Source organism: Urocitellus parryii, chromosome 1, assembly GCF_045843805.1.
Source record: "Urocitellus parryii isolate mUroPar1 chromosome 1, mUroPar1.hap1, whole genome shotgun sequence".
In the NCBI taxonomy this organism is placed as follows: Eukaryota; Metazoa; Chordata; class Mammalia; order Rodentia; family Sciuridae; genus Urocitellus; species Urocitellus parryii.
In genome coordinates this window covers 116,021,022-116,264,814 of record NC_135531.1, presented here as the reverse complement: position 1 = coordinate 116,264,814, position 243,793 = coordinate 116,021,022, and the positions used below count along the sequence as shown (strand labels likewise).

The following is a 243,793-nucleotide window of genomic DNA, read 5'->3' as shown; positions in this document are numbered from 1 at the left end:
GCAGCACAATTCACAATAACCAAACTATGGAAAAAACCTAGGTGTCCATCAATGGATGAATGGATAAATAAAATGTGGTATATGTACACAATGGAGTTTTATTCAGTCATAAAAAAAATGGAAATGTTGTTTTCAGGAAAATAGATGGAACTAGAGACCATTGTGTTAAGTGAAATAAGACCAATTCAAAAGTTTAAGGGGTTGTATGTTTTCTCTCATATGTGGAAGATAGAGAAGAAAAAGGATAACCAAGGAGGGGTGGATCTCCTAAAAATCAAAGCGAGATCCTTACTGAGAGGTAAAGGACAAAAGAGTAGGATATTGGTCAAATTATATTGTTATATTGTGTGCATGTGTGAATATGTAATAGTAAATCCCATGAATATGCAGAACTATAATGTATCAATAAAAGAATATGAGAAAAAAGAATACTAGAAAATTTTAAAAACTTCAAGACTTTGTCTAGAGTGAGTTCTTTTACATTCAACTGGGTGGAAGCAATAATAGAAGGCACACACAGAGTCATTTTTGGCATGCATCTATAGTAACAGCTATCTCTACTTCATGTGAATAATGGGACCTGTTCCCCCTCCCCGCCCTGGGTCAAAGGATTCATCAGTACACATATAGCTACAATTATTTAAAAATGTATTTCACCACTGAATATTGAACTCATTGTTAAGAGCTTCTATATTTTAATATTTTTTATGGCCCCAAATTGTAAACATGCTAGTTTAAAAACAAAATGGACCAAATATCTATTGATTCAAGTAAGACAAGAAAGTGAGCTATTCTGCTAATTTCTAAACCTATGTGATAATGAAATATCACATACATATGTGATACACACTATGAAATAAAGTCCTATGCTTTTATCCCTATAAGGGCACTCTCCATCTGCCACTCTCCATGCCCTTCATAAAGTAGATACTGAGGGACTGGGGTTGTGGCTCAGTGGTAAAGCACTTGCCTGGCATGTGTGAGGCCCTGGGTTTGCTCTTCAGCACCGCATATAAATACATAAATAAAATAAAAGATCCATTTACAACTAAAAATATTTTAAAAAGAGTAGACACTGAGGGATGAATTCTCTTAACATATACAAATATATTAAACATCTGTGGTTTTGCAGGTCTAAACGGTCCTGCTAAAGTGGGTCTAGCTGAGAAAAGATATTAGGGTCTATAAAGAATTTTAAGTTTTGTATTTTTTAAATTTTGACATGTTTGTGTCCTGCAGGAAAAGTATAGAAACCAAAAGATTGAGGATAAAAGGGAAAGAATGATTAATGAAGTATGGTCCCTGTAGGTAGAAGGAAGAGGGCTTGCTGGAGGGCCCAGAGAAGTCTTGGACTGGTTTATTCTGAGTCATCTAGGTAAAAGGAAGGGAGTTCAAGATTAGCATGGAGATAGATGGTATTTTGGGTGGGTGAGGCAGGTCATTGGGAAAATCCTCTATAGATGGTTTCTATATTTTCTATGAACTAGGAGGTGAGATCGTCTCTCAAGGGCCAAAGGATGAGGGGGATGGGAAAGAAGTCTTGAGGTCCTGGTAAAAGTTAACCCGCCCCCTTTCCCTTTCACTATTCAAAAAGATATCTAGGGCTGCATTGAAATGTTGATGTAACATCTTGATGTAGATAAGGTATTGACAAATATCCTCACTTTTAGGCATTCAGAGATGGTTTCTAATTATTTGGCGGAGGGGAAGCTGGAAATGCACAAATACTTTCATTCCTAGTTTAATTTCATCACTGTAGACTCCAGACATGTTTAGAAAGTATTTGTCTTTGTTCCTGCCTCCTCAGGGTGGCACTACTGGGGAAAAAGGAGACTGAAGTCAAGCCATAGTGAAAGTTACTAGAACTGAGTTTTCAGACAATAGGACATCCTGGGTGAGTCACAACAATCATGCACATAGGGCTCCTTCTGTCTCACACAGAAGCAGCAAGGTATCTTTAAGACATTGTGTTTTGTCCACAGTCACTCAGCTTACACTGGGCAGATCCATTGCTATAACTCTCAATTAGTGTTGACAAATATCCTCACAAGAATTCAGAGATGGTTTTAATTATTTGTGCTGGGAATGCACAAACGCTTTCAATCCTGATTTAATTGCATCACTGATAGACTCCAGAGGTGTTTAGAAAGTATCTGTCTTTGTTCCTCCCTTCTCAGGGTGGCACCACTGATGATATCTGCCAATCCAGAAACCTTGAAAAGAACCTAGATGACTCCCCTGGCCCCCACTCCATCAGTAACCGTTGTTACATCTTAAATCCATCTTCTTTCCTTCCACTTAATTTAGCCTCTCAGCACCTGTATTAGTTTCCTATTACTACTATAACAAATCACCACAAATTGAGGTGTTTAAAATAACACAAATTTTATAGTTCCATGGGTCATAAGTCCAGTGCTGGTCTCTCTAGGATATAATTGTCAGGAGAACTGAGTTTCTTCCTGGAGGCTCCCAGGGAAGGTCCATTTCACTTGGGTTATTGGTGGGATTCAATTCTTGTGGTTGAGGAATTCAATTCTTGTAGGATTGAGATACCTTTTGTTGTTGTTTTTGGTTGTCAATGGAGGCCCATTCCTAACTTCTAGAGGCCCAGGTTGAGTCCCTGCCACACTTTGAATCTCTCTGTCCCACCAGGCTTCCACTTTAGGGGACTCATGTGATTAGATAGGGCCCACTTAAATAATCCAAGGTAATGTTCCCATCTGAACAGCCTTAACCTTAATCACACCTGCAAAATTCCTTTTGCCATGTTAACAGGGTCACAAGATTTGGGGATTAGGGAACGAACATCTTTCAGGGGGTTTTTATTCTGCCCACCCAAGTAGCTCACCCTGACATATTTCCATAATTTCTCAAACATTTACCTGGCCTTGGGATCTTCTGTGTTGGTTCCAAATTAGCCTTTCTAAAACAACATTTGATACCTCTCCCATGCTTATAAGCCTTCTGTTTTCCTCTCAACCAAAGATCAAATTAATGTCCTTAGCTCCTATAAGAAGAAAGCCCTTGGGTTTGGTTCTGTTCTACTGTTTAAGCTTCATTCCAACAAGCACTCCACTTCTCCAAACCTTCTTAGTGCTGGGAAATGTTTACTATGACTTTTCTCTGCCTGTAGCTGTTTGTAAGCTCCCAATCCTTCTTCCAAATTCACCCTATCCAGGAGAATCTCCCTGGCACTTTCTCCCTATATCTATAATCACAGGACATTGTCATCTTTTAAATATATCGTACTTTGTGTATGGTCCTATCTTCGGTATTAAACCTAGATGTGTTGTGACTTTGTCTATTCCACCTATCCAGGGCTAACTTTTCTGTCTCCCAGACAGGTTCTGCCATTTCCTCAGACTCCTGCATACAGATACCACATAGCAGGTGTGTAATTAATGTTTTTAGTACGATGGATTCAACTTAACTCCCACAAAGTTCTGTCGCCCTTGTAAATAGGTGCTAGGGTAAGGACTCTCGAACGGAAGGAAGCCCAGATTCTGTCTCATCCTTGTGGTCTCTCTGGATCTGGAGAACCCTGGTTCCTTAGGTAAGGACCGTCACAATGAAATTCGCAGGGTGGTTGACATCTGCTGGCTTTCCAAGAACCCATGAATGAGCCTTTGGCTGCGTAAGGAAGCCCGGCATCCTTCCCTAATGGAATCCATGAATCCGGAGCGCTTTGGCTATCTCTGGTAGACTTCAGGCCATTAGAGGCCGAAACAAACAAATATATAAAAGCAGGCAGCATTTAGGGACTTTCTGGGATCTTCATCATAATAACAACAATGGCAGCAGACGCTAACATTCAGGTACACTGTTATTTGCCAGGAAAGATGCAAGTAAATTGAGTCCCACTTAACCATTTCATCGCCACTTGGTTGCTATCTCTCTTTTACAACTGACGCGGAATCCGAGAGGCCTAAGGGATAGCAACTTTCCCGTCTAATCTTCCAACAAGTCTTGACCCCTAGCGCCCAGAAGTCTGTGCCTCCCTGATCCGGTACAGGGAGGAGGGTCCAGGCGGCTGACCCGTGCGCTCTCCCCCGAGGGACCTCTTCCCGCCGTCTCGGCCCCGCCCCGCGGCGGCGCTCGGCCCCTCCTGCGCGTCCCACCCTCCAGCCCCGCTCCGCCCCTCCGCCCCTGCGGATCGCGCTCCGCCCCCAGCTCTCGAGCTCCTCCCCGGCCCGGCCCGCCACGCCCCTGGTCTCCTCCTCCTCGCCCCGCCCCCGGCCCCTGGCTCCTCTTCTCCCGCCCGCTGTGGCCCGCGTTTGGTTGTTAAGGTCCGCAGGCGCGCGCGAGCAGTGCTGCGACTAGGGGAGTCCCCATCGCCAGACCGCCCAGCTCGCATCCCAGCGTCCGGCGCCGCCGCGCCCCGTCCTCTGAGTAAGTGCCTCCCGGGCGCGCCCATCCCGCGTGCCCCTTCCTGGGCTCTCCCGATCGCTGGGGTTAAAATAAATAAACAAATAAAGCAGTCGGCATTTAGGGACTTTAAAAGTGTTCCTGGGGTCGCGCTTCCAGTCCACTGAGAGTTTCCGGAGTGAGAGTGGGAGAGAGTGGATGCGTAGGAGCGAGTGTGTGTAAGTGGGTGTGCGTAAGAGTGTGTGCAGGAGCGCACAGCCTCGCAACTTCCCCGAGTTTCACTCTGTTTCTGCGTTGTAATGAGAATTCTAGATCCCGGACTAGGAACCCTTACAGATTGGGCCAGCTTCTTAACTTCCACCTCCAGCGCTGAGCCCCACTCGCCATTCCTTCCTTCCTTCTGTGGAATGGCTCCCGCTAAGTGTCACGTCCTCTTGGTAACCAACCGCACATGCTGAGATAGATCGGATTGCAAGGGTTATCAGGATGCCCCAGATTGCAGACTGAGTTGCTGGTCTGAGATTGTAGTCCGATTCTGCATTGTAAAACGGGCAAGGACCAGAGTTTTGCTTTGAGATTTTTCAGTGGAGATTTCCTTTGGAGAATCAAGTTGTGTGCACGTGTCTGTTTGTGTACAAGAGCGTACTTGTGTCATTCCAGCCCTCAGCACCTGCTGCAAGAACACCTGATGAGTTCCCAGGCCCTCTGGGCCCCCAGGGCTGCTGATATTTAAGACCAATCTGCCTTGAGCGCCTAAAAGATGTTCATGGATTCAGCAACATCATGTTTCTAGATCAACTGACACCTAGCACTAAGGAACAGTAGTTCAGTTTCCAGTGTTGAAACAAAAATGTTTAAATTGCTTAAAACTGATCATTCCACTCTCCATAGATTAATTTTATTGGGCAGGGGACATTTTTCTATATTTTAAAAATTGATAGCTTTGCTATCATAACAGTATTGTACTTCAATCAATCTACAAATTAGTCTCTTCATCTATAAAAGGATTGCCTGGTTTCTCAGGTCCCATCTAAGTTCTAGTTGTAATAGTCTTTGAGTTCTTCAACATCTCAGTTTATTCTTGCTGTGTTCTTGTCATGAAAATAGAATACCCATAACATTTTCCCCACTTTCTTGACAAGAATTTGTTTAAGAGATGCTGCTAGGGAAATGACATTTTTGAGTAGAAAGTGTTCCCTGAGGTACCAGTATAACAAAACTATGTGGCTAAAGGAAATAACCAAGACAGGGTAGTCTTTAAGAAGCCATTGTGCATTGGCATATGAAAAGTTAAGAGCTGATAAATCACTTTAAGTGCTGCTTATCTTAGAAGATATTTTTATCTGGTTTGAATCCTGTGTTACACAAAAGTGTTTCCACACTGTTTTAACTAAGGAAACATTATACTTTGCAATGTAAACATATGACTCCATCTCTCTTTAAGAAAGAATAATTATCACACTTAATTAAACACCTGGAAACATTTATTGCCACCTTCTAATTAGATCTGTCATGGGGAATTAAGTCAGCAATTTATTGTTAATATTCTAGCTAGTAACATAATTATCTTTTTTGTAGATTTTTAGGATGCATATTTTCCTCCATATACGTTAATCATGGCCCACATTTTGAGTTTTAACCTCTAATTTCAATAAGGAAAGTTTAGGAAAGTGCACTACCTCTTATTTCTCTGTAAAACCTTAGATATTCAATGTTTTGCATTAAGCTCTTTGCATTGACAAGTGTAAGCTTTACAAGCTATTAAATTCTTCTGGATTACCTGAGGATCTAAAAATAATAAGTCATCGAATATAAGATGGTTCCACCAAAAGTATAATAATCATGCACAAATGGGCATTTAAACATTTTCTTTAAGAGATTTTTACTCTATGATGCCTTTTGTTCTGATGAGTTTAAATTTAGTGAGAAGTATTGTGTGATTCGGGATTCTTCTCACCTTCATTGTCTTAATATTCCATTTCTGATTACATTGCTAGACTTAGTCTCCAGCTGGGTATAGAGATGTCATGAGGACAGGCTGTTCTGGATCCTAAGCAGAGTGGCAGATACCAGGGTAGACACCCTGCATGGGCCAAGAAGAAAGTATTTTGTGATGCCTCATTTTTTGCAATTTTCATTCTGTTGAAATTGGAGGAAAGGGTGTGTGGTGAGAAGCGATTACATCCAAACAGTACTCATTAGGAAATGCCAAGTTGGGGGAGGAGCAAATTTCTACATGGTTTATGACTTGGAGAACTTCAAATAGTTAATCTTTGGAGTTGAGTCACCCCAGTGCCAGGCACTGCAGCAGTCTCAGAGTTAATGGATCCAGTTAATTTACTTCTGCTGGAAGTAGCCCTAGTTGAAAATAACACTTCTTTCTTCTTGGAGATTTCATTAGTACTCAGAATCCAGCTTTGCTCCTCACCATGTAGCATGTAGTCCATTCCCCACCCTCCTCATTTTTGCTTGGTACAATTGAAGGGATTGAACATATGGTAATTTCCAGGAGGTAGGGGAGAAATAACAGTGACCAGAAAGTGCCACCTGTTTCCTTATGGAAGGGAAAGAGAGGTGGACAGGGGTGTTAGTGGAACCCCAGTACCAGGGGCACTGATTTGGGCAATGAGGCCGTGAAGGGAAGGCACTGCATGGTGCTAGATTAACTTTTATTGCCTCACCCATCCTCATACTGCCCACATCCTGCACTTAATACCAAATGCACACAGTAAGAATTCAACCAATACCAAAAAGGTGCTCTGAAGGCCCCACCTTTTATGTTTCTCTCTAGCTGGGAGTTCACTTCCTGCTCTTACCATCTCTGGTTTTGATGACTGTGGCTTGGAGTCTGCAATGACTGCAGTTTCTTGACTTTTGTCTTTCAGTGGTGCTGCCCAACAGCTGAAAATGAGTGATTTGTGGAGGATCAAAAAAAAAAATTAGAGAAACTTGTTGCAAAATATAAATCAGGTCCAAAATGTAAATCAGGAAGTCAGTTGCTTTTTAGTTATCTTCTGACCTGACAAGGAGGAAATGAGTTAAAAGTGAAGGGTGGATAATAGTAGACTGTCAAGGGCAAGAGGCACTAAAGAAACAATCTGGCCCATGGTCTTAGACCATTACATTTGGGGTCATTTAAGTTTGGAGGCATCCAGTTCCCCAATCTAACTTTCAGGAAGAGAGCACTATTCCTTCCTGCAGTGGGCATTTATTGGGCACCTACCATGTCCCTGGCATTGCACAACTTTTTCATATTTACATGAAGGCTTGGAATCTGAGCGGGCAAGTTATTTATGCAAAGAAGAATGATGGTATGAAAGGGTCCCTTGAAGGTAAGCTTCTAATGGCAAAAATGCATTTGGCAAAAAGCTTATAATGGAAAAAATGCATTTGGAATTTCCTTGTGTTTCACAAAGGAAAGGTGCTTACTTAGGATGGTAGAACCATTTTCAAAGTATTTTTATTTTCCATTAATTAGAAACTGAAATAAGCATATTTCTTTTGGTATCTGTTAAAATTATCAGTGGTATAGCAGCAATAAACTTGATTCCATAGGATTTTGTTTTCTTGAACTTTCGCATCAGACATGGAAGCTACCTGAGAAATTTATTACACATATCATTATCCAGAGCAATCAAATAATACTTATCCCATCCTTTCAGAGAACTGTTGCTTTTTCTCTAGAAGCACATTTATGGTACTGAAGCAGAGTAGCTAAAGTTCAGAACTAGCTGCAAAACTAGATGGATGTCCCTGCTTTGTTTCTCAAATGGGAGATTGAACCCAGAGTTCATATATGCTAGGCAAGCACTCTACCACTGACCTACATCCCCAGATACATCCCCAGGTTGGTCTCAAACTTGGGATCCTCCTGCCTCAGCTTTCTGAGTAGCTGGGATTACAGGAGTGTGCCACCATCCCCAATATTGCCCTTTTTAATACAGAATAAGGAGGTAGTTATAGACCAGTCTGATAGTATTTCTGTAGAGGGACTGGAGACTGACTAGACAAATAGTTCTTCTCTACTAAAAAGAAAAATAGAAGTGTGAGGAGGTCACAAGAATGGGTCTCACCCCAAGCTAGCTTGTGAACAAATTTAGGTTAGGTTTCTTTAATAGAGAATGGTATTCATTTCAGATTTTCACATGTAAGTTTTCTTAACATTGAGAATAAAGATGACTTTGATCAAGAAGAGGTGGGTTCAGATGACTTTACTGAAATCAGCTGCTCTTGTCTCAGCTACCACTGGCTGGCTGTGACTTTGAACAGTCTACTTCAGCTCTTTGATACTGTTTATTCAAGTTTGAGGAGACTATTTACATTATAGGATTGCTGTGTGGATGAAACCAAAACATTCCTCTCCTGTTGTCAGTGGGTGGAAAGTGCCTAGCCAGTGGTGGACTTTGCTGATTTGGCCAAATAGGTCTCATTATAAGAAGGTGGTGTTAGCACTGGGTATAGTGGAGCAGAGGGAGAGTGGTAACTTGTACCATATGTGCTTTTAGTATGAACTTTTTTTTTTCTCTAATGATGCCAGAGGAGCCCAGAGACTAGGTTGAATATAACACAGTTTTAATGATTCCCAGCTGCAGGGTCACATGATTATATAAGGGAAATGCTGCTGCCACTACTCCTAGAGATAAATGAGCCAGAACAGGGCATTTAGGTTTTAAGTGTCTGAACACAGAGAAGAGCTGTGGTTCCCAGTAAGCCTCCCTGTACATGAGGGAAGTTTTGAAAGACCTATTCCAATTAAGCTGTGAATAGTTGGTTGACTCTTCATAGTTCCCATGTTTAAAATAGGTAATGGATGAAACCAGATTATCCAAGACATGCAGCTGCCTTTGGTGTCACAAAGAGACTTGGGCTGGCAAGTCTCACCAGAGGTTGTGTGTTCTGGGAGGTAAGGGTGGGGATGCATCCATAGGGTTGTCCCTAGCTGGCTCTTCTGGAGACATGGTACTCAGCAAGGCACATAGTAATTCTTGAATGTTTGAAAGGAGCCAAAGAAGAGGAGACCAGCCCAGCTGGCCCAGCCTGGCTCTTACTGCTTTAAAAAAAGTTCATTTAGCTCAAGCTTTTTCACTCCCAATCTTATTTAAACTAACTAAAAAAAAAAAAAAAAAAAAAAAAAGAGAGAGAGAGAGAGAGAGATTCTTATAACACACCTGTCAGAAAAAAAAAAGGTGGGGGCGCTGGATACAGAGGCTGTGGTGTGTGCTGTGGAGACCTGATGGCTCTCATGCTCTTCTGTGTTGGGCTTTTCATTTGACTGTGTTCAGACCCACACAGATGCCAACATACCAGGCATGGCCCTAGGGGGAAATGCAGGTACAGTTCTGGCAACAGATTTCAAAGTTCGGGACAAGTTTTGATGACTCAGATCTTAAAGAGGTAAGCCCAGTACCTGATGACATCATTCTGTAATCAGGAAATGACTCCTTTATTTTTCCTTCTTTCTTTAAGGAAATGAGAGGGTTTTTTTGGGGAGATGGCTAGTGTTTGGTTAAATACTGCTTTTATCTTTTTAGTGAAGAGATAGGTCCCCCAGTGACTCATGGAGTGTACCTGGGAGAGGTGAATGAACTAAAGCCTCCCCAGCTTCCGGTGATGACCTCTGTTTGCACATACGTTGGCCATTTGCTTCTTTGGTTTTATGGCCAGGAATGACTGATAGTATCTGAAGGAATGGCTGTTATTATTTGCCAAAGTAAGAGACCTGGTATAAATGGGGATCTTCTAAGGAAGTAGGGAATTCCCTGCCTTGTGTACTTGTAATTCTTATTGCCTCCCCAGAAGGAAGGCTCTGCCCAGGTGGGGCAGTTTGAGAACATGATTACCTGGGCAGCCACAAAGGTGATACACTTTGAATTTGTCCAGTGTGCTGTCTTTTAGGGATCATCTGGGGCTGCAAAGTTCCAGCCTGACTACAATTTATTCACCTGGGGAGCTTGATCTGAAATGTGCAGATTCTTGGACTCCCACTTACTGCAGTATCACCAAAGGCCTGGTCTGGGAATCTGTATTTCTACACCCAACCTCACCCCGTAAGTGATCAATGCACAGAAATTTAGAATCTGTAGCCTGAGAGAGATTTTCATGTCTTGTGATATAAAGAAGTTTTATTCAGGCAGTGGATAACTGTAGGGATTTTTTTTTCTTTTTCTTTAATTTTTTTTTTTTTTTTCAGCAGAAAGAGCAAATCTTTTGAAAGTACAGACATACTCACAAAATGCACTCCGATGAACCCATTTGGGACATAACAAATGGTTTTTCTGGGTCTTCAGTGCATTGAAAAATGTTGACAAGCAATCAGGTCAAGAACAACAACAACAACAAAATGACTACTGAAACTAATAGTGATATCCCACAAATAGATTCAGGAATCGAAAGCCCATACAATGGAAACATTGAAGAATCTTAGTTGAGAATCTAGAGTTCAGTCACGGGCAGTGCTGACATTATAAAGCTAGGGTTCCAGTTGGCTTGAGGATACCTCAGGTTGCTCTATAGATTGATTACTGATCTGGAATGGCACCCTTTTCTCAAGCATGGCACAGGTTGGGAAGAACCCAGGCTTAGCCCAAGACTTGGCGTTGCCAAGGGGCCTTTTTTCCCTACTCCAGTGCTGCTCTGTTCTCCTGAGGTCCTGGAAACTCCAAGAGTAATCTGACTCCTTCTGAGAGTGCCCCTCTCATTTCGTAATGGTAGACAACAGGAAAATGGAAAACACATTTTTTTTTCCTTCTTGCTGTAACTTCCTCCTTCTTCATCTTCTTCTTTTTGCGGGGGTGGGGTGGGGAAGGAGAGGTTGTGCTAGTTCTTGAGAATTTCTTCCTGCTACTGAAATTTTGGTCGGTTTTCAATTTATCATTCTAACAGGAGCCGTGGAAATTATGAATAATAAAGGTCTGCTACCGATGATATATGGTACCAATTTTAGTAGAACTATTGCGTCTCCCCCTGTAGGCTTAAGTATTTGATCAGGGACCAAGAAATATGAAAACAGACAAATTTGTGTCTTTGCTTCAACCTTCCTCTGTAGCCAGCCATCTTCTGGGTTTGCTGCCCCAGAGTCCGATACATCAGGCCTTCCATTGTCACCCTTTGGAATTGAGACAGAGGGCAGGGCCAGAGATTTAACCACCTCACTCTTGCTGGTGCAGGCCTTGATTCTGAGTACCCTGCCAGTATATCCACTCCTAGTTTTACCGTTTTACTAGTCTTTTTTAAAGTTTGATTCTCTCTTATGGTTGCCATTAGTATTTGTACAGTCATGGTAATAGTCCATCAGTATCTTAGTTTGTCAGGAGTGTTATAAAAGAAATATCACAGATTCTGTGACTTCCACACAGAACTTGTTCTCAGTTTTGGAGGCTGGAAGTTCAAGATCAGAATGTCAGCAGGTCTGGTTTCTCAGTGGCTTGCAGATGGCCAATTTCCCTCTTGTGTTCTCCAATGGAATTTTTTTTTTTGGTGAATGAACTTCCCTGATGCCTTTCCCTCTTCTTAGGCATCAGTCGTATTGGATTAGGGTCTCACCCTTGTGACCTCACTTAACCTTAATTATCTCTTTATTAAAGGCTTATTTCCAAACACAGTTGCACTAGGGGCTGAAACTTTCATATGTGAGTCTAGAGGGGAACACAATTTAGTCCTTAACAGTCCCTTTTGTAAAGGGTATTTAAAATACCCTTTGTATTATGATTGTCTTATGGTTTATATCTTTTCTTTTTTTCTATACAATGTTTTAATTGAACATTATAATTGTACATAATGATGAGATTTGTTATGTATTTGTGCATGTCACAATATAATGATATAATTTGATCAGTATCACCCCAAGCACTTCCCTGCTTCCTCTTGCTTCTCACCCCTGGTCACTTTCCTCTACTGATTTCCCTTTAATTTTCAGAAGACACTACTTCCCACAGAGAAACCAGATCTGCTGTGTTTTTTTTTCTCCCCTCTCTAGCTTCCATATATGAGAGAAAATATGACCCTTAAACTTCTGAGTTTGGATTATTTCACTTAACAGAATAGTTTCTGGTTCCATCCATTTTCCTGCAAACGACATTTCAGTTTTCTTCATGGCTGAATAAAACTCCATTGCGTATCTACACCACATTTTCTTATCCATTCATCCATTGATGGACACCTAGACTAGTTCCGTAGTTTAGCTATTGTGAATTGTGCTGCTATAAACGTGGATATTCACATATCATGGTAGTATGGCAAATACTAAGAAGTGGTAGAGTTGGGTCCTATGGTGGTTTCATGCCTAGTCTTTTGAGGAGCCTCCATACTTATTTGCATAGTGGTTGTACTAATTTACAGCTTCACCAACAGTGTAAAAGTGTACCTTTTTGTCTACATCCTCTCCAGCTTTTATTATTATTTGTATTCTTAATGACTGCCATCTGAGTAGTGTGAGATGAAATCTCAGTGTAGTTTTGTTTTGCATTTCCCTACGTGTTAATGATGCAGAACATTTTAATATATTTGTTGGCCATTCGTATTTTTTCTTTTGAGAAGCACCTGTTTAATTCATCTGCCCATTTATTAATAGGGTTATTTGTGGGTTTTTGGGTGTTAATTCTACACGTGTAGCCACCACAGATCACAGTTATTGTTTTTTTGCCTTAAATAATTACCTTTTGAAGAAAATTAAAACAGGAGTTAAAAAGTTTTTTATATTTGCCTACTTATTAACTAAATTTGGGGCTCATCTTTCCCCTCCACCTCATGTTCTTCAATATAAAACTTGTCTACATGTTCATCATCATTTTTAATGTAGACCCAAGGTTTACATCTGGTATTATTTTGTCATTCAGCATGAACTTCCTTTAATATCTCTTATAGATCAGATCAGATTCTCTTCTCTGTTGTCTCTGCATGTCTTAATTTCCTCTTCTTATAAGGTCACCAGACATACTGGAATAGGACCCACTGGCATCAGCTGGCAGTCTGAAAGGGGGAGGGAAACAGTTCAATGAGCATCTCCAATGAGCATCACCACAGAGGAGCCAATCAGCTAGATGTTGCTGGGACCGCTGTGAGCCACAGCCTAAGGGGCCCCAGCAAACTTCCAGCTGCCGGCTCACTGGAATGGCCTCATTTTAACTGAATCATATCTTTAAATGTCCTGTTTTCATATGTATCTACATTCTGAGATACTGAGGGTAAGGCTTCAACATATGAATTTTGGGGAGTGGCTTAGTCTATTCATGCTGCTATAACAAAATACCTGACACTGGGTAATTTATCAAGAAAATAAAATTTATTTGTCACAGTTCTGGAGGCTAGGAAATCCAGGATCAAGGTACCCTATCAGTGTCTGATGAGAGCTATTCTTTGCTTCCATATACCTTTTTATGACCTCACATGGCAGAAAGGGACAAAAAGGAATGAACAATGTGTTCTCACATAGCAGAAGAGATGGAAGATGGGAGGGCATGGTACTCCTTTCAGCATTATCTATAGGACAGGAATCCAGAGGCAGAGTCTTGTGACTCAATCACTTCTCCAAAGATCCCAGCTTTGTGGGATTTGAATTCTAACATAGGAATTTTGGAGGGATATATGCATTCAGACCATAGCTGGGAAGAATCATTTTATTCCATGACTGTCAGGATGCTTTAGATGCAGGTAAGAGAATGCCCAACTAACAATAGTCTAAATCATAAAGACATTTAATTATCTTATATGAAGGGTAATCTGGGGGTGGGTCAGTAGCTTGAACTGTGTCCTCTGGGATCAGGTTCTTTCTATCCTGTTGCCTTCCCATTCATACCAAGTTACCTTTTATCTGTAGAACTGCCACCCCATGGGCAGGAAATGGCTTCCTCAGCAACGAGTAGCACCCACCAACCTCATTCAAAGGCAGGAAGTGTGTGTATGTATGTGGAGGGCGGAACACAGAAGGTGGCAGTGATAATTTGGTTTTCTTGCATTTATCTCCTTTCATCAGAGGATCATTCTTTCCTGAAACCTTTGTGGACCTCATTGGTTAGCACCAAGTCACAGCTTTAGGGGAAACTATGAAAGTGGGAGCGGGCCTTGAGGGAGAACCCTATTGTGGGAACCTCTCCTGGCTGTGCCTCTAACAGGAAGGGAGAGGGATGTGGTTATTGGGTAGATAACTAGCATTTGCTTTAGTCCCAGGATTCCATGCCTAGAGGCTGCCTGCTAAGGACACACTATTCCTGATTATAATAATTCCAGATTTTATGGGAATTAAAACTAAACACCCATGATAGTAATTGGGAGGCAAAAAAAAAAAAAAAAACCCAATGGTTTGGAGGTGTTGAAAGTCACATATACTTAATTACTATTGGCAGTGAATTTTATGTTCAAGATCATGGGTTTATAAAAATAGTACTCCTTACTTTGGAAAAAGTATCCTGTGTTCAAACCCAGAAAATGTCTATAAAATAGAGTTCCTTTTGTTTCTGGAAATGTTTATCACCTCAGGGATCAAGGCACTTATCCAGTACTTATGATGGGTCAGGCACCGTGCTAAGTGCTTTGTACACATAATTTTCATCTTCAGAATGGCTCTATGAGAAAAGCACTATTGTCAAACCTCATTTACAGATGAGGAATTGAAGTGGAGGAGATTAAACATCCTGCTGCGAGTGCCTGGTCAGCCTGAGATTCCTACCCTGGCAGCTCAGCCGCCTCCCGTACTTGGGCTGTGAATAGCTACCAGGTGTTGCCCCTCAGTAATGCTGCCACAGACCACCTCATTTTCTGGATTCCCAAAGGCTGTTCCTTCTCCAGCCAATCCAGTTGTACTCCATAGGTTGCCTCCATGTTTCAATCTTGACAATTTGTTGATTTCAACAGTAGAAGGATGAACCACCTGCTGTGTGGAACCGGTCACCCCACATCTCACTGAGTGTGAGATACGTAATCTCATGTGTGAGAGCACCCAACGCCCGAAAGCTTCTGCAATTCCAGTAGATGTCCAAGAGGTGGGTCATTTTGAATTGAGATTACCCTTGAGATATTATGGATATTGTTTGTTATATGCCTCTGAAAATATGTTGAAATGTTGTGTTAAGTTTTAGCCCAAACTGCATATGGAATCATTTCCCTTCAACACAAGAAGGACATTGAAACAGAATCCAGAAGATGCTGGCTCCTAGCGGATTCTGCTGGATCCTGAAGCTACTCTATCCAATATATGGCAGTTCTTTCTATCCGTTGCCTATTGTTGTGCTGACAAGCCTAGATTTTAACACCTTTTTAAAACCTTTTTATTATAAAGTAAAACACAAATATAAAAAAATCCACACGAAATAAATGTGAATTATTATAAGGCAAAACTCACAACAGCAGCACTGAGGTCAGGAGATAGAACTTTACTTGCCCCCCCCCTCCCCCCCAAGCCCCTTCACTCCTTCCAATCACATTTCTCTCTGTCCTCACAAAACTGAACACCATCTGACTTTCATAGTCATCACTCCTTGCATCTGTTTATGATTTTTATGCCCCAAGTGCATAACCTAACCCACTATAGTTTAGTCTTGTTCATTTTAAAAAATAAAACAAAAACATAATGTGTCTTTTATTCCACATATTCCCTTACCACCTTCTTTTCTTAAAAAAAAAAAAAAAAAAAAAAAGAAAGAAAGACAGAAACAATGCAGATTATTTGAGGAATGACCTGGACTGTAATCTGTAGACTTTCCCACAGTCTTGATGATAAGAGACATGCTCTTGGCAAAGCTCCACCTGTTCCTTTGCTCTTTGTCTCCTGTATCTGGATCTAGAGGTTGATCAGACTCAGGTTCTATCCCTTTGGCAAGATTATAGGTAGTGGTATGTTTTTTCGCTGGAAGGTATGAGGCCTGGTTTTTCCTCTCTTTTTTGAGGTAAGCAAGCTGTTCATCTCGGTGTCTAGGTCTATTAATTCATCTGGGATTGCAGAATGGTGATATTCAAATTCTGTCATTTTAATTTTATTGGTTAGCTGGAATAATTTTACAAGGCTAGACTCTCCTTTTATCTGTTATTTGATGTGGACTTTTTTTCCCTTTCCTTATTAGCCTGTTAGGAATTGCCCGACCCCTTTTGACTCTTCTCCTATGAGGTTGAGATTTTTGCTTCAGTCACAGTTCTGCTCACTGGGGCAGGCTCGTCCCCTGAGCAGGTGTGTGGGTGCAGCAGCAACGGGTCCCAGGTTGTCCTGTGGACTCATAGAGGTCATGTGGTACAATTCACACAGGAAAAGCAATATAAACGTTTATTTCCTTTGATTTACCTAGCTTACAAAAATTGATTTCCTGTCATTCTCAGAAGGTTGATCATTAGAGTTGTTTTTCTTTGCTTTTTTTTTTAATCATTATGAGTTTATGGAATTGAATATTTTTGATGGGTTGCAACCCATGGAAATTTTGATTTTTATTAAGATTCCAATTATTCCATCCTTGGCTGATGGAGCAGTGGGAGCCTCTTCCACTTGGTTCCTGAGGTCTTGGGACATGACCTTAGTAATCTTGAGAACTTCCTGCTATTTGGTTATGTTAAGGTGACTCAGGCTTATTTTGTACATCTCCCGCCCAGACCAGGAACTAGCCATTTCTCCAAGAACCTCTTGTTTCTTTAGTGAGAAATGATATTTCAGTACCATAATCGAGGCACTAGGGATGCTCATTCACTGCAATGACTATTCTTTGCAGTTCTTTTCACTGGACACAGCTGGGAAAAATAGACACATTTACATACAAACACATACACTCTTGTAAAGATACAGTACTTCTTGAGTTCATATTGATATATCCTATTCAATTTCAAGACTACAGAGTTTTTATTTAATTTCTTATATATACTTTTCCATATCCTTTCTCCCATGCTTAGAATCCTGGGTTTTTAAGTCATAGAAGAGAGAAAATGGCAGTCATATAATTACCCATTTAGTTGTCCCATATTACACATACAACAGTTTCTGAATAACAACATAAATACTATAATTACTAGCTGTGATTACTGAAAAACAGTATAAGTAATTGTTTTGGCGTATGCCATACTCATTCTTCCCAGTTTTTTTTTTTTATGGTTGATCCTATCTACATTGTCAGATCAGACAGCCATTACTTACTGAAGTATCTACCCTTAATATTCACTTAGTTTTATTTCTACAAATAGCTGTATGCATCACACTTATCACCAGTCTTCATGTCAGTGACTCTAGAGATTTCAATTAAAGCCCTTTCTCTAGTATAACTAGTAAGTTGGAGTCATGGAAATAATGTTCCCTAATTTCTTTATACAGTGTGTATGTGTGCGCACGCGCGCGTGTGCGTGTATATGTATGTATTAGTTGTAGATGGATACAATATCTTTATTTTATTTGCTTTTATTTTTATGTGGTTCCATGGATGGAACCCAGTGCCTCATGCATGCCAGGCAAGTGCTCTACCACTGAGCCACAACTCCAGCCCCCCTAATTTCTTGATTATATTTGTGACCTTTATAATTAAAGCCAAGATTTTTTTTTTTAGATATTTTAGATATAAAAACCTTTGGCTCACGTTTCTTTCCTTGAGAATTTTTTATTTATTTTTTATTTGTAGATGGACATAATACCTTTGTTTTATTTATTTATTTTTATGTGGTGCTGGGGCTCAAACCCAGTGCTTCATACATGCTAGGCAAGTGCTCTACCACTAAGCTACAACCCCAGTCCCTCCATTTTCTTTTGACATAAAGTATTGTTGTCAAAAGGTCTGATGATGACTATCTCATTTCATTTCCATCTATATGATCTACTCAGCACTTTTGAGAGTATTGACTCTATATCTGTTATATTCAATCTGCTGTATACCTAGCCTTCCAATACTTGAATTAGCAAGTGACTATGTTACCAATTCTGAGTTTATGATGGTCAGTCCTGGTACTAAATAATCTCTTCTTCCTGTTAACCCGGAATGAGCCACGTACTCTCAGTAACTAGCTTTTTTTTTTTTTTTTTTTATCTTTGTAAACACAGCTGAACCTTGTAAAGTGTACATAGCACTAAATATATGCTTATTTTTGAGCGTTGTGGGAGGATGAGGGCTTTTTTCCTTTCCTCATTAGCCTGCCAGGAACTGCCCCATCCCTTTTCACTCTTCTTCCCTTGGGCAAGGCTTTTGCCTCGGACACAGCTGTGCTCACCGATGCCATCTCTTCCCTGAGCAGGTGTGTGGGTGCAGCACCCATGGGTCCTGGGTTGTCCTGTGGACTCACTGTCAGCTTGCCAGAATTTTTAGTGTATTTTCAGGACTTGCACATGGGGAACCCATCGCTCCTCCAGAACATTCCATACCATGGTGAATACCCGTGGGGTGCCTGTGCCTATTTGCTGTCCCTTGGTCCGTACTTTTGCCTCTTACCTTCCTGAGTTTTAGGGCCCAGAACTTGGTCTTTGTGTGACCTTTCTTTTCTGAACACTACTGTGTCATTGGATGCCTTCTCAGACAGACTCTCGTTGCCCCTGTCCTCTCCTTCCGTGGCTGATCTTTTTGCTTGTTGCTTGGCTGTCAGAACCTATGGCAAGTATTACAAAATGGGGACCTTTGGCCCAGATGCATTTTGTTCCACTTACACACTGTGTTTAGCTTTTAAAATTTAAATGTGAGTAGGACCTGTGCCAATTTGGCCAAAGTCTCTGTTTCCCCCTCTTGTATTGCCCTGGTCAGTGGCAAACTTCTGATTCTTTGGACTGATGAGTTGGTGGCCTCTGAATGTCTGTATCTCATTCTTCTCAAAGCATTTGCCTCAGGGGTGCGACCTTGGGCTGCCAGGTTGCACGCCTGACTTGCACTAGTTCAGTGAGTGTTGTTGACCTGGTTCTGCCTGTTAGGTCCTGGCCTGTGGGCCATGTAGACCTTTTTCTTTCTTCCGTTTGAGTACCCATCACATGTAATAACAGGAAACAAAAACCAGTCTAGTGATAAGTAGCTTTTAAAAACATTCAACCTACAGAAGTAACAATGAGAATAATCAAGAAGTGATGGAATCATGGATCTTACCTGATGGATGTGAATGCTGAAGTGATCCCTTATTTCAAGAATCAAGAAAAGGGAACCTCATAATCTTAATTGCACCAGGGAGATCTCACTTATAACAGGGAGGTGGAGATGTGGAAAAGCCACTGTGACTTGAGAACTTGCTCTGATGCCCCACTTTCCTGTTCCTGGTTAGTGAACTGAGGAAGGAGCTGTGGAGTGGGGCTCTGTGCGCCCGTGGCTGGTGGCTAGGACTGTGGGAGGCAGCTCAGGAACCTGACCCACCCAGGCGAGTTTTTCCCCCAGATCTGATTCAGACCTCAATCTAAACAAACTGTAATCGTTTTTTTTTCTTTTTTTAATTCTGTTTTTATTAATTCTGCAGAAGTCATACTGAAGATTTTTTCTTTTTTTCCTGTTATCAGCTGCCCAGATTTTTGCCTTTTGCCTCTGCTTTGCCTGTGCAAGAATGACATGTGTTCATAGGGACTCAGTATTTATTATGCACTAATATGTGCCAGGCACTGTACTAAGGCCTCTATACACATTGCCAAACTTGTCAATAACAGTTTAAATAGATTTTAGCATTGCTATCCCCATTTTAAAGATGAGGAAACAGACCCTAAGAGCCTTAGTTGTTACCTAAGGTCAGAGGCAAATCTGAAATTCAAATCTATTGGTTCTTCACCATAGTGCTGTACTTCCTCTTACAGAAACTATCTCTAACTTTATCCAGCCAATGGGCAGGTGCTTTCTATAGGTATGAAACAGATGAGCTCCAGGGGTTAGAGGCAAAGCTGACTTCCTCTGTGAGATTTAGCTCTTGAACAGACTTTCCTCAGAGCTGCACAAAATCCCTGATTTAGACCCTGCAGCATGAATGGGCAGGGAGGGGGAGTAATACAGATGGAGCTGGGAAATCTCACAGCCTCAGTAGCCCCAGGCTTGCAAACTCATTGGCAGGGCTGCAGACAACTTAAGAGTGGCAAATCTTGCTGATAACAAGTCAGCAATGTTACCCATACTTGCTTGTTATCACCTCAACAAAAGGACAGGAAAAGTGGCGTGAAACAAATGTGCCAATTATAAAACTTGTTAGGCATTCTAATTTGGTAGAGAAAGAATTTCAAAGTATCTAAAAATAAGGGTTTTGAATTTCTTACTATCTATACTATTTCTACATATGTTCTCAGAGATTTTTCCTTTCTTTCTTTTTTTTTTTTTTTTGCTTCTTTTGGTACTCTGTAATTAGAAAGGTCATGGACAGTTGTGTACAAGATGGCTGTCCAGTGACAAGCTGGGTAATCTTGCTGAGATGTTCAGCCCCTCTGGGCCAGAATTTCTACATCTAAGAAATATGAGATATGAACTAGATAATCTATAATCCTTTCCAGCTCTGAATTCAATGGTTCTGATATTTATAACCTGTACTTTTCATTATTGTTTTAAGCATAGAAACCATGGGAGGCTAAAGTCACTGGCAGAACCAGAGAGTAGTGCCCCGGGTCCCCTTGGAAGGAAAGCTATTCTACCTCAGTGTGACTGAGGAATTCTGCACAAGGGGTTGGTGTGGGAAGCCAGAACTCTGGTCCTGAGTCTCCCCAGGAGGCCCTGGGACTACAAAATGTCCTGAGATACTCCTGTGAGTGATTTATTTTTAGAACTATCTTTGTGTTCCCCTTCATTGCTAAGTGATGGTTAGCTATACTTACATATGAGGGAATCTTGCTAAATTATGTCTTAGCCATCTGTGACAATATCTAAGAAGCTGATACAAGTGACCACAAGTGAATTCATTTTTCAGGATGAGCAATGGCTGGGGGTATATTTCAGTAGTATAGCACTTGCCATGTATATATGAGGCCCTGAGTTTGAAGGGTTGAAGGATAAAAAACAAAAAAAGAAGGAACAAAACCTCTAAATGACTTAAAATATACACCAACTGCATATATATATATATATATATATATATATATATATACACAATTATGCTTATGTGTAGAATGGTGCTTCCTTGAAGTGAAACACTATGCAACTTTAGAACAAAGTTGGTCTCTTTACACTGATATGGAATGATCTCCAAGAGAGATTAAGTTGAAAAACTAAATAATGATCTCATTACATCAGAAAAGGCATATTATATTTTGATGAGTGCATAAGCATTTTTTTTTGAAGAATGAACAATACACTGTTAGTAGAGGTACTATGAGTTGGAAAAGGGGAAAGGAGTTTATATTTTTATTTTGTATTATATTATCTGCAGTTCCTAAATTTCATAATAAAAATATATTTGGCAAAGGAGGGAATTTAGATTTCAGTTGAGGTTTTGAGACATTCTAATACTTCCTTTGAAAAATCTGTATAAAAATAGCATGCTGAGAAAAAGCAAAGTATATATAAACAGTGCAGGCTGCCAATATTAGAACTCCCCACTTCACACTCCTGGGCTTTATAGTGCCCTCTTTACAGAACACAGCTCTTTGATGAGTACATTCTTCTAACCCAGAATAGTCAGTGGATCGATCCCCGATGTCTATTTAAAAAGCCCTGAGGACAGCTGGGGTTGTAGTTCAGTGTAGAGTGCTTGCCTATGTATATGTGAGGCCCTGGGTTCGATCCCCAGCACTAAAGCCTTGAGGAGCAGTATGGCAGGGTGGACAGAGAGTGTGGCATGTCCTATTGGTTTGTTATTCTGCATAGTGGTCATGGAAGTCTGCCATGCACCAGGTACAGTGCTGGTGTAAGGATGCAGAGGTGTACTGTGCATCTATCAGAAACTGCATTTGACTCTCCAAGTCTCAATCTTCTCACTGGTAGAGCAACCTGTCAGGATCAAATAGAACAACAAACACAAGGCTCCTTGGAGAGGCCCAAAGGACAATATTTGCTCACTTGCCCTCAGCCTTCTGTCCATGTCCAGAGCTAGGTCTGATCCTATCCCTCTTCCTCTGCTTGTTTCCTTTGGTTCCCATTGCTAAACCCATCAAACCAGCCAGGACACACCTACTCTTCTCTGCCTGGGTATATACACCTCAGGTGAGACGTCTCTCTCTCTTCCTTGTGCTGGACGACCTCAGCCTATCCTTCCAGAGCTGGTTCAGATGCTGCCTCCTCATTAAACCCTTCTGAGCCCAGATGTGCTCTCTTGCTCTTCAGAGTTTTGAAGAACTCCTTCCAGCTGCCTGTCTTGACGCCCTTAACTTTCTGCCTTAGTTGCACTGTGTCCTACCTGAATAACTTCCTGTGGGCAGTAACTAAGGTTGTTTTTGTTTTTCCAGCTTTATTGAGGTATCATTGGCAAATAAGAATTGCATACAGGTGTAAACGTGATGATTTGGTATATGTATACATTGGGTGGTGTTTGCCATGCTCAAATTAAGTACACACCCTTCATCACAGATACTTACCATTTGTGTAATGTGGTGAGAACACTCAAGATCTGCTGTCCTTTAAATTTGAAGTCAATAATACAGTATTATTAACTATATTCACCCCAGCTGTACATAAAATCCTCAGAACTTTTCATCTTATACCTGAAGGTTTGTGCCCTCTAACCAATCTCTGCCCATTCCCCACACCCTCCAACCAAGTCCTGGCAACCAACCACTGGTTTAATTCTGTGAAGTAAATAATGAAGTTTTGGTTTTCTTTAGAATGCATCTTTTTACTCATGTTCTCAGTAAATATGCATTAGTGACTTCATTTTTATGATTGCTTAAATTTCGTTTTTACTTTATTTTAGTTTGACACTAATAAAAGTGAGAACTTTCCTTAGAATCTGCTCTGATCAGCAGATTAGGTAGTTTCCTTTCTCTTACAGAGACTAATCTTGACCATTATGGAATTGCTAACCCTGAAGAATTGTTAGGAGACCAGGCAGGTTTCTGTCTGGGGTGGTCATTCTGTGCATGAATGATGGTCTCATTAGTTCCTAAGAGATAAGGTGAGATCTCATTCTGATAATGTGAAAAAGCAAACATGCTGCACCCACTGTTGAGACAGCTCCCAACAAAAGCAAGAGAAATTGAGAAAGAAAAACAGTAAAGTTGTGGATGTGTGTGAAAATATCTTGTTTCATTTCTCATATTTCTTTCTGTCGTTATTATATAGTTGTGACCATAAAATATACACAGTTGAATGTTCTGTTTTTTTTTTTTTTGAGATTGTTTCCTACAGTTTTCCATGTTTTTATGGACATTTTACTCTGTTTCTAAACAAAACTATCTGAGTTCAGTCTATTATTGCCTTTCTTGAGAAAGAATAGAGACCTGGAGGGTGGTACAAAGATGCAGCCTGGTACACAGCATGTATTTTAAAAAGACATGATCTTATTCAGATTGCTGAGGGGTACTGGAGCTAAAATGTTAACAAATGATTTGAAGCTTGCAGCAAAATCAGTGAGATTAAGATCTTGAAGTGCTTTTAAAAGTTTTCTTTAATTAAATACTCATCTTTAAGAGATTAGAGTTTTTGCTCAAGCAATGGCTTTTTATTTACAAAAGCGGTTAAAAGCAGCTGGACAGCAGCTTTTCCTTATCAGCAGGTTTCTATTACTAGCCTCTAGTTGTTTGCTAATAAATTTCAGGTCTCTAACACTAATAGGATGGAATAATTTACATAGAAGAATCTAGCTTCCTTTGTCAGAAGAAACTAATCTGGCTGGTGCCTACAGGCAATAAGGTGTGTTTAACATATGGAAAGAATTAGGTTAAATACCAGAATCTCTTTGAGGTCTGTGGATGTAGGCTCCAAAGAGAAAGAGAGGGGCATTCAAAATGGAATTGCAGAGAATTTTAACAAGCACTAAATACTCATTCATGGAACTAATCTTGTTTTGGCCTGAGGCTAAGTTGACTAGATTTATGCTCCATTTCTTGACTTAAAGCCACAATTACTCCTTCTTACCAGGAGAACCCACTGTCTTCTGACATGATTTTGTAGTGTTCCTTTATGGAGATTCTCACTTATTTTGCATTTCTTTCATCTCCCAGAGTCATTAATGCAAATATTGATTCAAAGTAAATTTGCCTTTTGGGCTACTTACCTGTTAGGAATTAGTATAATTTTATAATGCTCTCACCTTACCATGTTTATCATGTCTAATCTATAATTTCATGAAGGAATGATTATCAGATTTCACTGTGTTTCTCAATGGGGATGACTGTGTCTTTGCCCACGTGACATCTGTGGTTGTATTTATGAAAAGACACACAAAATATGGGTCCTTTTTTTTTCTTAAGGACTTAATAAGGGTATTCAGTCTTACTAGTCACCCAAACCAGCTTCACTGGGTCCCAAGAAGATCCATGAGAAGGACTCTGTTAAACTGTAATTTAGCCCCAAGTTTAAGAGAGGATCTGCATTGCACTGGACTCAGTTAAAATATATTCTAGGATTTAGAAGAAATCTTCTCAAGTAGATATCTTTGAAATGCCTTCAGTTCCTGGGATTGGGGCCAGGGTGCCTGAAATCGGGATTCTGCCAGTTTCATATTTGGACTTTACTGACACAAAACTCAAAGTGGTGGCTGTTCATTATTGCCAGTCTCTTCTGACCATCCTCATCACTAACTCTTGCCCTGCCCTAGTACTCAGTTACCACCTGTGACATTTTAAAGCTGCTCTTGCCCTTGTATAAGATAGGAATGTCAGGTGGGAGACAAGTCTTGAGGTAGACATGAGGTGAGGTCCTTCTGTATCCTTGGTGTATTTCCTTAAAAAAACAGGTCTAGAATCAGAACCCAAACTTCTAGCTGTTACTATTTCCACACTGCCAAGATGTTAACGTTTTAAAAAATTGATAGAATCATCCCAAACCCATATGATGGTCAGCCCAAGGTATCACTTTACCAATTATTTCATTTAGTTTTTATCATTCAGTCAGCTAATGATTATTAAATGTCTTAATAATGTATGCAGAGAATTGAAAAATTAAAAGAGAAAGTTTCTCTCCTCTGGGAAATGTTCATTTAATTCTAAGGATAAGGTTAGGATGGAAATAAATAGAATACTATGCACAATGCATAGGAGGGATGAATTAGTTACCCATTGCTAAATAAAAAGCACCTACAAAAACTGAGGTTAAAAAAATAATAAATATTTATTACTGTATACAATTTCTGTGGGTCAGGGATTTGGGAGTAGAACTGGGCAGTTCTGACTTGAGGTTTCCCATGAAGTTGAAGTCAGGGAGTGGGCCAGGTCTGCAGACATCAGAAGGTTTTTCTAGAGCTGGAGGATCCATTTCCAACATGGTTCATTTATATACCAGGGTCTAGGCTGGAGGCCTCAGTTCCTCACTCTGCAGACCTCTCCCCAGGTTTACTGCCTAAACCATGACATGGTGGATGGCTTTCTCCAGAGTGGGTGATAAGAAGAGCATGAAGTGGAAGCCTCAAACATCTTTTGTCTCGAGCTTTGGAAGTCACACACCATCCCTTCCGTTAGATCCTGTTAGTGACATGGGTCATGTGGGAGTGGTTACACAGAGAATGAATACTAAAAGGTGAGAATCACTGGGACATCTTAGGGACCAGCTATTTCAAGATCTGCATAGTAATGAACAAAAGAGTGTTGAGAAGCCACAAAAGAAGGAATAGAATGTATAAGGGAAGGCTTTTCAGTAGCTGAGGTTGAGGGGAAGGGTATTGAGTAAGATAGGACATCAGTGGCAAAGGGGTGGTGGATATCAACAGGAGTCAGTGTGTTCAGGGGCCATTAATGGGGAGTTTGCTATGAATAAAATCTGGCAAAGTAGAAAGAGGCCAGGACCAGTGAGGTCTGAAGGCCAAGCAAAGGATTTTGGACTTTCCTTGATTGTTAGTCACCAGTCACTGAAGGCTTTGGAGCTGGCCAGTGATATAAATATTGGCATACTTTAGTTTTATTGGTACCTGAACTTTAGAGATTGGGTGCCTTCTTTTTTGTTCCCAGAGTTATCTAGGGAGTCAGATCCCTAATTTCTAAAACTGTAAAACACTTGTATCCCTTGACCACAAACTTCCTTATACTGTTTAACTTTTCATGTATTTGTCTTCTTATCACAGGTAGATTACAAGGGTCACAGGACCATATCTTTATCTGTTTCTATTTCCTCTGCTGTGCCTAGCACACTGGGTATCCAATGAACACTTGCTAACTGGTTAGATAATAGCACCCTGTTACTGTATGTGTGTACAGCCACCGTTTCCAGCCTGTGGTGCATAATTCACAGTTAATTTTTTTTTAAAGAAAGGGCAATTGCAGTAGATTTGATTTATGGAAGTAGAAAAAAAATGTTCAGAATCAAATTCTGTGCTTGGCGTTTGCCAAAATATTTACAGGAAACTTAAAATGGTAATTTTTATTTTAAAAACTCAAGTATATTATTTTCAGCTCTAGAGAAACTTCTTATTTTGCTTAAATTAGTCTAATATAGGAATAACCAGCCACAGTATGAAATAAGAGCTGCTTTCATCCTGTATAGTAAAGGGCAGCTTCTTTCATTTCTGAAATAAGACTCCTGTTTAGGAACTGGGGCAGGATTGTGACCCCCTCTTTCTTTTGTTTTGAATGAAATGATCATTGACCATGTATTTTCATGAACTACATATTTCGCTCAAGAGATAGTTTCAAAAAAGTTGGGTACTTGTGGTCTCAAGTTAGCAAAGACATTTTTGCTTTCTTCTCTCGAAAATTTCCCTCAAACTTGATTAGTAAGAATCAGGAATGCAGACCATATCTTCATAAACCTTGAGGACATCTGAATCTCTGAACTACTACCTAGGACTTAAAGGTAGAGGGCAGATAAAGGAAGACAAATGAGTTAGTTGAGAGATGGGGAAGGGTCAAAAATGAAATGCCTGTGGGCCAGGGGGAGGGGACAGGGGAGAAAACCAGAAATGACTGATTTGCTCACAGAATCCCAGGAAAGCTCTGAATGAGAGTTCCCAGGTTCCATGGAGGCAGAGGTGAGGCAGATGGCTTTGTCCTGGGAGTGAAGAACCAAAGCCTGCAAGAGGTGAAGAGCCTCCCAGGATGACGAGGGAGGGAAGTTACCCTTTGCAGCCATGACCCAGGAGCAGCCAGTCCAGGATGAGGCTGAGGGAAGAGTGGACCCTTCTTCTGGCAGGATTTCTGGAAGAAGAAAAACAAAATAGATTTTAAAAGAAGAGAAAAGGAAAATGGGAAGTCCTGGGGTTTGAATTCTGTCTCTGTCACCAATGAACTGTGAATTTGGGCCAATCAATTAATGTGTTTTGATTTTAGTTTCTGTATTTGTTAAATGAAATGTTGGATGGGTCATATGATGTTTAAAATCTGTGCAAATTCTTGTGCTTTATGATTCTGTTGGGTAAAAGGCAATCAGAAACCCAGCAATTCTACTTCTAGCTATTTACCTAAGAGCCATGAAAGCATGTGTCCACACTAGTATTTATATGCAAGTGTTCACAGAAGCACTATCCATAAGTTCCAAAAGTTGGAAACAGCACCACTACCTACAGTTAGTGAACAGATAGCAAAAGGTGATATGTTCATGCTGTGGAATGCTATTCAACAATAAGAAAGAACAAAGTACTTTGTGTAATACAACACGATGGATTTCAAAAACATTATGCTAAATGAAAAAAAAAAACAGATGGAAAAGACCACATGTGGTCTTTTAGAAAAGGTGTGGTATGATAGAAAAGGTGAATCTATGAAGTCAGCAAATAGATTACTGGCTGCCTGGGGTAGTGAGAGTGGGGCACATGGGCACTTCGGGGGGTGATGAAATGTTGAAATGATCTTTTTTTTTTTCTCCTAACACTATGTCTTTCTCTAACTTATTTCACTTAGCATCCTACAGGTTCATCCCTGTTGTTAGAAATGGCAGAATTTCCTTCTTTTTAATTTTATTTTAATTGACAAATAAGCATTGTGTGTATTCATGGTGTATAACATGAGGCTTATATATGTATACTCTTATATTTATAGACATATACATATATTTATATACACACACTGATGGTGGAATAGCTAAATCAAGATATTTAACATTTGTATTATCTTCATACTTATCTTTTTGTGTGTGTGTGGTGAGAACACTTAAGATTTACTATCTTAGCAATTTTTAAATATACAATACATTGTTACTAAATGTTGCCACCATGATGTATAATAGATGTCTTGAACTTATTCCTTCTGTGTAGCTGCAATTTTGTATCCTTTGGCCAACATCTTTCTAACTCCCTTATCCCCCAGACTCTGGTAACCATTATTTTACTCTGTGTCTATGAGTTCAACTTTTTAACACTACAGTAATAAGTGAGATCATTCAGTATTTATCTTTCTGTGCCTGGCTTATTTCACTTAATTCAAAACTCTCCAGGTTCATCTGTGTCATTACAAATGAAAGGATTTTTTTTTAATGGCTGAATAATATTCAACTGTGGACGTAAACCATATTTTCTTTATTCATTTGGGATAATGAAACATTTTAAAACTTAGATTGTGGTGTTGGTTGCACAACTCCCTGGGCTGTGGCTGTGGCTCAGTGGTGGCTGTGGCTCAGTGTTACAGCACTGCACTGGCATGTTTGAGGTACAGGATTCAATCCTCAGCACCATATAAAAATTTAAAAAATAAAGGCATTGTGTCCATCTACAATTACACTTATAGTGGTAAATTATAGCTCAACAAAGTTGTGAGTAGAAAAGGTAACAAACAAGGATGGAGATAGAGAAGTGTAAATAAAACAAAACTGGTAATGTATTGATTATTGTTAAAGGTGGGTGTCAGATGAGAGTTTATCATACTCTTCTTTCTACTTTCATGTATACTTGAAAATTTGCATGACAAAAAAATTTCATAGGTATTCACAAGCCTATGATGATGATGATGATGATTATGATGATTGTGTAGATGTCAGATATCACTTGCTATGTAAGTTCTATATTTTACAGTGATAGATATTCTAGATACTCTTGGACATAATTCAGTCCCCGTTGAAACCTTGTTCATAATACATGGAATCACTTTTAATGTGTCAGCTCTTCCTGATGCCTGAGCAGGAACTTGAGAAAGTCGTGTTGGTCATATTATCAGAAAGAAGGTTAAATTTTGTTTATATTACTCTTTATATGTTAGAAAGGATAAAATTAACATAAGCTTTATAGGAGAACTCTTGATCTTAGAAAAGTAAACCATCCAAAACAATGCCATTTGGAGTCACTCTGAAAAACTGTTTTTTTTTTTTTTTTTTTTTTTTTTTTTTTTTTGTTGTTGTTCTTGAAACTTGGAAGTAGTATTCCATTCCAGATTCCGGCTATTGTCGAAGTGAGTATAAGAGTGATAGTTACCATTTTTTCTTATTTTCTATGCACTTATCTAAGGATCTATTTTCAAACCTTGTAATTAACATTCTAAAGAAGGTAGTTTTTTGGTCCTATTTTACAGTGAAGAGAGTCGAGGCACAGAAAGGCTGAATAACTCACTCAAGGTTTAGCAGCTAGTTAACTGTGAATGTGGGGCCTGCCCGACTCTGCGCTGTTCCTATTCTACTCTTCTGGATGCCTAGGAGCATGTTTCCCATCGAAGGCCTTTTTCTCACAAACTTCAGTTTAACCTATATGATATGATCCCTTCATGGAATCCATATGGGGTAGGTGAGAAAGAGTTCCTAGGACGTGTTCCTAGGACGGGGAGTGGGGAAATCACAGGTGTAGATACTAGTCAAGGCAGTGACCATCTCTGAGGCACAGTTTTTGGGCTGCCTCATGCTGAAAACATTTCAGGTGGGCCCCGAGCTTTGATTTAAAGGTAATAGAGACAGTTGTTAGGAGAGGAGAATTCAGATCCTCATTTATTGGCAGGATTATTATTTTTTTAGTACATATTAATAGTTTGGGTGTGATATTTCAACACATGTATACAGCATGCATTGACCAAATATAGCCTCTCTTTATCCACCTTCCCCCACCCCACCCTTCCACCTCTAGTTATCACCATTTCATGACCTGTAGCTTCCACTCAAGAGAGAGAACATGTAGTGCTTGTCTTTCTGTGTCTGTCTGTCTTCACCTAACAGGATGTCCTCCAGTTCCATCCATTTTGCTACCAAAGGCAGGATTTTATTCTTTTTTATGACTGAATAATATTTTGTTCTAAACATATGCCACATTTGCTACATTTTTTATTCATTCACCTGTTGATGGGCACCTAGGTTGGTTGATTCCATATCTTAGCTATTGTACATAGTGCTGCAAATAATCCTGTTGCAGCTATCCAATTTATTGTGGATCTACACCTGAAAGTGGGATGGCTGAATTATATGGTAGACTTATTTTTAGGTTTTTTTTTTTTAGGAACTTCGGTACTGTTTTCCATAACAGATGTACTAATTTACATTCCTAAAAGTGTATGAGTTTCTTTTTGACCATTAGTATTGCAGCCCTATTTTGTATTTTATTTAGAGACAGGACCTGACTGAATTGCTTAGCATCTCACTGTTGCCGAGGCTGGCTTTGAACCCCGTGGTCCCCCTGCCTCAGCCTCCCGAGTTGCTGGGATTATAGGCGTGTACCACTGTGCCTGGCTGACCAGATATTTTGAATCACAGAACCAAATTTAGTTGGCCTATTTGGGGTCAGGCTGGCCAGTGCATTGAACTTGACCTACAGACCACCTGTTGTGGGCAAGTCATTAGGTTCCAAGGCATAGCTTTCCTGCAGCTGCTCACTCATATTTTACAATGAATATGAGTGAGAATTGGAGAATCCCTGTGCTCTTAGGTAATCACCTAGAAAATACATTCTAAGGGAGATAATTCAGAAATCTGGGCATGCTTTTATTAGAGAAGATAATTTCCAGAGAACACTGAATAGTCCCCCCACCCCTATTTTTTTTTTTCCTCTCCTGTGCTTTTTAGTGTGTTTCTTGCTGGTCACTGGGTAAATGCTGAAAGTAAAAACTGTCCTCTGAATAGTCTAGGTTGAAAGTGACTTATTTTTTTTTCTTGAGTGTTGGTTCTGCTGAACTGTCAAATTATTTGCCTATAACGTGTGAGACAGCATGTGGTTTTCCATAGTCTTGGCCCGGTCTACCCCACCCCCACGGTAGTCTTTTTGTGGACAGTTGATGAGCTCATTTGAAGGGTGTTGCTCACTTGACCATCTTTTCATCAGGGTTAGCTGGATTAGTACATTAATTTCCATTCTTAATTAACACTTAAAGCTTATGATCTAAGATGATTCACCTGCAAAAGCAAACAAACCCCCAAAATAGCAAAGCAAAGCAATTCATGATATGCCACTTGCTACATGCTGAGGAGATAGGGAAAAGGTTTTAAAATACTCTTAGCATTTTTTCTGCCCTGATTTCTGCATCAATATTGAAGGAGGAATGCTTCCTCTTTGGGAATTCCCATTCCTGGGTGGACACTTGGTATTTTGAATTGTTCTACTTTAAGCCAATGCAAATGTAATTTCTGCCTTCATTCATTTGATTTTATTATGTTTTATAATTTTGTTTGGAAAGAGCCACCTGTCTTGTGTGCCATTCTGTCCTTAGCTCTTCTTCCCTCTTAGAAAGTCTCCTGTCTTGTGCCCTAGTGCCCACCCGAGCAAAAGCCACACATTGGCAAATTAGGAAACTAGAGCCTGGTTTCCCCATGGATTCCTTTAGGGGAGCAGCTATGCAGCCAGTGTAAACATTCCAATTCAGTTAGAGATAACTTCTTGATTTTCCATTACCCACGCCAGTGAGGTCATGAGGAATATACTCATTTTAATGAGCATTGTGTTTTGTTTCAAGTGTGTGTCGTCTGGTGGAAAATGAGCAGTTTGGAAGCCAGAGGCTTGGGTGCCAGTTAATGTTTTGCCACTGACAACATATTATGCACAAGACATTTGCCTCCTCTGTCCTGTGCCTGAAATGGGGGCCATGCTGTGTGCTCTGGGATGGGCTCAGATGAGTAAATACATTTACATATCTTGATTTGCCTCTCAGAGCCTTCTAAAACTGGGGACAGGGCTTTCTGTCCTCTGTCACATGGGTGGACGTGGGTGGAGTAAATTCAAAGAAACATATAAGGTATAGAAATCAGTAAAGGTGAATTCTTGCTTCAGACCAGTAGAACAGAAAAGAAAAGCAGATTGCAGTCAAGTAGACATTCCTTGAGATAACTACTGGCAGCAATAGAATAATAAGGGAGAAAAAAAGGGGGGGACTCTTCCCGGCAAGTCCACACTGTTTGAGTGTACCTGATAGTATGAAGTAAACACAAAGCAGCCACCTTTAGTTTCTTGAACCTTGTGCAAGAGTTTCCCACTATTGTTAGGGGGTGAAATATTTCACCAGGTAAGTGGGTTCCAGGTGCCAGCTGTTGGACCAGTTTGAATGGAAATTTTTACAATCTCCCTCTCCCCTCTTCTGAATATTATGGAGATACCACCTCCCTCTGTGTCTTCCTCCCTCCAGCTCCAGTTATCTATCTAAGAGACAAATCCTGTTGTTCTTCTGCTTGAACATCTCAAAAGGGCTCTCCCACTTTTAAGATCAATTTCAAACCTCTTTAACTAACATATTAGGTTGGTTTCTGTCCAAGTTTCCAGATTCATTTCCTTCCCCTCTTCTAAAGGGACACTGTATCAGCCATCCTGAACTGCTTTCTACCTCCTGATTTTTGTACAAATTGTTCCTTCTGCTTAGAGCTCCTCACCTGCTTCATCTGACTAATTCCTCTTTGAGATGCTCCCAAGCTTGCCTTCCTCCTATCAATCTCAAGTGCCCTCATATCAGTTAGATGCTGCCCTCCTGAATCTGCTCCCCCCGCCCCAGTCAGGCCTCCAACAGATCCTTCTGTGGTGTAAACTTTCACATTATTGAGCTGCTTGCTTCACACATCATAATAGCTTATGAGCATTGATCATTTACTAAATGCCATGCTCTTTTCTAAGGGTTTTTATTTGTATTATCTTATTTAATCCTTACAGCAACTTTTTACAGTAAATGCTATTATCGTCTCGATTTTAAAGATGAGTAAACTGGTCATGGGCCAATTGTACAGATCTTGCTGTTATTAGTAGGTAGAAGTAGGATTTGATCCACAGCCTTAACCCAACACACACTGTCTTATTGGCAGGGACTGGGTCCCTAGTTTGGGCTCACAGTGGGCACAGTGGGTTTCAGAGAATGAATGAGTGGTTGAGAATGATGATGAGGCACATGAGCTTCCTGAGGCCAATTCCAAAAACAAGGGACATACCAGAGTGGCCTTTAACAGTCTTCTGTTCAGCTTCACCACTGTTTCCTGATTGGTAGTTGTCAGTTTTTTATACAATCTTGGCTAATCTCTTCTTGATGAGTAAGAACATTTCTATTGTCATGTTTAAGCAGAGTGAATTGCCTGGGGAAGGAGCAGTGAAGGGCAAGAAGACTCCTGCAGATGGTGGAGATGGCTTTGTGGACTCTCAGTGACCCACAACCTGAGCCCTTTCTTTACAATACAGAAGGGAAGGTGATTAAACAGAATTCTTATCTGAATATGATGCATCATCCTCATGGTTCCTGTCTTGTTGGGATTTTGTGCAATCTGAGACCATGATTACTGAACTCACTTCTGTTAGATAAGAGGAGCATAATTGTCCCTGTTTTTTTTTTTTTTTTTTTTAAAGGGGATAATTTCCTGTCAATGAAACTTGGTAGAATCCTTTTAGAAATTACTTTCAGGTATCTTCTATGCAATTATTGTAGCACAGGTTTCCCCTTTGGATGCATCAGGAAGCAAATCAACGCATCAGTGTATCTCTGCTTGATGCACATTGATTTAAGTTATAAAATTTCCTAAATTCTAACTATGCATTTGAGGCAGCACTGTATCAAAACAGAAAATTCCCCAAAGAATGATGAGTGAAATTATCTTTGAAAAATGACATATAATTAAATCATTATAAGTGAGTCAATACAACCAGTGTTATGATATAAGGAAAAAAAATAATGCCATGTGGCTTGGAGGGAGGAGGGAGGAGGGAGGCAAACTTAAATCTGTAAACTCCAAGCTGAAGCAACAGAGAAAGAGCCATTTGAATCATAAGCTCTAGTGCTTTGAGCTCCCAGTCACAGAGCAGAATCAAAATAAGGTGATTTTGGCAAATAAAAATAGGTTTCAGAAAATATGTCGTATCTTTAAAAATCTTTTTCATAGGTATTTTAAGGGTTTCTCCCTTCAGAAATGAAATTATATTTCAAATGGCCATTTTCTAAATTGAATATGTTGGGGAAGGTACATATTTTCTAGTCTCAAGGAGGACGTGGAATTTCTAAGTGTTTGTCTCAGTATCTAATCAATATTAAAAATATAAAGGATTTAGCTCTCAGAATTCTCAGAATTTTCCCTCTGAATTCTCAGAAGATCTGAATCCTTCCTGATTGAATAGTAGTTTCAGTTTTAACTTTAAAAGTCATTTGGAACAAAATGTGTTAAATCCAGTGGCCTCAAATCTACTTTTTATGTATTATAAAGATTCCCCCAATTCTAGGCTTACCTTATAAGTAACAAATTATAAGTACTGAAATCATATCATAACTTAGACCACTATGAAATATTTGTGGAAATTACTTTGCCTTTAGCCTAGAGAGGCTCGAGGAATCTCCATTTTAACAAGGACCTTTTGGTGGAGGACTACAGGGTAACCTAAAGCCTTGTCAGGGCTCCAGCTTACCCGTGCTTAGGACCTCACTCCTCGTTGCTCTGGTCTCCCCCTGGTGCTGGTCATGGTCAGTCTTGGCAGCAGGACTATCTTCCTTCACCCCCCGACCCCCCTCCTTGAGAGAAGGAGAATACCTTGCTCTGTTTTGCTGCTCCCTCCTCCCAGAGGACTGGATTTCCTTAGAATTCTCAACCCCTTCTACCCCCAGCCTGAGGCCAGGCTCTATCTAACCTTTGGCAAAAGTTGCCTGAATAACCAGGAAACAGGAAGCTAAACTGGCTAGCTACTTGGAATCTCTCAGCAAATTTTTCCCCTTCTTTGATCCTTGCTTTTCATTTCTATGAAATAATTTTTTTAAATGAATTAAAAAAAAAAACGAAAAAAACAAAACAAAAAACCCCACTTGGGAGCGATTTTCCCCAAAAGAATAGCCTGGCCCAGAGGTTGTTCAAGCCACTCTTTTTTTAGGAGCCGGGAACCACTTATACTTGGTTTGTTATGGAAGTACATATTTCACAGAAACACCTCAAACCTTAAGAAAGGATATAGGGAAAAGTAAAATAAAACAAAAAAAGACATCTTTCTCTTTCTCTGCAGTTAGAAATAGCTTTCTGGAAATTTGCTATGCACATTCAGGCATGCATATTTTATACATGTATTTACAAATACTACTCATACTCCTGTGTTTCATGAACTCTTATGATGATGCACCCCAATTTCAAATGTGTTAAGATGAGGAAATGTTCATTTGATGATGTATAGAAGAATTATTCTTCTGGTACTCGCTTTTTTTCCATATTAAATACCTTGGGCTGGGGATGTGGCTCAAGCGGTAGCGCGCTCGCCTGGCATGCGTGCGGCCCGGGTTCGATCCTCAGCACCACATACCAACAAGGATGTTGTGTCCGCCGAAAACTAAAAAATAAATATTAAAAATTCTCTCTCTCTCCTCTCTCACTCTCTCTTAAAAAAATATTAAAAAAATAAATAAAAAAAATAAATACCTTGAATCAGCTGGGGGCTGTAGTGTGCCCCTGTAATCCCAGCTGTTTGGGATAGTGACACACTATCTCGGAATGAAAAACAGAAAAGGTTGGGGATGTGGCTCAGTGGTAAAGTGCCCCTGGGTTAAATGCCTGGTACCAAACCAAACCAAACAAACAAACAAACTCCAACAAAACCCAAAAAACTCTTGAATCGGTTCATTATTAAGAAGAAGATTTGCTTTATTCTTTTTACTTCATGGTATCACATATTCTAAATCCATATTCAACTACGCATTCTATATTTCAAATCTATGAATCCATCTATTTGTTTAAGAATTCCTTTATTGTTGAATGTTCTTGTTGTCTAATAGTTCTTATATTACAAATAATGCTGCAATAAACATCCATGTCCCCATGTCATTTTATATAAGTAATTATATTTATAAAGTACCTTTGTGGAAGTAGAATAGCTAGGTCAGATGGTGAGGACACAGTACTTTTTTTTCTGGTACAATATTTATAAAAATTTTTTGCTAAAGTGCTAGCCTAGTGTGCACAAGGTCCTGGGTTTGATCCCCAGCACACACATAAAATTACTAGCTTCTGTATTTTTCAGTGTCAGAAAGAATCCAAACCAAGAGATGCACAGATGATAGCTTCTGCCAGGGAACATTGTAGAGAAAATTTTCTGGAAAGATCCAATTAATCATCCAATTAATCATCTGTATTATAGCCATCTACTCATAGTCTTTCAATTCTAAAATGCATATTTCTCTATTTTTTAACAACTCTCAATTGCGGATACATTGTAGAATGGATGTGTATAGAAAATGTCATTGTTCTTTCCCAAAATAACTTGTTATGGAATTGTGCATCTTACATTTAATGGCATTTTGGAAATGAGGGAATGCAGTGTATTTAATATGTATAAATATGCCTTTCAAGCTTCCTTTGAAAATTAATTTAATGATGAAAGTATAGTTTTAATTATTTTTCCTTGAAGCAATCTTGGAAATAAGCCAGAGTTTTGAGAACACCCCATGTTTATCAGCAGCTACTACTTTCTTTTGGAGTCAGCACATGTGATTTAAAAGTGTACTTTCAGGTCTAAGGTTGTGACTCAGTGGTAGAGTGCTAGCCTAGCATATGTGAGGCACTGGGTTCCATCCTCAGCACCACATAAAAATACAGAGATAAATAAAAGTATTGTGTCCATCTACAACTTGAAAAAAAGTATACTTTCAGTATTGGGATGCAGTACAGTGGTGGATTGTGTGTCTAACACGTGCAAGGTCCTGGGTTCAATCCCCAGCACTATAAAAAGCAAAAAAGGAAGCTTGCATTTACTAAAGAGTCCCATTTTAAGGAAAAATCAAGTCCAAGATAGCACCTTGGGAAACACTAATGTCATGTTACTTAGAGTTATAGAATTTAGAAGTTGATTCTAACCCCTTGTTACTTAGAGATGAGCCCATTTCTTATGGCTCAATATGTGGTATCTTCTGCATCTTGCCCAATGATGTTAATAACTGATTATTAACATTAAATAATATTGTTCACTGAACTTTGCAAGGCAGTAGGCACACTTGAGTCATGAAATGATAGCTGTGGTGCAAATGATAATGTTCCCACCTTGGCTGCAGACATTCCAGCAGTCTTCCACCTGTGAACTCCCATAGAGTCTGGCATTGGCAAGTCTGGCCCCTCAAATCTGTTCTGCTTTTCTGTTTAATTAGGTTTGAAATCTATACTCTTCTCTCCTCCACTCCTTCTCCATTTTTGATTTCCCAGCAGTGCGTACAGTGCATGATGTGGCCATACTTATCCAACTCTTGGTGGGGAGGGACTTCTATAGCATTGGGGATAGCTTTGGAGGAGGTCTTAAACAGCTGGCACTTATGAAGCGTTCTTGGCTGCATAAACGCAGTCTTTCTTAAGACTTCTGATATTGCACTGCAAGAGTTTCAGGGCTGGTGCTCCTCATTCTCTCCTGGTATCTATCACACGCCTTGTAAAAAGGCAAACTCAGTTTGTGCACGTGTGTGATAAAGTTGTTAAACTGTTCCTTGTTAACTGTCAACTGGTATTGAAGGAGACAGTTATTTACATTTTCAGTTGTTTTTTGTGAAATACCAAGATCAAAGATCTTTTCTGCAAGTTTCCTCTACTCAAACCACAGCTTCCTTCCTCTGTATTAAGTGCAGATCGTGTGCCTCAGTATTCTACTCTCTCCCCGAGTGGCAAGAAGCAGTCTCACGGGACCAAGATGAAGTGTGGTCATTTGAGAGCTTATCTGGGTGCCTTGCTAGCTCCGAATGGAGACCTTTGTCAGACACTTAGTGGAAGTTTCAGAAGCTATTTTTGTTTTTATTTCTTTTTTTTTTTTTAAAGGAGAAAAAAACTTTATAGAGGTGCTCTGCATTGTATTTCAACCCTTTTTTGGTTCTGGACCCTTTTGGAAATCCAGTGAAAGCTTGAATGGCCTTGAGGCTTGGTAGCCAGGGGCAGCACTTCTCTGAAAGGGATGGCCTCTCCACAGTTGTTTCAATGTGTTCACAGGACCACTCCCAAGGCTACAATGAATGAATAGCAGCAGAGGAAGTAGCATCAGCCTGGGGGGTTGGGGGGGTGGAGTTCTGCCTGTGTTTGAAGCTGGGGTTAGCAAGATGGAGAAGACACAGGGCACACTGAGTGACCTCCATATATCATAGCACTGACCCCATGTCGTGAGGATTCAAATGAGAAAAAAATACATATAAAATACTTGATTCAGCACAGAATAAATACTAAGTACTCAGTGTGTTTGAATTTTCATATAGAACATGTCTTACTTTTTATTAGAAAAAAAGAGAAAGGAAACCTGTTTCAGGGGAATTTATGGTTTAGGTCAAGAAGCTTAGTGACATCCTCAGGAACTAAAATGCCACTGCCAGAGTGGGTGTATTTGTGTATAGGGAAGTGTGTGAACTTACAAAGTTTGGGAAATAAGAATATGAAGACAAGTGAAAGAATATCAAAGATCAGGACAACCTGTCAGATCATGCAGAGAAGGCAATGTGGCTATTAGAAATTATGTAGACACTGAATAGGCTTCAGATCTTTAAGAGAGAAAAGGAAGTGAGGACAATCTCTCCATGGAAAAAGGCTATCTAATAAAAACCAGGACAAATACTTATTTTGATTTCTGTACTCCTTATATTGGCTTCAATCTTAAGAGAGGTTAAATCATAGTTAAAGAACCTCGATGAAGATGGGGAAAATTTACATTGAGCAGATATTATGTAAGAATAACTGGGTACACATGGAGACGTTTGACTTTGTCATTTTTCCTTACAGATGATTAGTTCAATGCTGAGAATTAATACCTGATGGCAGGACTCATTAAAAGTTACAAACAAAATTATTTTTTCTGCTTGTTTGAAAAGCCCACTTTTTAAAATCAATCACGTATTTAAAGGAGTTTTACAGAAGTCTTTAACTGGGAGTCTGAGGGCACTCAGCTCATAAATGATACATGGCTTGGAGTGCTGGCTTTATCTGGCCAGGGCAGGGGTGGAGGGAGAGAGGGAAAGTGGGAGGTTTGCTCCCACTGCCTGGAGACCATGGTGGCCAGAGCTACCAAACTCCAAAGCCCTAATTCTGATGCTGTTCCTAAGGGTCTCACAGTAATAAGCATAGGTTTCAACAGTTTCTTTTACTCTAAAGGTGGCCAAAACAGGGAATGGTATAACATTAAAGTTTAGAATTTTATAGAACAGCCATTTTATTAACATGTGATGTTAATAGATTTCTCTGCATCTTTAATAACTTTTAAATAATACGAATGATGTATGCTTCTTTTAAATTCTGAGATAGGTATGTTATGAAGCAGCCTTAAGAAGGAGTGGTTTTAGTTGGCCTGTGTAGTAAACACAGGGTGATCCTTATGCTTCAGGAGTTAAACTCTAGTTGGAGATGTGAGGCTCAAGTGCATGAAAAATTTTTCATGCATCTAGACTAGCTTGTAAATTCAGTGTTTAAGTGACTGATTCATTTATTTAGCAAATATTAAAGTACTTACCATGCACTAGGCATTCATGTATTAGATTTTGGGGTTAAAGGAATAAACAAAACTAAGTTTTCCACACTAGTGAGAGTAATTGTTCAAAACACCGCTAGCATAAAATGTAGTAGAGGCTGCTGAATGTAGTGTTTAAAATGACCTGAATGGTCTGTTGTTCATTCATGAATGCCCAGCACATGGGACAGGATCTGGCCAATAGTAACCACTCTTTAGTGGTAGTCTGAATAAATGCTGATTGGAATAGTCTGTGGCCTTTTGGAACCCATAATCTAGTGGAAATACCAGGTTTTCCAGATGTGTTTTATGTTTTCCTTTCTCTTTTTCACACACACAAAAACCCATGCACACACATGAAGAGATGAGTATAATGACAGTGCTCTGTGGTCTCACCGGTGGAGTCTAGAGCAAATTCTGGACATCATACATCCTCTCCATGAGTAGGAAATCTCCAAACCTAGTCCAACCCAACGGTGAGATGGAAACATTCAACGGGTGAGAGGGCTTACATCACTGATTTTATTTTATTTTTTTCTTTTAAATTTATTTGTTTGAGAACCAGAGAGGCGGTATGGCATAATGATTAAAAGCATGGGCTTTGGAACCAGGGAAACATAGGACCAAGTCTTGGCTTTGCCTTGGATACGTTTTTTAAAGCTTCAGTTACTTTGTCTGTGAATTGGGGACATCGAGGGCGCCTACTCTACAGTGCTCCTTTGCAGTCAGGAGTCAGTAGGATAACTCATATGTGGTGCTTGGCAGAGTCCTGTATGCATTGGAACCACTCAATACAGGTTACAGATTATTATTGTTTCTGAAGTGGGACAAGATTCCCTATCGTGTGTATCCAGGTATATGGGTGCTTGCTTTTTTATGAATGAAACAACAGACAATCTGTTTTAGCAGATTAGGCTGGTACATAATGGACAAGAACATCACCACAGCCTAGCTCTGGGGGGAACACTGCCCCCAGAGCCAGGCCACACCATTCTGTGCAAAAATTAGACCCTGGCAGAGGATGCAGAGTGTGCCTGGGAGGAGGGAGGCTTGTGGGCTGTTTGTGGCCATAGAGCTTTCATCCAGGAGTCAAGCTTCACTGTAGGCTCCAGACAGGTCCCTGGTAGTGCCATCTACCAGAGGATGAACCCTCCAGCTGAAGTCTTGATTGTGGTTCTTGTGTATGTCACTGGATGTCTTCCCAGCCCACAGGTTGTTTGTTTATTATTTTTGTGAACTGGGCATTCCTCTAAGGCTGATTTAGTGGTGCCCATAAAAGAGATGGAAGCCCAAAGCTGTCTTCATTGTACAGGTGGCAGTTTCACCCTGGGAAGAAATAGAGCTGTTTCTCCTCCCTGTGAGACTTGGTTTTTAAATCTCCCCAACCATGTTGGAGTGTTTTGGGATGCAGCATTAAAATCCAAATAGATCTTTATTCACTTGTCCAACTGAAAGGTAAAATAAGTTTACAGACCAGAGCTATGGTTGACCCTTTTCCAATTCCTCTACTCTTTTCCTATTTACTCTAGTCATGTTGATTCTGATATCAAGCTAAGGAAGGCCTTCATTTGGAAAGATGTAATGCACCATTGTATTAAATTGATTGTGTCACTGATATACTTTGGAGCAGAGGTTTTTACACTTTGCTGCACATTAGAATGTGTAGCTTTCAAAAATCCAGATGTGTAGGACCTACTCCAAACGAGTTCAATCAAGTAAGGGTAAGTCAGACCCAGATATTAGCAGTTTTAAAAACTCCTCAGGTGCTTCCAATGTCTCTAGTTAAGTTTAAAAGCCAGGGCTCTTGAACATGGCTCTCAAGTGGGGGTGGTTTTTTCCTCCCAGGGGACATTTGACAATATCCGATGACGGTTTTGGCTGTCACCACAGGGGGAAGGCATGATACTGGTATCTAGTGGGTGGAAGAAAGAGATGGTACAAAGCTTCCTACAATATGCAGGACATCTCCTTGGGAAAAACAGTTACATGACCCAGAATATCAGAGACATGCCCTAGAAAAATCAGGTTTAAGAAATGCCAGAATAATGTACATGCTTGCTGTAAAAAATATCATGGTGTAGAAATTTTCATTTTTGTCTTCTCAGCAAGATAATAAAAAGGAAGTAACTTTGCTTCTGTCCTTGCCATCGATGGCCTGTCTTTGTGGATGGTATACCTCCTAGTTCAGATTTCTTGAACAGGATCTCTTTTGTGGTTCTATAAGTTTATTGAATTGAATGACTTGGAAGAAGACCAAAGTTAAGGCAACTAAACCCATAGAAATTAGCCAAGAAAAATAATTTTTAAATTAACTTTTGAATTAGTTGGCCTGATAGAAAGCTTTCTAAAATTAGAGAGTGAACTGTTCGAGAGTGATTATATGTGACCTATAAGAAATATGATTTTAGCCAGGGGTGGTGGCACATGCCTGTAATCCCAGCTGCTTGGAGGCTGAGACAGGAGGATCACAAGTTCAAGGCCAGCCTGAGTAATTTGGTGAGACCTTGTTTCAAAATAAAATTAAAAAGGTCTGAGGATATAGCTCAGTGACAGCACTTGCCAATATGTGTGCGGCCATGGGTTCAATCTCCAGTACTGCACAAAGAGAGAGAAAGGAAAATCTGATTTTATGTGCTATAGAATTCATTCTCTTAATTTCATCACAGTCAGTTTTCTTTTAATGTGAAGTGTGACATTGAGGAATACTTTCATAGCAAGCTGATAATAATTATTCTTCTTCTCCTCCTCCTTGTCCTCCTTTTCTTTTTTTTGTGTTGCTGAGGATCAAATCCAGTGCCTCATGCGTGTTAAGCAAGAGCTCTACTACTGGCTCTATCCACAGCCCCATAACAAGTTAATTGTAACCTATATTTATCACATTATATAATCAATATTAAGACCTTCATCTCCTCTGGACACACCCAATTTTTCAGAATATGCACACATAAAAGAACTTTACCAGATGTAAGTTTTCTTGTAAGTTGTCAAGGTTAGAATGTTTAATCAAGGTGGTAAATTTAGTTGAAGGCATATATTAATTAAACTCAAAACTGTTTATTCCCTAAAACTGATAAAAGTAAATGGTCATAGCTCTTGAAGTTGCTCTAAATTAATTGATCTTACGAAGGTGGTGGATTGCCAGTTACTATTTTTTCAATTTGTTCCTTTACAAAGAGATTTCCAGTGTTGCCTTCCATGCTTTACAACAGCCTTTATGAATCTGGGGTTACACCTGTGGTAGTTTTCCAGCCCCGTCCTTCTTCTTGGCCCCTGTTCCAGCCCCTAAGAAGATGGCATTGGCTGTAGCCAGCATTTACTTCCAAGTTCATTCAGAACCTACCCTCTTCCTGCTGCCTCCCATTTGGCCCCCTGACTGTTCTGGAAATGTATAGCTAGGGAAAGAAACCGGGCAATGTCCAGCATTTTAGTGATCAGTGGACACCACTCAGTTTTTCTCTTCCTGACTGCTCAGAGCAAGCCCACATTCCTCCTGTGTAGGACACACAGACTCATCCTGGATCATCCACTCTCCTGATTTCCCTCCTCCCTCTCTCAGCTCTTCCTTGGTTGGGGATCCCCTATGGACTTCTTCCTCTGTCTTGTCTTTCCCTTAAACAGTGTGACTTCTTAGGCTCTGTCTGGGTTCTCTGACCTTCCTATTCCACTCTGTCCCTTGTAATCCTATTTGTATCTAAAATTTCACATTCTCTAAATGCCACTGACTTCCTCCTGCATGTATGTTTCAAGTCCAGGCTCTTATCTGAGTTTAAATTTATGTTTCCAGAAGGTGTTAACCACCCCTTCACGGGCAACTCAAATTCCATGTGAAGAAAATTGAACTCACCATCTCTTCTGGTTTTCCCCTCAGCAAGTGATCCAGATGACTATTTGGGAACCTGGAAGGCAGGTGAAATAGCTGTAGAACCAGCACGCTGCTTGCCACAACCACTGATGCTGGTGAAGACCAGCCACAGCCCTTATCTAGAGCAGGTAACTACTTGCTATCATAGTTACCTGCTCTAGATAAGGGACCAGGGCTGTGGCTGGTCTTCACCAGTGGCAGTGGTTGTGGCAAGCAGCGTGCTGGTTCTATAGCTATTTTACGAGAGAGCCCGTAGTCTGCAGCCTGACTTCCTATGCTGCTTGGTTTTCATAAATGTTCATCTGATTGTGTCATGGCCCTGTTTATGATTCCTCTTTTGGGGTTTTAATTAAGTCCCAACCCTTTTGATAGGGCCTTATAAGATCTCGAGTCACTTTTTCTCAAATTGTCTATGCTACTTGGAGTTTCTTAGAACTATTTGCTTCTCTTAACCCACTCCTAGTGTATACATGTACCATCTCTGGCTCTCTTGTTGATCATTTATCCTAAAGTCTAGCACAGGTCACGCCAAAGCCTTAGTAAATATTGGTTGAATGAATGTGGGAAGGCAGTGAGTGGCCCTGGATTGTTGTTATCAGTGTCCTCAAATTCTAATTTAATTTGCCTTAAAATGCAGAGGATCCAGAGTTAAAACTTTGTATTTGGTTTTATAGCTCTGTGTATATGTTTCCCTTGGCTCTATATTTTCCAGAGGGTTATTCAAAATGGAACTAAAGGAAGTACATGGGATTCTGTCAGCAAATCATTTTCAATGTGTGTCCTTTGGCCATCAGAGATTGAGTTTAGGAAGCTGCTGGGGAAAATGGCATTTAGGAATCAAATCACCTGTGTTTCCCAGTGGAGAGCCAGAGATACCTTGGCTGAATGGGCCTCTGGGAAGATTTTTCAACTTGCGCTTGTCTCAGCCAGGATCAGAATAACTAGAACTTGCCGTGACTTGTCTGAACTGTTTACTGAATTTTCAAACCTGTTTGGGAAGAAGGCTTGAAACCAAAGTGTTTGAGTCTTGTGCAGTAAATCTCATTTGTAAGAAATAAACAAGAACTTAATCATGTTTTACTTGTAACAATGAAGGTGAGAATGCTGGTCTCTGTTGTGATGAATCTAAAAAGAACAGGGGTAGGCAAGTTTTTTTTTTTTCCTTGAAAGGATCCAGGTCTGACATTTCAAGCTTCACCCTCAGGGCTGTGAGCTTCTGGGTGAGGTTCCAAGTCTCAGTCCTCTCAGAACTCCTATCTCTAACTTCACAACTAGGATCAGAGGCCCCACCATCAGTGCTGAGTCAGAGGGATCAGAGGAGGGAATGACACACTTCCTGCCCTCCCTAAGTTCTGGGGAGTTTTTATGGTTTGTTTTTCTGTTTTGCTTTGAAGATTCCCTGAAAGGAGAGAAGATTGCCCAGACTGTCTCTCGAACAGCAGCCTCTGATTATTTTTTATGATATCCTAGGATATTCTTCCTTCTATATTTTCTTCTTAACTCACAAGTTTTTTTGAATATTTTTTTCTTATTACAAAAATATCACATTATTAACTATAGTTTGACAAAAAAAGTACTCCTTATTTTTACTAGCTAGAAAAAACATATTGTAATCATTGTCTCTCACTCATCTTTTTTCTTCATGCCCGTAGTTTTGCTTAATATAATTTATTTCCTTTTATATATTGCTTTGTAGCCTTTGTAAAGAGTTCTCATGTTATTAATTATAAGGTTATTTTTAAAGACTGCATTACGTGCCATTATATCGATGTGCCCAAATGCACTTAACTAGTCTTCACTTGGATAGCTGGTCTCTTCTCAGTTCTCACCGATGTCATAATCCTACACAATTTCCTTGCACTACAGCTGCCCACACTTGTCTCTGTTTCATTGGATGTATTCCTGGAAGTGGTTGAAAGGGCCTGTGGAGTTTTAGGGTTTTTTGATCTTTATTGCTACTTTGCCTTCCAGACATTTGTCCTGTTTTACATTCCCACCATCTGATGTAAACTCTTTACCATGTCCTATATGGCCTGCAGATTCTGGCCTGTGCCTAACTCTCAACTGCTTCTCACACTCTTGCTTCTGACACTGTAGCCAAGCCAGCACCCTCTCTTGTCCCTTGGAGTGTGTTATCCTTGTCCTGTCTTAGGCTATAGCCCAGCTCTTTCTGCTGCCCACACTGCTATTCAGAGCCCACCTACAATGCCTCTGCCCTTTTAGAATCTCCAGCCAAACTCCTCACTCATGTCTATCCTAGTACCTCTCACAGTCAGTCCTTTATTTATTTGTTTCCTTATCTGCCACCCCTACCGCCCCATGAATGGTAGTTTTGTAAGATAGGTGACCTCTTGTATTTCATTTTCTACCAGGTCCCCAGTATCCAGGCAGAGCCTAGCCTTCAGTAGGTGTTGGGTAAATGCAAGTGGATCTTGGTGAGTGAATGAAGGACTGTCCTGTAGTCCAGGAATGTGTAGTGTAATAGGGCTGATGAGATGTGTATAGTGAGGGCTATCAATTGGAACAGCACATAGTAAATGCTATAAGAAATTTTGAGGTGGTGCAGGGAAACAGGAGTAGGTTGATGATTGGCCACAGGGGTCATGAAAAGCCTTGTCTGAGCTGAGCCTTGGACTTGGCTGCATTTTGCAGCTGATGATGGTGGAAAGGATCTGAGAGGCTGGAACAGATTAGCAGAGGTCCAGAGACAGAACAGTGCTTAGCATAGGCGCTAAGTCCTATGCTGACTTGCATCCTGAGCAGGAGGGAAGTATCGCCTGTTCCTTATCAGAGAGTGGTGTGATTAAGTGAAGAGGGGGAAGCATTTTTAAACTCAATTCTAGGCACTGTGCGTGAGGTTGTGGTGATACAGCTGTGGTTTGAGAAGATGCACCATGTGGGATGTGCTTTGAGAAGATGCACCATGAGCCAACAGTAGGATGGAGCAGTGGCACTGGAAACAAAGGGGAAGGCAGAAGGGGCACTTTGGAGGTGAGAGGCATCAGAACTTGGTAGCAGTCAGGGAGAGGGGAGATTTCAGATCTGAATGACAGATAGGAAGATGAGATGCGAAGCTTCAGAAGAGAAGCTGTTTTGAGGCAAGGAAGATTGTGAGCCTTGTTTTAGCTCGTGCCTTTACTGTGTGAATGAATATTTTCCAGATTTAGCTATCCTTTGAACCCTCCTTTTCCTGAGGGCCTTGGGTGATAAGAAAGTAAAGGTGAGGACATAGAAGTATATACTGCTGGACAGGGGACTCAGAGCACCCATGGCCACTTCCTCATCTGTAAGAGTAGGACTGTATTTGCAGAAGGGGAAATGGGACTCCTAGCATTTTCCAGGAGATGAGGAAAATGTTTGCCGGAAATGTCTGCTCCCAGATCCCACGGGAAACACTATGTTTGAGTCTGTTTATAGGTAGATTTGTTTGTGCTGTTAGGTGAATGAGGGTTGGGGTGGAGGCTCTGGGTACAAAAGAGGTTAGGCCCAGAACTGGGTGACACATCATCCTTCCCCTACAAATGTTCAAGAATGATGTAGTTTTCATGGGGAGGAAATTCAAAGAGAACCTTAATTCAGGACATGTTGGAATTTCTGATCACTGTCTACTTTGAGAAGTTTCTGAAAAATTATTATTATTTTTTTAAATTTACATTTGGAAATGGCCACATGTTAAAACCTCACAATTACATAGCTCTCTGACATCTAGCAAGGGGATCAAGAACTGCTCTCTTTCTGCCACCTTAAAAGCAAAGGGTTTAACAGAATTTGAATGGAAATGAAAATGGGTGAGAAGACACTGGCACCACCCAAACAGATAGGGGAATCAGAGTGAGTGAGAAGATGGTGCTGGTACTCAGAGAAGTTGAAACAAGACCAAAAAAAAAAAAAAAAAAAAAGCAGGTTAACCTGGTTAAGGGGATACATTCCCACAATCCCCAATATTTGAGGCAAGAGGATCACAGGTTGGAGGCCAGCCTCAGCAACTTAGTGAGACCCTCTCTCAAAAAACAAAAACAAAAAAAACCTTAGCATGTGCAAGGCTCTAGGTTCAATCTCTACTGCGATAAAAGGAATGAGAATATTATATGTTTGTGATAGAGGGAGTTTGGAAATGGATGGATTTTAGTTTGGGAAATATCTTGTGGTACCTCATTAACCAGAAATTCTAGAAATTTACATTTGGAAGTGGCCACCTGGTCTGCAACTGGGTAGTTTTTCTTGGCAAATTGAGAGTTGACTAAGTTTAGTATTTTATTACTGGAGATCATATTCAGTTTTACACGAAGGTTTGCAGTGGAAGAATGCTGTAAAACATCAGGGCTCTGTTTATATTCAGTTCAGTGGAGAATAAACCACATTCAAGTGCCAGCGTACTTCTTGCAGCCAGCACTCAGTGTTGCTTTGCTTTCTGAATGCTGAGGCAGTGCTTTCGCTGTGGTGCAGGTGTGAAGAGAGGCTTGAGCATGAATCACAGGAATCTGTGGAGCCCTGCGACCAGCGATGTGATTTTCAGCTTCCTTGTGTGCCCCATTTTTTTTCACTTATGAAATGAGGTTAGATGATATCAGAGGTCTTGCCAATACTAAAATTACCTGACTCTGAGAGAGAAACTAGAAGACAGTTTTATTGAACTTATACTTGAGCCATGGAAATGCATACTACATAATAGAAAGACCCACCTTCCCATAGTTATTTTTTTCTGCAGCTCTTTGGGTGGAAGGCCCTGAATGGCAGCGGCCATGATGACAGACTTGGGAACTAAGAACTCTCTGCTGCAGCCGGGTCCGTCATGCTTACACTGACCACCAGCAGCACTCATTTGCACTGTTTCAGGCCGCTCTACCTGGCTGTGGAGGGTGGGTTGCTGAGTGTTCCTTTTTAGTTGTTTAAAGTCAGTTCTCTCTCTTTTTTTTTTTTTTTGTTTGTTTGTTTTCTGTTTGGTGGACCAAGGACACTTTCAGAGTATGATATAAAGAGAAAACAAAAACAATAGATTTGGAGTGAGGTAGACCTAGGCTCATATCCCAGCATTCCAACTGAACAGATAAGATAATTTTATGGACCCCAGGTGACTCATCTGTAACTTGGGGATAATTATGCATACCTTTCAGGGTTTCGGTCAGGACTGAGTAAACCACAGGGAAAGCACTGTGTGCACTGTGATAGCTCCTGTAGGCACAGACTACGCACTCCTCTCCCCTAAGGGAGGCCTTGCCTGGGCCTCCCTTAGGGGAGAGGAAGAGTCTGACCATCTATCTGCTATCTCTGGTAGAACATCTGGAAAACACTCAGGCAGTCTCCTGGAATAATTCCCTCTCAGCCTGCCTTCCTCCCCACTTCACCAAGGACTCCTTTCCCCTTGAAAAAGAGGAGAGACGAGAGGAGCAAGTTGAATAGAGGAAAGGGCTCTGATTGTGGCCATGGTTTTTAGGAGGCCATTGACAGAGTTGGTATGAGACTTAAGCATAAGAGGAGGATCCAGAGAGGACCCATGGGAAGAGAGGAGGGTTGAGCAGAAGGACAGAAAAGGAAATTAATCTTGGAAGTTGTAGTACTGTGCACTAGGGATTAGAGAGCATCTTGGGAATGCCATACCAGAGGTTAAGGTGTTTTGTGGAAGTTTCCAGTTCTCTATTGGGCTACAAAATCAGGTGAAGTAAATGCAGGCACAAATTTAATCACTCCTGTGGTAGTTTTGTTGAATGTACTGCTGATAAGGATGTGGGTGGCTATAGAGGAAATACTTTTCTTAGGGTGTGTAATAAGCAGTCAGTGAAATGAGGCCAGCAAAAGAGTGTGTGGCTGGAGATTGTTCTGGGAGGGTACGGGTTAGGCCTCATGGCTTCTCTCCTTAGCCCTGCCCCATCTTGCAGGGTCCTTTAGAATGTGCTGCTTAACCTCTTGTTATGACACTCTTTGGAAATTGGAATTGCCACCCACTTTCCTTGGGTGTGGGGAGAATGTCGTGATTTAAATGCCTTGCTCTGAGATGTTAGATAGCAGGGTATACATGCACACAGACGAGTATCTGGTTTTCTAATGGCCACTGCCCTGTAATTGCAGATAGATGGAGAAGAAACACCTGATAAGAAACCTCTGAACTTCCCTAACAATACTTACCTAGTGTCACTGTGAAGCTCTGGAGTACCTCTGCTACTGGCGGTGCCATTTGCCCTCCCTGGGCTGGAGTGACAAGCAGCTCTGTGTTCCCACTGCAGAGCTGGTCTCACCAAGAAAAGGACCAAGACTCACCTGTGTTCCCCAGCGCAGATTACCTTAACAAAGCCAAGTCTGGACAGATTCTTTGGCCACTAACCTATCTGGCAGAAGTTTTAGGGCTAGAGGTCCCAGCTACCTGCTCTCTTCTTGCCACAGAGCAGGGCTGGTATATCTGCACTGGGTGGCTATCACAATTGTTGATCATTGAGCCTATCCAGCGTGTCTTAATTTGCAATTCCTAGGGAAGCTTGGAAGTTCTGTATTCCTATCAACAAAGGCAACTAAAGAAGTTAGATTTTTTTTTTAATATAACACTGTTCTGTAAGGTTTGACTACTCTTCAGATAGTTACTTGAGAATCTCCCTGCTTAGACTCTGTCTGTGACTCTTCCCAAATGAAATGAGATGAGCAGAATATAATTCCAAATGCAGGGGCTGCTCTATACAATCAACTAATTTGATCTGAGCCTGAAGGTCCTGGGCATTCTGATCTCAAGTGAGAAAAGAGGTGTGTCTTAAGAGAATGCCCATCCAGATACCTTGCTTTTTATCCTCCTGCTGTTGGAGATCTCTTTCTGGAGTCAGGAATGTGCTGCTGGGCGGGAAGGCGCCCTTGATACCTGAGGCCAAAATGCTTGCAGCCTTTTCTGCCCTACCTGCTGCAGGCCTTCCTAGGGCCTCCCTGTGTGGGCCTGGAGCATGTATGAGGCCTCTGCCAATATGCTGTCAGGTGTTTTGATGTGGGGCTGCAGGATTCTTCCTTCAGCCTCCCCTTCCTTCAGCCTTACTGTGCTGCTCAGTCTTCCCCCAGCGACAGTGGACAGAGCAGTTGTTAGTGACTACCTAGCTAGGCAGCTCCACCTACATCACATTTTAGGGCAATGGGAGACCTATTCCTCTGTTTAGATGGAGCATTTTTGCCCATGGTAAGTTACCCTTGAAATAACCAATGAATAAAAATTTGGGAAATCCTTAGTTTTAAAATCCTACACTTCCAGAAAGAGATTTCTCTGGACATCTTCTTTGACGCATAGTCCCTGATGAAGTTTTCATAAAGGCTAGCCAGAATTTGGGGGAGATAACACTTTTGTGAACGCACAACAAAATGGTTGGTTGGTTGGTTTGTGGTACTGGCAATGGAACACAGGGCCTTGTGCATGCTAGGCAAGCATCTACCACAAAGCTACATCCAGCCCAGATGGTTTCTAAGGTATAAATTTCAAGCCTCCTCATACATGGATGAATTTGTCACCTGATAATGTAGGCTAAAGAAAATAAGAAATGTATAGATATGTTTGTTTGTAAGTTGATATTGATTTGGTATCTCTTTTAGCTTTTTTTTTTTAAATTTGGCTTTAAATGAATACAATTCAATACCTTTATTTATGTATTTATATGTGGTGCTGAAGACTGAACCCAGTGCCTCACACCTGCTAGGCAAGCACTCTACCACTGAGCCACAACCACAGCCCCAATAGTAGGCTTTTGATTTTAATTCAGGCCAATAATAATGGTCATTACACAGTGCATAAACCAATACATTATTTGCATGATTCAGTTTCAGTCTCGATAATAATTCTATGATGTAGATGGTCTTATTCTCATTTTATAGAAGTGCAAAAATTGCTCAGAAGGTTAAATAACTTTCAAGTCTACAAAACTGAAAAGCATCATAAATAGAATTTGAATCAGGTCTTTCAGAATTCAGAGAACCTGTCTGTATATTCCACTTGGCATCTTTTTTTGTTGGGTTGCCTTATAGGCTCAGGAAGAGTGTTATTGCTGCAGATGGTAAAAATAAAAACAAGCATCCAATTTTGTGGGTAACAAGATAGATATATAACCAAGGATTATATAGAGACAACTGTGTTAAGTACCAAAAAATGTTACCGATAAAGTTCAAATGAGGTGTTGTGGGGATTGAAAGAAGAGCCTGAGATTGTTAATTGGGGTCATCAGGAAAAGGCTTCATAGAGGTGGTGCTCTTGAAGTGGTCTTATAGGGTGGGCAGAATCTGACCTGGGGTGGTGGGGTAGATAAGGGAAAGATTTGTGGGTGTTGATGACTGTCAGATGCCCAGGTAAATAAATGAGCTCCTAAAGAGACTCTGAGATTGCCTATGTGGGTATGTGTGTTGTGCACATCTGTATATTGTGAGCATCTGAATACCTCACACTTAACATGCTTTATAATTCTCTTCAAATATAAAAGACTAATGATTCTAAGTAGCAAAATTGTCCAAACTATGTTCCCTAGTTCTCCTGAGAACAAGAACACCTCTAAGCAACATTTACTATTAATAGATATTCGTGTTTATACTGGCCAGGTAGGAATGAGGTTGTTTTTTTTTAAATTTTATTTTTCCAGGCATCTGTGAATGGAGCTACTCCTTTTTTTTTTCTTTTTTCTCTTCAAGTATCTGTTTTCTAGCATGTTTAAACATTAGACTTCCTGTTCTGCTTGATTTTGAAAGCATTTCCCGTTCACCTATCACAGGTAATAGCATTTCTGTGTAACTGTAGTTTACAGGTAGCAAGTTCAGACAGCCACCAGTTCGCCCCATTGTGAACACGGAGACCTCTCTGGACTCACAATTAAAGGCTACATAATGCATTCCACTACAAGTGACGAAATCCAGCGCCCAGAATAACAAGCAAGACAACTTTTTAAAGTGACTCTTGTTGACCAGTGTCTCCTGTGCATGGGTTTGGTAAGCTTCTGGTGGATTTTTCAAAAGGCTAGTATGAATTCTTCTGAATTATTCTCAAGGAAGAGTGACTCTTCCTGATGGCAAAGCAGATGCCCTGGCATACACACTAGCAGGTGACTGCCATGTTCCTCGAGTCAGTGTGACTCTGTTAAGAACGTTGAAGTTGTCCTTCTGCTCGAGTCCAGGGAGAGAATGCTGAAGCTAGGTGAGTGAAAACTGCTCTCCGATGATCTTGGGTGTGATGTCTTTGTCGGAACCTGGCAGAAAGTTCAGATGACTAAGTGACATGGTGTCGCTGTGTACCGGGAAATGATGTTTGTCATGGCTTTAGAAGGGTCGTGTTCAACACATCCTTGCTTTTCTTCTGCTGTGGCTCTGGATGTGGAGAGCCAGTGGTAAGCTGAGGGGAATATGAGTATTGTGGGAGAAGAAAATGGCATTTGAAGTTTGCATACCATTTCATTTTTAAACAAAACGAACGGTTGAAATGTTTCAGAAATGGAACTCTGAAAAACATTGAGTAGATTTGTTTTACCTAAAGTTTCTGCATTACATTTCCATTCATGTCTTAACTGTAGGACACCTCTGGTCCTCAGTGGTCTGGCTGCAGTGGTAGCCCATTGTCAGAATATTACTGTTGCCATTTTCTCTCATAGTCAGAGAGCAATTTCACCTTATATATAAAGCCTTTCGTACTTTTAAAATAACATCTTGGACTTGGTTTTAGTCATACTAATGCTTCTACAAGTAGACTTAATTTTACTTTCAAAGAAAACAGGAAACCTTACCAAGAACCAAAATAGAGTTTTTAAACAGCATTTAAAATTATATTGGCATTTACACACTTTTGTTCAAGTGAAGGCATAGTATTTGCTTAGGTTTATCTAAACTTTTTTTCTGCTCAAAAGGCTTTCTGGAGCTTAAATTGAATACTAGGAAAAATCTACAAACTGGAAGACATAGGTGGGTGTTGGAATATCTAGTCTCTCTGCTCATTAATTAAACCCTTGGCAGCTGGTACTATTTTGTGGAGTCATGACTACTTCTCTTGGATGGAATGTGGTCACCTGCACATCATTTATATAAAATAAACATTTGTCTACCAGACACCCAGAATTGTGCATGTCTGTCTAGTGTGTGTATGTGTGTGTGTTTTCTACCTAATATATAAACATGGATATGTGTCTGTGACTGTACATCATAGTGTATATACAGTCAGGACCAGAGCCCGGTTTGCTTGGGAAGGTTTTATGGAAGAAGTGAGTTTGGGGTAGAGTTCCAGAATGTGGGTTAGTAGTGAACTTTGGCAGAAAGAAATATACATAAAATGTCCAAGGCTAGAGTGATTAAGTCATATGTGTTCATGGGTAAGCATGAACTGCTTGAGAGCAGATTGTAAATCAGTGGTTGAAATAGACCAAAGTGAAGAGGGAACAAGCAGGTGAGAGCCAAGCAGAGAGCCAGAGGGGCAGGGAGGTGGGTGGAACTCTCTACTGCTGCTGCTGTGAATTTCCCCTGTGGGCAGCAGGTCCTGCCCATGTCGCCATCTAGTGGAGCTGGCTGAAATGTACATGGGAGCGCCACCACCTTTTCTCATTTCAGGATAAATTGTGTGATATTTTGGCAGTAAAGAAATGTTTCTCTTTTCTCCAGGGGTTTAAAGTGAAGAATAGAGAGATAAAATGGATGTAGTTATGCCCCCCCAAATAATATTCATTTAGACTCTAAAAATATGGAACCAGATGTCAACCAAGAATTTCTCATAGACAGAAGTTTCATGAGAGTGCTGGGTGTACATGGCTCCGCAGCCAGGGCATGCATTTAAGCAGTTCTGTAGCAGAGAGAAGCATACCACAGCTGGCCCTGGGCCCTTGGGGTTTTCACTTGGGTCAGCTTGTTTTTTTTCATGTGGTTAGAGTTCATCCTGGTGGCAGAAAGCACTCTTTCCGTAGGCACCACAGTCCACAGATCTCAGAGCCAAAGACACCATGGAGGTCGGTACTCCTTCTGCCCTCCCTCTCACCGATCCATGTGAGTATCCATTCTGCAAATGCTTGCTGAATTTCTGTTAGGTTCTAGGTACTCTTCCAGGCACTGGGGAAACACCAGTGAAAAAATTGCAACTCTTGGAGAGCTGGCATTCTATTTGAGGGATACTGACAATTAACAAAGTAAATAGTAAAATACATAGTAAGTAGGATACTACATACTAATGAGAAAAAAATGAAGTTGAATAGAGAAATGGTGTGTGTGTGTGGGGGTGGTGGTGGTGGTGATGGGATGGCAGTGATTGCAATTGGGAAAAAATCCTCACTGGGAGTGTAATATTAGACACACCTGAAAGGTATGAGGAAGCCAGACAGGGATATCCTGGGGCAGAACATTACAGGCAGAGGACAATCAGCTGCAAAGGCCCTGAGGCCCGGATGGCCTCAAGTGTTTCAGAAACAGCTGATGGGAGGAAATATGAGTCTGAGAGCTGGTGGAGGCCAGATTAGAGGGGGCTTTCTTGACAGTTGTAATGAATTTGTTTTGTATTGGGCATGAGATGAGAAGACATTTGATCTAGACTAATCTTCTTTTATAAATGAAACTTAGGCCAAAGAAACCAAGTCAGGTGTCCGTTGTCATCCAGCTTTGTAGTGTCAGAACTGAGATAGAAACCTGCCTCTCTACTCCAGCATTCTTCCCTCCAGCCTGCCTGCCCAGCTGGGGATGTGTGACTACACACTGGCTCAGACGTCCAGGTGTAGTGGTCTGAGAGGAAGCAGAGTTCTGTGGGCTCCTCTAGCAGCTGTGTTTCTGTAAGGTTCTTCTTGGTCATTCCCTCAGTGTGTCCTTTACTACCTATAGAGGCTCCAAAGCAAACCTGAGCACAGGTGAGACCTTTTCCCCCACAGGAATATTATGCCAGATACTGCTTTCCTCAATTTTGACATGGAGATAAATTCTTTGGGTTTTCCCCCCGTAGTTCTCTCCCAATCAACTGGTGAGTTCAAGCACCTACAGTCTGATGATGACTACCCTATTCCTTATCTGCGTTCTTGTTTAAGTTATTTGGGTATAGTTAATATGTGACAAGGTTTCCACAATCCTAAAGGGTTCAGTCATAGTTCCCCTCCTCATCAAAGTGAGGTTGAGCATTAAACACTATTGAAAATTAATTTGAAAACAGAATTACTAGTTGAGGAGGGAGTGTGAACTCATTGTCTCCAAGGACAGCTGAACAGGGACAATTTGTGTCCATTACTCTGTTGTCTTCTTGCTGTGCATTTGAGTCATCCTTCTTCACTGCTATGACTAAAGACCTGACAAGAACAATTTTAGAGGAGGAAAAGTTTATTTGGGGCTCCTGGTTTTAGAGATTCAGTCTGCAGACAGCAGTCTCCATTCCTTGGGGCTTGAGGTGAGGCAGAAAGCAAAGGGAAGCAGTTCACGTGGTGAGCAGGAAGAGTGTGGCAAAGGGAAGCAGTTCACGTGGTGAGCAGGAAGCAGAGAGAGACTCTACTCACCAGACACAAAATATATACCCCAAAGGCATGCCCCCCCCCATTAACACCTCCTCCAGCCACACCCTACCCACCTTCAGTTACCACTCAGTCCTGTCAGAGGATTAATTCACTGATTGGGTTAAGACTCTTATAACCTAGTCATTTCTCCTCTAAACCATCTTGCATTGTCTCTTTTGGGGGACGCCTCATATCCAAACCATAACACTGTGCTTTGAACCAGCTCAAGCCTTTTTTCTTCTTCTTCTATCTCCTGTATATTTTATGACTATTTTCCTCTGGACACGGGCCAAATCCTCTAATATCATTCTCTGATGAAGGTCAGACCAGTGCTAAGAATAGAAGAGAATGACTTTGAGCTGTCACCTGCATTGTCTCCTCTTGTTTAATCATCCTCTGCCCTGTATCCAGTAGATGAAGTGACATGAGAAATTTGTACATTCTAAGCTCTCTTGCATTGTTCAGTCCCTTTCTCTTAAAGTAGAGCTCTCACTATAATGTGAGATTTACACAATCACCATTTACACAATCTTTTTTTTTTTTTGCCAACCAAGGTGATTTCATATGTTCATTCATGTTGTCTATAAATGACCTCTAAAATCCCACCAACTTGAACCATTAAGTTGAGCATTGGTTTGCATCCTTTGGAATCAATTCTTTCAGTAAAGTTTTTTGGCCACCAGTGGAGCCTGAGGACACAGAATTCTGTGGTCTTTTGGTTTATTTGTTTTTAGGAGAGTGATGCTTCCAGGGAGAGCTCTCTGAACTGGACTTGGTAAGAAGGAAAGAATGAACGCTTGCTGAGGAAATCCCATGATCAAAACTCAGGGCCAAAAGGACAGCAAAGCACAGTAGAAATCCAGGTATTTATGTGGGGGCTGCTGTGAGCAATAGAAATAAGAAAGTCTGACTAGAAAAATTTCTGCAATTCCATCTTCTCATCTAAGCAGGAACATTGCAAATATTTTTTTGTGTGTGGGAGATGGAGAATGAAAGGGCTTAGTTCAAGGTCACCAAAGACAGTCTAATGAAAACCCTAGATAATTTTCCGCTTTTGGGATTCAGTGTTTTAGCTGCAAGACCATAGAGTGAAAGTGCCAAAATATAACTAGCTGTGTGCAGTGTGCCCTGTTAAAAGCAGCACCAAGTGGACTTTGAATACTTTCTAAGGAGAAAATCTGGCCTGACTTGAACAGATCAGTGCTTTCTACTGTTGATTTGCCTCTTCTGCTAACTACTTAATGGTGTTTCTGTTCTTTGCCATATGTGCCCCTGAGGTTCTCACTATATCTCAGCCCCTGGGAGAAATCCCAGGCAGACCTGACCTCGCTCCTGGTGCTTTACTTCAGATTGGAAGAATATGGGGCTTTCACACATACATACCTTCCTAGCACCTTCTCTCATCTTATAAGTCTTGTCCTTTTTGTCCCATCAGGGAGTCAGCCACCCCAATATGACAAGGATATTCCCATGCAGAGTCCATCAGGAAGCCCCTTAGGGTTGGTGGGCACACCAGCCTGTGCATGGAGGAGAAACACTAGGGACCCAGTGATGTCAGGAACTCATGTCCTCTTCAGTCTACCTTTGGTGGTTGAGCTTCATCCTGAACTGGCTTCTCTCACAGTAATAAGACTCTGAAGGAATTCTAGACTTCACGTCACAACACACCAGCCAGGAGGAGACAGGGAACTGGCTCCTGGTGGCAGTCAGAGTAGTGAGCAACCTTTTCCAGAAGCCCCATGCAAATTTCTGACATCTCAGTGGCCAGTTGGTTGGTGACAGCATCTGCTGTGGTGATTGGCTTGGGCTTGGATTGCCTACCAGTTGCTCTATAGCAGAGGGGTATGGGATTGCTACAATGGAATTAAAATGGTCAGGCTGCTACCCAGAGAGGGAGTAATGGAGGTGACATTGAATCTGCTACACAGGTGTCCTGTCATGGTGTTTCTTCACTGAGTTGCTTCTTATTTGGTGACTGGCTATGGTATGGTATGATATAGGGGATGGAACCTTGCATATGGGATTACTAGTTCCTGATGACAAATGTCAGTTGCTCTTAGGGTGAGCAAGGACACGAGTTTCATGAACCATGGTAGTGCTGCAGATCACAAAGGGAAATTCTCAAAGGTCAATAAAGCATCTCCAGGGTACCACAGATCTGGTCAGGTAGGCATCAAACAATTAGAATAAGAAGTAGAGAAAGTTGCTGATAACTCTTCAACCTATGGTAATTACATGTCACCATAGAACACTGAAGTCCCACAGAATTTTTCTTTAAAAGCTGTATAAGGCAGCTGTATATTCCTGCGGCCTTACACCTTAAAGACAAGACCTTAATCACTATTTGACTAATTGTTTTATTTATTTAAATTTCAATAACTGGGCTCTGCACATGAAGAAATAAAGCAAGGCAGTCAGTCCTGGAGGATTTCATTTAATTTGCTCTAGATGGTTCCTGTGGGGCAATGGCTGTCTGAGGCAGAGGCAACCCTCGGAGGGCTATGAAGGAGGGAAGGACAGAGTGATACAGGAAAACATTTTTGTGGTGAGTCAGTTGGAGCAGGAGAGGTGTCAGTGTATCTTTTATATACATCAATGGCTGCTGTCTAGAATTCCAAACTTCAGAGCCTTGTTCCCAGCTAGCCAGCATGCACAGAGGGCCAACTAGAACAAAGAACCTTTTATCAGGGGGCTTTGATCCAAACATTAATGAGGAACTAGGGTGAGATAGGCCATCCATGTGACTCCTAGAAATCAAATGCAGGAGCACTGGGCAGGACTTCTGGGGACCAAGGGTGTAGAAGGCTTGCTGAGCCCTTAGGAGGCTAAATCAGGAGGAGTGCTGAGCTCCTGAGGCCACAGTCGATTTAGTTCTAGTTCCTGTTAAGACACTTGTATGATGAGCCTTTGGAAATGTTGCATCAACTTGCTGGGCCTGTTTTCTCATTTGTAACCATGTTTGAAGAATGAGGAAATTGAATCAGATGACCTCAAAACCTTCTTTTGAGCATCAGCTCTCTGATTCTTGGGTTCTATGCTGCCTGTGGTTGTAAGTATCACAAGGAACAAAGATCAGGGGAGGAATGGGGATGTTCTCCATGTCAGGATATACAAACAGACAGATGACAACACCATTTCTACATTGTGTGCTACAGATGTCTCAAATAGCTACCAAGTAAGTGGCTCAACTGGCTGTGTGCCAGGCATGAATTGCTCCAAGTTGAATGTTGTTCGTTGGAGATCACAGATAGTGCCTTTATGGCTACAGTTCACTGAAGGGAAGGGTTATTTCCTTTCCATAGAGTAGAGCCAAAGCCCCTGAGTACCTGAGTCCAGATCAGGTGGTGAATCACAGCAGGTGCTTCTGTTAAAAAGTGGTTGCAAAGCCACAGTCACATTCATCCAGAGACTGGTGAGCCTCACTGTTGTTTTGCATTGCTGTTTTGTGAGAGTCTTATTATAGTACTGTTGCATGCTGTGACTTACTGTTAGTGATTCTGTTGCTCAGTGACTCACCTGTGCTAAAACACTCACTGCTGGAGCTCCACCTCTGTAGGAGAGAGGGTGTTTGTTTTAATGTTAGTCTGTATCAACCAGTGGTTCCCTTAAATCAAATGCCTATAAGAACCGAGCCAGTACTACAAAGGTGTTCATAGTCCTCTGTGTGAAATGGGGGTCTTGCAGCTTGAGGCAAACTTAGAACAGAACAGATTTTTCTTTAATGGTGTTGAAGTTCGGATGAAAAATAAAACTTACCTGGCCAAAGAAAAGTCCACCTTGAACTGGATTAGCCTTAAGGCTATCAGTTTGTGATTCTTGGGCTATAAGCCAAGTGACTTCAGCTGTCATGGCTGTTTTCTCAGTGTCAGAGATACCAGATTTTTTAACCCTTTTATGGTTCCTTTCTTTTGCGTGTGTGGTGCTAGGGATTGAACCTAGGGCCTTGTGCATGTGATGCAAGCACTGTATCGATTGAGCTATATCCTGATTTCAACTTCCACCTTGGATTAGAAAACTGGCTGTCTTTGGGAAAGACAGCCATGATAATTTTCACCCACAATTGGAAATACCTCAAAAGAAATCATTCCAGTGAAAGTCATTTTTAGCCTTTGGAGCCTGCATCAGTTTAGAGAAGCGGAGATGGAAATCTCAATCAAAATAGTTCTGAGTCTTTTATAGCATTTAAAAAATTTGCATCACAAAAAATAAGGAGTTTTTGAAACTCACATTCCTGCTTTGTAAGTTGTTTACTGGTGTAGTCATTCCTCTTTGTTTTTACTTGGGATTAGACAGCAATGATGTTAGTGATCAGGGCAGAGCTGGGAGTGGGACATGCTCGTATTCATTCTCTTCCCAACCTTCCTCATACTCTTAATTTTTGCATTTCTGCTTCCTACCCACAGTGCCCGGTAGTCACATCACACTTGCTAGGAAAGAATAAAGAAACTAGTGAATTCATTTACTCTGAGATGTTATCACAGGCCTTTCTTCTATGGATACTTGTATTTTTCAAAGAATCCAGTGATGAAACAGAGAACATGACAGAGAAAATAGGGTGGTACCCAAAGTACTGCCTCCCTAGTGAGAGTATTTCCTGTATGCTAAGATTATAATTTGGGGGTTCAGAAGCCTCTCCAGGTGCCTCAGAGATGACACTTTGTATTGTCCCCTTTGGGTCAGATCTACTGGACCAGCACCTGCAACAGGGAACTTGGAGGGAATTTGGAGTTTTTTATTTTTAATTTACATTATTCAAACTCCTGTCAGAGTCCATGCAAATTTTTGCAAAGGCAGTTTTGTAAGAGATGGTGGCACCCAAATTTCCTGTGGCTGGTGTTGACCAGTGGCAGAGCTGTGGATACTTAAATATTTCTTTCTCAAAGCCGCTCAAACTTGTGCCAAAATTGTGTTCTTTTGATGGTGCTTTCTCTGGAGGGTACTCTCTTCAGGGAAACTTTCTTAATGAATGGTCCACCAAGGCTTTCTCTACTTTCTTAACACAGGTTTATTCTGCAACCCCTTGCGATTTGGCTTCTACCTCTAATCATGTACTAAATTCTCTTTCTCAAAGGATCCCCAGTGGCTGCCTGATTATCCTAGCCATTGATTTTTTTCTTCAGCCTTTCTTTCCCACTAGATATTCCTTCACCTGTGGATCTTTTTGCATGCTGTCTTCCTTCTTTTCTCCTCTTCCTTTGCTGCTACTATTATTTTTATTTATTTTTATTTTTTGCAAGCTGCTCTTGATGATTCGCTGCCCCAGGTCTGATTTATGTTCTTCTGTGAATTGTCCCAGAACCTCATGCTTTTCTGCTGTTGTATTTATCATATTGGATTCTAATTAGTAAGTGGTTAGTGTCCTTTCTAAAACTTTCCTGCTCCGACCCCCTAAGTCAGTCTGCTGCAAGAATAGATAAGAAGGCTGTTGTATCTATGACTTTTGCCAAGTGCCCGTACATGGTAGGTCCTCCACAGATACTTGCGCAATGGAAAAATGTGTAAATGAAATAACACCCGAATGGTGACACCTACACCTTGTTCTGGAGCAGACAGTGCGTCTCTGATTTCCTCCAGAACTTTACTTCTCCCTTGGTCCCTGGTATATCCAATTATGAGTTGTAGAGGGCACATTAGAGGCTGTCAATAAAGTGATACCTCACCCTAATGAAGACAGTTGGGAGGAAATCCTGGCCCTTCACATGCAGCTCCTTCATTACCAGGCAGTAACTCTCTGCATTGCTTGTGTTGACCACCTTCTGATGGAAGCTATGGAGTGGATAAGTTTAAGGGTTCAGACCACCAACAGAATGGGAAACACTTTGTTCAGGAGACCAGGCAAATGGGTGTCATGAATTGATCATTATTATGGAGGAAGAACTTGAATATTTGACAAGTGAAGAGAACCATAGACTAAAAGTTAGAATTGATACAGTATTATGTATACACAAAATCATGTAGACGGTACTGAAATTTCTGGGCTATTTAAGGAATTTTCGAGGTAATTTTAACCATATGTGATTTCACTTTATGGATGTTAGAACCCAGTCTCGCTCCTCTCCTCTGAAAGCATGACTGTAATGTATTAAGGGAGTTACATGGTTTTGTAGAATCTGTGTATTGGGACAGGCTTTCTAGAGCATTTAAAAAGAACGTGAAATCCTAATCACTTGCATATTCTTGTCTCTTGAAATTGGGCAGAAATTGTTGACTGAGTGTAAATACATTGAAAAATAACTTTATAAGGTTTAGTGAGGAAAAGTAGGTTTCCATCTACATTATAAAACAGTGTGGTTAACAGTGATAGTCTACTTCTTTTAAAAAAACTGTTCTATAGCCTCTGATAAGTAAAGACTAAATATTTTATGTAATCTGTTCTAGAAATAATTTTACTTAAGACTGAGCTATATAGGAGCCCCCCACTCCTGGAGAGAGCTCTAGTATATGGGAAATCAGTTTCAGAGAAGAGGCTCAAGTACATGGCACGTCAGTTTCCCTACTTAGACCTCAATCAGACTCACTCAGTGTGTGAAGTGGAATTCCTCCTGTCCCTCATGGCCACACCTGTTCCTCCTCTGGGCTACTAACACCCAGCCACTTTTAAAAAAATTATTGTCTGGCTCCCTTTCCCTAGGGTCAGCCAGGCTCTAAGCCTCCAAGTCAGCTTTGTCCTTGACCTTCCTTACTGCCCCATATCTCTTTTCTCCTGGTGATGTGGCAGATTTGCCTTTTAGTGTTGTAATTTGTGTTTTGCTCAATCAGAGAGACACCATAGTGTAGAGAAAAAATAGCAAGCAATAAGGTCAGAAGACCAACATTCTAGTCTCAGCTTACGCTCAGCCCCAGCTAAGTGGCTATGGGCCAGCCACTTAATATCTCTGAGGTTCTGTATCATCAGAAGCAAATGTTCTCAGTGACACTCAAGATTCCTTCCTTACATGCTTGTTATGGGGATCAGTGGCAAAGTACGCCAAAGTATTTCATGGACTAGAAAGCACCACCACACTGAGATGCATAAGAGAAAAGATATGTTCTATAATGTGTCTAGTATAACACTAGCATGTAGTAGATGCTTGATAAATCATACTTATTATTGCTGATGGTAACGTAGCTTAATTTAACACATAAATTGTTTTGTTATAAACTGGGTTATTGATTCAGTATTTGGGGCTATGGCCAAGTGACATACTTTTTATTTCTCTAGTCCAAAAATAAGATCTTTTGGATAAAGTCTTACCATTTTTTTTTTAAAAAATAACTAAAAATTTTTAATTGACACATAATATTTGTATATATTTATTGGGTATAGTGTGATAATTTGATACATGTGTATAATGTATGATGATCTAATCAGGAAAGTTCTCATTTCTAGCTCCTTAAACATTTTTTTTTTTGTGTGTGTGTGTATGTTGGGAAGCTTTGAACTCCTCTCTTCTATTTCTTCATAAACATATAATAAATTGTGAACTGTGGTCACCCAACTGTGCTATAGAACATTAGAACTTGTTCCACCTAATTGTATTTCAGTGTCCTTTCCAATCTTCCTCTCTCACTTCCCTCTCTCCTTCTTAGCCTCTGGTGGAAGGTCCACTTCCACTAGAAAAACTGAGATCCACCTTTTGAAGGTACTACCTTTTTATATTTGCTGATTGATTTTATCCATTGAGAAAAGAGATAGCAAAATTAATTTCATGTTGTGCAATTAACCCAAATTGGCTTTAGAAAGCACAGCATCTTGTGAATGGAAGCAGTCTCTGAAAAAGAGTTTGTTTCTTGGAGACTTGCTTAATAGAATGTTTATTGCCAGAAAGAAATGCATGCCTTGAGTAAAGAGGTGTCTGGAATTCCCATCTGGGATTTATTAGTATATATATATTCAGGTGGCCAGTGCCGGATGTTAGTTCTTAACTTAAAGGAAACAAAGTTTCCAATCTGAGGATGGAGAAGTTGCTGCTCTTTTAAAGTGGGCAGCTGCTGCCGGTATCTTGCTGACCCTGGAAATTCCATTAACTGAAATGGAATTTTGTCCAATCCATCTTATTAATGGTTTCTATGGTAAAATGCAGTTGGTTGGATAGGTGGCTAGTCAGGTTGCTTCTATAAAGATAAGCACAATCCATTAGTTCAAATCTAGAGTCCAGTGAACATCTACTGGGGAGGCTTGCATCTGCTCAGCCCTCTCTGTTATGAGGATGTTAAAGGAAGTGTGTCCATTCTGTGCATGTTGTAAAACAGAAGGTTTGCAGCTGTCAGAATTATTTTCTTCTTGGCTCCTTTTCTGAAAGAATTTTTGGAAACTTGTTGGATTTATGGATGATTACAGAGTGTTAGCCTCAGTTTTCCAAAGCAATGTGTATGTCCTTTCCTTTCTTTCTTTTGAAGGTAACAGATATATATGTACATAGTTCCCCATAATGTCCTTTTGGGGCATGGGGAAATTCAATTTATTCCTGTATGTTGTTATAACTCAGTATTATTTTAAATAGCCAAGCTTACAGATCTGCCTCAGAAGACAACTGACATCAAGATGGTCAACTTTAAGTACAATAGATGTTTACTGTAGATGTGTAAGTTCACTTTGGGCTTCAGTAGACTATGTTGAGGAGTTGGGACCTGAAAAGGGCACTGGAAAGGGTGTAAGAGCAGGAAAATTAGACAGGCAGCAGCTGCTCCCACGGTGTGGCTGCACAGGGTATCATGATTCATCCTAAGGTTTCTTTTAGGTCATTTCCAGTTAATGAAAGTGAGCATCAAAAGTTTCTGAATGATTACTTACTCTTTAAACCACCCAGATCTACGAGTGTGTGGGCGCACATTCACAGCTTTGTCTTTGCATTGCACTGGCTTCTTTGGGAGCGAGAGGAATAGTGTCTTCCCCACAGCCTGCCTTATCAGTGTGCCTTCATGGGTACAGGGATTTAGGCAGCCTGTAGTTGTGACAGGTAGGAATTAGTGTATTCTACCTTGAGTGGGCATTTGAATTTTCAACCCATGGTCTTGTTGATGAGAAAACAGCTTAAAAATCATAGGTAATGCAAACTAGAGATGATGGCCTTTTTGATTGATGTAGGAATGGAGACCCATCCAGGAAATATTTTGATTGTGGGACTTAGATTAGAAACAAGGAAAGACAGAAGAATATAAGTAATGATAATCATAAGGTTTCTTGGCACCATTGCTTAAATGGGAAGAAATTTAATAATTTGTATAAAAAAAAATCAAGATGCTGTGTTGGGGGTGGAAGTGAGAGGCTGTCTATGCCTTCAGGGATAAGGATGTTTCTAGGTAGAGTAACTCTAAGGAAACTCCAAGCATACAGGTCCTAAGGGCAGTAGGAAATGTGTGGGCTGGAGCAGAGGTTCTCAGGTGATCCTGGCTCATGGCACCCTGAGTGTCTCTGTAATTTTTTTCATGTCATTTCTAGGACAAAAGAAGTACTCAGTAGTTAACATTTATCAAGTGCTAAGGTCCAAATAACTTAATAACTGTGTAGTCCTGTGAAATAATAATTGAAAGATAAGAAGGATTTTACTTTCTTCTTTATTTAGTAATGCACATGTACACCTATTGGGTACTGCATGTATCAGTCAGGGTCCATTCAGGAGACAAACCACACAGTAATTTGAACAAGAAAGTTTAAAATAAAGAAATGTTAACTAGGAAACCACTATGGTAGTTCTTAAAAAAAATTAAAAATAGGATTGCCATATGCTGTCACAATTTTACTTCTAGACAGAGTCCCCAAATAATTAAAAAGTATCTTGAAGAGATATTTGGGAATCCACATTCATATTAGCATTATTCACAAGAGCCAAAAGGTGAAGGGAACCCAAGTGTCCATCTGTGGAAGAGTGGATCAACCAAATGTGATGTACAGATGAAATGAAATACCATTGGGCCTTTAAAAGGGAGGAAATTCTAACATATATGACCCTTGAGGACACTATGCTAAGTGAAATGAGCCAATCACAAAAAAGAGATACTTTGCAATTCCATCTAGATGAGCTACCTAGAGCAGCAGTCAAATTCTTAGACAGAACAGCCCAGTTAACAGTTTTGCAAGATGAAAAAGTTGTGGAGATAGATGTTGGGGATGGTGGTACAAAAATGTGAATATACTCATTGCTGTTGAACTATACACTTAAAAAATGGTTAAAATGGTAGATTTTATGTTATGTATATTTTACCACAATTAATAATACTACTATTACAAAAAGAAATATGAATTATAATGGGGGTTGGCTAATAGGAAATAAAGAGAACTCTAAAGAATAGAGAAGTAGCAGGTATCAGGAGCAGCTACCACCCCGGGAGATGTGAACACTGAGGCACAGGCTTCCCTCCACCCCAGATATTGTAGGAGGGGGATGACTCACCATGGCTCCCTGGGTGGTAGAGAAATTGCTGTAGTGCTGTGTTGACAGAACTTGCTGGAATAAGGTTCTGAGGAAAGCTGTTTACAGGAAGGTTTCCACTGGCAGCATTCTGCTGCAGATCACCTCAGAGAGAGGCCAGGGAAGCCACTGGAGGCCGTGTGGTGCTGACCATGGTGCACAGCAAGATCCAGCTGCCGAAGAAGGCGTCCGCACTCAGGAACTGGGTGCTGGAGAAGCCATACTTGCTTACAGGAAAGAATCATACCAGTCAGCAAAAGAAAAGATACATAAAGGTCCCTTCTTAATTTTTTCACGGCAGGTAATGAATTTGAATGTGGAATGTGAGATAATAAATTTATCACTAGCCACTCCATGATTTCTGAAACCTTCAGATCTGACTGGAACCTTCTACCCTCATTTCCTGTTCCACATCACTTTTTACATGATACTTGCTTTTTTATTACAGCAGCCTACCTTTGGAAAGAAATGATGTCATTGAGAGGAAAATAGCAGAGGCTTATGTTACACTGTGAACTAGCTGGAATGAGTAGCTTATGCAGTGTCTGGGGTGTTGAATATTGCCCTGTTTCCCTCAAAATTTAAATCATGCTGTAACACCCTCGTGTTGGCTTTGGTGCTCTGAGGTACACTGGCACACAATTGGGAGATCCCAAAGTTGAGATCAGGAGTCTTTTTTCACGACTCTTGGCCACACCACTCTAACTTATGAAGTTCTAAGGTCCAATTTAGTTCAGAGTACAGCAGAATTATGTAAAGTAAAAATTATGTGGGTTCAATATTATTTTTTGAAAACCTCTTAGAAGGCTAAGAAGTTTTAAAGACTGATATTCCATCTACCAGTAAGTATAAGACTTACTCTGTATGTGCTTCCTATAGCACTGGAACAGGTTGTTGTTTCTTTGGTTGGCTTGTCTTTATAGGCATTTTGCTATGAAAAAGTACCTAATTCAAAAAAGGTGGAAAAGAGAATTTTAAAAGTTCTTTTTTATGGTGCAGTGGTAGCTGACTTTCCATTGTATTTATTCTTTATAGTTATACATGACAGTAGAATGTATTTTGACATATTATACATACATGGAGTATAACTTCCCATTCTTGTGGTTGTACATGATGTGGGGTTACAATGGTTGTGTATTCACATATGAACATAGGAAAGTTATTTGAACTTATTGTGAGGAAATGATTAATGTTTGAGACAATGGATGATGTAAATATCCCAGGTTGATCAATACACAGTGTATAAATGTTCCAAAGCATTACACGGCATCCCCAAAAGATGTACAATTACTATTTCAGTTTCTTAAAAAGACACATGGCCTTGGACACAGTATTCACTCACCATCACTGTGTAAGCCACTCACAGTATGAGAGGGCATGCATCCATGCAGAGACTAGAGCCAGGAGGGAAACAGCAAATTGCCAGCTCCATGTCATGCTTCCTTTGCTGCATAAAATTAGAATGGTGCAATAGTGGCTGACGTTCCATTTCATTATTATTTCTTCTTGGGCTGGCTGACTGTACATGGCTGAAATGGAGAAAATTAAATGGCATGTGATGGGACTTTGCTGAATTCAGACGAGGTTAAAAAAATATCTTTGGAAATATATTTCAGATTGAGAAAGTGATTTTTTGAAGCTTTCTTCTGTTGCTACTAGGAAATGTATGGACAATGTATTACCTTGTCTTTAGTAGGCAAGCACAGTATTCAGATTAGCTGTGTCTTAGAAAATGCATTCATTTGGTGAGATCTATAATTTTGTGACTCTTAACTAATACATATTTCTATAGCTCTTCTTTTAAGGACAGGCTGAATAAACCTAAGTTTTGTAACCAGACCTATTCAAGTGGAAAAACTTCTGATCCATGCCTTTCAGTGCTACCTGAAAAAAAAAAAAAATAATAACCTCCCTTTCCCAGAACCCTGTTTGGGTAAGTTCTGCTTCAGTGCACATTTCAGCACCTGCTGAGTTTGTCTGCTGAGTGTCAGCCTTGGCCACCCACACCTGGCAAGCCTCTTGCAGCCCTGTAGCTTCCCTGCCAGCCTTTTCTGTCTCTTAAACTGTGACTACTTGGCACCCTGTTAACTTCCTAGAGCCTGTCCATGTCAGAAACTCAATGTGAAAATCAAATCATGACAACCGGAAATAGGTTAGACTTCCAAACAGATCTTGGACCAAGAGTCTGTGATCCAAGTTCCACATATGGAGTACCACCTTTGTTTTCTTTGTGGATTTCAATTTTCAGAATTTTGTTCAGAAACCTGGAGAAAGCTCTTCACTGCTCAGATACAATCAAGTAGGACTCATTACTTAACCTGCCTTGGCATTGTGTTCTAACCACGTAGAGTGAGCACACTGAGGAAAGAAGAGATTATCACTGGCCATCTTAAGCAGAGCTGCTTGCTTCCGAGTGTTTCACAATAATCCATAGCAGATGTGTAGCTGACACTAGAAGGTTGCATAACTGTCTCATATTGCATGCAGCTACCTCAGCCAGTCATTGTGATGGTGTCTCCACTACGTTGTTGAAAAAGAAAATCCAGTTAAAAACCTGTTTATCTCATCACAAAATTATTTCCTTACTCTAAAGGGTAAAGACAGTGGTTAGAGTGAAAATGACTTGACAATTACTGCCCTTGGACTTCAATTTCAGATCACTGTAAAGAGGAAACTTCTAACAGAAATGAAATGGGACTCTCTCTTGTAGGAGGTTGCCTCTGCTATGTAGGTAATAGAGGAGATTCCAGAAGACAGAGTGCATGTTGACGTTGGTGTGTCTAGGAGGTTGCTTCACCAGACAAGTAGAGGATTAGAGATGGCCACTCAGTTTGCTTCCAGGCCTGAGTTTCTGTGGCTGTGATTGATCATTGAACATTTTTGTGAAGGAGAGCCCGGAATGTGTTGGTTGGTTGTGACTGATGTATCTCTCTGTTGAATTCTTTCTGTGGCCCCTCTTGTGCCATCCCCATGTTGACCCCATGAACCTGAGCATGGTAAAGAATTTCACTTTCTATCATTTTGCCATACCTATAAGGAGGATCTGGAGGATCAACATTTAGGGCCTCTGAATAGACACTCTTTTTTTTTTTTTTTCTTCTGGTGGTTCTGGGGATTGAACCGAGGGCCTTATTCATGTGAGGCAAGCACTCTACCAACTGAGCTATAACCCAACCCTCTGAATAGACACCCTTAAACAACCTAAAACAGCCTGGTCTTATTCACAAAAATTAAGCCTGACATCATCACATTTTACAAAACTGCAAACAGATACTCAGAGAGGTTTAACGACTTGCCCATTTTTAAAGGACAAAGGACTGAAGAGTAGGAGAGAACTCTTCTCCTGCAAATGAGGCACCATCTGGGCTGGCTGTGAATGTGGTAGTGTCAGTCATGCGCCCCTGGTCTCCCAGGTTTTCTGTCTCCAGTCTCCCCACTTGTGTTCCTGGTAGCCTTATATCCAAGGAAGCTTAGTTAGGGTCCTGACTGAATTTTTAATTTAAAAGAATATAGTCTCATGTTACTAAATAAATAGAAGTGGCTAAATTTATAGCTTATTTAAAGCATTAAATATCAAGAATGGAATGACCTTAGTTTGAGGCTGCGATCTAAGCATTTTAACAGAGCAGTTTGAGCAGTGTGTGCTAGAATCATGTCCAGCCTTAAACTCTTAGCTAAGCTCACAATACAGCCAGCTTTGAGGCATTCCTCTGCAAAATAAAGAGCATGAATCTTAGATGAATACTTGAGTAGAGAAAAACATTTGAATATACCAGACAGGAGGCCTAGCCTGCTTTCATTGTGACCTAAGAACATAATTACTTAGTTTGGTGACCTTGAGCAAATAATCTTTTCTTTAATTGCAGGTCTTTAAAATGGGTATGATGACCCAAGGAAGCTAATTTAGGAGATTAAGTCAAACCTTTAAAAAATGCAAGGCGTCACTGCTAAGTATTATAAAAGAAGGACCATGGGTCATAAATTCTTCAAGTGAGAGTTTCAGACCTGATGCATTTATATGTGTGTGTATGTGTGTGTGTATGTGTGTGTGTTGTGTGTGTGTGTGTTGTGTGTGTTGTGTGTGGTGTGTGTGTGTGTGTGTTGTGTGTTGTGTGTGTGTGTATGTGTGTGTGTTGTGTGTGTGTTGTGTGTGTGTTGTGTGTGTATGTGTGTGTGTTGTGTGTGTGTGTTGTGTGTGTTGTGTGTGGTGTGTGTGTGTTGTGTGTGTGTTGTGTGTGTGTTGTGTGTGTTGTGTGTGGTGTGTGTGTGTATGTGTGTGTGTTGTGTGTGTGTTGTGTGTGTGTGTATGTGTGTGTGTGGTGTGTGTGTGTGTGTGGTGTGTGTATGTGTGTGTGTTGTGTGTGTGTATGTGTGTGTGTTGTGTGTGTGTGTTGTGTGTGTGTGTTGTGTTGTGTGTGTTTGTGTGTGTGTGTGTTTACAAGTTTTTTAATGAGGACTATTTCTTAGGAGAGAAATAAAAGCAAATAATAAATCTTAGGAAATAAATGTCCCCAGGTGAATTTTTGTCTCCCTGTGTGTGCTCCCCTCTGAGGTCAGCGCTCTTCTCATTGTCTCAGAAGTATTCACTCACATTCAGAGTGTTACCGATTACAAGGAATTTCCTGAAAATGTCGTGGGAGTCTGAGGAAACAGTTATCCCTTAACTGAAAACTCCCAGAATCTGGTCACCAGTAGCTTTTCCCCTTCCCCATCTCCACATTCTCCCTCAGTTTTCTTCCTTGATTCTGGTAGTTCTGCCCCATCTCACCTCAACTCCCCAGCCTTGCCCCATTTCTCAACAACATATAAACTAAGGCCACTAGGAGCACAGAGTTTGACTCCCTAGAAGGTACATAAGTGACCTCTGTCATTTGAGCACCCTCTTCTCAATTTCTGGTAGATAAAATGTTCTTAAGGCAAGGAGAGCCAGATCACCTGGATCAGGTAGGGGCTGTACAGAGAGATATCCATTTAGGGGCCTCACTAAATTGCTGAGGCTGGCTTTGAACTTTCCATCCTCCTGCCTCAGCCTCTTGAGCTGCTTGGATTATAGGCATGTGCCATTCTGCTTGGCCCTAGGCCTACCTGTTTTGGAAGGTTAAAATGTATGTGAAACCTGCAGCCCCAGCCAGGTGAGACCAAAAGCAAAGATCTTTCCCACATATGAGGAGAGAAAGGGAAATTCAATTTTATATATAGATCATAGAAATCCTTAAAGGCATAAATAATAGAAAAAAACTGAGGAAAGCCTCAAAGTTGAACAGAGGAAAGCTGTTTTTTATATTAAATAAACAATTTTGTGACCTAAAATTTTGTATGTTCAGATTTAGCATTGTGTCAGGAGGATAGAATGAAAAAATACTGATGAAATGACCTGAAGTTCTTATGACTTAGAAGCTGTAGGCACATAATTTCCAGAGAATACTTAGAATACTTTTGCATGTGAACAAAATATACAACACTCCTGAATATCTCTACTCCCTCTACCTAGTTCTGCTAGTTTTCTCATCTCTGCCTCTCTCAACTTGCTGATCTCCCCTATTTTTAAGAGGTATCTAGGCAGCTATAAGCAAAAAACCCCAAAGCCTTGACCTTTTATTTTATTTTTTTAAATATCTTTTCTTTTTTATCTATGTATGGTTTAGGAGAAGACTTTTCTATTGCTCTGTGATAAAAGTTCAGTTGACCACTTTCTTAGAACCAAGATAACTTGTAAGCTTGACTTCATTTGATCTGTGCGCAAAATTATACTTGGAAGTTCCAGGGAGGTCGGACCCATATATAGGTGACATATGTAAATATTTGATAATGAATGAATGAAGGATATACCATCATAATCTTATCCAGGATTTTAATTCTTCTATGTTGACAGAGAAGATGAAAGATCCATTATTGGACATGTGTTGGAATACACCATAATATTCAAATGCACTTTGTTACTAAATGGCAAGTGTTGCTAACTTAGTTGCTATTTTATATCAGGTTGTCTGTAATAGATTGTTGATGGAACTTCCAGATTTCCAAGCTAAGGATGTTGGAGTGTTTCTTATACATATATACAAAAGTAAACAAGTCCCATGTATAGGAGGTAATAAATCATTATGCTGAACTGGAGTTTTAGTCACTGAGGCTAAAAAAGTGCTAATCCTCTTTTGAATAAAAGCCTGGGAAAATCAAGAGTACTTAGTATATATTTGGAAGCAGCAGAAGACCAAGGGATCCCTAGAGAGTCTGCTGTCCTTTGTCACCAATTTTGCAAGATATGGGCATGAGGCAGGCAGTAAGTTACCCAGGGCAGATGGCTTTGAGGTCATATAGGCGACAGAGGAAGGTCCTTATCACATACAATCTTTTTGTTGTTGTTATTATTGTTATTATTATTGTTGTTATTATTGTTCTAATTAGTTTTACATGACAGTAGAATGCATTTTGACACATTGTACACAAATTGAATACAACTTCTCATTCCTCTGGCTGTACATGGTGCACAGTCATACCAGTAGTGTAACCATACATGTATATAGAGTAATAATGTCTGTCTCATTGTACGGTCCATCCTTCCCATCCTCACCACCCCACCCCTCCCTCACTCCCTGCTCTGCACAATCCAAAGTTCCTTGGTTCTTTCCTACCCTGCTCCCCCACTATGGATCAGCATCCGCTTATCTGAGAAAACATTTGGCCTTTGGTTTGGGGGGATTGGCTTATTTCACTTAGCATCACATACAGTCTTAAAAGCTGAGCATTAATTGCTCTTCAGCTAGATCAGGACATTCTTCCCCAAGGTGACTGCTGCACTGCATTTAAATACAAAAGAAGTTTCTCTCAAGGTTTCTGAGGATCTTGGTGAATGTTCAGAGATCAGCAGAGCTGTTAACATGACTAAATTGAATTACAAGGCTGCCTTGGCAAGCCCGAACTGTTCGTTCAGAAGTTGTTCTCCTTGGCTAACCTGAGCTGGGCAGAAAACCTTTTCCTGAACCCATGTAAAAAACAAGCAGGACATTAAGGACATGTGCTTTAACACACCTAATGTGGTTAAAGGACATTTACCTAATATTTCTTATGGGACCACTTTCTAAAAGAAGAGTGAAAGTAATTCTGCTGGGGATAGACTGAGTTTGGCATTTGAATTGTCTGGATTTGCATAATCATCACCTTGAAAAGGTATTGCTTTAGCCCAATTATAGATCAGTGGAAACTCTCATTTGTGTAGCACGTAGCCTTGGCAGGAGTCTTCAGAACCCCTGGTGGACATCTGTGGACATCTGGGCTGCAGTGGGGAAAGGGCAGATGGTATAGGAGGAGAGAGGGGACTGAATGATTCCTTGGGCAGGACAGAAAAGGCCACTTGTGATTGCTGAGGGAGCATTTCTTTGGTTTGGAATTATCTTCATCTCAGGTTGTTTCTCCCAAAAGTCTAGGGTACTGAGTATAAGGTACATATTTCAGCAACTTCTGATGCAGAATGTGTGGCACAAGGGACCATGAGGTTAACTAACTTTCAGAATGATGCAGCCTTTTACCCTTTGGGGGGCAAGGCCAGTTTCTGAGTCTCCACAACTGATATTTTCCAGGTGTTTCGCTTCTCTCCTCTCCAACTGGCTTTTATTTCTTTCTTTCTTCATCTTGTCCTTTCAGTGAGATTGTGATAAAATTCTGCCAGGGTCCTAGGTATGTTAAAATTATTTAGCAGTAGGAAGTAATTTAACACCTAAGCCTCATATTAATATTTAGCAACGTCTCCCTCCTTGCTTGTGAATAACACACTCTTTCTGTTTGAACCCAATACTAAAATAAAACCCAAGAGTATGTTTTACAAAAATTTACTTTTAATTAGTTACAATATGTAGTACTTATGGTTTTCAAATCACTTTTTACTATCATTACCTATGTATTACTAGACATAAATACTATTTTTATACTCACTTAATAAATTAGGAAGTAGAGGCTTCAAGAGGTTAAATAATTTGCTTAAGGTCATACAAAAATAAATAGCAGAATTAATTTAAACTCAGACTTCTTAAATCTAGGTCTTTTATATATTCTTTTCATTAAATTTACCACAGTACCTCTATTTTCCCCTGTATAAAATGGAAAATGAAGTAAAGGAAAGCAGCTGGAAAGTAAATTTATTAAAGAATATAACTTTTCTCACAATTTCCAAATGGATCTTTCAGATATGTTATTCTCTGAGGACTTTTTTTTTTTTTTTGCCAAAAGTTGGTGATAAAACAGGTGCTCTGTAAACTACCTCAGTAAGACAGGTATATGGGTGGCGGCTCATGTCCCCAGTTCTCATAAGGGAAAAGCAAGATTCTGTAGAGATAAGGTGACTTACTCTGCCAACTTTAGGAACCTGTGGGTCAGACCTGGGGTCAGAACTGAGCAAAAGCAGTTAGTGAGCCAGTCATTCTGGATTTTGAATAAGAACCTCCTTGCCTAGATGAGTAAGTGGTGAAGGCCACCTCCAATTTCTTCCGGAGGTCCTACTCTGGGGTTTGTGATTTCATACCTGAGGACGACATGGACAGTATCTGTATTTTTTTTTCCTGAAAAAAAATGTACAGAACCCAGCAGCTTTATAATTCATAATTTTGGACATAAAAAAAAACACAAGACATAGAAAGTAAAGTGGGTGTTGAAAAATGTAACTCTAAGTGTAGGTTTGCTTATATGCATTTGTTATTTATATAAAACTGCAGCGCTGGCTGAGATGACTCTTTCCTTTATTGCACATTTATTTTATGTTCCCAGTTTTTTTGAGTGGGTTTGCCCTCGGCACCCCTAACCCTGCCTCGCCTGGTCCTCCGCCCCACCTGCGGGGAGCCTGCAGGGCCAGGTCGCCTTGCCTCCGCCCCACAGCCTGGCCTGCCGGCCTGGGCGCTCTCCGGCCGCTCGGGGGCGGACTCCTGCCGCCCAGCTGAGACGCAATTCGTCACTCTTGCAGAACTTTCCCCCTGAAAATCCCTGCACCAGAACCAGCCCTCCCGCCCCGGGGAGGTTTGGATGTTAGTGGTTTTCGTTCCTTTTTATGTTCCGTTGTGTGCGGATCTTTCTGCTGAGCGAACTTGCAGCTCGACAGAGTACATGTCAGCGGCGATCGTGCCTGCAGCCGGTTACCCTGACACTATGCACTCGGAAACCGAAGAATCTAAGGAAGGTATGATTTTGATTTCTCTGGGGGCTGGCTAACTTCTGCTGAGGAATGTGGAGGAAGACAGTAGTCTGCGCTAATGGGAGTTTTTACTTGAGCCTTGGGTACTTTGTCTACTTTCTGAGCCCAGTGGGAGCAGAATATGCGGAGCCGGTTACCCATCTCTGACTCCCTTCTCACCGGACAGAGAGGGAGGGGAACTAGAATCAGACCTAGCTCAGACTGCCTTCTAAGTGGAGACTTCTCTTGAAATGAAACCCCACTATGATTTCAAGAAGGCAAAATGTGCTTGAGAAAGGGCTGCCTGCATCAGGATAGCCCAAAGCCAAATCCCTGGGACAAGCCTAAGAGTGGAGAGGGCCCAGGATCCCTTGAAAAGAGGTTTTAGAAATTGAAAACGACGTGCATTTCCGGCAAAAAGGGGAAGCTGAATGAGGGGGAGAAGTGAAAGATCTTTATTTGAGGAATAGGTTGGTGTATTTAAAAAAAATTAAACAGGCTTTTAGGCAGTGAGTTCATTTTGTTGGGGTCTGTAAGATATGAGGGGGGCCTTGTTCAGCTTGAAACTGAGGAGAGTTTGTTTCTAACTTTGCAAAAGCAAAGAGTTTCATTTACTTCTAACAGAGAACGGGTGACAGAGCTGGAAAAACTCCAACCAAAACACAATTATGCACTGGTGTTAGTTTGGGGGAGTTTATTTGTGTGTGAGTGTTTGCATGCTTTGTTTCTGAAACTTTGTATATATAAAAGTCTCCTTGTAAGTGGGAGTGGTTGGGGAAAAGTAGAAAGTAAGAGGGGAGAGTGTTCAAGATTGTGAAATTCCCTTTTCTTTTCAAGTAGCTCTTGGGAAACTGGTAAATTTGAAGTCAGTCACAGCAGCCCTGGCAGCCTGAGGAGCAGGCAAAGGCTCCATTTGGTAGACATCAGTTAGAGAGAGCCCTTGAAACTTGTCCTCTTCTGCCTTTTCCTGATTCCTTTCCCAAAGTAAAGCTCTCTGTGGGCTGACATTTGTCTTATTATGTTCTGAGAGGGAAAAGATCAATAAAAAAATAAAAAGCCTTATTTATTAGAAATACAGGGCTGGCCTAAATGAAAAATGACAGCCAGGAGCATTGTTTTTGAGCTTGATGTGGGAACTTGGGGGATTAATTTTTCCTTGCAGTGGCCTCTATTCTAATGGAGCCATGTGTTGATGGATGCTTTTCTTTTTTTATGTCTTGTTATTATAATAGCAGTTTATTTTAACTCAAAAGTAGTCAAAAGCAAGTAGGAATTGGGCTGAAAAAACCATTGGTGAATTTTTGTATGAATTACATAGCATTTAAATTGGCATTCCCCCCCCCCACCCCGCCTCTTTTCCCTCTCTTTTGGGAAAAGAGTGAGGAGAAAGTGGAAAACCAGTCTTCTGAAGAATGTATTGTACATTCCTATAGCAACATCCATGCCTCCTTGCTGAGTTCTCTGGTTGTGTTTGGAAGCAGCATGCAAACTGGAGTGTTAGTGAGCTCCCTTGAACTTGCTTCTCACCTGCCTTCTACTTTAGGTCCTGGACTTTGTGCAAATGTGCTACAAACAATCACTCAGAATGTTTCTTTTAAAATAATCTGAGATGCTAGAATTTTAAATCAATGGCCCTTAGGGTGAGAATTTTGAGTAAGACTTTAGGGAAATTGATCAAATACTTTGTTAACCAGATAGAATCATTGTAGCTTCTGCCAGGAAATAAAAGATGAGTATCTGTGTGGTTTTCATGTAGTGTCCTGGGTATTTCCTGTAAGGGCGATTATTGCCTGTGATCTAGAACTTTCCCTCTGCTACCATCACTCCGATGTCTACCAAAGCTAAATTGGAAATAACTCAGTTATTTTCTCTGTTCTCACTAATCCTAATTCCCCTTATAGATACTTGTTTTTTTTTTTTTTTTTTTTAACCAGCTGCTGGCAGACTTATGTATCCCACTTAGTGTGAGATCACTACTAGCTCTTCATAATGTCTGCACTGCAAGAAAATTGCCTTTGGATGCTTCATGCCTGATTTGTTGTAATGGGAGATACTTTTAAGTCATTATTCTGAGCTGCAGTCAGAGACTAATATAATTTCTTGGGAGTGGACTCCAAAAAAAAAAAAAAAAAAGAAAAAGAAATCAAGTCAGATTCAGAAATCCTTGGAGGCCAACATATTTCTGTATGTGCATGAATGTAGAAACAAATGACTGGGGATATTGTTAAGCCATCATGGCTTAGAATGTATTTGACTCCATGCCAGGGGTGCTGAACCTTCAGCCTCAGCCTATAGCCACCTTCTAAAGAAATGGTTTAACTTTGCCTGCTTGTAAATGAATAGATGATTGTGCCTAAGTATTAAACTGAGAAAAAGAATGGAGGACTTGCTTTATTAAAAGCTGAATGAGTTTAAGATATCTAGACATAAAATGAATAGGAAAGCAAGGGAAATGAAGGAAGAAACCCACTTTATTAAAAAGGGGAGTGCTGTTGAAAAGAGCATGTCAAGTTTCCAGTGGATGGGTGTTTCATGAGCTGATGGCTACTTATTTGGCTACAGTTGCTTCCTGTTAAGTAAATTAGGTTATTACGAAGTAAGTAACAGTGAATGGTAGCTGAGATTTCTGAGGATCATTTTAGACCTAAGTATGAAGGAATCCAAGAGTCCTTTGCCCTAGTTATCAGTTTTGGTGCCAGAAATTGAGAAAGCCATTTCTAAGAGGGGTCACATTGTAAGGACTTGAAGAAGAATAATGGTTGAGCGGTGAGCAAGCTGAGCTCCCTCTTCCATTGACCAAATTCCCATCTGCTACCACCTTACCCAGTTCTCATGTGCCTCATTAGTCTTGCTATTTCACAAAGAAAACAGTAGCCATCAGACAACTCCCTCAACTTCCTGCTTCCAGACTGACAGACTCACCTCTTCCACACCTTCCCTCCCAGTGACGGTGGCGTGGTTGTTGCTCCTACTCCAGAATGTCACTCCTTCATCTTGGGCTGCTACACCACTCAGCTCCAGGTCTTTCCTGACTCCTTCCCTTCTCAAGCTCCCCTGAGGACATTGGCACTTGGCTGGTCTTTCTGACCAAAATATCCTTGTCTTCACCCAACCCCCTTTTCTTGGCCAGCTCCTTGGAGAGGCTTTTTCTGAACCTCAGCCATAACTAGGGTCCTCTGTTGCCTTCTCTCAGAGCCACCTGTTGCTTTCCTTGCTGGCACTCACCAGACTGGTTAGCATTCCTTCTCTTCTAGTCCGCAAGTTCTTGAAGACCATGTCTGTTTTATCTGTTTTATTCCCAGGACCTACACAGCAAGAGGTATGTATTAAATACTGTGGAATGAAGGAATGACCTCTATTGAAAGTTAATTTTCAGCATCACAGGGTACAGTGGCATATGCCTGCAGTCCCAGCTACTCGGGAGGCCAAGGCAGAAGAATCAGAAGTTTGAGGCCAGCTTACCAAGACCCTGTCTCAAAAAGAGGGAGGAGTGCTGCAGATGTAGCACTATGGTAGGGTAGAGAACCCCTGGGTTCAATCCCCAGTCCTGGGAGGTGGGGAGTTAATTCTTAGCACTTTTTCCTGTTTTAGGCACTGCTTTTTTTCTCCTTTAAAATGAACTTAAAATTTTTTTTTCATAGTTCCTCATTTCTCACTTTTTTTTTGTCATCCTTCATCCTACTGAAGTCTGTCTTTTTCTTCTCCACTCCAGAAAAATCACCAGTGACTTCCCAGGTGCTAAAGTTACCACTTACCCTGCATTTATATGTTTTTGCCCTGATGACTTTTAAAATTCTTTAACTGCATTTGACACCAGGAGGTAAACATCCTTGTTTCCTATGACAGTACCATCTCCTGGTTTTCCTTTCTTCCTTTATTTTTCTAGCTATTTATTCTAATCTCCTAGTCCTCCTGCCTGGGCTATTCTAAGATCCACCTGTCCAATCAGCTTCCTGGTAGAAATCATGTTTGACTGTCAGGCAGGCACCTTAAATCCAGTAGGCCTAAACTGAGCTCATCCTTTTTTGCTACCCACAAATATGACCTTCCTTCTATATTTTCACTGAATATCATTGCCCCCCCCCCGCCTTTTTTTGTTTGCTTGTTTTCAATACAGACCTGGAAGTTGTCCTTAACTTTGCCCTCTTCTTTATCTTCTGCTTCCAGCTGGTTACCAAGACCTGGTGCTTTATCTCCCTCATTATCTGTTAAAAGCATCTCCTTCCCTTTATCTCCCCTGTTCCTGTCCCTGACTTGATTCAAACCCTTAGTATTTATACCTTCAATTATTACAATAATCACTTCTGTTATCAGGTTTTTAGTTTCAAGAAATGGAACTGATTCCCACTATCATAAGCAGGAAAAAATTTTGGAAAGATTTTGGGAAGTTTACATGTCTCCTGTGTTGGTCAATTTCCAACTCTATAACAAAGTACTTGAGATAATTAACTTATAAGAGAAGAGGTTTATTTTGGCTCACACATTTGGAGGTTTCATTCCATGGTCCATTGGCCTTGTTGCCTTGTGCCTGTGGTGAAGGCAGCACATCATGGTGAGAACAAGTGGTGGAGCAAAACCTCTAACTTCATGGCCAGGAAATAAAAGAGAGCAGGGAGGGGGCCACGGTCTCTCATCCCCAGTGACTGAAAACCTCCCACTTGGTTGAACCTCTCAAGAATTCCACCATCTCCCAATTGACCACTCTGGAGACCAATCTTTCAACACTGGACCTTTGGGGAACATTTAAGATCTAAACTATAGCATCCACTGCAAAGCTGTAAAACTAGCCTCTGAAAATGCAGCAAGATGTACAGGCAGGGACATTCCCGAGAAACGTCTGGTTAGGACACCATCACTGCTTTCACTGCCTTGTTTTGTTTTGTTTTTAATTCTGCCATTCCTGGGACTCAGATGTGGCTACGTGTTCCACCATCCTCAATGTTAAAAATCTGAGATAGTGGTCATCTGACTGGTCAAGGCTGGGCCATGTGCCTGCCCTTTTGCTGCTGTGGGAGAGAGGACTTCTGGTTCCAGACACTTCTGGTCCCACAACCAATTGCAAAGTGAGGTCTTCTGCACAATACGAAGAGAGTTCTTATGTGTATCTGCAAAATAGCAACAATCTACCACCTTACACAATTGGCCTAAACATTTCCCACACCCCTTCCTAGTGTTGCCCTGTTTATTTACTTCCTCATTCTTCCAACAAATGCGATTTCCTTTGGTGGGCTTACTCTCTTACCCTTCCTCCAGAGGTGAATATCTCCAACAAGACCCAGTCCTGGGTAGATGCTCTTCCAGGATCTTGCCCTAGTACCCTGTACTTCCTTACAGTGTACCATGTTTTCATCTGTATTATTATTATTTATTTTTGTTGGCCTTCACTTCACTATGAACTTTTTGACAGAAACGTTTGTGCCCCCATCCATCCCCTAGCATTCCCAGTACCAGATCAAAGCCCTCATGTGTAGGAAATTCTAATAAAGTTTTATTAAAGTAATTAGTTAATTTTAAATAAGCTTTGGTGATAGGGTGTAACCTTTTAGAGCATTGCTAAGAAATTGTCTAGCTTCTTTGTAGAAATTGGAATAGAGCCTTCTAAACCTAGACAACAAACCTATTTTGGGTTTCTTAAATTTTCCACTAACATACTCTTAATAGCAGAGACAGAAGAAGCATGTGTCTTTGATCACTGGGGTCAGGGCCCTAAGTAGCTTGCCAGCATCTCAGATTTCCTTGAAGACCGAAGAAACAATATTGAAACTAAAATTTATTGAGCTGAAAAAAAAATTTATTGAGCTGTTTCACATACTAGACATGGTGCTGTGTATCTTTGTATGTATATCAATTAATACGTGTATAAATGATACAGTTGATAGCTAAGAAAACTGAGTGTCAGAGAAGTTAAAAATTGTACCTAAAACCACAAAGCTAGAAAAGGCAGATCAGAATTTAAACTGAGGCAGACTAACAATAATCGAGCCTGTTCTTTCAACCTTTATTCACAGTACTTATAGGAATGCCCTCACTATCCTCAAATAAGCTTGGCATTCAGGAAGATGCTCTGCAGACCCTGTGTCTGCAGGTACCCCAGAGAAACAAGGAGTGGACAGACCAGGTGTCTTAGAGGAGAAAGAGGAGGCCAGGTGTTAATGTTCTCTGCTGTCTCTAGGCAGCCAAGAACACAGGCAGGGATTCTCAAATGCATCCTTTCAACTTCTGATACAGGAGATCTAGAAGATACCTGGGCAGAAAGGAGATATCTGGAGCTTACTGAAGTGAGAAGGACCCAGATTCAGGGAACATTCAAAATCCTTTCTTCTACCTATTTTGAAATATTCAATAAATCACTATTAATTGTGGTCACCCTATTGTGCCATAGAATACTAGAACTGACCTCTCCTAACTGTATTTTTGTACTCAGTCACTAATCTCTTTCTATCTCCTCCTCCCCTTCCCCTTGCCAGCCTGGAGCAACCACTAATCTACTCTATGGCTATGAGATGAACTTACTTAGCATATGAGTAAGAACATGTGCTAGGATTGAGGTTGTGGCTCAGTGGTAGAACACTTGCCTTATATGCGTGAGGCACTGGGTTCGATCCTCAGCACCACATTAAATAAATAAATAGATAGATAGATAAATAAATGTATTGTGTTCATCTACAACTACATATATATATATAAAGAACATGTGCTATTTATCTGTGCCTGCCTTATTTCACTTAACACAATATCCTCCAAATTCTTCCATGTTGCTGCAAATGACAGGATTTAATTCTTTTTTAAGGATTAATAGTATTCCAGAAAGGTAGCAGAATACAACAGTCACTAATATGCCATTATGTAAAAATGTGAGTGTGTAACCGATGTGATTCTTCAATTTGTATTTGGGGTAAAAATGAGAGTTCATAACCCAATTGAGTCAAATGTATGAAAGATGATATATCATAAGCTTTGTAATGTTTTGAACAACCAATAAAAAAATTTAAAAATAAATAGTATTCCATTCTGTATTTTGCAGTACTGACAATTGAATCCATGGGTGCTTTACAACTGAGGTATATCTCCAGACCTTTTTTCTTTTTAATTTTTTGAGATAGGGTTTCACTAAGTTGCCAGCTTTGGCCTTGAACTTGAGATTGTCCTTTCTCAGGCTCCCTAAATTGCTGGGGGATTACAGGCATGCATCACTACCTGGCTGTCCTTTCTGTATCACATTTTCTTTACCCATTCAAACATCAATTAACACCTAGGTCAATTTCAAAACTTGGTTAATAGCGCTGCAGTAAACATGGGAGTGTAGTTATCACTTTGATATACTGATTTTATTTCCTTTGGATATATACCTAGTAGTGGGATTGCTGAATCATGATAATTATTTTTTTAGTTTTTTGAGGAACCTCTATTCTGTTTTCCATAATAGCTATACTAATACTAATTTATATTACCACCAATCATGTATAAGTTCCCCTTTTTCCACATACATGTCAGAATTTCTTTGTCTTTTTGATAACATTCTAACAGGTTTGAGATGCTATTTCATTGTAGTTTTGAATAGCATTTCCATACTGACTAGTGTTGAGCATTCTTTCATATACCTGTTGACTGTTTGTATGTCTTCTTTTGTGAGATATCTATTTAGATCACTTCCCCAATTTTTAAGTAGGTTACTTTTGTGTTTTTAATTGAATTCTTTATAAATTCTGGATATTAATCCCTTGTCTGATGAATAGTTTTCAGATATTTTCTCCTACTCAGGTTAAGTCTGAATTGATTGTTTCCATTGCCATGCAGAAATTTTTTATTTTGATATAAACCGTTTGTCTGTTTTTGCATTTGTTTCCTGTGCTTTTGGGATCTTACCCCCCAATCTACTCCCCCCCCTTTTTTTTGCCCAAATCAGTGACCTGAACTGTTTCTCCATATTTTCTTCTGGAAGTTTCTTTTGGTAGCTTCAAAATTTTGCTGGCCAAGTAGTTATAGAGAAGAAAAGTTCATTTGTTTTATGAGGGTGCTTTGTTAATATCCTCTTCTAGTATTCTGTTAATATCCTCTTCTAGTATTCATCAGAATCCTAGTGATATTGTATAAGCTGTCACATCATGTGCTCTTCTCACTGTTTTAACTTTTGTGGTGTGGCAGCTTTGGTAATCACTAAAGAATGCTTTACAGATTTCTCCTCTGTGCCTTCCCTTTCCCAGCCCTTGCTTTTCAGGGTTAAGCAAGAAGGTTAGGCAGTGATCGGCTCTGATGGTTGGTTCGCCTGACTTTGTTGTCATATAATGTAAAATATACAGCAGAAACTGTTAAACACTGTGCTTTGACATGGTTATCTTCTTCCTTTTATGTAGTCATTAGCCTTGGAGTGCAGTATGCTGATAAGGACTTAAAGTGGAAAGTCCATTTAGAGATATGATACATATTCTCCTCTACAGTGGACATCCCTTGATAACTTCATATTGCCTGACACCCCCTAGATCTATAAACTTACAAATACTTGGGGCATTTTCTCACTTCTGAAATTTTTGTCATTCTGAACATGAGTCATACCTTTTTTTTGCCTTTGAATTTTGATGCCACGGAACAGTCAGGATAACCAGGATGATTACATTCTATACTCCTGGATGTTGGTAATCCAGGAAGTTCCAAAAAGTGAGTGAGTGAAAGAGAATTCAGTTGGGTTACAAAATCTCAGGATGTAGTGATTTCATCTCAGAATAATTCAGTCACTAAAATTTCCACAACCATTTATTTGTCAACATTTCCCTCTCAAGGAGAATGATGCTAAGAACTTGGAAATCAGGGAGACGAGTGTGGTTGTAGGGGATTGTTCTTAAAAATATAGTGTAAGCTGAATTAAAACAGACTGAAATCATATGCATATCAGTAATGTTTAAGAAAGGTCTGCAGTCTACGTAATTGAAGTTGTACCTAAACAAATACCTATAGAATCATGATTTTGGAATTAAAAGCAACTTTGCAGAGCCTTTTATCTAACTTCTTAAATCTTGGAGATGGAACACTGAGGCCCAGAGAGGTAATCACCAGTTTTTTTCTACCCACTTGCCTATGTTGCAAGAAGGATTTTTGCGAATATTAAGTTTTAAAATTCTGGATTTTTTGCATGAGATCTCCTTGAAGCAGGACAAACCAAATCTGTGTCTGTAGGTGTCATTTACAATCTTTTTTGGGGGGGACTTACAAAACTTAAATGGAATATTTGAACAAGTAGAGATTTCCTGTTTCTTTTCTTTGTATAATTCAGAAGAATAAAAGATGAGGCATTGAAATAAAATATCGCTCTGCAAGTAGATCCTATTAGATCCCTGGTTTGAAAGTGACAGACAAAGCAATAGGCAGTTGGGCTTGGGATATGGCTTAAGTAGTAGCACGCTCGCCTAGTATGCATGAGGTACTGGGTTCGATCCTCAGCACCACATAAAAATACAATAAAGATATTGTGTCCACCTAAAGCTAAAAAATAAATTTTAAAAAAAGCAATAGGCAGTTAACAGTGAACTCACTTGTTTTCATTCCTCTGAGAATATCAATCAAGACAAATTAACTGTTGAGAGTGCTGATTGAGTAGGAATCTCTTTTTGGAGGGGAGAAGGTTTTTTTTTTTTTTTTTTTTTTTGTGTGTGTGTGTGTGTGTGGAGAGAGAGAGAGAGAGAGGGAGAGAGAGAGAGAGAGAGAGGAGAGCTGACATCCAACACAGGACATGCCATGCCATTGTGAGAGCAGATGGGCATCCCACAGCTTCGCTTTCCCTGGAGCACGCTATAGGTCAGGTGCATTCTGGGAGATATCACAAGACACCTGAGAGAGTAATTGCTTAGATCTTGTTCTAAGAGCTTACCAACCTTGGAGAAGAATTGGAGGTAGGGCTAATTACTGAGCGGGGAGTAAATTGCTAAGACAGTGCTGCTCTGAGAATCAGTAAGATGGTGCAGAACCCATGTTATTAGGCTGGTACCTTATGGTATTTATGGCTTTGAAGATGTGTGTTAGGGAGTTGTTTGTATATATAGTGTCATCTGTGAACTTAAGTGGGAATTCATTCTGCAGCTTTGCAGCGACAAATGAGATTTAATTTTATAAATAACTAGGAGACTAGGAGCAAAGTTTCTTCCTAGGAGTTGATGAAGCACGGAGGCTGATGGCTAAGCCTTGTGCCCTAAGTGATGATGACAGCTTTAGGCTCCTGAAGCCTTAAGATCTCATTTGTCCCAATCAGGTTATCAAGAAGAGAATAAGTGATGCATGAATTTTTTTTCTTCCAGTTTCACATGCCATCTGTGCTTTATGCTGGCTGGCCTGGCATGTTGAGTTTTCAAGTGGCCTATTCATTTGGTTGAGAATCTGGGGACCTGAGGTGTCCCCAGAAGCACAGATTCTCCTGCCTGCCATGGAGAGTTCAGTAGACCTTTGCTTCCAGGGTGCAATCTCTCTCCCTGGCCCAGGGCTGCCTTCCCTAGGCCTCAGTTACTCATAGCAACAAATATTGATGGAGCCAGTACCAGCTGTGCAGGGCCTGCAGGAGCAGAACTGTGTGTGCCGATGGCCCTGTCCTCAGTCAATTTTTGGTTTGGGCAGTATCACATGCAACACATGTACATCCACAGGACAAAAGTACATGATAGGGAGCTTAGAATGATCAGAGATCTGAAAATCAGACCCTATGAGAATCCAGAAGAGGTCGTATGTACCAAAAGTCATAAAGGGTAACAGTGACTTCACAGAGGGATCACTTGTACTTCGTATGGGTCCTTTAAGCAAGTGGAGAGGAGAGGAAAACCTGTACCTTCTGTCTGCTGGAATCGGGAAGTAAGTTTCCACAAGTGTGGAGGGTACAGAGAAATGTTGTAGCAGTACATGGGGCCAGACTAAAAGCCAGGCAAGGCACTGGAATCGGGAGACTAGTTCTGCTTTTGACCTTGTCTCTGGATGTAATATACAATGCTCAACAACTACTTAATCTCTCTGAACTTCAGTTTCCTCATCTGAATAATTAGACTAAAGCATGTCCAAAATACCTTCTGGGAGGAAAATAATCATTTTAAAGAACTGGAGGGTTTTGAATTGTACATAAGATGTTGGATACAAATTAATGTGTCAGGAATATCAAACTGGGCTGTGACTTGATCTGGAAGCCAAGTCTGAGCCTGGGTGTTAGGAAAGTGTGTGAATATCCAGTCCGAAAGAGAGAGATGACTTTCCTTCTGTGATCTGTGTACCTGTAGGGTCATGTGTTTAACTTATGAAAACAGTCATTTTTACAGGAGAAAGAGATGCATGGAAATGATAAAGGAAACAGAATTGTAGTAGCTCAAGAAGTAGAAGAAGAGCAAAATGAGAATGGGGCCTTAGAAGGCAGAAGGACAGAGCCCCATGGAGGAAGTGTCAGCCAAGTCTGAAGAGAGTTGTTATAGAGAGTTCTTTGCCTTCTTTGGGGGCCTCTGTTGAGGCTGGGCTCAGGTAGAGCAGGGAGCCTGCAGAGCTCATCTGCTAAGGGATCAGAAGGCATTATGTGTATTCAGTCAGTATTTAATGAATGAAAGAAGGAATGAAGAAGGCACTGGGACCCAGGGAGGTGACTGTACCTGTGGTGAGCAAGCACCCAGTCTCCCAGGGACATGGCCTGTCATCTCCATTTTTGTACTTTCCAGGCCTCTTTGCCCCCAGATTGCTTCCCTTATCTCTAGCTAATCCCCTCCCATGGATGTATGGAAGAGCATGCCTTCAGGCCTCTCCTGTGGCACCACACAGCATCAGCACCTGAGCATGAGGCTAACAAGTGACTATAGGTAGGAAATTGAGTCAGCTTAAAAAGGTAAAACACCCCGCCCCACCACCACCAAAAAAAAAAAAAAAGATGACTGTTTTCCACACATTTTCAACATCTCTGACACCACAAGTGGGAGTTTCTCCATGCCAACCAGTTCTCCATCTCTTACCAGATGTCACATGCTTTATTATGTCACAGTATCACTCAGCTCTTCCTACTAGACAGACACGTTGGCTGCCCTATGAATTAGAGAATTTCCCCCTTATCCCTTTCACTTTTACTGTTCTCCCCATGTTTTTCTTCCTGTGACATGAGTGCAAACCACTGATGGTTCTTACCCCAGCTGTGGCATATGATCTGAATCTCTGAGGACTCTAGTTTTATATACATGATAAGTAGGATTTGGGTCACTCTAGTAAACTGAGCCATTCTGGGAATTTTCAACTTTCTACTGTGATTATGTAGAAAATGGCTGTCACACCAACAGAAATATGCTACCTGGCTTGTCCCTTGTGAGAACCAATGAGGTGATGTTTGTGTAAAGCTCAGTGGTCAGACAGCTCCACTCAGGAGGTGCTATATAAATCAGGAGGCTTATGATGGCACCCAAAGACAGAATCCTGCCCAGACCTGCAAACGGTGTTCCCCCAATTAAGTCCTCACTTCACATCCCATAAAAAGCAGGGAACGATGGGCTCACCCCAGGGAATCTTTTTCTTCTATAAAGTTATTTGATAAAAGTAAAACATTAGTGCACTTACTGTTTTCCTTATTGTAAAACACTTCTAAAACTGTTTCACCTTTCAAGGGTTAAAATGGGAACTGAGTTAATTATGAAATAGCTCTAATGAAATACACCCCTTCTGAATATCACAAGTCTAAACATTGGATCAGATTCTTCCGAGAAGGGTGATAATTAAAGCAGCAGTCTCTCAGATGAGTTTTCAAGGAGGTGGGATTGGGGACATGTAATACCGATTAAAGAGGAAGGGAAAAAAAATGACTGAGAAACCAGAATAGCAAAACAAATAAAGAGAGTGGCCATTTGGCAGATTTCAGAGTTTCAAGTGAACAATGAGGGAGAAATAGTGGAAGTTGTGGGAAGGTAGAGAGGGTGGGATCCAGGCCCTATGGAAGGCCTTCCAAAGAAGGAGTAGTATTCCAAAGGGAGAGGAAGGGAGGGGTAAGGAAATAACTGTGAGATTAAAAAAAAAAGAAAAGAAAAAAAAGGAAAGAAAAGAAAAGAAATAGCTGCAAAATTCAACAAGTGAGCAGCAATACCACTAGGCAAGAAACCATTGTGAATGGGGTAAGTTTGGGCAGTTGCTTATTTTGTTGGATTTAGCAGGAGGTGGGATGGAGTGGTGGTCTCCAAAGTACTGTGCCGACTTGGAGCCAATGAAGTGGTGTTTGCAGGACAGAGAAGCACTCCAGTTCTCAGGCTGGGTTAATGCAGCGGCCCATAAACAAGGCCATGACATAGAGGAATGTTGCTGCTCTTCCAGCTGCTAAATTGGGGTCAGTCAGAAGCCAGGGTTGTGTTGTGTTGGCTGGGATGTCTAGTAACTTTCTTACTAGGTTAGAAAAGTGATTTTGTCCAAAGCTTGCAAATGGCACACAGTGAATTAGAGAAGCAGCAGTGCCCACCTGTGGGGATCATTTCAAAGCTGCCCACTGCACGATGCCATCCATTTTCGGCCAGGGAAGCAGTGAATGGCTTTTGGAAGGATAGAGAGCCAAATCCCCTTTCCACTGACTGCTATACCTAACTTCTGGGGGTTTCCCTCATTAACAAGTCTGATGGTAAGCAGACTCCCTAAAGAATTTCAGACTGAAGGTTTTTATGGGTAGAACTGGTTTAAATTATTTGACCACTTAACCAGAGCTCTGACTTGATGATCAGGCTGATAACCCTAGAAGTACAGAAGCAATTACTGGACATTCCTGCCCTTGCCACCTATCCCAGCATGCTTTCAGATCGCCTCCTTTGTACATCCAGTTAAAGATATGGGGGAGGAGAATGGTTCCTTGTGTTTCTCAGCAGTGGAATTTTAGCTGGCTTGTTTCGACATGTGGAAGGGTTAATTAGGCAAATTATAATTGCTGCTGGGAGAGGCATTCTAGCTGAAGTCTGACAGCTCTCAGGGCTGCTTCGAAAAAAATCACTCTTACAATCTTTAATTGTGTTCCCCTCTTTCCCAAAGATGGGTTCTTAACATAGCATTAAGACCAATAGGGGCTGGAGTTGTGGCTCAGTGTGTGGAGCACTTGCCTAGCATGTGTGAGGCACTGGATTCGATTCTCAGCACCTCTTAAATATAAATAAAGTCCATTGACAACTAAGAAAAAAAACCACAATAGGATGATACATTGTACATTCCTGATTTGTGTGTGTTCTCTTTGTTCCTATTTCTTAAAAATTCTCAGGCAACCTTTCCTTGAAAACATAATCACACTGAATTTTTTTTTCATAAAGGACTAAATTGTTTTTTGTCATTGTTTAGTTCATAGAGTCATTCTGTCATCTTAGGTGTTTATGTAAATGAAGATGTGGACTTCGTCAGCTGTACTATAGTTCATCTTGGAGGAGGGATGGAGGGAGAACTGTTGTGTTTGGTGGAGGTGCTAGAACATCACAGAACCTACCAGCACACACTCTTTTAGACTAGTACTGTCTTTTGTCTTCCTTCCGTTGTTCTTTTTCGTGGTATCATCTATCCCTATTTTGTGAAACAATCAAACCTACTTTCACTATATATCTTCTAGCGTTTAGTTAGCCAGGTTTTTTGAAGTGTTGGATGCTGTTTTGTATTCCATGAATGAGTCAATTGACCAAGTGTAGGCAGCTACTAAACTGGCAGCTGGTTGCCATCAGCATGCCCTTGCACAGGAAGTGCTCAGTATAGATATGACTAACCAGTTTCCAGGCTTAAAAATAAAGTGGGGGATTTCTGGATAGAATCGGTCTTTGTCAGTCATTTTAACAGAGCTGATGAGTGTTGAAGTTCACAGCCAACCACTTGCTTTTTTCTTATTTCCCAGGCCATCATTTCACCAGACTTTGTGTATTAATGCAGATTTAAACTTATTTCATGGTGTTGGTGTTTGGCTGGTCTTTTAAAATGAAATAAGAGGATATTTGAAGAGTTGTGAGAATTAACTAGAGTCAATATTCTCTCCTTGTTTCCTCTTTTGTTTTTAGCTCCTTTTAAGTCATCACCTCCTAAAGTAGGTAATAAAACAATAAGCTTGCTGGGAATGGTGGCACATGCCTATGATCCCAGCAGCTCAGGAGGCTGAGGCAGAAGGATTGAAAGTAAGAGACCAGCCTCAGCAATTAAGTAAAGCCTTAAGCAACTTAATGAGGCCTTGTCTCAAAATAAAAAATAGAAAAGGGCTGGGATGTAGCGCAGTAGTTAAGCACCCCTGGGTTTAATCCCCAGTAGCAAAAAAGAAAAAGAAAAAAAGAAAGAATCTTTACTTCTTTATGGAGCAGTTTATACAGAGAAGAGAGCATGTACCTGGGCAGCTGTATACATACTGCGATTTGTCTTTTTGAATCTAAGGCCCACCCACAGTAGCATTTTTTTCCCTAAAACATTTTCTCTTGTTAGGTAGCCCTGTAGCAACAGCTCAGGAAGAAATCATACTATTTTGGCAGAAACTAAAAGGTTTTTTGTTTTGTTTTTTATCACCTTGTAAACTTCAGTTATTGTTTCTAAACTTTAAAAGTAACTTCATATTTTATTTTTTTAATTGCTGACTCCCTCATTAATGTAATTTTCCCTCCATCAATTTTTTAAAAAGTCTGTCCTTGTTAATATGTTTTCTAAGCTTTTTTTTTTTTTTTTGTAGGATATAAGAAGTGTTGACTCCACATGTTGTGGAAATGCTTAATTAGATGCAGCATTTACTACAGGCTATCTTTAAGTATTTCTCTTTTTTGAATTCATAACTTTGGACAAGTATTTGGCTCTGAGCTTCTATTTGCTTTTCAAATAAGAAATTACTGGGGAAAGATTATTTGAAATACAAAATACACATGCAAATGTTTTTATTTTGGATTAGGGGGAAGTCAGTAATGATTCTTTGAGACATTTTTAGGGTCCCAACTAGGCTTCATTTACCAAATTTAGAAATAGATTTCAAGTATATAAAGAATGAGGCAAAGGGCAGGACATGGCTGGAATTGAAATGCTTATCTCTGAGCCCTTACTTTTGACTTTTCTTTTTTCTTGACTGAGGCAGGATAGAGTAGCCCTGCTTTGCTTTGGATAAAGCTTCATTAAAAAGCCAGCTTCTAAGGGCTGGGATTGTGGCTCAGCAGTATAGCTCTTGCCTAGCATGAGTGAGCACCACATAAAAGTAAATAAATAAAAATAAAGGTATTTAAAAAGCTGGCCTTTTTATTAAAAAATATAGGAGGAACCTGAAAAGAATAGATCCCTTTCAGTGGAAAAGCCAAAAGTTCATTGAATAGAATGATTGCTTGCTCTGAAATATCCATTTCCTTTAGTTGTGTAGTGATCAAGACTCTTGAACCTTGAATGGCTGACAAGACTTTTCTAACTTATGATGAAAGGCATATTGTAGGTAGAAAAATGTTTGATAACTGATGAAGTGTGAGGGTAGGCATATGGTCGGTCCAGAATGTAACATATTTTGCAGAATTCAAACCTCTGCAGTTTTCATGTGATTCGTGGATCATCCAAACATTGATACTTATTTTGCCTCTGGTCTTATTGTCTGGTTTTTAGTTACAGAAGGGTATTGTACTCAATAGGTAGTTGTACCATCCACTGTGCCAGAGGTAAGTTGAAATTACAATGGATATTCTGAATACATTGTGCATATAGCTCTTCTTCCTGACTTCCTTTGAGTGACATTCCATCTGCTAGTCTGGGTGGTGGGTCGTAGAGTTCAGGCCTTAGCAGGTCTTAACCAGGCCTGGTGGTCTAGGCTGATGGAGGGCTGTGACTGAGTAACTTCTTACTCCATTAAAAAGTGGTGGAAAGTGAAAAGTGAAATGAGTTGCCTTTCATATTAGAGTCAGACACACCTTCTTATTGAAAAACTTGTAGTACATCTAGTGGCAGCACTGGAAAAAGGAGTGTTTTAGTTGGAGTTTCTGCTTTTTTTTTTTTTTTTTTGTACCAGGGATTGAACCGAGGGTGCTTAACTACTGAGCCACATTGTATTTTTCATATATATATATATATATATATATATATATATACACACACACACACACACACACACACACACACACACACACACAAACACACACACATATATATATGTATAATTTTGAGTTAGGGTCTCACTGAATTGCTCAGGACCTTGCCTTCCCCTCTCCTCCTCCTCCTCCTTCTCTTCTCCTGCCTTTTTTTAAAAATATTTTTTTGTTTGTTTTGCCACAATAGCTAGCATCTCTCTGTTTCAATTTATTGGGATTGCATAACTCCGAAGTTATTCCTGTGTTAAATTAGTCCAGAAAAGCTTATTACTAGTTAAGTCTAATTTCAAATAAAAAGTAAGTTTTAGGAGAAAGATTGGATAAGAGCAAGGTGTTACTTGACAGGGGGACACAGAAACAATGCATGAATCTAGTCATAAAACTCTGAGCCAAGTACCAGAGGTTTTCAAACCCTATTTTAGTACTTTTAGTAACTAAAATCCTGGCTTTTCTTTCAAGTTTGCATACAGAAGATGAAAGGTGGCCTTTATCAGACTTTGCCAGTAAATTAAAGGGCTCACCCTTTCTAACCATGTACATGCATACCTTGAAGTTCTGTCAGATAAAAAGCTCCTGGTTAAAATGATCTGAATTGTGCCTGGAAAGAAGAACTTGCCAGAGCTCTGGCCCTCCCTAGGCTTGGGCTCAGAGACAAAGGAATAGCTGTCACTAAGACCTGTACTGACCTAGCCAACCCCAGCCTGCAGTCACAGAGCTAAGCATCTTCTCAGCTACCCGTAATGATTTTTTAAAAAAATATAAAAATGTTATAGCTTCTCTACCATTCATCAGAATTCAGTGAGCTATAAATCAGCAAGAAAGGCCTACCCAGAGCCCGACCCTTTTTTGCTTTATTAGATGCCATTAAAACTTAGGAAAGGGGAGATTATTAAAGCCTGAATTTAGAACCCAGAATTTTAGTTTAAGGATTCTGTAGCTTCCTTTTTTGCCTATATCTAAAATTGCTCTATTTTGTGATAATGTAAGCTTAATGGAAGAAAAGTAGTTTATTTCATAGATGCTAGACACTTGCTCTTCAAGGATTAAATTCCTTTTTGATATTAGCCAAAGTCTCTAGACATCTGTTTAAACATGGGTTTCTAAATTTTGGAGAGGCAATGAGATGTATGGTTTTATTTTATTTGGTAGTGAAAAGAAGATTTTGTTTTGATTGATTAACAAGGATAATGTGGCATAATTCATTTTGTGTGTTGGCTGTAGAATGTGCCCTACGATGGAATGTGGGTGCAGTTCTGGCATTTTTGTGTTTGTATATTTCAAGGAAATAAAGGTACAGAGAGGCACTTGTTCATTGCCTATATAAAGACTAACTGTACAGCTGACAGTTTAAAAATACTGTACAAGACCACATTCCATGCCCAACAGTAGCATGTGTCTCCTTCATTCCAAGATCAACAAAAGGCGTTAAAGACAGATGCCGAAACGTGAGCAGAAAAGCCCCTCTGATCCAGCAAATCACCGACCCCCTCACCATCCTTCTCAAAGCAGGGGTTGAGTGAATGGTGCAAACTGAAAATTAACTGGACGATAACTCACAGGGAAATGGTTCAGGTAGGATAGATTTACTTTTCAGTTTTAGAAACTAACTCAAATTATATATTCAAAAGGTTTGATTTTCCCCAAGCGTGTATGTACTCTTTATAATATACATAGCCTCACATCTTGGAGATAAGTTCAATGTCTTTTTTCTAAGATATTGTTATGGTTTGAATATGCTTTACCTTCCAAAAGTTCTTGCACTCAACAACGCTTGGTCCCTAATGTATTAGTATTGAGAGGAGATAAAACCTTTAAGAGGGGGTTCCTGGTTCGAGGAAATTGGGTTATGGGGGCACTACCCTCAGAGGATTTGCCCATCTCCTGGTAGTGGTTAGGTCTCCTGGGACTGTACTGGTTATCAAAGAGCAGGTCGTGATAAAGCAAGGCACGTGTGTCCTGCCTCCCTTGCCATTCTCTTTTGTGCTCCATCCATTGTGATGCAGTATGAAGTCCTTAGCAGATACAGTTGCTTGACCTAGCCTCTGGAACTGTAAGACAAAATAAACCTTATTTCTTTATAAGAGTACCAACCTCAGGCTTTTTTATAGCAACACAAAATAGAAAAAGATATTTTCTGCCTTTTGCAGCAATGAGAATATTAGGAATAACATGAAGAAAATTTCAACCAAGCATGTTTTCTTTCTCTATAGAAACAATGTTTTTTTTTTTTTTTTAGTTGTAGATGAACACGATACCTTTATTTATTTCTTTATTTATTTAGGTGGTGCTGGGGATTGAACCCCGTGCCTCATGCATACTAGGCACACACTCTACCACTGAGCCACAACCCCAGCCCTAGAAAAAATGTTTTAATTAGAGATTCTATTATTTATCAAGAACTTACTGTCAAATAATTGTTAGATGTGATAAAAATATTTCCCAAGTATGAAGATATGATCATAAACCTTATGAATCGTTTAATTCAGTAAAAAGTATATTTCTAGCTTTTTAAAACAGGTATCAGCATACCATGTACGCAGATTTTATTAAGGTTGTTCTGTTAGAAAATTAATTCACATACCTTAAAAATAGAAGTTGACCATCATAAATTGTATCTTAATACCTTTTTAAAAAGTTTATTAGTACAGCTTTTCCTTATGGAGATCTTTGTCTTGTGTCTTTGCCATATTGACTCTGATAAGGTGATCAGAGTCTTCTTGGGCATGCGTGACACCTGCAGTCACTACAGAAGGTGTTAAGTTTCTCTGTCCATACCAGAAACCAAGCCTAGAAACCACTCCTGCTTCCCAGCTTACCACCCACACTTACTTGACTTTCAAACAAAAACTTCCCTAAATAGGGTAGCTCTTAGCTTATCAAGAATGAGTTCCCAGGACAGGGGTTGTGGCTCAGCCGTAGAGTCCTCGACTAGCATGTGCGAGGCACTGGGTTCAATCCTCAGCACCACATAAAAATAAATAAATATAATAAATGTATTGTGTCCAACTATAACTAAAAACAAAATATTTAAAAAAGAATGAGTTACCCTTAATAATTGTGTCAGTACTCTAAATGTAAAACCCTAAATGTAAGAAAACGCAGAGAAATATGGGCATTTATCCCTGTGCCTTTCACTGTTTGAGGCGCTTTATCTACTAGGTCTTATTCTGTTTATTCTGTTTGGAATTTTAAAAAGTCATTTCCAAACTCTCCTCACCAGGGATGTCAAAGCAGGCATATGACAGGAATCTGGCCAGGCATAAGTAATCTGGCCAGGCATTAAGAGAAGGAATCTGGTGTGTGAAAGACCTGTGGCTGTCCTTGAGTTTTCAGCCTGGAGAAATTATCAGGCATGTTCATAGGTAAGTGCACCCAAGCAGAAGGCCACCTCTGGTGAGACAGCCTTAAGGACTATCTGCATCTGAGAGAGTTGAGGCAAAGCTATTGAGAAGGCATGAAGCTCTGGAGGAGGGCTTTGTTTCCCAAAGCACAGTGTACATGACACTTGTGGTACAGGAAATGATTTTATGCAAACCCAGACATAGCATTGAATCATCTTCACAATGTCGTGAGAGATTAGTCCTTTTTCAGTTACCTTGGAATCCTTTGCCTCTTTCACAGAGAATGCCCATGTTGGGAGCTATGAGACCTTTGCTGCCTTATACTAACTTACCTTCTTTTGTAACACTTTTGTAGATATGGGGCTCATGGCCTTTGGTGACAGTACCTGGTAGCAACTAATCATGTGGGTGTTTTTCCAAATTGACTTCATTTGTCATGATTTTTGAAAAAAATTAATAATGTTTATGATTATGATATATTTCAGGGAGGAGTTCCTGTTTCCAGGTTCATAGAATGTTTTCCTTTCTATGTAAATTAATTAATTAATAACTTAATTTATATTTTGCACTTATGGGCATTGAACCAGGACCTCACACACGCTAAGCAAGCACTCTACCACTCATCTATATCCTCAGCCCTTTTTATTTTATTTTGAGACAGGATCTCACTAAATTGCTCAGGCTAGCCTCAAACATGTGATACTTTTGCCTCAATCCTTTGAGTATCTGGAATTACAGGTATGTGCCACCACACCCTTCCACGTAATTCAATTTTTTAATAAAAGTATATTAAGTAACCATAGGAAAATTAAATACAAATAGTAGAAAACAAGGCAAGTTGTGATGATGGTACTCAAGGGATTGGGGCTCAGGACATGACTCAGGTAGATGGAGGATGCCTTTCAGAAGAGAGATTTTAACAAAGATCCTGAGGTAGAAAATGCATAACATTTGAGAAGAGATGAGTAAGGAAGCTGGCAGAAACCTTGGGATCTCTTAGGAGAGTCAGAGCGATAAAACCTCACTCAGCTTGATTGCCAGCCCCAGGAGCCCAGGGATGTCAGCTCTTGAGTCACCAAGAGTCTCATTCCCAAGGCTCTCCATAAAGTGATTCAGAATGGTTTGAGCCCTTGGTCATTCAATCAGGGGTGGCTACTCATATGCCTGTAGGGGCCAGGAAATTACCCAACTGCCCAAGTGACCAGGTAGGAAATTAGAGAGGACCTGTGTTGCCCAACCTCTTCTCTCAGTGTTGCCAAAAGATCAGATATTTCCGGAGAAGTCAGAAATGTGAATTTTTACAGGAAAGCTCCAAATTCTTGCATGTTTTTTCCTCCTAACAAAAAAATTAAAACATTATGGGGGCCCATTTTGGGGATGATATGAACATTCTAGAAATAAATAGAGATAATGGTTGTACAATATTGTGAATGTGATTTAAAATCACTGAATTGTTGACTTTGTGTGTGTGTGTTTGTGTGATGCCGGGGATTGAACCCAGGGCCTTGTGCATGTGAGACAAATACTCTGAGATATATCCCCAGCCCCAATTGTTGACTTTAAAAGGTTATAATGGTGAATTTTATGTTGTATGAATTTTTAAAAAATATTTATTTTTTTATGTGTAGATGGACACAACACAATGCCTTTATTTTTATGTGGTGCTGAGGATCGAACCTGGGTCCCACCGGTGTTAGGCGAGCAATCTACCGCTGAGCCACAATCCCAGCCTCATGTTGCATGAATTTTATCTCAAAGAAAAACTATGGGCCCAATCAAACAGTGCCAGTTAAAAGTCTGTAAGCTTTTTGTTGTTCGATTTTATGGTGCTGGGGACTAAACCCAGGGGTGCTGTACCCCTGAGCCACATCCCAACCTCCCCACTTTATTTTATTGAGACAGGGTCTCCCTAAGTGGTTGAGGCTGGCCTTGAATTTGCAATACTAATATGTCAGTATCCTCAATTGGTGGGATTACAGGTATCTGGCATTATACCCAGCTAAGCTTTGTTTAAAACGAAGGAATTGCAAAGTCCCTTTTTTTTTAAAGCAGCATCTTGCTATGATCCCCAGGCTGGCTGGCCTTGAACTTGTGATCCTTGTGTCTCAGCTCCTGAGCTGTGTGTGGGATTACACTTGACTATTTGCTACTTTTGACATAAAGTAACTTTCCATAGGCAGGGAGTTTTCAGGAGTTAATGGGGGTCACACTGTGACCCTGGGTGGACCTCTGGGCCTCTGTTGTTCTTCTTTTGGTCTCCATGGCCTCTTCTGTTTCTAGAAACAGGGTTGGTGATTGAGATGGTGAGAGGTAGGATGGTGGGCTGGCTTCCAGAGCAGTGAATGGTGGGTGAAAGATGAAACTACAAAAGGTGGGTAGCTCCAAGGCATTTTAGAAAAGATATTTATTTTGTTGTTATTTGGCAACTAGTCATAAAATTGGTTGGTTATATTTGCCAAAGTTTATTCTACCCAGATACCTGCTGTTAGGGAAGTAATCCATCTTCAAGACAGCAAGTTAACATATTTAGGAAAATGTTTTTCAATTCTTAAAAGAGAATGGCTATAATAGTCCTCTTAGTTATTTTCTTTAACTGAAAAATGATTTTAATGTACCAAGTATGTGTCATTGGCATAAGAGGATTATAATTATTTTAGCAAAACTATTTTTCTTTCAAGCTTTTGTGGACTTTGTTATTTTAAATTCTAAGTAATTTTAAGTTAAACAGTTTCAATGGAAATAAAAAATTTTATCTGAAGAATCTTTGACTTTTTCTTCCTTAAAAAAACAAAAATAAAAAGAAAGAAAGGTAGAGTTTGTGCCCTTTTAGATTTTCAGTTTCTTCTGAATTATTCCTAAAAAGGCTACACATTTGAATTAAAAACAGAATTATCTATGTAGAGTATGAATTATTTAGTATGTCCTACCAGTTGCAAATGTTATCGGTAGACGATTTTTGAATGCTTATCTTTAATTATATAATGATTCATTTACAATAAACTTTCCCCCAAAGTTTACATTGAAATACTTGTTTCTTATGTAAGAGTATTTAAAATATGGCATATAATTAATAGTAATAAGATTTATTTACAGCCTTATTTAGGTTGTGTTTTATAAAAACAGTATTCACTTCTACACCTCCTCTGTCCTTCTGCCCACTCCCCTCAAACAACCTGGGAATTTGTTTAATCTAGTAAATACATATTAAAAATTAACTGTGCATTTGTTGTAGGAAGGAATAAGTAAAAAATTGGAACCAATCACAAAGACTTTTCTTTTAGGGAAAATGACAGCAAATAAACATAACATAAAGCAGTTTCTAGTCAGAGCTAAAGACAGAATAGAGAATTTCTGACTGGAGTAGACAGAGTCTTCATGGAAGAAGTGATATTTGGGGAGAACCTCAGGGATTTCACCACTGAAGGCAGTTGCCTGAGCTGCCTTTCCATCTCTGTGCAAATGTCAAATTTTCTGAAAGGCCTCCTCTGACCTCCCTGCCACAACCTTCTTCTTCCTGTAGCCTCTCTGGCTTCTTGACATTTATATATGTGCTTGTCTGTCTGTATTACAGGTCTCCTTCTAGAATCTGAGCTTCCTGAGGACAGGTGCTTTGCCTGGCATACAATCATTGCTCTGTAAGAATTTGATAAGTGAATGGAGACCTTTTTTCTCTAGGATTTTTATAGATTTGGCAAATTTGTCACCTCTCTGTGACCCCATTGACACATTCTTTAGAAATAAGGGGGAGATTTTCTTGCCCAAATGTAGCTTCCTGAAGTCTGTGACTAAATAACAAGTGTTATGAAAACAAATCATTATCTCTCCTAATCTCCTCACCACTTCACCCTGCAGATCCTCCTTAGGAACTCAGTGACTACACATAATTTTGGGTGAAATTATTTCTCAATTGTGTGAAACCTGCCTGTGTGCTCTGGTTTCTGATATACAAGTACACTGCTGGGCAGACTGCTTCATTTATGATTCCCCAGTAGGAGTTCCACAGATTGGCTCTGAAATCCATCATATTTCTGCCTGTAAGCCAGAGGTCACCCATGCTGATGCCTACAGCACCCAGGAAGTGAACCTAAATGGTGTGGAGAGCCAGGAAGACATAAGGTAAACTGGAAGGTTGAGTCTCCTGAAGGAGGCAGCCGCAGTTTAACTCAAGACCATTTTTCTCATGTGGGAATGTGGATCCATTTTTGTCAGATCTTATGATGTTCAAATAAAATCAGAAACACAGATTTTGAGATTAATTTCCCCAATTTTTTAACATGGACCACTAATCCTAAGAGAGGTACAGCACTGTACAGTCCAAATAATGGTGTATACAGGTTACAACCTCTGTACTTCATCCTGACCCTCACCCCCCCCCCAAAAAAAAGGGGGAATGTCTGAGTGTTAAGAGGAGAGAGAAAAAGAAAGAAGGGTAAAAGCCATTTCATAGAGAACTCCCATGCTTCCCTGGAAGTACCCAATGGTGAACAACACTGTTTCTGTAAATTCAGGATTTTATCCTAGAATTTCAGAGCTTAGTAGTCTTGATATTTGAAATGAAATAGTGTACTTTTAGGCCCAGCAAATCCCATCTTATCATTTATGTACCTTTAGTAGAATTTAGCCATCAGGCACAGGCATGGCTGTAAAATGCTTGACTAACTTAAAATTTTAGTACAGTTACTGGAAAGACCGTGTCAAGAATGTTGAGAGGTTGTGCCAAGATGCATATTTGAGAGATGCCCAAGCCGAGGCCAAGAGGTTGCTGCTCCTAAAATACCCAGACAAATGGGTGTGAGGCATTTGCATGGAAGATTTCAGACCATTTGCTGTAAGGATTGAATTAACTAAATATGGTCAGTTCTCCACACAAAGTAGCTAGTTATTCAGTATGTTTTGGTCAAGGGCAGGGAAGAAAAGCAGATTAAAAAAAGAAAATACACAGCATGCATGAGACTGTTAGCATCTGTCTCTCTTTCTCTCTCTCTCTCTCTCACACACACACACACACACACACACACACACACACACACATTTACATCCCATATGTTTTTAGCCAGACAGTGCAAGTAAATTCATTTGTTAAGCTCTGGATAAAAGGAATTGAATTGAATTGATTTCCTGACTTAACTTCATGAATTGCTGTAGAAGGTATTGATGGGCTCCATGGAGGCAGATCAAAGCATTGCTAGCTGGAGGGCATGTGTTAAGTACTTGGAGGAGTACAGAATTGAATAGTTGTGGTACCTTACTTGTCAAGGATCATAAGTGGTTAAGGTTAGATAGGAGTTTAACTCTCCCACCAGGTAGAAGAGCAGGTTAGATGGAGTAATTTATTCTGGCCATCACACTTGGAAAAACTTCTTGGAAGAAATGGTGTTTAAACTGAGGCTGACAGGACCAGAAGCATTTTTCAGGCAGGGATAGAGGAAGAGGGCAAAGGATAGACATACAGCTTTTCCTTATTTTCTAGTCTCTGATGTGTAACACCTGTGCTTCTTACTTTTGATTCAAGGAGTCACTGACCTGGGGAACAGACAAGCTCTAAGAAGTAGGATTCTGCAGCTAGCTCAGCAACGTGTGGCATTTGATAGAAAATTCATAAGCAATGGACATTATTTAATTTTGCTTTTCTTGTAGAGCATGTATGGTATGGTAGGAAGTAATATGTCTCAGTTTTCCACTAACAATAACTATGCACCCCTGATAAGTCCCTTGACTTTTGACCCTTGATTCTTTTATCTGGCTCCCCCTTAGGATTAAGTAATTACAGGACCAAACTAGAAATGCATATGAAAATGTTATGATGAAAATACTTTGCAAACTATGGAATGTTACACACATGTCAGCTGTAATTTTGTTATTTGCTTATCTTTGTTATGTGTAATCTGATCAGACCAGAAAGCTCTGTGACTATTGATGATAGTTCGAGGGCTGGTTCAGTAACTAAACTTCACTCTAGTGTGATAGATTCTAAGATCTGTTACTGGTTTTCTGAGTGAATGAATATAAATATTAGGAGTCAGGGCCTCTGGCAGGGTGGGAGAACATGAGTTGGAAAAGTGTAGAAAATCGTGGAGCTGTTTAAAGGATTTTTCTCCACATTTCTGGTTGAAAGATTGATCATATCAACAGTGGAAAGACTTTATATCCTTAAGAAAATATATAAATAAGTCCAGCCTAATTGAAATATCTTTAAGAAAAACTAGCGTGTCCTAATTCAACATAGTAAATAAAGAAGGATTCATTTAATTTGAAAAGAAAAAGTTCCCTAAAGTTAGTTTTGTATAAAAGATTGTGGGATATTTTCATTCAATTTCAAACCATCTGCAGCCTAGAGATAGAGTTAGGCCCTGTTCAAATTCTGGTTTGAAGTATCATCTAAAAGAGGCTAACTTTTCTATTCTCCTGAGTATGTTATCAAAATTCCTTGAGGTTTTGAAGCTCTATTCTGAAAACATTTTCTCTGAATTCCTTGTTCAAGCTGACATCTCTATTTTATGAAAAATTTTTGAGATAGAATTAAATCTGCTCAAAGTCTTCTTTCACCATGCTCCTGTGACTATAGTATGTCTATTTGAAATTTTAAGTACAGTGTTCTAGGCGTACATCCCCAGCTTTACATAATCAGAATCATGTGGGGTGTTTCTTATAAGTGGAGACTGTTGGACTATACCGCTGGAAGTTTTTTTTTTTTTTCTCTCTCTTTTCTTTTTTACCCCTAGAGGTTCTGAAAAGCAGGTATAATAATTACTTAGACTCTTCCAGGCATTCTGATGCTGTTGGCCAATGACACAGAATTATGCCTTGGACACCTGCTATACATGTCCTCTCCCTGCCAAAACCCTCCCCAAAACTGAGCACCTTTGTAGTGAGCATTTCCAGGACCTTGACAATAAGTTATACATAGTTACTGTTTAAGCTTTTTTAAAAAAATATTTGTTTTTTAGTTTCAGGTGGACATAATATCTTTATTTTACATTTATGTGGTGCTAAGGATTGAACCCAGTGCCTTGTGCCTGCTAGGCAAGCACTCTACCACTGAGCCACAACTCCAGCCCTTGTTTAAGCTTTTAAAAAAATCTGTAGGACACACACAAACTTTTTTTTTTTTTTAAGTTGTAGTTAGGCACAATACCTTTATTTTATTTTTATGTGGTGCTTGAGGATTGAACCCAGGGCCTCGTATGTGCTAGACGAGCGCTCTACTGCTGAGCCACAACTCCAGCCCTACATCCTTTTGTTTTTGAAATATGAATTGATGAACAGAATTTTTAATCCCTATCTAGCCATAGGAAATCTATAGGTCAGCTCTGGAATAAAGACACATTGATGTCTGAGTAGAAGCTTCTTTTCTTTTGAGGTTTATCTCCTTTTGTGAAACCTCCCTCATGCCTAGCCTCGCTCCATCTCCCTGTCCAGGAATTATTAATGTTCCCCGTCTTGGCTACCTGTACATTATGTGCATTGTCACGTTTCTACTGTAGAATTTGCCATGGTGTGTTCTGCCTAGCTGGGCTCATCTGCTCCCTCCCTCCTGTGTGAATCTGCATGCCAGGAAGGAAGGGATCCTGTTATTTATCTTTGAAACCACAGTGTCTGATACTTTATAAACACTCTACAGAACTTTTTCTTAAACGTGCTGATGTTCTCTGTTTTCCCCTCACTCCACAGGCATCCCATCCCAGCAGAACTTCAACACTATCTTTTTTTTCTTTCTTTTTAATTAATTAATTTATTTTAATTAGGTCTATATGACAGCAGAATGCATTTTGATTAACACTATCTTTCTTAATGATAAGGACAGCAGTAATAATGACAATAATAATAGTTATTTACATAACTAGTGTTGTTCTAAGTGGATTATTTTTACTTAAACCCCTTTTACTAATAAGAAAACTGAGGTGTAGAGAGGGTGGGTAATTTGGACCAGGGACTGTGGCATTCTGTGGCTGAGTCGAGCTGCTGACCCAGACAGTCCGACTCTAGAGCTGTGTTCATAATCACCACATTGCCTGACTTTGCCTGGCATTGCCCCACTGCCTGTCTTGCACTCCCCTATTTGCCCAAGATCATTATGAATCCATTCCAGAGAAATAGCAAGACCCCTAGTCAATCTGTTAACCACTTATTTTCACTGACCTTATCCCACAAATTCATTACTGGTTCCTATGTGAAATCAGTTTGGAAATTTTAGGTAAGCAAAGTTACAATGTTTCTTTATTGCAAAAATCAAGACCTTGCCCAGCAGTGGTGCATGCCTGTAATCCCAGCAGTTTGAGAGGCTGAGGCAGAAGAATCTCGAGTTCAAAGCCAGCCTCAGCAATTTTGCAAGGCCCTTAGCAACTCAGTGAGACCCTATCTCTAAATAAAATACAAAAATGGGTGAGGGATGTAGCTCAGTGGTTAAATGCCCTTGGGTTCAATCCCTAATAAAAAAAAAAAAAAGACCTTTAATATAAAGGTCTTTTGTACATCTCCAAAGGGGATCTTGGTATATTGCTCTTTCTCAAACATGCTGAACTAAAAGAAAAATTACCCCATGAGATTCCTCTTAACTTTAAGAACTTCTTTTTTTTCCTTCTTTTTAATTTTTTTTTAGTTGTGCATGGACACACTATCTTTATGTATTCATTTATTTTTATGTGGTGCTGAGGAGCAAACCCATGTGAGGCAAGCGCTCTACCACTGAGCTACAGCCCCAGCCCTTTTGTTTACTGTTTAACATAGTTTGGAAGAAAATCTGGCTAATGCCCTTATGGAATTCCCAAGAAATTTCTCAGATCATAAATATTTGGGTAAATCCCTACTTTTGATCCCTTCTTAATTAATATAGGGTGACTACTCTTATTTACCTGGGAGAGTCACAGATCTTTCAGTATTTACAGTAAATAATGACAGCACCTTTTAAAAAGCCTCCCATTTGGATGATAAACTGTATGATCACCATAATCGCAGTACTTACTTGCCACAGTCTCCCACCCCCATGAAATAAAAGATCCACATCACATACTTGTTATCTTCTCACTATTCACTGAAGGAGTCTTACTGCTATGGTGTGGGTAGTAACAGGTGAATATCCTGCATTCCTCCAGCACCTTGCCTTTTTATGTCAGTTATGCATGGGATTTTGGAAACCTACATACTATATATATTCTCTCATCACTCAAAAGTTGCAGGTCTTGGGCTGGGGTTGTGGCTCTGTGTAAGTGCACTCACCTAACACACATGAGGCACTGGGTTCAATCCTCAGCACCACATAAAAAAATAAGTAAATAAAATAAAGGTATTGTGTCCATCTACAACTAAAAAATATTTTTTAAAAAGTTGCAGGACTTAAGAATTGCAAGCTTCCAAGTCTTCTTTGCACTACTCAGTATCTATTGATGTATTTACTTATCTATTCAGGGGGCTATGGGACTCTTGAAAGGATGCCAAAAATCTAAACAGTTGTTGCCTCTTGGAATCAAGGGTTGGGTCAGAGCTGTGCAGTGAGTGTCAAAGCTGAGGAGACTTTTGTGTTCTGGCTTTGGAACAGTTTAAGTAATTTGTGTGTGTGTGTGTGTGTGTGTGTGTGTGTGTGTGTGTGTGTGTGTGTGTGTGTTTCCAGATTAAATTCTAACATGTCTTAAAACTCCTGAGGTTCTCTGAAAACACAGACCACTTAAAGCCCAGCTGGGTTGAGCTATTATGATTTATTTCCTCATTGAGGGAGACCCAGTCTTTTTTATTTTCTTTTATTTCACTTCCCTCACCCAGACCTTCTTAGGTCTTCCCGTGTCTTCAAGAGGAAGCCTCTTCTCTAAAGCTCATGCATTATAATATAGTTGTTCAGAGAATTGCCTGGAGCTAGATATCTCTTGAGTTCAAGTTCATCTCTACCGTTTAACTGACTATATGGCCTTGAAAAAAAATGACATTTTTAATCTCTGCTCCTCTGTGTCAAGTAATATTAAATCAGGTAGCACCTCTCAGAGTTCCTTTGAGCCTAGCACACTTGTTGGGCATTATCACGTTTGTAACTCATTCAACCTCATTTAAGCCACACCAACTTGAAATGACTCCCACTTAACAGATGAGAAAACTGAGTTTTGAAGAAATAAAATTGCACCCAAGTTTATAAGTCAGGACTTGTGACTTGGCACAATTTTTCCCCCATCCATGCTGTTCTTCCTTGGCTTCCTGCTGAGTCTCTGATCTCTGGGAGTCTTTGGAAGCCCCACATAAGAATGCTACCTGAGTGAGCTGGTCAGCTGCTGTGGCTTTACCTGTGGGTTTTCACTCTGGCTTTATTTTTGGTCCATTTCGTTTGCATCTTGCCCTTGTCCCACAGATTTGCAAGGATGTGGAAACTGTTTTTCCTCTTATCTTTTTGTGGTAGGCTTTAATTCCGTTCTCAATGGGTCAATTTTCTCTAGGCAAAATATCTTTATGCTACCTGGCAGAATCCTTTGCAGTCAAATCTGTTGCTAGCAAGAGATTCAACACCTTAAAAAAAAGAGATTTTTTTTCTTCTAAAGAACTTTAATATATTATATTTTTTAAATGTCACTGTGGAAAAGGAAATATGACTTCTTATTAGCTAAAGTACATGAGGTCTCTTTTCACACAGCCATCTGGTATTTTGCATATCTCGGTTCCATAACACTTCCGGAGGAGTTAATTAATTTGACCAAATGTGATTCAGTACTAAGGAGCATCAGAATGTATTTGAAGTTTAATTTGTTGTGTTTTTTAAACAAACCCGTGGAGAAGGCTGTTCTGGGACAGGCATTATTTGAGACTTTTATGTGGCTCCTGTTCATTGGTCTTTGGAACGACTTCAAGAGGGGTGGATCACTATTCTCAGATTGTAGATGAGGAAACCGAGTCTCCATAATATCCCTGAGCAGTATGGTAGTTCATAGAACCATTAGTTACAGAGAATTTGGACTTATACAGGACACTCCACTTTTCCAGAACTCTGGGAGAATAAGTTGCAATAGGAAAAGAATACCAGTACACTAAAGATTCATACTTCACTCCTCTTACTTTAAATATTTTTGATGGAAAAAATTCCAATATGTGAAGGGAATGTTTTTTAAGAAGATAAAACTCATGACTCTCATATACATACAAATTAGTTGTATCAAAGATTTTTCTTAAGTCCATTAGTAAGGGAAATAGTAAGCTCTTCCAGTTGGTTCAAAAAAGAATCCTAAGAGCAATGCATAGGCAAAGAAAATCAGGAGTTGATTGCAGCTAAATAGACAAATTTTATTTGTATCTCTACAGAAAAGAGCCACTTGTAATACTATCAGCTTTTTGCAATGCAGAGAATTATAAAATGGCTGAAGGAAAAACAATAAGAGAATTCTGGAAGGGTTTGTTAGACAATTCCTCATACTTTACAGAAAAGACCCAGTGAGAGGGGACATTTCAAAGCCACCATTTTCTCTGAGATGTATCTTCTTTACTATGTTGTCTTTTTAAATGAGCGTGTATTTTTCTGGAGTGGGTCTGAGACATGGAGTAAATGACTTAAGCTTGTCACTATGCTTGATACTGGTCCTTATTGAGGTCAGGAAAATGCATATACATCAAAATGTTCATTCAGCCAGGTGTGGTGGCACACACCTGTAATCCCAGCCATGGGAGAAAGAAGAAAGAGGATCACAAGTTAAAGGCCAGCCTTGGGAACTTAAAGAAACCCAGTCTCAAAATACAAAATTAAAGGGCTGGAGATGTAGCTCAGTGGTACCTCTGGGTTCAATCTCCATTACTGAAAAAAAGGCGGGGGGGCTGGGGATTTATTCAGTGTCAGGTTTAAAATCCATGATATAGTGATTCTCCCAGGACCACCCTCTAGTGTGACAATGACCATCTGTGTGACCTAAGTACAATTTTTGGATTAAGATGGTTGCCACTTATCTTCCCTGAAGGATAATATTGCTTCCTACTTGTAACTATGGTTGTTGCTTTGACCCTTCCAGAGCCAACCCTCCTTAAAGTTCCTATCTCTGTTGCTCTACTAGCTGTGGCCCTTACCCACCTCTGTCTTCTCTTTTCCTTCTCCCTTCTTCCTTCCTGCCTGTTTGTTTGGTTCTTCTCCATCCTGTTGGATTTCCTACTTTAGGCTTTTCAGCAGGGAGGCTGCCAACACAGATGCATTGCCAGCCATTCCCAGTGCTCCTTGCTTTTAACCCCAGTGTAGGGAGGTTTGCTTCTTAGCCTGCTGAGTTCTTGTGAAGGTGCTTATCTTCAGTTTCACTACTTACTTATCACCAAAGCTGCCTTTTTACTAAGTCCCTTTTAAGTTTGGAGTTATTCAGATATAAAGAGAACTATGATTTTGCATATTTATTTAAAGAATCTTAATTCAGCCACGTTCTCCAAGTTGTTTTCTTTTCCATTCTTCCAAATACTGGCCAAGCTGAATCAAATTTTAAGTAGGCAAGGATTTGCAAAGACATGTGCATCTGTGGTTACCTAAAAGTTCCAAGTATAACAAATCTGTTGGGTGAAAAAAATATGTTCTTGCTGGTGAAGTTGTAAAGAAAGTTACTTAGAATACTTCACCATACAATATTGGCAGATGCTTGGTGGGGATAGTTATGAAACATTTTGTTGATTTTCAGAAAACTCTAGTTTTTCATTTGTTAATATTATTACAAGGCTTTCCCCCCTTTGTTCCCTTCCTTGCACATTTTTTTTTCTTGTATCCATGGGTCAGTACATTTTTATCATCAATACTGATCTCTAACTTGATAATCGTTGCTACTAAAACCAGGACTTCCAATAGTAGTTTTCTTTTGGGAGTTACTGCTGAAATGGACGATTTGATTAAGTCAGAGAAAGAGGGCAGTAAGGTAACCAGGTGTCTATAAAACAATCTTTTTAAAATTTTGTTTACTTATTTATTTATTTAGTTGTAGTTGACACAATACCTTTATTTTATTTATTTATTTTTATGTGGTACTGAGGATCAAACCCAGGGCTTCACACTCACTAGGCGAGCGTTCTACCACTGAGCCAAACCCCAGCCCTATAAAATGATCTTAAACAGCTTTAACACAGTATTATTCTTTGCATTTTTTTTATATATGGCCTTGTTTTCATTAGTCAACAATTTATACCTCTACTTCCAAAGGCAAGTGGATTCATCTTAATAGGTAAAAGATTGAACCAGTGCTTTAACCACTTGCCCCATGGGGAACATCTCTGTACATCCTAGTTTCTTCCCAAAACACCCTTTGGTCCCTCCATCAAATGTGTAAACATAATCCAGCCAGAAGCTAGAGGAGACTGTGCTTGATCTTCTACTGCCTTGCACTGTGCTCTTACTCAAAACATTTGTGTTGTCGTCTTGGGATGTTTTCTCTTTGTGTACAACAAAGCTTTCTGTTTCAAAAAGCTGATTGATGATGGGAAAAGCAGCCATACTCTAAAGTGCATTTCTAAATGCATATTCTAAATGTAAACTAAACAACTTTCTCTAACTTGTAAAACAAAAACACCTGTGTGTTTAAAACTCCCATGTTGGAGGCCAGCACATTTTCATTGGGAAGTATTTAAGTACAGTAATAGAGCCTCTGTCCTTAGACAACTTGCATAGCAGTAGGGAGAGTCAGACAACAAAAATTTAGGCAAATGATGATTTCAGCAACAAAGAGGTGTAGTGGTTTGAAAAGAACTTAAATGGAGTGTCATTTTCTAATTTACATTTTAAAAATATCTGGTTGCTGTGTGAAGAGATTGAAAGGGGGCTTTTACTGGATGGTATCTATGAAGTTGGAGGGAAATATATAGAATTTAGAGAGGTGAGAAGAAGATAAAATGGAAAGAACCTGGTAATGGGCTGAGTAAAGGTGAGGATGATATGGTGGACAGTTTCCCAGGTTTTGACTTAAGCAAATGGCTGGAAGAGAAACTATTCATTGAGATAGTAAAGAATGGAGGAGTGCAGGTAATGGATAGAGTTGGAAAATATTATGCTAAGTGAAATAAGCCAATCCCAAAAAACCAAATGCTGAATGTTCTCTCTGATATGAGGATGATGATCTATAATGGGGTTAGGGGTGGGGCATGGGAGGAATGAAGGAACTTGAGATAGGACAAAGGGGATGGAGGGAAGGGAGGGGGGATGGTGGTAAGAAAGATGGTGGAATGAGATGGACATCTTATAATGTATGAAGACATGAATGGTAACTCCTGCCAAATGCCAATGTCTCGGCTTGACACAGAATCACGAGCCACCACACAGCTTTGTAGGTTCAAACAGCAATTCTTTATTCCGGATCTCACACCAGCCTCCACACATGTTCAGGGGCAATCCCTAATATGCCCGTCCCAAAATCCTACTCCACGAGGCTTTTTCCAAATCCCATTTTAATCTCACAGAACTCAACGGGAACAAGCAGCAGGAACACCCTAATCCCAGCAGCCATAATCTTCAACCTCTAACTTCCCTAAAACTCCTATTGTCATGCCCTAAACCCAAGGACAGGGATATTTCCTGCAGGAATACACCCTGATCCTGGATCCACCCTGGTGATTGAGCAGGGTCACCTTTCTCAAACACACAAACAAGGTCGCAGCAAATTTCCAAGGCAAGTCCATTTAACATGGGGTACACTGGCAAGGATTACGATGCATCATACCTACTTGGTAATGGCTCTCAGCAAACTCCACTTTGTATACAACCAGAGAAATGAAAAATTGTGTTCTATATGTGTAATATGAATTGAAGTTCATTCTGCTGTCATATATAACAAATTGGAATTTTAAAAAATGGAGGAGGACTTCTTTAGAGGACAGGAAAGAATCAAAGATTCAGTCTAGTATTTGTTTTGTGGTGCCTACAAAATCACAAAGGAAAAGAAAAATCTTAAATACTTTAGCAAAGCAAGTCTAGAAAAGAGGTCAAGGCTGAGTTATAGCTGTGGGAGTCATGGCACATGGGTGGTATCTGAAGCCATGGGAGTGGATGAGATCACACGGGGGTGAGAAGAGACTGAAGGAGAAAAACTTGGTCCAGGACTAGCTGTGAGATACACCAGGCCTGGAAGGGATCTGGGAGAGCATGTGGAACTGACAAATGAGCCTGAGCAGGAGTGGCTAGTGGCAGTTAATTTACAAGGAAGAAAAAAGTCATGTTTTATGATCACAGACCACACATTGCTGGCCAGAAGCTCTCAGCCACAAAACCTAGTTGGCTCAGAAAAAGCTCTTCTAATGCTGGAAAATAAATCCACTGCATGCGTGTCTTCCTGGTAGATGGGGAGAAACTGCTCCATCTTCATTTTAAAAGGCAACTATGCTGGAACAATCCAAAGAATAAAATGAAAGCGTGATGTAGTTGCTATGTTTCCAAACAGGGTTTGAAGTTCCTCTGGAATGAATATGAAAGCCTCAGAGATCAGCTTCCTTGTTCTGATTCTGACTTGGTTGCCAGTAAACTGGGGAATAATCTTGCTTAGCAGGCACTAGATTTGCCTTTATATCCTTGTGCAGGAGGTTGAAGTAATGCCCCAAAGTTTTTGTTTCTTTTTGTGTTTGAAAATAAATGGAACATTGAGATTCAATAAGAAAAGCAGCTGAGAAGAGATGCAAACTTGCAAGTCCAGCTTAGGATGAAGAGTAGCACAAAGGAATCTTTTAAATATCTCTCCCTCTGGTACAACACATAAAGTGTGTCCATCTGAGAGACATTGCAGAAAACCCCAAATGGGATAGTGCCAAGTTCTAAAAGATTAAAAACAGAATAACTTTTCAACTTTAGGCAGAATACATTGTTGAAATCCTAGAATTATTTGCTGTGTATCTGAAAATGTTTGGGTATCTATTCCTGCATAAGTCAGATTTATTTATTTGATGAGGTCCATATAGAGAGTTTTAAGGTAAGAGATGGTCCTTGGTCTTCACATAATAATATTAACTATGTGGGTGCCATTCTGATATAAATTCTTTACTGTGAATTAACATTCTTTTGTAAATCACTGAAGAAATAGGAATAGAAATAGACTACTGCTTAACTGACAACATTTAAAAGCTTGGAAACCGCCATGAAATTGACTGTTTCTCATTCTTTTTCACTTTCCTTTTCTTTCTCAAAATAAATTTTAGTTCTTCTTCTGAAGTTTCAGTTCATGTTTCAGAAGTTTAAATATCAGCATTTGTGAGGGCGGCACTTCTAGTTCAATCATGAGATTCTTTTTGTAAATATACAAGATTGTGTATTTATGAATGATCATTAGGAACCACTTTGTAGTTTCCTGTATAGTACTGTATACCTACCATGAGGCCAAGTTGCCAATAGAATGTGACTCTTCTTTGTCCCAATTTCACACCTAACATGACAGTTCCAGATTGAGGGAGTCACCCTTCTTCTGAGTCTTCCCGGCTTGGGTTGGAAGGCGTTGCCTTCTTGCTTCCTAATAATGCTAGCCTGTGCAAACGAGAAATAATTTTATATCATCGATGCCCTGACTCATCCCTATCTGCCTGTATTTTTAAGCTTTTTATCTTTTATCACCAAACTTTCCAGCAGCTGGCCTAAGCTCATACACTGGCATGTGCAGTGAGATCAGCTACCTCTGGACCCAAAGATGGGGGATACACCCTTAGAACAAAAGTTCTGAAGCCTTAGGAGACAAGGGATAAAGCATAGTTACAGAGAAGTGGCTTTCAGATTGCAACATGGACAGAGCAAGGGAAATTGTGGTAAAGGAAAATAAATCTTGATTCGGGGAATAAACATTTTTTGAGCATTTTCACTGACCTGCTCTAAGCTAGAAGCATGATACATACAACTGTTATTTTGTGTATCTTAAACATTTGTCAATTAAATTAAAAATTATGATCATTCCAAGTAAACTCTAAGCATCACCTTTTTCAAAGTATGTTTTTCATGTAGCACGTCTGGTAGCTCATGAAATATGGCTATTTCAAAATGTAAAAAAATGGAAAAGAAACAATGAGTCATTTATCAGAAATGGCAAATGACATTGGGCTCTCTGAGGAGTATTTCCTTCCAAAGCCTGACTTCTGGGAGTTGAAATTCAAGGTGGTCAGGATGGCTGAGCTAGAGACGGCCAGCCAGTGTCTTATGAAAGTAGGCTTTTTTGCAAATGTATTATAAAACAGGGCCCTCCCTTTCATCTGCTTCTAAGAATTTCCCATTTTACCCAATCTCAAGGCTTTCATTTAAATTAATTTCTTTAAATTGCTCTGGGTTGCTGTTGCCCAGAGGACAGAAGTAGAGTTGACTTTATATTTTAAATCAGGTAAAAACTACATAAAAACTTACTACCTCATGAGATGTACTGTTTTGAAATCAGAAAGTTATTTTCAAGAAAGTCACCAACTTTATAAAAGAAAGTATTGACTACATAGCAGAAGTTACAAAATATTTGAGTTACACATCATGCTGTTAATTCCATAAAAGAGAATCTAATGGCCAGAAATGTAGAAAAAAATTAAACTGATTTTCTTGACAGAGATTTTATCAGTAGATGGGAGGCAAAGTACATCTACTGATAAAATCTACTGAGAATGAGGGAAAAATACTCCCTAATATTTGGTTTTTGATTTGATTCTTTTGTTGATATTTCCTGATCTTTTATTCTCCCTCTCTCTTCTTTAGTGGCCACAGATGTCTTTAACTCCAAAAACCTGGCCGTTCAGGCACAAAAGAAGATCTTGGGTAAAATGGTGTCCAAATCCATCGCCACCACATTGATCGATGACACAAGCAGCGAGGTGCTGGACGAGCTCTACAGAGTGACCAAGGAATACACCCAGAACAAGAAGGAGGCTGAGAAAATCATCAAAAACCTCATCAAGACAGTCATCAAGTTGGCCATCCTTTACAGGAATAATCAGTTTAATCAAGACGAGCTGGCACTGATGGAGAAGTTCAAGAAGAAAGTCCACCAGCTTGCGATGACGGTGGTCAGTTTCCATCAGGTGGATTACACCTTTGACCGGAACGTGTTATCCAGGCTGCTGAACGAGTGCAGAGACCTGCTCCACCAGATCATCCAGCGCCACCTCACTGCCAAGTCACACGGACGGGTTAATAATGTCTTTGATCATTTTTCAAATTGTGAATTTTTGGCTGCCTTATATAATCCCTTTGGAAATTTTAAACCTCACTTACAAAAACTTTGTGATGGAATCAACAAAATGTTGGATGAAGAGAACATATGAGTATGTGAGTTAAGATTGTGACTGATTGTGATTTATTTGAAGTTGGAGCACTGCTGATTCATGAAGGAACAAAAGAATTTTTTTAAAAGGTTATACATATTTCAGAAAGACTTTGCCCAATTCAACTGTCAGACATTAATGGTAGTGCTTTCATGAGGTTTTATTTGAAGAAAACTTTGCCAAAAGTTCTGGCTAAAAGCTTGTTAATGGGTGAGAGATCATGAGAAAAATGTATGGCTGGTAATGCACATGTAGAGTTATATAAAAGAGAAACAAGTACGGCTCCGAACTTTAAGATGTTTTTAGGGCAGTTATTGGTGGCACATTGGATATTTCTGATATGTACAAAATTACATATTTTGTTTCACTTTTATTCCTTACTATGTATATGCTCTTTTATGAAGCCAAGAACTTTTTCTTGCTGTCATTGCTCCTTTTGAATCAGTTCTATTTTCAGGCCTACTCTTGATTCTTGTGGAATAGATTATGTCATTGACATTCTAGAATTAATTCTGAGGCAGTCATGTTAAACCCTCAGAAAAACAAAAAACCTCCATATATGAAATCAGTACTGTGGTAGTGAATTAATTAGACATTATGAATTATGTCCAATGTATGGAATATGCTTCTGAAAAAAAAGTACTTCTTCTTTTATTCCAACAATGACACTCAAATTCTCAAAAATGTAATGGTATGTTATTGCTTTGAAATGCTTGCTTCAAGTTTCTCTTTGATGTTGTCTTTGAAAGTGTGCTGATAAAAATTTCCATTATTAACGTCCATTTCATGTGTTAGAGACCAAGAGAAAATATATCTATTAATTGGTTTTGATATTGAGGCAATAAAAAAATGGATAACTTTAATAAAGTAAAAAAATATTCATTTTAGAGATGAACCCAACAAAATAATTTAGGAGCATGTGGGACAAAAGGGAAGAAAGGGAAGAAAGGATGTTGCTAAAGAACATGAGCAGAAAGATGAATGCGTTTTGTTGTTTAAGAAGGTTTGATAAATAAACAATGTCACTTTTTTTATTTACCTATGAGGTTTTGGTATTTTGTTATTGGCTATTTTAAAAATGAGTAAACTAAAGAATATTTGCATTCTAAGCAGTTTGTCTTGGTTTCTATGTAATTTTTTTAAAATACTTTTTTAAGTTGTAGATGGACACAATACCTTTATTTATTTTTATGTGGTGCTGAGGATTGAACCCAGTGCCTCACATGTGCTAGGCAAGTGCTCTACCACTGAGCCACAACCCCAGCCCCATTTATATATAATTTTAAGTATGTGAATGATAAAGTAGTATAGCAAATGAGAGTATTTTAAAAAAAGAAATGGAGGGTCTGGGGATGTGGCTCAAGCGGTAGCACGCTCGCCTGGCATGTGTGCGGCCCGGGTTCAATCCTCAGCACCACATACAAACAAAGATGTTGTGTCCGCCAATAACTAAAAAATAAATATTAAAAAAAAAAGAAATGGAAACCTGCTAGCTGACTGTATCATCTGGGAAATAACAGGCTCAACCACCAGCAGTAAATATTTATTTGCATTGCCATTCTGTCTGTGATTTAGTGTACTCTTTGGCCTTGACTTTGCCTTCCTCCCAGAATAATGACATTAAAATAACAGTTCACTAGGAAGGGTCCCACAGATGAAAATTCCAGAAGTTGAGATCTGTTTTAACCCATCACCACCTAGAGGGGAATGGTCAGTTTCTCTGGGACCATCTTTTGCTTGGCTAAGTAAGACAAGTAGCAAAGGCAGAGTATCTTCCTGCTTGATATTAAATCCTGAGACTGAGATTTGAACTGAAAGTAACATTCTCACTTCCTGGACCCAGTAGGTGATCACTAGATGTTATAACAATAGCATGATGACTACAGAATTGGTCCTTGAGCTTCATAACCTGCTAGATGGCTCAGGAATGGAGTTCAACAGCCTTACTCAATCAGCTCTCTCTTTCTTACATGGGAAAGCTGAGTGTGAGCTACCGATTTGTTGCCTTCTGTTCTCAGACCTCATAGTAGGACTATGGATGATGGAGTGCCCGGAGAGATAGTGAATGAGCTTCTTGCTCATTTCTAGCTGGGGACAAGACCTAGAGAGAAAAGACCTTGGGTAGTGGGCCGGGGGGGGGGTGTATAGTTAGATATGTCTGGGCACATTTGGATCATATTGTTGCCCCTGCAGGATAGCAATCAAATATGCATGGAAGTAGCAGGAGCAACCCTTGATCTCACACAGAGGAAAGGCAGTGAGGAGTACAGTCATCCCTCTGTGTCTATAGGGGATTGGTCCCAGGATCCCTGCAGACACCAAAATCTATGGATGCTCAAGTCTGTTGTATAAAATGATGTAATATTTGCGTATAGCCTAACTATAACCTCTTTTTAAAAATTTTTTAAAATTTATTTATTTTATTGTTTTATTCTGATTTGTTATATATGACAATGGAATGTATTACAATTCATATTACATATACAGAGAACAATTTTTCATATCTCTGGTTGTATACAAAGTATATTTACACCATTCGTGTCTTCATGCGTGTACTTTGAATAATGACGTTCATCACATTCTACCATCTTTTCTAACCTCATGCCCCCTCTCTTCCCCTCCCACCCCTTTGCCCTATCTAGAGTTTGTCTGTTCCTCCCATGCTCCCCCTCCCTACCACACTATGAAATAGCTTTATGCTGATTATTTTAATGAATCAAAATAATAGCCATTATTTATCAGGTGATAACCATAACCTCTTACATTATTTAAATCATCTCTAGATTACTTAAAGAACACAGTGTAAGTGCTATGTAAACAATTGTTACACTATATTGTTTAGGGAATAATGACAAGAAAAAGTAAATCTGCTGCGCACAGCCATTCACACCTGTAATCCCAGTGACTCTGAGGCAGGAGGATCACAAGTTCCAGGGCAGCCTCAGCAATTTAGGGAGGCCTTTGGCAACTTAGTAGACCCTGTCTCAATTTAAAAACCAACAAGGGGGGATGGGGGGATGTAGCTCAAGCAGTAGCGCGCTCGCCTGGCATGCTCGGGGCGCTGGGTTCGATCCTCAGCACCACATAAAAATAAAATAAAAAGATGTTGTGTCCACTGAAAACTAAAAAATAAATATTAAAAAATTCTCTCTCTCTCTCTCTCTCTCTCTCTCTCTCTCTCTCTTAAAAAAAAAAAAAACCAACAAGGGCTGGGAATGTAGCTCAGTGGTAAAGCGCCCCTGGGTTCATTCCCTAGTAAACATAAAGAAAGGAAGGAAGGAAAAAAGGGAGAGAAAAGTACATGAACTATATGTGTTCAGAGCACACGTTTAAAATATATTTTTAATCCACGGTTAAATCTATGTGGAGGGCCAACTGTATACTACTGAAGGAAGGGATCCTACTTGCTACCATTTCTTTTTTTAATTTAAAAAAATTTTTTTGAACTTTTTGGTACTGGTTGATTGAACTCAAGAGATGTTTAATCATTGGGCCAACATCTCTAGTCTTTTTTTTTCCTTTTTTTTTTTTTGGTACCAGGGATTGAACCCAGGTGTGCTTAACCACTGAGCCATATCCCCAGCCCTTAATATATATATATATATATATTTTTTTTTTTAGAGACAGGATCTCACTGAGTTGCTTAGGGTCTCTCTTAGTTACTGAGGATGACCTGAAACTTGGAATCCTCCTGCCTCAACCTCCCAAGTTGCTGGGATTGCAGTCCTGTGCCACCATACCTGCCCAGCTGCTACCATATATTTTTGAGGGGACCTATTATCAGTCTTGTGTCTGGAAAGGATGACTTAGAAGAGCCAGTTACAAAGTCAGGATTGGCAGGTTAATTTCTCATACAATTGGACTTCCATGAAATTAGAGTAGCTGTGAAAGTGGGCAGGGTAGAGAACTAGAAAGGATTTGAATGGGCTTGCAGTAGGTAATTCAGAATGTAATAGTAATTTGTGTGTCTTAGGAAAGTTTTTAGATGATGTCTTTTTAGCTTTGGGAAAAGAAGGAATTGTGTTGAAATTGAATTTTATCAATTTTATGCTGTTGTCTTTTCTGCAAATATTAGGAGGTAGTATGGCAAGTAGATGATGACACAAACACTGACAACTAACACAAAGTGGTTATTTTGTGCCAGGTACATTCACTCGTTTACTCCCTGCCACCACCTTCATCAATTCACAGATGAGGAGACTGAGGCCAGAGAAATTAAGGAGTTTGCATCAGGTCACATAGCTACTAAGAGTGACAGCCAGAATATCAATAAAACCTTATTTTTATTCAAATATAATATGATTAAAGGCAACTCCACAAACATCACTGGGCTCAAAGAAGGGTGTGCGTTATACTTCTGAAATGGCTTTTCAAATAGTGACATTTTAGGTAGAATTTAAATTCCTACAGGTTTAACCTGTTTTCTAAAGATCTGGGTCTGATTTTATACAAAGACATTTTTCAAAGTTTTCTACATGGCTCTGATTTTGAAGGCATCTTGTGGCTCAGATTTCTGTCTCTTGTGGAACTTCAATTCAAGGTGCTAACAATTAAGGTTGATTTTGAACATGACTCCTGAGGTACAGCATGCCCCCTCCTCCACAGCAGCCTTTAGCAGAGGCCCAAGACCTCTGTGCTCTCTCCAAGACAGCTCTCCATTGTGTTCTGCAGGGCAGGTATGACATCAATTCAAAGCTTCCACATTATTTTTCAGGTTTGGAAGCTGAAAACATTTGATCGATAAGCTAAAAAATAGCCTTGTATTTTTCTGATTATTAGACCTTTCATAGCAACTCAAAATTAGTCAAAAAGAAAAGCATGTATTACAATATATTTACATTTGCTTTATACAAAGAATTCAATGCAAAATGTCATATACATAATGATACAGATTTTTAAATAAACCAAAGTGGATTTTTATGCTAAAAAAAATCAAAGCATGTATTAGAAACTTTATAGTACAGAAATATTGCTCTTTTTTTTTTTTTTGGTCTTATATTACAATATCTCATTCACACTTGTCCAAAAAACTCTTTCTCTCCCACCATGTAAATACTTTTTTTTTTTTTTAATTCACAAAGCGTAAACTTTCTAATGGATTCCTGCTATCCACCCAGGCTTAAAAGACTACTTTTTTGTAGTTTGTACATATCAAATTGCTTGGATTATTTTTTTTTACTGAGAATTTTAATTTATCCTTGGAATATTTGATGAGAATATGTAGCTAAATTATAATGTAACCTACCAACTCTAACAAATAATAAATGAAAAACAAATGTGTTTATTCATAATGTTAAAATATTTGTAGTAAAAAGTTAAATGCTATTCAAGTGCTAGGAAAATATTCTAATAAAATAAACAATTATTCTGTTCATAGGAATTATAATATTTAAATTTTTTTTTGCCAATTTTGCTTTTGACACTTGCAAAATGAGCCAAACTGCAGTGTTTTACTTGATACATTTATTCCAGGCATGAAGCTTCTAAACTCAGACCAGGTTTTAGTACTCAATTATTGATCAAGTTTTATGTGATTGATTGATAGGCTTGTGATTGATCAAGTTTTATCCTAGCTTTGAAATAAATTTATTTTCCGTGATTCAGATAAAGACTAGAGAAACCCCGTAATGAAAATACTGAAGCACTAACTAGCCAGAAAAATAAGCCAACTGTTTGTTTCCAAAACTATACAACAGGAAAATCTGTAAGTGCGTACAATCACATATCACCATGAACACAAATCTGTTGTGTCTTTCAGTCAGGTATCCTCATGGACACTTCCGTGTGGCCCAGAGCCAGGAAGACATTTTTCTCTGGGGGGGGGGAATTCCCAAAATGGAAACATTTCTGCATAATATTGATTTATTTCTGTCAAACCAAAGATGTCTTTTCCACATAGTAATGAGTATCAGACCCAAGTTATAGAGAGACAAGCCATTCTAAAAATGTACTTTTCGGAGCACTGAAAAAGAATATAGACAAGTCAGCCAGCGTTCACAGTTAAAAAAACATCTGTGCTTGGAAAATATTCTTCAAGTGTGGAGAACTGGGCTCGGTGTCCACCGAATATCCCTGAGACTTTTGTAAGGTCAGGCAGCTCTGATGAGTTGGCCCCCTTATCTTTCTTCCTGGGTGGCTGAGAAAATTGTGTCTTCCCCACTAGCTGTATTAACTGCATTCCTGCCTCATAGAAATAAAGTGACTGATCAGGCACTTGGGGGTTTATTCTTAACACAAGGAAAGAAAGCTTGCTTTTCAAAAGTATGTGTTTTGATTCATAGAATGATCTAAGACAATATGCTTTTTTGTACTTTGGTTTTTCCATTTAAAACCTTACAGATGGGCTAAGTCATTTAAAACTGCCTAATGTGGAGTATAAACACAAGGCATAGAAGTAAAAACTTATCCTGTCACCATCATCTGGGATGATTTTCTATAAGAAGCCCACGTTCCATTTCCCCAGAAATGGACTGTTATTAGCCCAAAAGGAATGACCACTTATCCATTCTACACAATTTGTTGTTCTCCTTTGAGACCACTTGCTATCAAAAGAATAAATACTTGCTTAGCAAGTTATACTTTACAATTTAGAAGATATTTCATGTCCTGGAAGAGGACTTGCTGACAATTAGAAGTTCCAGCATTATTACTGTTCCTTGATTATATGGACTTTGTGTTCTCTTGACTGAGGAGTCACATGTTTAGCTTGCTAAAAATTTACTGAAGAACATGCAATGAAATCCACGAGTGGAAACATTCCATGGTGTTTTCAAACACGGCGTGTCAGAAATTTGGCATCTCTTCCTCCCGGGAACTCAGTGGAGGGTGACCAGGTAGAACCTAGGAGAGTCCAGGGGGCATGTGCTGAAGCAGTCAGAAAACCTGTGTCCAACTCCTTCCCTCACAGGGAGTCTCCCTAAAAATTACATAAGATCAACGACTTCATTTTCTCATTTTAAGAATAAAATTAAAGAATATTTGGAGGGCTTTGAAGCTTCCTGATGGCTCTTTCTGTGTGACGTACTGGTGACTTTTGCTATTTCCAAATAAGCTGTACAAATAAACCTGAGCCTAAAGAAATTAAACAACAGACTTCAGCAGACACAGAGAATTTTATCAAATCTCAGGTCCCTTAAAAAAAAAATGGCTTTTGCTTTCAATTTAGGAAATTTGGGCGGGGTGGGGGAGTTGAGTTAATCAAAGTTATGATTTCTGGCAGTTACTTATGTATGGTCTCTTAAACAATTAAATTCTTAATCTCTTCCATTATTTGATCATTCCTTCTGGCTTTAGTTATCTGTTGATGTATAACAAACCACTCCAAATCTTAGTGATTTAAAAAAACCACCATTTTATTCTCTTATGATTCTGTGGGTTGAATGGGCTCAATGGGGCAATTGCTTTCTTTTAAAACAAGTGTGTGTGTGTGTTGGGGACTGAACCCAGGATTTTGTGAATGCTAAGCACATGCTCCATCATTGAGCTATGCTCCCATCCTCTTGAGCAATTCTTTTTATTGGGGTCTCTCACTTGCAGTCAAATAAGGCTGGGAATGGTATCTTCCAAAGATTGACTGGGATTCTGGGATTACTGGTTCTCTCCTCTTTCCATAGTTTCTGCCTCCAGTTTACGAAGGGTATCCACAAATGCAAAAGCCTAAATTTCCATGCATTATTAAGGCTCATGCTTATAACAGGTCTAGCATAATTTCTGCCTCATTCTGTTGGTCAAAGCTCTTGGGAGTCCTCAAAAGCACTCTCAGTTTTGATGATTCTTTAGAAGAATTCACAGAGCTCCATAAAAATGATTATACTCAGTTACAGTTTATTAAAGTGAAAGGATACAGTCAGCAAAGGAAAAATGTGAGTCCAGGAAAGACCAAATGCAAGTTTTCAGTTGTCTGCTTTAGGTAGAATTTCAGAGACAGCACTTAATTTTTCTTAACAACAGTGTGTTACAACATGTACAAAATATTTTGAGTCAAAACTCATCTGACCCGTGGTGTGCAGGATTTTTACTGAGGCAGGGAACACGCATGTGACTGACCTTAGTTACTTGGTTTCCAGGCCTTGTAGAGGTCAAATTAATGCAAAATGTCCCTGGATCCCAGGTGAATAAAAATTACTCCTTACCATAAATCACATTGTTAACATAAATGATCTGGCATAGCTCATGCTCCTTGGTATACAAAAGACACTCTTATAAAGCAGGATATTCCGAGGGCTTACAAATTACCTTCCAGGATCTTTGGAATGTGCAAGGTTTGAACATCCAGAGCTTGGGGACTTAACCCTTTATTTCACACAGGCTCAATCTGAAGGAACCTACAAAAGAAATTCTGGGATACTTTGCTGTTTGATGCTAGCTTTTGAGACTAGATGGCATGTCATTAATTTTCCCTCATGATTCTAGCAAAGACAACAGAGTACTTAGGGGACCTGGAGTTCTTCATGGAATTGCTTGTTTTTAACTGGAAACAAATATCTGAAGTAATGTTTGAACTAATCTGTTAATAACTGCATACTTGTCTATGTGAACATGTGAGTCCCAGCTATGCCTGACAAGTGAATCTATGCAATTCAAGAATGATGATTGAACACCTACTATGTGCCCCAAACCCGTGTAGACCTGGGTACTCTACAGTGGCACCAACTTCCTATTCTGAAGAGTTTACTGACTGATATGTATACTAACAATGTACAGGTAATTTATTGCCACACTGGGCTTCTCAGGATGCTGGAGAGTCCATGAGTCTTTGGTAGCCTAACATAAGCTTTCTGATGCTAAAATAGTCAACCAGCTGGGCACAATGCCCCACACCTATAATCTCAGCAGCTCAGAAGGCTGAGGCAGGAGGATGGAGAGTTCAAAGCAGCCTCAGCAAAAGTGAGGTGCTAAGCAATTCAGTAAGACCCTGTCTCTAAATAAAATACAAAATAGACCTGGGAATGTGGCTCAGTGGTCAAGTACCCCTGAATTCAATCCCCAGTACCCCTCACAAAAAAGAAAATTTTCAACCAGTGTTTTGAGTTTTAAATTCATGTCTTAAAACCAGTAAGGTCAAAGTTGGTGGGAGATTTCCTTTTCAAAATCAATAGCAATTATGTCTACGTGTGTGTGTGTGTGTGTGTGTGTGTGTGTGTGTGTTATATGAAGGACAGCAAAGGTAAAAGAAACGATTTTATGGGGCATTCTTTTTCATTGAAAACAAAAATGGTTGTAAATAAGCCAGTGACAAAAATGTAGTTTATAAAATCTCCTGAGTAGGGCTGAGGCTGTAGCTCATTGGTAAAGTGCTTGCCTAGTATGTGTGAGGCACTGGGTTCCATCTTCAGCACCACATAAAAATAAATAAAGATACTGTGTGTTCATCTACAACTAAATAAATACTTTTAAAAAAATCTCCTTAGTAGAAGAATGTAAGTGAAAAACAAGGTAAACAATGTTTTAATCAACATTTAATTAATATTTTAATAGTTGAGAATATCTGAGTAGTAGCAAAAGAACTTTTTAAAAAAAATCATTTATCTAGAAATTAGATTGTTCTCCAGTTTGTGATGCTGGATAAACTCTAGCTTCATATCCTTGTGCTCAGTGACGTATGTGTGTCCCCTGAGCCCTCAGGTCAGGACATGGGAATACATGGCTGAATTGGTCCAGAGAGGATGGTCCTTCCTCTTACGCATTTGTGGCCAGCCATGCATTGACCCAGGTTTCAGCAAGTACTGATGTGGTTATATTTGCTTGCTTGGAATATTGGGCTCGCTATATCCTGGAGGAAAACTTGAATATGTCTGTGTTCTTGATGGTAAAGTCCTGGAGATCAGGAATATAGCCCCCAGGACAAAACCCACATGTAGGGTGTAGACCCCTGACTGTGATTCATTCCCAGTGGCTTTCTTTGTGGCTCTAGACAAGATGGGGTTCTTTCCCTTTTCACTGGGTTACTTTTGGAGAGATGGAGTTCCTAGGTCATAACAATAACACTTTCTGATACTTTCTAACTCATGAAAGTTTTTATTTCTCCAGATTAAAAAAATATGGACTTTTGGCCATGAAATTTTAGTTCAATATACATATATTTTAAAAAATCTCTTAACCATGAAATTTTAACCAAGAATGATAATATAAACGTGGTTGATTGCTTAAAAACATACCCTGTGTTCTGAATCAATTTGGTTTTCATTAACAATCTGAGAAAAAAGATGTCCTCTCTAATCTGGCCTGAAGGAGACACAACTCTCCCTTCCAAGACTTTTAAAGAAACTATTTCAATGACAGGACATTGGCTCCCTACTCCTTATGGCTTAAGGAAAGGGAAAGCTGCCATCTTAGTAAGTGGCTCTGACTTCCTGGTTGCTGTAAGAAAGAATTGAGTTTGGAATTTAAGACGAACTAAGCTTTTCAATCTTTTTCCCCCCTATGCTAATTTCAATACAGATGCTTCCCATAAATAGCTTAACTTTAGTCCCTCTGTTTAGTTTTCATAATGTCCAAGAAAATCTTCCTACACATATATGGAGATTCCAGTTTTAGGAAAAGTGCCTAGTTTGTAATTTGATGTGATACCCTTTATGCAAATCATTATAAACCCAGGGGACAAGAGAGATGAAGTTATGAGTCTAAGAAGTATAGTTTGTTTGCTCCTTTTCCTTACCATTTGCAAGTATTTTCTGTAGCTGCAAACAGAGAAGTTTTGGGGTTACCACCTCCCCTGAGGGGAGCAGCATTTGCAAGCATGTATGTAGCTAACTGAAATTGGTTGGGATAAAAAAATTCTTCTCTTTTGTTTTCTTTAAACATTTCATATTTTCATCATGTACTCATAAGAAAATTAAGATTGTAAAATAGTCCTTCATTCAGTTTTCTGCAATGATGGCCTGTTGTATAGATATAGTATAATATCAAAACTGGAAATTAGTGTACACTCGTATGTTGGTACTAGACTACAAACCTTACCTAGTTTCACTGTTCTGGAATCATATAGTATAAAACCTTTTGAGACTATTTTTTACTCATCATAATACCCTTTAAATATAGCCAGGTTGCTGCATATATCAGTAATTTATTCCTTTAATAGATTTGTAGTGTTACTTTGTTGTGATTTTTTTTTATAATGTCAAACAGCTTTCCAGGTGCTTTTTATTTTGCCTTTTCCCCCAGCACTAATGATGAACACAGAGTCACCAAACTACTTCTGAAGCTCTTTCTATTTTATTTTGAGATGAGTTTCACAGACTGGCCTTGAACTTGGGATCCTCCTTCCTCAGCCTCCCAAGCTGCTGGGATTACAGGTGTGTACACCACCTAGCTGCTTGCTTTATTCATTCATTCATTCATTCATTTAATTTTCATGCATTTTATTTTATTTTGTTTTCATTCTTATATTTATTTTCCTCCTTCTCCTTCATGTTTTTCTTCCTTTTCCTCTTTGTCTTCTTCCTCCTCAGTAAACTTACTGAAGTATAACATACATATAGAAAAGCATAAACACACAATTCTAGAATTTTCCCCAAAGTTAATACACCTATTTACTAGCTCTCCCATTAAGCAGCTGAGCATTTCTACTACCCCAAATTCCCTCACTCACTATTACCACTTTTTTGACATCTAGCAGCACTAGAGATTGTTTTTTTTTCTGTTTTTGCATTTGCTATAAATGAAATCATTCTGTATATACTTCTTAAAAAATTTTTTTAAAGAGAGAGAGAATTTTTTAATATTTATTTTTTAGTTTTCAGTGGACACAAAATCTTTATTTTATTTTTATGTGGTGCTGAGGATATAACCCAGCACCCGGTGCATGTCAGGCGAGCGCGCTGCCGCTTGAGCCACATCCCCAACCCTCAGTATATACTTTTCAAAAAAATATAGTTTCTTTTAATTATGAGACACATCGAATATTTTTGAACTACCTCTAAGAGTGTCTGACTGCTAACTTAATACAGCAAATGGCATGAGGATATTCTCCAAGATATGTTGTGGAGTTAAATAGAAGAGTAAAAACTACTCTAGGCTTTATGCTCATTTGGGCCAAATGTCAGCAATAAAACCAACACTAGTTCTGAGGCCTAATAAACACCAACAGCCAAATAATACTGTGGGGTCATGATGATGATGGAGTAACCTGAATATATTCTGAAATGTAAACTACTGAGCCAACCCCCTACCTTTTCAACCTTCCCCTTGGTTCATCTTTTCAAGGAAGTAACATCTGTTTTTAGGGATAGCTTTGATGTTAAAGAAACAAATTACCAAGAAGGCTAGTGAGTTGGAGCAGGGATGGTTACATGATATTTCCTGGGGTTTGATGAACCACCTACCGTCAGCTCTTTGGTACCTCAGGAAGTGACAGAAAACAGATGATTTGGGTCAGAGTAGAGGCGAATTGCCTGACCCGTCTGTTGGGCTTCCCTTCCCTTTTCCTTGCCTATAGAAGGGCTGCCACTGGTCATGATCTTGAGGCTCTTGTGCACATGTGGGAGTGGATCAAGGGAAACTTTGGTGTGTGTTCTCACAGATCATAACATTACTCTTTGTTCCAGAAAAGAGGAAGTGGCACATTTGGGGTAGTCAAGATTAGTTCTTACAGAGATAAAATGAGTATCTCTGAATTTGATCCTTTCCTGTTTTTTTTTTTTTTTTTTGTAAATGCTGTTTCTTTCGCAGACATCTTCTATTGATTATCTTGGGATTCGGACTTCCCCACCCTGACTATGATGCTATCATCATGTTGCACTTTATTGAGTGCAACATGAGTTGCTAGATGTTTTATATCATCTTCTCTCATCACGAGTTATGTGGTCTCTTTCCCTTTCATAGAAGAGTCTCTGGCTCTGAGAAGATAACACATTTTTCTCAGTAATGCAGTTGCCAAGTGGCAGAACCAGGGCTTGAACCCCGGGACCAACACTGAGAGAGCTGTTCTCTGTGCAGCAACCTGGTACTCCCAGAATGTCAGGTGGCTGAGGTGAAAACTTAGTACTCTCTTTCGCTGGCTCCAGATGTTCAATTGCAGAATGTTCTATGGGTGGAAAAAAAAAAGTTGCTGCCAGACAGTTATTTCCATCCCCTTAGTTATGGGTTTACCTACATGAGATGTGCTCTTGAAAATCCAAATTAGAATGCTGAAAATTATTATACTTAACAACTAGCTCATTGCTCAACGTGAGAAAATTTTGATCCCATTTATTATGTCCACAAATCAGATGACTGCTAAGCATGGATGAGGAAGCCACTTAGTGATGGTGACTGTGTGCAGGTGAGTACGGTGAACCAGATCTCTGTGGTAAGATACCTCTGCAGTTGGCAGCTGCCTTTCTTAAGAAAATTCTAATTGTTGAATTTTCAGTTTGAAGGCACTTACCATAGATCTAGGCTGTTTTATGAAGAAGGAATCTGATGCAAAGAAAATATATTTAGGGAACTTATTTAACCCTTGGAGCATTTTAAATTACAGGTTGAGTATCCCTTATCCAAAATGGCTTGAGACCAGATATGTTTTAAATTTTGGAGTTTTATCGTTTTGTTTTGGGGGGATTGGGGAATATTTTCATACACTTCACTGGTTGAACGTGCCTAATTTGAAAATACAAAATCTGAATGCTCCAGAATCCAAAATTTCAATAAGCAGTGGTTTATACTTAAGAAAGATTCAGCGTTAAAGTGAAATGTTAATCTCCATTTTGAAAATATTCACTAGGTATCATTTTACATCTCTTTATTTTTACTTTTAGAATATAGAGACATGTTCAACCCAAAGTAGCAGGTCTGTGCTAATATCTTCATCCAACCAAAACCAAATTCCAACTTAACAGTCTGCGGTCTCCCTCCAACAATGACCCCTCTCGTTCCCCAGTGCTTCACTAAGATCAGGTACTCCCTGCATTCTTGCTCTAAAGAGGTGATTGGTCAGTTCCCTTTGCTTCACCTTTGCCCTTGGCTGTAGAGTTGACAGACATTCCGTGTACACAATATGTAATCCATATGGGCACCAGCTGAGAAGAGTCTTTCTCCTGTGTTAGCTCCTTAGGATAAGCTGAAACTTCTCAGTTTGCTTGCCTCTGCTTCCTTTGGTTTCTATGACAATTCCTCTGTTTCAAATCCTGGAATTTCCAAGGTCATGACCAAGTGAGTGTGGGGGAGGAGGAATGGTTTACACTTACTACTTTACTCCGGATTCGCAGGTAGTGACCCTGACTTACCAACTGTTGAGTGAGAGATGCTTTATGTTAACTAATTAAATCCATTCTTTCCTGGCACATAGGACCTCTCCTCTTTGACAATGGTAATATGGCCTAGATTGTAGGGGTTTGTTCTGATTTCTAACGTTGTATCTTAACTAAACTCCAGGCATGTTTTCAATACGTAATTTCAATATGTAATTGAGTCCCTAGATTTCTAAGGTATTAGGACCTTATGTTTGTAATAGTCACTTATGTTTGTAATAGTTGCCATTTGTTGTTAAAACCCATTTCTTGTTCTATTGTTAACTGTTTCCTAGTTTTTCTTTAGAAGTATCACCTGTCCCCAGCTCTTTCTCCCTTCATGTGCTGATGTCACCTGTGATAACAGGCATATGACCCAGCTCTGACCCATCAGAGCATTACATCCCCTTCCCTATAGAAATTGGTTTAGGAATGAATACATGGTACAGTCATGAAATCAAACTTAGTAGATCTCAGTGACAGCGTGCTTGCCCAGCATGCTTGAGGCCTTGAGTTGAATCCGTGGGGCAAAAAATGACAGTAGATCATTCTAGTCCTTTTGCTTGAGATTCAGGACAAGCACTGTTCTCTCTTCCACTAGACTTGAAACTCTGCGGCTACAGGCCTGGCAGCCATGTGCTTCCGTGAGGACAGAACCAGCCAGAGAAAGCAATGAATCTGGAATGCAAAGCCAAGAAATGGAAAAAGGTGAGTTTTGGTGCCATCATCTGCTTACAGCCTATCTCGGGGTGGCCAGCACCTCACCAGGGAACTCTTGCCTGCTTGGAGGGATAAGCCTCTGAAGAATTTAAAGTAAAAAATAATTAGTGAAGCACAAAAGACAAAGTCAGAAAAAATAGTTTTAAAGATGGAGCACGTGATAGGTTCAGCTCACATAGAAGCTGGAGCTACACAATTAGAAATTGGCTCCCATGGTTTATTTAAGGGGGTACATCAAAGGCAGGGATAAGGTGTCAGGGGTGGAGTCTTGCTTTGCGATGTCTTGCACTCAACAGGTTCGTTGGCATCTTGGCAGGTCACACTCATCTCAGAAAGGTTGTGTGGCTGGGTAGTTGTAGCCAGTCACCCCATCTCCAGTGCTGTGGCAGAGCTGCGTGGGAGTTCTCCTGTGTTTGGGCCATCTTACAGCAGGGTTGCCATTGTAAGTTCCCAGATACCAGACTTTCCCACTCAATGGGCTTCCATGCTGATCTGGTCCACACATAGTCCTCGGATGGCTCTTGACAACAGCCCTTACCTGCAGCCTTTCCCTGGATTTTCTGTTGCAAAGGCCTTTACATTTGGGGTTTTGGTTTTGTTTTTTACCCCTAAGCCAATTAGAGTAAAGTTTCATTACTTATAACTGAAAGAGTTCTGATTAATACAAAATGATTGCCAAGTTGTTTTTATACTCCTTTGGAAAGTTCTAGCTCCTTTAGAGAAGGGAGAGGGAACCTCAGAAACCCCTAGTCCCTGGATGCCTAGAAACAGACTAGTGGGCACTGACGTGGTTAATGGAGATAGACTAGCTGAAATTCAGAATTCAAGTCTGCCCTGAAGTTATCATGAGAATGTATTGATTCAAATCAAGATGTATTATTTTTAAGCATTTGTGATCATTTACTTAAAGTGTTTTGGAAAGTAAAGGAAGCAAATTTTGTAGTTGGAACTTGGGCAAGTGTCTTCATTTCTTTGAGCTTTGGCTTCTCATCTGTAAAATGGACATATGCAGAGTACCTATCTCAAAGAATCATTAAGGGAGACAATTTATATAAAACACTCAAAACAAGTTTTCTAGTATATCCTTAATAATTAGAAGATATCAGTATATGAATAATGCTTTGAAATTTTCCTTTTTGGATTATATGATGATGAATTGTATTGCATCTGTGTGTTAAAGATGCAAAATAATCTAAATTAGAAGCATAAAACTCACTAGAAAGAGGATAATGTGTTCATTAAAATTTTAGACTGCCCTAGATTTGTTGGCTAGCTCTTCCAAACTGGTAGGCAAAGGGAAACCTAAATACTGGTTGGTTTTTTTTTTTTTTTTTTTTTTTTTTTTTTAGTATCAGTAAAGAGTTGGGTTATCCAATAATGTCTGCCTTGCTCGGGTTAAAGGAATGATAAGTTGTTAATGACAGTCCTTCTCTAATGGAAGAGTTCAGGCCAATCTTTACTTCCTGAGCACTTAAAAGAAAACCCTAAGGAAAAGATACAGCTCCACACAAATCAAAATGCCTAATCCAAATTCTGTGCCTAGCAGTACACTAAATCCTCTTGTGGACTATCTTGTTTCCATCACGACTCCAAAAGGTAGAAACTTTTCACATCATTTTATAGATGAGAAAACCCAGGTTCAGAAAGAAAGGACTTGTTGAAGCACACAGAGCTGATGAATTGTGGGGCTGGAATTACAGCTTACAAAGTCTGAATCCAGGGACTGTTTTTTAAGCACTGCATTCACTGCCTCTCTTACCTGTGCACCTCATCTAGTGAGATTCACATTCTTAGCTTCTGTCTTTCTGCGCCTGTGCCCACCTTTTCCCACGGTAGGTCCAGACTTTTCCGAAGACCTCATTTCCAGGAGCCCACACTCCGAGGATCACCCACAGGGCTGATAGTAGGATTTTCCAGGGGCAAGCTACAGATGATGGGGGCAGAACTGAATCACTGTGAGGAAAAATGATGACTGTTTTTTGGGAAGAATTGTTATACTTCTCACTGTATCTGCTTGTTGCACTATAACATTGGAGAAAACGTCTCATTGTGGGAGGAAAATCACTCCTTCCTAATGAATCACTTGGAAATTGATTTAATTATGCCTAGTGAATATGAGAACCAGATGACAGTGAAAGGTAATTACATTTATTTATGTTATTACAGTGCTCCAAGGGGGAAATGGAGATGTTCACCTGAAACCAATGGCTTATATTATGAGATCTTTTTATCGATAAGATACCTGTCCCCTAATCAATTAAAAATAGAGCTGATGAACACTTCTTCCATCCTAAATAAATTGAAGTTTCTCTGTCCCCTCAATGGTTATTATGTGAGATCTGTGTTGTTGCTATCAAGTTGATTTGTCTCCTTGAGATGTGTGTATGTGTGTGTGTATGTGTATGTGTGTGTATGTGTGTGTGTGTGTGTATGTGACAGGGGTGGGGAGGACTTGGCCATAATAGAAATTAATGAAAAATATTTGCAGAGACTGAAACAACACTGATCAAACATATACTAATGATCCTCATCCCATAGCGATTCCCATCACATGGTTGCTGATAGTCAAGGCCACCATGCTGCACAACACCAGGGTTTCATTTGCATTACATTCAGACATCCAAAGTTCAAATGGTGATTGCTGTGGTTTGGATGAGTGTCCCCCAACATTCCATATGGTAAAGGTCCCAAGAGTGATAGTACTGGGAGGTGCTAGAGACCTTTAGGAGGCAGGGCCATGTGGGAAGACCTTAGGTTATTGGGGTTGTGCCCAGAATGGTAGGTCTTTTCCCCTCTCTGTCTTTCCTCTCTCTCTCCACATCTAGGCTTGAGGTGTGAGCACTTGCTCCAACAGTTGTTCCCACCATGATGTGCTATCCTCTCCAAAGGCCCAAAGCAATCTTGGACTTTGACCTCCAGAACTGTGAACCAAAATAAACCTTTCTTTACTTCATAAGTAGCTTGTGTCAGGTATTTTGTTGTAGTGAAGTAAAGCTGATTAGTACAGACACTACGCAGAGGGATGGGAAGAAAAGTGGTTGAGGTAACTTGTCTGATTGCTTGCCTGCTCAGCATTCACTTACTCTATTTACACTACCTCCTAAAGTTCACTGGGGAGCTGTGCTTTTCTTATAGATGGTTCCAGCAGAGCTGATTTTCAGCTCTACGGATAGCATGACCAATCAGAATTTCATATTCTCCTGGCTGCAGTGGTTGATTCAAAGATGGACAATGAAAGGCACTGGGGCTCCATTCTCTTTTGCTGAAGCTTCTATGATAGACCTTGACATAATAACTTATCCTGGCTACAAGGCTGGGCTGCTTCTCTTTGAAGCCCATGTGTAAAGTCATAGTGACTCAAGTAGGTCTACAGCTGGGAAGTGACACTGATACAATGGCAGGATCACAAGGTTTTGGTGAATGGGAGGCAAATTTCTCCAAGTAAATGAGCATTGTGCAAGAGGGATCAGGGTTAATAGCAGAGAGGATATAGGGAGGAGGAATTTGGTAGAATAATATAATGAGATGTTCTGGATCTGAAATCTGCTAGGGGATTCCAAGATTCAAGGTGTAACTGATCTCTCATATTGTGGTCTTCCTGTAGCTAGATGGGTGTTTTTTTATCCCAAAAGATTTAGCCATTGTCCTTTCTCCAGTCCTCCTCTTTTTAAAATATCTCGGGTTTTGTTTTCTTCTTCTCTCTTTTCTCCTACCACCAGGCCTGGACCACTCTGCCTTTGGCAATGTTTAAAAGAGGTTTATATTTATACTCAGCTCAACTCTTTGAGAAGAGTCCTCACAGAAATGTAGTCAGAAAAAAATAATATCTTGCCAGGTGCAGTGGCTCATACCTGTGATCCCAGCTTCTTGGGAGGTTAAGGCAGGAGGATCGGGAATTCTAGGCCAGGCTGGACAACTTGGTGAGGCTCTGTCTCAAAAATATATTTTAAAAAGTTTTGGGGGAAAAAAAGGCTGGAACTATAGCTCAATGGTAAAATTCCCCAGGTTCAATTTCAAGTACCGCCCAAATAAATAAAAAAGTATCTAAATACTACTTGTGAAAGACATTTGATTTATTTTCAACTTTTTTCTATCATAGTTCAGAAACCTGTTCTGATGAATCTATGTGTATTCATAAGTGTCAGACAGGACTCCAGGAATCATATTTCTGTTGTCACAGTCATCATTTATTTCCCTTTGTATTTACCCCTCCCTATATCTGTCATCTGACATTTCTGCCTGTAGTATCTGACTAACTGCTGAGGGAAAACCATCCTACTCAGCTCTATTAATCATTCCCTTTTCCTAGCTAGAATAATAATGGAAAAAAAATTCCCAAACACCGTGTGTGGTAACTAGATATAACCTGCCACCACTCACTTGGGCTGGGTTCAGAACTTCCCCAGGTGCAGAGGACTCAGGAATGATTGGGGATTTCTATTTTTGTCATTCAAGAAAGGAGTGTTTCCTAAAGCTCTAAACCTGACCTTTCTGTGCTTACTGAGAACTTACTGTAAGTCTTTGAAAGTCGCTCATTGGTCTCTATATCAACTAGTTGCGTGATAATAAATTTATCCAAGAAGCTCTTGGATGATTGAACATAGTAAATTGTGGGGAGCCATTCTCACACGTGACTGGGCAACTCCAGGTTTGGATCTGAGGCGCTCTGGCTAAACTGTGTCGGAGCTTTCCCGTCCCTCTCCTGGTGGGAGAGCCTGTCTGTGTGGGGGTGTGACTGACCACTGACCCCAGGGGCCAATCACTGACCCTGGGGGCCAATCACTGACCCTGACCTTGGAGTGCTGCCCCCCTCAACCTTCATTGGATGGAATTCTCCCCTGAATTTCTTGTTCCCCAATAAAAGGCCACTCCCTGGCGTGCTGTCTCTCTCTCCTGCTAGCCCTGAGTAATCCCTGCTGCCCTACCAGGTGTGAGTTCAGAGGGAGAGCCATCTCGGACCTGGTCATAGAAAAAGGTAACTGAGTCTGTGTGTTTACTTCGATCTCACTAGTTGACTTTTATGCCAAGAACCTCTTTAATGAAACCAGTGTGCTGGTCGCATGGTGGAGTAAATATTCCCAGAAACCAAGATATCTGGGCTCTGATGGCAAATCATAGAGAGACAAACACTGACATCCTGTGCCTTTAGTGTTGAGGCGGGAATCCCCTGCTGTGTAAATCCTCATGGGGAAGACTTTCTGGGAAAATCAACCCAGGACAGAGAAATAAACTGCTCTCAGCTATTTTTACTTTTTTTTTTTTTTTCGGTACTAGGGATTGAATTAAGTACTTAGGCAAACACTACCACTGAGCTACAACCTCAGCCTTTTTACCTTGCCTTTACAGCAGCATTTGCAGATATTGCCTCTGCCTTTTGCCTGAAAGGAAAAAAAAAGTCTCCGGAATTTTAGAAGAAGAAAGAGAGTTGAGAAGATGGAGACAGCAAAAGTTCTCTGTATCTTCCAGAATTGTAGCCCCGTTTTAAAAACACTCCATGTTTCTATGGCTCTTTACTCCCTCTTGTGGCGATATAGTGCCACTGCTCTCTAACTTTTGCAGACTGCCTTTGCACAAATCACCTAGTTGTTTAAAGCTAGAATATAATTAAGTTGGCTGTAACAATCCAATAAGGCAAAAGGCAGAAAGTCTATGCTATATTTGGACACACATTTTGATTTAAGGAATTCAACTATGAGCATGTGGATTCACTGTTTACACCAATAGTTTCACAAACACTTTGGCCACTGAATATTGGGTAATGGGGGTTTTAGGATTTGGGGAGAAAAGAAAGCACCAGATTTCCCCCCCTCCATTACAACTGAGGACAAATAATGTAAATTTTCCTAAAAAATAAAACTATAGGACCTAATTCATATATACATCTGAGTAACAATGTATGTGTAATATTTATAGAATAATTTCATGTATTGGATATTGTATTCTCTATTATAATGTGTCCATTCTGCAATTCAGAGAGGAGTGAAACAAATGACACAGCTTGGGAGGTCTCTTTTTCGAAATCCTGAATGGGATGAGAAGCTGTCTAAGAAAAGATGCATGAAATAGATTCCATTTTTTTAAGGAAAATGTAAGGAAACAAATTTTAAAGTGTTGGGCTTAGTTTTAGGGTCATTCTCAATAAGTAGGGTCAAAGGCAGCTATTATTTACACAATAGTTTTTAGTGCTTTGGTAAATTCTATGACATCTGTTTTTAAGCATAGATTCTATAAAGGGCATTCTTGAACTGGCCTGGAGCTGGAGCATAGTCAAGGTAGCTATAAACAGTCATCTCTCCTAGTATGGGAGGCAATGTCTAAGATTGTCCTCATGATCCTTCTCTTGTGGTATTCATATCCTTGTATCTTAGTCCTGGGTTGGACTTGACTTGCTTTCAATGAATAGAATATTGCAAATGTAGTGGAATGTCACGTAAAAGAGGTTACAAAAAGACTATAGCTTGCCAAAACTTGGATGTAGCCAAGATATCCTTCTACTGGTGTGGTACAGCCAGATGACAACAGAATAATATTCAGTACCAAAATAAAATGAAATAAGGAGTTATCAATTCTATGACGTTTTGGAAAAGACAAAACTATGAAGACAGTAAAAAAACAAAACAAAAACATTGGTTGCAAGGGGCTGGGGGAAGGATGAATGGGTGTAGTAAAGAATAAGTTTGGGGTAGTTTCATTATTCTGCATGATTCTATAGTGATGGATATATAGCATTATACATCCATCAAAACCCAAAGATTGGGCAACACCAGGAGTGAACTCTAACGTAAGCTATTGACTTTGGGTAATTACATGTTAATATTTTGTCAGCTTCAATAATTATAACAAATGTCCCACTCTGGTGGGGGATGTTACTAGTGGGGGAGGTTACATGTGTGGAAACAGGGAGTATATGGAATTCTTTGTGCTTTCTGTTTTACTTTGATGCTCAGTTTTGCCTAAAACTACCTTTTTTAAAAAAAAAAAAAAAGAAACTATTTTTTAAAAAACAACAGACTGTTTCTTCTGTTGAGTGCTTTCTCTCTCTCTCTCATCCACCCACTCTGAGAGAAGCCAGCTTCTATGCTGTGAGTAACCTTAAGGGACAGTCCCTGTGGCAAGGAACTGATGTTTCCACCCAATAGTTAGTGAAGGCCTGAGGTCTGCCTTCAGTCACAGGCGAGCTTGGAGTGGATCCTCCCTAGATGAACAATGAAATTATTCTTAACGTTGATGTCTGAATTGCCTGTGAGACACATTTTGAGAGATGCTAACTTTAGGTATTCAGCTGAGCCATGCCCAGATTTCTGATCACAGAAGTTGTATAATAAATGAATGTTTATGATTTAAACGGTGTAGGTTTGGGAGTAATTTGTAAGCAGTAGTAGATAATGTTGCTGCTATCTCACCTCTTCTGTTCAAATGTTGAAGAGATTCTTTATTATTTTTTTATAGTTGTAGATGGACAGCATGCCTATATTTTATTTGTTTCATTTTTTTAATGGTGTGCTAAGGATTGAGCCCAATGCCTCACACATGCTAGGCAAGTGCTCTGTCACTGAGCCTCAGCCTCAAGATTCTTTATTTTATTTTATTTTTTATTTACTGGGGATTGAACTGAGGTCCTTGCACATGCTTGGCAAGCACTCTACCACTAAGCTACATCCCCTGCACTAAGACTCTTTAAAACTTAGAATTAAATGAAACTATTAAATCCATTGTTCATTCTCTGAACTCTATGCACAATGAAGCATAAATAGATCAAATTACCTATGAACATATATTTATAATCACTGTGTTGTTCTAGAGCCAACTGTCAGTCCTCCTCATGAAAAAAAAAATAACTTTTTTGGGGTAATTACTATTTACCAGGCATATTTTAGAAGAATAGTTAAATAATTTATCCAAGACTACTTAGATTTTTTTTAAGAGGTAGGAAGCCAACTTAGGTGTGACTTTTAAGTAAAAGTAAGTTATATATCTCTCTTTCCAGAATGTCTCCTTGAGTTTTCTGATTCTAGATTTTCCTCTACTAATCCATGTGAAATAGACCTCCCCCATAGTTCCTGTTAAACTGGCCACTTCCTCAAATCTGAGTTGTTACACTAATTTCAGAGTGTTCTCGCTCCTTAACTACAGCTATAAAAAGGTAAGTTGTATTGTCTGTGCAAAACATTAGTCCACCTTTTTTTGAAGAATTTTCCACATAAGTTTTTTTTGTTGTTGTTGTTGTTGTTTTTTAGGGGCGTTGCTAGTTTTAGGTCTTGTCAAGAATTAGACCATGATCTGCAATAGGCTTGGCCACAGTGATTATTTTCCAATGAAATACTAAACAGAGAATTTCTCCATAATTTGAAAAACTAAACCTTGCTAAGGTCCTCATTTTCTTCTAGAAGGTTTCAGTAGTTTTCTGTGTCCTAGTCTTCTATAGCATTGAGGATCAGGGGAAGGTAGCATAATACATAAAATACATAAAGCAAAACATGGAAAGAGAATGATAGGAGATTTAGAAAATCCACAACCATAGTGGGCTATTTTAAATATATTTATCTCAGTGACTGATAGTACAAGCAGACAAAATATCACTAAGGATACAGAATATTTGAATAGTATGATCTGCAAATTTAATGGCTGTATATAGAACTCTAAGCCCCACAGTGCAAATTACACATTCTTTTCAAGTACACGTGGAATCTTTACTAACGTTGGCAAAATGATGGATCTTAAGAACAGTCTCAATATATTAAAAAAGATTGAAAATCAGAGTGTTCTTTGCTGTAAATGCATTAAGCTTGAAATCACTAATAGAAAAGGTTATTAAAAAAATTCTCCTGTGTGATATTAAGAAACAACCCTGTAAGTAACTAAAAAAATTAGAAAACATTTAGACTGGAAAATCTCCAAATTTTCTAAGAGATAATGATAGGAAGCAAAGAGGAGGTTGTGGATTGGAATGAGGGGTCTTGGAGTCTAATTGAGACAGGAAAAGAAGACAAGAAAGGCTCTGGGTATTAAGAGAGCTGAGAGCTACTGCATAGGAGCCATGGTGATAAGGAAGAATTCTGCAATGGGAGTTCTTGCACTAGAAAGGTAGTTGGGCATGAAATTTCAGAAGTGGTAAGGTTTTTTTGGTATAACCATGGGAGAAAAATGTGAATAGTTGATTAGATTTTAAAAAAGTCACTGGAAGTCAGGGCATTAACCAGAAGACAAGGCATTGGATGGGCCCAATATAATGGGTCCAATGCACAATGATTCTGAAGTCTCCAAGCAGTATAAAAGGAGCTGAGGTGGAGAGCAACACAGCAGAAAATAAACTATGTGATGAATGAGGAATTGTGAACAGGAAGTTGGAAGATTAAAATTAATGAAATGTGAAAGTGGGTACAAATCCCAAGTGGCTCAAGCATCAAAGGAGTAAGTGAGCTAGATAAGCCAGTTTTACTAATGAAGCATAATTTCATCAGGTACATTCTGTGAAAGGAGACAAAAGCTGGCAGTAGCTCAGCTTTTCACTGAAAGTGGGTAGCATGGTTTACACAATGCCCAGGATTTATCAATTGCTTCCCATTGAAAACAAAACAGCCTCAAATTTTGACTCCTGAATAGGCTTTTCTCAACCTCACAACATAACTTTCATTAGCATGACTCTTCTCTGTATTCTCAACTTCTCTGCTCACCAAGCTGGTTTGTTCACTATGCAATACATTTGGCCACTTGTGATTTTTGTAGGGGAGATACACATCTTGTCACTCAGGCATCACAAGCTGCTCTACTATTTTTTTTTCTTTTTTTAATATCAGGGATTGAACCCGGAGGGGGGGGGGAGGGTGCTTAATCACTGAGCCACATCTCCAGCCCATTTTTTATATTTTATTTTGAGACAGGGTCTTGCTAAATTGCTTAGGTCCTCGATAAGTTGCTGAAGCTGGCTTTGAACTCGTGATCCTCCTGCCTCAGCCTCCAGAGACACTGAGATTACAGGCGAGTGCCACCATGCCTGACTCTATTGTTTTCTTAAGCATGATTATGTCTGTTTGTAATTGAATGGGTTTTAAGCTACATGATACATGGAATTTCATGGAACTTAAGTTGTTTTAAAAATGCTTCATTTGTATAATCACACAAGTATATTTTCATGTAAAAAACAGATAAAGTGAGAGTCCCCTTGATTATTTTCATGGTCTCCATCCAACCCATCTTCAGAACTAACCAATATTATCAATTGGCATGCTCTTCTTGGACTTTTCTCTATTCATTTACATTCTTATAAATATACACAGGGGAGTATATAGTTTTACATATCAGATTATCTTATTCTTCAACTTTTCAAGGACTTTCCATTGTAGTTAGAATGAAGTCCATACTCCTTACTATGGCCTGAAGGACTCTACATAATCTGGCCTTTGCCTCTTTGATCATCTCCTGGTGTTCGTCCCATAGTCTATGTGCTGTACAGTCTGTTTAGAAAGCCCTGTATCCATCCTGGCTTGACTGATTCCTCCAGCTCTGAGCTCAAAATTTACTCCTTATAAGCCTTTTGCAGACACCCACTCTAATTTAATACTCCTACCCCCTCATCTCTGTTTCCAAACTCCTTTTCCATATCCTTATTTTAGGCAAGATAGCTGCTCCACTGGGTTTGAATCCCCACTTCACTAGATGGTAGTTAAGTTATTTAACTTTTTTTTGTGCTCAGGTTTCTCATCTGAAGACAAAGATATTTATAGCACCTACTTTAGGAAATCAGGTAAATTAATATTTGTAAAACAACAAGAAAGTGCGTAGGACATATTGAAATCTGTATATATTTTTGTCAGCACTTGCCATTATCTGCAATTATTTACTTATTTGTATGTTTATCATTGCTTTTCTTCCTGAAGAATGCAGGGACTTTGTCTGTTTGGCTCTTAGCACCAAGAACAGTGTCTGATTCATACCAGCCTGTAATAAAGAAAGGTTTGAATGTAAGAATGTTCAAATATTACCTTCTGCATTGGGACTGATGTGTTCAAGAGATAAGTTAAAAATGGAAAGCACAGTTCTGCTTTTATTAAAAGTATTTAACTTTTATACACTGGAACTAGGCTCCTCTCATACTTCCAAAGAAGTAGGACTAACCCAACTGCAATTCCCTCATGTGTCTTACTTCCCAAAGAGCACAGGATCCATATAACCAATGTCATAGCAGCTACTCACCCACAATCTTTAGAAAACATTAGTGCAGTTATTACAAGCAAAACTGACAGTCCCAGATCCCAGTACAATCCAGACCTATATTGCAGTTTCCAGCCAAGTGATTTAGGATTATCTGGAGGATGAGAAAAGAGAAAAGCTTCTTGTCTGAGCTTGTCAGATTGCCAGTGATATTGTGCCAGCTGGCCAGGGTTGATGAACCTAAATCCAATTGGGAAATTGTAAAGAGGTTAGTTATGCTTCTGTGTGCTCCTCTTGATACCTTGTATAAACCTAAGGCTTTCTGTAGCTGTGATGCAGCTACTGTCACCACTGTGGCTGGGCTTCAGAGGCCCAGGGAAGTCACACTAATGTAAACTTTTCTACTCCAAAGGATGCATAGAAGTTTCTTTCCTGCAAACATTTTCTTGCTACAGCAGGTCCAACCTGGATCATCTATTGAAGGCTAAGAAATAAGATAAAGGAGAAAGAAAATAGAAACAAACAAACAAACAAAACCATTAGATTTTCACCTACAAATCAAGCTTGAGAAAAATCCAAGTGTCAGGTGTTCCATTCTGGTTCTAGTAAAGAACCTAAAATTTGTGCATAGTACAGCTGCCTATTCAGTATTGTGTCCCCTAAAATATTTCTTGTGACTCCCCCAAGAAAGAAATTTCCATTTTTATCCAAGACTGATCCTGACTCATGAAGTGTGAGTTTGTGGAAAGTCTATGTTGATCCCCACATGAATATGTTTTCTCTTTTACCTAAGCTACTGTGGTCTGAAATCAGCTGGTAAAGTTGTAATCTAAAGTCACCTGCTGCTCAATGACAGCCCAAACTATTCATAGTAAATACAAAAGTTTTTTTATCTCTCCTGTCATATTTTGATCCAGATGATAGCTCTCATTTGTTGCCTCAGTAGACACCAGTATGTTCAGGGTCCAGTGTGGGCCCCTCCCTATTTCACACCCCCAAGCTTTGCAACTGCAGAGATAGGAAAGTTATATCCACATGTCCCAAAAGAAAACAAATAATACAAATTGCAAAAAAACAGAGTATTTTTTTCTCAACGTCCAGTGCCAGGTAGGCCTAGAATGGCCACTCCATGATGTCTCAACTGATGGTCTGGACCAAGCTGATGGTATGGCCAGAAAGGAGATGGTGGGGGTCTCTTGTCAGCTGAGAAAACATCTTGCCCAGCTTGTTGATCTACATGACAGGAGAAAGGAAATAGAAGATAGCCCCTTGTACAGGTGTAGGAAGTGAAAGAGAAATGGCAGGGACTGGGTTATTCCCTATAGATCTAGGTGTCCTAAACCATTAGTAAATGTGGTTCAGTGACTGTCTCTAGCTCTCTTCCATTAAATTGGCTGTTCCTCTTTGTTTGGGAGCCAGATATTAAGTGCAGCTGTATGAAAGAGGGATGAAATAATCCTCTTTACTGTGGCTAAGGCTGAAACACGATTTAAGGTTCAGAAAACTTCGCCTTCCCAAGTAGTGATTGATTCTAGATAAGCCTGTCAAGACAACAGTTTCCAATTACATGTATTCTTTGTGGCATCTGGGTATTACTACTGATCTCTCCATTTTCTACTCTGCCTTAGATGGACGTTATATTTTTCTGGTCATTGTTACAGCTCTCACTCACTTTCTCTCAGTCGTTACAGATGCTTTTTCTCTACCTGGGTCTTCAATGTGGGAATTCCCTTCTGTTTCTCTTTCTCACTGTTCTCTTCATATTCTGGCTGGATAATCTTATTTACTTCCAAAACTTCAACTTGATTTTCATGTTGATCTCTGCTCTATCTTAATCTCTTTCTTCTCCCCTAAATTTCCAAAACTGTTTTTCTAATTGCTTTTTGGGTTGTCCATAAAAAGGCCTCACTTGCATCCTGAAATCATATCAAAGGCATCAAATCCACCACTGCTCCCCGTCTACTTTTCTACTCTTGACAAACTTACTCCTTCTCTGGGGCTTCCTATTCCAATTAATGTCATGCCTATGTAATTCCTAAAGCTTAGATCAAATGCCTCTTCCTTCTTGGAGCATTCCATGATACTTTGGTTGGAATTATAAGGTTTCTTCCTCTCCTTTTCCTCCTCCTTCTCCTCCTCCTCCTTTTCTTCTTTTCTTTTTGGTGGTACTGGGAATTGAACCCTGAACCCAGGGGCACACTCTCACTAAGCCACATCCCCAGTTATTTATTATTTTTTATTGTTTTGAGTCAGGGTCTCACTAAACTGCCTAGGCTGGTGTCAAACTTGTAATCTTCTTCCTCAGCCTCCTGAGTTGCAGGGATTATAGGCTTGTGCCACCACACCCAGTTTAGAAGCTCTTTTCTTTGCACAGTATGCTTATTTTTCTTTTAAAATGGATTTGTCAAGGATTGTGAAAGGTCTGAGATTGTAGTTTACTTGCAAGCTATCTAGTTAGCTGAGTTCAATGGATGGTAAGATAGAATGTAACACATCTGGGTCAGAGACAAAGGACTTGATTACTCAAGGCACAGCAAACTCCATAAGCTTTTTTTTTTTTTAGCTATTGTCAAACCTTTACTTTATTTATTTTTATGAGGTGCTGAGAATTGAACCCAGTGCCTCACACATGCCGGGCAAGTGTACTTCCACTGAGCCCCAGCCCCAGCCCCCAAACTCCATAAGCTTTATGTTTGTATTTGGTCTCTTGTTCCCCTCATGTCTCATGATTGAGGGGCAGAGGGGCCTACGTTGGTGCTGGGAATGCAGTAATTTTGTGCCACATCTGAAGAGCTCTGAGCTTAGTGATACTGGATCTTCTATAATGGATGCAAGGAAACCTGTCTGACCCTTGCTCTAGAGGGAGACGTTACATTTATTATACTGGACAGTAAATAAACCTGACTTTTGTTCCACAGGGAAGGGTTATCTCTATCTTTCAATTGATTATACCGCTGATTATATAAACATCTGTGTAAAGACAGTCAGGAACAAAAGGTCAGTTGGTAAAGACAGAAACATGAGAGACCAATTGATAATGGTCTCTGAACAGGATTTATTATTTATTTGTTATTTTATATTAATGATTAGCATTTTTTTCTACATCTCAAATATAGTTTCTTATATATTGGAAATGATGGCTATTTTTTTTTTTTTTTTTGTATTAGGGATTGAACTTAGGAGAACTTTACTACTGAGCCATATCCCCAGCCCCTTTCATGTTTTATTTTGAGACAGGGTCTTTATGTTGCTTAGGGCCTCTGTAAGTTGCTGAGGCTGACTTTGAATTTGCGATCCTCCTGCCTTGGCCTCTTAAACTACTGGGATTACAGGTGTGTGCCACCATGCCTGGCTATTTTTGATGAATCACCCCATCAAGTTTCCTTCATGACCAGAGAAAACCTGTTAATAGAACAAGGTATTCCTGGCTGTTGGGGGCCATGGAGATCCTGCAAAGAATGGGGGAACTATCAGGCCCAGCATCTGCTTAAAATCATTACCAAAACTGTGGCTTCAACCATGACCAGTTTGACAAAGAATAATACTTTAGAAATAATTGATTAACTCAGGGTTCTTACTTACAAGTGAGAAAAATGAACTCTGGCTGATTTAAATAGAAGGATTATTAAATGAACACAGGATAGCTGACAGAATTTCTAGGGGAGCCATAGAGTGAGGTGCTGAGGTTCTGCAGCCAGGAACTATGCCCAAATCATGCTCCTCTTGCAGCTGGGTGCTAGATACTGCTACTTGTATCTCTGAGATTACTGCCATTGATCTTGCCCACTCTGGCTAAAACTAATGCCTTTTCTTCTTCCATCACCCTTCACTAGAACCAATGCTGTATAATGTCTCATCAGCTCCATCAATCATTAGTTTCCATTTCAATGCCTTGGGAGCAAGTATCTGATTGGCAAACTTGGATCATGAGTTATGCTTGGCTTCAAGGGAGGCTGGGAAGATGAATAGCAGGCATTTTCAACCTTTAAAGTAGGAAACAGATGGGAAATTCTCCAACAACAGGAAGTTAGCAAAACTGGGTGGCAAAGAAGAAAAAAGAATGTGGTTTCTCTGTACTCTTACACTCTCAGCTTTCCATACACCACAAGGACTAACCCATAAAGCTGTTTCTCCCATGGAACAGTAACTTCTTGGAAGAGAGACCTCCTTTAGGTTGGAACAGAGAGAGTGAATTTAGGAGTTTTCACCCGTAGGAAAAATAAACAGAATTCTCACTGGGAAAGGATGGGAGAAAGATTAGAAAGAACAGGGGATATAATCTGCCTGGGTTCTTTAGGGACCCAACATCTCTTTTCTCCTTCCTGGATCAGCCTGAAAAGATGGAGCAATTGAAAGGATAGAAATTTAGATTAAGAACTTTAGATTGCCTTGCAGGTGATCTTGAACAGGATAGGATAACTGCTACAGAATGGCTATGGCCCTATCATTGATTTATCTGATGAATGAGCTGAAACTCCTCTTCCCTCTCTCTTGACTTTTGGCTAGCATGCAAGGATATACTGTTGTTTGTGTAAAATGTTAATTTTAATATATTTTTTATTTGGATAAAAACAAATTTGACTCCCATAGAATTCACTAAAATAGTACAGAGAGCAAGTTATATAAATCACAAATTTTAGGAATAGCTAAGCCCACATATTGACCTTAATATGATTTCAAGGCTACCTAGATTTGAGTTGGGGCAGAGGGTAGGTGGGTTGAGGACATCAGAGATCTCTCAGTCATTCTGAAATAATAAACTACAAGTTTCATCAGTAACTGGAGGCAGAAGCAAAGGCCAGAATGACCTTAAGGAATATCCCCATCCGGACAAAACTTTCCTCTATGTTAAATTAACATTTAGGCTAGAGGAAGAGGGAAGACAGAAATTTCCTGAAAGAAATTTACTCCAAACAGACCAGAACAAGTTGCTTTTTTTTTTTTTTTTTTGCAAGTGTGTGTGGTACCGGGAATTGAACCCAGAAGTCCTCTATCATGGAGCTACAACCCCAGCCCTTTTTATTTTTTATTTTGAGAGAGGATTTCCCTAAATTGCTGAGACTGGCCCCCAATTTGCGATCCTCCTGCCTCAGTGTGGACAGCAGGATGTTCCCTGCTCTAAGTTACTCTTTGATGTGTAGATGGGGAGTTTTCAGTCTGTGCCTAAACCATTTTGTAAAGCAGGAGTTTTCCATAAGCTATTTCATTTTGAGTTTAAGTGCTGAAGTGAAATAACTTTACACCTTGTTTGCACAAGTGAACAACTACCATCTACCTGTCACAACCATAAGGCACAAACTAATAAATGAATTAATCATGCTAATAAAAATGACCACCTGTGAACTTATTGAATTAATCAGAAGCACATGGATGCATGGGAGTATCAAACTCATATTGGAAAAAGCAGGCCACAAGCTTACCAAACACACCAGAACATTGGATGATGCAATGCCCTAATTGGAAACCCATAAAATGAGGAGCACCCTGAAAGTGGACTTGATGGCGCCTTGACCCTGTCACCTCTTTAGGAGCTTTGCCCAGGAAAATTGCCATAGTGATGAACCTCCTAATCTGTATCCTTGGGCTTTAGCAGAGCGTGGTTTCTCCTGTCTGTGAGGACCATGTAAATCCCACTCTAAGCTCACATCTTAGTGAGACGCTTCAGGCTCACACTGAGAAATGCTGACCCACCAGACCTTGGCCTAGAATAAGTTTCTGCACTTTGACAACTCTGCACTTTGAACAAATTCTTTGGCTGGTTACTAATCTTATTTGACTACCTAGAGTGACTCTTGGCATTCATATCTGCTTTCTGTCTTTTCGCTTAGTTCACTCTCCTGAACTTCTGTGGCTGCCTTTACCCTTTCTTAGCTTCTCTCTCTCTCTCTCTCTCTCTCTCTCTCTCTCTATATATATATATATATATATATATATATATATGATGTATGGTATGTGATATGTGACTTGAGAGTTATATATTAGAAATTAAGATTGAAATAAAAGCACTTGTGATTACCTGGCTTGTGACTACCAGGTGACCCATAGTATTCAGTGAACTGTCACTGATGAAAGTGGTGTAGCCTGTGAATTTATTACTAATAAATTCTGACATCGTGGAAAGACACAAACATGTCTGGTTTATGTTATTGACATAGTGTTCATGACACTTAGCCTTCCAAGTTGCTGAGATAAGTGTGCACAACTGAACCCAGTTCATGTTGCTTTTAATTGATCAGTTTATGTCTCTTTTTTCATCTTCCCCTTCCCACAAAAATAGGACTTGAAAGCAAGATGAGACCATTAGAGAAAATAAGCTGCACCTATATAGCAAAACACTCTTTTGTAGTGTGTTAAATTATGTACCTCATTTTACTTTGATGACTGTAATTCCTCTATATTTATTGCCTCTCATTCCCATTCGAGTCATATGGACACTTATTTTACTTGTTACTTGAACTTTCTTATTCCCGTTAGCTGTCATCAGTATTTGCCAAAATTGAGTTCTGAGACTCGAAATTGGAATATTGGCTCTTTAACAATGGCTTAGAGAGGCTGAATTCTTACTTAGGTTGTAGGCTTGTGGCTGAATGCACTTTCGCTTTAAGTACAACTGACTTGATTTTGCAGTTTGATTTCTAGAAGTAGGAATAATGAACTTTGATTTTTTAAAAAATATTTGTTCTTAGTTGTTGATAGACCTTTATTTTATTCATTTATTTATGTGCAGTGCTGAGAATCGAACCCAGTGCCTCACACATGCTAGGGAAGTGTTCCACCACTGAGCCACAATCCCGACCCCTGAACTTTAATTTTTTTAAAAAACCAGAATAACAGGATTATTTGATTAAACAAGAAAGATTACCATATAAGATTGAAACAAATACTCCACAAAGGTGATCTGTGAGTTTGGTCTACTGTGAAGCTAGGCAAAGGGGTCAGAGCATAAGTTTGCAGGGTTCTCCTTGGAGTTATATTGAACAAGTTTGGCTGCTCAGTTCATAAAGCTGTGGTGGCTTCCCCCTTGCAGGGATCAGGGGTGCAAAGATCAAAAGTTACTGAGTTGTTGCACAGGTTTACTCTTGAACTTCGGATTCCCACGTGTCCCTTTAGCAAAGGAATTTATCATTGGTCTCAATCAAGGAGAGTTGCACATGCAGACCTGCTTTTGAAGGGTAGAGGGTGGGTGGGTGTGAGAAGAGTAGGTTTAGGACTCAGAAGCAGGATTCGCTTCTAGGCATTGTGTCCCTTTGGTTGAAGGTCCTGGCCATGCTGTACCTCTTCTTCCTTTCCTCATCTTCTTTCTTTTTTGGGTATTAGGATGAACCCAGGGCCTCAAGCATGCTAGGCAAGCACTCTATCACTGAACTGCATCCTCAGCCCTTTTTATCTCGAGACAGGGTCTCCTAATTTGCCCAGGCTGTCGTGCAATTTTCGATTCTTCTATCTCAACCTTCTGAATAGCTGGGGTTATAGTGTGCCAGGTTCCTGCTTTATATGTAAGGGTTAAAGGTGAGAGAACTTCATTTTCATGCCAACTGAAGCTGGCCTATGTGCCTATTTGTACAATTTGGCTGTTATCTAGCTAATATCTCTCAAGTGCTCCCTCTCTCCACCCCCCTTCACCAACTCTGTACTGGGCCTTGCTCCAGAGTTTCCAGCTTGCCAGGCATGCTGCTCTAACCTGTTTCCCTAATTCTCTTTCTTATCTTTGAATGCAGTGTTCTAGGAGCTTGTCTCCTTGGGTTTCCAAGTGTACCAGAATTCAAGGGTCAAACCAGTGTAAAGCAGATGTGGGCAAATGGCTAAGAGAATAAAGCTTGTTTAGGGTCCAGCTGGTAGTGAAAGGATGTGCACTCTGGAGATTTAGGCTTGGGTCACAGACTTTTTTTGTTCTGCTGGAGCACTGAAATCAAATTTACAGAGCTTATAACCACAGCTGCCTAGTAGGCTTCTGTAGCTGTAGGCTTTACTTCCTCTTCCTAAGCACAGTTTTGCTGAAATCGAAGCCATAAGTTGCTCTTTCCACAATATTTCCAGTTTGATAAGTGGCCCCCTATAACCTAGGTGCTTGAGCCAGAAATATTGTGTTATTTTAGTTGCTCCTTCCTCACATCCACATCCAGTTAATCACAAATACCTATTAAGTCCATTTCCAAATGTTCATTTTCTCTCCCACATTTCCTCTCTTGGCCTCCATAATGTCCCCCACATTTTTAATATATTCTTCTTATCCACCTATAATTAACTCTCCATAAAGCAGCCAAGTGATCTTTCCATGATATGTGTTCTGCCTACCATCTGTGGAGGAATACTGTTCAATACTGTTTTCTGGGTCTGAGGTTCTGGCTCAGTAGTAGAGCACTAGCCTAGCATGTGTGAGACACTGGGTTTGAGTCTCAGCACCACATAAAAAAATAAGTAAACAAAATAAAGGTATTGTGTCCATCTACAACTAAAAAAAAAATTAAAAAAAGCAATTGTTTTCTGCACAAAGTTCAGATATTTAAGCATGAATTGACTGGCTCTGCTTAGTTTTGTAGTTTCACCCTTTTCCTGTTCAAAGGTGACTTTTATCTGCTCTTGTCTATAATGCCCTTCTTTCTTTTTTAGTCAATTCTGCTTCACATTCTTTGGAATTATTCCCTCCTTTTCTCTAGCCTGAACAGCTTAGTTTATTTTGGCATAATTAATTAGCATACTTCCACACATTAGTCACAAGTCTTAATAGGTTGCACCATATTGAAAGTTTATCACCTTTGAAAAGCTTCAAGAATTTTTATTACTCAGCTGTAACTTAAATCTAGTATATGCTCAACAAATGTTGAATGAATGAATGACACTATATCACCTTAACTGTGCCGCGCAGATATTCCCTGGAGGGTGTGTGTGTGTGTGTGTGTGAGTGTGTGTGTGTGTGTGAGAGAGAGAGAGAGAGAGAGAGAGCGCCCCCAGCGTGAGGGAGGCACAAAATTCATTTAAGAGCACTTGCTTACTTTTTTTGTCCCTGTGATTCTATTTCTGGAAGTTAGTGGTGGGAATCTAGGACTTTGCCTTTTGAAGGTTCCTGGGTGATTTTTATGCAAGAGATCCAGGTATTAAATTGAGAAATCTTTACCACGGCTAAGGGTAACTTTCTTACTTAAAGTCTGTATCTGAAAGCCCTTTAAGGATAGGTGCACTGCGATATTTCTCTAGGGGGGTTCCTAAACCTGTAAAAGGTTTGTTGAGAGAATGACGAAATGATAGGCGATGTATATCGAGGGCTGCCACACAACTTTTGAAAACTCCATTGTTTTTTTTTTTTTTTTTGCAACTCCATTCTTAGGGCAGCAGAAACGGACTTTTTTTTTTCTTTTAAGAGAGAGTGAGAGAGGAGAGAGAGTATTTTTTTAATATTTATTTATTTATTTTTTAGTTTTCCGCGGACACAACATCTTTATTTGTATGTGGTGCTGAGGATGGAACCCGGGCCGCATGCTTGCAAAGCAAGCCCGCTGTCTCTGGAGCCACATCCCCAGCGCAGAAACGTTTTGGGCAGGGTCTTCCAGCAAGCAGTCGCGCTGGACTACATTTCCCAAGGGGCCATGCTTTCGCCACGCAGGCGTACTTGGGAAAGCTAGCTTGCGCAGGCGCACTTGGGAAACTACAGTGCCTGTTTTCTTCCCAGAGACCAGCAGGTCGGCTGATCGCATCCCGCCCCCGCCACTCCCCCAGCTAATTGAGCTTGGCTGATTGAGCCTAGCGGCACTGCTAGTGTGTGTAAGGTGGAAGGCAGGAGTCATGACTTCGCCGCTCAGGTTCGACGGGCGTGTGGTACTGGTCACCGGCGCGGGAGGAGGTGAGCCTGGAAGATTGTATGGCCGGCGCGCGCCCCCCTCACGCCGCGGACCCTCCGGTTTGGGTCAGGGATAGGTGTGCGGTCCCAGTCCAGGTTCAGGCGTCGGGACTGTGGGCGGGGATGGTGAAGCGGCTGGCAGAGAGTGGGCTTGACCCGGTGGCGGCGTGGTGGGAGGAACCGCAGTTTTCAAGGCACTGAATCTGAAGGGGGAGCGCCGGCGAGTGGGGGGATCGGCCTTGAGACGGGAGTCACTCAGGCAGGTGCAGCCTACTTTCCCCAGCACCCACGGGCAGCTTCCCAAACCAGGCTGGGCGGCGGGTTGCACAACTGGGTGAAAGTTCTTGGCTCTGTGGGTGTTGATTGTGACTCTTGGTGTGGGGAGACTCTTGTTAGGCCTTGGTCCGATCTCTTAGGGCCTGAAAAGCCGCCTCAGGCCTGGAGGTCCCATCTAAGGAGTGGAGATGCCAGCTTCTTGACTTTGAAAGGCAGTTATTTAGTGTTTATTTTCTAATGTCTTATGTTTTTTTAAGTTCTGGAGAGGGCCTGTAGAGAGGGCATTCATCTGATAAGAGCCCTCCTTGGAGTTTGTATTGTATGCTTATCAAGCCAGGCTGTGTTTTCAAAGTCAGGTGGAATCCTGGAAAAGTTGTAAATGCCAGTGCGTGCAGGGACGAGGTAAATGATAGAGGAATAAAGTGGGAATGGGACAGGAAGAGTGAAGAAAGGAAGAGCAGAGACATTTCTGAAGTGGACCATCCCTTCCTTAGGAAATTTGCCAGATCCTCGTATATTTCAGGAAAAGCAAACCGAAGAAATGTTATGTGAAAAAACCCAAACAATTTTTAAAGAACAAAAATTAAAACAAACCACTCTCACACACATCGAGCCTCTGCAGTAAGATTTTTGCTCTAGTTTCCCCCAAGTGGGTGATCTTTGTAACCTTCACATGCAAGGGATCCTAACTTTATTCATCCTTGATTTCCCTTTAATAGAGCCTTGTAATAAAAGGGTCCTAACAAGGAATTATTTGAATTATATATTACAAGCCATAAACAATGGAATTGTCAATTAATTCATATGTACTTTTACATCTTCATTGATAAACTACATCTTAGTTTGCCTTTCAGAAAACAATTTCATTATTAATTGTTGTCCAAGTATTTTATACTCATATTTGTATTTATTCTGAAATGAGCTTTTGGGAAACCATTTTGCTTACTCTTTGTTTTTGGGATATTTTAAATTTCTTTTGGCAGTGACTTGACATTAAGCAGTGCATTCTATACCAGAGCCACTCCCCCATCTCCAATTGAAGCAAGTTCATGACACAGTACATGAAAATGCTGTGCACTCTGAAATTTTCTATTCTGTTTTATTACATCCCATAAAAATGACTTTGAAACATTAATGAATTGTGACTAGAAAATTATGAGCTTAACTCCTCCTGTATAAATTGGCTGAATTCTCTCATCCATTCAGATTGGCTAAATTCTAAAATAAATTATGTGGCGATATCTTTTAGTTTTGGAAAATTTGTGTTTTGGGTTCAAAATAAAATTTTTATTTTGTGCTCTTTCTTTTTGGGAAAGCCTGATAATTTAACCATTATCATAAGGTCATAATTTATTCACCTTAGTTTGTTATTTGTATACTTATTTATTAATTTATACCAAATAAAAATTGTCAATTCAGTTCCTCCATTTATCAGTGAAATTTATTAACTTAAATTTTAGAACATGAACACATTAAAAAATTTTAATGCAAAAGTAAGTCTTCTAGTTGCTGCCACCGTCTGTTCTTCAACGGTAATTACTAATTGCCAGTCTCTCATATATTCTTACATATTATAAGATCTGTATCTGTACACATATCTTTGTGTATGTAAATCTATACTTTCTAGCTCTGAATCATAATTAAAGTTTTTTTTTTTGTGTGTGTGTGTTTTGATTGTGTAGTCAAGCTTCAGTACAGGATATAGAAATCGCTAGATAGTTTAAACAAAAGGATTGAGTACAAGCAATTGGGTTTTAGTGATTTTTCTTAAAATGACTTTTGGAACAATATAGAACTGGTACATTAGAGTAGCCAGTAGTTCTGAGTCTGCCATTGGAACTCTGTCACAGCTCACATAAATTCAGATTTAAAGTATGGAAGCTGCCATTCAGGGATTAGGAAGCTGGTTAAGTAGGTTGCCTCCACAGGTCACTGTGTTTTAATAAATAGGAAGGTTCAGAGAAAATCAGCTTCTTAACCAGTACTTACAGCTCAGATTCTAGTAAAGTGACCTCTATCACTTCCACTTTCTAAATTTTGTGCAAATGCATCTAATGGTGGAATCTAGTTCACATCTGGCATTTTAGCACTAGGTAGCAAGTTAGGAAATGTAAGTAGGGTGTATAGTAAAACGTAGTTTTAAACTTTCTAGCCTCTGCAAGCAAATGAGAGTGGAGTAGAGTTTGAGAGTGCAAATGAAGAGTGCAAATGAAGACTCTTCTATTTTAATTACTGACTTTCAAATGGGGACTGAGTTGAGTGGACCAAAATAATTCTGACATTTTCTGATTATTTTAAACCAGGTTTGGGCCGAGCTTATGCCCTGGCTTTTGCAGAAAGAGGAGCATTAGTTGTTGGTAAGTTGGTATATTTTTATTTTTAATCAATAGTTCATAAAAATATAGTCTTCACAAGCCACTTTTGTCTTTCTATTAAGTAATTTGTCAAGGTATAATTTCATCATAAAGTTTTAACTTCTGCCAGCACATCTTTCATCCTCTTAAGGTGAACTTTTTTTTTTAAGATTTACTTTTTAAAGTAGTTTCACTTTTGCCTTTTCTTTTTTTTTTCCACCCTTTTATATTGGTGCATTATACTTGTACATAATTATGGGATTTGTTGTTACATATTCATAAAAGTACACATAATAATATAATTTGTTGTTTCACAGAATTTCTAACTTAATAGAATTGATAAAGAAGGGCAGACATTTGTTGTATACAAGGAAATTCTTGACTTTAGTATTGTGGGTTATAAGTTTTTGAGGTAGAAAGCTACTAATTTAAGATCAAAGGAGAATCCCCAAAAATACATTGATAAAATAAATAATTGAAATAATTTGATTTGAGAATTAGAAGTTTGGAGTCAGGCAATAAAAAGTGTGGGTCTCTTATCTCTTTCATCAAAAGTTTTCACTTCAAAACTTAAAATTCATTCATGGGTCAGTTTTATGAGTTTTAATTGTATGATGGGATTAGGGTCAGTTGGAAGATAGTGTATTGAAGAATCCCGAAGATGGGAAATTTTAATAATCTAAATAGTTTGGACTGGTCTGATTATTTGGTATTTGGTACATACATAGTAGACAGTTTGTCCATAACTAGGCCTTTGTGTGGAATAACTGAATGAATGCTAAGTGTAAGTATATGTGTAGGGAGGATGTTAGGACCTGATGTTTATTAGTATCTTTCTGGGATAAAATTATTGACCACAGTGATTTCTTAATCCCAATTTTCCTGGGGAATAGAGAGAGAGAAATTTCTCTCAATTTGTTTATGGAGACATGTAACAAAAAAGTAAGCATGCAGCGAGATTTTCTAAACAAAGAAGGCCCAAGCAGTGGAATGTAGCTTATCTTTGTGAAAGGGACACAGAGACTTTGGATGTTCCTTGCTTAAGATCATAGCTGCTCTGTACTCCTTCAATCGGTTTCTAGTAGCAAGGATAGATTTTGACATTATAGTGTTTGAACAGGGGCTACTGTTGTATGCATTTCAAGCTCTCTGTCATAAATTTGGAAGAATATTTGATGTGTAGTCCTAAAGACTCATGCTGTTACTATTTTTTCTTCCTTTTGAAGTGTTACTGTTTAGTTATTAATATTTTTATTTTATAACTTTTTATCTATTGCATCATTCCTATTCAAGTTTTCATAAGTACAAGGATCTCATCTTTTCTATTTCCTGAAGAAATATTACCTTATGCAAAGAAAGTACTTTGTTCTTTGACTCTTTTGTTGATATTGTCTTTTTTGGGGGAGAGGCTAGTGTGTCTGAAATTGGTTGAATTAATTTTTCTTTTTTCTTTTGTTTTGACTGAGATATAGACATAGTATATAAACTTGTTTTATATGAGACTGTACAGCAGTGTATGTTTGTGTAGATTGTGTTTGCTTTACTGTTTTGAATTTGTTAAATTCAGATGATGAGTGTTTGAATTCTGATAAAGGTAATGTACACAGGGACAGTGTGTCATATTTATTTTCTCATCTTATTTAAAGATGGTATTTCAGCAAGTCCTAATCAGAAGTCCAAGAAAGCAGATGAAAAATATTTGCTAAACTTGGCTGAAGAGCCAGATTTAGTTTTGTGTTAAAGGGCAGAATTCAGTATTTGTGAATCTGTAGAACCTATTTTTTTTTGGTACTGGGGATTGAACCCAGGGTCTCATACATGGTAGGCAAGGACTCTACCACTGAAGCAGACGATGGGCCCTTTTTTAAGATTTCATTTTGAGACAGAGTCTCACTATGTTGGCCAGGATGGCCTCCAACTAGCAGTCCCCCCAAATTGCTGGGATTATAGGCATGCGCCAATGTGCCCAGCTTGTCCAGAATTTTCAGTTGATATTTTCTACACTTTTTTAGTTTGTGTCCTACTTCTGAACTTTCTAGGCTACCAAGATATTGTTACCTTACACACATAAACATTCTGTTCCCAGGTTGTGTGCCATGCACAGACTTCTCCTTTGTTAATATTTTCTTGCTTAGAATAATTCTTACCTGAGGAAGCAAAGAAATTGTAAAGGGAAATATATAAATCTAGGATGTTATGATGACATCAGAATATCTTGTTTTTGGAAAAGTGATCAGTCAGCTTATCCTATGACTAGTTCAGAGGCCAGTAAGAAATAGAACCTTAAGAAATAAAGTAGCTTGTTTCTCAAGTCCTCTTTTGCTAGGTTGTGCAGGGTTATTAAACAGCCTTTTAATCTAAGTGGCTCAGAGTAATAAAGAATTATTTCATGTTCATATTCAGTTTCCTGTCAGCTTGTGTTGTACTCTTGTGTTCCTAATTTCAGGATGCTAGCTGAAGGAGCAGCTCATATCTGGGACATTGCTATTATTGGGGCAGAGGGAACGTAAAAATGGATCTACTTGGTGACTTTTTAAAGCTTTTGTTCAGAAGTGATATGCCACTTAACACTTATATTTTATTGGCCAAATCCTTTAGCCAAGACTAAAGTATATCATTTAAGAAATTTTCTGGGGCTGGGGATGTGGCTCAAGTGGTAGCGCTGTCGCCTGGCATGCGTGCGTGCATATTAATATGAAATTAGAAAAAAGAAATTTTCTAATTTCATATTAATATGAGTGCTTTGCTTTATATTCCATAATATAAAACACTATGGACTATTTAAATTTTGGTATAAGAATTTCTAAGCTTTAAGTTTTCATGCTCTCTGATGATGTTTAGTTTTGTATAAATTACATATTTCTAGAGATTTCTGCATATTTGAAGTAGGTGCTGAGGTGCTGGGAATTGAATAATTTTGAGGTTTCCTCAGAAGATGAGCCATATCCATCTTTGAGTGGTGAGTTTTAGCTTAAGGGCATGAATGCAAGGCAAACTGACATGTTCCAGCAAGGAGAACCTCTTCTTAGTAAGAAAGGCAAGGCAAACATTGTTATACTCTTGAACCGAAGAAATAACACCTTTGGAAAAATTAAATTATAATCCTCTGAAGTAAGATTGACATGACTTTTTTTTTTTTCTCTATGCTGCAGTTATAAAATAACTCCTAAGTCTTACATTCCTGTGGGCTGAAGCTAGAATTTATGTTTTCGACCACTGTGTGGATCCTGCCAATTAGGAAGTGCATGGTTTAGATCCTGACTCTACTGCCTAATTTCATGACCTTTTTATTTATAGCTTCCTTCCTGAACCTGTAAAATTATGGTGAAGTTAAATTTCATAAAAAATTAAGGACCTTTATAAAGGAAAGAGAAAGGAACCAGTACTACTGCCTGGTTACCATGTACCAGGCACAGTGCTCAAGAATGGAATATATTAGTTCATCAGTGAACTGAGGTTTTGTTCACTCAGGAGGCATCCAAGCTCCTTTATTTAAAACATGTTTCTCTTGTAGATACTTAGAAAAAGGGCTGCTTTAAGCACCAATGTATTTTCTGCAAGTGTTAAGATAGTGCTTTGCTTAGTAATCATGGGTATGTGCTGATTGAGTGAAAAAGTTAAACTTATATAACACAAGAAGAAAGATCATTACAAAATTTCAGCTTATAATGAAAGCCATATATCACTTATAATGAAAGAGCCCACATCCCCCCTAGAGGTCTTTATAACTGTCATCATGTTATAGGAGAAAACCTTTGAATTGCTTTAGGATAGCTTAGCTATTTACCATTTTTAAAGCCCAGTTTAGAAAAAGTTAATAAAGCTAATAAACTTATTCAACAAATATTTATTTAGTGATCTGTTAGGTAGCAAACACTGTTTTTGGTGCTGGGTGACTACAATGGGAATTAGAGAGGGCCTCCACTTTCATGGAGTTTATATTCTAGTGAGGAGACAGACAATAAACAAATACATATGTAAAAATATAATAGATGATGTGGTAAGTGCTATGGAGAAAAGAAATTATGGTGAATAGGACGGAAAGTGCTAAAAGAGGACTTTCTAAAGAGAGACTTGCAGGGAGTAATGGATGTACCTGTAGATCTGGGACCTAGAAATTTCTGGCAGAGAGCAGCTGGTGCTGCGGTCCTTAGGCAGGAGCAGGCTTCATGTGTTTCATGTGCAAGAGAGCCAGTGTGGCTGGATTGAGTGAGATCCTTGAAGGGACATAAACAAAGACAACAGTAGAGAATTGAGACCAGATCACATAGGACCATTTTGCTCAGAGTAAGTGCTGGTTTTTAACCTGATTCAGATGGGTGAAAACAGAGGAGCAGTATCACTTGATTTAAATATTAAAGGTGTCATTCTGGTTGCTCTTAAGAGACTTAGATGTCAGGGAGCAAGAGTAGAAATGGAGAAGGATGATGGGCTCGCTGGGTTTTATTTTTTTATTCTTTTGTGTACATGTATAATTTTCTATTAAAATAAAAAGTGGAAGCAAAGAGGACAGTTAAAGGCTATTGCTGTAATCTACTGCTATGGTTTGGATGTGGTTTGAGTAATCTCCAAGGCTTCATGTAATTTATCCCCATGTGAGATATCAGGAGGGTGGAAGCCTAATCCAACTATGGTGTTTAGAGGTTTGGCCTTTGGGAATTGGTTAGGTTTTGATAAGATCATTAGGATAGAATCCTCCATTATTGAATCCTGGTGGCTTTATAAGGAGGGGGTCATATGAATTGATTCATTTATCCTGTCCTTTAGGAATACCTTTGATGCCTTCTTGTTATGAGACAAATTGAATGATGGTGTCCTTTCCATAAGTCTTTTTTTTTTAATTGGTTATTCAAAACATTACAAAGATTGCAGAATCACATCGGTTACACATCCACATTTTTACATAATGCCATAATAGTAACTGTTGTATTCTGCTACCTTTCCTATCCTCTACTATCCCCCCTCCCCTCCCCTCCCGTCTTCTCTCTCTACCCCATCTACTGTAATTCATTTCTCTCCTTATTTTTTCCCATTCCCCTCACATCCTCTTATATGTAATTTTGTATAACAATGAGGGTCTCCTTCCATTTCCATGCAATTTCCCTTTTCTCTCCCTTTCCCTTCCACCTCATGACTCTGTTTAATGTTAATCTTTTCCTCCTGCTCTTCCTCCCTGCTCTGTTCTTAGTTGCTCTCATTATATCAAATGTCTTATTTGGCATTTGTTTTTTAGGGATTGGCCATAAGTCTTGTTGGAACCTAATTCCCAGTGCAACAGTATTAAGAGGTGTGGCTTTTGGGAAGGGATTAAGTCATGAGGGTTGGGCCCTCATGAATGGGATTAGCACCCATATAAAAGGATCCACATTCGAAGGGAGTACCCTCTTGCCCTTCCATGCCTTCTGTCATGTAAAGCTATGGTGTTACTCCTCTGGAGGATGCAGCAACAAGGCACCATCTTGGAAGCAGAGAATGGCCCTCATTAGGTCAGGTTTTTGGATTTGTACATACTGGTCAAAACTGAGAAATTTCTGTTGTGCCTAAATTTCATAGTCTGTGGTATTCATTATAGCAGCATGTATGGACTAAGATAAAGACCTAATTGAAGAGATTGCTCTCGAAATTATCACAACAATTTAGAGTTCTTCAAATATTTAGATATATTTATGGCCACTTTGGAAATGAACCAAGATGATTATATCTTTCAGCCAAATAGTGAAAACACTGTGCTCTCCCGAGAGTTTTCCTTTTACTTGGCTATCACATAGCTGAAGGGTGATCCTGAACAACTATTACCCTGCAATTCTGGTATGCTTATCTTTTGCTGATAAAACATCTTTTCTCTTCTTTAATAGTGCTGTTGCACATTTACAGTTAAGTCATTTAAATAATTTTTGGTAGTAGTCAGAATATAAATATAGGTAAACAATCTCCAGTAGATCTACAGCTCTAAAATCAATGAAATGATTTGGGGTGGGGGGATACTAGTGATTGAAATCAGGGGCACTTTTACCACTGAGCCATATCCCCAGCCCTCTTTTTTTCTTGGAGACACAGGGTCTTGCTAAGTTGCTTAGGAATACTAAGTTGATGAGGCTGACCTCAGCCTCCTGAGTTCTGGGATTACAGGTATATGCCATTACACCAGAGATGTTTTGTTTGTTTGTTTGTTTCTTTTTTCTTTTTTTTTTTTTTAACCAGGGGTTGAACCCAGGCCTCCTACATTCTAAACTTGTGCTCTTCCGCTGAGCTACAATCCTAGTTACTCTCTTTTTTTTTTTTTTTTTGGCAGTGGTGGGAATTGAATCCAAGGTCTTTTGCATGCTAGGCAAGTGCTGTGCCAGCCCTGAAGCGATTCTTAATACTATTTTTTTTTTTTTGCTATAGGAAACTATCAAAATGGGAGAAAGGCACCAAAGATAGAGAATAGGAATGTATAGGACATCTAAGAAATTGTTAATAGCAGGTACCTCTGGGAAAGATTCAGGTGGGAACAGGGGAAAAAGTCTTAAATTTATACAGTTTGAATTTCTTTAGAAGCATTTTTTTTAAACATAGAGAATTAGATTCTAGTTTTACATCAGTGTGTTAAATTTTTATAAATTTTTTTAGTTGTACATGAACATAATACCATTATTTATTTATTCTTATGTGGTGCTGAGGATGGAACCCAGTGCTTCACATGTGCCAGGCAAGTACTCTATCACTGAGTCACAACCCCAGCCCTGTGCATTGACTTTTGACATCAGAAAAAAAGAATCTCTTCAACAACAACTACACTTAAAGTACTGCTTATTCTTATTCTGAAATAAAAACAGTTTATGGATTTGTCATTGGTAATAGATATGACTTGGTGATAGTTTTTGGATTGAGTATGTATGTGAACATGAATATGTGTAAGTAATGATTAAGCACTCTTCAAATGTACAGTGTTATAACATTTTCACTCTTACTAGGTAAGTAGAAAGTTAGAGATTGCCATATAAACTATGGCAAAAAGAAAGAACTATCATCTGGATATGCTGGTGCACTACTGTAATCCCAGTTTCTCAGGGGGCTGAGTCAGGAGGATTGCAAGTTTGAGGCCAGCCAGGGCAACTTAAGGAGACCCAGTTTCAAAATAAAAATGAAAAAAAAAAAGGCATCAATTAAAGTGAGACCAGATACAAGGCATCTTTAAAGTTAAACAGTAAACAATAGGGAAATCCACTGCAGATTTTTGAGGAAGGTACTGATATATTACAGAGGGTGCCTTAGGAACATTACTCCAGCAATAGTCAGATAGCCTAGAGAGGTTTAGATTGGAGGCAAAAGACCACCTGGTAGGCAATAGCAGTAATGTAGGCTTGAAATGATAGAATAGGAAGGAAATGGAGATAAAGAATTTCTCAGAAGAACTGGCAGCTCCTCACTGCATAAACTTGTCAGCCTGAAGAGCCCAAAGCACCCAGCATAGTGCTGGGTCCAGAGTGGGAACTCAGTAAACATTTGAAGACTCCTAATGAAATCAATGACAAGACCTGCTGATATAGGACATGTGCTTTTCAGAAATTAAGAGTGACTAGGAGAAGTCTTAGTACAGAGAAGTGACATGAAGAAGAGGGGACGGTTTGAGAGAGATGATGTTCTGGGTTATATTTTTTGTACAAATTAAAAGTAAACTATATCCCCTGAGTTGGTTTAGTAGTCTTGATTTCAGGAGACCCAAAGCATATTTGCTGGTATAGTATTTGGAGCCAATAATAAAAAATTGCTAGGTACCAGTTGTGGTGGCTCATGCCTATAATATCAACGGCTTAGGAGGCTGAGGCAGGAGAATTGCAAGTTTAAAGCCAGCTTCAACAATTTAGTGAAGCCTTAAGTAACTTAGTGAGACCCTGTGCAAAATAAAAAAAAAAGGTGGATGTGGCTCATTGGTATGTGTCCCTGGGTTGAATTCCCAGTTCCAAAAAAAAAAAAAAAAAAAAAAAGCAGCAGCAGCAGCAAAGAAAGAGAAACAAAAAACCTAACTTCTAAGAATAAAAACCTGTACAACAAATAGAATTTTAAAAGACAAACCCAGTTTTCCATCTAGTTTATAAAACAAAACTCTGAAAAACAATGTGCATAATACTCATTAAATAATACTTATGCTCAGATGTGAGCTTTATTTCTCTCAACATTTCAGGAAAAGAATTTGATTTGCTAACACATGGTAAATAATTAATATCTTTTACAAATAAAGGACATTTACAAATTATCAGAAAGACAGATATCCCCCAATAAAATGTGAAATGAATAGGCAAAACAGTAAGAAATATAAATGACCAATGGGTACATGAAAATAAAATGTTACTCTATTAGTGCTCAAAGAAATGTAAATTAAAATAATGAGTTATAATTTATAATCATATAATTGTCAGACTGAAAAGAATGGCAATCACCAATATTGCAAGGATGTGAGGAGACAGGCATTCTCAAACATTTGGTTCTCTTTCCAGGCTCAGTAACTTGGTAATTGATCTTTAGGTGTCCATTTACCTACATACAGTATACTTTTTATAGGATCCAAATGTATTTTAGAATTCCTTGGATCCCTAAATTTCCAGCATAGCTGTTATTTAATATACTTTGGGGATGTATTTTTATGGAAAAACCATGGGAGTCTTTAGGAGACCATTCAAATTACTGATTTATTTAAATGACAGAAATAGGGCCAGCTGTGGTGACTCATGCATATAATCCTAGCAACCAGGGAAGCTGAGGCAGGAGGACAGCAAGTTTGAGACCAGCCTCACCAACCTAGTGAGGCCCTAAGCAACTTAGCATGATCCTATCTCAAAAATAAAAAGGGCTGGGAATGTGGCGCAGTAGTTAAGTGCCCTTGAGTTCAATCTGTAGCTATTCACCACCCCCCGCCCCCCCCAAAAAAAGGGAAAGTATTTTGTTGAAAAAAAATCTTCAGGGTCATAAACTGGATTTTGTATGGAGAATTTATGGCTTTAGTATGTGATTATGGTTTCAGTTGATAAGATTCTCTCCTTAGCATCTTAACATGTTTCCTATCTATTTTACAAGTGTTTGAGTAGAGAAGTTGCCTTATGTTTTTCTCTGTACCCTTCCTAAACAAATGTAATTTTTTTTTTCTTAGTGAAAATGATTGTTGTTTTGGGGATAAACTAAACATGCTTGCAGTGTTAGAGGAGCAGACAGATATTATAGTTGATCTGGGTCCAGACTAGGTTTTGCTATTTTGTGTAGTCTAGGAGCCTTGGGTTAGGACCTTTTCCAAATTTCTTTTTCATCTGTAAAAGCAGGAACTGCTGTTTCTACTAGTCTCAAAATTGTATGGAGATTAAATGTTTCAATATATACAGTGGTTCATTGAAATGTAAAGTATACATATTAGTATGTTGGTATTACTAGTACTACTTGCACCACCACTACTACTATTACTACTAGAATTTTAGCCATATATTGAATTGATAAGTGTCACATAGTATATATGTACTTCTCTTTGTACATACTTGTTTTAACATTGTTATCCAAGCCCTTCGTTGTTAACCAGTGCTTTTCTAGTTTTTAATCCCTGTGATTTAGCTCTGGTTATAGTGGGGTGATTGAATGGGTCACTGCTAATTTAGCACTCTCTAATGTAAATACTTGATTTGAATAAGTCTGTTCTTTTATTGTTTGACTACATGTCATTTTCTCAATAAATTATCCAGGTTGTGCTTAACTGGTTGTACTTTGTAAAATTTCCACTTGAGGGTAGTGTTTCATCATGCAGGTGAACAAATTTATCAGTGTATTTCAGTTGATTTTGAAATTTCTTGTGCTTATTTAAGAATAGTCATAAAAGACTGTTAGCTGCATGTCATAAAGTCTGGAAGTTTTTTAACTGATTATTTCCTGTAATTTGAATAATTGCATGGAAATGAATAATTAATAGTCATAATTAATCTTTGAAGAATCATTACTTTTTCAGCTCTTGAGGGATAATATAAGCCTCTTTATTATTTCATATCTGTATAACATTCATTTTTATTTTTTAAAAATATTTTTAGTTGTAGATGAATGTGATACCTTTATTTTATTTTATTTATTTTTATGTGGTGCTGAGAATTGAAGCCAGGGCCTTATACTTGCTAGGCAAGTGCTCTACCATGGAGCCACAACCTCAGCCCCTGTAGAATATTTTATTTAAAATTTTTAAAATATTTTAGTTTTAGTAAGACCGGTCATTGTATATATCCTATTATATTGTTAGGAAAAAGTATACCCCAGTCTACCTTTTGAAAAATGAATTTCTTAAAAAAAAATAATGAAAACACATTTGCCCTAGCTGGTTTTTAAGAGTGGCCTGGCATTGCCTTACTATCATCCCTTTTCCTTCTTAACTACCCAATCCTACTTTGAAACCTTGCTTCAATTTTTAAAAAAGTAAATTTTTCTAAAGAAAAAGATTGTGTTTTCAATTGTTACAATCTGTATTGAAAGATTTAAAATTCTAATGTGTACCACCACATCATTTATTAGTTGGTTATTTTTTATGGTTGTATTTCTTAAAATCTATGGATTCCCCCCCCCCCCAAGTTATTGTGCAGATTCTTTCTTTCAAGTATTTTTCTTGAATTCTGCTTTTCCAAGTTATTTGGCATTGATTATTTGATATTCATTAATTTTTTGTGTTACTTCGTATACTTTGCCTTGGATTATTATATAGATTACCTTTGTTATTCATCTCTGTTATTTAGTTATGTTGGCCCTGTTATTTAGTTATTGACCTTGGTACATACTTTGTAATATATTAGTGTGTAATCTGTGTTGCTGTTGTGGTCATGTACTTCAATTTTAGTAAATTAGAAACTCTTTGTGGGCAAGCATTGTTCTTACAGATTTGTATGTCCCTCTAGATTATTTTGAAAATAGTAAATGTGCAATTATTTTGATAACTAAATTATTGAATGTAGGAAAATGTCATGTGATATGGTCAGTTGTTAAACATATAAAGATGAAATCATGATATAAATTAGTGACTGAACATGTATTAGTTCTGTATGTAATTTTTGACCTCTTTTAACAATTTTGTTTTTTAAAGTGGTACAGGAGATTGAAACCAGGGCTTCACATACGCTAAAAAAATGTTTTACTACTGACATTCCTTTTCTTTTCTTTCTTTCCTTCCTTCCTTCTTCCTTTTTTCTATATATTATTTATATATGACAGCGAAATGCATTACAATTCTTATTACACAAATGGAGCACAATTTTTCATATCTCTGGTTGTATACAAAGTATATTCATACCAATTTGTGTCTTTATACATGTGCTTTGGATAATAATGTCCATCACATTCCACCATCATTAATAACCCCTTGCCTCCTCCCTTCCCCTCCAACCCCTCTCCCTATCCCAATATGAGTCAGCCTCCTTATATCAAAGAAAACATTTGGTTTTTTGGGATTGGCCAACTTAGAATTATCTTCTCTAACTCCATCCATTTACCTGAAAATGCCATGATTTTGTTCTCTTTTATTTTTGAGTAATATTCCATTGTGTATATATGTCACATTTTTTTTATCCATTCATCTATTGAAAGGCATCCAGGTTTTATCTATTGTGAATTGTGCTGCTAATTTTTTATTTTGAGACAGGGTCTTGTTAAATTGCTCAGGCTGGTTCAAACTTGCAATCTTCATGCCTTATCCACTTGAGTACCTGGCAACAAGCATGGCAACAGTTTGTGTTTTTTTCATTCTAGAACATGATAGTATATTTTATGAAAATTTAAAAAATTTACAAGTGTTTAATAGTTTAAACCATGCTAGTAGTTTAAAACCATGCTTTTTTTTTTTTTAATCACCATTCATGTAAACAAAGGTTTTCTTGACCGGAAGATTTTTCACATTGTATGTTTAATCTCTTCATTTTGTTGTAGTAAGAACACTTAATATGAGATCTACCCTTTTAACTGATGTTTGTTTACAAAATAACAAGTGCTGTGTTGTATAGCAGATCTCTATAACTTACTCATCTTGCATAATTGAAACTTTGTGCCCGTTAGTTAGCAACTACTTCCATTTCCACCCTCTTCCTATCCTGGAAACCACCATTCTGTGCTATTCAAGATGTTCCATGTAAGTGGAATCAATCAGTATTTGTCCTTCTCTAACTGTTCTGTTCACTTAGCATAATGCGTTTGTGATTTATCCCTTTTATTTATTCATCTATCCTTGGACATTTAGGTTGTTTCTATACCTGATTATTGTGAATAATGCTGCATTGAACATGAAGTGCTAATGTCTTTTTGATATTTGAAGAGAATTTCCCTTCACTTTCATTCTGATTTCATCTTTTTCTGGATGCATAACCTCAAGTGGAATTGCTGTATCATTGGTAGTTTTAATTTTTTTCATTTTTTATTAGCACATATTAGTTATACATTATTAGTAGGATTCTGTGTGATATTTCCATACATTCATACAGCATTGTGTTGTTTCATATCCCACTACCCTTCTTCCACCCTGTCCCATTACTTCCTGTCCCTAGTAATCACTGTTGTTTCAGTATAACTTCAATTTTTTTCCCCCAGGTACTAACTATATTGTCTTTGGCGTATTGAATCATGAAGTGATTTTCACGTTTTTTCTTTTAACTGAAGAGTTGAGCCACTCCTTTTTTTTTTTTTTTCAAGAGGAAAAGCCTTGTAAAGTTAAAAATTTCATGTAACGAACTTGTGTTCTAAGTGTTTTTGCTGATTCTTTGTGTCTGTTCAGAAACAAAGAGGCATGTCCAGAAAATGCTTATGGTGTTTTTAGCAAGTCAAGGAAAGGAAAGGAAAAACTGGGCATGTCATTGAGGAAATGGATTGGTAATTTGAATTTCATTTCTAACCTATGTTTTGAAGCTCTAGAAATTAATTGGTATTTGTTTTTGCACTGCAGTGAATGATTTAGGAGGGGACTTCAAGGGAGTTGGTAAAAGCTCCTTAGCTGCTGATAAAGTTGTTGAAGAAATAAAAAGGAAAGGTGGAAAAGCTGTGGCCAACTATGGTATGTATTTAAGATAACTGTATTATTTCTTTTGTTTTCCTTCGGTTGATGCATTTGTTTACATTGATAATCTTTGAGAAAATATCTTAGCATTTCTATGTAATTATGAAGTTAGATTTTATCTAAGTCTGTCACAGTTCTTATGCTACATAATACATAATATGTGAGAATTTAAAAAACTTTTGATTTAAATTATTTCACATGATTATACTCATTTTTCTGTTTAATCATTTTATTAAGGAGCACATGATACATAATTAATAAATTATAGATACAGTTTGTTTGTATTCTCAAAAGATATGTTTTTGGTGGGGTTCTTTTATTTTGTCTTTTTTTGGAACTGGAGGTCGAACCCAGGGCTTTGTGAAAGCAAGGTAGACTCTTTGCCATTGAGCTACATCCCAGCCTCACAGATCTATTTTTAAGGGCTGGGGTTGTGGCTTAGTGGTAGAGTGCTTGCTTTACATGTGTGAGGCACTGGATTTGATTTTCAGCACCGCATATAAATAAATGAATAAAATAAAGGAATATGAACAACTAAAAATATTTTAAAAAAAAGATCTGTTTTAGCAGGGCATGGTGGCACATGTCTGTAATCTCAGCTACTCAGGATACTGAGGCAGGGGGATTGAGAGTTTAGGATCAGTCTGAGCAATATAGTGAGACTCTGTCTCAAAATAAAATAGAAAGAGCTGAGATATAGCACAGTGATAGAGCACTTGCCTAGCATGCACAATGCCCTGAGCTTGATGCCCAGTACAGCAAGGGGAAAAAAAAAACGAAAGAAATAGAGAAATCTGTTTCATTAAAAGGTCTTATATAAGAATGATCTTAAGAGTATTTTTTAAAAATATTTTTTTCATTGTAGATGAATACAGTATCTTTGTTTATTAATTTATCTTTATGTGGTGCTGAGAATCAAACCCAGTGCCTCACATGTGCCACGCAAGCACTCTACCACTGAACTATAGCCTCAGCCCGATCTGAGTCTTTTTAAAAATCTTTAAAAAAGATTCTTAAAAATATAGTATAAGAAGTGAAATGACACCCGTTTCTGTATTAGCCTCTATGTTCCATTTCTGCACAAGTTGTCAATGCTATATGTAACTTTCTTATCTTAGTAAAACTGTAAGAATCCAATTAGGTGTTAAATGAAGTCATGGGCAGAGGTTGGGTGGAATAGTAAATGCAACCTTTACATTTGATGTGTTCATCCTAAATCCTAATACTGGGGATTGAACCATGGCCTCATGCATGCTAGGTAAGTTCTCTACCACTTAGCTACATCCCCAGTCCTTTTTTTGTATTTTGAGACATGGTCTTGTTAAAGACGTCCTTGCTGAAGATACTCTTGCCTCAAACTCTGTAGCTGTTATTATAGGCATGCACCACTTTACTTTTCTTTTTAATATATGTTTTAATTGTAGATGACATGATAACATTTATTTATTTATTTGTTTATGTGTTGCTAAGGATAGAACCCAGTGCCTCACACGTTAGGCAAGTGCTCTACCATTGAGCCCCAACCCAGCCTGCTTTTTTTTTGAATGTTAAGAATTTTAATTGATTCATCACAAAAGCATTGAGCAAATGAAATAATGTTAATAAAATTCTTTAAATATTTAAAAGAATTTAAAAAAAATCAGTGCAGAAAATAGCATTAAAATTGTTTGGCATAATTACACACATTTTAATCTTTCACATTCTCTTTTTTTTAATACCTTTATTTTGTTTACTTATTTTTATGTGGTGCTGAGGATTGAACCCAGTGCCTCGCAGGTGCTCTGCAACTGTGCTACAACCCCCCCCACCCCCCAACAGTTTTACATTCGTTTTGGAATTCTAGTTTTAAAATTTGTAACCATGTTAACTTATAGGCAAATAAAAAAGATTGCAGTTGAACAGATTTTATATAGAGTCACACAAGATTGGAAAACTATTTCCTCAAAATCTTATGGTCAGGGCTGGGGTTGTGGCTCAGAGGTAGAGTGTGCACCTTGCATGCATGAGGCACTGGGTTCGATCCTCAGCACCACATAAAGTAAAATAAAGACATTGTGTCCACCTATAATTAAAAAAAAATTAAAAAAAAATCTTATGGTCAGCAGTTCAATGATTTTTAAGAGTCAAAATTTGAATAATTTTTGGCTTTTCAGTTTTAAGAATTATCCCAGAGGTGGGTGAGTTAGTGCATACCTGTAATTCCAGTAGTTTAGGAGGCTGAGGCAGGAGGATTGCAAGTTCGAAGCTAGCCTCAACAATTTATTGAGGCCCTAAGCAATTCAGTGAGACCTAAATAAAATACAGAAAGGGTTTGGGATGTTACTCAGTGGTTGAGTGCCCCTAAGGTCAATCTCCAGTACCAAAAATAAATAAATAAATAAATAAATTCTAGGAAAATGTTTGCACATTTAAGTGTATGGTATTTACATAACATTGTTTGCCAGCTTAGATATATTTACTAACCTTGGTCCTTGGTTACATTTTGGAAAAATGTAACCAAAAATGCCATCTGGGGCTGGGGTTGTGGCTCAGTGGTAGAGCATTTGCCTAGCATGTGGGAAGGCACTGTGTTTGATTCTCAGCACTGCATATAAATAAATTAATATTTTAAATAAAGGTCTATCAGTAACTTAAAAAAAAAACCCATATAATCCAACTAGGCCTCCATTTTATTGATGACTTCAATTACCAGGAATAAGTTCCCTAAAGTAAAGTAGCAGTACCTGTATTTTCTTTCTTCCTTCCTTCCTTTTTTTCTCTCTCTTTTCCTCTCTTTTTTTTTTCTTTATTCCCAGTTTCCCTCATTCCTTCCTTCCACAAGGGAGTGAACCCAGGGGTGCTCAACCACTGAGACACATGCCCAGAGCTTTTTTATTTTGAGACAGGGTCTTGCTAAGTTGCTTAGGGCCTCACTAAATTGCTAAGGCTGGCCTCAGACTTGCATTCCTCCTGCCTCAGCCTCCTTAGTTGCTGATATTACAGGTGTACATCACCACGCTTGGCAGTATAGGTTTACTTTTAAAAGCTAATGGTTTAAAAACTATAGCACAAGAGTTAAAATCAAGAATCAACAAATGGGATGAATTCAAACTAAAAAGTTTCTTTCTCAGCAAGAGAAATAATATGTGAGGTAAATAGGGAGCCTACATCCTGGGAACAAATTTTTACCCCTCACACTTCAAATAGAGGTCTAATCTCTAGAGTATACAAAGAACTCAAAAAGTTAAAACAACAAAAATTAAATAACCCAATGAATAAATGGGCCAAGGACCTGAACAGACACTTCTCAGAGGAGAATATACAGTCAATTAACAAATACACAAAAAAATGCTCATCATCTCTAGCAATAAGAGAAATGCAAATTAAAACTATTCTAAGATACCATCTCACTTCAGTAAAATGGCAGCCATTATGAAGTCAAACAACAACAAGTGCTGGTGAGGATGCGGGGAAAAAGGTACACTCGTACATTGCTGATGGGACTGCAAATTGGTGCAGCCAATTTGGAAAGCAGTATAGAGATTCCTTGGAAAGCTGGGATTGGAACCACCATTTGACCCAGCTATTCCTCTTCTCGGACTATAGCCAAAGGACCTAAAAAGAGCATACTACAGGGACACAGCAACATCAATGTTTATAGCAGCACAATTCACAATAGCTAGACTGTAGAACCAACCTAGATGCTCTTCAATAGATGAATGGATTAAAAAATGTGGCATATATACACAATGGAATATTATGCAGCACTAAAAAATAACAAGATCATGGCATTTGCAGGGAAATGGATAACATTAGAGCAGATTATGCTAAATGAAGTTAGCCAATCCCTAAAAAACAAATGCTGAATGTCTTCTCTGATATAAGGGGGGGGGGGTGACTCAAAATGGAGTAGGGAGGAAGAGCATGAGAAGATGATTACCACTAAATAGGGAAGAGAGGTGGGAGGGAATGGGAGAGTGAAGGGAAATTGCATGGAAGATGGAAGGAGACCCTCATCATTATACAAAATACATGTATGATGATGTGAGGAAAAAAAAAGAAATGTGTCACATTAGATTGGGTAGAGAGAGGTGATGGGAGGGGAGGGGAGGGGAAGGGGGGGATAGGAAGAGCAGCAGAATAAAATAGACACTAGTATAGCTGTATATATATAGGTGACTGCATGACCAATGTGATTCTGCAACCTGTACATTTGGAAAAATGAAAAATTATACCCCATTTGATTCAAATATATGATATGTTAAGATCATTGTATTGTCATGAGCAACTAATAAAAAAAAAGCTAATGGTTACTGACCTGAAAACTAGATTGTTTTCATGGGCCAGAAATAAAATTACATAGATGTCATTTCGAAATTTTAGGGGAGAGGAAATAGGATGTGGTTTGAATGTTTGAGGGAATAAGACATTTTACTATCTTCTTTGCACATTGGAGATCTAGCAACAATGTTTTCAATTTTATTTCATTTGTGTACTTTTGTGTGGTGCTAAGAATTGAACCCAGTGCCTCACACATGCTAGGCAAATGCTCTGCCACTAGCTACAGTGCCAGCCCAAATGTTTTCAATTTTAAAACTCTGTATTTTTGAAAACCCATTTTTTTAACTATGAAAATTCCAGACTCCCCACTTTACCAATTTTGATATGCTGTCTATATCAGTTAGGGTTCAGTCAGGAAAACAGAAGCCCCTCAAAGTTTTCCAAGTATGTAGAACTTTAATACAGGGAACCAGAAGCTGGCACAGCCATTAGAAGGGCTGTGCAAATGAGTGTCAGGGAGGCTGCCAATGACCAGGTTAGTCTGAACGTGGATATGCAGTTAGTCTTACATCTGTACTCTGTACACAAGATTGCCTGTGTTTGTAACATTCTACTGTGCTATCTCCTAGGTGAATATAGATCGAACATCACAATTATGGGGATTTTTACCATTACCTGGGGCTGATTAGTGGAAGATAACAAAGCTATGAGATTTTGTTGAGCTTTGCTTTTTCTGTTTAGTATTGCAAAAATAGTAGATTTGACCAGATGCAGTGGTACACGCCATAATCACATTGACTCGGGAGGCTGAGATAGGATTGTGGGTACAAAGCCAGCCTTAGCAACAATGAGGTGCCAAACAGCTCAGTGAGACCCTGTCTCTAAATAAAATAGAAAATAGGGCAAGTGCCCCTGAGTTCAATCCTGATACCAAAAAATAAAAATAAAAAAAATAATAAATAAAAATAACACATTTAATTTCCATATAACACTAAATATATTTTTTCAAATTAAAAAGGCACCTCTTTCTCCTCCAAATACTCATTTGTATCCTTGAAGGGAAATGCCACTGTAGTTATTTAAAATTAAATATAAATTAAGTAAAATTAAACATTAAATTTTTCACACTAGCCATATTTTGAACACTTGGTAGCTCCATGTTGAGTGGTTTCCATATTTAGACATTGTGGAAATAGGACATTGCCATCCTCACAGAAAGACTGATCAATAGGTCAGTGCTGCTTTAGAGAGTATTTGTCAAAGATTTCTTAATAATCTTCCTCATCACTCCTTTTCTTATAGGTTAAATAATTATTTAGGGGCCAAATATCCTTTATAATATTAGAGGATCAGTGTTTCAGTATGTTATGTGCTTGCAATAGAAATGTATTTTTCTTGAAAATGAGTTGTATTGGGTGAATGGGATAAGTCATTGTGAAGGAGATTGCTGAAGTTTTGTATTAATTTCTCTTTCCCTCAGATTCTGTGGAAGCAGGAGAGAAGGTTGTGAAGACAGCACTGGATGCCTTTGGAAGAATAGGTGATGTTTCTTTTCATCTGTGGTCCTGATGGAGCACCTTCTACCTTTCTAATAAAATATTTTTGAATTTTCTATTAAACAAATCTCTTTCTTGAAAATATTCTTAGATTTGTTTTCTACATTGATTATTTTATTTAACCCACCTTATTTCGTAAAGGACTGAATTGGCAGTTTTATGAATATATGTTTATTGTTTTTGAACCTTAAATGCTTATAAAAATTTGTACATTTTCTCAGTGTCCTTTTTGTAATAATTCAGTTAAGTTTTAAATATGTTTATAAGAAAAATAAGTCAGTATTTTGGCAATAAAGGACCCTTCAGATTCTTTTGAAGAATTATAACGATTTGGATAAAAATGATCTGACATCTTGTAAATTAATTAAGAAGATTGTATGAAGTAAAAAAAAAATTCATTTTTTTAAGAAGCATTTCAAATATAGTGTTTAGTCCATATTTCCCTAGATAATCTTCCTGGTTTAGTACTACATATTTTTACTGAAAGTTTAAAGAATTACTATGAAGAAAAATTACTGCAGATAGCCCAATATGTTTATAATCTGAAAAAGATTACTTTTTGTAAATTGAATGTGTGCCCTCCCTTTTTGTTAGATCTAGCACATTTATTTTCGAATTATATTAGGTTGAACTCAAAAGCCATTTTCAGATACCTCTGATAGAGATACAAAGTTGTGAAGTTGAAGTCATAGGGTAAAAATAGCTATAAGATGGTTGAATATTAAAAAATAATTGTTTTCTTTATATAGTGAGAATACAAATATGTATCAAAATAGGACATCAGTTTCTAACTTTAATGATTTTCTCTTTGAGTTTTGGACTTTTCAGTGGCAGTGACAGTGAAAAGTCTTTTTTTAAAAAATACCTTTAATTTTATTTATTTGTTTTTATGTGGTGCTAAGAATTGGGCCCAGTGCCTCACAAACAACCCCAGCCTAAAAAGTCTTTTAAACTTAAAATTTCAAGTGATTTTGAAGTTCAGTGCAGGGTGGCTATGGTTCTAGAGTCTTAGAATCCAAGAGTTGTGCAACAGCTTATTCTTTAAATAAGCTGATAGAATTTTGGTAGAAGATGGAGGTGGAAAAATTTAAATTTATAAGTTTGAAAGGAAGGCACTGATGTTATATGATACTTGTGTTTTTGTGAATTAGTTTTTTTTCCTGTAAGCATAAATTTTTGTTTTGATAGTATTCTTTGTCTATTATATTTAACTCTTCTATGTAATTTTGTAAGAAGTATGAGTTATAAGCAAATGCAAATGAATATGCTTGCTTTTGTAGTTGTGACTTGGATCTTTTTATATTTATTGTAGATGTCGTGGTCAACAATGCTGGGTGAGTACTTCTTTTTTCATTTTTAGTAAAGTGCATGCAGTTGTTTATATAAGTGTATACTTCCCTGCCCTTTCTTACCTTATATAATATCAATATTTTAGAATTCTGAGGGACCGTTCTTTCAGTAGAATAAGTGATGAAGACTGGGGTAAGTTGTTTTAAATATGTTTCTCTAGAATATATCTATCCATTTTGCCTTTTTGATATTTGATAAATTTATATGGAAAAGGAAAACCCTTTCTCATATAAACTACATGGAAAAAGATGAATAGTTGGAAATAGCATTTTCAAAAACATTTTATAAATTTTAAATAATGTTAAATAATTTGACAGAAGTTATCTGAAGGATTTTTTTTCTGTTTATTTTCCATTTTTCTCCCTAAGAGATGGTTAGTATTTTCTAGCAGCACTAACGCTTTCTGATAGCCTTTGTCCTTTTACCTAGCTGTGATTCTTTCAAGAGCAGAGCAGGATGTGTAAGAGAGTCTAGGGTACTAAAAATTAAAATGATGGTGATCTTTGAATAGGGTGGGACAAAAAGTTTCGAGTTTAGTTAATGAACCAATCACAATGATGATTGTTTTTTTCTTTGTTCTTACTTTCATTGGCCATCAGAACTAAAACAAACAGTGGTAGATGAAAAAGTGGCAGTCTTGGTAACTGAGATGAGATAATTGTATCATTGTTTATAGCACATGCTTCTGTCCCCAGAAATCCTTTTGGGAAAAGCAAAACATGGGCAGTGATAGAGCACTTGCCTAGTATATACAGGCTCTAGGTTAATACCCAGCACCATTAAAAAAAAAAAAAAATTCTTCTGACTTTGAATTAAGAGAAGAAGAGCTTTTTCTTTTTTTCTTTTTTTAAATAGCTGGGATAAGAAAGAAGTTGAGGAAAGATAAGGTTTATTGGCAAAGGGGGCTTATGTTAGTAATTTTCTTAGAGCTATAATGAATGAAGTGTTTCCTTCTCCTATTCCGTCCTTCTACAGTCAACACTCTTACTTTCTTCTAATGTACACATGAAAATGTTTGTTGAAGTCATAAATTGAAACAAAAATAAGTAAGAATGGTTCAAAAACTTGACAATTAAAAGAATACATTAAATCTAGAGTGGCCTATCAATAACATTTCCTAAGTATTCTGTTGATTAGATTGAAATCTCTGCAAACCCGTGGGTCTCTTTCTCTCCTTTCTCTCTCTGCCTCTCAGTCTCTTTCCCCCTTACTCATTATTAAACTTTGGTAAAAAATATGGATATAGTGAGTATTTTGTAATTATTAATGATCTGTGTGCTTTATGATTATTTTTTTGATGTTGATGTTAAGTGCTAATTATGTATCTAAAATTCTTGGGTATAATAGCAAATTTTTACGTAAAATAGACCTTAATTAAAGATGACATTGCATTTAGATATGTATAGGGACTGAAATAATTTTATAAATTATAGGGAAAGTGGTTGTAAGAGTGGGTGTGAACCGTTGATTGGTGTTATAATTGAACCAGAAGCAAAAATGGTTAACCAGAGAGGGGTGTGAAAATAGCTGATTATGAATGCTTAGATATAAAATGAGTATCTTTAATTAAATAAACCGTTGATTTTGAGACATGTATCTAATTTTTGACAAATTACATAAAAATAATTTCTTATTTTAGATATAATCCAGAGAGTTCATTTGCGGGGCTCATTTCAAGTCACCCGGGCAGCATGGGATCATATGAAGAAACAGAAATATGGAAGGTAGAATTTTATACAGCTATCAAGGAGGTTGAAGATGTTTGTGTGTGTGTGTTTGTGTACAAAGAAAGATTATATAAAATGTTATGAAATATGTGTAGGCTTTTAAAATGTAGTTTTGGCACATTCACATTAAATTGGTGTTTTTTAATAGACATAGATTAGCTGAGCTGGCTGGCTTTGTATTTTTTTCTCACCTCTTACTTTTCATTATTAATAATTTTCCTCTTATTTGGCATTTTAGAAATTAGTATGAACATTGAGGATTCATTTATACATTATTTTCTAAATAAAATGTCTTTTTGTGTGTCCAGTGACCAACTGAGGGAAAGATGAGTGGCTGTTTCCTGCTGATATTGGTCAGATCTGACTTAGTCTTTATAAACTGTTTAGGAACTGTAGGACTTTCCTTGTTTGGTCCTATATGTGTAACTAAGAATGTGGTGGTGGCCAGGTGTGGTGGGACACGCCTGTAATCCAAGCGGCTCAGGAGGCCAAGACAGGAGGATCGTTGAGTTCAAAGCCAGCCTTACTCATGTTGAAGCACCAAGCAACTCAGTGAGATTCTATCTCTAAATAAAATACAAAATAGGGACTGGGGACGTGGCTCTTTGGTCCAGAGCTCCTGAGTTCAATTCCTCATAGCCATCCTACCCCTCCCCCCACCCCACCAAAAAAAGAATGTGGTGGTGGTAGTGCACTTAACTCAGTGTGTGCTATTGCACTCTAGTGTTGGGGTCATCCCTATAAGGGTTGCAGCATATCTTCTAAAAACAAATTATTTGTGATGCTTGTTCTTACTGAAGATTTCTAGTTTATCATGATCCTTGGCAGTTTCTGAAAAATAAATGATATGATTTATTTTATTTGGACTAAGTAGAATGAGGTTGAGTCACATTTTAAGAGGGCATCGTATATTGGGGCATTTGATATTATCCAGAAGGGAAGAGAGGCAATGTGGTAAGGATGGAAGAATTAGAAATGCTTGATGTAATATTTCTTGCTAAAATATTTTTAAAATATTTATTTAGTTTTTTAGTTGTAGTTGGACACAACTATTTTTATGTGGTGCTGAGGATCGAACCCAGGGCATTGCACATGCTAGGTGATTGCTCTACCATTGAGCTACAACCCTAGTCCTCTTGCTAAAATTTTAACTTACATGTTGCTAGTTTATATTTATAAATCTTATTGTTTTCAATAAATAACAAATATCTATTATTATACTTAATTTCATTTGGCTCTGACTAGGGATTCTTCTCAAATAGTTACATCTTATTGTTGAATTTTGAGAGATTACTTTTATATCAGTATTTTTTAAGATAAGGAATCATGACTGTGAGAAGCTAATGACCCAAGAGTTGCTTTTGACAGTTGCAGTTGTACCAAAATAAGGTTAGAGTTGTAAATTATCAAAACAGAAAAGAGAATGTTGAGAGACTGATTTTCCTTTTAGGATCATTATGACTTCATCAGCTTCAGGAATATATGGCAACTTTGGCCAGGCAAATTATAGTGCTGCAAAGTTGGGTATTCTGGGCCTTGCAAATACTCTTGCAATTGAAGGCAGGAAAAACAACATTCACTGTAACACTATTGCCCCTAATGCTGGATCACGGATGACTCAGACTGTAATGCCTGAAGGTAAGTTGTGGTTTTATTGCTATTACAAATGTGTGTGTGTGGGGAAAAAAAACAGTATTTAATTTTCTCAATACTCAAAAAAAATTATTTTCTTTCCAATTTCTTTTTTTTAAATATTTATTTTTTTTAGTTGTACATAATAGCTTTATTTTGTTTATGTATTTTTATGTGGTGCTGAATATTGAACCCAGGGCCTTGCACTTGCTAGGCGAGCACTCTACTGCTTAGCCACAACCTCATCCCTTTCTTTCCAATTTCAAAAGCATTTTGTGTAATTGTTGTTAAGTGTTGAAAGTTAAAAAAAAAAAAAAACAAAAACAACAAACACCACACACACAAAGGGAAAAATAAAAAATGACTTGAATTTTAACATACTGAAGTAAACTTTCATCCTTTTTCTCTGCATAGATAGATACAAATGCATTTTTATAGAATGGGATAATAAATTCTTAACCCTTTTTAATGATTATAGAAAAATAATGTACTTTTTTTCCCCTTCCCCCAGTACTGGGAATTGAACTCAGGTGACTTTATTGCAGAGCTATATCCCTAGTCCTTTTTATTTTTTGGCACATGGTCTTGCCAAGTTGCTAAGTCTGGCCTCAGATTTGTGATCTTCTGCCTCAGCCTCCTGAGTTGCTGTGATTACAGGTGTGCACCATTGTATCAGGCTAATACTTTTTTTTTTTACAGCAGTTTTTGCTTTATAGAATTTTAGGCAGGTAGTACAGAAAGTTCTCATATATGTCTTCTATTCAGTTTTCCTCTCTGTTTACTATCTTGCATCAGGGTGGTAGGTATATGTGTGTTACAGTCGTTGAACCAGTATTGATTCATTATTATTAACTAAAGTTTATAGTGTGTAATGGGAATACTTTTGTGTTGCATACCAGTATATTCTGTAATGCTGCATATCTTCCATTATAGAATAGTTTCACTACTCAAAAAGTTCCGTGTGTTTCATTTATTAATTTCTCCCCTTTTCTTTTTAATGCCTGGAGAAGATTCCTTTTATAATTCCTTTTATAATTCATTAATACTTCATGGTACAGATGTACCCCAATTTGTTTATTCATATATTGAGAGACATTTTGGTTGCTTCTAATTTTTGACAATTATGAAGTAAAGTTGCTATCAACATTTGTGTGCAGATTTTTATGTGAACATGTTTTCTACTCATTTGAATAAATACCAAGAAGTGTGACTGCTAAATGGTTGATCAGACTGGGTTTCGCTTTGTAAGAAACCAGCCAAACAACTGGTAAAGCAATGAATTAGAGGTCTTGTTCTATGTCTGTGGCAGCATTTTTTTTTTTTTTTATTGTCAGTTTTTTGGATTTTAGTCTAATAGGTGTGAAATTCTATCTCTCATTGTTTGAATTTGAAACTTCTTAGTGACATATGGTGCTTGGTGTTTTCTTCTACATTTTTTTTAAATGCATTTATCTTTGGTGAATTATCTATTCAGATAATTTAAATTGAGGTTTTTGTTTGTTTGTTTATTTGTTTGAGTTTCAAGGGTTGTATATTTTGGAAACAAGTTCTTTATCAGATAGGAGTTTTGCAAATTTTTCTTTTCCAGGGAAGTGAGTTGTCTTTACTGATCTTTTAATATTCTTTACTTTGTAAGTATATTTTTACTGGATATAAAATTCTAGGTTGATGGCTTTTTTCCCAACACTTTAAATATTTGTTTCATGTTCCTCTTGGTTATGTAGTTTCTGGAGAAGGTCCAACGTAATTCTTACCCTTGTTCTTTTTTTTTAAATTTTTTTTTAGTCGTTGATGGACCTTTATTTTATTTATTTATATGTGGTTCTGAGAATTGAACCCAGTGCCTCACACGTGCTAGGCAAGTGCTCTAACACTGAGCCACAACTCTAGCCCTTACCCTTGTTCTTTTTTATTTTTTTTTTATTGTTGGTCGTTCAAAACGTTACATAGTTCTTAATACATCATATTTCACAGTTTGATTCAAGTGGGTTATGAACTCCCAATTTTACCCCGTATACAGATTGCTGTATCACATCAGTTACCCTTCCATTTATTGACATATTGCCTTTCTAGTGTCTGATGTATTCTGCTGTCCCTCCTACTCTCTACTATCTCCCCTCCCCTCCCCTTCCCTCCCCTCCCCTCCCCTCCCCTCCCCTTTTCTCTCTCTACCCCTTCTACTGTAAATCATTTCTTCCATTTGTATTATCTTGTCTTACCCCTCCTTTCCTCTTATATGTCATTTTGTATAACCCTGAGGATCGCCTTCCATTTCCATGTGATTTCCCTTCTCACTTCCTTTCCCTCCCACCTCTCAACCCTGTTAATGTAAATCTTCTTCTCAAGCTTTTCGTCCCTACCCTGTCCTTGTTTCCTCCCCTTATATCAAAGGAGTCATTTGGTATTTGTTTTTTAAAGATTGACTAGCTTCACTTAGCATAATCTGCTCTAATGCCATCCATTTCCCTCCAAATTCTATGATTTTGTCATTTTTTAATGCAGAGTAATACTCCATTGTGTATAAATGCCACATTTTTTTTATCCATTCATCTATTGAAGGGCATCTAGGCTGATTCCACAGTCTTGCTATCGTGAATTGTGCTGCTATGAACATCCATGTAGCAGTGTCCCTGTAGCATGCTTTTATTAGGTCTTTAGGGAATAGACCGAGAAGGGGGATAGCTGGGTCAAATGGTGGTTCCATTCCCAGCTTTCCAAGAAATCTCCATACTGCTTTCCAAATTGGCTGCACCAGTTTGCAGTCCCACCAGCAATGAACAAGAGTGCCCTTTTCCCCGCATCCTCTCCAGCACTTATTGTTGTTTGACTTCCTAATGGCTGCCAATCTTACTGGAGTCAGATGGTATCTTAGGGTAGTTTTGATTTGCATTTCTCTGACTTCTAGCGATGGTGAGCATTTTTTCATGTACTTATTGATTGATTGTATGTCCTCCTCTGAGAAGTGTCTGTTTAGGTCCTTTGCCCATTTATTGATTGGGTTATTTGTTATCTTATTGTCTAATTTTTTGAGTTCTTTGTATATTCTGGTTATTAGGGCTCTATCTGAAGTGTGTGGAGTAAAGATTTGTTCCCAGGATGTAGGCTCCCTGTTTATCTCTCTTATTGTTTCTTTTGCTGAGAAAAAACTTTTTAGTTTGAGTAAGTCCCATTTGTTGATTCTTGTTGTTAACTCTTGCGCTATGGGTGTCCTATTGAGGAATTTGGAGCCTGATCCCACAGTATGTAGATAATAACCAACTTTTTCTTCTATCAGATGCCGTGTCTCTGATTTAATATCAAGCTCCTTGATCCATTTTGAGTTAACTTTTGTGCATGGCGAGAGATAGGGATTCAGATTCATTTTGATGCAGATGGATTTCCAGTTTTCCCAGCACCATTTGGTGAAGATGCTATCCTTCCTCCATTGCATGCTTTTAGCCCCTTTATCAAATATAAGATAGTTAAATATAAGATAGTTGTAGTTTTGTGGATTGGTTACTGTGTCCTCCATTCTGTACCATTGGTCCACCCGCCTGTTTTGGTACCAGTACCATGCTGTTTTTGTTACTATTGCTCTGTAGTATAGTTTGAAGTCTGGTATCGCTATACCGCCTGATTCACACTTCCTGCTTAGTATTGTTTTTGCTATTCTGGGTCTTTTATTATTCCATATGAATTTCATGATTCTTTTATCTATTTCTACAAGAAGACCCTTGTTCTTTTTTAGGTAAGGTTTTTTTCTCCCTCTGGCTTCTTCCATGGTTTTCTTTTGTTTTTTGTTTTTTTTCTATCTGAATATAATATGCTTGGTTGGAGATTTTTAGTATTTTTACTGCTTGGTGTTCTTTGAGCTTCTAGACCTATGATTTGATATCTCTCATTAATTTGGGAAAAGTTTGGCCATCCTTGCTTCAAGAATTTCTTCTGCTTCCTCCTTTTCCCCTTCACCTTCTCAAATTCCCATTGAGCATATTATATCTTTTGTGATTGCCCACAGTTCTTAAATATTCTGTTTCATTTTTTTTTTGTTGTAGTCCTTTTTTCTCTTTGCCCTTTAGTTTGGGAAACTTCTATTGCCTTGTCTTTAAGCTCATTGATTTTTCATTTCTGTTATAGTCATCTTGATTTCTAACATTTTCTTTTGATTCTTTGATGGAGTTTCCCCTCTCTCTGCTTACAGTATCTGTTCTTGTATGTTGTCTGTTTTTTCCATTGGTGCCCTTAGCCCATTAATCATAGTTAAATTCCCAGTCTTATAATTTCCATCTCTCTGCCATATTTTAATTTGGTTCTCTTCAGTCTATATACTTTTTCTTGCTTTTTAGCATGACTTGAAATTTCTTGTTGAAAGTTGAACATGATGTATTAGGTGATAAAAATTGAGGCAAATAAACCCTTAGTATGAGGAATTACATTTATCTCATTAGGAGTTAGGCCATGTTTACTATTCGCTTTAGCAGTTGGTATCAGAGACTTCAGTTTTTTATCTGCTTTAGTTTTTGTGTTCCCTGCCGCAGTCTTGGCTGGGTACAAAATCACGAGCCACTCACAGCTTTGTAGATTCAAACAGCAATTCTTTATTCCCGAACTCACAACGGCCTCTACACAAACACGTTCTGGGGAAATCCAAATTCTGCCCGCACAATTCACGTCCCAAATACTTTCTGAATTCCATGAGAACTCAATGGAAACTCAGGCAGCAGGAACGCCCTATTCCCAGCAGCAATAACCTTAAACCTGGAACTTCCCTAAACCCAGATTGTCTTAAACCAGGAACGCCTTAAACCCAAATTATCCTAAACCGGGATACTTCCTAAAACCTGCAGGATACACCCTAAACCTGGATCCACCCTCATCCTTGAGCAGGGTCACCTTTCTCAAACACACATGCAATGTCACAGCAAATTTCCAAGGCAAGTCCATTTAACATGGGGTACGCTGGCAAGGAAATTTCGATGCGTCATTCCTACTTGGCAATGGCCCTCAGCATCTCCCCCCTTCTGATTAATTAAACAACAAGCAATGTGGCTTAAGGACCGTGCCTGGTAGGTTGTCCAATTCAACATATGGTTCTTACCCGTCATGGGAAAACTGACCTCTAGGCGTCAGCCTCCTGTCTTAGGTTGATACCACTGCAATCGGATCAACCCATCACTGACTACCGGTCCAGCATTCAGCCATACTTGTGGATAGGCCTATGCACCAGTGGCGGGGGGTGAGGTTCTTGCCTCACCTCTGTTGGCCCCCAGATTTAGCCTTGGTGCCAGTGGGGGGGTGAGGTTCTTTGCTTCACCTCTGTTGGCCCCCAAATTTTAGACCATCACTAGTAGAAGGGAGGAAGATACAGAAATGCCACGACACCAAGCCAATTGATGGCTCCTTTGGAAAAATTGCATCACTGGTGACACCATCAGCAAAGATATGCCAGCACTACCACAATTAACATGGGGTGCGCTGGCAAGGAAATTGCATCACTGGTGACACCATCAGCAAAGATATGCCAGCACTACCACAATTCGCTGCACCAGACGATAGTTCACAATGCATACAACTGATATATAGTCCAGGCAAGTTCTACAGGCAGTTCAAAGTGGAAGGGTCTCTCAATATGTCCATTTCTTCCCAAAGTAAATCCAGCCCTTGATTGAGCATTACTTGTTGAGTTATATTCATTGATGCATCAGTTTATACAGTTTACTGTGATAGCTATCATAGAAGCTGTAGTTTGGTTTTATCTTAGTCTTCACCGGCATAGGGATGGAGATGGGAATTCTGGCAATGATGCCAAAGAGACATTATCCTGAACAGAATTATTAAATATAATGAAAAGGAAAGGTGAAAGTAAACAAACAGATCTGTTAACCACCTTTAAAAACAATCCTTAACAGCTGTTTACCTAAATTAAATTAAACCATTTAAATCACGTGAATAAAAAAATAATTCGGATCCATTTTTTCATGAAGTGAAGATTTTGTAGCTGATCTTTAATTTACAGGACTATAAGTACATCTTTGCTATTTTATTATGTTAATATAAAATTATATCATATCACAGGTTTTTGCATTTATTTGATTTCTTAGATAAGATTTAAGGTCTATAAGATATCATAAGGGCTGGAGTTTTGGCTCAGTTGTAGAGCACTTGCCTAGCATGTGTGAGGCACTGGGTTTGGTTCTCAGCACCATATATAAATAAGTAAAAAATAAAGGTCCATTGAGAACTAGAAAAAAATTTTTTAAAAAAATAATTGGCTTAAAAAAAGATATCATAAGATACAGTTTTATCTCATTGGAATCTTGGAACAAATTGGTGGAATAGTCAGGGAAAACATTTTAATTACCAATTTATAGATGAAGACACAGGTACAAGGAAATTGAGTGATCTTCCCAAGTTCTTAAGTTGCTTACCTGTAGGGCCGGCACTAAATTCTAGGTCTTTGTGTTTCTTATGTAGTACTTTTTTTGCTGTACTAAGCTGCTCACAGAGGTTTACAATGAGAAAACAATCCTTATGTTTTGTTTCTCATCATGATTGTTCTAGGGTCTTTTTCAATCATTTTCTGCTATTATAATTTTCAAGGATGTTTGAAGTTTTCCAAAATTCTCATTAAATAGTTGGAAGAATGGCATAGTTTTGGGAATGAATGGTACCTGTGATTCTCATGTTATATATAATTTTACTCATCAGTCTTTGCTGAGACTGCTCTAACATTTTCTCCAGAATAGTATGTTCCCCATCATGGAAAGGTATGTCTAATGACTGCAGTTTTATCAAGAAACTTGATAATGTTTCAGGTATGTCTCAATGGGGATGAAAAAGTTCTTCTAAAAGTTCTTCTAAATGTCTCAATGGGGATGAAAAAGTTCTTCTAAAAACCTTTAATATTTGAGTATACATACATATATTTTTTCTTGTTTACATACGTATGTATATATTTTTTCTTGTTTATTTAAAGTCTCTGAATCATCAACATAAGAAATTTTACCTACATAAGTAAGAAATTTTCACAAAGCAGAATGATAGATAAAACGTACATATTCTTGTTTGTAATTTCTTTCTATTTATTTTAGATCTTTTTGAAGCTTTAAAGCCTGAATATGTGGCACCGCTGGTCCTTTGGCTTTGCCATGAGAGTTGTGAGGAAAATGGTGGTTTGTTTGAGGTACTCTGAAACTTGCTGTTTTTTCCTAAAGCAATATTTGTGTAATTAAATATAAAAAAGGATTTTAAAATTAGTGTTTTTCAAATGCTTACATTTGTACAAATCTGCACTGGTTGACGTAACTTGAATATTTTAAAATATTATGTTTATGTTACTAAGGTACAAGTGTCCTTTTGGAAAACGTAATATCAGCTTTATAAATTATGTTTTTTCATAGTTCTCCATTTCTAATAGTCTTACCAAATGAAAATATGGCTAGTATGATATGTTTAGTCAAATATATAGAAGATTTCAGTGATTTAAGAAGCCATTCAGCTTCTTAAAATGGAAAGATAGTGCTTGAGGTTTAGAGTCACCTGGATCAGATTTTGAATTCTTATTCTGGTAGTCACTGACTTGCTGGAATATTGTATAAATTAACCTTCCTGAGCTTTAGTTTTCTTGAAGTTTATTGTGGCACCTTGTGTTAGTTTTCTGCCACTGTGACAAAATACCTGACAAATCAACTTGAAGGATGGAAGATTAATTTTGGCTCAGGGTTCAATCCATAGTCATTTGGCCCTATTGCTTTGGTCCTTTCACAAGGCAGAACATGATGATGGGGAGCATGTGATGGATAAGAGTTGTTCACTTCATAGCAGCTGGGAAACTGAGAAAAAGGGGCCAGGAGCAAGATACACTCTTCAAGGATGTTCCCACAGTGACCTACTTCCTCCAACTAGGCCCCACTTCCTGAAGTTCCCACCACCTCCCAATAGCACCACCAGCTGGGACCAGGTCTTTAACACATGAGCCTTTGGGGGACATTCCAGATCCAAACTATAACACAACTATAGATAATTTTAAACCTTTAACATTGTGTGTAGTATATAACAGCCTTTCCCAGAATTTTATTTATTAATCTGTATCAGGAATTTAGTTTGGCTATGATAGATCAATAAATACAACTTACTATTTGTTTTAAACTTTAAAAGAAAACTTTTCTGTTTTCTCCATCCCCTTTTTAAGCTGATGTATGTATTATGATTACTCATTTCAGTTTGTTTTTTTTTCAAAGCTTGAAGTTTTATATATTAGAATCTTCTTCCTTCCATTTTTTGATTCTCTATAATAAACCTGTGGTATGTACGATACTGTGGAATCCAAAACATTTTTTGGTAGAAAAAGAATCTGGCTCAGTTTGAAGGGAATACTATCTTATTATCCTGCTTCATTTGAATAAAAAGCTTATGAGTAAATTAAAGGAGAAAAATAAAATAGCCTTCATATAGCTAACAGAGATATATGCCTCTACCTTTCTAATCACACCCATTGAATGTGAATTGTGAAAATCAGAAGTGGAAGGAAATTTACAAATCTAATTTTACAGAATAGGAAAACTTAATAATATCAAGCCATCTGGAGTTTAAAATTTAGCCTGACCCTCTTTTATCTAAGGAATTTTAAAAATTACTTAACTTTGAAAATTATATTAACTCTGTAAACTAAAATGTATCCTCTCTGAAAAGTTTAACTATATTGGAACATATATACAGGAAAATAAAAATCACCACATTATCACTACTCAGAGAGAACTATATTTTTATGCATTTCCTTCCAGTCTTTTTTAGATGTGTATTTTAAACACACATCCAAAGTCATGTAGACAATTAGGATCATGCTGAGGATAAAATTTTATGTTGTTATTTTCATTTACTCTATTGTGAACATTTTTAGTGAGGAACATTTGACATGCCTGATTGATAAAATATGATAAGAGGTGGGTATAATATTCTGACTTAAACTACCACTTTGTTTGCAAAATTCTGATAGATACCTAGAGTGGCAGATAAAGATTTTGGTTCAGCAGGAGCAGTTGTTTCTAGCATCTCAGAAGAACTTGTTGCTCACATCACTCCCAAAGTATGATAAAAGGTGATATCTCTTACCTGTTACCAAAACCACTGCTGATTTATGTACTCTTAATTACATCAAGATTCATCAGATATATAAAAGGTGTGGGCATATTAATAAAGGCAAAAGATGATGAAAAGTTACATTCTTATGCCTAGAGCCACCAAGATGTGTGCTGTCTCCTTACACATTTTTTTTTCTACCACATGTAGAATTTGAATATGAAGTTTTACCACAGTGTAGTTGTGTTTGAAAACATGCCGGATTTTCTTTATATCAGACATTTTTTCCCTTTAGGATTTTTCTGAATCTCTAAAAACATAGATATATAAAATTTATCTTTCTGTGTGGCAGTTGGTATTTGGTGATTTGCCTTATCTCTAAATAAAGATGTTTTACTAACATGAATATGTATAATTCATTAAGTAAAATACTCTATGGGCTTTGAATTTATTTTATTTATTTTTTTAGTTTACTGGTTCTTTCTAGAAGGACTTTTATTTTGAGACTATAATGTGTACAATTTACATTGTATAAATTTCACAGTAACTACGTAAACTATGTGTTGTTATCCTTATTTTACAGATGGTGAAATTTGTGTTTCAGGAGGCCAAATGATTTGACCAGGGTTACATAGCTAGTCAGTAGAAAATATGTTATCAAGCCTTGGCCTCTTACTTCATACTCTTTTTTTTCCTACTATATTGTGTTACTTTAGGTTTCTGTTGTGATAATAGGAACAGTGTAAATTCATGGGACCAGTAGACTTTTGTAGAGCCATATTATTTTCATTCATTGTCATCTAGCATTCTAGTATACCTAGTAAGATTGCTGCCTTTATTTTAAATTAAAAAATTCTACTAGTGATTATACATTATATAATATAATATAATGTTTCTCCCTCTTTTTTGCTAGGTTGGAGCAGGATGGATTGGAAAATGTAAGTCTCTCAGTTTTGGTTTGCCATTGGTTATTTCCATATCTTTAAATCTGCATTTCCATTACAACCAGGTAATAAGCATATTGTCAAGTGCCTAATCACTAGATTTAGTGCACACATATTCAGACTTGAATATTGTTATACAGCAGATCTTCTAAAACATGGCAATTGTCCTGCAAGCCTCTGTACTTCGAAAGTCTGTTCATTCTGTAGGCAACCCTTATTCAGGACTTTTTCCTGTCTTATTCCTTCACTTAGCAAAGTCTCTCTTTATATTTGTATTTATCCTCCAATATCTCTGGCATCCCACATGCTTATTTTTGCTGTTTCAGCAGAGAAGTGAGTGGGAGGGAGAGACAATTTTGAAAACATGGGAGGAGCCTATTCTAGATGGCATAGCTAGCAACTTCTCCAATTCTTTCATGTAATTATTTCCTTCCTCTAGCATAAAATATTGGGAGAGTGAGAAATCACATTGGACAACTTTGCAACATTGGTCAATAAATTGCAACTGATATGGGAATTGTTTTCCTTCTCTTCAATAGTAAATTCATTTAGTATCATCAGTGCTCTTCTGTCCCATCTCTTAAACCTAACTATAGTTGCTTTATAGAGTTAAAAAATTGTGAAAATTCTAATACCTTGTTTTCAGTTGGCTGTTGGTATCAAAATTAATCACATGATTCATTGAGTTACTTAAAAGGTTGCTGTCACTGGAGGGCATTGGTACAGTGTATTGTAAATTATTAATATTTTTAGCATTAATGACTGCTCTGTCCAGTTGTTAAAGTTCCTTAAGCATTTGGGTGTCTTTTGAAAAAAACACCCACTTATGATAGGAAGATGAGTGCTTCAGTAAGAGTTCTATCTGGCACTTCATCAATAGGAAAAATTCAAAAGCAGGCATCTCTAGATTTCCCAGTACTTATTAAATTATTAAGTCTCAAGTTTAATAATTATCAAGTGCTCCCTTGTAATCCCAGGTACCCAAGAGCCTGAGTCGAGAGAATTTCAAGTTCAGGCCAGCCTGGGAAGCCTAGCAAAACCCTGTCTCAAAATAAAATTGAAAAGGACTGACGATATAACACAGCGATAGAGCTCTTGCCTAGTGTGCATAAGGCTCTGGATTCAATTTGGGTGGTGGAGGGAGACAGTCATCAAAAACAGTCTGATCATTATGCTTAAATAAGGTAGCCAGTGTATTTATTCTTCTGGATTTTTAAAAGGAAACAATGTTAAAAATTCTCCTAATGGAATTGTTGCAGAACTTATGTTTTCTGTAAATCTGTGCAGTTTAGTTGACTTCTTGTCGAAATGGAAGGAGGGCAAAAGAAGGGTAAAGAGAATTATATGTGGCTATCTGATATACTGATTTTTTGTTAACTAAAATCTTTGGCATGTTACCACCACTAGTCTTCTATTTACTATCCAACACATTCTATTCTGTTAATCTTCATTTTATATACAAGAAGAGTTACGTATCTTTACTTGAGTCATCTCTGGTTATGAGGTAAGTCTTTTGGTGCAATTATTTTGTAATTTAGCTTTCAGATTCAGCATGAGATTTTACCTTTAGTAGTGCCTGGCACAGTCAAAGGAGAAAGTTTTTATTCAAAACAATTTTTTTTAGTTGACATTTTCCTGATGGGTGTTTTAGGAAAAAGGCATTTTAATGCTCATAGTAAAATTCTACAAAGTGGAACACTTTTTTTTCTGAATTTCCTTTTTCTTGAAGTTAAAAATTTAAGGGGCTTTTACACATTTTACTTTCTGTTTTCCTCCTAAATTATGTGCTCAGTATCTTGTTTTTCTTTTTCTTTTTTTCCTATAATTAGTACGCTGGGAGCGGACCCTTGGAGCCATTGCAAGACAGAAGAATCAGCCAATGACTCCTGAGGCAGTGAAGGCTAACTGGGAGAAGATCTGTGACTTTGATAATGCCAGCAAGCCTCAGAATATCCAAGGTAAAGAGAATCCCAAGCCATTTAACCTTGGTTGGGGAACCACAGGCAACAAATATTCTCTCTTATTATATGGAAGGACCTTCTAAACTGTGATGACTTAAACACTTCTATCATGTTTAGTATATTTTCTGCTATAGTTGGTATCAGAACTCTTCGTATTTAAGATATTTATGTCCTACTGTCATTTTTTTATAGTCTTGTTTTTTGGCTTATTAGTGGCAGGGGGATGGATGACACAAGGCATTTACTTATTTGTGTTAAATGCACCTACTTTTTAGCTGATAGTTCCTAGTTTGACCGAATTTTTCTCTATTTCCTCCAAAGTTTATTTAAGCTTAGTTTACTTGGGCTTAGCTCTTTTTCATTTAGAGAATAAAAGAGGCTTTGCTTTAGTGCTTTGTTTTTGCTATTGTTTCTTTCCCTTTCTATCATACTTTGTCTTCCTTTTATCACCTCTACATAATTTTAGTGCTTTCTTAGAAATACTCAAGCCTAGATACTTAGCAGAACCTTTCCAGATAATCTAGGCTAAGTTGATCTTTCTGTTAGTTGAACTCCTACCCACTTGAACTTCTAATTAACATTTAATTGTAACTGTTGTCCATTGCTTTTTTCCATGAATATATAGTTTCTTAACTGCATGGCAGATTCTTTGAGGCAGAGATTGTATCTTATATGGAATTCTGTTTGTCTCTCTCTTTTTTGTTTTGTAGTTCTAGGTTTTTGGGCATGCTAGACAGTGTTCTACCACTAAGCTGCACCCCAGCCCTATATATAATTCTTTTGTACTTGGTGTTATCATAGTGCTGAACTCAGAAGGGATTTAATAAATGCTTATTAACCTGAATTATTTAATCACCTACAATATACCCACAGGAAGAGAGACCAAAGAAAATTCACATTTTTTCCTAGTAAAAGTTGCATGTGCATATGACATGTGAAATTTAAAAGAGTTTTCTGAGTAAGATTATGAGTCAGGATCATTTTGTAGAAAAACATTTTTCTTTTTTCCTCAATAATTTTATATTCTGAGTTGATAGAAGAATATATCTGAAAAAATGACTGCTCAGGTTTTTACTTTTTTTTTTTTTTTTTGTACTGGGGGGTTGAATCCAGGCTTACGTTACCATGGAGCTACATCCACAGTTATTTTTATTTTTTGAGACAGGGTCTCACTAAGTGGCTTACTAGTGAGGATCTCACTAAGTTGCTGAGGCTTGCATCAAACTTGAGATCCTCCTGCCTCAGCCTTCTGAGTTGCTGGGATTCTAGATGCACCACCATGTCTAGCTTGACTACTGAGCCACATCCCCAGCCCTATTTTGTATTTTATTTAGAAACAGTTGCTTAATGCCTTGCTTTTTGCTGAGGCTGGCTTTGAACTAGCTATTTTCCTGCCCTAGCCTCTTAAGCTTCTGGGATTGTAGGCATGTACCACTGTGCCCAGCTTGGTTTTTGCTTCTTATTGATACTTTCCTTCCTACATGTACATTCTTGAAATGTCATAAATGGTAGCAATTTTATATTTTTGATATTTGAGATAAATTTTGTTCTGTGAATGTTGCTTATCAATGAAAATAAACAAAAGAAAAAGGAAAAGTTAAAAACATTTCTCTGCCTTTTTGCCTCAAAAGTATTAGACCATTATAAAAAAAGATGTAAGTGAAAAAAAAGTATAATGAAAAGTCATCTTTTCTGATAAGAGTTGACTTTCCAGAATACCTATTTTAGTACTTTCAGTTTAGAGATGATTAAACTAAGTCCCAGTAAAACTGACCATTGTTTGAGCTAAGAGTTAATTCAGGTTGTCTATCTCTGAGTGAAGTTCTTTTAGCCTGTACCATGGTGCTTTTCAATTAAATAGCCTTCCCTCAAGACAACAGGCTGAAATGGGGATGTAGGGAGAGGATTAGGCAAGAAACTTCTTTAGTAGCGTGACTAGAGTAGCAGATAATGTTGGTCATCTCAGACTTTGTGTTTTGTTTTTCATTTTTGTCAGAGTTTAGTAGGAAGCCTATGTCCCAGAGCCTTCAGAATATCTTTAATACGTGTATCCACATACATGAACTTCTTTACAACCTTTTAGACCCCAGAACAGCAACTTCCACTTTCTGTTTAGAATCACTGTTCATAATGGTGGTTTTCTCTGTCTCTAGAGGTATTTTATTATTATTATTTTTATTTTTTGGTGATTTGAACTCAGGGGTAATTTACCACCAGGCCCTCCCACCTCTGCTTTTTCATTTTTTAAGATTTTGAGACAGAGTCTTGCTAAGTTGCTGAGGATAGCTTTGAACTTGAGATCCTCTGCCTCAACCTTCAACTCACTGGGATTATAGGTGTGTAGCACTGTGCATGGCAAGAATTTTTAAAACTATCTTTGGACCTGGGGTGAAGGTATTAGCATTCTTCCATCCCAGAGGAAGGGTTGATGGTAGAGTGAGAAGGGAAATCAATTGTCTTTCCACTAGACAGAGATTACATATCTGCTAGCATGTATCCTACTTTATGGGTTTAATTATACATTGTACTTATTGCAGGGTGAAGAGGGTATAAATCAGTTATCTAGAACAAGCACCTTCCTCCTACACTCCTCATTCTTTTTTTTAAAAATATGTTTAGTTGAACACAATACTTTTATTTTATTTGTTTATTTTTATGTGGTTCTGAGGATGGAACTCAGGGCCTCACACATGCGATGCAAGCACTTCGCCACTGAGCCACAGCCTCAGCCTCTCCTCATTCTTCTTTACCATAAAATAGCTGAAAGATAATGAAAAGCTCTGAGTCCGTGAAGAGTACATTAGGCTATGCTTTTGGTCTATTTCAAAGTTTTTCACAGTTTTTTCCTACAAAAGTCTAACATCATATATTCAGTTCATGAATAATGAGGAGGTTCTGTAGTTGGCAACTGTTATCTAGCTTACTGTTGCATTTTTAGTTACATTTTAAACCAAGCTTCATTTTCTTTATTTTTCTTAATTTTAGAATCAGTTGCAGGTATGATTGAAGTTTTACATAAAATAGATGCAGAAGGAGGAGTTTCAATAAATCATACCAGTCATGCAACATCTACAGCTACTTCAGGATTTGTAAGTGGGGAATGTTGTCTCCTCTGAAACTTGTCCTTCCTTCCTCCTCCTCTTTTTTTTTTCCTCCCCCCACTGCCCCTTTTATTTTTTTCAGATGCAGTTATTCTCTTTAAGTCTCTAAAGTTATGCCTAATAATGAAGAGAAACATGGCATAGATACTTTAAAATAGAGAATAGTGATAACACTAGGAATCTAATTTTTAAGTCTGAGAGTGTTCTCAGTGTGTTATTGGGATTTTTACTTTAAAATAGGGGGTCAGCAAAATTTTGGGGGACAGAGCAAATATTTTAGGTGTTAGAGGCCACATACTGTTTTTAACAGATAGTATTCTGGTTTTTCTTTTTCTTTCCTTTTGGCACTGGAATTGAAATCAGGGCCTTGTGCATGCTAAGCACAAACATGCATTCTACCCCCGAGCTATACCACAAGTTCTATTTACTTATGAGTTTTTTAAAAAAAGTTTATTGTTTAATTGGACACAATATCTTTATTTTATTTATTTATTCATTTTTATGTGGTGCTGAGGATCGAGCCCAGGGTCTCACATGTGCTAGGCAAGCACTCTACCACCGAGCCACAATCCCAGCCCTATATATATATTTTTTAACCACCTTTTGAAAATGTAAAAACCCTTGTAAACTTCTAGTCCTTGTTTGTTGACTCCTGCTGTAGGATAAAAGTGACTGAAAAATTGGACATCATTTTTTTATAATATGTGCTTCACATAGTAGTTAGGCATATCATCTGTAAATTGAAAAATCTATCATCCAGTTAGGCAAAAGACGTTCCTGGAAAGAAACTTTAGGTTAAATCTCAGTGTAACTGAATATATTATTAAGCAATTTAATTTATAAGCATTATGCTATGATTTGCTCATTTGTTTATAGTGAATTCTTTAAAAGAAATATTTAGTTGTAGATGGACACAATATCTTGATTTATCATTTTTATGTGGTGCTGAGGATTGAACCCAGTGCCTCACCCGTGCAAGGCAGACGCTCTACCACTGAGCTCCAGCCCCAGCCCCTACAATGAATTTTATACAGTTGATTTTGTAAAACAGTTCACTATCCCGTAATTATAACAGATTTCATTCTTTTTTGGATTTTGGTAGCCAGTATTTGCTGAATTAATAAAGTTTCCACTGTCAGAGACAGGAAAATTCAAAATGAGACATAATATGTGTTAGCAAGAAGCAAGCAATAAAAAAGTACTTATCTGTAAATGAAGTCTTTTTCTAGGCATTACTTTGTTTTTATGTAAAATATTAAATGTAATGAAATGAATAATGAATAAATATAATGAAATAATTATGTTCCATCGAATTCATTGACATTTGATTAACATCTGTTCAAAGGCAAAGCTAGGTATATAAACAGTTAATAGTTTTAAAATAAAATAGTTTTAAAAGTTAAAATTTCAAAGATTTGACAAAAATATCAATGAAAAAATAATTTTTTCAACTTTTCTATAGGCTGGAGCTATTGGCTATAAACTCCCTTCATTTTCTTCTGCTTACACGGAAATGGAAACAATTATGTATGCTCTTGGAGTGGGAGCATCTGTCAAAGATCCAAAGGATTTGAAATTTGTTTATGAAGGAAGTTCTGATTTCTCCTGTTTGCCTACCTTTGGAGTTATCATAGCTCAGAAATCTATGATGGGTGGAGGATTAGCAGAGATTCCTGGGCTTTCAATCAACTTTGCACAGGTATGCCTAATAAGAAATTTTGTTTGACTTTTCTTCTGTTTCTTTAGATGTTATCAGTAAATATCACATCCAGTATGCATATGTGTATCTGTATTGTATATATTATATGTATGTGTATGTGTGTGTATGTATATATACATAAAACTATAAAATAAATTTTTTTTTTTTTGTTTATGTATTTATTTATTTTAAAGTACTAGGTTTAGAAACCAGGGCCTTGCACATACTAGACCACTGAGCTACAAACCCAGACCCATTTATTTTATTTTATTTTATTTTTTTATTTTTATTTATTTATTTTTTATTGGTCGTTCATAACATTACATAGTTCTTAATACATCATATTACACGGTTTGATTCAAGTGGATTATGAACTCCCGCTTTTACCCCGTATACAAATTGCTGTATCACATCAGTTACCCTTCCATTGATTGACATATTGCCTTTCTAGTGTCTGATGTATTCTGCTGTCTGTCCTATTGTCTACTATCCCCCCTCCCCTCCCCTCCCCTCCCCTCCCCTTTTCTCTCTCTACCCCTTCTACTGTAAATCATTTCTTCCATTTGTATTCTCTTGTCTTACCCCTCCTTTCCTCTTATATGACATTTTGTATAACCCTGAGGATCGCCTTCCATTTCCATGCAATTTCCCTTCTCACTCCCTTTCCCTCCCACCTCTCATCCCTGTTTACTGTAAATATTCTTCTCAAGCTCTTCGTCCCTACCCTGTCCTTGTTTACACCCCTTATATCAAAGGAGTCATTTGGTATTTGTTTTTTAAAGATTGACTAGCTTCACTTAGCATAATCTGCTCTAATGCCATCCATTTCCCTCCAAATTCTATGATTTTGTCATTTTTTAATGCAGAGTAATACTCCATAGTGTATAAATGCCACATTTTTTTTATCCATTCATCTATTGAAGGGCATCTAGGCTGGTTCCACAGTCTTGCTATCGTGAATTGAGCTGCTATGAACATCCATGTAGCAGTGTCCCTGTAGCATGCTCTTGTTAGGGCTTTAGGGAATAGACCGAGAAGGGGAATAGCTGGGTCAAATGGTGGTTCCATTCCCAGCTTTCCGAGAAATCTCCATACTGCTTTCCAAATTGGCTGCACCAATTTGCAGTCCCACCAGCAATGAACAAGAGTGCCCTTTTCCCCACATCCTCTCCAGCACTTATTGTTGTTTGACTTCCTAATGGCTGCCAGTCTTACTGGAGTGAGATGGTATCTTAGGGTAGTTTTGATTTGCATTTCTCTGACTTCTAGCGATGGTGAGCATTTTTTCATGTACTTGTTGATTGATTGTATGTCCTCCTCTGAGAAGTGTCTGTTCAGGTCCTTGGCCCATTTATTGATTGGGTTATTTGTTATCTTATTGTCTAATTTTTTGAGTTCTTTGTATATTCTGGTTATTAGGGCTCTATCTGAAGTGTGTGGAGTAAAGATTTGTTCCCAGGATGTAGGCTCCCTGTTTATCTCTTATTGTTTCTTTTGCTGAGAAAAAACTTTTTAGTTTGAGTAAGTCCCATTTGTTGATTCTATTTGTTAACTCTAGCGCTATGGGTGTCCTATTGAGGAATTTGGAGCCCGATCCCACAGCGTGTAGATCATAACCAACTTTTTCTTCTATCAGATGCCGTGTCTCTGATTTAATATCAAGCTCCTTGATCCATTTTGAGTTAACTTTTGTGCATGGCGAGAGATAGGGATTCAGATTCATTTTGGTGCAAATGGATTTCCAGTTTTCCCAGCACCATTTGGTGAAGATGCTATCCTTCCTCCATTGCATGCTTTTAGCCCCTTTATCAAAAATAAGATAGTTGTAGTTTTGTGGATTGGTTACTGTGTCCTCTATTCTGTACCATTGGTCCACCTGCCTGTTTTGGTACCAGTACCATGCTGTTTTTGTTACTATTGCTCTGTAGTATAGTTTGAAGTCTGGTATCGCTATACCGCCTGATTCACACTTCCTGCTTAGTATTGTTTTTGCTATTCTGGGTCTTTTATTATTCCATATGAATTTCATGATTCTTTTATCGATTTCTACAAGATATGCTGTTGGGATTTTGATTGGCATTGCATTGAACTTATAGAGAACTTTTGGTAATATCGCCATTTTGATGATGTTAGTTCTGCCTATCCATGAGCAGGGTATGTTTTTCCATCTTCTAAGGTCTTCTTCTATGTCTTTCTTTAGGGTTCTGTAATTTTCATTGTATAAATCTTTCACCTCTTTTGTTAGGTTGATTCCCAAGTATTTTATTTTTTGGGGGGATATTGTGAATGGAGTAGTTGTCCTCATTTCCGTTTCAGAGGATTTGTCGCTGATACACAGGAATGCCTTTGATTTATGCGTGTTGATCTTATATCCTGCCACTTTGCTGAATTCATTTATTAGCTCTAATAGCTTCTTTGTAGACCCTTTTGGGTCTGCTAGGTATAGAATCATATCATCTGCAAATAGTGATAATTTAAGTTCTTCTTTTCCTATTTTTATGCCTTTAATTTCTTTTGACTGTCTAATTGCTCTGGCCAGTGTTTCGAGGACTATGTTGAACAGAAGTGGTGAGAGAGGGCATCCCTGTCTTGTACCAGATCTTAGAGGGAATGCCTTCAATTTTTCTCCATTCAGAATGATGCTGGCCTGTGGCTTATCATAGATTGCTTTTACAATGTTGAGGTATGATCCTGTTATCCCTAATTTTTCTAGCGTTTTGAACATAAAGGGATGCTGTACTTTGTCGAATGCTTTTTCTGCATCCATTGAGATGATCATATGGTTCTTATTTTTAAGTCTATTGATGTGGTGAATAACATTTATTGATTTCCGTATATTAAACCAGCTTTGCATCCCAGGGATGAATCCTACTTGATCATGATGTATAATTTTTTTGATATGTATTTGAATCCGATTCGCCAGAATTTTATTGAGGATTTTTGCGTCAAGGTTCATTAGAGATATTGGTCTGTAGTTTTCCTTCTTTGATGTGTCTTTGTCTGGTTTCGGAATCAGGGTGATGTTGGCCTCGTAGAATGAATTTGGAAGTTCTCCCTCTTTTTCTATTTCCTGAAATAGCTTGAAAAGTATTGGTGTTAGTTCCTCTTTAAAGGTTTTGTAAAACTCTGCTGTATACCCATCCGGTCCTGGGCTTTTCTTAGTTGGTAGTCTTTTGATGGTTTCTTCTATTTCCTCTATTGTTATTGGTCTGTTTAGGTTGTCTATATCCTCCTGGCTCAATCTGGGCAGATCATAGGACTCAAGGAATTTATCTATGCCTTCACTATCTTCTATTTTATTGGAGTATAAGGATTCAAAGTAATTTCTGATTATCTTCTGTATTTCTGAAGTGTCTGTTGTGATATTGCCTTTTTCATCCCGTATGCTAGTAATTTGGGTTCTCTCTCTTCTTCTCTTCGTTAGCATGGCTAAGGGTCTGTCAATTTTATTTATTTTTTCAAAGAACCAGCTTTTAGTTTTGTCAATTTTTTCAATTGTTTCTTTTGTTTCAATTTCATTAATTTCAGCTCTGATTTTAATTATTTCTTGCCTTCTACTTCTTTTGCTGTTGTTTTGCTCTTCTTTTTCTAGGCTTTTGAGATGAAGTATGAGATCATTTATTTGTTGGTTTTTTCTTTTTTTGAGGAATGAACTCCAAGCAATGAATTTTCCTCTTAGAACTGCTTTCAATGTGTCCCATAGATTCCGATATGTTGTGTCTGTGTTTTCATTTAACTCTAGGAATTTTTTAATTTCCTCCTTGATGTCTTCTAAAACCCATTGATCACTCAGCAACCTATTGTTCATTCTCCAGGTGATGCTTGCTTTTTCCTTTCTTCTTTTATCATTGATTTTCAGTTTCATTCCATTATGATCAGATAAGATGCATGGTATTATCTCTACCCCTTTGTATTGTCTAAGAGTTGCCCTGTGACATAGTATATGGTCTATTTTTGAGAAGGTTCCATGTGCTGCTGAGAAAAAAGTGTAGCTACTTGATGTTGGGTGGTATAGTCTATATATGTCAATTAAGTCTAGGTTGTTAATTGTGTTATTGAGTTCTATAGTTTCCTTATTTAACTTTTGTTTGGAAGATCTGTCCAGTGGTGAGAGAGGTGTGTTGAAGTCTCCCATGATTATTGTATGTTGGTCTATTAGACTCTTGAACTTGAGAAGAGTTTGCTTGATGAACACAGCTGCACCATTATTTGGGACATATAGATTTATGATTGTTATGTCTTGTTGGTGTATGGTTCCCTTGAGCAGTGTGAAGTGTCCTTCTATATCCCTTTTGATTAGCTTTGGCTTGAAATCTATTTTATTAGATATGAGTATGGACACTCCTGCTTGTTTCCGCGGTCCATATGAGTGATATGATTTTTCCCAACCTTTCACCTTCAGTGTATGTATATCTTTTCCTATCAAATGTGTCTCCTGTAGACAGCATATTGTTGGGTCTTGTTTTTTGATCCATTCTACTAGCCTGTGTCTCTTAATTGGTGAGTTTAAGCCATTAACATTTAGGGTTATTATTGAGATATGGTTTGTTCTTCTATCCATATTTGTTTATTGATGTTACTAAACCTGATTTGTTATCCTCTTTGACTACTTTCCCCCCTTTACTGTCCTACCTCCCATTGTTGGTTTTCAATGTTATTTTCCATTTCCTCTTCCTGTAATGTTTTGCCAAGGATTTTTTGAAGAGATGGTTTTCTAGCTGCGAATTCTTTTAACTTTTGTTTATTGTGGAAGGTTTTAATTTCATCTTCTAACCTGAAGCTTAATTTCGCCGGATACACGATTCTTGGTTGGAGCCCATTGTCTTTCAGTGTTTGAAATATGTTATTCCAGGATCTTCTAGCTTTCAGAGTCTGTGTTGAGAGATCAGCTGTTATCCTGATTGGTTTACCCCTAAATGTAATCTGCTTTCTTTCTCTTGCAGCTTTTAAAATTCTCTCCTTATTCTGTATGTTGGACATCTTCATTATAATGTGTCTAGGTGTGGATCTCTTATGATTTTGCATATTCGGCGTCCTGTAGGCTTCTAGGATTTGGGATTCTGTCTCAATCTTCAATTCTGGGAAGTTTTCTCGTATTATTTCACTGAATAGACTGTTTATTCCTTTGGAATGGAGCTCTGTGCCTTCCTGTATCCCAATGACTCTTAAATTTGGTCTTTTGATATTGTCCCATAATTCTTGGATGTTCTGCTCATGGTTTCTTAGCAGACTTGCTGAGCTGTCTATGTTCTTTTCCAGTTGAAATACTTTGTCTTCATTGTCTGATGTTCTCTCTTCTAAGTGATCTACTCTGCTGGTAGTATTCTCAATTGAGTTTTTAAGTTGGTTTATTGTTTCCTGCATTTCTAGAATTTCAATTTGTTTGTTTTTTATTACCTCTATCTCCCTGTGAAATTGATCTTCTACTTCCTGGATTTGTTTGTCAATGTGATCTTTCATTGTCTGATTTTGCTGTCTCATGTCTTCCTTGAGACTCCAGATCATCTGAAGCATATATATCCTGAACTCTTTATCTGATATTCCATCTGTTGCAGCTATTACCTCTTCTAAAGTTGAGTTGACCTGCTTTGCTTGTGATCCTTTCTTTCCTTGTCTTTTCATACTGCTCGCGTTTCTTTCTGCTTGGTGCAACTGTTGTGTTTTGAAATTTACCCCCTATTTATTTATGTTGCTCTTGTATACTTGAAAAGTCTCCCTTGCAGGTGCGGGCGGCGGCTGTGCCCCTACGCTAATTGGGGTGACGTGTCTACCACGCTGGCGGCTCTCTGGGCCTGTTCCGGGAGTGGAAGGCGGCTCTGCTCTGTCCCTATTCCAATTGGGGTGTCGTGACTACAATGCTAGCAGGTCGCTGGGCCTGTTCCGGGCGTGGGCGGTGGGCTTGGCTGGCGGGATTCCACCTAATGGCAGTCCCTAACCTCCCTGCTTGCTAATTAATGGCTTCTCTGAGGCGCCACGCCTTCTGTAGCTGCGGGGCAGGCCGCGCGAATCAGTTGGCCTGGATCTCCGGGGTCCTGCTGCTGGCTGTTTTGATGTTGCAAGCTGTTGGAGAGTGGTGGTGTATTCTTCAGCTTTCCCGGATGGTGGCCGCTGACTGCCTGGATGGAGTGTCCGCTGTTTTGATGTTGCACTCTGAAGGAGAGTGGCGGTGTATCCTTCAGCTTTCCCGGATGGTGGCCGCTGACTGCCTCGGTGGAGTGTCCGCTGTGGGGGATGGGACTGTACCGCTTCCTTCCCCTTCTGAGATCCCGTGCTCGGCCCAAGGGTCCGTGTGGGCTTGGCTGGTGGGATTCCACCTAATGGCCTTCCCTAACCTCCCTGCTTGCTAATTAATGGCTTCACTGAGGCGCCACGCCTTCTGTAGCCGCAGGGCAGGCCACGCGAATCAGTTGGCCTGGATCTCCGGGGCCCTGCTGCAGGCTGCTGGGATCCCTGGCACTCTATCACTTTGATTTTTTCTGCTTGCCCCTCCCCCAGCGCTGGCTAGCCAGGTTTCGTTTTGGCTGCTACTGGGAGGAGGGGTTGGGGGTCAGGTGTCTCTGGTTTCCCCCTAGTCTTTATGGAGGCTCAGCTTGATACTCCCTCTCCCGGCAAGCCTAGGAGAGATTTTATGCGAATTCCCGCTGTCTGGGGGGTGAGCTGAATGACACCAACCTGTTTTGATGTTGCACTCTGAAGGAGAGTGGCGGTGTATCCTTCAGCTTTCCCGGATGGTGGCCGCTGACTGCCTCGGTGGAGTGTCCGCTGTGGGGGATGGGACTGTACCGCTTCCTTCCCCTTCTGAGATCCCGTGCTCGGCCCAAGGGTCCGTGTGGGCTTGGCTGGTGGGATTCCACCTAATGGCCTTCCCTAACCTCCCTGCTTGCTAATTGACTATAAAATAATTTATAACGATGTTTAGTTCAGGAATAAAGATTTAGCATATTTTTTGACTTTTGTGTTTAAGAATAAAAGAGCTGGGCATCATGGTGCATGCCTATAATCCCATCTTCTCAAGAGGCCAAGGCAGGAGGACCATGAGTTCATAGCCAGCCTCAACAATTTAGCAAGGCTCTAAGCAACTTAGTGAGATGCTGTTTGTAAATAAAATATAAAGAGGGTTGGGGATGTGGCTCAATGGTTAAGCCCCCTTGGTTCAATACCTGGTAGCAAAACAAGAAGAATAAAAGAGAGGGAGAATTAGTTTGCTATTTGACCAAGGGTAAATAACTTCTCTAGACTTCAGTTCCTTATCTATAAAATATATGTGACAGTTCTTATCTCATGATATTAGGTCAAGAAGCAAGCCAAATAGTTATCTGGTAAAAGAGTATTGGGGGAGAACAGGTGAAAAAAGGTCCTGAGGTAGGTACATACTTGGCTTATATTTGGAACAGCAGAGGGGCCAGTATAGCTGTAAAGTGTATAAGGGGTCACTTTATTCAGGGGTGGCAGAAGAAGAAGGCCTTGTTGTCATTGTAAGGATTTCAGCTTATATTCTGTTTAACATGGGAGGCCAAGGGCAACCCTTTTAAGGATTGCCATGATCCACCTATATTCACTCACAGGTTCAATGCTATTGTGGGGAAAGAGATTATATGGGAACCAAGCATAGAAGCTAAGAAACCACTAGGAGCCTATTGTAGTAATCCAAGCAAAAATTCTAGATAGGCAGGGAAAAAAAATAGGAGTCTAGGAGGAAGGTATTTGTTCTAGATAATTGATTTATACCCTCTTCACCCTACAATAAGTACAATGTATAATTAAATATGCAATATATTTAACATATATAGTAGTTGCATGTGACATTACTGTGTATAATTATACTCACATGTACACGTTTATTTTAAGGTGGAGGTAGTTAGGACTTGGTTTTGGATAAGTTACACATTCAACTGAAGATGTAAAAAGGACAGTTGAGTGTAAATCTAAAGTTTGGAGGAAAGGTCTAAATAAAATCTTTGGCATATAGGTAATATGTTAAAACTTGAGAATAGGTAAAATCATCTAATGTGTGAGTTTAAATAGAGAAGAAATCTGAGTTTAGGGCCCTGCAGTGTTCATAGGTAGAAGTGATACAGAGAAACTGAAAGAATGAATAAAATGAACACTTATGAGAAAGTTTTGAAATAGGATATATTTTAATATTGGAGTAAAGTTAAGGTTGAGCCCAGCAGTAATTCTTGAGTCAGAGCTCTGAAAAGATTTCTGTAACTTTGGTTGAAGATTATCCCATTGCTCATGGGTATCTCCTCTGAATACACGGGAAACATATTAGAGTATTTGATGAAATTGGGAGGAGGGCCAGAAATATGTGCTGGGCAGTTTGCTGTTTTAGTTATCACCCATGGTGCAGCACCCTGTTCTTCTGTTTGGATAATACAAGTGCAAAAAAAAAATATTTCAAAATTCTCCCCTCAGAATTGGAAATCATAAATAGTGGTCATATTCTGTGACTAGGAATGATAGCCACCTTGCAATTTGAATCCCAGTCTTCCCAATCTTGAGTTATCAGACTATGTGACAGAGTCAGGCAGGTAGTCCTTCATTTATTTTCCCATCTTTTTTTTTTCCTTCTGAGTTTTGGGGACTGGGAGACTGTCCCACTGCAGTGGAGTGCACTGATTTGGGTATAAGGATCAAGTTTTGCTTTTCCTACATAAGATGGTTTATTTTGCTTTGTTGCTATTAATTTATACAGTGCCCTTAGTATCTATTCTTCATAGATAATTTATAAAATAATGGTAAAAAGGGAATGTTGACATTGACAGTGCTTGCCTTTGAATATGCCTTAACGTTTCTTTTTGTGTTTTAGTTGAGTCATTTCTGGTTGGTATGTGTGACCTGAAATTACTTTACTAGCAGTGACCCTTTTGTTCACTTTTGCTCAACAAATACTTATTGGATACCTAATATGTTCCAGGCACTGTTATAAGCACTGGGAATAAAGCATAGTTTAGTGTCTCATTTTTGGCAAATAATCTATAATTATCAGTCACCAAGGCTTTGTGCATGCCAATAAAGAGCATAAATATATGTTCTTTGCTCCAAAAGTGATGGGTGTCTTCAGATTGGTGACTGATTATTTCTGAGTCACATGATTAAGAAGTAGTTCTTAAAAGCCAAACTGAGAGGGATATGATGGGAGAATGTGGACAATAAAATGTCACTTGTGATAAGCAATATCCAGAGCAGAAGCTATGGGACAAAGCAGTTGGCTAATAAAAATTTTGCTCATCTTAACGTAGGTTCTTCATGGGGAGCAATACTTGGAGTTATATAAACCTCTTCCTACATCAGGTGAGTACCTTGTACACGAATTCCATAATTTTCTAATTAACATTCCAAACTGTGCCATTGTCTTAAAGAGGAGTGATCCAGGGAAACATAATCAGAAATTACTATGTACTTATAAACCACTGGAGTAGGTTGACGTTAACTAGTATCTATTTTGTTTACTTTAAACTTTGTTCATTGATGTGGCTGTTATCAATGTAATATGCCTATTTTAAGTCCTCTGGGTATAAACCAAGAAGTGGGATAGCTGGATCAAATGATATTACATAGTTTTAAAGTTTACTTTCTAGTAAATGTGAAAACTGAAAATTCAAGATACTTGTGGTTTGGAACCTTTTTAAACTATAGAAAACCAAGAGCATGGCTACTATATGATTGTCTATTCATACAACATACCAATTGATGAGGCATGGGGTCACAGGCATCAGATGTTTAATGTTATCATCTCTTACTTGCTAATTTGTTAACTGCAGTGGTACTATCATTAGCTGACTTATCCCTCATCTAGGTAAAAACATAACCATTAGATAGAGCAGAAGAAACCTGACAAAAACACTGTTTTCCTTCACGAATCAGAACATGTTCTATCCAGCATATAGTGGTCTCTAGAGTCTCTGAGTTCAAGAGTTTTATCTTTATTATGTTTTTATATGATGTCTTTATTAGACATTTCTTTCTCAGTATGACTTCTATTATTAGTGCAAAACAATACATTATTTCGTGCAGAAGGTGAGACTGATAATGTTACCAGCCTTGATTCTCTAACAGAATATATAACCATCAAATCTCAGTATACATAAAATTACTTTTGAACAGTTAAGCATTAAATAAATATAATTATTATGACAGATTTCCAAAACAGAATTTCAGGTAGTTGTGGTTTAATTGTTAGTATATATTGAACCTTTTACTCCTAAATATTCTTTAACTAGATTTTTACCAATTTATAAAATGATATGTACTCAAAATAGAAAAATTGGAAACTAAAGAAAGGTAGATTAAGGAATCAGTTGTCTGGAATTATTCACTTTTAATATTTATTAGGTATTCATTATGTACCAGGCATTCTGTTAAGTGTTAGTAATGTAACTATGGAAAAAAATGTCATCCTTGCTTTTGCAGAGCTTAGAGTCTGTCTAGTAGACAATAGGCATTGGTAAACATTGTAAAATACCTTATAAATGGTAGGAGTGCACAAGGGAAAGTCTTTAACCTGCAACTTAACTTGGGGTTGGGGAAATCTTGGTGGAAATGAACTCTGAGCTGAGATCTGAAGGTTGAATTAGGATTTAACATTGTAAAGAGGAGATTGGAAAATAATTTAAGGCCAAGGGAGAAATACTATGTGTAGAGGTTTGGAAGTAAGAAAAAGCATTGGTAGTTTAAGGAAACTGAAAATAGTTCAAAAAAGTTGGGGAGAGTAGCAAGATTATGAGAGTAGAGAGCTAAGAAGGATCTTGGAAGGTCCCAAAAGTCAGATTAAGAAGTTTGAATTTCGTTATAAAGGCAATAAGTAGCTACTGAAGGACTTTAAACCAGAGAGTATATGAACAGATTTGGATTTTGGGAAGCATTACTCTGGCTTGTCTTTGTAATACTTCACATTCCTTTAATCATCTATCACATCCAGATAGTTACCAAATTATTTGAGTCTCTATCTTAAATACATCTAGAATTATTCTGTTTCTGTCTACGTCTGCTCCCAATTTTTCAACTTTGTTCTCTCACCTTCTGATTTCTCTTTACCTCTGCTGTTTTTTCCCATAGGCCCATCCACCTCACTGAAGCCAAAATTATATTTCTAAAATGCAAATGTGTTTGCGGCTTCCTTATTTGAAACCCCAAATGACTATCCCTAGAAATCAGGATGAAGTTAGAAATTTTTAGTATGACCTGGCTTCTACTAATTTATGAATACTCAAATCTTGTCATATGCTTATTTTCTGTGAGTCAAGGATGATGCTCACGTTTGTGGTTTGGCAGTTGGATGGTTCATTTCATTTCTTCATAAAGAACAAAAGAGAAAAGCAGGTTTTAAGAAGAAAAACCTGAGGATTTCACTCTTGAATAATGATTATCAGAACATAACCAGTTAAATGAGAGAATAGGGAGTCTTAGAGTAATTAGAAGGAAATAAAAGGTGTGATGACGCTACATCGAGTACAACCGTAGAAATGTAAAGTTGTGCTGCAGTATACAATGAATCAAAATGCATTCTGCTGTCATATGTACCTAATTAAAATAAATAAATTAATTAAAAAAAACTAATGGAGATTTGAGAAGGAATGGGATAAATGGTATTGGTGCTCAACAAATGTGGATGACAGAAGAGACCAGGAAGAGTCGTTGACATTGGAAGTGGTAACTTTTTAAATATCTAATTTATTAGAAGTGTTAATGTTTTAAATTTAGAGATTCAGGCATTATGAATTATTAATGTCAAATTTTATTTCTAATGAGTTCAGGAATATTACTTCAAATCATAATTTTTGAGTTTTGTTGAAATTACAGTAGAAACTATATTAAGTTATTTCATGTTTTAATATAATAATTTATGGTCTTTAGAATAGTCTACTTATTTATTTTACTTTTCATTTTAGGAAAATTAAAATGTGAAGCAGTTGTTGCTGATGTCCTAGATAAAGGATCTGGCGCAGTAATTCTTATGGATGGTAACTCACTTATAGTTCTCATAATAATATTGTTAAATTATTATGTAATATAATGCCTACTACAGAAATAGATTAATAAGTTTGTGTTTATTTTCCAGTTTGTAAGAAAGCAAGATTAGCTCTTTAAGAAAAGAGAAACAGGGTGGGGGAAGGAAGTATAATGGGACTAGAGCCAGGGAAGGTGGGGTTTTTTAAAAACAACATAATCAAAGCCTATGAAAAATATGGCTTGAATATAAATCATAGAGGAGAATTATGCTTGCTGGAGTATGTTTTTGGCAGAATAAATATTAGCTCTCAATTAATAGGCTGCATTATAGATAGTTTTCTTGTGTTAGCTATTTGGAACTTGTAATATATTTGGCCATAGTATCATTCTTCTAAATGATAGACAGATTCCTATGCTTGTGCATTTAAGCTTATAGAACTTGTAATATATTTAAACATCATAGCCACATTTCATCTTCAGTGAGAAAAAAGAATATAGTAGTTCAATAAATGTTGAAATAGTAGTAGTTCAACATGCTAAAGACACATTGCCTGAAATTTATTTTAAAGTTCAAGTAGAGGAGAAATATTTATTGTCAAAGACTAAAGAACAGGGGAACATTTGATATTGCTTGATATTTTGAATATAGGCCTTCTTGTTTTGTCATATATTGGAGGTTATGCAGATGCTCCTTTATTTATCATGGGATTACATGACAAATCCATTGTTAAGTTATTCCCACTTAGTTTCTCTTTTACATTCTGTGCTTCTTTTGAGTGCTTTGGCAGAAAGTTTGAAAGTCTGAACATGTTTACTTGCATTTTCTAGTGGAATTGTTTGAAACTTTTGTGATAGAAAAAATTAAAATATGAATGGCAGTTGGGGAGGTTTAGGAAGTGAAAAAAAACTGCTATTTCATAGTTGAGAAAAGATTTGAGAAACTTTTCTTTTAGAGACTGGTTTTAAATGCATTCAAATGAGAGCTTTGAAGTCCAAGCTAGATCATTGTAACTTTTGGAACCCTTTCATAATTGGATTTTATTTTTGGAATTTAATGGAATTGTGAACATGTTGGTTAATAAGTTATGTTTTTTTGGTGACTTTTTTTTCCTTTTATTTACAGTCTATTCTTATTCTGGGAAGGAACTTATATGCTATAATCAGTTCTCTCTCTTTCTGGTTGGCTCTGGAGGCTTTGGAGGAAAACGGACATCAGAAAAACTCAAGGTAAGGGATGGCTTTGTTTTATTGACACATATTTTTATATCTTTATGGGTACATAATAGTAACTCAACACATATAGATATTATATAATCATCAAACCAGGATAATAAGTGTTTGCATCTCTTCAAACATCCATTATTTTTATATGTTTGAAATTTTATACTCTTCTAGTTATTTTGAAATATATCAGATTATTTTAAACCTACAGTTACTCTACTGTGCTAAAGAAGAACCAGAACTAATTCCTGCACTGTTTCGTTGACCTTGAATAAACTTCTTCCCATTCTCCCTCCCTATACTGCCTTTCCACTTTTTTTTTTTAATTCTTTGTAGTTGTAGATGGACAGCATGCCCTTATTTTGTTTATTTTTATGTGGTGCTAGGGATCCAACCTAGTGCCTCACACGTGCTAGGCAAGCACCGTGCCCCTGAGCCACAACTGCAGCCCATGCCTTTCCCATTCTTTAAGTAACCACAATTTCATTGTGTTCTTCTATATGATTGACTTGTTAGTTTCCAGACAGGGGTAAGAACATGTGGTATTTGTCTTTCTGTGTTTGGCTTATTTTCCTTAACATAATGTCTTCCAATTTTATCCATTTGGCTGCAAATGATGGGATTTCATTCTTATTGGCTCAATAATATTAGATTTTTGTATCTTTCCCATATTTTCTTTATCCATTCAACCACTGAAGGGCACTGTAGTTGATCACATTTTTAGCTTTCTTTTTGGTATGTTTTCATCTCCTTTGGCTATATACCCAGTAGTAGAATTGCTGGATCATATTGTAGTTCTATTTTTAGTTTCTTTTTTTGGTACTGAGAATTTAACCCAGGGCTGCTTTACCACTGATCTACATCTAGCCCAGCTAGAAGGTAACTAGAGAGAATAGACGGCTGATAAGAGACCTTCTCCAGTCATAACTGATCTCAAAAACTACCTCAGCTGAGGCCTGAATTTAATTGGATTAGATTGTGGAACAATTTGTGCCCCAAGATATTTCTGAAAATAGAAGAGTCCATTGATGAATATTGGTGCCTAATAGCAGGAGATGATACAAAAAGAGGCAGAGAGTTTCATAGAGATCAGGGAGAGACAGTTGAAGAAAGCCCCGCTAAAATCATTGTCATTCCAGGGTGACAGTGTGCACACTCAGGCCTGCACACTGTGGAGGAAATAGATGTACCAAAGTGGTCTAATTTCTACACAAATAAATCATTAAACACTAACAAGCCATAGAAAGGGGAGGGGATTAGTGTCCAGTTGTTATACTATACAATTATCAGCCAAAGATTATAAGACATGAAAGAAATAGGAGAATGTTTCCCATAGGCAGGAGAAAAGAAAACAGATGATGACAATAAAACAAAACAAACAAACAAAAAAACCAGACAACAGAAACAACTTTTCCAAAGGACTTAAGACAGACTTTAAAGCAGCTATCATGAATATGTTCAAATGACTAAAAGAAACCATGCTTAAGTGATGATATTACTCCTCAAATAGAGAATATCAATTAATAGACACAAATTATAAAAAGGAACCAAATAGAAATTCTGGAGCTAGAAGTATAACTGAAATGAAAAATTTACTGTTGTAGACCCAACTGTAGATTTAAACTAACAAAAGAATCAAAAAGCTTGAAGGAGACAGTTTGATTAGTGATTATAGAATCTGAAGAACAGAGAGAAAAAAAAAAGGCTCAAAAATGTGGGACACCATTAAGTACACTAACAGTCATAGAATGGGTGTACCAGAAAAAGAGAAAGCAGCCATAAGAGGTAATGACTGGTTAAAGCACTAGTCTGCCTATCTAGGAAGCTCAACCAACTCCAAATGGATTATAAATCCAAAGAGATCCACATTCTGTGTATCAGAAAAAACATTTAAAGCCAGAACAGAGAATGCTTTGAAAATAATGAGAGAAAAATGACTCATCTCTTTAAAAAGCACCCCAATAAAATTAGCAACTGACTTTTCTTGAGAAACAGTGGAGGCTAAAGGACCATGTGGAAGATATATCCAGAGTGCTTAAAAGGCAAAAAACAGTCCCCCCATGAACAAAACAAAACACTGGTACCAAAGAAACTTATAACTAGCAAAACTATATTTCTAAAATGAAAGCAAAATAAAAAATTTCCTAGATAACAAGAGCAGAGAATGTATTGCTAGCGGACCTTCTTTATAAGAAGGACTAAAGAATGTTCTTTAGATTGATAGCAAATGATATATTATACAATTCCATTTATATGAAATGTTTAGCATAGGCAATCTTTAGAGACAAAGATAGCTAAGGACAGAAAGGGGCTAAGGATGTAGGGCAATAGATAGGGAGATGAAAATGTGGTCAAGTTGATTCTGGTGATGGTTACACAACTGTGAATCGCACATTTCAAATGGGTGAGTTGTATGTGAATTGTATCAACACATATATTTTTTTCCTTTGGTACTGGGGATTGAACTCTGGGATGCTGAACCACTGACCCACATTCCCAGGGTCTCACTGAATTGCTTAGGTCCTGACTAAGTTGCTGAGTTTGGTTTTGAACTCTCGATCCTTTTGCCTCAGCCTCCCCAGCTGCTGGGATCACAAGCATGTGCCAGTACACCCAGCTCAACATGTGTATTTTAAAAGTAATATCGATCAATACTAAGACAAGGGAAGCCATGTCTTAGGCCTGCATTTTAAAATTTTGTGACCATTTCTTGCTTGTATGTGTAAAATTACCTGGACAGCTATCAGATGATGATTATGTGGGGTTATACTTACCTATAGGTAGTGACTTACAAGTTGTTAAAAACCCTAATATAGGTTGGGCATGGTACCAGCATATAATGAAAAACTTAGAAGTGTAATTTCATGCTTCCATTTAAATTTCAAGATTTTAGTGAAGAGATTATGTTATAAAGGGTAAAGTATAAATCTGAGCTTATATTTGATTAAGTAAACACAACATACTATTTGTTTCTCTTTTCTAATTGTGTGTGCGTGCATGCTGGAGATCAAACCCAGGGCCTCATACAGGGAAGGAAAGTGCTTTATCACTTAGCCACATCTTCAGCCCTATATATTTATTTTAATTGGTTAATAATGAAGTAATGAAGGTCTGCTAGCAATACATTCTCTGCTCTTGTTTATCTAGGAAATTTTAAATTTTGCTCTCATTTTAGAAATATATAATTTTGATAGTTATAAGATTCTTGGGTACTAGTGTTTTGTTTTGTTTATGGGGGGACTGTTTTTTGCCTTTTAAGCACTCTGGATAAATCTTCCACATGGTCCTTTGGCCTCCACTGTTTCTAGTATTGTAAGCTAGATCCCTTTTTTAGATATTGTTGTAATAATTGAATAGAAATTTCTCACTAGCATCATTTGGTTCTTTCATAAAAAATATGAGCTTATGCTATGTCATGGTGAAGCCATCTGCCATCAACTGGTTGCTCTCCTGTTAACAGTAGAACTATTACGGCAGCACTGTCCATCTTACTTGTTCTTTGCATGTATTTTTATGACTGTGGCTTAAAATAGATTTTTGTAAAATAAGGGGTACATTTTGTAGAATAAGCTGTTTTCTAGACAGCTCAGTACTACTTAATGTATATGACTAAACAGTAAAATCTGGTTCCCAAATTGCACTGTTCCAAAACCTAGTAGAATGAACTGAAAATAAATACATGAATAAAACTTGCAGAGTGCATGCAACTGAAACGGTAATCTTTGAAAAGTAGTAGCCTCTTGTTTGTTTTTAGAAATAGCCACTTTCACCATGATTTTTTAAAAATTTTTTAGCATAAATCTGGGACTATGTGTAAGGTTGGCATTTTTATAGCCTAATTCTTTAACACTCTGAAAGAATAAAACTGGTGTTATTATAGAAAATTTACATATTAGAGACAAAAAATTTATTTCTCTTATAAATTATTGGAAAGTAGATATTAGTAGGTGTTAGCTATATATAGACTACAATTGAATTAATGTTAATTAAATGTGACTTTAATCTTTGATTTACATTAACTATATAAATTTGTACTCAGATTCTTTCTACATGCTACTATGTTTTCATTAGTACTTTTAAGTCTTGGCATTAAGTTGGTATTAAATTAGTATTTTTTGGTAATTGAGTTTAAAATGTATGATTTTGTTAAGATGCCAAATTAAAATATGTAAGGATTTTAAAAGACTGAATTTAAAATTGAATCTATTTAAATTGATTGTGTCTAATTGTTATAGTCATCATTTTTTACAAGGGAAAAACTGTTCTCAACTTTTTCTTAAAAGACCTGGAGAATGGATCTGATTATATAATTCCTTACATTAAAAGGGGTCAATTGAGGGACATAATTATGTATATGGAGCTAGGAGTTATGCAGTTTTAAATATCATAGTCTCCTAAACATAATGTATACAAAACTCCCCTTTATCTAATTTGCAGAGTTTATTATATTGAAACATGGTTGTTAATCAAATGCAAGTTTAGGTAAAGAGAATCATGAAACTTGTATTTAAGATTTAACATAATCTCTTTTGATTTTAGGTAGCTCTCGACGTACCTAGTAGATCTCCGGATGCTGTACTTAGAGATACCACCTCACTTAATCAGGTAAGGTTATTTTTGAAAAGTGATAAATCCACCTGACTGATGACAATTTTTTGTTTATAACTCTGATACCCTGTACTTCTCTGCATCCAGAAGTGTTGCCTATGTCTTCAACATAATAAAGGTATGTTTTCTGTGGTTGGAATTCATTCTTTATAAATTTTAGTTGTTGATTTTTTTCTCTACTAGATAAAAAAAAAAAAGTTTTTTCATTAGTCAGCTCAAATACCATTGTGCTTTGTGGCAATGCAGTACTTGCCTGAAAGAGACTGGTTACCTTATAGTGAAAAATTTCATGAAAACCTTAGAGGGCAGGATAAATGAGTTAAGAAAGGCAGGTATTAGTCAATCTTACCTTTTTGGGAAAGAAATCTGTGCCACATTGTTTGGAAGCATATGATTTCATGCTAACTTTAAGTGACAGGGAAAAAACAAAGCATTGTATGGTAGATGATTTAATTTTTTATATTTGGCATAACCAATTTGTTTTCTGATTGGGGAGGTAAAGTACCCTATCAGTTCACAAATTCTGGAGGCCTGATAAGATTTATTTTAGAAACAGAAGTTAACCATAAAGATGAGAAAAGCAAGTTTTCTTTTTGAGACCTCAAGATTCTTTTTTAATGTGATCACAAGAATAACAGTGTAGTTATTGAACAAAATTCTTAAACCTCTAGAGTTATACTGTGTGTTAGTGTGTAATAGCAGCAAATTATTTGTAATATTCATTTATTTTTTGTTGGTTTTGATGTGTTGATTTGAAAACTTTTGCAGGATTTGTTTCCTACCTGATATTTTCAAAAAGAACTAAGATTGATATATCTGAATTATGTTTTTTTTCTGCACTAAATAAAAGAAAGAAAACTACTTTATCCTTAGATTGTTTTTCTCCCCCTTTAAGTGTTTTTCATCTTTTACCGTAAGAATTCAGGTAATACATAAAGTTTAACAGAGAAATTAATTTGTTAGGGTATTATAAAACAAAAATGGTTCATGGTTTTATGGTTCAGAAAACCCAACACATGCTTTGTTATTATTCTTGGGTTATACTGAAATAAAAATGTTATCTTCTGTAGATAAAAGTTGGATAATTTCTTAGGTTTGAATTTCTAAACAGTTACTAGAGGGTTTTCTATCATTTTCTCTTTTTCAGATGATGAACTTTTTATTAGATTTTAGCAAGATTTAATATTTTGCTGTCTGATAAAGGATAGTTTCTAAGTTTCTTAATTTTTTGTATAAATAATGAGCACTCATTTGACAGTGCTTCTGAACCATTTTGTGTCATATAAATTTTCATAAATCAGTTTGCAACAAACTTAGGATAAATTTCAGAGAATTTGTGGACCATCTGAAACTGTATCTGTTCTGTAGGAAACACAAATCAAGTAGAAGAAATGTCACTTATTGTTATAGAGTGGAAAGGACATTTGGATACTGCAGAAGTAGATGTCAGTAGTAGCTAGGGCAGCTGTCTCAAGCAATGAATGGTTAAATTCAGTACTTTGATTTGTAGAGAAAGTGTTACATTCAGAGAAGGGATACTCATTAGGGAGTGATATACACAAGGGTTTAGTAGTAACCATGAGACCTTGCTGAACTAGGATGTTGTGTGGATATTCTCAGAGATGTAGGCCTCACAGTTTGTCAAAAAAGGGTTTGAAAAGTAATGATAGAGTGTAGGAGAGGAGGAAAACATGATGTGTGTTTAAGGACTAAATTGGAGCATTTATTGGAGGGTAGTGGAAGATGATTGTGGATAGGCAAATCTTTGAGGAGGAGGAAACAAAAAAAATATGCCATTACAGCAAACTTTGTGTTAAGTATTTTTTAATCAAATAACTTTTTAGTTGTTTCTTAGTAAAGAACTGACATCCATATTACGTCTGGAATATTCTATTTATAATGCCTTAAATAGAGATTCTGCAAACTGATATGGTAATACAGGTGAATTTATAGATTTTTATAATAAACAAAATTTAACTACAGTAGTCGAGAAAGACCAAACAATAAAGAGATAAGACTTTGCATTTGAGATTTAGAAAAAATATAATTTTCCCAGATACAAACCTGATACTATTTATTATACCTAATACTTGAGTTATCATTATTAAATTAAGTTAGTTTTTGGAACTACCCATTCTCAGTATTTAAAAGAAAAGAACTATTGTACATCTTCTGGTCTTATAACCTCAAAGAGATGAATTTACTGCCATGTTCAGGTCCAGAAGACTCCTTTAAACTTTTAGGCTCTATGGCACCATCACCTTCCTGTCACAACATGTTCGTCCACTTGAATGATCCTGGGAAGGTGAAAATTTACAAATTAATCATTGAGAAGCAGAAATAAATCATTGAGAAGTCCTAAAATAAAGCAGAACTAAATTACCATATGTGTTATAGCTACTACCTGCTTTTTTTTTTTTTTTTTTTTTTTTTTTTTTTTTTAACAATGATCTATTATTTCCCAGGACTCTTTGGGTTGACTGAGTGATCCTTGTGCTACAAATAGTAGTTTAGAGATGGCAAGGCTGAAAGCCTCCAAAATGGCTTCTTTTATAAGTCTAGGGCCTGCGCTTCTAGCTTTTGGCTGGGATGCCTTGAATTTTCTCCACTTAGCTTTCTTCATGTAGTGTCTCATCTTTTAGGGCCTTTCTGTATGGTCTTCAAGGGACCACTGTTTCATCCCTGGAGTTCTTTTCCTTGTAGTTCCTTCTTGTTAGTATACACAAAATCTAGCTCCCCAGCATTCTGATCTATATTTCTTTAATTCAGTGACAGCATTTTGCGATTTGGGTTTCTTTCTTGTGTTGTAATCTGGGAAGTACTATGAGGAGAAATCTGTGGTGATTGTAGAACACCTATGTGTATGTGTATGTGTATACATGTATTATTTGCTCTACAATATATGTACGTGTGTGTGTGTGTGTGTGTGTGTGTGTGTGTGTGTATTTTGGTCAAGAATCATAGTACTGCCGCATTTATTGCCCTTTTTTTAAAGAAAATAATTTTCTAGTTGTTTATAATGGAAGACTTAAGTCTATTCCAGGTACTCATCATAACAGTGAAAATCAGAAGTCCTATATATATTTCTTCCTGTCCCGAATGCTTCATTTTCTTATTTAATCTATTAGTTTTTCTATTGGTGTTCTTTGCCTTCCACTTGTTTTTTGTATAAGAAAGAACTTATTTTTACTTTTTTTTCTTCCCTTTTTATTATCCCCATTTTTAAGAATACATTTTTACTTTTTCAGTGCATTTAAAATTTATATATTGTTTGCATCATTTTCTATCTTTGTCTTCATCTTAATTTATGGTTCAATATGACAGTCATTTGTCTATGCTGCTAAGTTATTTTTGGGTTGGATGAAGCTCCTCCTGTAGGAGGTTCTTTAATGACACTTGGCTGGATATGAAATCTCATTTCTTAAGCATTCTGCTCCATTTTTGCCTTGCTGTGAATATTGTTTTTGAGAAGTCTGATGCCAGTCTGCAAGTTAGAAGACATTTGGTTTTTTGAGGTCCTCAACATTTTCTTTATCTTTAAAGTTTGAAGGTTTCATTGCTCACTGAATATGTATATTAAGATCTTTTAAAGGATTGTAATTTTAAATATTAGCTTTCTTTCAGTTTTTTCTTTCTTCAGCTACTCCAGGTATATGTTAGATCTTTTTCTTTCAGTCATTTTCTCTTTTCCTTTTAATTCCTTCTTGTTCTCCTTTTCATTCTCATGGTTCTGTCACTCCCTTTCTTCCACCCTTATCACATTTTTATTTGAATATCTTCTCCTTTGGGTACCTTGTAATTTAGTATTCATTTTAAATATGATTTTTTCTTCTATTTTTTGTAATTATATAAGGAGGACATATTTATTATGAATTATTGATTTTATAATTACTGCTGCTGGTATTCACATTATTACACAATGAAAATCTTCTAATATACAGTGCACTTCACCCTGAGCTGGTGAATAGATAGAAAAATAAAAATAATAAATTGCATTACACTATTTTTTTGTTTTCTTGATTTCCATTTTTTATTCTAATTTGTTATATATGAGTAGAATGCATTACAATTCATATTACACATATAAAGCACAATTTTTCATATCTCTGGTTGTATACGTATACTTTGAAAAATGATGTCCATCTTATTCCACCATCATTTCTAACCTCATGCCCCCTCCTTTACCCTCCCACCCCTCTGTCCTATCTAGAGTTCCTCTATTCCTCCCATGCTCCCCCTCCCCACCCCACTATGAATCAGCCTCCTTATATCAGAGAAAACATTTGGCTTTTTTGGGGGGCGGGGTGGTTGGCTAATTTTGCTTAGCATTATCTTCTCCAACTCCATCCATTTACCTGCAAATGCCATGATTTTATTTTCTTTTATTGCTGAGTAATATTCCATTGTATATGTATCTCACATTTTTTTTTATCCATTCATCTACTGAAGGGTATCTAGGTTGGCTTCACAATTTAGCTATTGTGAGTTGTGCTGCTATAAACATTGATGTAGCTATGTCCCTGTGGAATGCTGTTTTTAAGTCCTTTGGGTATAGACGGAGGAGAAGGACAGCAGAGTCAAATGGTGGTTCCATTCCCAGTTTTCCAAAGAATCTCCATACTGCTTTCCATATTGGCAGCACCAAGTTGCAGTCCCACCAGCAGTGTATAAGTGTGCCTTTTTCCCCACATCCTTGCCAATACTTATTGTTGTTTGTATTCTTAATAGCTGCCACTCTGATTGGAGAGAGATGAAATATTAGAGTAGTTTTGATTTGCATTTCTCTAATTGCTAGAGATGTTGAACATTTTTTCATATATTTGTTAATCTCATCTTCTGAGAAGTGTCTGTTCAGGTTCTTGGCCCATTTATTGATTGGGTTATTTGTCTTTTGGTATTTAGCTTTTTGAATTCTTTATATACCCTAGAGATTAGTCCTATGATGTGTTAGGGGTAAAAATTTGCTCCAAAGATGTAGGCTCTTTATTCACTTCACAGATAGTTTCTTTTGCTGAGAAGAAACTTTTTAGTTTGAATCCATCCCATTTATTAATTCTTGTGCTATAGGAGTCTTATTAAGGAAGTTGGGACCTAATCCGACATGATGGAGATTAGGGCCTACTTTTTCTTCTTTTAGATGCAGGGTCTCTGGTTTTATTCCTAGGTCCTTGATCCACTTTGAGTTGAGTTTTGTGCATGGTGAGAGATAGGGGTTTAATTTCATTTTGTTGCATATGGATTTCCAGTTTTCCCAGCACCATTTGTTGAAGAGGGTATCTTTTCTCCAATGTATGTTTTTGGTGCCTTTGTCTAATATGAGATAATTGTAATTTTGTGGGTTAGTCTCTGTGTTCTTTATTCTGTACCATTGGTCTACCAGTCTGTTTTGGTGCCAGTACCATGCTGTTTTTGTTACTATTGCTCTGTAGTATAGTTTAAGGTCTAGTATAGTGATGCAACCTGCTTCCCTCTTCCTGCTAAGGATTGCTTTAGCTATTTTGGGTCTCTTATTTTTCCAGATATATTTTCTAACTGCTTTTTCTATTTCTGTGAGGAATGCCATTGAAATTTTGACTAGAATTGCATCAAATCTATATAGTGCTTTTGGTAGTATGGTCTTTTTGATAATATTAATTCTGCCTATCCAAGAGCAAGGTAGATCTTTCCATCTTCTAAGGTCTTTTTAAATTTCTTTCTTTAGCGTTCTGTAGTTTTCATTGTATATGTCTTTCACCTTTTTTTTTTTATTAATTTGATTTCCAAGTATTTTATTTTTCTGGGGGCTGTTATAAATGGTGTAGGGCTGAGGATGTGGCTCAAGTGGTAGCACACTCGCCTGGCATGCGTGAGGCACTGGGTTCGATTCTCAGCACCACATAAAAATAAAATAAAGATAAATGGTATAGTTTTCCTCGTTTCCCTTTCAGAGGATTTGTCACTGATATACAAAAATGTCTTTGACTTATGGGTGTTGATTTATATCCTGCTAATTTGCTGAATTCATTTACTAGTTCTAGAAGTTTTCTTGTGGAATTTTTTGGGTATAGAATCATGTCCTCAGCAAATAGTGCTAATTTGAGTTCTTCTTTTCCTATCCATATCCCTTTAATTTCTTTCGTCTAATTGCTCTGGCCAGTGTTTTAAGAACTATGTTAAATAGAAGTGGTGAAAGAGGGTATCCCTGTCTTGTTCCAGGTTTTAGAAGGAATGCCTTCAATTTGTCTCCATTTAGAATGATGTTGGCCTGGGGCTTGGCATAGATAGCCTTTATGATGTTGAGCTATGTTCCTGTTATCTCTAATTTTTCTAGTGTTTTGAATTTGAAGCGTTGCTGTATTTTGTTGAATGCCTTTTCTGCATCTATTGATGTGTGATGAATTAATTATATTTATTGATTTCTGTATGTTGAACCAACTTTGCATCCCTGGGATGAATCCCACTTGATCGCAGTGCATTATCTTTTTGATATGTTTTTGTTTTTGGTTTGCCAGGATTTTATTGAGAAGTTTTTGCATGTATGTTCATTAGAGATATTGGTCTGAAGTTTTCTTTCTTTGATGTGTCTTTGTCCAGTTTTGGGATCAGGTGATATTGGCCTCATAGAATGAGTTTGGAAGTGCTCCCTCTTTTTCTATTTCCTAAAATAAATTGAAGAATATTGGTATTAGTTTTTCCTTAAAGGCTTATAGAAGTCAGCTGTGTATCCATCTGGTCCTAGGCTTTTCTTGGTTGGTAGGGTTCTGATGGCATCTTTTATTGGTCTATTTAAATTGTGTATATCATCCCGATTCAATTTGGGCAAATGATATGATTTAAGAAATTTGTCGATGCTTTCGATATTTTCTATTTTATTGGAGTACAAGTTTTCAAAATAATTTCTAATTATTTTCTGTATTTTTGCAGTGTCTGTTGTGATGTTACCTTTTTCTTCATGTATGTTAGTAATTTGAGTTTTCTGTCTCCTTCTCTTCGTTAGCATAGCTAAGGGTCTGTCAATTTTATTTTTTTTCAAAGAACCAACTTTTTGTTTTGTCAATTCTTTTCAGTTGTTCCTTTTGTTTCAATTTCATTGATTTCAGCTCTAATTTTAATTATTTCCCTCTTCTGCTTTTGGTGTTTATTTGTTCTTTCTCTCTGGCTTTGATATGTATGTAAGGTTATTTATTTGTTAACTTTTTCTTCTTTTAAGGAATGAACTCCATGCAATGAACTTTCCCCTTAGTACTGCTTTCATAGTGTCCCAGAGATTTTGATATGTTGTGTTCGTGTTCTCATTTACCTCTAAGAATATTTTAATCTCCTCCTTAATGTCTTTTGCAACCCATTGTTCATTCAGTAGCATGTTATTTAGTCTCCGGGTGTTGGAGTAATTTTTATTTTTTATTTTGTCATTGATTTCTAATTTCATTCCATTGTGATCTGATAAAATTCGGGGTAGTATCTCTACTTTTTTGTATTTTTTAAGAGTTGCTTTGTGGCATAATGTATGGTCTATTTTAGAGAAAGATCCATGTGCTACTGAGAAGAAAGTGTATTCACTCATTGATGGATGAAATATTCTATATATGTCTGGCAAGTATATGTTATTGATTGTATTATTGAGTTCTATAGTTTCTTTGTTCAGCTTTTGTTTGGATAATTCATTCAGTGGTGAAGAGGTGTGTTAAAGTCACTCAGAATTATTATATTGTGGTCTGTTTGACTCTGGAACTTGAAAAGAGTTTTTTGATGAACATAGATGTTCCATTGCTTGAGGCATATGTATTTATAATTGTCATGTCTTGTTGGTGTATGGTTCCCTTGAGCAGTATGAAATCTCCTTCTTTATCCCTTTTTGGTTAACATAGCTTAAAGTCTCAATTTTTGGTGTAAGGATGGAAACCCCTACTTGTTTCTGCAGACCATGTGAGTAGTGTGATTTTTCCCAATCTTTCACCTTCAGTCTGTGGATGTTTCTTTTTCTATGAGATGAGTCTCTTGGAGATAGCATAATGTTGGGTCTTTTTAAAAAATCCAATCTGTCAGTTTCTATCTTTTGATTGGTGAGTTTAGGCCATTAATATTCAGGGTTATTATTGAGACATGATTTGTATTCCCAGCCATTTTTGTTTTTCTTATTTAGTTTGACTTGGTTTCCCCTTTGATTAGTTTTTCCTTTATTATAATACCTCCCTCTGCTGATTTTCATTTCCTCCTCGTGGAATGTTTTGCTGAGGATGTTCTGCAGGGCAGGCTTTCTAGTGTAAATTATTTTATCTTTTGTTTATCATGGAAGGCGTTTATTTCATTATCAAATCTAGTTTTGCTGGATATAAGATTCTTGGTTGGCATCCATTTTCTTTCAGAGCTTGATATATGTTGTTCCAAGATCTTCTAATTTTTAGAGTCTAGGTTGAAAAATCTGCATATAATTTAATTGGTTTCCTCCTCTATGTAATCTGATTCCTTTCTTTTGTGACTTTTATAATTCTCTCCTTTATGCTAGGCATTTTCATTATAATGTTCCTTGATGTGAATTTATTGTGATTTTGTACATTTGGCATTTTGTAGGCTTCTTAAATTTGGTTTTCCAATTCATTCTTCATGTTTGGAAAGTTTTCTGATAGTATTTCATTGAATAGATTGTTCATTCCTTTTGTTTGGAACTCTATGCTTTCCTCTGTCACAATAACTCTTTTAATTTGGTCTTTTTATGCTATTCCGTATTTCTTGAATGTTCTGCCCATGGTTTCTTACCATTTTCTTCACAGTGTGGTCTATATTCTTTTCAGTTTATATATTTTGTCTTCATTATCTGAGGTCCTATCTCCAAGTGGTCTACTCTGTTGGTGATGCTTTCATTTGAACTTTTAATTTGGTTTATTGTTTCTTTCATTTCAAGAATTTGTTTGGTGGTTTTTTTTCAGGACCTTTATCTTCTTGTTAAAGTAATCTTTTGATTTCTGTGCTTGCTTATGTAGCTCTTTGTAGAAATGATCTTTTACTGCCTGTATTTGTTCTCTTATATCATCCTTTAATTCACAGAACATTTTAATTATGTTCATTCTGAACTCCTCAGTCATTTCTTTTGCTGTGCTGGCCATGGACTCTAATAATGTAGCATGTTGGTTTGTTTGGCGCACTTTCTTCCCTTGTTTTTTCATGTTGTTCATGTCTCTTCCCTTCCAGCACTGTGGATTCAAGGTGTTATCATTTTTACCCCATATGCTTATAGTGCTCCTGCAGGGTTCCGATGCCTCTCCTTTAAGGAGGGGAAGAACAATGTTAACAGATCCCAAATACAAACACTATATAACCTTAAACCAAGTAGTTGCTATTAAGATATTTACAGCTTGGTCACAATATACAGAAATGGTGAGTTCAATTATTATCTTTAATATAAACTGTAGGTTTGCAAAAGGGTTTACAGTTTCTGATGATGGACAAAGAACCGGGGGTGAGGTGTATGATGAGATTTGGGGAGGGGGTAGGAGGTAAGGATTTAGTTATTAGAGTTTAGGAAGTGTGAAAGAGGACTCTAAAGAAGATGGTTAGTAGCAGGTGAAGAGGAAGTGATTTTAGGTAGACAAGTAAGTGGGAAGACAGTAGAGTATACAAAACATCAATATTAAGAAAAATAAAAAATGTAAAATAGGAGAAGAGATTATACAACACAACTGTAATATACTATTAGACATCCTAGTCCTCAGTATCCTAATTCGTGCAAAGTACTTGGTTTCACATGTGTTGGGGATATGAGGGCAGGAGAATAGAGAGGGAGAGAGGAAAAAAAAAAAAGACCTCGAATGAAGAAACAAGGATTTTTTTTTGGGGGGGGGATAGAGATCAGTATCTTTCCTGCTTCCCTCCTCATCCAATAGGTGGGGTTGTCTCTGGTTTGCTGGTATCTCCACCCTCAGGATGGTGAAGGTTACCAGGTTGGGAGGGGTGGTCTTGGGTGCAGGGCACCTGGAAGTGGGTTATGGCATCTACCTGTCCCCTATGGGACACCTCACCCCAAGGTTCTCCTTTGGGGTCCACTTATGTGATGTGGGCATCTGGTCTTATCTTCTTATATCTCCTGTAGGCCTCACAGTTCCTGCTCTCTAGTTTCTAAATTGTATCTCACTCATCCTCTCCCTTTCTACTTCCTAACTGGAGACCTTTCTCTCCTGAGGTCTTGTTGGTGCTAAGCATCTGTCTTGGTGAGCTGTTTTGTATTGGGCAGTCACTGTGCCGTTAGTGGCTTCCAGGGAAAGGGGGATTATAGGTACCTGCCCAGCTGGAGTTCAAAACTGGGAGTTGCCCCAACTAAAGGTGGCAACAAAGGTGACCCAAGATGGAGGCAGCTACTTTCAGGGTTGGGGAGTCAGATCGGGTTGGGGGAGCGGGTGATGTCATTGGGTGATGATGTGTTCAGAGATTCAGCTCTGTGGCACGCAATATTGTGGCTGTCAGTGTTTTAAGAGCCTGTGCTATGTCTCCTGGTGCAGGCAGGCTTCCGTGCGTAGGGGACTATGGCAGTCCTTTCAGAGTTCCAAGGTGGAGGATACCGGGGAGCCCCATGTTGGTAGATGAGGGTCCACAAGGGAGTGGCAGCCAGAGTTTTTATGTGTGGGTAGCAGTTGGATGGTCCTGTGTGTGATTGGCATCTGGGATTCCTGTACAGATAGATAGTAAGGAGTCCTGCCCAGGTGCTGATGCTGGTGGTTCTATTGGGGCACCAGGGAGCCCTGCGTGAGCAAGTAGTCGGGGGCTCTGCTCTGATGCTGAGTGAGGCCTGGAGCCCTGTGCTGCACGGTGGCCATGATTCCTGGGCTGGTACAGCTGTGGGGGTCCTCTATCACTCCCAGTGAAACAGTATTCCCACTACTTTAATCACAGATCACAGAGTGACACAGAATGCTGCTTCCCTTTAGCCCGCCATCTTGGATCTCCCATATTTCCTATTTTAAATGAATACTAGTGACTTTTAGGATTCTTTCTTCACAGGCTGCTTTGTACCGCCTCAGTGGAGACTGGAATCCCTTACACATTGACCCTAACTTTGCTAACCTTGCAGGTGAGTTGATAGTCTATCAATGAAGAATGTTAGCTGCTGCTACTTATGACAGGTAATTTGAGTAACATTTTTTAAAAAGATCTCTTATTATATTTATGCTAAAGATCCATCTATAACTAAAAATATTTTTTAAAACTAGTTATGGAAGTAGTGTTCGGAAAATGATATACTTGAAATTCAGGTTATGGTGGAGTGAACTCCTGCTAGTGTAAGATCTAGAATAGGACTATGGGGAAGGCTAAGTTAACATAAAGGACAAGGATATTTCTTAGAAGAGAGCAATGACAGGGAGGAATCAACGGTGTGTGTACACAGATTTTGAAATAGATCACCATGGGTGATTTCATGTCACAATTAAAACTAATAATTCTTTTTTCCCCCCAGATCTCACATCCTTTTCTTATTTATTAATTTCATGATTTTCTATCAGAAACCATTATTTGCAAAAAATATTTTCCATGTTTCTTAAAATAGATGGTATAGTTCAGGCTAATTTAAAAACTATTTTAAAAATCCTGAATTAACTTGGTACTTTTTTTTTTTTTTTTTTTTTTAACATGAGATTGTCTATATCCACCTAAATTCTGTATTTTTTTTTTTTTTTTTTTTTAGGCTTTGAGAAGCCCATATTACACGGATTATGTACCTTTGGATTTTCTGCCAGGCATGTTTTACGGCAGTTTGCGGATAATGATGTGTCAAGGTTCAAGGCAATTAAGGTATATGAACATTATTATGTAATTTGAATATTAGTTCTTTATTTTCTATGATTAAAGAAGTTTAGTGTTTAAAATAAGTACTATATTGCAACAATAGACATTTTAATTATTTCATTGAGTTGGCAGTCTGCACATTTTCCTTTTGTAGCTATAAATAGCTGTTTTACCCATGTACCACAAAGGATATCCTATATGGTTTTTTGGTGTTTTTTTTTAATTGCTTTTATTTTTTTAAATACATGACAGCGGAATGCATCACAATTCTTATTACACATATGAACACCATTTTTCATATCTCTGTATATAAAGTAACATTGGATTATTTTATAAATTAGGTGTATACATAGATATCAGCATCTGTTTTAAAAAGATTTTCATTTTTCTTTTTTGTAATTTCCGTTAATTTAACAGAAAATGTAAAGTAGCTGTATTTGAACTCTAATAAACATGCTTTCTGTAATGTGATGGCTGCATATTATTTTTAGTTTTTATACTTTTCAAATGTTTATCCATTTTAAATAAGAGAAAATATCCGTGCTCTCAGTATTTTTGCATAAAGTCAAAAGATGTACACTTAAAAGTTTTTGAAGGTACTCGATATTGCCTTAGATATTTTATTAGTTTATACCCCATGCAGTAGTGAAAATGCATTTTCTAATCTCTTGCCCTTGATAACATTGTTTTCATGCTCTTTAGTATCGCTATGTTTAATTATCTAATTGTGTACAGATTCAATGAAATAATATAGAAAATTATGAACTAGTAAGAATTACTTTGCTTTATATACCAGTCAGTCCTTATACCCTGACTTAGACCATGTTTAACTCTTTAAGTACCTGTGGTTGTTATGTAACTCACCTAATGATTATGGTTTTGTTTCTTGATTTGTCAAGATACTTCGTAGTATCTTGATTCAAATTGATTCAATATTTGAAAGAATTTTAGCTTATTAATGCAGTATCTATAGTATTTCTCTACTAATTTGTTGATAGTTTGAGTTTAAATATTTTTAAGCCTCTATTTTCTTTATGTTCTCTAACCACCCTAGTTTCCCCTCCCTAGTATAATAGTTTTATTTTAGGACTTTTAATCCCCACTTTCTTTCCCCCCTCCCTAAAAGACTCGTTTTGCGAAACCAGTATATCCGGGACAAACTCTACAAACTGAAATGTGGAAGGAAGGAAACAGGATTCATTTTCAAACTAAGGTATGAATAATAAAGTTACTTTGCTCCTGATAGCTTTTGTTATTGTTGTTAGTAGTATGGATGTGAGAAAAAACATATTTTTATCAATAGTATCTTTGATTTTTTTTTAGCATTGTAGTTATACATGGAATTTGATTCACTTTATTTTAGTTCTAAAATAATTTTGCTGAGATAGAGACAAAACTAATTTCCTACAGAACAATAAGATTCTGTTTTTTTATCTGGACAGAAATCATATATCTTGATTATATAAAAATTCACACATTGCAATGTAATCTGGGCCTAATGAATTCATTTAGTCCCAGATGTGGAACACCTATAAAAACTTAATATTGAGTAACAAATAACATCACTTATGGTAACTTTGAAAGAATATTTGAATATTTACTGTGTTTGCATAATTGGGAAACCTGAGCTTAATCGTTTAATACATAACAAAGCAAATAATGGTATATCTCCCTATAGAGTTAATTTTGGAATTAGCAATGTTCCACTAAAAGAGAAAAAGGACATGCAATCACTGTTTTATTTGTGAGATTTAAAAAAAAATATGCAGGTGCACATCTGTAATTCTAGCTACTTGAGAGACTGAGGCAGAAGATTACAAGTTTGAGGCCAGCCTAGGGAAATACTGAGAACCCTGTCTCAAAGAAAAAAAAAAAAAAAAAAGCTGAGGATTTAGCTTAGTGGTAGAGCACTTGCCTAACATGTGCAAGGCCTTGGATTTGATTCCTACTACCACAAAGCAAAAACAAACTGTCTGGTCATTTTGTACTACATAAAGCAGGTTTAACAACTCTCTTAACTGTAAATAGGCTGTACTATAAACTTTAAAATGCATTACAACATTAACCCTAACCCTAACCCTAACCCTAACCCTAATACAAGAGAATCTAGGTTCTTAAGAAAATCTTGATGTCATTGTTTGCTCATGGCCACATAGTAAGTGGTTGAGCTGAGGTATAAACCCAGATCAGCCTGATTCTAGGAAGCACCCTCTTTTAACTATCTTTTTTTATATTCAAATTGATAACTTTGAAAAATTTTGCTTATATGATTGCTTTAGTCCTAATTTCTTCCTGATGCTTATACTGTTTTCCTGCCTAATCTATGCATATATTCTTTTCAAATTCTTCTTGTTTTAAGGACTTCAAGTTCTGCCTTACTCTTAGAGGCAGTCTCTTACTCCTCCCCTCTTTCCAACCCATATGTACACACAGTTACTATCTGTGCCACATATTCTAGAGCCCTCTTGTTCTCTAATTGTTTTGTGTAAGTTTAATTTTTCAGATAAGGTTATGAACTAAAAGTGTTGAGAACCACGACGGTATCAAACAGTGCTAGCAGTGAACAGTACATACATTTCTGTGAATAAAAACTTAACAGACCAAGAAGTCATTCTTGCAGTTTTAAGCATGCCTTCTTATCCTTTCAGTATATTTGTTATTTTTCCCATAGTAATTAGAGATACTCTTTTTATTACTAATATATATAAGACTCCTTCCTTCCTGTTACATTTAAACCAATGTTTTAAAGTGCTGTGCTTGACTTGTTTGAGAAAGTACTTTACTAATATGCATTTTGTTCATTTTTTGTCTCTTTTCGTACTTTTCACTATATTTAATTTCAAGTAGAATGAACAAAATTATTTTTTTCTCTAAAGTATGAAGGGAAGTAATTAAGAGAAAATTAGCTTTTTTTAAAAATATTTTATTTTTTTTAAATACACGGCAGCAGGGAATGCATTACAATTCATATTACACATATAGAGCACAATTTTTCATATCTCTGTATATAAACTATGTTCATGCCAATTTATGCCTTTATACATGTACTTTGGGTTTTTTTGCATTACAATTTTTTTTATTATTAGTTCAAAACATTACATAGTTCTTGATTGTTAAAAAATCGAAGTTTTAATAAATGCTTCCTTAAACTTATTGGTATTGATACAAAAGGATAGGATAATTTCTGTGAAATAGCCATTGGAATAATTTGAAAGGAAGAATTAAAATTCCTTTAATGACTGTTTTGGCCAAAGGCTAGACGTTTAGTTTATGCAGTGTGTACTTGTTATCTAAAAGTTCAAACTAGAATTAATACTTTTAAAAAGACCACTATGATCTGTTTCTAGCTATTTTTATTCCATATTAACAGAACAAATGTATTCTGAGTATACTGTATGTGGACATTGTACTCTGTCTTTTACTCTTCAGGAATATGGCACTTTTTACTCCGGCTTTCCGTGTGTTCCGGGGGGAAAAAATCTCAAAATACCAACTTCCAGGCTGCACTTCAAACCAATTTAAATAGGTCCCATCCCCCAAACTACCAGTTTATAGTTGTTTTTTTAAAGGTCTCCACAGCAGCGTTAATAACAATTATATTAAAATCAGAAGAACTTCAGATTTATTCATCTTGTCATTTATTAATTTTTATCACATGAAACAAAATTACAAATTTCTTTTAAATGACATAGCATTTTAAAATGAAATTTTATTTGCATCGAAATCAGTGGAATGAACTTCCTCCTGTCCTGTTTGTTTTTTACCCTTATAAGGTCCAAGAAACTGGAGACATTGTCATTTCAAATGCATATGTGGATCTTGTGCCCAAATCAGATATTTCAGCTAAGACACCCTCTGAGGTAGGTTATAAAAACTGGTATATAAATCACTGACTTATTTATGAATTTTGGTTAAGATCAACTTAAGAATGTTCAGTGTATCTTAGAAAATTAAGAGGTATAAAAAGATAATTATTAAAGGACACCAATTCAAACCTGGAATAAGGAATATTTTGGTAACTTACAAATTTTTAAAAACATTTTTGTTTGTAGGTTATTGTTATCTTTCAAGATAATTTTCTTAGTTAACAAATCAGTTGTTTGAGAAAATATTTGAGAAAAATATGTATTTTTTTATTTGTATGCAAGTATGAAAACAATAGCATTTTTTAATTAAAAAATTTGTATTCTCTGAGATTTGATTAAAATACTTATATTTTGTCTCTAAAATATTAATTTGATAATATTGAGATTTTTATATACTATGATCTTTAATTTTTTTGTCATAAACTGACTGAAAATTAAAATCTCAGGAATTATCCAAGATCAAAAACTTATGAAGCTGGGTGTAATGGCACACGCCTGTGATCCCAGTGACTCCGGAGGCTGAGGCAGGAGGATTGAGAGTTCAAATCCAACCTCAGCAGCTTAGCAAGGCCCTAAGCAAGTCAGCAAGACCCTATCTAATAAAAAAGAGCTGGGGAAATGACTTGGTGGTTAAGCGCTCCTGGGTTCAATACCTGGTGCCTAAAACAAAACTCAGAAGCTTTAGAGCTTCTGAGTTTAGTCATCATGTAATTTAGTCCCATTTTATAAAGATCAGACCACAGAAGTTGATTGCCTTTCTGGACAATTGGACATATATCATCCAGTTCCTAGTTTTCTTTAAAAATATTATGTTTGAATGCTGATAAAATTAGAATCTTGTTAAAAGAACTAAGGTTTTGGGTGACATGAGTGTCAAAGAAGCCTACTATGAAAAAAAAAATTGTTTTACCTGCAGTTTTTAAAATCAATTTTATACCACACATATATTTGTAATCATTTTTGTGTTTGTTATTTTTACAGAACTTTTAAAATAAATTTTCTCCTTTTGTTAGGGTGGCGAGCTTCAAAGTACTCTTGTGTTTGAGGAAATAGGTCGGCGCCTTAAGGAAGTTGGGCGTGAGGTGGTAAAGAAAGTAAAAGCTGTGTTTGAGTGGCATATCACTAAAGGTGGAGACATTGCAGCTAAGTGGAGTAAGTCATATCCCCGACTTTATAATTTTCCGAGGTAACTCTTCATAAATAAAATACCCTTGTCATAGAGATAGTCTTTTTGAAGGTAAGTAATTCCTACATCTTAAGGTTTGTAAGATAACAATAAAAACATTTATTTTGAGGATTTCATTATAATACCTAGAATTAGTACAGTTGGTACTTCCATATATATAGGTTCCACATCCAAGGATTTTTATCAGCCACAGATTGAAAATGCAGTTAGGGTTGTGTTGCTTGCATCTATACTAAACATCTAAGGAATAATGACAAGGAAAAACATAAACAACTATTTACATTGGATTGGGTGCTGTAAATAATCTAGAGATGATATATGGGAACATGTGCATAGGATATATGGAAATTCAACACCCTTTTATGGGGGGTGAGGGTGTACCAGGGGTGCTTAACCACTAGTCATATCCACAACTCTTTTAAATCTAGAGACAGGGTCTAAGTTGCTGAGACTGGCTTTGAATTCAGGATCCTCCTGCCTCAGCCTCCTGAGCTACTGGGATTACAAGCATGTGCCACCATGCCTGGCTGTACCTTTTTATATAAGGGGCTTGAGCATCCTTGGGTTTTGATATTCAAGGGATGTCCTGGAACTAATACTAAGGGACTAGTATACTTATACAGTAGCTGTATGCTTCCTTAATTTTCAACCTCCTTTAGTCAAATGAAGTAATTTTAAGCCATTATATTTGATAATTTTAAAATTGTTTTATTTATCTCAAAACAATAATTTGAATTATTTCCATTATTGGCATAAGATCATAACTATTTTCTTGGTATGTAAAGATTATAATCCTATGTTACTATTTGTTTAGGGAAATTATCTATTAGAGTGGCACATTAGAAATATAAACAGTTAAATCAATTTGATGCAGAAAGAAAACAATTATATATATTTTATTAGTATGGAGGTCCAAAAAGACCCTGGTACCATTTTATAAAGTGAAATTAGAGGATAAAATGATCACAGGAAAAATTTTTACCACGTCTTTTGCATCTGTTGTGTGACTTTACTTATATGTTTTAGAGTATTTTAACCTCTAGGGTTGTTAAAGAAATATGATATGCCAGTGAATACTCACTGAAACTTTGATTTCTCATGCTTTTCTACCTGAAAGTCCCAAAGGACAGGATTCTTTCACTATTAGTCAAGCAGCGCTGGTCCCCTGAACCTATCTATTAATAGAAGAAAAGCAGCACAGTATCCAAAGTAGTTTTTAACTCAAAGCTTTTTCCTTTCATAATTGTGAGACACAGTGAGATCCCATGTAGTTGAGATTGGCTAGGAGCCTCTGGAATGACATGGAACTCCTGGAGGGGGTCTGTGATTGGCTTATACTCCAGGACCATCTAAAATTTTAGACCTGACTCAAATCTGATTCTAACTCTTCCTTGGGACAGTGTATAAGTATAGAATACCATGTTGGTACCTCAATGCAAGCTCTGTAGGCTGTGTTTTTGACACCCTACAATTGGTAGAAAGAAACATCTTTTCACTTGTCATTTGTACACCCTGTACCTAATGTACCTGTTTTACAGAAAAAAATGTTTTGGATTTTTACAGAGCATACACTAATATGACAATTTCTATTTTATTCTAAGATTGTTCTTTAAAGGTACCCATTTAATTGCCTTGAAAATTAAATTATTTTATTACTCATTGCAACTGAAGAATCACTATAAGTGCTTAGAACAAAAATTAAAACATTTTTTTGCATCTGTTATGCGACTTTACTTATGTTTTAGAGTATTTTAACCTCTGAAATATTTAAATCAACTGAAATATTTTGAAGTTCTGTCCAATTGGTTTTGGTTAAATATAAATAATTCTTTTAAATATAGTGTTTGCTATTCTTTTTAAGCAGCATATGTTCATTATATAGGACTTCATATAAATTGGTATGAAAAAGAAAGTAAGGACATACACTTACAATATCCACATTTCACCTTTTGAATATTTTTGTTCTTCTGAAAGTCATTTGTGCTTACAGGAGGTTAATTCAGAAAGGAGATAAAAGAGGACAAAAATGTTATGTGTATTTATTTCTCCTAATTATTTTTCAAAGTATCTAATTTTTTGAAATAACTTCATAGATTAACAGTGTATACATAGATGCCATCATTATAATTCTTTTTTCCTTCTTCCATGTTGGAATTCAATGTTTCACTATGGATGAAAGTATGTTAGAAAGAGTTAGAAAACACTGGTGGTTCACTTTAGACAAATGATAATTTTCTGTAATATGTTGATAATACATAAGATTCTCCACTTTTTTTTGGTGATACTTTATTCACAGACAATATTAGAAAATGCTCTTACATTTAAAAATTACCTTTAGGTAATCTAGGAAAAGCCCTTCCCCTATATGATTTCACTGGGAATATTGGAATTTTGTTAATTGTTAATTATTGATGCCATATAGTTTTTTTTCGCATCTCCTCTTTGGGTTCTTATTTATCAAAGCCAAAAATCAAATCGATCTTAAAACTTTGAAAAACATTCACCCATTTATTTGATAGCCAGCATCTTTGGGCAATGTGTGTGTTTGGGGAAGTCTTTTCAAACTAAATAAGTCTAAGTCTAGAGAGAATTAGAAAGTTCTGGTGTTACCTGGACTTATGTTGGTTTTGATTATGGAGGAGGGGGATTATTAGCTGTTCTTGGGGAGGATTTTTTTCTCTGTGGCCTATAGTTCATTGCTACATAGCAGGAGGGTTGCCTGGGTGAGGGCAGTGTGGCCTTTGTCTTGCAAAGCTGAGATAATCCAGAGTCCTTCCTCTTCTCTATGGGCCAAAAGGGCAGATCTGAGAGGTGTAGAAAGTCAGAGAAGGCCTCAATGAGGGGCTTTTGGAAAGGAAGTCATATCTCACTTGCACCAGGGGCCAATTTTTTGATCATAAGTATAGATTTAGAATTGATTAATAAAAGCATTATTCATAGGTGGTGCTTCCCTAAGTAACTAGAGGTTACTAGAGGTCACACAAGGAAAAACACAACTCATAATTGTGTTTCACCTTCCACTTGATCTTGTGCTTAACTCAGAAAAGGCTATGATTTAATCTTTTTCTAGCTTTTAGTACTGTAACACATATTAGCCTAACAACATGTTTTAATAAGACTAAAAGCCATGAAGAAAACAGTTCAAAGGCAGCCATTCTATCTAAAGTACCAAGATTGTATGCCTTACCTTCTATTAAAATAGGTCTATTGTAAGGATAGTGACATTTTTTTTAATATGAGTGAAATATATAGTAACATAGGGTGCCATTGAAACATTTTATATATAAGATTTTTAAAAAATTTTTTTTAGTTGTAGATGAACAAGGTATCTTCAGTTTTTTTTTAATGTGGTGCTGAGAATTGAACCCAATGCCTCACATGTGTTAGGCAAGCACCACTGAGCCACAACCCAAGCCCCTAAATTATATATTATGGTATTTATTATTACTAATTTCTAAAATCAACCAAAATTGTCCTAGTGAATTCTGTTCTGTTGTTCTGTGCAACAGTAAAACTTTAGAGGAAATGAAAGATGAAAGACTCAGAGCTCACACAGTAAGGTAAAAGAATAAGACTCTACTTACAACTGTGCTCCTGAAAATTAAAACATAGTTACTCTGATCTGAAACTTTAAAAACTCCAAAACTCTGAAAATGGAAAGTTTTTTTCCCCTCCATTTTTCTGCTGGCACAGCATAACTTGAACTTCTATGTTATTTCTTTTATTTAACTCACCTAAGGTGAATTAGTCAAGAGTAGAAATAATTTCTTCATAGAAAAGAATTCCAAAGGTACAACACTATAATATGTAGATATTATGTATCATATTTTGTGTATCAGTTTTTTCCTAAAATTTGAAAAATTCTGAATTCTAAAACATATCCAGTTGGAGGCATTCAGATAAGGTACTTTTATATAAATAATTCTCATGGAACATATGGGAAGAGACAAGGAGAAAGTGTCTTTAGCTTTCAGAGAATGGGAGATTTGATTCAGTCAACAAGTATTTGTGTATTTCACTGTGTGCCAAATTCTTTATGAGGTCGGGTACCATAAACATAAAAAGACCGCCCCAAGACTAATTATTAGAAACTGTGTCAGAAAAATTGAAATAGCAGGGTCAAGTAAACAAGGATTGTTGGATTGCAGAGAAAAGGAATAAAGACCTAAATAAAATAATAGGGAGGAGAAGACCTATGTGAAATATTAACTAAGAATTGATTTGTTGGCTACTAGTAATGTCTGAAAAAGAGGAACAAGAATCTAAATTAATGCTGTGTGTTTGAGGTTGTTGACTATTACTAGAATTGCAAAATGGAAAAAGAAGAGAGAGTTTGGGGAGAAAAGACAATGAGCTGTGATATCCAAACTAGAGTCAGCTAAGAGTAGAACTAGATTGTGGGCACTGGTGTTTAGGTGTAAGTTCACAGCTGGAGGCTGAGAGTTGGAAACCGTGTTCAAGGAATTACTAGTTGGAAATGAGAACATTAGTTTTGCTATCTTGCTTAATGGCATACAGGAAGAAAATAGAGGGAAAATCTGGGTTGGTACTGGAGATTTGTTGTTCCTGTTCACTTTATAGAACAGTGGCTCTCATGTTTCCATTTGTCACTAAACAAGATAAACTTAGAATTTGATACACAAATAACAATCCCATGCTTTCTAATAGAAAAATATTTGTTGAGTATATCCAATATCTGTAGAATAGCCATACTACTGAAACTTTTTGCAAAGATTTATTTTCATGTGCTAAAGATAGTGTTGCTGAGCAAAATATGATTTGTTTTCTTTAGAATAATCAGCTTAAACCAGTTGGTATTGAGGAATTTAGTTGTTTTCCTACTGGATTTAAACTTTGCTTCCTTTCATATATTTGTAATCTTTTCCACTGTAGGAATATAGTGGAATTTATATTTAGATAGCAGGATTATACAAATACTATTTATTTTTGCTTAAATATTATTTGGTAAGTACTGAGTTTTTAAAAAAATTATATACTGTAATTGTATAGGGGTAAGTCTAATAACTGGAGTAAACCCAGACATTTATTATGTATAATTAATTATTCAGTGTTTATTATAGTGACTAGATGAAGATATCCTTTGAATGAGAACTGGTGAATATAATCATTCTTGAGGATAGCATTTGAGCATCAGAACACACAGCTTCCTGGTTTGGTGTTCATCTTCTAACAGTCAAAGCAGATCATCCTTTAGGGTTTCTTGACTTGAATATAAACTAAAATTTAAGAATGTTTGTTCAAATTTTGGATTGATATTCAGAAAAGTATCTCATGCATTTAAAGAAAAAAGTCTTTGGAAAGAAAATTGGAGAGATATCCAAGGTCTCTATTTCCCTAGCAACGGTGACTGTTTCTCCCTTACCATTGGCACCTCCTGATTCTATGCCCATGTGCATTTACTATTCAAAAGTACACATAAGAGCATCTTTTATAAACCACTTAAAATAATTATGGCTTTCCATCTTCTGTGTGACTTGTTTATCTTAATATCTTTTTGTAACTTTTTGTTTAACATTTGTAAAACATTTAAAATAAATTTACCACTAAAAGAAAGTAAGTGCAATCAGTTTCTTCATTTCTACTATAAGATTAACCCTGACCTCACAGGTACCTGTAAATTCAAGGTGATTGTGTTAGATTATTCTTCTGTATGAACCATGTTGTAGACCATGACCAGAGCCACTGTGGAATTAGTTGTTCCATTCCTGTATTCTTGCAGGAACTAGTCCTTTGTTAGTCTTTTATCAGCATTAGTTATTAGCTTTCTTGCTGTATGTATATACATGTGTCTGTATAACCAATGTGATTCTGCAACTTGTACACTTGGAAAAATGAGAAATTATACCCCATTTGATTCAATGTATGATATGTCAAAATCATTGTATTGTCATGAGCAACTAATAAAAAAATAAAAGAAAAAGAAAAGTTTTATCATTAACAAAAGTCTTAGCTACAAAGCAGCAGGTAAAACAGCCTAAGTGAGTGAGAGGGCAAGTGGACAGGTAAGAACTGTAATTAACAAAGCCTCACTCCTGTACTGTAGCATTAAGATATGTGGTGTCCAGCTTTATCCTTGAGAGAGAGATGTATATCTATACCTCTGTTTATCTAGCAGTATATATACTGTGGGCCTTAGCCTTACTTGTGCAGAATTAAAACCATCAAAGTCTTTCTTTTCATTCTCTCCCACTCCATGCCCTCTATTTTAAACTATACAGGTATATACATTAGAATATATTTTCACAGAAGTGTCATTAAGAACAGAGCCTTTGCTCTTCATATTATACTTGTAGTACCTCATAGTTCCTGACCCATAAGAAACTTAGTGAAGTGAGTGAAGTATGCAAAGTGAAATGGTGACCCTGCTTTGCCATTTCCCCTTCCCAAGGTAACAGTTATCCCCCCCCCTTTTTTAAGCGTAGTTAGCAAAATTTCCTCTGTGCACTATTGGTGTTATGTAATTTTCTCTTTGGAGCAGGGCTTGCTAACCAAAATATAGTAATTAAGCATTTATAGCTTTTCCCAGACTGTTAAGTCAGGAATTTTGTATTACTCTCTAGGAAGAGAGATGCAATTGTAGCTCCCCCACTGGAGCAAGAGGCGGTGTGTTCATAGGTTGAAGCTGAATGAGTGGAATTAGTTTTCCTGTATGTATGGTTTGGATCATACAAGACAGCTTAAACTTTCTAAGGTATAACTTGGTATAATGCTCTATAAATGTTGAGGTAAGTTTTTAAATAATTACCCAGTCTATTTCTGGGACAGTTAATCCTTGTGTCAAAAAGGTCTTTTTTTTTTTTTTTTTTTTTTTTAAGGAAGAGAATAATTTAAAAACTCAAATTATAAATAAGTGATAATTAGAGTATTTTTCAAATCTATTTTTATTATTTTACTATTTATATGTGAAATCTTTAATGAATTCAAGTACTTGAAAGGTGACTAGATTGTGTCCCACAGTCCCCGCAGTTAGGAACTATTCTGAAATTTAAGTTTTCTCCATTTCTTACCGTAGTCTTTTTGAACTTAAAGGCCTTAATTATATATATTCCAACTACTTTTATTCCTTAGAATATCTTACTCTACATTAGTTCATAAAAAAATGCATCTAAGAAAGGATTTTCTAAGTGACAGATAATATGTAATCTATTGACAGAATAAGTACCACATTAGCTTGGAAACTCTAAAAATTGTTTGCATTTGGCTAGCTACTTATACCCTCATTTGTGAAGAAAAATGTGATACATATTGGTTTCTTCCTGTTTTTCCCAGCAATTGACCTGAAAAATGAATCTGGAAAAGTATACAAAGGCCCTGCAAAAGGCTGTGCTGATACGACTATCATAATTTCAGATGATGATTTCATGCAGGTAGTTCTGGGCAAGCTTGACCCTCAGAAGGTAATGTTCTCAAATTTTTCATTTATTCATCATTATTCCTTCTTGTTTGACAATTATAGTTTTTGAGCTGATTTCCAAATTGCTTCAAACAAATCTGAAGGAAACACAGTTGGTACCAGTATTCTGGAAGACAAGTCATTTGTAATTTTAAATAGAGTTTCAGTTGACATTTTTTAAAATTGAAATTTTGGGTGATATTCCTTATCATATAGTAAAACAAAGATTAAACCATAGCTAGACTTTTAAATCTCTCATGTCATTAGTTCAGAGGTAAAACCCATGGATAAAGAAAATGTGGTATTCAATGGAATATTACTCAGCTTTAAAGAAGAGTGAAATTATGGCATTTGCCAGTAATTGGTTGGAGTTGGAGAATATCATGTTAATCGAAATAAGCCAATCCCACAAAACCAAATTCACAATAAGGCGGGGGGGGGCCCTGGGGAAGAATAGTGTTACCTTAGATTAGGTAGAGGGAAGTGATGGGAGGGAAAAGGAGGGGATGTGGAAATAGGAAAGATAGTGGAAAGAAACAGATATTATTACTTCATGTATATATGTGACTACATGACCAATATGATTCTGCAACATAAACATTCAAAAATGAGAAATTATATCCCATGTATAATATACATGACAGTATATCAAAGTGCATAAATGCATTATAACTAATTAAAACAAATTAAATTCCTAAAATTTAAAAAATGATATTAGCAAATACTACATAAAATTAGATACTCATTCTTGGTAATGCTTAGAATCAGAAAATTTTGGAATATTTGCATAAATTCACTAGTTGAGCATCTCATCCAAAAATCTGAAATATTGCAAGATCTGAAACTTTGAGTGTTGACATGTAGCTCAAAGATGTTTAAGATTTCAGCCGGGTGTGGTGATACATGCCTGTAATGCTGCTGGCCTAGAGGCTGAGGCAGGAGAAGCGCAAGTTCAAAGCCAAGCCTCAGCAACTTAGTGAGACCCTGTCTTAAAGGAAAAAAAAAAAAAAGAGGCTGGGGATATGGATCAGTGGTTAAGCACCTCTGGGTTCAGTCCACTTTACCACCCCCTCTGTGCTCCCCACCACCCCCAAATGTTTTGGATTTCAGATTTTTGGATTAGGTATGATTGATCTGGGTAAGGTTAAGAATTTCTTCAAAACTAGAGATAGGATCTTTCAACATAACAGTCAATATATTACTCAAGGTGAAACATTTAGAGACCTTTCAGTGGAAAGTAGAAAGTCATTAAGGCAAGAGTGTCTTCTCTGACCATTAGTTAATATTCTGAAACTTTTGGCCACTGTGTGCACGCACGCACGCACACACACACACACAGAGGATTAGCCATGGCAGTTTGAATAGAGGAGAAAATTTTGTTATTTTCAATTCATGATTATGTAACTAGAAACTGCAAGAGAATTAACTGATTCTTAGAATGAAGAGGTTCAAACAAATGATTGAATAAATAATTAATAGGAAATAGTTTTCACATAGCAGCAAAACAGACTGTTTATAATCATAACATATAGTACAGAATAGCAGTGACTAACTGTATAAGCAAAGCATAATGCTTATTTGAAAAAAAAAAAAAACTACGTTGCTTTGTAAGGAACAGAGTAGTTTGACTAGCTGAGAATATATTCTTATTTTCCAGAATATAAGGACTAATTTGAAAAGAATTAGGAAATACAGTTGTTCACAATTTGGTTTTCAGCATCATATAGAGTGAATCTTGGCTCTATCACTTAATCTTAGGGTCTCAAAAATGAGTATGATAATTGTAATGATCCCCAAGTATTGTTTTTGAGAACTAAATCCAATAATATAAATGAAGAGCTTAGTATAGTTTTTGGCATTGAGTGCTCTGTTAATTCCTTTCCAGGAATTTATATGGTACCTAATCTGTCTCAGATTCTAGTTAGCAGTGAATAAGGCAGTGCTTCTACCATGGGGAGCTTAGTTCTGGAGCACTAATAGAAAATAAATAGAATCTTTTATATAAAGAAAAATAAGGCAGAGTAATGGGTGGAGCAGTGGTTGGCAAACTTCCCGTGTGTCTCATAGTGTTAGGTTGTACATTTTAGGAGTAAGATGGTTGTTTTATTCAGCTTTTTTTGCTGCTGTGACTAACAGACCTGATCAGAATAATTTTAAAGGAGAAGTTTATTTGGGGACTCAACAGTTGCTGAGGTCTAAGGTATAGACAGCTGACTCCATTTTTCTGGGCTCAAGGTAAGGCAAGACATTATGGCAGAAAAGTATGGCAGATGGAAGCAGCTTACATGGTGATCAGGAAGCAGAGAGATGGGTCTCTTCTTGCCAGTTACAAATATATAACCCAAAGCCACACCCCAATTCCTGCCTACTTATCCTTACCCTACCATTCAGTTACCACTCAATTAATTCCTATCAGGAATTCACTGATTGGCTAAGGCTCTCATAACCCAATATTGTCTTCTCAAGCTTTTTGCATTGGTTTGTACATGAACTTTTGGGGACACATCTAAACCATAACCATGGTCTCAGTTGTAGCTATTCAGCTGTCATTGTAGTATTAATGTGGAAACAATTGGGAGTGTCTATGTTCCGATAAAACTATTTCCAAAAACAAGTAGCAGATTAGGTCTGGCCCTCAGGCCTTAGTTTGACATACCTTGGATTAGAGTATGACAAGGTAGGGGGATTATTTTAGATAAGTCTTATTAATCAGGCTGTTTTGGACAAACTTAAGAAAAAGCAATGACCCATGAAACTGAAGAAAAAAAGTTATTTTTAAAATTATTTTGTTATTTAAAAGTCTTTGAACTTGTTTTTTTTTCATCTTTTAAATGGGGATGAGAACTTTTAATGTACCTACCTCAAATTGGTGGTTGTGTATCTTAAGTGAGATTGTATTTGTGGATCTGCTTTATAATGCTAAACATGTATAAATATTTCTATTTTTTAAGTTAGCTAAAAAACTAATAGCTTCTTTTTCAGTTCACATTTCATATATTCTCAAGCTATAAAGACTGATTATTTTTATTTTATGGTAGGGAATTTATACTGAGGGACAACTTAAGTTACCCAAACAAGTTTCTGTATCATCTCAGATAAAGGCCAAATGGGAACTTTTTCTTAGCATGCCAGCCTTTTGCTTGGTAATGATGAGCTCAATACATTCTTACCACATATAGACATTAACCTAAGCATTTCACACTTTATTTCTCTTACACAACAGAGTTGTGTTATTTAGGTACTGTTGCCTTGATTTTTTTTTTTTTTAAATAGCTGGGAGACTGTAGCTCAGAAATACTAAGTTCACCTTGCTATTAAGTGCCAGATCCTGGATTTTAACTGGTGCTCTGGTGTTGGAGCCATGATGTGTTCACCACAGAGCTACACTATCTTATTTTGTCATTGTATGGCTATTTCATTAAGATATAGCAAATCTCTTTAATCTGCTTTTAAAGTTCTGAATTGATATAAATATTATCCTTAATAAAATATTCATCTCCACATGTAGGAGCAGAGCAAAACCAGTTATAAGTGTGGGTTGTGATAGGTCTGGGAGTACTGTTTCTTCATATAAATTATTCCATCTTTTCTAAAATACATAGGAGTCTTTGTAAGATAAAAGTTGCCTTTGTTGTCCAGAATTTTTAATAATTGTATTCAGTCTGAACAGTCATCTTTTTTAAAAAATGGGCAAATGTAACATGATAACAGTTGACATCTCTTTTCCTCTCTCCTTCCTAGGCATTCTTTAGTGGCCGACTGAAGGCCAGAGGGAACATCATGCTGAGCCAGAAACTCCAGATGATTCTTAAAGACTATGCCAAGCTCTGAGGGGCATACTGCATTAGTAATAAAAATAGAATAATTAGATACTTTCTTCATTCAAGTATTATTTGATTATTCTGCAAAAATGATCAAAACTAAGATATGGAAGATGCTTAACATTTTCAGATTTTCAATTTCTACTAATTTTGCATATATTATTTTTACAAGGAACAATAAGCTAGCTTATAATTATCTTTCTGTTCTTCGAACTGTATCTTCATAATAAAAAGAATTTCACTCAAGTCCATTTTCTTTAGAATTTGGGATAGCATTTATAAGTTGAAAGAAATAATTAAGTGAATAAAAGCTACTTTGATATCTTTTACACTTATTTTCTGTTCTCTAATTTATTGATACTCTTATATGTACTTATTTCTCACTGTTTGCTATATAACATTGTTACGTTTTTAGACAAGGGAAAAGTCTGTGCTCCCAAGTAGTTTTTTTCTCACCTTTCCTTTGCTGGAAATTGTGTACTTTCTCATACTGTTTGTAAATCTAGCAAGGATATAGCTTTCTTACTTAATCAATAGTCTTAACAAGTGCTGTCATGACTTTTCCCATTTCCCTCAGATGAGGTGTTTGGGAAATGTTCCTTTGATGGATTGTCTACAGAAATGACCATCAACAAATGGAATACTCAGGTCAGTTATGAAGTAAGTCTCTTTTATGCATCATGAGAAGCACATGTGGATTGCTATTACAGGTAAGGTTCTCTGGGAAGCAGATTGGGATGGAGATTCATGGGCAGAAAGCTGATTTGGGCATGCCTTTAGGATCCTCAACTGTTAGGGGAAGCAAAGGAAGCAGGGCTTGATGCAAAGGAAGTTAGGCTGTGGTATAATTACCACAAGACCTCAACTGATCTTTTGGGGACCTCTGAAGTTGGGGCGGCCCTTCAGCATTGTCCTGTAACTAGGTATTGTTTATGGTCTACTCTACAAAGGGACCTTGACCTTACACAGAGTAATTCCTGGAGTAGGCATATATTCAGTTGATAATCTTTCTTGCAGGTGGATGAATATGTTCTTCAATCTTGATGGGGATTTGGGGAGCTCACCATAGCTCTTTGCTTCAGGGAAAAAGAATATAGACTGAGGGAATTCTTGAGTTAGGGATTAGGGGAGAAGGTCTTAGAAATTAGAAATTGTAGGTAGAACAGTGATGGAGCATAGAATATCCTTATTAGTGATTTATTGAATAGGTTAAGTAGAAGGCATAAGAAGAAAAGCTACATATTTAGCAGTTATCCCTTGGTCTAATTTCTCTATAGCATTATGAAATTGACCTAAGTTCAAAATGATCTACTGTTCTTCCAAGTGAATTTTAAAACAGCAGTTACAGTCTTATTATGTTGTTTTTTTTATTGTATTAAACAACTCTTTCTATTGAGCTTGGAAAAGCTTGGTGTCCCAATAGAAATGTAATCAAAATTAATCACTATAAATTAATGAAAGTGTTGGTATATGTACCTTAAATGCTCAAACTGACATTAAGTTTTATCTTTTCCCTCTTTGTCAATCTTAAAGGTTGGAGAGCTACTTATATTCAGATTTTTGCAGCTAATTATTAGTCTTAATGCTGTTTAACTTTTTAAATATTTAATATTGTTGATGTACCATCCTGACTTCTTTTACTATCCAATGAGAAGTATATTAACTTCTTAAATGGACCAGTCTGACTTCTATGTCTTTTGACTTCCTTTGTCAACAAAATTCATTAGACTCATTGCCCAAAGTTTTCATTGTGAGCTTGTTCACAGAATAGTATGGTTCTTAATACCCAAAGTCCCATTAGTGTTTCTGAATTTTTTTTGTTGTTTAATCTTTATCACCTGGTAAACTTGTATATAGCCTTAAGCCTACCAAGTGTGTCACCTGTGTGTAGTTTTCAATCAACATTGATGGAACAGTTTCTCACACAACTTTGTATATGTAATTTAAGGCAAACAGTCTAAGAAAACTGATTTTTTAAATTGGAGAGAGGGATTTGAATTTTAACTTTGTTCATTAGGTTGTCAAAGCATCAAAACTGATGATCTAGTTTTGCTGATAAATTCTGAACTAAAGGGTAACAGTTATGGAAAGTGATTTTTTCCTGAAAAGAAGAACATTTTAGGTCAGTCTGGACCAAGATATTTAATAGGGAAGAGGAAAAGTAATTTTAACTCAAACAGGTAAAATAGAAAAGTTGCAAGCTTTAGACAAAAACTAATCTAGAATGATATTACAGGCACATGTAATATAGTGGCTGAAGTTGCCCATTATGTGATATCTAGTCATCAGGGTTAACATAGCTTTTAGAAAGTATCTGAGCTGGTAAAATGTTGAGTCATTAAAATTCAAAATTTAACCCATATAAGAGCTGTTTATAGCCTCATCCAGAACCCGTCTTTTAAGACGGTTATATAACTTCTGGATGCACAGCTGAAAGAACTGAAAAATAGAGATGTACAAAGAATATGTGTTGTTCAGGGAACCTTGGCTGGGGAATTTTTGAAGGCAGTATGGAAGACATAAAATTAAACCAGAAAACAGTCTAAAAATATCACCAGTGTCATTTGAAGTGAGGTTAAATAGTTCTTTGCACCTTAATTTCTTTTGAAGTAACAAGTAATCAGTAAAGAACAAGATGGCTTAAATCAGGAATTGGCCAACGTATTCTTAAATGGCCAGATAGTAAGTATGTTGATCTCTGTACCTTAAACAACAACAACAAAAAACTATAAAATTGTGAACAACATTTTTACTTAGCTGGAAAATAAATAGGCCAGGCGCTGGATTTAGCCTGCCAGGTAGGACCTTAGCACAGATGTTGAGAACCATTGTTTTAGAAAACAAAATTATAAATTGCCACGTTTATTTCAACAATTATGATGCCTGGCACAGTGTTGCATACCTGTGATCTCAGATACTCCTCTGAAGATTGAGGTAAGGAGGAGGATTGCAAATTTGAATTCAGCCTCAGCAAATTAGACCCCATTTCAAATTTTAAGAAAAGGGCTGGAGAAATAGCTCAGTGGAGCACATCCTTGGGTTCAATCCCCAGTACACTGTCACATTATGAAAGTAAGACTGCATTTCAGGAACATGTTTATTAATAATAAGTGGCAAGGGATTAAAATTACACTGAGATTCCATCCCTAGTCAGAATGACAATTATCAAGAATACTTGTAACAATAGATGTTAGTGAGGATGTGGAGAAAAAGGTATACTCATGCATTGCTGGTGAGACTGCAAATTGGTACAGCCACACTGGAAAGCAGTATGGAGATTTCTCAAAAACTTGGGGAACCGCCCTTTGACCCAGCTATTCCATTCCTCAGGACTTAAAATCATACTACAGTGACACAGCCACATTAATGTTTATAGCAGCTCAATTCACAATAGCTAACCTATGGAACCAACCTAGGTGCCCTTCATCAGAAGAATAGGTAAAGAAAATGTGGTACATATATACAATGGGATATTTCTCAGCCATAAAAAAGGAATGATTATGACTCTTGCTGGTAAATGGATGGATCTGGAGACCATCACGCTAAGTTAAATAAGCCAATCCCAGAAGACCAAAGGCAAGATGTTCTGATATGTGAATGCTCCCACACTGAGTGGGAGGGGAGAGAAGCTTATGGATTAGACAAAGAATGAACGAAAGGGAGAGGGTGGGAATAGGAAAGAGTAGAATGAATCAAACATAACTTTCCTATGTGTAGATATGAATACACCACCAGTGAAATGCCACATCATGTACATTCACAAGAATGGGATCCTAATTAGAATATTCTAAGTTATTCTCCATGTAAACATGTCAAAATACACTCTAGTATCATACATATCTAAAAAGAATTTTAAAAAAATGTTAAGGGGACCAAAGGAGTCAAAAAAGTGAAAGAATTACTTATACATATTTTTAATGGAATTTTGTTTTGCTGTTTTTATTAAAGTATGCATAAAATTTTTAGCTACCAGAGAATAGCTGTTGTACGTCATTTTTGGTTGTTATTTAATCTGTCTTTTCATGTATTTTCTGCTTTTAAGATTTTTATCTCAGTCTAAAATTACTAGTTTTTAACGTAATAAAGTATATTAATGAAAAAAAAATGATTGTATATAATCTTTTGAGATAACTGTCAAGAAGTGAAATTGCTGTGCACACAATTCATATCATTCCCCAAACACATCTTTGTAAATACTAAGAATTACATTCATTAATAAGCTATTTTCTAAATGGACAAAATATTTGAACAAACACTTAACAAATAAGGTACAAAAACAGTCAGTAAACACATGGAAAAGTACTTTGACATCATTAGGGAAAGTAAGAGACTATTACATACCAACCAGAATGGTTAAATTTCAAAAGATGACAATGCCTAAAACTTTGTAAGCATGTGGATCAACTTACACCATCAAATATCTATTCATCTACCCATACTTCTTTTCTAAGTGCAGATATCAGTATACTTTATCTTTTAACTCATGATATCCATGCTGAAGTGTTAAAAGTTTAGCCTATTATGTCCCATTGTCCTATATTATAGGACACCTATAAAAATTTGTGTATATAATTTTATAGGACATTATGTAATTGCTCAATTTAAGTTTTTATAGGTGTCTGATATA

The 243,793-nt window shown here is 37.9% G+C and overlaps 2 protein-coding genes across 4 annotated transcripts; both read left to right on the top strand.

The window, feature by feature from the left end:
- The first annotated feature begins 4,292 nt into the window (after window positions 1–4,292).
- On the top strand, window positions 4,293–115,509 carry Tnfaip8 (TNF alpha induced protein 8). 2 transcript variants are annotated; one of them, XM_077796849.1, is made up of 2 exons: window positions 4,293–4,389; window positions 113,910–115,509. In XM_077796849.1, coding segments are annotated over exons 1-2 (567 nt in total). In that variant the 5' UTR covers window positions 4,293–4,388; the 3' UTR covers window positions 114,476–115,509. The 2 variants fall into 2 exon arrangements, with proteins under 2 accessions (XP_077652975.1, XP_026235275.2); XM_026379490.2 differs by lacking the exon at window positions 4,293–4,389 and adding an exon at window positions 75,694–75,927.
- Window positions 115,510–150,209: 34,700 nt separating this feature from the next.
- Hsd17b4 (hydroxysteroid 17-beta dehydrogenase 4) lies at window positions 150,210–239,493 on the top strand. 2 transcript variants are annotated; one of them, XM_026379488.2, is made up of 24 exons: window positions 150,210–150,391; window positions 152,968–153,021; window positions 165,944–166,051; window positions 171,795–171,854; window positions 173,183–173,204; window positions 173,306–173,352; window positions 174,860–174,944; window positions 176,398–176,585; window positions 183,650–183,741; window positions 186,550–186,574; window positions 188,410–188,538; window positions 191,527–191,630; window positions 193,105–193,341; window positions 202,587–202,638; window positions 205,236–205,307; window positions 206,420–206,523; window positions 211,057–211,122; window positions 222,097–222,166; window positions 222,779–222,885; window positions 224,006–224,092; window positions 226,653–226,739; window positions 227,759–227,897; window positions 235,222–235,349; window positions 239,087–239,493. In XM_026379488.2, exons 1-24 carry the CDS (start codon window positions 150,334–150,336, stop codon window positions 239,174–239,176), a joined length of 2,211 nt encoding a protein of 736 aa, XP_026235273.2. In that variant the 5' UTR covers window positions 150,210–150,333; the 3' UTR covers window positions 239,177–239,493. The 2 variants fall into 2 exon arrangements, with proteins under 2 accessions (XP_026235273.2, XP_026235274.2); XM_026379489.2 differs by lacking the exon at window positions 152,968–153,021.
- The last annotated feature ends 4,300 nt before the right edge of the window (window positions 239,494–243,793 follow it).

Bases quoted from the DNA above. Each gene is read 5' to 3' on its own strand.
- Tnfaip8 (XM_026379490.2), top strand. From the start codon at position 75,774: ATGTTAGTGGTTTTCGTTCCTTTTTATGTTCCGTTGTGTGCGGATCTT. The intron at 75,928-113,909 runs GTATGATTTTGA...TCTCTTCTTTAG, and splicing joins AACCGAAGAATCTAAGGAAG to TGGCCACAGATGTCTTTAAC.
- Hsd17b4 (XM_026379488.2), top strand. From the start codon at position 150,334: ATGACTTCGCCGCTCAGGTTCGACGGGCGTGTGGTACTGGTCACCGGC. The intron at 171,855-173,182 runs GTGATGTTTCTT...TATTTATTGTAG, and splicing joins GGATGCCTTTGGAAGAATAG to ATGTCGTGGTCAACAATGCT. The intron at 174,945-176,397 runs GTAGAATTTTAT...TTTTCCTTTTAG, and splicing joins AAGAAACAGAAATATGGAAG to GATCATTATGACTTCATCAG.